General features: G+C 38.7%; 1 protein-coding gene across 5 annotated transcripts; it reads right to left on the bottom strand.

Annotated features, from left to right (window-relative positions):
- Window positions 1–39,222: 39,222 nt before the first annotated feature.
- Window positions 39,223–199,371, bottom strand: Pdlim5 (PDZ and LIM domain 5). Of its 5 annotated transcripts, none has more exons than XM_042701671.1 (13): window positions 199,284–199,371; window positions 195,306–195,443; window positions 141,972–142,123; window positions 107,427–107,469; window positions 105,543–105,634; window positions 96,043–96,215; window positions 95,586–95,622; window positions 70,968–71,143; window positions 57,446–57,620; window positions 47,843–48,023; window positions 45,690–45,810; window positions 44,125–44,240; window positions 39,223–42,406 (listed from the first exon to the last, which is right to left on the bottom strand). In XM_042701671.1, exons 2-13 carry the CDS (start codon window positions 195,399–195,401, stop codon window positions 42,317–42,319), a joined length of 1,452 nt encoding a protein of 483 aa, XP_042557605.1. In that variant the 5' UTR covers window positions 195,402–195,443; window positions 199,284–199,371; the 3' UTR covers window positions 39,223–42,316. The 5 variants fall into 5 exon arrangements, with proteins under 5 accessions (XP_042557605.1, XP_042557604.1, XP_042557603.1 ...); XM_042701670.1 differs by having other exon boundaries at window positions 57,446–57,617; window positions 105,543–105,961; XM_042701669.1 differs by having other exon boundaries at window positions 105,543–105,961.
- Between the last annotated feature and the right edge of the window lie 56,652 nt (window positions 199,372–256,023).

Genomic DNA, 256,023 nt, shown 5'->3' on the forward strand with positions numbered 1-256,023 from the left:
GTACCGAATCATCTTTCTTTTTCATGAATGAAGTATGGGATAGTGGAGTTTGTTATTTTTAATTGTTCAAGATTAAAAATACATTTTCCTATGTGTTAAGTTACTTTGCCATTCTTTCTGTTAAAGCTCAATGTTGGTTTGACACCTGCAAAAATGATCTGGCTGTTTTAAATGTTTTGATGGAAAAGCAATTACATTTTGAATAATGTTTCAATTATACTTCCCACAAGCCATGTGGGAGTAAATCCAAGCTCTTGTTGCTTCTCAACACCCATCACCGAGCACAGATTTAATGAAGAATTGTACATGATGACACGGTGCCCAAATACCAGAGGTGCAAACAGCAACCATGTGTCTGGCTTCAACTCTGCTACCCACAAGAACAGTAATTTTATGATTAAACTGAATGGTTGATACCAAAAACAATCACTGTGATCATTGTAGTTAAACTAAGCAAATTGTTTTACTGCATGGGCTGTATTTATATTAGTCAAAGCTTCCAATATTTGACTTATAAAATCTTTCTTTGGCTGGATATGGTGGCTCACACCTGTAATGCCAGCTGTTCAGGACAATCCCTTTCAAACAATAAGCCAGGGGTGATGGTACACACCTATAATACCAGCTACAAGGAGAGCTGTGGGAAGGAGTATCACAGCCTGAGACTGACCCCAGGTAAAACATAGGATCGTATATGAAAAATAACCAAAGCTAAATATAGAGCTCAGGGTGTGACTCAAATGATGCAGTGTCTGCCTAGCAAACATGAAAGTATGTGGCCTTGACTTCAAACCCCAGGACAATAGACACACGCAAACACACACACACACACACACACACACACACACACACACTCACACACACACATACACACACGTGGTTGGGTGACTGTGTGCTGTTACGTAAACTGGCATAAACAGGCTTGTATATTTGATGAAGCCTAAATGCCAGGGTTCAGATGCAAGTTTCAGCAGGTGTAGGATTCACAGCCAGTTCTGTGGTTTATCACACCCCCTTTACAGGAAGCAAGAATGGGAAACAGACTGCAGAGCCTGTGGACCAGGGCAAGGGCCAGGGCCGCTTCCAAGCACAGACTTAGCTTTCTCTACCAGTGCTAAGAAACAGCCTGAAAGCCACCTCTCCCACAGATGGTGCTCCAGCGTGCCGTGATTCGGTGACACAGCCGTGTCCCCTCTTAGGAGTGGCCAGAAACAAGGCACATGGGGAACATCACAGCTGTGTTTCATAAGGTGTACACAAAATAAGTTGCTTAAGGAAATACATTTTTATCGTTCTTAGGTATATAGAATTGACTCCAAATCTGCAAATTAGGCAGTACTATTTTTGAATGATAGAATAAGAAGAAAAATCAAATTTGTTTTAAAGAGTTGAGAAAACTAAATCTGTGTTTGTTGAAAGAGAAAGAAGGAAGAGAGGGAGAGAGGAAGGAAGGAAGGAAGGAAGGAAGGAAGGAAGGAAGGAAGGAAGGAAGGAAGGAAGGAAGGAAGGAAGGAAGGAAGGAAGGAAGGAAGGAAGGGAGGGAGGGAGGGAAGGAGGGAGGGAAAGAAGAGAGGGAGGGAGGGAGGGAGGAAGGGAGAGAAGGAAAGAAGGAAGGAAGGAAGGAAGGAAGGAAGGAAGGAAGGAAGGAAGGAAGGAAGGAAGGAAGGAAGGAAGGAAGGAAGGAAGGAAGGAAGGAAGGAAAACAACAAGAACAAATGCTTTCACCAAGACCATGGAGTGTGGTTGTTCAGGTTGTGGCCTGTACCAGGGTATTGAGCCCAGGAGACCAGGGTGGGGAGGGGGTGGCTATATTACAGCTTCCATTCTTCCTGCCCAGCCACACCGCCTGCTAGGGCTGTTTGTGTGAAGAAATGAAGACCGTCCAGCCCGAGGGACATATAAAGCCCACAGAATCATCTGTACTGGCACTGCCAAAGCAAGCCCAGGCAGGACTCAAAATGTAGTATATGTGGGAGCTTTTACCAAAAAGAAAGTTCATAAATCTAACCCTTCAAATTGTGTTACAAATATCCAAATGAACTTTGGCAGAAAAAAAAAATCCTTACTCCAAAGAAGGGACATCTTTATAATTTTCACCAAAGTACCATTTGGATTATCAAAAGGACCTGTTTAAAAATGAGTGCTCAGCCTGGTGGCTCACATCTATAATCCCAGCTATTGAGGAGGCTGAGCTCTGAGGATCTCAGTTCAAAGCCATCTCTGGCTAATTGACTAAATCCTTTATCTCTCCTTTCCTCTACCTCTGGCCCTAATAGTTAAAGTTAGAACATTTCAGAATCCTCCTATCATGTCTTCTTGTACATTTATCTTTCTTAAATTTCCAAAAAAGCAAAGATAAAAAAGGAATATTTGAACTGTAGATTCTTTTACTCTCACATAAAATCTGGGCAATAGGTAAAAACAATACATGGTCACATTATCTATATATTTTTAATGTCAAGGATTAAACCTATCACAATCTCAGAGCTCTAGGTCCAACCACTTGTCACCGACAGTATACAAGTTAGATTGTTCTCTCTCCTTCTACCTCCCATCCCTCCATAGCTTCCATAGAAAGCTCTGGAAACTACCAAAATTTGATTCTAGACAATTCTTCATTTCAAAGCTTCCTACAGTGAAACAAGACAGAGACACCTCAGCTACTCTTGTGATTTATGCAAACTAGTCAGAATATATTCCATCTATCATATTAAAAAAATAGTACCTGAGGGAAACAACTATAAAAGAACCAAAATCTCATGGGCATTTCTTCTTCCTTAGCCTGGCCTAGGCTGGGAGCCACAAATGCTAGTGAGAAAATCAGATTTACTTCTTTATTCTCCCTTCCTGCAACATCAGGGAAGATACTGCTTTGAAAATAACAGATTTTATATCTTTTTGGAGATTAATGGGAAAAATTAATATTGCAAGTAGACCAATAATTCAGAAGCTAATGGTCTCTTGCTAAGAGAACTTTCACAGAGTCCATGCTTTTTGGTGTTCTAATATTTATTTCTTTTCTAGTCATTGGTTTGTTCTCTGATATTCCTACAGCCATGCTGAGATTGTAATCTCAGGCCTGTGCTAGTGCTCAGAGATCACAGAGAAGGCTAATGAACCTCGGAAGTACTTCCTTCCTCTTCCCTCCCTCCCCTCCTCCCTTCATCTCTTTCTCTCTTCCTATTTCTCTTTCTCTTTTTCTCCCTCCCTCCCTCCCTTTCTCCTTCTCTTCCTTCCTTCCTTCTGTTCTTCCTTTCTTCCTTCTTTCCTGCCTTCCCTCCTTCCTCCCTCCTTCCCTTCTCCCTCCCTCCCTTCTTTCCTCCCTTCCTTCCTTCTTTCCTCATCCCTCCCTTCCTTCCTTCCTTCCTTCCTTCCTTCCTTCCTTCCTTCCTTCCTTCCTTCCTTCCTTCCTTCCTTCCTTCCTTCCTTCCTTCCTTTCTCCCTCCCTAACTCCCTTCTTTCATTTTAACTTTAGCAATAAAATCATACTTTCATTTGATTGTGATGATAACAATTCACATAAAAATCACTGAAAGTTGATTGTCCGCTGTCAGGGTACTCTCTGATATTACATATATGATCATTGGTGCTGTCGTGATTGGAGAAGTAAAACTTAGAGAAAGAGAACACAGTTTTACTTCCTGTTAAATACATGTGCTTTTTTTTTCACACAACTATACTTACCATATCTTTAGTAAAGATTAGTTTACTGCCCTTGAATAGAAATAAAGATACTAGAGCCAGACACAACAGTGCAGGCCTGTAATCTTAACATGTAGGAGGCAGAGGCAGGGAGAGTCTCAGTTTGAGGCCAGCCTAGACTACACTTTAAAATATAGGAACAAAAGGATTAAACCTTATCTCAAAACAATCCATCTCTTAGACCACGTTAAAATAGATGAATAGAAATTACACTGTATCAAAAATCCACTTCTTAAGAATCAGGGGCGTCTACCTGCAGAGTGAGCCTCAAATGAAAGGGAAAGGGAAATGCGCAGGTAATGCCTTTGCTCAGTTAGGAGTGCTGTGAGCTTCTGGGGTTTTTTAACTATTGTTATTGTTGTCTTCTGCTTTTCTAGTGATGGCACCTATGTTTTCCTTAGGGAAATCACCCCTCCTTTTCCCCCTTCATAGTCTCCTTGGCTCATGTGGGCTCATTTCCTTTCCTGGCATATGACCCAGGATTGTTCTGTTAGGATTTTCTTTTTAAATCTTTTCGGCCATAATGACTGATTCAAAGGTGGCAAGGACCCAAAGGCAGACCCAGGAGACTCTAGCGAGTGACTTTCCCAGGAAACCCTGGGAGGAGAAACTTTCTTTCACTAGATTGACTAAACTGAAAAAAAAAAAAAATAGGACTGGTGGCTAGCAGCAACCATTTTTGTTCTTCACCTTTGGTCAGCTGGCAACTGGTATCCCTTGAGTTTGTAAAGTCAGTTTTTTCCCTCCGGCACCCAGGGATTATATAACTGGCCTTTTAAGTAGTGTTTTCAACCTTGGCTGCTCTTTGGAATCACTTGGGAAACTTATACAAACAAAACAAATGTGATGCCTGAGTTTGACTCTGAATCATTTCATTCAGAGTCCCTGTAAGAAAGACCCAGACACCAGTATGTTTTAAAAGATAATTTCAACATGAAGCAAAGCTGATCCCAGTCTAGGTCAATCAGGGAAATTCCTGTCTTTTTGTTAGTGATTTTCTAGGACATGCACGTGACTGAGTTGCTACTAACTCATCTAGACTCAGTTCTAAGGGGCTGTTAGAGATAGTCCATTACTCCTGGAAACAAGTTTGCTTCCCAGCCTGTCTCATGAGTGAAGTCTCTTACTACCACTTTTTCTTCCTGCTTTCAACCAGTTTAGTAAGGAGCAATGGTAGCCACCTTGTACCATTTGTCTAAGCAAGCCGTAATGATATGAAGAGACAGAATGCAACAGAGAACAAAGCAGAGCTTGTGGTGATACTGCTGTTTCTACATGAAAACTGGAACTGCCTACTTTCCCTCTTTTTTGATGAGCAAAATAATCAGACATCTTGACAGAGCTGGTAGGTTTTCTATTACTTCTTGAAAGTCTTCTCTACAAATAACCCTCTGATAATATGTTCCAGAAACAAGGCTTATAAAGGAACAGTATCTTAGAAACTCCAAAAGTTCTCAGGACAAAGTCCTTGTGTTTATCCAATGTGCACAACACATAAAAGGTTGACGTGAGCCATGATGCAAGATATACAAGATGCTTAGAACTACAAAGATATTGATGCTAAAGAATGAACTCGTCCAAGCAGTACTTCCATAGTCATGCTTTTAATTCCATCATCTCTGGCGTTTTTGCACCACAAACTGTTACCAAACAGTAGACTGAAGTTCTGTACTACCTAGAAAGGATAGCCAAGGATTTCTTCCAGTGCTGGTAATCCTGGGCCCTTGTGGGTATTTTATTTTATTATTTTATTTTGTGCTGGTCCTGAGGCTTGAGTTCTGGGCCTGGGCACTGTCCCTGAGCTTTTGTTGCTCAAGGCCAGCACTCTACCACTTGAGCCATAGCTCCTTTCAACAGTGCCTGGCCTCACCCACTAGTCATGGCAGTCCCTTATACAAATAATTGGTTGTTTATACCAAGCATAGATTTTCTGTTGGACCACCAAAGGAATTGCTCCCATTTGGCTTGAGTAGAAAGGACTACAGAGTCACCTGGAGTTCACGGAGGTTTGTGATGGCAAAATCCACCAGACAAACCGTGTGCTGGGGCAGTGGCTTCAGGAGCTAGAGTAGGGCTTTGGCAGCAAGCTGCCATAGTTGCTGTGTAGCTTCCTCATGGTATCTGCAGAATGATCTAAGAGACCAGGGCTGGTGTGAGCACAGTCTTGCTGGTTGCTTGGCTAATAGTCCTTCACTTGAGACAGCCATGGGATGGTCTAACAGTTAAGAATTAGGCCTGGCCCCCAACTCTTAGCTTCTTTGAAGGAAAACTAAACATTAAAAGGAGTGCTTACAATAAAGAGTATCATGAACACGAACAGTGATTTAACCATATTGAATAGTGTTGTAACAACTCCTGAAAGAGATGGATCCCCCAAACCTGTCTCAAAGTGATCTGCTCATCTTATCCTTCATTCTAAGGTTAATCTAAATTTGGTGAAGAAATGAAGAACTTAAGCAACTGAGCCCAAATCTGTCTCCCCCTCTGGTTGGAGCTAAAACTTGAAGAGTGGCTTTCTTTAGCCAGTGCCCTTCAGTCGGAGCTCTGTCCCCACATTCTTTCTAGTTGTGACAGGTATACTTCTTCAACTCTCCACTTTTTTTCCAGATACAATTTTTAAAAACTTCTTTTTCTACTAATTTATTATTTATACAATCTGTCAGACTCCTGCATTTATTTCTATGATTTGTTTTCCTGAGTTTTCCTTCCTTTGCATGTCCCGGTTCATAAGTCGGGTTCATTAGTGATCCCTCTTTTTAAATAATTTCTGGTCTGTGATGTAGGATTCCAGCCAACTCCTAGAACTGTAACTCTATCTTAGTTTGTGTCATCATCCTGAGTATGTAAGTTCTACCTCTTTTCTCCCGACCACTGATTTTTCCCATGTTTGTTTGACCTACTCTTACAAAAATCAAACTTCAAGTAGCTCACTCTTGTGGGTTCTGTGTTACTAGCTGTTCTTGTCCTGCATTATCTTATTTTTTATTGGATCTTTGATATTAACCAGGTCACTGGGAAGTGTAAACATCCTTTAAAGAATTGTGAGAGGGCCAGGCACCAGTGGCTCACGCCTGTAATCCTAGCTACTCAGGAGGCTGAGGTCTGAGGATCATGGTTCATGGCCATCCCAGACAGGAAAGTCTGTGAGACTCTTATCTCCAATAAATCACTTAGAAAATCAGAAGTGGCACTGTGGTTCAAGTGGTAGAGTGCTAACCTTGAGCTGAAGAGCTGAGGGACAGTGCTTAGGCCCAGAGTTCAAGCCACATGACCAACCAAAAACAAACAAAAGAATTGTGAATGGTGGTCTGAGATTCCACCTTCCCTTCAAGCTAACAAGTTAAGCAATCTCAATTTTATGGATGGATACAGAATCACAAGTTTGAGGTGGCAACAAAGGAGTTTCGCATTCAGTGGTGTTTACTAGAATACTGGCATTTTCTTAACCAATACCTCAAGTCCCATTTTCCAAAGGATGAGGAAAAGAAGACTAGATGACACTGTTCCATATAATAGACTGCTTTATCAAAGAGGCACCTTGAATTTCAGATACTCTAATCTCCATTATGGGCACTATTTGTGCCTCCTTTGATTCTAGAAGTAGACACTATCACCATTGTCCAAGATTTCTTCCTTTTCTGAGAGGTGTCATCTAGAAATGATGATCCAGAAAACCATCAGTACTTCTTTGTGAAAAATATACAGAAATATGAAGAATCCAGAGAGAACTGTCTACCAACACATCGTAAGTCCCATCTTGAAATACTCATCATTTTACCTTACTCAGTACTACCATCTTCTCTTATGGAGATTATTGCTGTAGGATTCGAAGTGGCTTCTTTTTTTTACTATCATCCTTTTCAAATCTACTATATACGCTGAGCAGTCAGAATTAAATGTAAGTGAGAATTAAATGTAAGTCAGACTGCTTTAAAACCTCTTCTCCAACAGTCTTCTTTCACACTTTGCCTAATACCCAATGGTATAAGTTCAATGTACTCTAGTCTCTTCTTTCTTCTTTGACTGCTATTTCTTCCATTTCCTTCTTTGTTTACTAGGCTCCAGACCTCTGGCTTTCTTTCTGCATTTTAATATGTAACCTGTAAAACTTTCATAAGCCACCATATTTCCAAAATATCTATGGAAGTCTTTCCTTCCTTTCTATACTATAGCTCCAGCCCAAGCTGAAGCCATTGCTTCCTACCTGAAATGTTACAAAAAAAATCATCTTAATTGTTTTCTCCATCACCACTCTATTGGCAAATACTTTATGAAATACTGATCTATCATGCAGTTCTTTAAGTTAAAGATCACAATGGTTCCCTGTTGTTCATAGAGGTCAAATTCTAATCTTGTTCTAATTTAACTTGGCTCATATGCAACCTTTCTTTTCTACACACCAAAGCATAACACTCCTTCATAAACCACCACACACATTCCTACATCCACACCTTGTTCAGACAAGCTTTACCTTGTATGTGCTGATCTCTGCTTGGTAAACTGCTCCTCACTCTTCATGAACTACGTCTAGAATATTCTCTTTTCTGAGATCAGCTCTTATTCACCTCTTATTTGCCTCCTCCACTCTTATTATATATTAATAGTTTTGTTTGCATGGTCATCTGTCAAAATGGAATGCAGATGTCAATAAATCCAAGAAATGAGCACTACTGATCTAGACTTCAGTGCCTACTACAAAACAAGTCTTTAACAACTAAATGAATAGAGGTAGTTGATTTTGCCTTTGGAAAAGTCCAGTGTAGAGTTCTTTGTTTTAAATTCCTGACCTATGGCAGTGTAGCCACAGTATGTCAGGGTAAAAAAAGCACTTTAAAAGTAATTAGTACAATTGATTTTATGAGTATGGAAAACTAAGGCCCAAAATGGTAAACCATAGAACTATAGGAACGCTCAATGGCTGTTTGTTCCAAAAATGAAGAGTAATTTATTCACAGCTTATTGAATAAGAGCCCCTGCTAAATCTATCGCATATTCATTTCATTTCCGCCCTGACTCCATAAATTAGGAATATTTTCTTCATTTTATATAGTGTTTTATCAGCTATGTGATCTGAAATGTTGCCATAGGTTCAAATTATTGGACATTTTCATGGCCTCTGGCACCTTCTCCTTCAGCCAGTGCCTGGCTGCCATGCAGAGGAAAAGGTTTTATTGCCTCCTTAACACCTTCTGGTTACTCTGGGTTCTTAATTTTTCTCCCCTTAGGGCTGCTCCTGACCAGGAGGCTAGACCTCAGAGCCTCTGTGCATTTCGTGTTTCTGTCAGAATGGTAGCAAATCATTCTGTAAGCTGTCCCCACTCTTCCTGAGAGCTGCCTCCTCCCGCAAACAATCCCAAAGCTTGGAGTCCAGAGTTCTTAAAGGGACAATACCCTTTTCCTTGCTACTGTACTGTACAACGAGTTTACCACATTTCACATCAACCAACTTTGGGCAACTACTTGATTTAAACATATGTCATCTGATGAAATTAGGATTCTATCAGAAACAAGTTGTCTAATTCTGTGAGTTTTATTTCCTTCTTTATATCTACTTACTTTAGTTATCTTATCTGTACATCTTTTGTCACAAAATAGGTTCTAGCTTTCCCAGCATCTGTATGGCTTTTTAATGGACTCCAATCAGGCTAAAATAATTGGAAGCATTCAAATTAGGCATTCATTGGAAACAATTAGCTCTATACAGAAAGCCTTACTCATTCAATTTGGATTTCAATAGCTGAATATGTGTTTCCTGTAAAATTATTTTTTCTATTACATGAGTATTATGATCACAATCTGGATGAAATATTAAGGAATCATAGAGAGCGAGGTGCCAGTGGCTCATGCCTGTAATCCTAGCTACATCACAGGCTGAGATTTGAGGATTGTGGTTTGAAGTCAGCCTGGGCAGGAAAGTCTGTGAGACTCATTTTCAGAAAAGCCAGAAGTGAACCTAGGGGCCAAGTGGTAGAGGGTTAGCCTTGAGAAGAAAAATTCAGGATTGTACCTGAGGTTTTTTTCAGGCCCTGGGTTCAAACCCTAGGACAGAGAGAGAGAGAGAGAGAGAGAGAGAGAGAGAGAGAGAGAGAGAGAGAGAGAGAGAGAGAGAGAGAGAGAGAGAGAGAGAGAGAGAAAGAGAGAGAATTTTTAGTAAATGGAAAAGGAATGAATAAAGCAGAGAACAACCATCAGCAAAATATCATTTCAAGGCAAAAACCTTCCATGAATACCATGAGTGAGCTAAAGTACAATGAGAAACAGCCTATTTGTGATAGTAGATCATTCTAACAGAAGAAGGACACACAGGAACTTTATAGTGGAAAAACTTGGCAGACATTGAGTTAATTAATAACACTGGCATCACTAGTTAGAAAACCTATGGATTATTTTAATTCCAATGGTAAGCACCTAGAAGAACACATCACTTTCATGGTATTTTTGCCAAAATGCATCTCCTCAATCTAATCCTGAAAAAACTTCAAATGAAAATTAATTGAAAGGCATATAAATGTTTGATTAATGAATACTCCTCAAAAGTATCAATGTCAGTAGGACTCAGTAATACATGTCCATAATCCTAGCTAATCAGGATGCTGGGATCTGGAGGATAAAGATTCAATGCCAGTCTGGTTGGAAAAGTCTGCAAAACTCATCTTCAAAATAACTAGCAACAAGCCAAACTGGAGATGTGGCTCAAGTGGTAGAAAACCAGCCTGAATTTCAACCCTGATAATTAAAAAAAAAATCTCAAGGTTATGAAAAAATGAAAGACAAGGAAGGATTAAGGGTCCTTCACAGACTGGAGGATACTAAGAATTCACTTAGTTTAATTTCTACAGTTTCTACAACTAGTATACCATGGAAGCCTAGATTCAATTCTGGATGACAATAAAACATTAGTGAGAAAAGTAGGAGCTTAAAAAGATCTGTTGCCAAAAGTATTGCATCAACATCAATTTCCTGGTTTTTACCAACATTAATTTCCTGGTACTATGATTGTATAAGATTAATTACAAAGAGAAGCAGGTTGAGAGGTAGGTATACAGAAACATTCTACCATTTGTGAAATCTTCTACAAGTTTAATTCTTAAAAAAAAAAAAAAAAGTGGAAGTGGTGCTGAGGTTCAAGTGGTAGAAATCTAGCCTTGAGGACAAAGAGGCTCAGTGACAGTGCCCAGGCCCTGAGTTCAAGCCCCAGGACCAGAAAAAAAAAGTTAAGAGAAAAGAAGTCATAGAATTCCAACAAATTAGATCTCTGGTCTGTTTCTCCTCAACTTATTTCTAGTAGGAGGAAATAAAAGCTTAGACTGGATCAATGTTTTGCATTTCTATTGCCTGTCTGTTGAAGGCAGAGAGACGAAATAGTTCTTAGAATTTATGAATATGGTGGTTAGTTTTGATTTTCAACACGATTGGATTAATAAACACCTATGAGATTCATAAAGTACACCTCTGGGTGGGACTGTGAGGATGTTTGTAGAAGCAGTAAGTTAGATCATAGAGCTCTTAACGAATGAATGGTCTGTTCTATTGATGGATTCAAAATTGGCACGGAGTATTTGGTTAAAATTGGAATAGAGTATTGGGACATGGTAAAACTATGGGAGATGGAGCCTGGTTAGAAGAAATGGGCCACTAGGAGTGGGTGGGGGGTGGGTGGGGCTATATATTGTCCAGGCCCTTCTTGTTACTGCTTTCTGCTTCCTGTCTGCCATAAGATAAGCTGCATCTCCAACCACATGCTTCCACTACCATGAAGCTTTGTCCAAGTGCTTGGAGCCAAGCCATTGTAGACTGAGCTCTCTAAATCAAGCTACATAATTTCCTCTCAAATGGTTATTTGCATCAGGTTTTGTCCCAGCAACAACCAAGCTGCCTAACGTAACGGCGCGTGTGCTTTCCCCACCATACTACTCATAATGTCTCTGTGCTTGCTCCTCTCTCCCAGGCCAGCCCTCAGAAATGTCCTCTGTTCCTCACCCCACCTGGCTATTCAGAGACAGCTGTAATCAACACACAGTAATTGGAGCTACACCCACATTTCTGATGTCCCTCTATCTTTCTCCTGAGATCTCCTGCTCCATTTTAATTTGGTCTTAATCTCTCATTCTAGTCATCTTTCTTTTTTTCTTCTTTTTTTTATTTTATTGTGAAAATACTGTACAGAGGGGTTACAATTACATGCGCAAGATAATGAGTACATTTCTTAACAAGCATCTAGTCATATTTCTTAAGCTATACCTATTTCCTGTTAATACCATAAATTGAACATCCCCAATCAACTGAAAATTCCAAATGCTGTAAATTCCAAAGCTTTTTGAACGTCATAGCTGACCTCAAGAGATAGTCACAGTCCAAGTGCAGGCACACAAAAAAAAGGTAGCCCAAAATCTCCTGTGTATAAACAGTGACACAACACCCCCTCCCCCTGCATACACACACACCTTCCCTGAGCATTCCCAGATTGAACTGAGTCCAGGGAGGCCCAGCACTAGAAACAGCAAAGATTTCAGCTCCTCTTTTCTTTCCCTAATGAAAAAATTACTGCTTCAGAGCCATGTGGGTAATTCCTCTTTCAAAAAACAGAAAACCCTCACAACTGTCAGAGGCCCTCCTTTTCAAAATGTAAAAATAAAAGTTTCATTATTGCAGTGCATTTGCTCTCAAAATATACAGTGATTAGAGCGAACTATGTCATTTGGCAGTAGCTGCTGGGCCACCCTTAGGTTTTGTCCATTCCGTTCTTGAAGGCCATGGGAATTCTTGGCGCTCAGCTTTCTGTTTTCACAGCTTTAGCCCAGCACCTGTTCCAAGAGCCATTGAAAGGGCTCGACTGGATCCTGATTCTTAACTTTCACTCACAAGCAAGAATGTTTAGGATTTAAGGTATCATACTATATTTTACAGTGTAAAAACGGAAGCTTTTATGTGGAATTAGACCATAAAATACACTTCACAAGTTAATGAAAGCAGTATATTTCAAAGGGATTTTTTTTTGTCCTTTTTGCAAAAAGACAAATACAAGCAGGAAAGAGCAGTACACACTTATAGGAGCTGTCATTGTTTTGACCTGCTTATTGATGGTAAACTTCTCCCTTATCAAATCCTGTAGGAAGTAAATAATCAATATTACTTCATTCAGAAATGAAAAGAATAAATTAAGGAATTGTTACTCCAGGATTTGCTCATGTCCACCCACTTACAGGAACCAAGTTCCTTTCATCTGCACATCTGTGCATGAATTATTCATTAAAGTGTCCTGAGTAATTATTAGGTGCTAATGAATTCAATTACACAAAGAACAGTCAAAAAAGTTTTCACTGTGTATTGGTCATGTTCCTCCAAAGAGACTCAGCACCAAAGAAGTCAGGGGAATACAAACCCTGTGTAAGACTTCAGCTGATTTGAATACCAATAGGAAGAAAAAGAAAATGATTTGGGGAGTGTCTTCTGCTCTTCTTTGGAATAAAAGAATTCAAATCGAAAGCACGCTAAATTGGCTTTAAAAATCGCAATTGAGTAGTTCCTTTAGAATTCACTCAAAAACTAGTCACAATTATAAGTGGCACTAACTTTGTAGAACATGGGGTATTGGTGGAGACACCTTTCCTGGGCAGGGAGGGCCTGGGGAAGGTGGAGGGCGCTTTTCAGGGTCAGGTCAAGGTCAGTAAGGGCATGAGAAAAAGCCTGGGTGGGAAACAAGTTTGGACCAAGTTTGGCTTAGGCTGGTGGAATGTCATGAAAACAAGGTAGACAGCAAGAACTGACGTGTTGGTCCGGTGGAAAGGAGCAGGTCCCAAAGTCATTCAAGTTTTGCTATGAAATTGCAAACTTGAAGAGGAGAACAATACAGGCAATGTTGAGTGAGCTGGAGAGAGTGGGAAGCCTGGGGGTGGTTCTGGGGCTGACACCAGTCCCTGAATGAAGAACGGTAGAAGGGGAGAAGAGGTCACCAAAGGGAATCACCCGAAGACATGAATGGGTATTGTCCTAGCTACATGTCAGAGAGTGTGCACATAAAGATAAAGTAGATGGTCACACTCGAATTATCCTTAACTGGAAGAATGTCATTCTGTCTCTTGACAATGGGTTCTGAATTATACATGAAGTAGCTTGTCTAAAATCAGCTGTGATACACAACTGGCTTTTTCAGAAAATTTCCCAAAGGACAAAAGAAGAAATGGTAGGAAAACCTTCTCCCATGTCGAATGGGAGAAGAAAACCAACAGATTTGTGTTTATTCACAAAGTTTGAACACCACGTTTAAAGCTTGCATCCAAGGTTATCATGGATTTTGGGAAAATGCTATCTTTTCAGTTGTTGACGCATTAAATTGCTCATACACATAGCCACAGAGAGGAAAGCATGGTAAACAGATTCCTAGAAAAAAAATTTATAAGTGTAGGCACAAAAATGATTGGTAAGATGACTCTTCATTTTTTTGAAGTTGAATAGCAGAAAAGGACATAATAGTTATTCCAAATGATCAGAAAAAGTATCTTTTCCTCCATAAAAGGTTTATTTGGCTCATCAAATAAACTGTACTGTCCTAGAATTGTAAAGGAACTTCATAGAAACAATAAATCTCTTTCTTCTTCAGACAATGTGTTCTGATTTCTACAAGGCAATGTTTGTCTAAACATAGAGGGTCAGCCTTATGAAAAATCTAAAAAAAATTTTAAGCTGGAAAACTCTGCCTGAATCCAGAGACTTAAGTTCACAAAGCACAGAATTTTCAAAGCTAAATTTCAAAACTAATTTCCTGACTCTCACCCCAGCATCTTGAAGTTTTGTTTTGTTTTGTTTGGTTTTTTACCGCTAGAACATGCTTAGGCAAGTAAAACAGAGTTGATCAAACTGATTATTAAACCTTAAAACATCATAGAAAGCATAGTTCCAGGCTTTGCCAGTAGTATGTATAATAAGTAACAACTTTAAAAGGGTCTCTATGATCTAGATGATCTACAAGTTTGCTTATTAATCAGGAAAATACTTTCTATGCATAATACCAAATCAAACATAAAATGGATGTATAAAAGTCATGCAGCTCAGATAAGCTCATCCTTTGCCCCCTGGAAACAAGAATATGATAGAAGTATGTATTATAGCTCTGGAGGACACACTGTGTATGAAATTTTTGTCAGTTTTATATTAAATTACTAAAACAAATAAGAACACATTGAGAAAGTATTCAGAAAGTGCATTAAATCTTTAAGGGACAATTCAACTTCCTTCAACTCACTCACTATTAACTTGTATGTATTAGACCAGAAGTCGATCATTTCTGGGCACCTCATGCCTGTAATCCTAGCTACGGTAGAGGCTGAGATCTGAGGATCACAATTGGAAGCCAGCCTGGGCAGAAAAGTCTGTGAGACTCTTATCTCCAATTAACTACCAAAAATCAAGAAGTGGAGCTATAGCTCAAATGGTAGAGTACTAACCTCGAGCTAAAAAGCTAAGGGACTGTGCCCATGCCCTGAGTTTCAGCCCTACTACCAGCAAGCCCCTGCTTCCTGGCCGATAGTTCCAAATTTTCTACAAATTAAAAAAGGAGAATTGTAAAAGATAGAATCATTGAAAAATAAAGCCGGTGTCAGTGGCTCATGCCTGTAGTCCTAGCTACTCAAGAGCTCAGATCTAGGATCTCCTTTCAAAGCCAGCGTGGGCAGGAACATCTGTGAGACTCTTACCTCCAATTAACCAAAGAAAACTAGAAGTGGCATGGTGGCTCAAGTGGTAAAGCATTAGCCTTGAGCTCAAGAGCTGAGGGACAGTGCCCAGGCCCAGAGTTTAAGCCCCATGACCGACAAAAAAAAAGAGAATTATAAAATATTATAAAATATATATAAAATTATAAAATAATTATCAAACATAATTTTAAAAGACTTAGTCCTAGGTGAGAAAATATATGTATTTAATATTCCAAATATCTGGTAGTATTGTCTATTGTAAGCAAAATAATAATCTCATAAAGATGAGGATTGTAAACCAGATGCTACAATTCAGGATTAAGTTAAATACTTAGAAAATCTTTAATATCGTTAACAGAAACCTAAAAATGCATACATCTGAGAGCATGTTGTATAGTTTATTGGCTGCAAACAGTTGAAAAGAATGCATATATTGTGTTTTTAATCAGGCATATAGCCACCCTGGTTTCTTGATGAAGGACTGCAATTTGGAAAAGAAAATGAAATCTTTTCAAAGGCAACTTGCTATATAGACTATAAATGTACTTTATAAATCACGAAAGAAAACTGATGGATAAGACACCTTTGAGGAACATGAAGTGAGCATCATAACCTCATTCCAGGGTGAACTGGCCATACAAATGATGTCTTTAACAGTCTTTGAGAGATGTTTAGCTAGACCTTGATTTCAAAAACAACTCAAAAAGTCCTTAAGGTTGGGAACAATGGGGAAATCTCTTTTTTAAAACAGGTGTTATCAGACTCTTCTGATAACACAGTGTATAGAAATGGAGTCGGGTTCTGGCATTAGGAAAGGGAGATCTTTCAGTTACCCCTCATCTTTAGTAGGCTCTGGAGTCAGGCTGTCTGGTTTTGATCCTGCGCTTGCCACATGTTAGTCATGTGTAAATATTATTATTATTATTATTATGGAAAATGTAAAGCTTATTGTTATTATTATGGAACATATAACGCTTAAGCATGTTTATTGCTTTTGTCTGCTATTTTTGTAACTTCTTCCAAGATAAAATTAGATACATATCTATATACAGAAAGATACAAAGTGTGTCAGCATCTGTGCCATATTAGCTATGTAGCTGCTGCTTCTTCCTTTAAGAAGAAGCATGGCTCCTGCATGACTTTGCTGGGCAAAGGAAACAGAACTCAAAGACCAGGATGAGGGATTGTAAACAACAAATTTCATCAGAATACACATAGTTGCTAATTGGCCACACCCTCCAGATAAAAACCGAACTCTAACTACACCAACCCTTGCTTAGATTTGCAGTCCAAGTTCATACCATCTGGGCCATCTAGGCAAATCATAGTAACAATGTCCTAAGCTGATGTAACTATTTCATATTAAGATTAAAAAATTAAAAGTAAAGGCACTACTGTAATGATGACAAAAATAAGTCATATTTAGCTCATCAAGAATGTGTAACAACTTTAAATTTGTATGCATATAGTAATAATGTTGCCTCAAAGGAATGAAGAAAATAAACAAAATCTAAAAAATGAAATAGCATCCAAATGAGAGTTTTATGCGTAATTTAATTGAATAAATTGACAAATAACTGAGGGCCATACTCTAGTCAAATTGATATATACATCACAGTAAGTAAGCACTTCATTCACTTGAGATTGAGACAGTGATAGCCCTCTACCAGTACTTTGCTGCCTGCCATCCTCAGATTCTGACCCTGCTTCCATTAGAGTAGATCCATTTCTGTCTCATAATGGAGATGCCTCGCTTGCTTTTTTATGATTTGTTAAAAATGATCGTTACAATGAGAAAATAGGATAGGAAATGAAGGCGTTTCCCCAAGAATGGCATCTCTAGCACTTTATTATGAAGTGTAAGCAGTTAACTTCTACTGATCTTGGTATGGCACAGAGGTGAAACTTTGCATACATCAGCAAATCATGTCACTTGGTGCAAGAAAAATCAGTTCCGTTCATTATAAAAGACTTGCCTTAGAGAGGGGTAGATAAGGTACTAGAGAAAGCTGCCCTGCAGAATTGCTCTGCTGTGTGGAAATGAGCCAAAAGAAACACAGGAATGTTTGTGAGGCAGAAATTCTTGGTGGATTTGTGGAACCAAATGTAGGAAGACCAAACTGTGCACATCTTGTTTACTCAGATATTTATTAATTCCTCAGACAAGCACAGAGTTTGGTCTTATAAACCAAACACCAGAGATGGAGACTTCGGATAAAGAATGGGAGGTGCAGAGATGCCAATGGATGTACCTAACAATCAGTGTCTTATAGCCACCAAATACACAAAATGGACGAGGATTGTGGTCAGTGATGGAAGATCCTGAATACACTTGCTGGGCTAGTCCTTAATCCTTAATCTGTTAGATTGTGGGGAAAGTTGGCATGTCTACAGAGGAAAATCACTGCTGCTGGGTAGTAGAAATCGCTGGATACTGGCAGAGGCCAGATGCAGTGGATACTTTTCAACCTGTGTGGACTAATTTCAGGAATGTAGCATGAAGTATGGCTACACTGGGGTATACCAGCTGAACCTCAATGTGTAGGAGAATTCCTGGAGGGGGAGAGCACATGATATTTTCTCCATTCTCTGTCTAGTGTATTTCATAAACAGGTCTCTTTTCTTTCAAATGAATAGGGTTAAAAGAACTCAACTTGATTTTTTTACCTGAAGAAACCAGGGAGAGAAGAAAGGGGGAGGGACAGAGGGAGAGAGAGAGAGAGAGAGAAAGTGCCATTATCCACTGGTCAAATTTTGGAGCCAAGAGCATGAAATCACTTGAAACATGAGTTTTCTGTAAGAATTCACCTATTACTTTATCTGAATGGGAAATTATTTTTTAATTTTTATTTTTTTTGGGGGGTCTGGTCATGGGGCCTGAACTCTGGGCCTGGGTGCTATCCCTCAGCCCTTCAGCTCAAGGCTAGCGCTCTACCACTTGAGCCACAGCACCACTTCCAGCTTTTTTCTTTTTTGCTTATGTGGTGCTGAGGAATCGAACCCAGGGCCTCATGCATGCAAGGCAAGCACTCTACCACTGAGCCACCTTCCCAGCCCCAAATGGGAAATTATTATGATGAGCTTGCTTCCCTTTCATCCTATTTTTTTAATCAGAACTATTTTAATGCTTCTTAGGGCCCTTCAACAGTTGTACAAAGAATATAAATCAAATTCAGAAAACAAATGTGTTTAGAAGAGAAGACATTATTTAGCTATTGCTCTTACTGAAGAGAGTGAGAGAGAGCAATGACAGTTTATTACTTGAAAAACCCTCTTTTTGAAAATGAAACTTATTAGACATTTAATTGCAAGAAAATTCTGTAGTCTCTGTGGTTCAGCATTCATCTAGGAAGCATAGGAACTAAACAGGTACTAAGTGCTTAGCTCAATGCCAAACACACAGCAAACATGTTAGAACTATCAATGAGAACCGTGGAATCTGCTCCTCCCAAATATGTGTCCAGACAGGCGGCCCCCCTGAAAATGGAAGCCAAGTGAGCCTACATGGATAAAACAGGTAGGAAGCAGCACCACCAAGAAAGTGAATTTGTGATATTTTTTCCTCCAGCTTTTCTAAGCTTGAATTTTTTAACTTGAATTAAATCTCCACATTATAACATGATTCACATTAGCAACAGTTCAAATATACCCTGGTAGGCTAATTTTCACTTAGTTCATATAAAATAAGTCAATTTATAGAAAAGTTTAACTGTTACACTCTCCTTTAAAAATACTTGGCTCTGCTGGGCGTTGGTGGCTCACGCCTGAAATCCCAGCTACTCAGGAGGCTGAGATCTGAGGATTGTGATTCAAGGCCAGCCTAGGCAGGAAAGTCCTTGAGACTCTTCTCTCCAATGATCCACCAAAAAGCCAGAAGTGGAGTATGGCTCAAGTGGTAGAGTGCCAGTCCTGAGTAAAAATGCCAAATGAGAGCAAGAGAGGCTTTGATTTCAAGCCCCAGCACCCACGTACACACAGAAATTCTTGGCCCTTAAAATTAGATACTAAAGGGCTGGGAAGGTGGCTCAGTGGTAGAACGCTTGCTTTGCATGCTTGAGGCCCTGGGTTCGATTCCTCAGCACCACATAAGCAAAAAAGAAAAAAGCCGGAAGTGGCACTGTGATTCAAGTGGTAGAGCGCTAGCCTTGAGCTGAAGAGCTGAGGGACAGCGCCCAGGCCCAGAGTTCAGGCCCCACGACTGGACCCAAAAAAACAAAACAAAACAAAAAAATTAGATACTAAAAATAAGATTAGGTCTTTCAAATTAGATCTAAATATATTGATATATGTAATTTTATAATTTTATAGGGAAATATAAATTTAAGTCTCTAAAATTAGATTCTATATTCAAACGTGTATTTTATTTTTGTTAATTGCTATTACATACAAAATGAAGGTTTTTTCTGATTTGTTGATTTAGAGTTTGCAATTATCTTCTTTTCACTTTAAATCAATGATCTTTGAGGAACCTCAGTTTTACCTTTAATGAGGAAGAATTTATCAATATCTTCCTGTGTGTGCTGCTTCAACTCAATAAATTTTCATATATTTTATTTGAATAGTCTTTCTACATTTACATCTTCATACACTTGAAATAAATTTTTATGTCTGATATAAACTATAAATCTAAGTGTTCCTGTTTGAATATACTCTTACAGTAGCACTATTCTTTGAAAAGCAGATTTTCTCCAGATGCCCCTATTATAGGTGAAATTTTTATAGGTTCACAATTTTGAATCTGAGCTTTCTGGGGTCAGGTTTTTTTGTTTTGTGTGTTTGTTTTTCTATTGATCAACTTGTCTATGCTTGTAGGACTGCTGCTTTAAGGTCTGTTTTAAAATATACCAGTTATAAAGAAGATTTTCTACAAAGTAAGAGCCTAGAGTTCAGGCTTTTACAGCATTAATTACTATTTAAGTTTCAAAAACCTAACTCAAATAATACCTCAGGAGCTATCAATTCTGTAAAAGAAGACAACTATGTGGACTGTGTGATCTTAGAGTTCAGCATCTACTTCTGTATGAAAATTCGAATCATTGAACAATGTAGAGGAGACATATGGGAGAATGAGTGAACCATGGCTGTCGGAAGTAGGGTTTCTGTTATATTTATTAGAGATCAAGAATGATTGCTCCTTAGATTATTAACACCCAAGACCCAGTTCAGAGCTCCAAAGAGTGGCCTCAGTAAAGGCAATATTATTATTATCATTACTATTACTATTGTTATTGTCTATCATGGGGCTTGAATTTAGGGCCTGGGCACTGTCTCTGAGCTTTTTCACCTAAGGCTAGCACTCTACCACTTTATTTTTATTATTTTTTTTTTTTTTTGGGTCCGGTCGTGGGGCCTGAACTCTGGGCCTGGGCGCTGTCCCTCAGCTCTTCAGCTCAAGGCTAGCGCTCTACCACTTGAGCCACAGCACCACTTCCGGCTTTTTTCTTTGTGCTTATGTGGTGCTGAGGAATCGAACCCAGGGCCTCTGGCATGCAAGGCAAGCGCTCTACCACTGAGCCACCTTCCCAGCCCCCACTCTACCACTTTAAGCCACAGCTCCACTTCTGGTTTTCTGGTGGTTAATTGAATAAAAGAGTCTCATAGACTTTCCTGCCTAGGCTGGCTTTGAACCGTGATCCTCAGATCTCAACCTCCTGAGTAGCAAGGAGCCATCAGTAAGCCACCAATGCTCAGCCCTCCTACATTCTTGAATATGTGTATGTTCAGGTCTGTGAATGCATGTATGTATATGAAAAATGAGGATAGGAGCAACTGTTTTAGCCATATAAATTTTCTTCTAGTTTTTCCAAAGTGTGCATATAAATATAATGGTGTACTTGGTTATAAGCCCCAGAGCCTGTGGTCTACAGATAGAAGACTCTACCTACCTTGGAGGCCTACTCCCTGGTCAAGAAAAAGGAAACTACAGGATATAGCAGAACCTCACCTTGATGCACATTCAGACTGCTGCTAGATCTTCTTAAAATTTTCATGGCAAATTGGTGTGTGCATGTGTGTGCTGACACTAGGGGTTGAACTCATGACCTTGCTTACAACTAGTGATCTTGAGCCACATCTCCACATCTGGCTTTTTTTTTTTTTTTTTTGCTTGTTAATTGAAGATAAGGGTCTCCTAGATTTGTCTACCTAGGTTGGTTTCTAACTTTGAATCTCACATCTCAGCCTCTTGATTAACTAGGATTATAGGCATGTGCTATTGGCACCCAGCCTTCCAACTCATTCTGAACTTATAGTAAGTTGATTATACAAAAGTCACCTGAGAAAAAAGCAGCAAGAGATTAGTCTTGTTCTGTCGGAATTGAACTTTGGAGAGGAACGTGGGAGTTTGCAGTCATAATTTATAATCCATCTCTAAATTCATCCTGATGGTTTCCAGAACAATTTTTGCCAAGGTTGGAAAAGGAAGGCTGGGAAGGTGGCTCAGTGATAGAGTGTTTGTCTTGCATACATGAGGCCCTGGGTTCAATTCCTCAGCACCACATAAGCAGAAAAAGCCAGAAGTGGCGCTGTGGCTCAAGTGGTAGAGTGCTAGCCTTGAGCTGAAGAGCTGAAGGACAGCGCCCAGGCCCAGAGTTCAGGCCCCATGACCCACCAAAAAAAAGCAGGGAGGGGGGGGGGAATATGGGGATGGGGAGTGGAAAGTACACTACAATAAGAACTACTAGCATTAGCATCCAGGACTGAGGATCATTACACCCACTGCAACCAGGTGGACGGACTCTCAAAGCAGGCTCAGAGAGAATGCTCAGCCCCTAAATTAAAGAAAGTTGTTGAGAAAGCTGCTTTTGAAACTTTGCCTTGTACACTATGATAATTTCTGAACTTTGCATGTTCTATAAAAACTTTTATGGAAACTAATAACCAAAAAGCTTTGTTAAGAAAATAATGATGTACCATAATAAACCCCAAGATCTCTTCTGCCCAAAGGTAACCAAGCTTTATGAGGGCTTCCTGCGCAAGGAAAAGAAATTAACATTGATAATATCTAGTCGTTTAAAACATTTTACTAGGTACAGGCAGTGATGTATACTATTGACAATAAACCTCAAAACCCCATGAGATAAAGTACTATTGTCTTCCCCCGCTTGACAGATAATAAAACCAAAGCTTAGATGGACTAAGCAACTGCCTGAGCTCAGTTTCTAGTAAGTGGCAGAATGGAACTGGAACTAAACCGGGCATGAGCATCAGGTAATAGCTCTAATAGCCAGTTGATGACCCACATGACACCCAGGCCCTAACAGCAGAACCTATGAATATGATTCCTCCAATCAAAAGAGACTTTGGAGATGAGATCATTCCTAGATCACCCAAGTGGGACCAATGAAAGAGCTCAGAAGGGAGGAGGCAGAAGAGAGAGTCAGAGGGAGAGGGTGGTAATGGGAGCAGAGGCCACAAGCCAAGGAACACAGGTAGCCATTAGAACCCGGAAAAGACAAGACCCAAATTCCCTCCCCTGGAGGGAATCAGCACCTTGATTTGGAGGCTGTAAGATCCATCCGTATCGGGAAGTTCGAGCTCCTCATATGGTCCAGGAGCTTCTTGGTGTTTTGTCCTCTGCTCCCCTCCCTGGCCCACTTCCTGTGTTCTCTGTGACACCTTCCTGCTCTTCTCTTCTCTCCATTAGTTCCTGCTTCCAGAATTCCGTTCTGATGCCAGGTCTGGTCAGTGGTGGTTACTTGTGGGCTTGTAGCTAGCAGCCTTTGTGGCTCACCCAGGCACTCAGCCCGGTGCGGGCTGACCTATTACTTGTGAAACCATGCTGTACCTGCAGCGTATCATCAGTAAAGGCCGTGTCTGTCTGTCCTGCTCACGGGGGACTCCAGCACATCCAGGCAGCCAGGCAATGGTGGGAAGAAAGCTGAAGGAGGAAACATGGTGGGCATGGCCTGTGCAGGTGATAGAGGTGCCAGCCCTCTGGGATGTTCTGAACTATGGCAGAGGAGGAAGGCCAGAGCAGTTCCAGTCAGGACGCCTCTGCGGGCACTTCAAGGCTCCAGCTGGCTGTACCTGATGATGCCAGGCCTCCCTGACCACGACAGCTGGCCGAGGGCAGTGTCTGCTGCCCATCCATTCATAGTATCTTAAGCTTGCTGTAGATGTTTGTGCCCTCCCCAGTTCCTACATGGGAACTCTAACTCTTAACCGGGTAGGACTTGGAAGTCAGGGCTCTGGGAAGTGGTTCTGAAGTTATGAGGTTGGGACCTATGAATGGGACTAGGGTCTATACAAGAGATATGAAAGGTGATTTATTCCTCTCCCTCTTCCTCTCCTCTCTCTCTCCCTCCCTCTTTTTCTCCTTCTCCTTTCTCCTCTTCTTTTCCCTCTCCCCCTCTTCTTTCTCTCCTCCTTTCTTCTCCTCCTCTCTTTTCCCCCTCCTTTCTCTCTCTTCTTTCTCTCCCTCTCTCCCTCTCCCCTTCCCTTTCTCTCTCTCTGCCATGAGAAAACATAACCAGCAAGAAGACTCAGCTCAGGAAAGAGGGGGCATCTTGATTTTAGACTCAGACTCACTCCAGACTTGGAAGAAATTGGTATCTGTTGTTGAACCTATGGATTGAGTCTGCGGGCTTTTGTTATAATGCCTGGAAGAGACTGAGATAGGAAGGTCGGCTGGAAATGGCATGGAAATCTATGTCCCCTGGAGGAAGGGGACCTTTCTCTTGCCACAAAAAGGTACTTTGCACTGCAAAAGTGCCCCGATGTGGGGCCTGAATTCTGACCCTGGGTGTTGTCCCTGGGTTTTTGTGCTCAAGGCTGGCATTCTACCACTTGAGACAAAGCTCCACTTCTGGCTTTTTGTGGTTAATTGGACAGAAGAGTCTTGTGGACTATTGGAGTTCAGAGTCTCACAAACTATCCAGCCCAGGCTGGCTTTGAACCACAACCCTCAGATCACAGCCTGCTGAGTAGCTAGGATTACAGGTGTGACCCACCAGTGGCTGGCAAGGCAGAAACATTTTATAACTCCCCTACCCAGCAGGCAACACTGCTGTAATTTGTCTCACTGTAGGGATTACCTCTTCTGATTGACATGGGGCGGGATGTAGGCTAGATCGTAACTCTGAGCAACTCCTCACACAACTCCAGTCTCCATGTCAGTATTACATCTCAACCTTTCAGAGTTTCCTCCAAAGCTTGTGGAGAGACCCACAAGACTGTAATAGAGGTGCTTGACCCTGGCAGTGGTTCCTGGTTTAACAGTCAGGACTCCACAACACCATTTTGTGTCTCAAAACCACACACATGCCTTAAAACTGTGTCTGTTCCCCAACGCTGGCCAGGAGGCGCCAGGAGTTCCTGAGATGGCTTTTTATGTGCCTATTCCACTTCCATTTCTAAGTCTCTCTGTTCGTACTGGGCCTTTGTGCATTCTACTCTTCTAAGGCGCACTTGTAAAACTGCAGGACGCCGATTTCCTTACACATAATATAATTCTCACAATGGATATTTAAAATTTATAGCCAAATCTCCCACATGAAGGTGGTCTGGCGGGCATAATTTTTTCCTTCTGTACATAAATGACTATTAACTTGTTGGCGTTTTGCAGACAGGTTTTGATGAACTATGATATTTTGCTTAAAATCATTCCAAGAATAATGTCAGACTTCATAATTGCCTTACCCCTGACCACCAGCCAGCCAAGCCACCTCCAGCGCAGAGCTTATGTGAGAAGAAATCAACTGTGAACACAGACAAATCTCGGAACACCAGAACATGAGGCACATGGACTCCTTCTGCGAGATTCTGGAAAGGGGCTCCAGAGTGACAGATTAGACTATCAACATCTCTAAGTCAGTGTCTGAAAGCTTAGAAATACAGGGCTTTTGCAGGTTTGGGGAGAAGAAATCAGATAGGTAAATAAGGCAATAATCAAATTTCAATCATAGTGTCTGTATCTATATCTCTCTATATATAGAGTATTTGGGAGCTGGTCCCAAATGCTAGATTATTAGGACAAAAGTCAGACACACTGGTGATATTTATACATGTGAAAACAAACATATGTATATATATTTTTAGATTGCCAATAATCTTTATGCAGGGCATACTGGCAGCTCTTTTGATGATATGCTCTTCATTGCTTTGATGTTACAATGTTCTTTCTTTCTGTAATGATTTTCATATTGCATGGTAGTGTGGAAAGTTTAAAGATTATCAGCCTCTGTGGCTGAAGTGTAGTTCAGCGGTAGAATGCCCTGACTTCCATTCCCAGCACTATAAAAAAAAAAAAAATTGTCCACTTCTGAGTTGCAGTTTTTGGGAATGCTAATAAAATGCCACAGGAAATTCTCAAACTTCAGAACCAAGCATTGACTGAACAGTCTCTTTTCTAGACATTCACCAGCTGTCACAGACAGAGGGGGCTGTGAAGAAGGCAAGACTTTGGGCAAGTTCTCTGACACAAGCTGGGCACTGGTGGCTCACTCCTGTAATCCTAGCTACTCAGGAGGCTGAGATATGAGGACCATGGTTCGTTCACAGCCAGCCCAGGCAGGAACGTACATGAGACTCTTATCTCCAGTTTACCAGCAAAAAGCCATAAGTAGAATTGTGGCTCAAGAGGTAGTTGATTCACAAATGAATACTTGTTAATGCATTTACAACCTTGGGTTGTATAGATGGGCTTTCTGTCTTCAGGTGTAAAACAAGTGTTGGACTCAGTTGCTGAAGTTCATCCTACCCTACCATTTCACATTCACTGCTGTGTTCACTTACAAATAGTCTCTGCCCTCCAGCCCAGCTTGTAAAGTGGAGGCTTTGAGTAGAAGTAGTGAGAGTAAGGGATTACTAGAATCACACGAGGTAGAATGTGCCCACAGCTAGATCTCTTTTCATTGTCACATTCCCCTTTTCCTCGCCCCTTCAAATGCCTCTCCTGCGCCTTTCCTACAGAAGCTTCCCTTAGCTCTTCACGATTAAGTCAGGCGCTTCCCATGTAAGCCTCTGCAGGCCACACAGGTGTCAATACTGACAGAAGCCATTTCAGGAGCCCAGGGCAAACCACCCAACTCCTGGCAGAGCAGAGGCAGAGTGGACAGCATCAGGGCCAGGCTACTGCCCAGCAGGAAGTTGCCAAATCTATCCCCATTCTGAAACAAGGCAGAAACTTGACCATTTGGGTGCATTCGCTTTTGGATTTTAGTTCCTGGCATCTATGCTGAAAATGTGTTCAATATGGAGATTGGGAGAGAAAAAAAAAATTCCCCATTGGGATCCATGCCCAGGCTCCTTGCTTGAAATTTCTGAGACTAAGCTAAGAAGCAAAATTCTGTCATACAGCTCTGACAGTTTGGGGGAGGTAGGGGAGCTGGAAATAGGCTTTCCTTTTCATCACCTTCTTAGAGACAGCAAACGTGTCCAACAGTATTTCTAGAGAAGGGCATGGAGCTTGAACTTTAAAGTCAGATGTTGATCCAAGCTCCAATTCTATCCTTTGAAAGATAATACTTTTATTGTAAAGATACTTTACAGAGAGGTTACAGTTATATGAGTAAGGTAATGAGTACCTTTACTATTGACCATTGTTACCCCCTCCTTTGTTTTTCCCCTACAAATCCCTTCCTTCCCCGCCTCCCCAACTTCTCCCTCCCCCTAGTGTATACAAGATACAGGGCATCAGAATCAAATACAGTGACAACCGGTGATACCATAGGGGGAAGAACATACAAAAGAAACAAAAAAAAATCACATAGCCCATTAAAAACAACAACAACAAAGAAAAAGCCTCTTGTGTCCATATCTTGGGGTTCATTTCACTTAGCATTATCTTATATGGTCATATGTACATAGCTTTTGACCTTTTCTGCTTGTTTGGTAGGATTATCCTAGATGTATACTAATTTTTACAAATAAGGGAAACCATGGGACCTATGTTTCTTTGTGTCTGGCTTACTTCACTTAATATAATTTTTTCCAGGTCTGAAAGATACTTAATTTTTTTGAATTTTAATTTCTCCAGCTTTAAAATAAAATTAACTATTCTTCCTCACTGTATAGGCCGTAAGCATTACCCTGTCTGTAAAATCATACATGCCCTCTTTCAGCCCTCTTGCAGTGATATAAAATATTCACATAGGGTAATTCAGACTTGGGAAAGAGTATTTTTGATCATTCCTTTCTCAGTGGCCACATCTAGCACACTCTTTTACTTTGCTGGCTAAATTAACCATGTTGATAATAAAGAAAATTACCTTAATATTAACATGTAATATCACCTCTGCCTTCTTCCGTACCTCAACTGTGGTATCAGTTACCAGTGGCTAACAAGATTCTACTCGAATTCTGCTCTAGGCTATATCCAGATCGGATGGCAGAAGAGTCTGGATTCACCGAGGAGGCTTACAGCAACACCAGGAGTGTTTCTTGTCAAAGCCTTGCTTCAGAGATAAACTCTGCTTTATGTGGAGATAAGGAAGGCCTTCCCCTGGCAATCCATTTCAATATCTGTCCACCACGGGTTTCTCTGGAGATTTATTTGCAGTGCGTCCCCATGATGTCACCTAGAGGTGGTGATCTGGAAACGGAATTGAAGTGAGGTGTTTGGGGGACTTAGATTGGCATTGGATTGGTCTAGGGGGCGGGCAGGGGGGGAGTTGGCCATTGGGGACACAACCTTGACGAGCCTTTCTTACTTAAACACACAATCAACCACCAACAGCTCATAACCTCTGAAAGCTCATAAAATCTGACCATACAAAGGCTCAAATGTACCCGTTGTACCTAGAGACCAAAAGGAACAGATACGATCCCAAACATAAAACATCTTTGTGTGTGCTTAGAGGGAACTGTCTGTAAAGCATTGAAAAGTCTGTGATGTGGCCAGAAAGCACTGTGAACGCGGTCAGGCTGGACAGTAACTCAAGACCACAGGCAAAGGTGAGATGAGGAGGGGAATGAGGAAGCCATTTTATCAGTGGGGTGAAGAGCTGAGGGTCGACAGTCACTTCACCACTTTACACCCTGCAACTCCACCAAGCAAGGTTCTTAGGATCATCAGAATTCAATAAACATAAACCACATTCATGGCAAGTTAGGAGCATGCCACTTTGCCTTGTGTGTGTGTATGTGTATACACCAGTCCTGAGGCTTGAACTTAAGGTCTAGATGCTGTTCCATAGCTTTGTTTTGTTTTGGTTTTTTTTGCTCAAAGCTAGTGCCTTACCACGTGAACTACAACTCCATTTCCAGCTTCTTGGTAGTTTATTGGAAGTAAGAGTCTTACATGGGCTGGGAAGGTGGCTCAGTGGTAGAGAGCTTGCCTCGCATGCATGAGGCTCTGGGTTCGATCCCTCAGCACCACATAAACAGAAAAAGCCAGAAGTGGTGCTGTGGCTCAAGTGGTAGAGCACTAGCCTTGAGCTGAAGAGCTGAGGGACAGCGCGCGGACCCTGAGTTCAAGCCCCACGACTGACCAAAAAAGAAAAAAAAGTCTTACATGTTTTCTTTCCCTGGCTAGCTTTGAGCCATGCCTCTAGACCTTTCTTGTTCTCACTTATTTTTTTTAACTAGAGTCTTGATTTTCACCTGGGCTTGTGATTCTCCCATGCATACTTTCTGCGTAGCCGGGGTGACAGTTTTGCATCATTACATCTAGCTATTGGTTGAAATCGAGTCTTGTGAATTTTTTTTTTCCTAAGCTGGCCTCAAACCACAATCTTCCTGATCTCTGGGACCTCTGAGTAGCCAAGATTACAGGCGTGAGATAATGGGGTCTGTTTTGTAACAGTTAAACTGCCAATCAAAAAAACCAAAATACAAAAATCTCAAAATTATAACTTCAACGACACCTTTCTCAAGAGGAGGAGGACCTGTGGATGGGGAGAATCACTGTGCTCTTTTTTGTTGTTGTAGTTAGTCATAGGGCTTGAACTCAGGGCCTGGGCGCTGTCCCTGAGCTCTTTCACTCAAGGCTTGTGCTCTACCACATAGAGCCACAGCATTGCTCCCAATCACCATGCCCTTTAATGCCTGATCCTTCCACTGCTTTCTCCCTCATCCTATCCCTTGCGCATTCTTCCATGGAAAAAGAAGAAAAAACCCCGCCCACTGCCTGAGAGTTGCTTTGAGCACAGGCCCATCTCATCATTCTGCTGGCACTGGGAGCAAAAGCTCCCTCCTGGCCCAGAAAGAACAAGAAACAAGAAAAGGAAAATTGAAGACTACTAAATTTTGTATTACGGAAATTATAGGGAGTCCAGACTTGTGAAATTTCATCAAGATGAGAACAACATAATTTTTCTTGCAGGCCCCAAAATAGAGCATTCAGGAAGCCCTGCCCTGTGACAAATCATAGTAAAAGTCAAAGATGGTTAGTAATGTTGCAGACACCCTCAGACCTCCATTCATACCCACACTGGAATGTGGCCCACTACTTGCCAAAGGCCTGCCTCAGGGTGAGGGGAGCAGACACCAACCTATAGGATTCAACGATGTCTAATTAGCGTCAAAGCCAAAGGCCCCAAGCGGCCTACCGAGCCCTGCAAGGCCTTGTAACTCCCCTCCCCTCCTGGGCCATCCTGGCTCTTTCTGTTCTTCAAACGTGCCAGCTTCTTTCCTTTGCATGGAGCAACCTTTCCCTAATTATCCATGAGGCCCCTTCCCTCACACTCTGGTTCTCTCCCCGCTCCGTTCTGCCCTACACCCCTCTTCCCTGTGCTCCACCGACTGCCCCCCCTCATCCCCATTCTAGCCAGTTGCTAGTGAGTTTATGCCCTCTCTCCTCCTGGAATGGGAGACCTCTGCGTTGTTTGCGTGCTCCCCAGTGATGAAAATGACGGATGGTAACATCTCTGGTCAGCCCCATCCGTCTTGTTTAACACAGGAAAGGGTGCACAAGGCCCAGAGTCCTCTCAGCTCACTTGCAGCAATGCATACTGGGCTGAGCATTCATCGCTCACTCTTAGGACAGAAGGGTGACTTGATGCCAATGGAGGTGCTCCTACCCTGTTCCTACTTAGCAAAACCTGACAGTAATCACCCCTGGAAGGAGCGACATAACAATGCTGTCAAGAACTTGAATCATTTAACTAGGGATATGGGTGGACCATTGCAACAATGAGATGTACAAGTGGTTATGTCGAAAAACGAACGTAACAACGTTGGTGGGGGGGGGAGGAGGTTGGGGAGGGGGAAATGGGAAGGGATGGGAAGGGGAAACAAAGGGGAAGGCTACAATGCTTGATAAGAAATGTACTCATTACCTTGCCCATGTAACTGTAACCTCTCTGTACGGTATTTTCACAATAAAAAATAAAATTAAAAAAAAAGAACTTCAGGGTCTGGAGATTTCTCTGGAGTAACATTTCTTGTTTCATCTTTTAATCCTTACTATGCAGAACACAACATTTTTAACAGTCAGGAGTATATAGTGACCAACTTATAGAAATGTGTGTGTGTTCAGTATAACCCCTGCTTTCACTGTATTTGATGTCGGTATAATTTGTGGAGGGGAAGGGGAAAAACAAGTCGTTTAAATAAGGATACAGGTGGACCCGTTGCAACAATGAGAAGTACAAGTTGTCATGTCGAAAACGAACTTTACAACTTTGGTAAGGGGGGGGAGGGTTGGGGGGCGGGGGAGGCTGGGAAGGGATGGGAAGGGGAAACAAAGGAGGAGGCAATGCTTGATAAGAAATGTACTCATTATCTTGCCCATGTAATTGTAACCCCTCTGTACAGTATTTTCACAATTAAAAAAAAGAAAAAGAAATGTGTGTGTGTAAATCGTCACACATACATGAGTGTGCATACACATAGAAAACAGTTCTAATAAAATTATCTGTGCTTTTTCACTTGCTAGGTATATACTTGCTTTATTTTGGGGCAGTACTGGGGTATGAATTCAAGGTCACGTGCTTGGCAAGTCAAGCACTTGAGCCACACCTCCAGAACTTTCTTGCTTTTTTTAGGTTACTTTTTCAGACCAGTTCTCTTGTTTTTTTCCTTGGGGCCAATCTCTGATCAAGATCCTCCTACGTGAACTTCCCATGTAGTTGGAATGATAAGTGTGAACCACCATGCCACCATGGGTTGGTTGAGGTCTTGTTGACATTTTGCTCAAGCTGGCCTCAAAACAGGCCACCATCTCCATCCCTACCTTCTGAGTAGCTGAGATTACAGACCGGTAGCATGGCACCCATCACGAGCTATCCTTTGGTTGGCAGAGCAGTGTGTGTGTGTGTGTATGCATGTTCTTCTTTAACATGTCTCATGAATACAAAGTAATGTCTTTTTCCTGATTCCTACTTGACCTTAAAATTGTGCTGAGTCCTGAAAGGTGGAACTGAGATACAAGACAGATATCACCAAACTGAAACAAACCAAGGAGAGAGTCATTTTGCAGAGCATGGACACAGAGGGAGAAATGGTGGACTCAGAGAGCAGGCTGACCACGGTTGCAAGGGGAGGACTTGCACTCCACGGCCTCCCAATGCAACGGCGTCCAGGAATTATCCATTACTCTGCTGTGTGCAGCATTCACGTTGGCTTTCATCCAAGCAGGTTTAGTGGGAAATGTATTAACGCCTGCAAGGTGGTCCCACAGCAAGGCCCCTGAGGACAGAGCTTCCAGTATGGCTGGGGAAAGCAGGGGGAACAGGCCTGTTCCCGCCTGGCGGGGTCTGCAGTCCTAAGTGACAGGCACTATATCATGTAACAAGGCAGAGCTTTAGAATGAGAGATGGCGAAGCAATGAGTTCAAGCCATCGGTCTGCAGATGGCCGTAGAATGAGTGAGCCGGGGTGTCCTCAGAGAACATAATCTACATACCAGAACAGGCACTGGTTTGTTTAGGTCTAAGCCATGGCAACAAATTTTAGCTTTTGTAACTCTCAGTGCAGCTGTAGAGCAGGGGCCCAGGGGGAGGCCCGGCCATGCGCTTCCTGAGCTCCCTACCCTGAGCTCTGTCCGTGTACAATCTTCAAACAGCACCTACGTGTTAAACCTTCAATTCATTTGCACAACACAGCTAAGAAAACAAAGCAAGTCCCCCAGACCTCCCGGTGGCTATAGACAACCTTTCCCCCTTCCCTCCCCGCCCCTCCCGGAGCAAAGCAGGTTTCCATAGCTTTTGAAAAGAAAGAAAGAGAGGGGAGAAAAATAGCTAACATGTTCCCTTTCAAAGGGGAAAGCACTGAAGAAACAGATTTGGATTTCAAACAAGAAGTATCCTTTGGGAAAAGCCGGGGTCATTGGAATGGATGTATGGCACACTGGACAGGTCCTAATTCTCCACACATGGTTTGGGGTTGGATCGAAAGACATTTCCGAGTCCTTGCAGCTAAATTCCCGGATTGCTGAGGAGGTTTTGCAGGTTAAAAGTACTTCTGCAAAGATGCTCAGGGGTAAAATGCCCAGAACCATACCTCGCTTATTTCATGCGTGGCCTTCTGGAAGATATTTTCAAAAGACAGTTCCTAACATGTAGAAGCCACGGATCTAGTTAATTTTTATGGGGAAGGAAGTTCTGGTTAGAATTGGCTAAGTGCCTATACCAGAGTGAGAAACCTGTGGCTGGTGTTACTATTGCTAGCTCTTCAGATTGAAATACAAATGTCTTGGCCCAGAAGTTTAGAGTTAGAGGTTAGGGAAATGAACATCCTTAATGTAGCACGATGAAGGAAAATAAAAATTCTTTCACTTGAGGTTTGAGGTCCTGGGCTTGAACCCAAAGCTTGTACTTTAACAGCTCTGCCATTGGCGTCACATGCTTTTGATTTTGAGTTCGAGTTTTGTTCATTTTACCCGCCCTGGTCTTGATCCTCTGCCTCTACCTCAGGAGTTTTCTGGGATTACAGGTGTGCACCAGGATGTTTAATTCGAAACTTACCGGCTGTCGGGGCTCTGGCTCAGTCAATAGCTGGTGTTAGAGCTGAGGCAACAGAAATCCTGAGAAAAGAAAGGAAGAAAGAAAAGCTAAAAAGATCTGTGCTTTTCCCCAAGCAGATTTTTCTAAGGTTCCAATGTTCAGAAATCTAACAGTGATTTTCAAGTTTTAGACTCAAGAGTAAGAGAAAACCTGAGGTGCCTTAACCGTTTTGTTTTCATGATGTCTAAAGCTGATCTCCTTCTGCTGGGTGGCAGACCATTTCTGGGAGCTTGTTAGAAATGCAAATTCACTGCTACCACTGCCTCCATTCCCACCAATCAGGACCGGAGGTGGGGCCTAGGCTTGTGGGGTTCATGTGTTGTACCTTAAGGTGAGAAGTGCTGGTCTAGATGAAGAACAGGTGCTTCCCAAAGACTGCTTCAGACTAAAAGGCTCAATGCTATGTCAAAGTTGCTATAGATTTTCTTTCCACTGGAGACCACGACATCAGAAGCACAGGGTGGTGCCTTGCTATCTACCCACCATCACTAAAAGCCTCAAGCAGTTCTGAGGAACATTCAAGCTTGAAACTACTGAAATAAACCATAAAGCCAGGCACAACTCAGGACACGCAGCTGAACAAAGGAAAAGGACAAATGTGTGCTACCCAAATGATGTTTGGGTGTTTGTATAATAAAAGGGTGCATGGTCAAATATACTTGGGATGCTCATGGTTAATGCAGTTACTCATTTTTATTTTTCATGGTAAGGCTTCTCAACACCAACATGTATTAGAAATTACTGAGGTAAGAATTCACGGTGACCCTCAAATTAGCATGGATCACTTCATATTTTAGCCTTACATTCCATTCACCTGTGTCATAATATATCTTAGTTCCAGAACAAAAGATTAGCATCCGAGTTTATGAGTTCTCCCTCTTTTGTCTCCTAGAAAGAGTGCTGGGTATGTTGTTGCTTGATGCTCTGGTAGGAGTATATGACCTCATTTATAGATCATAACAATTCTCCAAGACATGGAATCCTCCAAGAGAGTCTACACACACTAAGTGAAATGCAGACTTAGCCAAGTTCTGGAGCTTTCCAAGGCTATACATTTCCTAAAGGAAGAAATGAAGTTAAAGGAGTTGATCTACTGGGACACTGTCCAGGACACTAGTCCACAAGAAGCTCCATCATCACTGGAAATGCTAGGAAGTAGAAACCATGATCATTTACTAGACAGGTCTATGGGGTTGGATAGAGACTTTGATAAGCATTTTAGAGGTAGGGGTTGAGGTACCCAAGGGAGGTTTGGAGTCCTGCAAGTGACCCCTGGTAGAGTGTGTGGCAGGGTTAAGTAGATCTGAGTATTTTGAGTCCCAATGCTATGGTCTTACCACTGTCCCTTCCTTCCCTCAAAGTGCTGTTTTCTTCCTATGTAAATACTAAATACGATTTTTTTAAAAGATTTTTGCAGTGATTTGATTATTTGCCAGCCTGTGACATATCTGTACATGAATTCCTTCTGGTATAATCATGATTCACCTTCATTCAGCCTCTCAAATGCCAGAGTGGGGTTCACCCCAAACAAGGTGTTCTTCTGCAAGCCTGTGTCTCATATATTTATGTAAAATTGCCAGACTTGTTTATTACTGGTTAGTGCTCCTACTTTGACAATTAAACAGTTGGTTTTGAGATAAACCGTAGTTCTTCGCCTTATACCACTAGATCCCCCTTGTATTAGACCAAGAATTGAATATGATTCGTAGGAAAGTAAACATTATTACAGTCTTTTCAAGATTCTTTAGTTGTTTTTCCATATTCACATGTTTTGATAACTGAGTCTTTTCCGCATTGGAACACAATGCAATGCTAATTTAAGCAAGCCATGGATCTCCAATGAGAGCAAAGTCAAGTCCCATGGGTTTCTGGAGTGGAGTGGACATAAGATGTAATGAAAGTGTACCTCCATCCCATCCATGCTATTTTAGTTTGGACCAGCTTCAGAACCTAAACACATTTAAGTCATAACAGTCCATTCCCCTACCTTATACGATGTCTCAATTTCTGAAAAAAGGATTAGCAAGTTGAATGCAAGAAGCAGGTGTGAGCACTCTCCACAGGTCAGATCCTTAACACCAGCAGACAAGTCTGTAATTTCTAGCCACACTGTATGGCATGCATGAATTTCACTTCAATATGTTTTCCATAGAGGTAGAAAATCACCGTCATATCCTCCCCAGACTTCTCCCATGGTGACAGAAGCATTCTTAGTGATGGAAAGGTCATACCCAACATATGTCAGGGCAGCTGGGCCTTCAGTGGACTTTGTGGCATCTGCTTGCCCTTACCAAACAGCAGAGAGATTTTATTTCAGTTGAATAAAACCAAGAGTCTTGCACAATCTTGTCAGTAGAATGAGACAGATACCCACTTTCCACTCACACCTCCATCTTCTATTTTTTAGACTCACTACCATACAAAAAGGTAACAAGCATTACCAGGGTCAACAACCATTGTGACCCCTGTTTTCCAACATGTTATTTAAAAAAAAAGGTATTGTGGTCTTCCATGCGGGGAAGCGATTTTAATTGCATTTCCCACAGCTTTCTAATTAGTTTAATAATCACATTTGGTGTTCCTGATACTTCAACTTGCTCTCATTAGTCCCATGATGTTTTGTCACACTGTGAAATGTGGAGAACACCCAAAGCAAAGCTAATAGCACATTGCAGAGGGGCCGAGCATATCACAAATACCCCTGTAAGAACACACGGAACAGTGCAAACCTCCCAGATCCTGATGTACGACGTGCCAGGCAACGGTACTAGTCAGAAGATTCAGGTCTGCTGGAGCTCTCTGCTCTGTCATTCCTGACACTTCACAAGCTGCACCTGTGGGAATTAGCATATTAAGGCGGAGGATGCAGTTGACCCAGTATAGCTGTATGTTTGGAAAATCATTTCTGAGTTGCCATTTTCTCATGGGTGTTAAAATACTGGATATCCCAGGCATCAGCATATGCATGTGTTAACAGATTCACATGGACTGGTGTCTGTTCTTTGGCAAAGAAGACTGCTCTTCCACCTACTTGTAGAGTTTTCTAGTTTTTGTTTTTTATTCAAAGCCTTTGCAAGAGACCTAGCAAAACAATTCAGAGTAGCTTAGTAATCTAGCAGGAGAGAATCAAAAGAGGGCAGAATTTAAATTGTATCTTATAAAGTTTATATTTGAAAAGCTCCATGGATTCTTCTCATTTCATTCAACTAAGGAAGCTTGCCGCTCAGGATTTAGAAGGAAACAGGTGAGAAAGTCTCTGGAATTACAATGATCTCAACACAGGATGGCACCTGAGGAGACTTTTATTTATGCAAAAAAAAAAAAAAAAACTATGATGGCTGGCAGACTTCCATTACTTTCCCCTTTAGGAAGAAAATAGCTGTTTTCTTCTTCAAAACAGGGTCAACCAGAAACCACACCTGAAGTTAGTTCAGCTTATCCAAATACTTCAAAGAAACAATAGGACTTTTAAAAGTCACAATAGCAGCAGCCTGTATTTGAGGAGCAAAAGAAATAAAAGGAAAAGCCAACCCACAGTATTTAGAGAGCAAATGTTCAGCATAAAAGATGGAAAACTACTTTGGAGAGCAATTAAGACATTTTGGGCAGAAAAGATAGAAATTCTGTCCTTTGACAGATGAATGGAAATGAACAAAAAAACAAACAAGAACAGAAAGAAACATGGAAGCAAGAGACCATGCCAGTCAGTTCAAGGAGTTGTTTTCCCTGGGAATTATATTTGCCATAATTGAGAAATTGGAAACTTATACTCTGTAAATTCTAAGTTGTTTTATTTTTGTCCCTGAGGTCAGTGATCAGTGGTTTCCTGACATGGAAATGTTTTATTCTTCTACCCTCAACAACAGCTCCAAGTTTGATGGTGTGTGATTATATGGAGCTACACACAGGAAGAAATGGCTTTCTTGGCAAGCTTTCATTGATCAGGCCTCTCCCGGTGCTCTGCCTTTAGTGCAGTCAAGTGCTGAAGTTCAAGGTATACAGGCCAACGCCTTCCTAAATTAACCATCCATGCAATCTTGCCACCTACCTGGTAGCTTCTACATTATGGCATTGTGAGGAAATTTCAGTAACATCATACAACAGACAAAAATGGTCTTTTACATAATAAAATAGGGGAGGAATCCCATACCCGCCACCTGTGTCTTAACATAACCATCTCCTTGATACTCCAAGTATCCTGGCCACTCAAGTTCAGCATGGCACTGACTGAGTTAAACCATCCTGCCTACAGCCTAAAACCCTAGCAGGCTGAGGGTCCTGTTAGGTAGCCCCGAGCCCGGCCCCTTTCCTCTGTTAAATTTTAAATACTGCACGGGAACCATTTTCCCCGCGAGGCTTCCCACACTAGGGATGAACCCTCCTCTGCGGAATTTTGGCACCCTATTAATTAGTGGTTATGAGTAGGAGCTGCTCTCGCTCAGCAACTCCTATTCTGCCATCAGTCAAGTGTGATTCTGTAATAAATTTCCACAAGGCGAACTATTTCTGGTAATTCTCCCTAATTAACACCAGGCCTGCTAATAATACATCAGTCCTTATGTGTTTCTGATATAACCAAGATCTTGTCTGAGAGTGCTCAAAAAGGAAAACCGCCACCTTAAATTAAGCTTTTTGCTGGCCAAAGGATTTTTATATGTAGTTCTGTAAGAAAACCTTTGATAATCTTAATATCAGGGACATTTGACTAGAAAACACTGAACAACAGGGAGTCTTGCTCTGGTTGAGCGCTGAATGGGGAATTATTGTGAACACACGGTTGAGACTTAAGCCTATAAATCTTGGACTGGATTACTGTTTCTTAATGAAGGAATGACAGATCTCTTATTTTGTCGGTGCATTTTAATGTGCAATGACGTGATTGATAGAAACCAAACAGCAGCTATTAAAATGTCAGATGCAGACTTGATGCCCTTAAAAGCTGGGCTTCTGGAGTTTAATATACTGTGAGCAAATAGACTTGCATTTCTTTCTTGGTCACAATATACAGCATATAACAGCAGCATTCCTCTTAGCTTTATAACACTGGGGGGGAAAATCTTGCCCAACCCAATAAACAAACAAGGAGGAGGTGAGTCTACCTCGTTATGGGAGCTCAGGAGACTGGGAGGAGATACACCCAGAGTCACTTCTGGCTAATTCAGACTGTCACAATGTACATGACAATTTCAGCTTCACCATGATCCGTGACCCTAATACCTGATCAAATCAGTTATTCCAATAAATATTATTATCAAAAAATATTCTAAAAAGATGGGCTGGGAAAGTGGCTCAGTGGTAGAGCGCTTGCCTTGCATGCCTGAGGCCCTGGGTTTGATTTCTCAGCACCACATAAGCAAAAAAGGAAAAAGCCAGAAGTGGTGCTGTGGCTCAAGTGGTAGAGTGCTAGCCTTGAGCTGAAGAGCTGAGGGACAGCGCCCAAGCCAAGTTCAAGGCCCCATGACCAGACTCCAAAAAAAAAAAAAAAAAAAAAAATTCTAAAAAGAGAGCTTATCTACTAACTTGTCAATATTTTAATATACATTCTACATGCAGAACATAAAAATGAATAGAATTGGCTGGGAAGGTGGCTCAGTGGTAGAGCGCTTGCCTTGCATGCCTGAGGCCCTGGGTTCGATTCCCCAGCACTACATAAGCAAGAAAGAAAAAAGCCAGAAGTGGCGCTGTGGCTCAAGTGGTAGAGTGCTAGCCTTGAGCTGAAGAGCTGAGGGACAGCGCCCAGGCCCAGAGTTCAGACCCCACGAGCGGAACCCCCCCCCCCAAAAAAAGAATAGAATTGTATTTTTCAAATATGCTGGCTATGGGGTATTTTGAAGGGTAAATATCACACAAGAGGGATTCTCCAGGGAATTATTACAGCTCCTCCTCCCCCCACCACATGATACATTAATAGCCATATGTCATTCACAAAGAAAAACCAGGAGAGCATGTCTTCACCATGGCTGTCATTTATTGATTATGTGCCCATTAAGGTATTAATACACTGATTATATTTCTTATGTGACTTTTTAATGCAAAAATATATCCAACAGCAAAACACAGCAGATATGTACACACTTAAAAAACTTATAGAAACAGAAGTTGGCGATTAGTAAGCCAAATTGCAACTCAAGAATTTCAATTCAATACCTTTAGACATTTGGGGTAAGGGGACACACTGAAACTCACACGGAAGTAAAACTATTCAGTGCATTTTCTCTTTCCTTCAGTGGGGATGACTAAACCCAGTGTCGCAAAGATGCTAAACATCATCCTGGATCCATATTTGAACTGGGAAAGGGAATTCTTTCATATACAAGCATTCCTAACACAGTGACTGCCCTGCAACAGTGGTACATTTTGGGGTGGGAGGGATAATCATAAACACTGCGACACCGATATTGATGACTGAAATTTTTTTCCCTCTATGTATTAATGAGACCGAACATTTAGGTTTTACATTTCAGGTATAATCTTGATCTTTAATACGTAACATGTACGCTGTGGCCAATGGGCAACCGAAATGACCTAGCTCATTGTTTTTAAAAGCTGCAACCCACAGCCCACGTAACTCTAGAGAAATGCTATACATATGACTCTACCATGAAAGTTTGAGAACTGGTAAATACAAGTAGAGGCTTTTTAGAGTCATATGCTAATTTCCCTCTGCGTTTTTATCAAGTACACTTCAAAATATATATCTTGAGAGAGTACACGTCAATGCTCTAAAGAAGCAATAATAATAATAACCCTGCTAGACACAGAATATTTATAATCAGAAAAATAAATATTCAGGGAGCTCACCAGAAGAATAAAGTGCTCTGTCAGTTATTAAAATATTAATGTTGGTGAATTAAACATGGCAATCCCCACCAGAAAATACAGAGATACTTCTGGGTTATGGTCAGTATTTATTTCACAGGATTAACTGTCTTAGGAACACAGATATAAAGCATATGGACACAAAGATAACTTAGGAAGCAACGCTACTCTCTTAGGATTTAAAATCTGGATTTTATTATGCTCCATTACATTACATTATGCTCCATGAATAATATGTAGAATAAAAAGTCTAATAAACATGATATATATTCCTAAAGAAATATAACTTGATGAGAAATCCAGGTTAAATAAAAAAAATCTTTGAAGACCATACCCAAATGGCACTGACTTATCAAATATTATCTTGGCATAAAATCTAGAAAGGCAAAACTAAAGCAACAAAACGCGAACATGCCAAAACAAAACCACCAATTTGTTTTGTAATACACAGAATGAAAGAATGACGTGGAGATGGGTGTCCTGGGCCAGCAAGTCGCCTCTAGGGGGCTTCAGCAGCGCTGAGATAATGCACAATTCAGTTCCTGCCCCCTACACAAGATGCAGGGTGGGAGGTAGTGTGGGGTTGCTATGGGAGAAGCACTCAGTTTGCAACTGTGTCACCCCTTGTTATTCCTTTATCCCCAGTTAATTATTATCTGCATATAATATAAGCCTGAAGGACCATACATTAACAGCTTTCAGGACAGATGCCTTGAAAGTTCTTAGGGAGGTTAAACAAATAGTATAGCCTAAAACCTCCTCTGTAACAAACATGCACACAATGGGCCCAGAGTGGGAGTGAGTGATGGGGCTGGAAGGATGTGTGGACTGTCTGGCCTTTAAAAGCACCTTGCCCCAAACAGATTCCAATTATACTGCAGCGGGACCATGGGCTTTCATCCACTCGAGAAACAAAGAGAAAGCTACTAAATGTACTAAATGCCATAATTTGTTTTCTGACTGGGCAGAGATTAACGGTACCCACAGTTTTACCACAATTGTTTCTGTGTCTCCAGGTGGTATCTCCATAATTCTTTAACCCATTGGGAAAATAAATAACAAGGCAATCCAAATAATTCAGCAAATTCTCCTCCCAGGATACTGAAACTCTGGGACTAAAAGCTTCCCAAAGAAGAAACCCCAACACACACACACACACACACACACACACACACTCACACACACACACTCACACACACACACACACACACACACACACACACCATTTTATCACAGCTGTCTAACCAGTCCTAATGTAGAACTTTTTTTTTATCCCTTAGCAAGAAGAGCTCTCAAATTTTCAGTCAGTGGCATAGGCCTACAAGTGATCAGATTTTCATCATCTGAAAGTGGAAAGTGGTTCTTTTGGTTTGTTGTTTAGGTTAGGCACAATCCTTCGGTTACCACAACTCCTAACTATCTACTACCTATTTCTTCGCAGAACAGAGAAAACTGTAGAGCTTCAAGCTATTTAATCAGCTCTGTATCTCAATATGAGGGAGGGAAAAAATTGGAGTTTGACTAATACAGGTGATAAAGTATACACAGTAAATAGAAACTGTCCTATTTCAATAAAAGCAACAATTGAGATATGTAAGCTATATGCAGTTCTGGGGAGGAAGGTAGAGAAAAGAGAACAATGTAACACTCTTATTGGCTGGATACATTTTGAGCAAAAGTCTCATTGGCCTTTCCCACTGGAATGATCAATTCTAAGACCAAAAGAAAAGTACACACATTTTCAATGAAACTGACACTTCCTACTGATAATATTCTGTTTAAACTCTTATTTACTATTTCAAAGATAAACAGTTTTTTAACCATGATTCTCTTATTAATAAAGTTTAAGTCATTTCTACTGCTTTTTGCACATACTCTCATAACTATCAAGGAAAGTGTAATTATTTCAGAATAGAGACTAGAGGCATTCTTCCTAAAATTTCATTCTTTGATGTATTCTAAGATGACTTTAATAGTCAATCAGAAGAACTCTGATAAAGGTTATTGGGGGGGGGGGGGAATACAGGAAAAAGTACTACTAAATGCTAAACTGTCCTTTTTATAAAACCAAGTATTTCCTCATAGACTTGGTTTTTAATGATAGAAGTTTCTCTTCAGGATACTATTAGTTTTCAACTCTTCATGAAAATAATCTAAAACTTAATTGGTAATTTAATTCTTTTCCTTTTTCTTCAAAATTCTTCTGAACTGCTGGCTTTCAAAAATTCACAGAATGAGCATGCTTTTTGCAAAGAGGCTTGTCCTTCTTGGAGAAAAATGTCTGACCTTCCAAACTTTCACAGCACACCTGGAAAAGAAGTATTGAGAGAATATCAGTATTTTAATCAAGTATGCCAGGGAAGAGGACCATGACGGTTCTCTAGCAGATCATATGACAAAGCACTACACACAGGGCTGTTATACAACCTGACATCTCAAGATTACTGTGACATTTCATGTGGACTTTTAAAGCAGTGAAGGACTTTTGAAGGGGATGTAATTCAATTTATTTAAATCACTAATCATTACTTTTCCTTGTTGAGAGTGAAACAGTTTTAGTGAAATGTTAATACATAACAAGGAAATACTCAATATACTTTCTCTCTCTAAATTATCATCAATGCATTTGTATCCATTTCTTGTTATAGAGCACACACACAACTCAATTGCTTGTCCAAACCTGTGTTAAGTCCAACATTAGTCTGCACTGAACACAGAGAGTAAATTTCTTTTAAGATTTACTTCTGTTATTAAATTATTGATTCATAAGAGAAATCTCTTTAATTCACTGGCTCATTGAGGAACTATCTGGCTGATAGACAGTTATGTCAGTCAGACAGACAGATATGTCAGACAGACAGTTAAGCTTCTTGCCTTTCCTACAGCTTTTGCCCATTGTAATGCCCCTGAACAGCCTTGCTAGAAAAGAGAAAATGAATTGGCCAAGAGTTGCTATGTGTGACCTGGACAAATCTTAAGACAGATGAAGTAAACAAGAGTCAGATCAAAGGCAACTTTTGGAGCAATCATCTGACTAATTAACATTATTTCTTTCCTGTCATACAGAAGTTAGTGATATAACATCTTATTTTAAAATTCCATTGGAACAGAGCACTTGTGTATTCAGTTTTAGTGAATATTTAAAGTGTCTTTATTTCTCAAATTAAAAAAATGCATCTTAGATGACTGTTACCCTCTAAAAATGAAGCCAAAATGTTACAATGTTAGATGGCTAAAAAATAGGTAAAGATTTCATGTTGATTACAGTCTCTAAAAGAAAAGAATATGTGTGTGCTGTTGCTAAGGAAATAAAAGAATCAAGAGCTGATTGTCAGTGTTCATAGGATGATATTTTTTAATTTTTATTTATTTATTTATTTTTTTGGTCCGGTCGTGGGGCCTGAACTCTGGGCCTGGGCGCTGTCCCTCAGCTCTTCAGCTCAAGGCTAGTGCTCTACCACTTGAGTCACAGCGCCACTTCCGGCTTTTTTCTTTTTGCTTATGTGGTGCTGAGGAATCAAACCCAGGGCCTCAGGCATGCAAGGCAAGCGCTCTACCACTGAGCCACCTTCCCAGCCCCAGAATGATATTTTTATAATTGTTACTTTTTAATTTTTATTGTAAAGTGATGTACAGAGGGGTTACAGTTACATAAGTCAAGTAATGAGTACATTTCTCTTGAACAGTATTACCTCTTCTCTCATTTTCTTTTTAAGAACTACCTGATGGCTCAAAATTTTACTTTAAAATGCTCAAAAAAATAAAGTTTAGGAAAAAAAATTATTACTGATTTAATATTTCTATATAGGAGATACATAGCTTCTCCTTATAGATCAAAATGTGTTAAAGTATTAACACAGAAAATTTCAGATAATTTCAGATAATTGGCAGATAATTTCAGAAAATACCAAAACTGTAATAATTTTTCAAATCACTGTAAAATTATGTTTATTAAGGATTACACAATATTAGCACTAGAACTAGCCATAGTCTACCAATTTAATTAGGAAGATAGAGTTTACTTACTGAGCATACAAAGCAAGTATCATGCCAAGTATAGCCCAAGGCTTCCAGGAACATGTCCCCAGCTTCGATGGGGAATTCACATCCACGGCATATAGTACCAAAAAGGGCATAATAATCTATTGAGGGAGGAGAGAAAGGAGTCAAACTTTACAAAGTTTGATAATTCGTAGAAAAGAGCAACAAAATTGGAATTAAATGAAATACTGAAGGTAAAGATACATGGGATCACAAAAAATTTCAAGCTGTCTAATACTTGGCTTGAGAGTTCAGGTTTCCATTAGCAATCATTATTTATACAATTTGACATGCTTTATTGTATTCTTCATATTTTACTTTTCACTTTGAACCCACGGATCGTGGATAGAGGAAACATCTATTAAGATAAGGAAGACTGTGTTAAAAACTGACTTGAAAAGTTAAGAGAAAAAAAGACCAAATTAGTTAGAAGCAACATTTAAATAAATATTCAGTACTATTTTTCCTGTTTGGTAATGCTTTGGGTTTTAAGAATTTGACTTCTTCGAATACATTAAATATAGAAAAGTTAGATAGGAATGTGTTTTGGCGAGGAAGGGACTGTCAGTCAAGACAACTAAGCAACTAAATAAGAAAACCAACTAACCAACAACCACACACAAAAAGTCTCTTCAGAAGAACTACAATTATGTCTTGACTGAATAGTGTAGGCAGCTTGTAGCTAAACTATATCAAATGGTGCACGGTGTATTTTTCTAGAATTTCTAGTGCTCACTGGTGATTAATGTGGAATAGATCCAAGTTGTTTCTCATTATGGAGCCAAAAGGGAGGCGAAAATAAGAGTCTAAGAGAAGGAGTTACAGATGATGGTTCATCACTGGCTAATTTTGAACATGATCATTCTGGAATATTCTCTTCTCTAGAATGACACTTCGAGTTCCAAGGTAAAATAAAATTAAACTAAATAGTGGGACTGAAGTAGAGGTATGATCAAGGGAAAAATCCATATTTTGTAATACATTTTGTGGTAGAAATATCTAAAGAGACTATAAGTAAGTGTTACAAAATTCACTGACATCGAGGCATGCAAAACTCAGCTAATAAGACAATGGAATAAATAAGTTCTTAAAGCTGAGTTAATGAAAAATAGTATTTCCAGAGAAGCAATCCAAGTCAAGTAGGAGAAACAAAGGATTTCCAGTTGACTTTTCAAGGCAGTTGCATAGAAGAGCAAAGCCAGAACACATTCATGTTTATAACCACCCAAAATTCACTAGTAGACTGTGGAGGTAGCTTTAAGTTACATGTTTTAGTTGAAAATATATCAATAAGTTATTAGAGATTCAAGCAAAATGTTTTTCCTACTGAACAGTGCTTATTTTTACATTTTGAGTTCTCATAATGAAGTTGGGAATATCTGTTTTGACCAAGTCATATAAACACCTTCTACACTCTGCTATATAATTGAGGTGGAATGAAATGCCTTCAGAACAATTAGGGAAACCAGGTGGTCTAATAACTTTATAGCAAGATAAGGGTTCATATTTTACCTTTACTCAACTCTCAAACTAAGGACTCATGCTCTTACCAGTCTCACAGTAGGGTTCCCCATCCTCCAGGTGAAATACATTATTACGAATGGGCTTTCCACAGGCCACACACACAAAACAGGAAACGTGCCAAGTTTGTTTCAAAGCATTGATGACTTCCTGTTATAGAAGTTAAATGGGGTGAAAGAGAGATGACAATAAATAAACCAAAGCTTACTCTCACGCTTGTAGAAGAGCTAACCTAAAGCAGACACACCAAGTCACCTCCCCTTAAGCCTGTCTTCAAAGTAACAGGAGATACCTAAAAACAGACTCACATACCCTGACACCTACGCACTGTGATATGTGTGCTTCTCACAAAGACCAATAAATGACCTTTTTAAGAGAATAATTATTGTTACTAAAACTTTACATAGATGGCCAGGTGCCAGTGGCTCACGCCTGTAATACTAGCTACTCAGGAGGCTGAGATCTGAGGATCGTGGTTCAAAGCTAGCCTGGGCAGGAAAGTCCATGAGACTCTTATCTCCAATAAACCACTAAAAACTGGAAGTGGTGCTGTGGCTCAAGTGGTAGAGCGCTCAGTGCCCAAGCCCAGAATTCAAGCCCCATGACCAACCAAAAAAACAAAAACAAAAAAAAAAAAACTTTACATAGATGGTAAATAAAAGAAGTAGTTCATAATTGTGAGTGACTACAGAAGTCTGCTTTCTTTCAAAGGGGTCAGAAAATATTAGCTTAATAGTTTTCTATCAAGGAGAGGAAACATATGAAAAGGAAAAAATGCTTATTCTGGTACATTATGGAAGCAAAAAATTGGTGATATAATTAGCATAATCCAATTAGTTTAGCTTGCAGTTGGCAATTTGGAATCAGCTGTGACTTCCCTAGCATGTACTGTACCAAAAGTATTTGAACCATAAAGCATAATTCTAATCTGCAATGGCCTCTGGTTAACTATACCAGGCATGAGAGACTTGAGCCCAATTTTAATGAATAAAGGAGGTCTGAGGGAGTTGGTTTTACAATGAAGTATTTCTTTGGGTTGAGAAAAAGTCAGTCATTCAAAAATAATTTCTGAAGAACAGTGAGGAACATGGCAACTGGTTCGTTCCATATCCTAGAACCTTACTGCCCTCAGATTCTGGAATCCATACAACACACTCATACATTACAATGTATTCCTTACTAATTACCTGCCATTGGTATAACTGAAACCCCTATTCTCTTTATTCCCAAAATATTGTACAAGTTAATAATAGAAATGTTTCAGGTGACATACGTAAGTATCTTCAGTTTTAGACCTATTCACTCAATAATTCATACATTCTTCTCAATTAATACAAATTAATTTCATGACTATGTTTTCCTGTTGAGAGTATTAGAATTTAGCAAAACCATTTCTGACTTTTTCTTTAAAATGTGGTCAGGCAACAAAGTTTTTTTGAAAATCAACTTCTACCTCCTAGTCCCCTTCAAGAACAAGCTGTCCCTGATTCAATCACTGGCAATTAAGATATTCCAGAACAGCACATGCATTTATTCATCATTATTTATCATGCATCTGGGTCCTAAATCACTCCCTTTCTGCAAAAAAAAAAAAAGGTGTGGTTTGAAACGATTTTTCTATTACCTGTGTACTCAAAACTGTAGTTACATTTTTTGTAGTTACATTTTTAAACATTATATGCATTGAAGGTAAATGTATCTACTGTAAGTCTCATGTTTTATACACTTCATAAGGTCAGTGTCCTGTGCTTGAACCCCAACAAGTGGGGAACTGCTGCTCTTATAAAAGTCCTGGAATTTAATTTAAAACAGTGAAGGTGTCAGTTCTGAGAAGTGTGATGTGTGTGGTCCTGGGCGACCTCTTCATTCCTGAGCAAACAGGGTCCTGCGGAGGTAGCACACCCACAGAAAGTTATGTTTTCCCCACAGTGGAGACTTTTGCCAGACAAGCCAGCACTCAGTAAGACAAAACCAAGGACAACTTAACCCCACGAGTCTGATATACTTCTACAGAGGTCTATTTAGGTTTGCTTTACAATAATAAATAGTGATGAAAGTAGAGAGGGCTGATAAAACAAAAAGAAAATAACAAGTATAAATGGTGGAAGTGTTTTATAACAGAACAACTATTTTGCTGCAGAACTCACTAAGGATGAAAAAAAAAATCGCTTCTAGTACTTACTCCAAGGATCTTCCTTTGGCATCGACCACATTCAGGAGCAAAGAATTTCTCATAGCACAGCTCACAATACAGAGCCCCTTTCTCCTCTACAAATCCAATGTAGGCCATGGTATTTTTGCAGTGAGCACAGTTAAATTCTTCTGGGTGCCAAGATTTCCCCAGTGCCACTAGGAATGGTCCCCTGCCAGAAGAAAACAGATCAACTTGACTTGATGATCAGAGTTTCTTGTTATCATGGATAGGACATTTTTATGCTATATCCAATCAAACACTTGCTTCATTTTCCTGCACAGAACTGGTTACAGGGTACTGTGAATGTTCACAGGGATTGTGCATTTATGTGGAGAGGGGTAAAGGAACCAAGCACTTAAGAAAGGTCACCATCCTCACCCCACTCTGACTATCACTGGAGGATTACTTAGTGGCAGTTATTACTAAGTTACCATAAGTCAACATGTCTATATCATAACAAAGATTGTGCATTAGGATCTATGTAACAGGGACCGAAATGAAGCAGCAGAGCAACAATGTGTGTTTTAAAGAGAGATGAGTTGATATTTCTAGAAAATAAAGAAACATTTGGTAATTTCCAAGTTTTTACAAAAGTGGTAATTATTATCAGAGAAAAGACAATAGTCAATATTTCTTCTCCACGCATTTACTTATTTCTTAACTTCATTAAACATCAATTTTTTTTTGGGAGGGGGGGGTCCGATCATGGGGCCTGAACTCTGGGCCTGGGCGCTGTCCCTCAGCTCTTCAGCTCAAGGCTAGCGCTCTATCACTTGAGCCATAGCGCCACTTCCGGCTTTTTTTCTTTTTGCTTATGTGGTGCTGGGGAATTGAACTCAGGGCCTGATGCATGCAAGACAAGCGCTCTATCACCGAGCCACCTTCCCAGCCCCAAACATCAATTTTTCACCCTCCAAAATGAACTACAGAATCTATGAACCCTGTATTATGAGTTGTTTGAAGCCATTTGGAAAGATCTTGTTTCAAATACGGCTGTCTTTTTGAATGTCATCTTTTTGTGGTAGGACATTTAGCATGAGATCGACTCTCAAAAGATGTTAAGTACGCAGCACAGATCTATTACCTACAGACTGTCCATCTTATTCAACTCATGCATTTGAAATTTTACATCTATTGTTTAGCTACTCTGCCCTTGCTCCTCCCTAAACAGTATTGATTTTTAATGCACATTTGGATTGAGGAAACAAATGTTTTTAAAGAGACTTTTCCCATTACCTGCTATGCAGTCATGAACTGATAAGATGGATTTGGTTCACTTGACAGGAACCCATTATGTAGCCTTATCTAGTCATGAAGCCTGCAGAGATGAACCATTCTAGCCTCTGCAACACACTTTCCAGTAGCTGTACCACACTAATTTTTATTCATAAATTGGCTTTACCTCCGAGGCACTTTTACACTTATCTAATTTGCCCAGGCAGCATTCCTGTGAGACAGACCAGGGCAGTTATTACGAACTTAGTTCAACAGATGGTGTTGGCTGAGAGACAGAATGTTCAGGAGATATGACCAAATACCATAAAATCACTGATTGAACTAACGCTGCAAACGGAATTTCTGGGTATTCCAGTCAATTGATATTCTGCCTTTGATCTTCCCTACGATCAACTAACATCAGAGTGACCACAAGGTAACTGGTAGAAAGGACCAGACACTGGACTTCTAGGCAGATTAATAGAAAAAGTCAGCAATGAGCATCACAGAGCCACAGCGTTATTCAATCTTTGACAGTAACACAAACCCTGCTATTCAGTAACTATCTGCAAATTGTCCTATGAGTACTTAGAACCAGCCCTCAGTTCTGAAAGATCTGAAGTAGAAAGTCTAGGGATGGAATTTTTTTCTGTACGGTAGAAGAGTGTTTTCTAGATCCACATTTTGTTAATATATTTTTTTCTGTTAACATATGTTGATTATATAGGTTATTTCATTGTGATATTTTTATGCAAGCATACAATGTCCTCTGCTCAAACTTACTCCTGCTATCCTTCATTCCTCCCTCCCTTCATAAAACAATTTCAACATGTTTTACTGTTCCATTTTCATATGTGTATATAAAATATTTTGCATATTCACCGTTCACCCTCTATGTTTGTCCTTTCTTCTCACTGGTGTCCAACCCTCAAAAGAACCTGTTACATTCTTGTCAGTCATTTTTTTTAGTACATAGTAACTATAAAAAAAGGTTTCACCATGGTATTTCACACATGCATACATGATGCTTTAGCCAGCTCAGTCCCCTGTACTGCTCTCATTTCATATCTGCCTTACCCTTCTATTATTCAAATTTTCAGCAAATTTCTTTTGCCAGCTTGATGCATAAGCAATGTACTTTTATATTATTCACCCTCCATCATTCTCTCATATTCCTTTTCTTCCACATTCTCCAAACTGTCCCTCCATTATAATCATGCTCTGTACAGATGTCTGTCTGTCTTTTACAACTAGATTCCTCATAGAAGAGCAAACATGTGACCTTTGTCCTAAATCTGGCTTACTTTGTTTCGCATGATGATATCTAGTTCCATCATTTTCCTGCAAATGACGTAATTTCATTCTTCTTTATGAGTGTAAAATACTTCACTGTGTCTACATACCACGTTTTTGTGACCATTCACTAGTTGTAGGACAGGTAGGCTGCCTCTATAGTTTGGCTAAAATAAGCATGTGTACAGTGTCTGTAGGATATTCTGATTTCCCAAGAGTGATCTTGTTGGACCATACTGTAGTTCTATTTTTAGTTTTTAAAGGAACCACCATACTGTTTTCCAACTGGTTGTACTAATTTGCTTTCCCACCAATGGTGTTCTTTAACCCTTCCCCGACATCCTAACCAGCATTTGTTGTTGTTTATGTTGTTGATCTTAGCTGAAGTGAGAAGAAATCTTAATATTGTTAGATTGGCATCCCCATCAAAATTTCAGTGACATTCTCCACAGAAATAAAATAATCATGATGTTCATATGGAACCACAAAAGACCTTAGATGATAGCCAAAACAATCCTGAGTGAAAAGGGCAATGCAGGAAATCTCACAACAGCTGACTTCAAACTATACTACTGAGCCATCGTAGCAAAAACATCGTGATACTGGCACAAAAATGAACACAGAGACCTCTACAGCAGAATATAAGGCCCAGAATTGCCCACAAAGTTATAGCCAACCGATTTTTGCAAAGGTACCAAAAAAAAAAATACTTAGGAGAAAGAGATCTTTCTCAACAGACAGTGCTGGGAAAACTGGACATCCACAAGTAGAAGACAAAGTAGATTCAATTCAACTTCCATGAAGTTGAAAATGCTGAGACATAGGAATAGGCAATAACTTCCTAAATAGAAGTCCAATACCTCAATCAATAAGAGTAAGGATGGACACAAGTAAGGATTGTGTCCAACAAAAAAAGCTTCTTCACAGCAAAGAAAACAATTGAGGAGCCTGAAGGCAGTCTCCAGAATGGGAGAAAATCTTTGCCAAATATACATCTGACAATTAATATCCAGAATTAATATCCAGACTTCCTCATTAATAATGTTATTTTGTACAATCGAGTGCATGTGGTCCCTTGACAATTTTGATAAGTAGTTTCTTATTGTTTTTTAAACTTAAGGTGCTTTTATTATGTTATGACTAATAAGGAATGCCTTCATCGACTAGCAGGAACCAGAAAAGAGGTATGCAGAAATTACTGCGTGTAAACACATTACACTGCCTTCGGTAGGCTGTCCTTCTATTTTTAACTAGCTTGTAAACAGTCCTACTCACCAAGTTCCCTTATCCAGTTTCCTCGGTATATATTTGGCACATAGTTTACTTTCAGATAAATCAAGAAGTCACACTGTTCAAAGCTGGACAAAGTTTTATGAGCATGCTGAGCTTTTCCATCACATAGCTACCTGACTATGTACACATTAAAAAAAAAATCTCCCAGACTAAATTCATTATGACTACCACACAGGGTATAAAAAGACTTTGGAGTTTTATGTTACAATTTGTAAGGGTATTAAAACAGATTCAAGACAACTTATAGTGCAGGATGAATTTTTTGTTCAGGCGCATCTTCAACTTACCTGTACAGCTGAGTGGCCCTACAGGCCACTACTGCTACCTGGCTCCTGAGCTTTCAAAGTAAGTCTGCTCAAACTAAACCTCTCCCTTCTACTAAAGCACTTGTGTTGGTATGCAACTAGAATAAAAAAGAAAAGCTTTGGGGAGTGTAGTTGAGGAGGTGGGAGGGAAGGGATGGTAAGGGAAAAACAAAGGAGAAGGCAACAGTGCTTCATAAGAATGTACTCATGGGGCTGGGAAGGTGGCTCAGTGGTAGAGTGTTTGCCTTGCATGCAGGAGGCCCTGGGTTCAATTCCTCAGCACCACATAAGCAGAAAAAGCCAGAAATGGCGCTGTGGCTCAAGTGGTAGAGTGCTAGCCTTGAGCTGAAGAGCTGAGGGACAGCGTCCAGGCCCAGAGTTCAGGCCCCACAACCAACAACAACAACAACAAAAAGTACTCATTCCCTTACTCATATAACTGTAACCCCTCTGTACAGTATTTTCACAATAAAAAAAAAAAAACTTATTTAAAAAAGAAAGAAAGAAAAGCTTTTCTCCAAGTACTTGAGGAAGCTTAAATGAGAAAAAAAAAAAGAGTTCATAGTTATTCTAGAATAACTTATTAACATCTGGGCCTGGAACCTCAGTCCCAGAATTGTATCTTTTTTTTTTTAATGGAACTGAAGGTTTGAACTCAGGACCCCATGGTTGCTAGATGGGCCCTCTTCTACTTGGACCATGCCTCCAAGCACAAGAATTAAACCTTTTATTATTATTATTATTGTTATTTATTAAACCTGTGCTAATGAGAGATATAACTTCATTTGCTGCAGGATAGTTCTGTGAAATCGCTCTTCCTATGGGCTGTTCTAGAAAGCTCTGAGACCACAGTCATTTTCACAGTGATACCCTGGAAAAATTCCTCTCAGATTTTTGTAACAAGAATAGTTTTGTTTCTCTTGAGCAAGATTTTTTAATATGTTTTTTATTGTGAAAATACTGTACAGAGGGGTTACAATCACATGAGCAAGGTAATGTGTACTTTTATTATCAAGCATTGTTGCCTCCTTCTTTGTTTTACCCCTACCATCCCTTCCCTCCCATCTCCACAACTACACTCTCTCCCCAACACTTCCCACCCCGGCCTAAATTGTAAAGTTCGTGTTTTGACACAGCATCTTAAACATCTCATTGTTGCAATGGGTCCACCTGTATCCCTATTTAAACAATTTGTTTTTTCCCTTCCCCTCCCCAAATTATACCAACATCAAATGCAGTGAAAACAAGGGTTATACTTTGGGGGAGGGACATACAAAGCAACAAAAAATCACGTGGTACCTTATAAATACATTAGAAACAATAGCAAGAAAGAAAAAAAAAAACACTTGAGTCCTTATCTTGGGGTTCATTTCGCTTACCATCATCTTATCTGACCTTTTCTGCTTGTCTCAGATATATACTAGTTATTTGAGCAAGATTTTTTAACTTAGCTTGCTGTGCAGTAGATGATAAAACTTTCTTTTTGGCAAAAAAAGCTGAAAGAAAAATTGCTACCCTAATCATAGGCCATAGGTCTAAGGACCATTGGTCATTATCTAGGTACTGTTCAGAGTTAGTACTAGCTTGGTTTTTAATAGCCTCACCCCTGATCTTGTCTTATATATTTCATATATTCTTAGAAGTCTTTTTAAAAAATATTTCAGGCATGGAGTACAGTATTAATAATTTAGAATATGATCTATTAAAATGAACAGGACTTCATTAGTTCAAATTCAGGTATGAATGGTGAATGGAATTGTAGATGGTAAACACAGTCCCTCTGAGCCTCTAAAAGGAGTTAAAAATGGTCCTCGCTCTTGTAGGTCTCCTTCCAGCACCCTCAGAGTGAACAATGGCTTAACCCATCTCCTGAAACTTACAGAGCACGCATCTTTCCCATCAAAGCCCTCTTACTCATGTACAGATTAAACAGTAAAATCCTTTTGCCTGTAACAAAAGCGCTCCTTTCCTGTTTCAGCGAAGACTAACTTAACAAATTCATTAACACAGGATTAACAACTAAAGAAGTTCTACCTGTCCAAGGTAGGATTGGGTTTCTTTTGTGAACTGGACAGACAGGCTTGGTAAAGGGTAAAGTGGAATAAAAAAATTCCCTTACCTTCTACATATTGCCCAGGCAACTGAGCCCTTACTAGGCTGACTGACAAAGGAAAAGAAAGGAGAGAGTTAAAGCATTTCACTGGCTCAGAAAGAGGAACTATGGGACAAAACTTTCGACCTTCTTCATTTTCTGTGATGCCAAGTAAAAAAGAGAAAGGAACTGCAAATTTTAACAGGTATAACCTGTTGTACACACAAGGACAGGGACTCCCTATTAAAACTTCATATACAATGATATCAATAAGGCAATTTATACTAAATTTTAAAATGAATTTTTTGTATAAATTACAACTCTGGTAAGTAGAATACTGAGCTGATTACTTGCCACTCCTTTCAAAGGAAAGAAATAAGTTTGCTCAAGCGAGATAATCCTTATTTCTCCGAGTACCTGTACAATCCAAGACTTACCTGGATTAAACCTGCCGCAATAATTTTACTATAGACCTCCTTGTTTGTGTTTGTTTTTCTCTAGTTGTTGTGGGCTACTGTAACAAATTATCACAGAATAGATGGCCTAAATAATAATTTATGTAAATTAATAATTTATATAATTTAATAAAAATAATAGAGGCTAGAAGCCCCAAATCAAGAGGTTGGCAGAGTGGTTCTTCAAGGCCTTGGTGTATAGATGGCCATTTTCTCTGTCTTCACCTGGATTCTCTATAGGTATGTCAGCGCCTGACTCTCCTCTTCTTTTATTTTATTGTAAAGATGCTGTACAGAGGGCTTACAGTTACATGAGTAAGGTAATGAGTACATTTCTGGTCAAGCATTGGTTACCCCTTCCTTTGTGAGTCTCCCCTTACAATGATATCTGTTATATCAGATTAAGGCCCACCCTAATGACCAAGCTGACCTCTTTAAAGACCAAATTCCCCTCCGATAGTCATGTTCTGAGCTACTGAAGGTTAGTACTTCAACATATGACTCTGGTGAGACATACCAAATTGAATATACCTTCAATTTCTGCATCAGTAGTACCACTAGGGGAAATCTCCCATTTTCAAGTAAAATCTTAACTAGAAGGGACAATAAATAAGTGTTCTGAGACTGAAATGGATGGTAGAATAGGCTGTAAACTGTTTGCTACTTGAAATAATAACTTGAAATAGCTCTCCTTCTGAAAAAAGTTTGAGAGTCACTAAGCAAAACAGCACATCACTAATGTTAACACTCATCTTTCACTGGAATAAATAATGGGTTTCCTGATTGTGGTCAAAATGGGCTGTACTATAGGCAAACACAGAACAATACTAATGTGGTCATTTTTTAAAACATTCCATATCGACCTAGAAACTAAAGAATCAATATATTTCCAACTTCTTTTACAAAGAAGCTAAACATAAAGGGCTCATTTAATTCCATGCAACAGAAATGGCCACAGATTTTAATGCCACTAGATGCAACACTCAAGAAATAGGCTAGAATGTTTTGGGTTTTTTTTTTTTTTTTTGGGGGGGGGGGGTCCGGTCATGGGGCCTGAACTCTGGGCCTGGGTGTTGTCCCTCAGCTCTTTATTAGCTCAAGGCTAGTGCTCTACCACTTGAGCCACAGCACCACTTTTGGCTTTTTTCTTTTTGCTTATGTGGTGCTGAGGAATCGAACCCAGGGCCTCATGCATGCAAGACAAGCACTCTACCACTGAGCCACCTTCCCAGCCCCAATAGACTAGAATGTTTACAAGCCTATTCCACCAGGAAAATTAAAATGTGGTTTCAGCTAGATTAGTCTGATTTTGTATCCTGTCCCATCAAAACAGCACCCTAAATCAAGTTGATAAAGGGGCATTATCATAATTGTACTGGAAATGTTCCATGGCAAACTTTAAGTGTCAAAGTTTAACTTCTCACTCATTTGTAACTAGTCAAAGTAGTACCTCCAAAATAATTTAAAGATCCATAAACTTTTCAAGATCCAAACAAACCAAAAGATTTCAAACTAATCTGATGATGAAGTTTTAAACTGTATAGGCTCTATAGCAATAATAAGCTCAGCACTAACATACAGAGTTTTGACATTTTCCAAAACAAGTAACTACTAAAAAAAGAAACAGGCTCCAAAACAAACAAAACTCCAACACAACAAAATACAAAATTTGCCTTTATATAAGAATCATTTTTGAAAATTTGAAACATTAAAAGAGTAAATATAAAACATGAACTCTAAAACCATGGTGAGTTTATGACGGAACACTAACCATATAAGTTATACACTAAATCCTACACTTCTCAGCGTTGGCCTGGGTATAATACTCGGTGTTAAAAGGATTAAGCCTGCAACTGCAGCTTGTTTTGAAAACAGGTGTCCAAGAGAATGTCACTTGATCTACACCTCCTTGCCTGGGTAAGTGACACTGACACGCAGGCCAGGAACTGGAATTAGGCTTCCACCCGGTTCCTGACCTAACCACAATCTATTCAAGCTGCGCTGGCATCTGAGCTCCAGGCAAATGTGCTATGTTAATTATTGTTACATGATCTTACATGAACTAATCCCCATCCCTATTAACTTCCTTAGTAGGTGAAGCTTTAATGTTTAAACGATAATAAGTACAGTATAATACAGAACAATGTAAAATTTGAACAGGTGAGGGAGCAGTAAGTGCTAGTCCTTTACAATATTAGCATAATACATATTTATGGCAGGATGTCTGTGCATTAAAATTACATGCTGTTCTCACATGAAATCTGAAGCCAAAGCAAGATAGGTGTGGTAACACTAACTTCTACTTCGATCTTCATATTTTTTTTCCATCCTCATTAGGTTTTCCCAAAGTGTGAATAGTAGTAATTATATTACGGAATTGGACAATCAGACAAGAATCTGCAACTGATAGGGTGGGACATGTTATCTCATCCAGGAATTTTACTTGCTCATGACAGCACACAAATGACAGCAGTGACTACTATTTCCATAAGAGAGTGAGTTCTAATTCAGAATACAGCATATAGAATTCCCAAACACCAGTCTGGACAACCAGAGTATTATTACTTACAGAAACTTCATAATAAGCCAGTGCTTATTTTGTTTTTATTACTATTAAACCTAAAGATAAAAAATATTGTTTTATTTATCAGGATAAAGCACACTCGATTTTATATTAGTTTATTTCTACCAGATAATCCTGTAGAAGTACTCTTTTCTGAGACCCAGAAGTATATCCTATTAAATACATTCTAATAAAACGCATTTATTTAGCATGGTGAGATTGTGGAGCAAGGAAAGGAGAGACCACGGGCCAGGTGTGCCACCACCATACTGTTATTGCAAGAACGAATTTACTAATAAAGTTACCGACATGATAGAGTATTTGAAATACCCACAACATAGGTACTTCTCAGAAATTTTCAAAGAAATAACCAACCTGATGACCTGGTTGCAGTGGGCACACATGGGAGTTCGCTTCCCTGCGGGGATGTGCTCTGCCCTCTGCACCAATGTGTCCTGGTCGCTGGGCTGGGGCTGCCCCGCAGCTGAGCCAGCTGGTTCCCCGGCTCCTGAGGAAGTCACATTGTTTGAGATTCTTCCAGTAGAAGGTGCTAAAGGTTAAATCACGGGAGAATCAGAATGAGAACACATCAAAATAATATGCCCTAGATACATTAGAAATCTCAGGGTGTTAAAGATATAAAACGAACTCACTAACTTCTCTCTTCTAATCTGTATTCGTGGATTGTATGCTCAATTCCCAGGCATACAGGATAGCAACCTAGAACCATCTTTGCTCCTGCTTTCAAACCTTTGGTAAGAGCAGATCCTGATGATATCCGATCAGAAACAATTCTTGATTTTTGTCTTCTTTTTTTGCATTCGTACAGGACTGTCCTGATTCAGCTACTCAAAGTTTTCTATCTACCCAAAGGCCTTATCTTTAAATTCGTCCGCCTAATGGCCACCAGAGACTGAGATTATGCAATTCTGGACCCAGCACTAATGGACACTTAACACATCTACAGTGCTACAGGCAGTCCACGGAGCTCCATGACTGCCCACACATCAAGTGAGTCCACTGGGTTAAGGACATTTTTCCACTGTTGTAGGCTTATACTTTCTCTTAAAGGAACAGTAAAGAAAATTACTATAATGTTCACTTCATGCAGCTTCTTCCCTGTTATCTCATTTACTAAAACAGTTCAATGCTGGCTCTTTACTTTCTCTTCTTGGAGCAGCATATAAGCCTTTCAATGCCACACTCAGTGATTGTCCTTCACTTCTTGACTCGTGAAATGGATCTCCCTCGTCTTCTTGCACATACTGTGGCTCTTCCTAAGAACTCTATTTTGAGTTCTCCCACTTAAGACAGGCACTAATGGCATTTTGCCTCTGTGGCCCCAAGGCTTCCCCCTCAGACCCTAACAACCGTTTCTCAGTAAATGTTTCCCAGTCAGTCCCTCCTTCCTAATCCAAGCCCAGGTTCCACCACTGAGTCCTGGTCTTGAATTCTGTTCAGTCTGGAGTATTATAATCCTCTTAACCATTATCTCCTCGGTTCTGCTAGGTAACTAGTTGTGGCTCTTCTCCACAAACCACATCAGTCCTGAGAGTCCAGATGTCAGTGAATCCACACCATCTTGAAAACACCTGTCTTCTATGCTTCCCTATACTCACAGTGTACTAATTATACTTAATCTGTGCTACCAGTGTTTGAAGGCAGATTCTTGTAGGTCTACAATAGGTCTACAACTTCAATATAACAAGTACTTTATGGGAAATCTGAGGTAAAGAAAGGTTAAGAAACAGCAAAAAAAAAAAGGTAGTTTAGAACTAGCACAGCCTTGGTTTCATAGTCGGTGGTCTTAAGCACTATGCTGGCCTTTATTCATGCTCCCTTGAATATACTATGCCAGCCTCTGCTGCTATGATCTTCACCCACTGAAATACCCCTACCAGCAAGGCTCACACAACTGTTACATTCTTTCTTCAAAGTTTCTGACCACTACAGCTAGAATCATCCTTTTGTTCCTCTTGGTATCTCTAATACCCTTGACTGTATATTTTACAGCTTACTGACATCCTGCTATTATCCTTCTCTCCCCAATTTAGCTCCTAAAAGATAGGTACAAAAAACATACTTCTGTTGGTGCTGGTGGTTTACATAATCCTAGCTACTCAGAAAACTGAGATTTGAGGATTGAAGTTCAATTAATTAATTTGAGGATAAGGATATAATTAATTAAGACACAAATAGTAATATAGCTCTAATGGTAGAGCACAACTAGCCTTGAGCAAAAAAGCTGAAGGACAGTTCCCAGGCCTGGAGTTCAAGTACCAGTACTGACACCAAAAAAAACCCTAAAATAAAACAAAAATTTTAAAAACATACTCTTATCGACTACCAGGAAACTGCCTTTTAAATGGAAAGTGAAAATTAATAATTAAATTCAAATGTTTCCAAATCACTTTTCTGACTTCAGAAAGATGTTTTTAATGTGGACTTTATCCAGGATTTTAAATGATGGGAAAGTCAGTAATTGGAAGAATCTGAAAATCAGACTTCAAAAAGAGCTAAATCCATTCATCTACCACATGCTTTCATTGTATCACTTTATCAGTGCAGAAGTCCTGAGGTACTGAGTTGCTGAGTCGTTTTTAGCAAGCAGAGTGTCAAATTATCCATTAGTCACTGTAAAACGAGACATGATCCACCTGGCCTGTGCCGTAAGGATTAGAAATATGGGGAGCTCACTTACTTAAAATGAGAAGCCATTCTGAAATGAAAAACACACAACTGCATCTCACACCCAGATAAAGGGCTCTGAGCCCTAGTACAGCTCCTGGGAAGAGAAGACTTGGCTTTCTATTACTGCAGTCTTAACCACTTTGGATACCAGGGCCATCCTCATTCCTTGTGGTGCCATGTTGCTAGCACACTCTCCCATATACAAAATGACACAAGACTGGTTAGGTACTTAGCCCATAAACATGAACAGTCCAAGACACAGTTATTTCCCATATGAGTACAGTTATGGTCATTTCTTTTTTTTTTTTTTCTTTTCTGCTAGTCCTGAGCCTTGAACTAGGGGCCTAGGAACTGTCCTTAAGCTCCCTTTGCTCAAGGTTAACACTCTACCACTTGAGCTATAGCACCACTTCCAGCTTTTTCTGTGATTAATTGGAGATAAGACTCGTACAGACTTTCCTGCCCTGGCTGACTTCGAACCATCATCCTCAGATCTCAGCTTCCTGAGTAGCTAGAGTTACAAATGTGAGGCACCGGTGCCCAGCTTTGATGTTCATTTCTTTAGACTGAATTTCTTAATACTCTAGCAGAAAAAACAGGCAGCTTTTGAGCAGTAAAGTGCCAATCCTTCAGCCTCTGCTCACTTGACAAACCAGTATGAGGGAAGAGTAAAAAAGTGGGGATTTGGGTGCAAGAGGAAACACAAGTCCTGTTTCCCCTGTTATTCCGTAGACAAGCGGCACCACACACAGAATTCCAGCCTAGCATTGCTAGCCCAGCAACTGAACTGCTTCGGATTTGTTGAGCCTCTTATACAAACCACCTTGTTTCACACAAAAATATGATTAATTATAGAAAGCTGAAGAATGACAGTTGCTTATTTGTAATAAAGTATCCTTTTAAAATTAGCACTAAGATTATGATGTATATGGAAAGCCTAATGTAGGAATCTAGGAGTTTAAGTTACAAAAAAAAAGTGTGGCTTACTCAAATCCAGTAACAAGTCAGCAAAGTAGCACAAGGAGAAGGGGAGAAATGAGATCTTCGGTCTACATTTCCTTTTCAGCCTTCATCTTGAGCAGCTTTCATTGAATTTGAGTTTCAATGGATTTTGTTTCTGGGTAATCTCTACCAACTAAGGACCTTGTTTGAAAATTATTTTCTTTTGTGCAAAATACATTTCAGCAGTACAAAGTTCATCTAGAAATTCAAAGCCAATAGCTACTCTCCAGACACTAATAGTCCTGATGAGAATCGTCTTTCATTAATTATAGGGGCATTGGGGTTTGAACTCAGGACCTATTCTTGCTAGGCAACTACTCTATCCTATGAATCATGCTTCTAGCTCTTTTGCATTTAGGTTATTTTTTTCAGATAGGGTCTCATGTTTTTGCCTTGGTTAGCCTCGGGCTAAGATTTTCTTAACTATGTTTCCTGAATAGTTAGGATTATAGATGTGAAACACCACACCCAGCTTGTTTGTTGAGATGGAGGTCTTGCTAACTTTTTGCCCAGGCTGGCCATGAACTGTTATCCTCCTGAATCATATTTGGGTAGCTGGGATTATAGGTGTCTACCACTGTGCTTGATATTCTCTTTCCTTAAAGGTTAAAAATGACATAAATTCAATCTATCCTTTTGTTTTTCAACACTATGATGGTAAACACAGCATTATAACGAGCATTATTAAAGTTAATTAAAAATTAAGGTAAAATCTACCAGGGTGTCACACAATACTTTTTCAAATACATAATAAGTTTGTTATGTTAAAAAAGTAAAAAGGAGATGGGAAGGTGGCTCAGTGGTAGCGTTGTTTGCTTTGCATGCATGAGGCCCTGGGTGCAATTCTTCAGCACCACATAAGCAGAAAAAAGCCGGAAGTGGTGCTATGGCTCAAGTGGTAGAGTTCTAGCCTTGAGCTGAAGAGCTGAGGGACAGTGCCCAGGCCCAGAGTTCAGGCCCCACAACCAACAACAAAAAAATTCACAGTATATTGAGTTGCTAGTTTAAACTACTTGTCATGGTGTTATAGCTGAGAATTAAAAAAACAAAAACAAAAAAGTCCTTGCTTGATTACACATAAGCTACATTGACAATATCTTTTTTGGATTATCAGTTACAATTAAAGACAAAGAATTTTTAAAAACTGAATCATATATATTTGCCAATTTCATAGAATATTTCCTCTTATTCACTAAATCTTTATACCATTTATAAAGTGAAATTCTTTACATTTAATTTTATTTCCCCTGTCCTAAGCAGATTATTCAGGTTTGCATTTTTAAAGCAAACTGGTTAATCTAAGTTTTAAGTGATCTTTTTCTGAGGTTAATTTTCTTTTCTAATCTGACCCCTACAAGGTGATCATCAGTCCAATAATTTCTTCAGTAATTGTTCATACATATATACTGTTGTGGGATTGCATATTATTGTAATGTACACATAAACATAATACATAGTATTATTATTATGTGAAGAATTCAATATTATCTAATTATATTCTTCAAGAACAGCTGAGCACAATAAAAGGTTCCAGTGGAAAACCACCTGTTAACATGAATAGAGTTCTTAGTAGTACAATGTATGAATTCTTTGTATATTTCTTTATAGACAAAAATTTTAAGCTCAATAAGTTGAGCTATTTGATAGTTTTGCTCTTTATGTTATGTTCCTGCATGGCTGTTTGTTAACTGTAAACCAAAATAGTAAGGATCACAATGCATATAGAAAGTAGCAGACAACACCACTTGCATTAACTATGGGAGTCGCTGATTCTTTGTTTCATATAAAACCAATTACCAGTAAATAGTCTTACAACTGACATATATACTAGGTGAAAAAAATACTATATTATGTCAAACTTTAATGGGACACTTAAGTCAATGGGGATGATATCCCAAAGAAGAACCTTAAATAATAAAAGATGTTGCTAGTATCTTCTAAGGCAGTTTATTCTTAATTAGATGGAGTGTGTTTGTAGTGCTGAACACGTCACTAAGAGAGCAAGTTTGGGGCTGGAAGATGAACTGCTCATGACAACTAAACAGCATGTAATCTTGCAACAGCTCACCACCTTCAGAGGACAGCAGTCTGGTCCAGGCTACCATCTTCTTTTGACTAAAGGATTATTGCAGTGACCTTTTTCTCTCTCTCTGTCTTTTTTTTTTTGTTGATTGTGGGGCCTGAACTCTGGGCCTGGGCACTGTCCCTAGGTGCTGTCCCTCAGCTCTTCAGCTCAAGGCTAGTGCTCTACCACTTGAGCCATAGCACCACTTCCAGCTTTTTCTGCTTATGTGGTGCTGTGGAATTGAACCCAGGGCCTCATGCATGCAAGGCAAGCACTCTACCACTGAGCCACCTTCCCAGCCCTGCAGTGACTTCGTATAAAACTCCTTGACACAAACACAGAAAGAGAAAACACATGCATGCGTGCACACGTGTGTGTGTGCGCGCGCGCGCACACACACACACACACACACACACCCATCAGGTCAGATCATGCTACCTCCCTGCCCAAAGCTCCAATAGCTCCCTCCTAACCTAGCACTAAAACCAAAGATCATCTACTGAGTATGTGAGCCCAGGAAAGTGAGACCCAGTGGGTTAGAAGTGATTCGTAAGTAGCATACTGATGACGTCTGAGTCATGGAAGTGAGTGATATTGTTCAGGGGAAGGATAGCCTGAAACTAGAAGAGGTGCTTAGGCAGAAAGCAGGTGTCATACGTATCTTAGAGGCCGAAAAAAACAGGATAGTATATCATTTGAGCCAGTGAAGGGAGCACAGAATATGGAGCTCAAACCGTGTCTGTTTGACTCCGAAGCCTATATTCCTATGGAATCACTCACCTACTGCTTATTACGAACTTACTGTGTCAAGCTCTTTGCCAGTGACTACCTTGATCCATTATAACACTAAGATAAATGTGATCTTCAAATGTCACAAAATCTTGGAAGTATCCATTTTCTGGACTAGTTCAGAGAAGTTCAATATAGCAACCTGGGTTAATGTCTGCTACTTTAGGTGGATTTCTTTTTTTTTTTTTCATTTTATTTTATTTTTGTGAACATACTGTACAGAGGGGTTACAATTACATGGGCAGGATAATGCGTACATTTCTTATCAAGCATTGCAGCCTCCTCCTTTGTTTACCCTTCACATCCCTTCCCAGCCTCCCTCCACCCCCACCCAACCCTCCCCCCCCAACAACGTTGTAAAGCTGGTTTTCGACATGACAACTTGTACTTCTCATTGTTGCAACAGGTAGGTGGATTTATTTCTGCTATTTAAATTTCCTTACTCAATCTACTAAAATAATTTTCGGACCAATTGATGTAGGTACTATAATGTGAAAATAAAATATACGAATGCATGAATGCGTTATTTGCTAATTGTTTTCCTTCTCCTTCTTTCTTAAACATTTTACTTTTACCAGTATCATTTGTCTTTGTGTTAGATCAGGACACATCAACCATTTATTCTGTGAAAGATTAATTTAGTTACCTACTGTGATATGTCTTTCTTTCCCTAAATTTTGCTGCCTATATTTTAGCTATTATAAATAATGGGTGAAAAGCTCCTGAAATAAAACAATGGTTATAAGGCTGGATTCCTTAGAGTTTGAAAAACTTTTAAAAGCACACTGTGATATTAAGTGATGCAAAAAGAAAACTATAAACATAGGGATAACCAAAAAAGGTTTTAATTCCTTATTAAAAGCCCAGTAATATTTCATTCCCATTGTCAGAATAAGGCTGATATTTAAAATATTAATGAATATGAGTGCTACTCTTCCAAACGAAAGAAGAAAAACATCACTGCCCAAATTAGATGCTAACAGTCTCAGGGAAATACAGTACTATGTAACTCAACAGCTCAGGGTTGTCCTCAAAGGTATGGTAGAAATGTCAGCAAGCACTGCATTGGGAAACAGCTATGGCCACATGTGCATAATACTGCTCACAATAAGGGCTTTCTTCCTGCCCCTTCCCCAACCATCTCAAACAGAGGGTGGCCGGCAGACTCACGGGGTCTGTGCATATTATGTCTGTCAAGCCCTGAATGTGCATAGCATAAACAACGGCTACTCTTCATGATCCAGGCATGAAATCATATCCAGCAGAAATGGAAGAAGTTAAGCCAAGATCTAAGATCAGAGGATATTCTGAGGAGGTTTGTGCAAGTTTTATTAAATGGAATCAAGGACTTTAGCCCAGTGATTAAAAGCCAAATTGGGCAGACTAAACTATTATCATTTCTGAGTGGTAGAGAATGCTGGAATGTATGCCATGAAAAATTGGAACAGGTGCAACCAAGACTATGTATCAACTATTTCCACAACTTCAGGAGGTTGGTTTCTTCCATTAGCAACCAGCCTTTCAACTCTGAGAACCTAGATTATACTGGATCTAGGATATCTTAATTTAAGTGCGTATGGACACTGGGATTAGGTTCCATTCTCTTTTTAATTTCTTACATCACATATCATCAAAATTCAGTTCACACACACACTTGGCTTTTTTCCTCCCTATTAACTGATCTTACAAAGAAAATGATTGGGTCTAAGTCACGAGTAAAAGATGTACAATGTGCCTTGCACAAGTGAACAAGTTATCACACAGAATAATCTCAGTATCATTAATCCAATTTGTAATTTTATACTAGGAAGACAAGCCCATGTTTTAATTGTAAGAGGCCAATAAGCTTCTTGTTCTTTGTTGTTGTTGTTTTTAAGGAGTAGAACAAAGGAAAAGTGGTTTTTTTTTTTTTTTTTTCTGTAAAACAGACTAGTAGTTAATACTGAAGACTTTGTGAGACTTTTAGACCTTACATAAGGGTTAAACTCTATTACTGTAGCAGGAGAAAGGCCACAGACAATACGTAAAGAAAGGAGCGAGTAAGTCTTCAATAAAAATTTAGCTATAGAGCTGGGAAGGTGGCTCAGGGGTAGAGTGCTTGCCTTGCATGCATGAGGCCCTGGTTTCGATTCCTCAGCACCACATAAGCAGAAAAAGCTGGACGTGGTGCTGTGGCTCAAGTGGTAGAGCACTAGCCTTGAGCTGAAGAGCTGAGGGACAGCGCCCAGGCCTAGAGTTCAGGCCCCAATACCATCACCACTACCACCACCACCAACAACAACAACAACAAAGACTTTAGCTATAAAAATAGATGGTGGCCAAGCCAGATGTGATCAAGAATAATGTTTTATCATTTTATCAGTGATTAATTTAAACCATATACACCAATTAATAATAAGATGCAATAATACTTTATGAAAAGCTTCTATGAATAAATCTAGATGTCTTTCTTTATGAAAAGTTTGTTAAGTCCTGATGAAAGGAGAGTGGCAGTCAAGAAGAGCGCTCACAAATGTGCACTTGTTTTGACAATGGACAGCTCTGCTGAGGGTTTTTGTGGCAAGTGTGCTGTTTCATTTAATGATGTCGAAATGCAGGGGAGCAGCTGGCAATAAAACACTATTAGAAGAGATGAAATTCACGCAACTGGTAGCAGTTTACTTATTCACATAAAAATTTAAAAATGGAACCAATAAATCTATCCATCTTAGCTAAGCAAATCTAGTTATCTCGATTTATTAGTGTAGCACAAAAGCCTACAATGAAATTTGGGATGGTTGTAGCAATAGTCATTTCCTTTCTCACCCCTATCTCCTTTAGACTTCAAATAAAAGATAGATTTTATATCTACTTATAGCTGAGATGCACATTATTCAGCCTTTGATTTAATCAAATCACGCAAGTATATCTGAGTATTCCTCAAGAAAAAGAAATGACCTATCAGATCTCTCCAATGCTCTGTCCATAACAAAGTGAAAAGACATTTCCTTTATTTCTAAAATGTAACATACACCAGAGGCATAGTATACTAAAGAGTTGAATTAAGGAAAATCTTATCTGAACAATCAAGGAGCAAGCAAGTGGGGGAAGGGAAATTTTGTACACATTAGCTCAGTCTCCAACTCCATCTCTTCCTAAAAATGTTGACTGAAAGTGCTTTTGTTTTCGGCACAAACATGAAAAAGTGTCCTTCCTGAATTAAGTAAGTTTTCACTATAAACAAATGCATGTCTTATCTCAAGACTGTATTCTCTGAAATTTAGATATTTCATTTTCCACATTGATCTCCATGTCTACGCCCTCTGGTCTGGGCCATATATAATCTCATTTAACTTTTCTTGGCATGTTTGTTGCTGATTTCTGTGTTAAACGCAGTACTTTACATCCAAATTAACTTGTCCACGATGATAAAACAGGTGGGACTACCTCTCTATACATTTGTTATACTCCAGTACTTGGGCCCCATGTGCTGTGAGCCATAAATGGCCATATTCTTTGAAGTGAAAATGAGCTTACCACAGAGCTCTAGAATTGTTGTTCATTTGTTAATCTCACAAATACATGATTAACTTTAGTACTTCTTATGCCTATCACCTCTAGTTCTTTTTCTTTTTCTGAAGATAAAGTAGGATGAAAGAAAGAAAGACAGAAAGACAGAAAGAAAGACAGAAAGAAAGAAAGAAAGAAAGAAAGAAAGAAAGAAAGAAAGAAAGGAAGGAAGGAAGGAAGGAAGGAAGGAAGGAAGGAAGGAAGGAAGGAAGGAAGGAAGGAAGGAAGGAAGGAAGGAAGGAAGGAAGGAAGGAAGGAAGGAAGGAAGGAAGGAAGGACACCTGTTCCCCATTCAGATGAGGGGAATTAGATTTTTTCCCTTTTTTTGGCAGCAGTTGGGTTTGAACTCAGGGCCTTATGCTTCCCAGATAATCACTCTATACCTTTAGCTATTTTCCCAGCCCTGCAATGTTTAACTCATATGGCAGATTAATACCTAATGAGCAATTTGGTATTTTTATAGCTGCCTTAGCAGACAGTGACTCTTGGGGAAATTTCAAGTCCAGTACGAAGACAGACATCTTGACAAAAGAATGTCATGTCCTTTGATTTACGTGCAAATTTCTAAAATAAGAAAGCTTGATCTCTTCACCCACTCAGTCACTGAAAGCTTTCAACTGTTCAGGTACTGTAAAATGAAGACTGGGAGGCATTGGTTCCTGCCCTTCAAGGGACATAAAACTCATGGTAAAGACACACACATAAACAACTAAATAGAACATGTAAGTGTTATGATAAAGGTATGACCAGGTTTGTAGGAGTAGAGAAGACTAGATAACTAGTGAAAGGCTCCAGAAGACTTCATAGAGGTGACAACTAAACTTGTGAATGGAGGTTAGTCAGGGGTTGAAGGGATGGGAATGCACTTCAAATTAAAGCAGCAGCTTACATGTGGCCTTGCATGTGGTAGAGAAGGTGTGATCAAGGAATGGATGCATAAGTGTAAGCTTCAGCCTGGGAGGGCTGCAATACAAGAGCAATCTTCCACAGCTAGGCTGAAGAAGGTGGGCGCTGGCTACTAGGGAGATGATAGCCCTGTTAAGAAGTCTCACAGCAGGGGGAGCTGGGAAGGGATGGTATGGGGAAACAAAGGAGGAGGCAACAATGCTTGATCAGAAATGTACTCATTACCTTGCTCGTGTAATTGTAACCCCTCTGTCTGGTATTTTCACAATAAAAAAAATTTAAAAAAAAGAATAATATGAAACAAAAAAAGTCTCATGACACAATCCACCGCGGCTCAGAACGTTTTCAGGTAGAGTAGACACATGCCATCAGATGTGCTAGATGGTAACACTGTAAGTAATTTATCAATGTCATCACAAAAAACTAGAAGGCAGAATTTTTTTCCTATTCTCTATGAACTAGGTACTTTAATATTTTATATCACTTAGTTACTATAACAATACTTTGAACAAGACTTTGAAAGATCCTTCTATAATAGATGAAGAAGAGGCAGACTCACAAATGCTAGCCTCAGAACTGGGCATGGTGGGATATGCCTATAATTCTAGGGGCTAAAGAAGGATCTCAAGTTCAAGACTAGCTTTCACTATATACCAACTTCTGATTAAAATAAGAATAAAGATGACCTTTTACAACCCATACAGCATATGCCATTGCTATTCTTTAGGGTCACCATCTGGCAGAAAACTGGGTTCATTGACTGGGCCTGATCTAGCAAAGTGTTGCTTATATTCCTGTACATACATCATTTTAATTTTCTGGGTAATTAAAACAAAATTAGCAAATTAATCTATTCTAACCTATAATGGGTTTTTTTACACTTAATACTGCATATGTGTGGAATGTTTGACTGTATTTGGTACAATTATATTTTGTACTTATATTTGCATGTCATGAGCTAAATATACCTAACCTGGTACCCAAAATTTAAATAGAATCTTAAAAAAACCTACACAGAAAACTAGGTCACATATAAACAAACACAGGGATGCATTTTTTTCTTACTTTTACCATTAAATTCACCAAGATTTTGAAAACAATGGATACAATCACCACTTCATCATATACCATATGAACATTTTGTGCAGAAAAAGTTAATAAAAATGCAAATATTGTAAATTAAATGTAAAAAAGTACAAATTCGCAATTCTGAAAAGAAGAAAAATCTCAACTTTTATGTACTTTTCTAGATTCAGGTCAACGTTTCTAAGATTACTAAATCTTAGTTACGAAAGTAGCCTTTTTTTGTTTTTTTGGAGGTAGCCATACACCTAGGATTTGAACTTCGGATCTTATGCTTGCTAGGAAGGTGCTCTACCACAGGAGCCATATTCCCTGATCACAGAAGGCAACAAGCCAGTAGTATTGCTAGCTGATATGAAAGTCAAGCTTTGATTCTCTGACTTTTTTTGAATCTTACTATTTTCATCTAGAATATTGGCCTCTAAACATTATGCATCCTAAAATATCCAATCTTTTGAGTGGCCGGCAAGTCTGCGGGAAAGTGGGGGAAACAGGAGTGAGTGGGTGTATGTTAAACTATATGCCTGAGAAAAAGATCATCCAGTTTAAGCTATAATGCTGTTACATACACACCTAGTGCCTAATTATCAACTGGCATAGCATTACTGAGTGCTTGAAAGATTTCTGGGTAATACAAGCTACCTAACACCACAAGTGAAATGACCTGAGATTTAAAGTCAGAACTTCATTGGCTATTAAAAAAACTGATGACAGGCTCAAAATACCCTTGAAGATCTTCAAGTTTCACCCAGGCCTTTCTGCTGTTTCTTTCGTCTTTGTTTTTTAGCACATAACTTTAAAAAAATGCATTAGTCACCCCTCAATAAACAGAAGAATGACTAAAATGCTTTTTAAAAATCTATCTTGAAACTATTTTTTAACCTGTAAATTAGGGGAGAGAAAAATACTTTATTTGGGGCCCAAAATGTCTCTTTGTCTGCTTGTAGGTTTCTAAAACCTAGAACAAGAGAAGTATGAGAAGCTCAAGAAATTCTTTCTGATTTCAGCTAGAGATTGTGATAGATTTCACTGATTTCCCAATGGGAAAATATTCTGATAATACTGGTTGTTTTTTTTTGTTGTTGTTCTATTTTATATATGTTTTACGCTCATGTTTTTTTCAGAGTAAATTCACTCATACTTTCTTGGGCAGTAGGGGGAGCATAATCTTTTAAATTTTAAGCGTTTGAATCACAGCTGCTGGTATTTGCATGCTGCTTATTCTGAAAAATCTAGAATAAAGGATTCCATTGCCCTCTAGTGGCAATTTTGTTGTACTGTATTACCAAGGAATTCCTTTTAGTAAGAGGCAGAATAGACCATAAATCTTTGAAGAGCAAGTATGGTTACTTCATATCCTCCCTTCAGTTTCTGAAGTTCTCAAATAAATGCTTCCTCTCTTAAGATGATTTGTTTAGGAATTTTGTCACAGGGATGGAAAACTCATTTAGCACAGCTTAGATGTGTCTGTTGTTTGTACACATCAGAAAGACCAAAACGATCGGTTTCCAAAGGGAACCTCTCAACAGTAGTTTGTCATGAGTAAGACTCCAAGATTACAATTCCAAACCTGCTTTCTGTGTTACTAGAAAACAAGGTAACGAATGACACACTGAATTGTATCAGATATGGAGAATGTTCCAGAGACATTTCAAAGACTATAATAGGTAGAGTTACTCTTCGTCGTCTGATCTGCATCTCAGATGGCTGAGAACAGGATTTACTAGGGAATTCTGTCGTATATCCCAGAACACACTTTCATACTTGCACTCACTTGGGAAAAGCCAGGAGTAAGAGATTTCTTTGGCATACCTGCTTGGCTTGGCCGCTGCCAGCTGGGTGGTTTGATGACGCCGGTGGATGCTACGGGTCTGAAGGCAGCGGCGGTGGTAAGGCTGGCCGCCCCGGGTCTGCCCACGCCTGTGCTGTCCGCACCTTCACACACCATCCGGGGTGAGGCTCCTGCCGAAGTGGGGTGCTCAGTGGGGCTGGAACCCAAACAAGGAGACATTGTTGGTGAGGCCGTAACAACTTCCCCTAGCAACACTCCTCTCCTGTCCAAATCCATTAAATTGTGAAGGGAAATGAAATGACTGATGAATTGCTCTCATTTAAATGAAAAAAAAAAAAAAAAAGAGTAGGAAAAGATAAGGAGCCTGGTAGCACTGGTTCTATACTTTGGAAATTCTCTTTAAAAGAAATACCGTAAGAAATTGGCTCATGAGAAGTACAAGTGACCGATCCATTTAAACCGTTAGCTACTCGATCCACGGTTCAGAAGAACCATCTAGATGAAGGCCATGGTAACCGCTATGAAATGACATTAATGAGTGCCTTTTGCACACTCCTGTTTTTCTTTATGAACTAAGTTTCTCTGACACGGGACTGGCTGGACCTTTCTTTTGTCAGCTTAGTCAGGCACTCTGTTGTTCAAATCCCCAGTATAAGCCACACACTGTGCTACCCGCTGGCCGCCTGGTACTAAGGGAGAGATGGCAGCACTTGTCTAAGACAATGCCAGTGTTGTACCATTAACATCGGGGTAAAAAGGGACTAGACTACCATGACTTTCTCTCGACCATAGTTATCAGCTTCCCATCCTGTATACTGGCCTCCCTGTTCTAAATTTGACATCTTTTGCAAGCTTTACATAACCGGTACTTTCCCCACCCTGTGCCCATCAAATCCTATTGATGATTCACAAGAGTAGCAATAATATCCACCTTGCCCCTTGTTCCCTACTAAGAAACTAACATAAAGCACTTCATTTCCCTTTACCAAACTTCAAAGTATACTTTGTCTATACTATTGTTAGTGAAAAGCAAAGGTAGTGACTACTCTAGAACTGGGTGGATGAAGAGCTACTCAGCAACTGCATGCACACTTCTGTGTGTACTGGAAACACAACTTTTTTTTTTGTTTTGGAGAGAAGAGCCATAGGATTCTATTGAGTTCTGAAAGTGTAGTCAAAAAACAAATAAACCAGGGGCTGGTGGCTCATGTTCATAATCTTAGAGATATGGTAGGCTGAGATCAAGAGAGTTGACGTTCCAAGCCAGCTTGGGCAAAATTTGTGAGACCCTTTCTCAACCAATAGCTGTACACAGTGACACATGCTATTATCTTTGTTTCATACAAAGGTGAGGTCAAGAGGACCACAAGACAATATAGGCAGAAAAGTCTGTGAGACTCATCTCTACGGAAGAAGCTGGGTATGATAGTGTATACTGGTCATGCCACCTGTTGTGAAAAGCATAAAATAGGATCATGATTCAAACTCTGGCCAAAGTAGGAAGTGAGGCCCCTCTATAAAAAATACCTAATGTTGGGCTGGAAAGGTGGCTCAGTAGTAGAGTGCTTGCCTCGCATGCATGACACCCTGGGTTTGATCTCTCAGCACAACATAAGCAGAAATAGCTGGAAGTAGCGCTGTGGTTCACGTGGTAGAGCACTACCCTTGAGCTGAAGAGCTGAGGGACAGTGCCCAGGCCCAGAATTCAGGCCCCACAACTGGCAAAATAATAATAATAATAATGATAATAATAATAATAACCTAATGCAAAGAAAGGAATCGGTGGGTGGCACAGATAGATATCTTGCTTAGGAAGTAAAAAGCTCTGAGTACAAACTCCACTGCTATTTAAAAAACAAAAAGTAATCCAGAACTGTAACAAATCATTTTTCCATAACATTGGAGAGGATGCAAGTACCTAATAGACAAACTTGTTACATCAGATGATTGATTGATCAGTCTGTAGCTAGCTAGATGATAGATCATCTATCTATAAAATACAGACACACTAGTTAGTACCACAGTTTATAATCTGCCATTAATTTTATAGGGTTCATTCAATGAGATTATGCTTTTAGAAACTACTTAAGATCTGTTTTGTACTTACACATTATACTTGATAGTTTTAGGCCTAATCATTAGGTATAGGAGAAAAATTGATCAATGCATTTTAACCCTGCTTGGATTTACCATGCCCTATAGGCTCGTGGTTGTATACCAGCTGGTGACAACATGCATTACTAAAAGGCAGGAAGGCAGGAAATAAGGCAGGCCCATGGGAATGTATTCTAGAAGGGGATATAAGAACACAGCCCCTCCTCACTATCTAATGTCCTGACACTCCATGGGGAGGGGGCAGCTTTACTCACCCTCCCTCCTGGCCTTAATGCTCTGCCCCAACACAGACCCACATGCCACAGAGCCAGCCAACAATGGACTGAGACCTCTGATTCCATTAAGTCAAAGCCAACCTTCCCCCTGGACGAATTGCTTTTCTCACACATTTTGTCAACAACCGAAAACTAACTCAAGTAGCACTCAGATGGTAAAACTTAAGTTACCTTTTCAAGCAAAATCTACATGCTGAACAACTTTAAGAGAGTAGCCAACCCAAATTAATGATTCTTTTTTTACATGATTCCAAAAACTGTATCTTACTTGCCATTTGATTAGTATAGTTTTTACTTGCCTAGCAAGTAGAAAAGTCTGTAATGTATTAAAGTCATTTATTATATTCATGCAATACATGACAATATTAGGCTTAATTAAATATTAGTGTCATTACTCATCATTTCATACCAAACACCAAGTGTGCCAATGAAAGGTATCACAAAAGAATAGCAGGTGAGCTCATTGCCATACAAAATAAAAGCTGGTAAATTAGCACTGCATTGAGATTACAGTTAATTTACAACTGGGAAGAAATCAGCTCCAGGATTCTGCTAGTTTACACTGTGGTTGAGTCTAAGAGAAAGCAACACGGCAAGCACCCATCTGCTCTCACATTACCTGCTTTCTTTAACCTGGAGAGAGCCAGATGATGTCCTGGTGGACTGAAGATAGGGAAAAGCTAAAGGCTTGGAAACAGGGCTGATGCAAAGTGCAGCCAGGAGAGAGGGAGACCTTTCAGCACTGGAGAGCCTGGCAAGCATTTGAAAAAGAGTTATAAGTGAAAAGTTATAGCTGCTAATAGGAGAAAGTAGGTTGTAAGAGTCGTGATTGAAATACTTCCTTTGAGATCAAGATACCTCTGGGCTCACTGTATTATTCTACTCACTTAGATAAAGTTGAATAAACTGTCACTAAAATTTGGCAAGGCAATCTTTTAGAAAGCAATTAAAACTAGAAAGATACAGAAATGTAAAAAAGAATAACCCATAAAACTATTTAACTCTTTGGGGGGTAGATAGGTAGGAAAGGATATCTGGCAGAGCAGTTAGGTTATACATTCCACCCTCGGGTTTTGGGTAAAGATAATAGCAACAGAAACTTCACTTCTACTTGATTCCGCGTCAAATGCAAACACTGAAAATTGGGTAGATGTCAGTGGCTCATGTAATCCGAGCTACTCGGAAATGAAAGCTGAAAAATCAAGGTTCAAAGCTAAACTTAGCAGCAAAGTTTCTGTGAGACTCTTATCTCTGAATAACCAGCAAAAATCCAGAAGTGAGGCTGTGGCTCAAGTAGTAAAATACTAGTCTTCAGTGAAAAAAAGCCCAGGGAAAGCACCTGGAGTTTAAGCTCTAGTATTGGCACAAAACCAACACAAAGAAACAAACAAAAAAAAACCTGACACTGAAAATTATGAACACTCTGAAGGCCGTAAGCACACGACTTGCAGTCATCTTTACTACAGAGAAAAACTGTACATAGGTGGTACCAATGGAGAAATATGGATGATTTTTACAACAACAACCATCACCCCCTGGGATTTACTCACAAGCTGGAAAAAAAAAATATCCACCCCACAGTGCAAGGCTCACACAGAGCTCCAACCATCTCAAATGGGTGTGCTGCCCGGAAGTGACATCAAACCAGGAGGATGCTGAGACAATCTGTGGTTCTACCTGGTTCTTGCTGCCAGGGCAGCAGACACAGCGGCAGCTGCCCTGCTGAGTGCTGCACCACTGTATCTGCCAGGAGAGGAGAGGGAAGAAGGGCCTCCAAAACCTTCCTCAGAACCGTCCACATGCCTTGTGGAGCTGTTACATGGACAAGTAGGGAAAGACAGACAGAGGAGAAGAAGACAGAAGAATAGGTAAGCAGAACAGATACAAGACAGCCACCAGTCTATATTACAATTTAGATATAAAGGCATGCGATATCAATCGGGTAACAGGACTTCAGGTCATTTATTTACTCTGGCTGTGACTGCTTCTAGTCTTATATAAAACAGATCTTTTAACATAGAAACACTCTTGGTCCCCTCTAGCTCTATTTAAAATTATATCAAAACCACGTACCACCCAATAGAAGACTGACCTGCACTGAATAACAAAGTAGAGTTCAATTTCTATAAGCAAAGAAAGAAAGTTATGTGTATTCTCCACCCCCCCTCCAAAAAAAAAGTCCCTATATCAAGAACGTTACCTTGGAGATGAAGTATGCCTACAGCATGACATTTTAATGAGACTTGTGTTTTCAGGAGAAGCAGGTACAACAGCTGCCTGGGCAGAAGCAGCAAGATACATTAACGTGAACCAGAAATAACTGATTGTGGACAGCTAAGAAGAGTCCATTTAAATTATTCAGAGTGAGTTGTTTGGGGAGGGCTAACATCTGTGCAAAAGTAAAAAAGCAATTGCAGTGACTGTGACCAAAGCATCATCTGCAGATTTCATGTCTTGATTTTATACCTCTGAAGATCGTTTTTGAATTCAGAGCTTTGAGCTCTGGTGTTTGAATTCAGAGCTTTCTTTGAGCTTGCTAGGCAAGTGCTCTACCAACTAAGCCACAACCAAAGCACTTTTTGCTTTAGTTGTCTTTTGCCACAGGGTCTCAGTCTGGACCACGATCCTCCTTCTGCTTGCTTAGCTAAGATGATAGGGCACACCACCGTATCTACCTTTTTACTGACTGAGTGGGTTTCTTAAGGGCTTTTTGCTTGGGATGGCCTTGAACTTTAATCCTCCTGATCTAAGGTAGGATTACAAGTGTGAGCCTCCATGTCCAGCTCCATGCCAGAATAAGGTTTCATCTTTGGAACTCTTAAACACTAAGTAATTATGTGTCGACTTCAATGCAGGTCAGAGACAGCTCCACTGTTGACTGTGAGGTGGACATTAGTCTTTCTGTCAAAAGATCTGAGAGCTGGGCACAGGTGGCTCATGCCTGTCATCCTAGCTACTCAGGAGGCTGAGATCTGAGGATTGTGGTTCAAAGCCAGCCTGGGCAGGAAAGTCCGTGAGATTCTTATCTCCAATAAACCACCAGAAAACTGCAAGTGGCGCTGTGGCTCAAGTGGTAGAGTGCTTGCCTTGGGCTGAAGAGCTAAGGGACAGCACCCAGGCCTAGAGTTCAAGCCCCATAACCGACAAAAAAAAAAAAAAAAAATCTGAGAAACTGTTATTTCCACAGGATGGAATTTTACAAGCCATTGGAGGGAAAATTAAACAGCAAGCATTTGCAAACAATTATACAGACATCTTACAAGTATGAGTTTTTTTGCAGATTCAGACACTGAGTTGAATTTATGGCTATTCTCTACTGTGAATGTTTAGAGAAAAGAAGAGTAAGGTCTCAGGAGAGCAGAAATAGTTGGCAACAATGGCAGAGCTGGGTAATACGATTGTTGAGGTAAGGAATAGTTACCAAGGGACCTAACTTTTTATCATTCTATATCTTTGAGGCAACAGTTACTCTTTGGGGGGAAATAATGGAGAATACTAAGAAGTAGGACCTTAGACAACTAAACGTCAGATTTAAAATATATATATATATATCTCACCTAGCTAGACACTATGAGTCCTGCCTATAGTCTTGGCTCTGGAGGTAAAGATTGGGGAGATCATGGTTTGAGGTCAACCTTGACAGAAAAATGAGCGAGACTCTATCTCAACAAACATGCCAAGTGTGGTGGTTCATTTCCTAGATCTCAGTTATATATGAGGTATAGGAAGGTAGAGACTGGACTGGGGAAAAGAAAAAGTGAGACTCTATCTAAAAAACTAACCTAAAAATAAAAATGAGCTTGAAGTGTTACTCATTTGAGTTCTTCTTAAGGCAGAAGGCTGAATTCAAATCCCAGCACTGCCAAACACACACACACACACACACACACACAAAATTATCCTTCTCCTGTAAGAAGAATAGGAAAACATACTCAATTTCTTTTCTTCTATCTTGTCACAAATAGTAATATAAAAGGACTACCAATATCTCATAAGTGCCATTAGTAATCCAAATATTCTGAGAGTATTATCTGGGTGTTTAGGAACATACAAACTCTGTCTTAGGTAAATATTCTAATTTAGAAGAGCGTACATGGAACAAACTCAGAAAGCTGACTTGAAACATCACAAAATAAGTAAATAAAAGACACAGATTTCCTGGTTCTACATTAGACATTAGAAAGCAAACAAAAATATATCTACAGTGAAAAGCAATGGGAAGCAGTACTGAGATGAGTGCCAAGCAGTCTCCCATTAGTGAGGTCAGTTCTGCAGCCGATGACCACTTTTTCCTTTTTAGTCAGACAGTTTTAGTAACCAGTGCTTCACCAGCACTGAACCTTAGACAAACCAGCAAGGCAAAGCTCTACCTAGAAGGTGCAGATGCAACTTTAGGAAGTATGGCTACTTGTCTGCCCAGGTGTAGCACCTGGCAAGCAGCAGGTGGGTGAGCTCCGGTCTTACATACGTCTTCCTGAAAACTGCCAAGGCTACATTTCCAGAAACAAAGAAGAAAAAAAAAAAGCAAAAATATTCGTGAAAAAATCCAGGAGGTATTTAGCATATCCTGTATATCATCTTTTAAATATACATTAGTTCAATTCTTCAAGAGGTTAAAATCAAACATAACATCTCCCCACCAAAAATATAAGCTGGCTTTTTTAAATCCATTTAATCCTTTTTAGGGATTAAATGGGTGTGGCCATGTCAATGGGAGGAGAGAAGGCAGATGAGAATTCCCATTCACTGACTGTGCAATTAGAAAGCTTTAAGAACATGCAGGCTCCAAGAATTTCAGTTTTCCAACATAAGAGGTAGAACCCAGGTCTGATGGGATTTGGAATGGGTCTGCCTATACAATGTCTATTACACAATGTTCCCAGCACCTTGGGTGGAGCTGCCTGCATGGTATACTTCATAGCAGCCAAACTTGCTTTGCACACGAGACTGTTGAGATCTACAATTACATGAGTGTTGCGAAGATACAGAAATAGAAAAGCACAGCGTATATTCCTTTTCAGAACTGCCATCCCTTTACTACTGTTGTAAACCACTGCATACAACTTGAGAAAATGTCATATGAAATGAAAATATCATTTAAGAGGTAGACTTAAAAAGACAAGAGTAAAATGTTCTGTTACAAAAGTCTAATATGGTTTGCTGTCTCTTAGCCTACAAGTTAAGAACAGTTTCCATCTTTTTTTAAAAAAAATTAATGTATGAAAATTGCTGGGCACCAGTGGCTCACACCTGTAATCCTAGCTACTTAGTAGGCTGAGATCTGAGGATCTCAGTTAGAAGCCAGCCTGGGCAGAAAAGTCCTTGAGGCTCTTATTTCCAATAAAGCACTCAGAAAAAGCCAGAAGTGGTGCTGTGGCTCAAGCGGTAGAGCGCTAGCCCTGGACACAAAGAGGCTGGACAGCGCCCAGACCTTGGGTTCAAACCCCAGGACCAACACAAACAAACAAACAAAAAGCCCAGAACCTCTTATACATGAAAACCACATAAAATCCAAATTTTGTCATCTATAAATAAAAGTTTAAAAATACCACCATGGAGCTCACTCATTTACATAGCTACAGCTACTTTCTTACGATATAAAAAGTTGAGTAGTTATTACACATCTTAGAGTCCACAAAATTTAATGTATTTACTATCTAGACCTTCACGGGGGAGAGGGGGGGAAGAGGTGCCAAGCTGTGTTGGAGTGAGCATCTCAAGACACGAGTCTTGTGTGTTGCTTTGACCTTCCAACACTGCTTGAAGGTACCGTAATCAGGGGCTACCTGCTCTTCAGAGTGCTCACCGGGCTGCCTGGCCCTCTCACATGCTCCAGTCCATCCTGGACAGGCCAGGTCTCTTCCACAGGCCTCGGTGAACTCTGCTACACCAGCACCCCTCCTCACCACACCTCCACTGGGTCAGTACTCAGCATCCTCTGGCCTCAACTCAGATGTACTTCCCCCATGAGGTGTCCATAAATCCCAAAGCAGTTTAGGTTGTCCTTGCCACATATTTGTACAGTGCTCCATTCTTTCCTTCATACAATTGGTTGTGATTGTCACTATACCATTTGTGATGTCGTCTGTTTAAATTCAGACTTGCTCAGCTGATGAGAAGCTACCAAGGTCACAAACCATTCATTATATTGAACGATAGAAATAAAAGTTGAAGAAAGTGCCTTCCAAAATCCCAAGAACAAATGAGTAATTGTTGAATAAATGTATGGATGAAATTTATTGTTTTCAAATACAGAACTCATGATACTGCATGTTCCCTAGTATTTCTACCTTCTAGAGACAATTAAAACTAAACGAATTAAAAACATTTAACCTAAACTAGTATTATTGCCCAAGTAAGGAGGGACACACGATAATGTAATGGCTAGAATAAAATACACTAATAATATCAAGAATCATTAATATTTTAGGAATGACTATCATTACCATGTCACTTGGCACCAGTGGCTCATGCCTGTGATCCTATCTACTCAGGAGGCCAAGATCTGAGGATCTATCTCAGTTCAAAAGCCAGTCTGGGCAGGAAAGTTCCTGTGAACTCTTATCTCCAATTAAATACTCAGAAAAAGCTGGAAGTAGTGTTGTGGCTCCACTGTGGTAGAATGCTATCCTTGAGCAAAAGAGTTCAGGGACAGTTCTTAGGCCCTGAGTTCAAGACCCAGGACTGGCACACAAAAAAATGTCTACATAGGACAGGTTTTAAGATGAGAGGCTTTTTTTGTTGTTGCTAATGCTTCCTTGAGCTATGCTGACTGGAAAAATGAGAATGAAGTTTATGTTTCTCATGAAATATTGTGAGCGGTAACTCTTCTTTTCAATTTCTCCTTTATTTATATATTTATCTGACAGCATAAGTGACTTTTTTCCCTCTGGTTTAAAGCCAGATTTCCAGGATTTCAAACAAGTGGACTTGGGAGGTGTCTCCTGGGCTCTGCACATAGACTTTCATAGTCAGTCTCTAATGATATGAGATTTCTAACAAAATCTCAAAGTAACTCATCTGATACAGAAGAAACAGAAATATCTATTCTCCTCTGACATCCCTTCATTTTTATTCCCTTGAGGGAATAAATATTGTCTACAGCAAACAAACTTTCTACTTTGTCTGTTGCTTAAGGGAGTTTTCATTTCTCACCAGAGGGGTATGAACTTGCTCCTTCCCAGATATGTCTGCAGAACTGGCTTGCTGCCTCTGGCTGGCTTTCCTTAGGAAAATGAACAAAGAGCTATTTGTGCATTGTGGCTTTCTCTGTACTGTGTCTGGGCTTTTTAATGTGGACTCTTGCTAAAGGTGTGGCCCATAAAACCAGGCAGGTTTATCTTCCTCAGTCCATCCTACAGGAGCAGATAAGAAGACACTTTCCCTGAATGCTGACAATTAACTGTGCCAAAACACAGCCTTACGCAGTATTCTCCATCTCCTTCCTTCTCAAGCACCTCAGTTGACCAAAGCAGAATCTGGAAATACATCCAAGTCATGGCTGAATTTGGACCTTTAATGTTAGAGGACATAGCAGAGGGGTTTAGTTTGGTCAAGGAAGCTACTATTTGTCTGGAACAATAACTATCATCTCTGGCTTCTTCATAGTAAATACTGCCATGTTTGATTATAACTGCAATCTCCCTTTCAGAAAAGTAAAACAACTAAATCTCAACATTAAATTTGTGGCACTAAATTTATTTATTCACAAATTTCAGTCATTTTGTGCTTTGAATGCATAGAGCAAGGAGCACTATATATTAGAAGCAAAGGTAAACGATAAATTAGCAATAATGAAAATAGTAGCGAAAACGAAGTTTATTCGTGTGTGTGTGTGTGTGTGTGCATGTGTATGTGTGTGTGTGTGTGTTGCAGAGGACTGGATGGCAGCCTCATGGAAGGCAGGCAAGAACTCTACCACTCAACGCACAGTCCAGTGAACTAGATTTCTAGGTGCTTCCTACTTACTGCAGCAAGAAAAAAAAAAAAAAGACCCAAAAAGAATTTTGTGTATGTGCGTTCCAGTTCTGGGGCTTGAATTCCAGGCTTAATAGTCTTACTTAGCTTTTTTAGCTCACTGCTGGTGCTCTACCACTTGAGCCATACTTCCAATTTTGGCTTTTTGCTGGCTATCTGGAGATAAGTCTCACAAGACCTTTACCTGGGTTGTTTTTTTTAATTTATATATATATATATATATATCTTTGTAAAGATACTGTACAGAGGTTACAGTTATATGAGCAAGGTAATGAGTTCATTTCCCATGAAGCATTGTTACCCTTTCTCTTGTCCTTCCCTTTGCCTGGGCTGGTTTTAAAACTTGATTCTCACATCTCGGCCTTCTCAGTAGCTAGGATAACCGGCGTGAGCCACCTGCCCACAGCCCGAAAGGGGTTTTGCTGATGGAGCTGGAATTTACTATTTGCTGCTATATACTAAAATATGTATCTCCTCTAACTCTGATGTTGAAATTCTAAACTCCCATATGATGGTATCAGGAAGTGGCCAATGTGGTCTTGGAGGCAAATTAATGCTCTTCTAAGAGGAGGCCAGAGAGCTCCCCTGCCCCACCCCTCATATAGACACAGGAAGAAAATGGTAGTCTATTAACCACAAAGCAGCCCTCCCCAGACCCTGAATCTACTAGTCTTGATCTTCCCAGCCTCCAAGACTGTGAGCAGTAAATGTCTGTCACTTAGGTCACTCAGCCTACGGTATTCTGGTTAATAGTAGTCTGAATTAAGACAGTTACATTGAGGAAAGTTTTCTCTTTGCCCACACATTCTATTTCCTCACACCTTTGAGACTGCCTGACTTTCACAGTTCCCTGCTATTGCTTTCCCTAAAGGCAATTACCTTTACTTACTACGTAAACAGCTCAACATGAAATCAAGTGATCTCTATAGAGAGAAATGCTATTGTGTATAAAGATAGGCAAAGATGAACAGATGTTGGACTGTATGTTTAAAAATACGGTGTGCAAACCTTAAAGGCATATCATCACAATCCTACCAAAAGCCCAACTCTTCTGTAGTTGCAGTAAACTCAATCTTAACTCTTCTTGCTCTGTATTAGGTATTTCTTCCCTAGATCTTTCCTAGCAGTGACTTTAGAGATCTCTTAGTTTAAAACAGCTTCTCTCCTGTGGGAGAGGACACATCCTACAAAAAAAAATGATGCATGACTCAGAATGAAAAGGCAAGTTGTCTATTACTTGATAGTTATCAACTTTAAAACAAATAGATGTCAGAATGCACTACATTTAATAGCCATCTACCATATGCCCTTGGAAAGGCCAGGTGACTTAAGAAAGCCACAAAAGCATCTCAAGTTCAAGGGCTTTTGTTCGGCTAGCATTAAACAACAATGGCTCAATAGCCATGTACTCTCTAACTAAACTCATCCTAATTTCTCCCATTCAATCACTCATTTCCATTCATTCAACAAAATAAACAAAAGCTTTAATTTCCATATTATGCCATCTTCATACATTCTAACCTCTCCAATTCTCTCCCCTCATGGAGCTTAAATTTTTCCCTCCAACCCTGGAGATGAATCCCATCTGTTTACCTGCCTCATCCACCAGCTCCTGGCTCTCATTCTTTACTGCTTTCTCCATCTCCAAATCCAGCTGGGCTCTTGAAAACCCTCTATCACTCTACTAGGCCCTCTCCTTTCTCACCTGTTTGCATTCCCTTTCTCCAGAGGTGAAATGAAGCAAGTATCCTCCTCTCTTTTTCTAACACTACCAATTATCTTTTATCACCGAAACTCCAAGTCCTGTGAGGCTAATGCTATCTGTCTACTACTCACTCTGGATGCATCTTCTTATCTTGTCTCTATCTCACCCAGAAGAGCTTTAGCCCCTGGCTCTCAGCCTTCCTCTTCACCTTAACCCTAAAAATTTTCTCAATGACTTTAATAGAAGTCTGTTGAATCACTGATTTCTTCCCTTCAGTGATACATTCTTTTCTGGGCTAAGCCTTAAGTCTGGAATACTTCAAGTATGCTCTCCAAAGTGTATGACCTTTACTTTTGCATCAGCAAGTACAATATGCCTGGAAACTTGCATTTTAAGCTCCTTTGCTCTCTCACTCTTCTATCTTTTTTTTTTTTTTCCATTTGTCAGGCCTGGGGCTTGAACTTAGGGCCTAGCCAGTGTCCTGAGCTCCATTTTCTCAAGCCTACTTGAGCCATAGCATCCCTTCCAGTTTTCTTGGTAGTTTAGTGGAAATAAAGAGTCTCATGGACTTTACTGCCTGGGCTGGCTTTGAATCCCGATCCTCAGATCTCAGCCTCCTGAGTAGTTAGGATTATAGGTGTAAGCCAGCGGCGACCAGCTTCTTTTACCTTTTGATGATAATCAGTTTACAGAGCAGAACTATAACCAACTGAACTGCTACTGAATTCAACGACCTAATGATTCTGCACTCTCCATCACCCCCCAGAGGTCAAAGCTTCCTCAACAAATCTGTTCAATTCTCTTCATCTCCATGGCTAAGGTCAGTGTCATATCTTGGCTTAATTTAGAGAATGCTCCTAATTTGCAGCCTTCTACTCACATTATTTCTCCCTTTTCAATTAGTTTTCCATGGAATTCAGAATGACCTTCAGAAACACATTTTAGGTGTTATTCCCAGAGTAGAATACTCGGCTGTGCTGTGTATTTCTTTGGGAGAAGAATCTAAATTCCCTACAAGGCAATACAAGATTTACTCCCCTGCTCATTCACTGAATCTTGCATCACCTTCCTCCTGTATTTACAATATGCTATTCACAACAACTTTCTTTAAGTTCCTTGAATACACCAATATGTGATTTCTCTTGTCTGGAGAGCACATCTCCTACATATCTACATGACTGATATTGTCAGGTAATTCATGTCTCAGCTTAAGTATTTTTTCTCTAACTAGTGCCCAATGGTCTTCCTCTTCCTAACCCTTCATTGTTGATCATGTTGCCCTGTATATTATATTAGAATCTAAATCTGTAATATCTGCTTTTCCATTCTCTCTAGACTGAGTCTATGATGTTACCTTTACTCTGCTTACAAGTGAGTAGAACAAAAGCATGTCTTGGGTTTATTTATTGTACACAACATTTATAGCTATGACCTAGTTAACAGGAATGACTGGTTCTAGCACACTGCAGATACCAAAATCTAACAATTCTCAATTTTTATATAAAAATTATAGGATTTGCATCTAACCTACACACATTTTTGCATACATTTTAAATGAAGGCTAAACTACTTTTTCTTTTTTGAGAGAGGCTCTTACTATGTTGTCACAGCTTCCCACGCAGCTAGGACTTCAGATCCATGGCACTATGAGTGGCTCTAGATGATTTATAATGCCTAATGCAATGTAAATCCGATATGAACAGTTGTTACACTGCTTTGTTTAGGGAATAATGACATGAAAAATTACAGATGTGCAGTACAGATGAATGTTTTTAGATCCATGGTTGGTTACATCAATGGATGAAGAACCACAGACATAGAGCCAACTAAAATAAACATGAGCAGAAGCAAGCTAATCTCGTCTATGCATTCTGAGACTAGGGAAGAACTTTCAGTGAGGGCACAGCAGTTGGTTAGGAAAAAAAACAAAACCACAAAGGGGTGACATTGTCTAAAAAAGAAAGGTACTCATTTCCTGACTTATATAACTGTAATCCCTCTGTATATCACCTTTATAATAACAATATTTTTTAAAACCAGCCCATATCAACTAAGACCAATTATTCATATAGTGTCCTCTGATCCAAAGAGAGATTAATTGTTCCAATAGTTCCTCAGCTGATAAAAGAGCAATACATTTTGATCCAAATTGCAAGTAATTATGTTCAATTTAACTTTTTTTTGCTAGATTAGGTCCATTTTTGTAAGTTTCAAATATCTTCTTTGAAAACTGATTTGGTTAAAGAAAATGTACAGCTATCTACAAGTTTACACAGGAAGTAGTAAAGGGCTTGATCCAGGACCCTCATGGATCCTTGAGTACTCTTTGCTTAAAGTCCTATCAACCTGCTAGGAACTATAAAAACTGCAATGATCTCATTCCAATGTTAAATTTAGGGTGGGCCTCTTTTTTGATAACATATTAATATTTACCCCATTACAAAGAATGTTAGGTTGGATGTGTTCTACTTCTTGAGAATTGATTTACAATTCTCCTGTATCTTTTCTCAGTGTTCACCAGCCATGATTTTAGGAATGTCTTATAGGAAGTAGAGGTGTGGCTCAAGGAGTAGAGCACCAGTTTTGAACAGAAAAGCCAAGGGGAGGCACTGAGTTCAAAGTCTAGTACTGAAACAAAAACAAAAAGGAAAGAAAAAAGAAATAGCAAGAATATCTCCTAGATATTTTTCCAAGTGATCTCAAGTTTAAACTAGACCACAGTTTAAAAGTCAACATTTCTTTTTGGAAAAGCAGTACTATATTTGCTTCTCCCACTCTTCCTTCCTTTCTTACTCTCCAGGTTTAAAATAAATGCAAAGAGTACTAAATGCAGAGTACTACTTTGAAAACCTAGGTTTTAACTATGCTGTACTGTAAATTATTGAACAAAAATAAGTGGATAGAACTATTTAGAATCACACTTTGTATCCAGGAATCAATTCCCAAAACTATTTCAGCATTTGCCTTTGGTTTGAGTGCTTTGTTTACTTAACTCTTTCAACAATGAATCCGAATTCCACAATCACTACTGACAGCGACACTTCAGCTTTTCTCTTTCCCCCTTGAATCAATGTTATTTGGTAGGTTTACCTTTGAACGATTTTTTTCATGGTTGTTGTACATTTCATTACCACCACACAGTGCTGCTACAATATCCCATAAAGATTCAGCAAGAAATATTTGATTCCTTTTTTGTTAGAATCTATAGATAACTTTGATTTAAGCAAGTTTGTTTAAAAGTGCTGCTGCTCTACTTGAAAACATCAAATATCTCCATTGTATAAGAAATGATATATACCTACCTGGAGCTATTAAAATATTTCAGAAACTCATTTTCAATTTTCTTCCTTTTTATGAATAAAGTAGATTAAAGGACTAAATAAAGCCAGGTGCTGGTGGCTCATACCTTATCTCCTAGCTAGTCAAGAAGCTGAGATCTGAGCACCATGGTTCAAAACCAGCAGGGGCAGGAAAGTCCATAAGTCTCTTATTGCCAATTAATGACCAGAAAACTGGACGTGGTGCTATGACTCAAAGTGGTAGAGTACTACCTTTGAGTGAAAAAGCCCAAGCCCTGAATTCAAATGCCACAATCCACTAAGAACATAAAAAGACTACTAAGTATATACTATTAAATCAAAACTTCCACAGGAGTTAGCCTAGCTTTCACATATTCTCTGTTCAAAGAAATAAATTCAAACTCTTCAGGAGTAAATAAGTAAGTTGGACATAGTTAATACTAAAACAGAAAGATCCAAAACATGGAAAATTGAGACTGATTCTGAAAGCATGTGAAATTTTTATTAAAAGTTTAATGTATAAATGTGTATAACTAGGCTTACATGAAAGAAAAAACTGAATCTAGGATTGTGGTAGAGTGCTCAGCATGCATGCTTGCTTGCCTAGCATGCATGCAACCTTGAGTTCCATCTCCAACAATACAGAAATATTACTCAAATAGGAGATTAGCTCTAATCAATTGTCCTGGGAATCTGAATAGTCACTGTTATCTTGGATTCCAGGATATGGGTGGGTCAGGAAACATTTTTTGGAAAGGGTCATGTTGCACATATTTTGGGTATAAGCTTTATAGTTTCCAGTAGATATTCTAAAATTTATATATGTGTGTATGTGTGTATATGTATATATATATGAACATCTTTTGAAAGATGATTACCTAGCATGTTATTTATCAAAAATATATCTGCTCAATTTCTTTGATAAAATCACACTATCATAAATCTTCGTGTAAACATGATGTAAAGCAGATGGAAATCTTTGATGTGACAGAAAAATGTAAAATCAAATGGCATCAAAATATAGAAAATGAACACTTCACCATGGCAAATGCTCTGCTATCAATGCTCATAACTAAATATTGCCAAGTTGTGATCTTTCAAATAGTGTATCTGAAGTTAACCACATTAAACTTCAGAAGTCATCCTTAATATTGAGGATTACAGCAAACTCCTTTCATTTCCTGGTTTAATTCAGCAAAATAACTCTGTTGTATAAAATGAAAGAATTAACCCAAACCAGCCCCAGTGGCGACGTGATAAAATCTTCTTCTAAAGTACTTGGTACATATATTGGACTGTTAGGATTGAATTTTGATATTACAAATACTAACCTGGATAGAAAATTTACTTGGGGAAAAATAATTGTTTTCAAAATTAGACAGCTCAACAATTTGTGTGTGAACATCCACAGGTTCTTAATGTTCTACCCTCGCAAGGCACTGAAGTGCAGTTACTACTTATGTTCAGTAGATGGCAAGATTTACACTGCAGTCTCCAACCCCATGTTCCCATAAATGTAAAGCTTCCAGAAGTAAATGAAAGTGGATCAAGTACAAATATTCCCTATTTTGCAACTAAGAAAATGTACTAGATTTTATACTCACTTTAAATAGGTGATCTTTCGTAGATTGGCAGACATTTTTTAATGTGTATCAAGGTATTAGCTAAAAAATTCTACCTGGTTAATTTTTAAGTTATCTTTTAAAATGATGCTGCTTTGGAAGTGATGGTATTATCTTTGGGGAAAGTGTGAGTGTTAATTCTTACTTCACAAAAATACGTGCGAATGTCACATTAGGGAATGATTTCACTGCCTTAACATATCTTAGAAAACAGCAGTTTAGGATTATAGGTACTGTCAACTGTTATATATAATAAGGATATTATTTCTGTTCAAGAAGTAACTTAGGGATTCATTCTTCAGTGTCAAATCCCATTTTCAGGGCAGTCAGCTGGAAAGCACATGAAAATTATTTTAGCACTAAGGAGATCAGACATATCTAAATGATTATTTAGACATGAATACAGACATAGGGAGTTCTTTAGCCTTTAAAAGGATTTGGGTTTTTCTCTATAAAGGTTTGTTTCATGCAGTGTAATTGGTGACACAAGTCTAAAATGGTTTTCCACTAAAATAAGAAGCAATCATTCCTCCCTTAAGTATTCTAATTTTTTTGAAAATTGGGAAGTCATATCATACACTATAATTCTCAACCACAATCTGTAAAATAAATAACTACATAAATCAGAATACATCGTTCCTTAACCAGGGAGATAAAAGATTGTTAAAATGACGCTTTGACCATAATAATTTTAGAGATTTTTATATGAAAATGCTATTTGCTTATAAACATTACAATGACAGATTCGTATTAATAATAAAGTAGAAGCAATATATAGAAACAGTAAGATTAAGAAAAACATCCAGCCAGGCCTGTAATCCTAGCTCCTCAGGAGGCTGTGATCTGAAGATCGAGGTTTGAAGCCAGCCCAGGCAAGAAAGTCTGTGAGACTCTTATCTCCAAAAACTACTCACAAAAAAACATTAGTGGCTCTGTGGCTCAAATGATACAGCACTAATCTTAGGCCAAAGAAGCTTGGGGACAGCGCCCAGGCCAGGTTCAAGCCCCAGGACTGGCAGTAAACAAACAAACAAACAAATAACATCTTTGGGCTGGGGCTCAAGTGGTGGGATACCTATCTAACAAGTGTGAGGTCCTGGGTTCAAACATTCCATTTATATTATTTACTACAAAGACTCTTGTCTTCAAAGTGCTTATAGTTGGAAAGTTGAGATATGTAGACAAACATCGATACTACTAATTAGAAAAGGAGGTGCCCAGAGGGGGTTAAAAAAAAAGCGTGAACTATGTCAGTTCAGAAGTGAACTGTGGGGTGCAGATGGAGAGGGTTGAGGGTACACTGTAAGAAGTAAATGGTTGTCCTTGTAAAAAGAAATGAGAAGACATGGAAGGGATGATATGTGCATTCAGCCCAGTTTCTCAGTAGCACACCACTGGTATTTGGTGCTGGGTGGATCTCTGTGTTGTGGGCCTTTCCAGGGCACACAGATATTCAGTATCCTTACTCCCTAGCAGCACCTACCCTTCTGTGTCTGCTTATAACCCAGCATAGTTCTAAAGGTACTCAGCAGCGCCATCTCCCAGGAAAGCAAACTGTCATAAATTCTTAACAATGTACAGAAAAGAGATAGGTTCAAATAAAATTTATGAAGGGGTTGATAAAAGGGCTAATCCATGATTCCAGAAGGGTACACATGGAAATTTTCAATGTGCAAATTCTAAGAATATGTTTGGTACTGCTTTCCTATTTTAAGTATTCACTGGATTTTACTGTTAATCTTAATTTTCATTTTGAAGGTTCTTGTCTCATTGATAAAGCTCCAATTATATTTAATTTCCAAATTATTCATTATTACAAGGTGGTTTCTAATGCAATCCACAAATAAACATTTTTTTATGGAGGAAAAAATGTGAATGCATCTTCCTTCTGATTTCCATAAACTTTTAACTGATATTTTTAAAGTCTTAAAAAGAGATATAGGGGCTGGGAATGTGGCTTGGTGATAGAATGCTTGCCTAGCATTCATGAAGTCCTGGGTTCGATTCCTTAATACCACATACACAAAAAATAAATAAAAGAAAGAAAGAAAATTAGAAAAAAAATTATAGAAGAGATAAAAATGACTAAGAAAAAATGACAAGGTTAATTAAAGGACCATGCTGAAGAGAACCGGGGATCCAAATTGGGATCTAAAATAATCTGATTCTGTGGCAGATTAGATTCTCCAGAAATTAGACTTCAGGACAGAGTGTAGCATGGAAGTGTTCCTTAAGAAATACCACTCGGACCAAGAGCTGTAACAAGGGGCCAGGGCAGAGTAGCAGAAGTGAACAGATGTTGAGTGGCCATTCAGGATTTAGGGCAGCTTCAGTGGATCCGACAGCAGCCTTGGAGCTACAAGGGATGGGCTGAAATGGCCAAGCTTTCTTCCTCCACTTCCCTCCACCCACCACCAGTCAGTACATGCATTGCCTGTGGGCATTTGAGGTGCCAGTACAGGGCTTGACCTTTAAAGACTGTCTGTACCCACACTAACAGCAGGACTGGTACCAAGTCCTACACCAGAGCAGTGTGTGGGTACAGACCCACAGGCAGCACTCTCTGCTGGTGTTTATTTTGGAGACAGTGATCAAAGAAAAACTTGCTAAGGGATGAGAAGGGGAAACAGAGGAGGCGGCAACAATGCTTGATAAGAAATGTACTCATTACCTTGCTCATGTAACTGTAACCCTTCTGTACAGTATTTTCACAATAAAAAAAAGAAATTTTGTTTGACTAGAAATAGATATAACATCTCCAAACAATTTTAGCCAACTTTTTTATAGACAGAACTAAACTATTAAGCTTATCATTAAATTAAGAATAGTACATCACAGGTCAAATTATCAGGATCCAGTTTGTGTTTTTATATGGGCTCTGTTTCCGTTCCCTATTTCTTACACATACACAGTGCACCTCTGTCTCCCTTCTCCAGGACTTCACTGACTCTCAGCCGAAAAAACATTGCATTGGTAGCCAGCCTTGATGTATACTAAACAGGTATATACTTTGCCTGTCCTGGGGCTTGAACTCAGTGCCTGAGCGCTGTCTCAGAGCTTTTGCTCAAAGCTAGTGCACAGCTAGCCTTGAGCCACAGCACTACTTCTAGATTTTTTGTTTTTGTTTTTTTTTTCTGAGTAGCTTATTAGAGATAAGAGTCTCATGGACTTTGGCTTCAAACTATGATCCTCAGATCTCAACCTCTTGGGTACCTAGAGTGTTACAGACGTGAGCCACCAGCACCTGGAAGGTATGCACTTTATTGAGCAAGCTGAAAACGGACACTGGATCTTCCCTTCCTCGTCCTTTTCCTTCTGTGGGGGAGCAGTAGTAGGGACTGAACCCAGAGCCTTGCATATATACTAGAAGAGTCCTCAATCACTTCAGATAATGTCCCCAGCCCTTGGTTCTTCACTTTCTAATTTTAACTGAACGTGATTTGATTGGGGATCTAAGTTGCTCACCTCCAGGGTTGAGATTTTTTTTTTGGTGGGGGGGAGGGGGGGCGGGTCCGGTCGTGGGGCCTGAACTCTGGGCCTGGGTGCTATCCCTCAGCTCTTCAGCTCAAGGCTAGCGCTCTACCACTTGAGCTACAGCGCCACTTCCAGCTTTTTTCTTTTTGCTTATGTGGTGCTGAGGAATCGAACCCAGGGCCTCATGCATGCAAGGCAAGCGCTCTACCACTGAGCCACCTTCCCAGCCCGAGAATTATTTTTAATGCCTGGAATGTTCTCATTCTCCACATGTCAGCCCCACTGTCATTCCAGCTTGGGGTACTTGCCATACTTGTTACCACACCTGCTTTTCCCCTGCCTTAAGCTCTGTTTTTAGATCATCACCTGGTTGGCCAACTTTTTCTCCTCTCTCAATTACTGGCATTAAGGTCATCTCCTCAGAGGTCCATATATAATCTAAAGCAATCCTACCTTGCCTAAGCCAGTTTTTTTATATTTCTCAACTTAATCTATTTTATAATCTTGGCAAAAAAATTACCTCAAATCACCTTGTTTATCTATAGACATAGATGCATGCCTGGCACATCAAGCCTTGGTTAATTACCCAGTTGAAAGAATGAAACCAGACAATGAATGAATATTTATGACTCATGTGATTTGTAAACACACATCAGAAACAATAATTGTAAAATTATATGGGGAAAAGCCAAAATATTCTGTGTTTTAATAACCTTGAGTAACAGCAGGGAGGGTTATTCTGCATCTTAACATCACAGCTCTTCATAAGCAGCGCTAAGATGTTTCTATACAGAGCTTTCCTTAGGGTAATGATAAACAAATGAAATGAGTATGCTTTGCTCCTACAATGTATTTTTCAAGGGAGTAAAAATATATTCCACTCTGTCCAAGACACAGTCCATCTTCTCACTGGTAAAACATCATTAAAACAATGTTGAAAATTCTTCAGAGTTACTTCCCAATTTCATATTCAAAACAAACCTCTGATAGAGAAAGATTGTGTAAGACAAACAAAAACAAGTCATAAATTAGGTCACCAGACTTAAAATAATATTTTTGCAGAAACTTGTATAAGTTTTGGCTAGGTTTTAAGCTGGAAATATAAAATGTCCCAGAAGATTCACAAAGCTCAGGAATTCAACTAGTGACTCGGTCAGATGGAAATGTCCTTTGTGATCCTGGCTGAACATCTCTTCCCTATGCTCACATATGGACCGCTTCAGTGACACATTAAAATACTTACTGGACAAGGTACTAAATTCTTATTTTCATTAGTACCTATTTCAAATTAGAAAATTCTTTTGTCTGTTTTAGGGAAGAATTCTTTAATTTACCTAAAATTCTTTCTAGCAGTTCTATCAGCTCACTAGTTCTTTTAGAAACTTGGTTCTTGATGGAAAATACCACATCTACCCTAGCACATCATTTTTATGTGACTTTAATTCAATCTTTCTAACACTATCTTTTGAGATCAAGAATGAATTATTAGGTACAGGAAAGCCTGGGCTAGGAAAGTCGATATTCTTCCAGAGGACAGATCATAATAATAACTGGGATTGATGTTAGGATCCTAAAAGCACAGCAGGCAAGACCTCTTAGTATCTGAAGAATTAGTGTAATAAAAGAAAGATATCTTATATATCATGACATTTAGAGGAAAAGAGCATAACAATATCCTAGACACAAACATTTAGGGGCTAAATTTTAAATAGTAACAAATGACTGACTAAAATTTAAGTTTCTCAAGGTATCAAGCATCTGTCCTACTCTACAGTGACATTAAACTATAGAAAAATAAGAATGTGTGCTGGGCACCGGTGGGCTCACATCTGTAATCCTAGCTACTCAGGAGGCTGAGATCTGAGGATCGCAGTTCAAAGCCAGCCCTGGCAGGAAAGTCTGTGAGACTCTTATTTCCAATAAACCATTCAGAAAACCAGAAGTGGAGCTGTGGCTCAAGTGGTAGAGCACCAGCCTTGAGCTGAAGAGCTGAGGGACAGCTCCCAGGCCCACAACTGCCAAAAAAAGGAAGGAAGGAAAGAAGGAAGGAAGGAAAGAAGAAAGGAAGGAAGGAAAGAAGGAAAGAAGGAAGGAAGGAAAGAAGAAAGGAAGGAAGGAAGGAAGGAAGGAAGGAAGGAAGGAAGGAAGGAAGGAAGGAAGGAAGGAAGGAAGGAAGGAAGGAGAGAGGGAGGGAGGGAGGGAGGGAAGGAAGGAAGGAAGGAGAAAAAAGAAAAATAAGAATGTAACATTGGATGTATGTATAAAGAATCTTTAGTGATCATTTTCATATAAAAGAATAATTCTTTTTTGTATCACAGTCTAACTATCTTATATGCCATTTTATTACAAACCATGTTACATAATGTAAGGTCACACTTCAGGAGGAAAAAAATAAATATGGACCTTTGCCATTGTTTTATGAAGCTTCAGCAGCTTCAAAACCTAAAAATTATTTTCAAACGAAATATCAAGACAATTACTTAATTTACTTAAGTGATACCATAACAAATCCTCAATGGCACAGTTACTAGCCTCAAGGAAAGAGGACAAATACAAAACTAAGTTAAAGGCAACTTTATTACAATACTTTTCCAAACATCAAAACGCAATTAATGCAGATCTAATATATAATACATTACGTTACAAGGCACAAAATATTTCTGGTCAGGTATGTGGCTTCAATGTATTGCTCAAAACAAAACTTCCTAGGATTGATTAGCAGCAATACACAGCAGATATAATACTAAGTAAAATCATTTAAACTGCATTTTATTTTGTGTTATTTTCTTTTAGTTGCAAATAAAGCAAATCTACTTTTCTATACATCTCTTCCTACTAGACACCTAGAAATCTGTTATCCTGTAAGATCCCAGCTGAGATATATTTCCTTTGGTAGAAACTAGGATTTTAAATCTAACCAAACCAAAAGAACACCGTACTGCAAAAAGGAGAGAATTCTCTTCTCTGCTTTGTTTAGGAGCAAAATCTTGCCCTCTACATCTTCATATAGCCATTCCGAACGGTCCTTGCTTTCCAGGATACCTAAATCTACAAAAAATGAACTCTAATGAAGTCTTCTCCTTAATCTTGTCTCCTCACATTTGCTTACTTAATTTACAATGAACTTTGGGTATTCCATAATAATGACCTTAAAATAATCTTGGGAAATGTAATAACATAAAGGAAGTATTTTCAAAATTAAATAAAGACATTACTTGCTCTCCTGCCTCTGCTTCAATCTACCAGCCAAATACACTTAGGAAAATAATTCCTTGTCCAAGATTATGATCATAATAATAACAATGAAAACAGATATAAACGCACTGAATTAAATCTAGTCCCTTTTTTTTTTTTGCTTTAACATTTGTGAACTACCAATTGGCACAATAGGTTTTCTTTCTGGTTTTCACAATAGGAATTTGTTAGAAAAGTATAGTAAAGTTCTACTTTTTTCAGAGGTCAAATGTAATACAGACTTTGCTATGAAGTTGAAAAACAAAAGGTGAATGAAAAGGTATGTGCTGGCTGCTTGGGGTTGCTAGGCTCATAAATCACTGTACGTTAAGAGCACGTGCTGAAACTTCATGGTGCCAGTCACGTAATTTTGTGTATTTGGGACTAAAGACGTGAAGGGGTATCTTTTCCCTGTGGAAATAAAAACAAGAGTGATAGAAGAGTCATAAGAAAGAGAAAGAAACAGGTTCTATACTAATTCCAACATGCAGAACACATGCTTTATAAAAAAAGCTCATTTCTCATAGTCTTTTGGTTAAATAATGAAGAGTTTAAAGAGTAGAACATGTTTAGAAATGCAGAAGTTAAGTTTACAGAAGCCTCTTGGAAACATATATTTTTATGCTATAAAGTAAATGTGAGATAACACATGGACTCATTCCTAGAGATAAATGGTTAGCAAAGCATCCCAAATCCACTTCTGTGACCATGTCTATTTCAATACCAAAGAGAATATACCTTAGCCATAAATACAGACAATATCACTAGCTTGAACATCTGTAAGTTGTACAATTAAGTCACAAGAAAGGCACCACACTGAAATGCTTAGCTTCTATTTGCAAAGACAGGATGGCATACCATTGCACTTTAAAATCTGTAAAAACCAAATCAGCCCATTCATGAAAGAAGCATTCAATTTTAAAAACAAAGAACTTACTTTGCCTTCTTTGCATTATCAGCTTCAGATTCTTTCACTGAAATATAATAATGTCCAATATTAGTTTACTTTAACCTTAAAGTCACTAAAGTAATTACTGTTATTAGTCAATATCAACAGTTCAAGTTTCAGAGACAATTTTAAAAAATTACCATGTTATCACTAAATACTAGAGTCAATAGTTCTCCTTTCCCCTCCTCCTCCACTCTTCTGCTCAATATAAGGCTACTGGACTGGGCATCTTACTTACGGTACCCATATTATGTACAGCTTAATTTAAAAGTGAACGACATGTCTCAGGATTGCTTTTTAATAACTGCCAACAGGTCTAAAGGTCACTCTCTGGGGTAAAGAATATTGATTCTTTAAGATCTACAGCTATGTGGACAGAAAACAAGGAACAATCCCAAATTCATACTGGAAAAAAAAAAAAATCCCTAGAAGTTAGTTCCCTTACAATGCTCAGTCCCGGTGATCTGGGCGAGGATTCGGAAGGAGCGAGACTGAGTTGTTCCAGTCCTTGGGCGCCAGTCCTCCGTGTCCTCAATCAGTCTCTTCTTGCTGGCATCACTGTGAGTGGGTATGTGGTAAAACTCTGTATTGCGCTCCACAATGTGCTTTCTTGGTGGGCTAGGGATGAAAAGAAAAAACAATAATGCAAACATTTGAATTAATTATATGAATAAAATACCCTGTGGTCAATTATTTATAATTTGTACATTTAATCCTCAATATTCCTTTTATGTAAATAGTTGGCTTGTGCAAATATACTTGGCTTCAGTTTTTTAAATACTACTTTTCTAACATAGACTAGGCTTTTTTTAAATTAGTAAAATAAATTCACTTATAATGTTAATATGAACTAGTAGGAGAAAAATATATTCAACAGAGATTACCGTTTAGGTGGGATTTTCCTTTTAATTGACAGAAGAAGGCAGCAGAAGAAAAATTTCCAACATGAAGAAAAGGAAAAGAAAAGAATAAGGAATAAAAGGAAACTTGGAAACGTAAAGTCTACAATATTAAAAAATCAAACAATTTGAAATAACCTGTATCAATCTTTCATCAGTCTTCCTGTGTCACAAAAACCAAATTATGAACTACAATCCAACCACAGTTAAGTATCAGTATGATGCTAGGAAAGTTTGATTTTAAACAGAATTAGATAATCTCAGGCCCAGGAATCAAGAACGCTTTATTATAGGTTAAATCAGAAATTCCAAAAGTAATTCTAAAAAGGGTCAGAACTGTTAGCTATGGTTTTCTCAGTCATGGGCCCAACCATCATTTACCTTAAAAAAATAAAAATCTATTGTGCAATATCAGTATAATAAAGATATATGGGATATTTGAAACCTGAAACATTTATTTTTAAAATATCAAGAGTATCATAAATAGAGCTTTAACTCCCTTTTCCTTTCCATTTCTCCCTACTTTATCCTGTTATACTAAAATAAATCCTTCTACATAACATGTGGTGGCAATCCTACAATCCTAGCTTCTTGGAAAGCAAGAATAAATTGGGGGATGGTGGTTCTAGGTCAGCCTGGGGAGCTGAGGGGAGGGAGGAAATGATGGAGAGGGCAGACAAAAACTTCCAAGACTCTGATCTCCACTGATGGTTGGGTGCAGTGATACTCACTTGTTATTCAAACAACATACAGAGGCACAGATCTGAGGATTAAACTCAGGCTAGCCTGGATATAAAGTGAGATCCCATCCTAAAAAATACCCAACACATAAAGGGCTGGGGGAGTGTCTAGTAAGGATGAGGCTGAGCTTATACCTCAGTATTGCCAAAAAAAAAATGAAAGAAGCATGATTCTGAGGATTAAGTATAATAATACATGTCAAAGAGACATGTAAACTACAGAGTTCAAGAATTCTGAGTTTGCTAACACTCACTTCTTTCTGTGAACAAAGTATATATTAAGGGATTTACAAGTTATATTACTTCAACATTTAAGGACATAATATATATTCTCCACTTCTCTCCCATCTAAATAAGACAAAAAAAATCTGCTACAATCTATAAATTGAAGTTCAGAAGAGAAAAAAGAATGTCTTAATTAGCAGACTATTGACAGAAGCTCTGAGTAAAGAAAGTGTTCTAAATGTGGGCAGATGTGGGTGGCAGGACCTACAAGTTTTAATTCACTGCTAGAAAATCATAGCGTATTAACATGTCATATGACCGTTGTCATGTGGATAGTTACACTATAAAAACTACAGTACAATGGAGTTTCTCCCCAATGAAGAATACAATAGGTCTGCAGTTAATAACAGCCTTAGAGTCAGACAGATGAAGTTTTGAGCACTACATCCTCCATTCAATGGGCTTTATGCAAATCACTTCACTCTCTAAGTCTGTTTTTCCATTTGAGAAATGGAAATTGCATCCTAAAGATGGCCCTGTGGAATAAATAAAACAGATAATGTATGTAAAGTACTTCCCACAGCTCCTAACGCACAATAATGATCCTCATCATATATTCTTTAATGATGACTAGAAAAGTAAATGCAGTGCATTAGCCAAGATTATGGGTCATCTGCATATGTAAAGGAACAGAATCGATAATATTTGTGCACAAAATAGCAGATGTAATTCACTACAAAATGCTGACATTCAAAATTAGCAAGTTCCTTCAAAGTTAAAAAAATACACTTATATAACTGTAACCCCCTTCTGTATATCACCTTTAAAATAACAATTTAAATTTTAAAAAAGTATTAAAGAAGGGAGGTCCAAATTATATCTCTCACTTGAGTACACATAATATTTATCCCCTAAATTAGCCTCTTAAGTTTTTCCACTGCCTCGGTGTTGGTGTACCAAATGCATATGTATTTATAAGAAGTTCTTCAGCATGAAAAATATGTTTCATATGCTCCTTAAATTTTGGGGGGAATGAGATGACAGTAACAAGAATTTGTTGATGACAGTAAATGGAAAGCAAGATGAAAAGTTACAAAGGGACAATCATGAAAATCACAAAATGAACCAGGAGTTAAGTACTTACACGGTACCAGGGTTACTGTAGACGGAAAATACACACAATGAAGATGTGATAGAAGAGATATGAATATGTCCAGGATGATGGAAAACAGAGATTAGGGAGAAAAGAAAGAAAAAAATTGAAACAGCAAATTTCAAAGCAAAGAATTTAAGTGAGGACAATACACAAAAAACATGCTTCAAAGTAATCATATAAATATAGACAAACACATACAAATGTTAGTTAAAATTCTGCTAACATGGTTATGATTTGATAAGTTTGGACAGCACGTTTTACTAGTTTCCACCCTTTCAACACAAAAACTACTTTATTCATTAGTACTGGTTAAAGTTTCAAGTTATTGAAAAGCAAGATCTACCTACTAAAAATAATCCATAATAAAATCTATATAGAATTCATCTTAGTGGGCATATAAATTGTTACGTTCCTTACAAAAGGCAAAAAATGAAGTTATTTAACAAGTAGAAATAGAGAACTTTGAAAGTCACTTTTAAAATCAGAAAAGGAAATCAAAAGGAAAAAAAAACTTCCAGTTTCATATTATAAAAGTATAGCTATTCAGTGTAATCACATAAATTAAGCTAAAAACATTGAGAAAAACTATTTGAGTATTTTCCCCTAAATGAAGGGCTAAAAACAAAAACAGAAACAGAAAGCACAAGCACAGAGGACCAGGAAAAATTACTTTCTCTCAATTCTCATACCCTTGCCTACTCTCCTTAACATCACCCTCACTCCAAAGCAAGGTTTGGAACTTGAGAACTAATAAGCGGGAACTACATCATGTTGCATTATCAGTGATATAATTGTTGCCTAGAAAGGTCCACCTGATTTGAAATAGTGAAGGGACTTGGGTGATAATACCCAAAGAGAGAAAACTTGCAAGTATATTTCTCTAATTAATAAGAGTAAGATCATTAAAATGCAAATGCATTTGCATTCATTATAGAGAATAAAGTATAAACGTCATAGTTTATGTACACATTATAGTGCACGCTTCAATTCTGAGTATTCAGAGTAAATAATAATTCATTATAAACATAGAAAACACTGCCTATCAACTTTAATATTAAGACTGATTGGTGTTGCTATATTCCCACATGTCAAAGTCAATTTCATAAACTCAACGCCTGACTATTTCTACCACACGCTCATGGGATTCAGGAATAAGTTCATCTCAAAAGTTCTTCTGTATTTTCTGTAGTCATTTACGTCACAGTATAAAGCATTCTCTACTCTGCCTTGCTATTTTAAGTAGTAGAGAAATACTTACATAAAATAACCTCTCCTGAAAAGAGTCAACTTTCAGATGGAAATGTAAGTATTTTTAAATTGAAGGGAAATGTTTTGTGTCAGTATTAAGTTGGAGGGAAAGCTAGGCGCTGGTGGCTCATGCCAGTAATCCTAGCTATTCAGAAGGCTGAGATCTGAGGATCACAATTTGAAGCTAACCCAGGCAGAGAAGCCAATGAGACTCCTATCTCCAATTCAACACCCCAAAACTGGAAGCATTTCTGTGGCTCAAATTAGTAGAGTGCTAGCCTTGAACACAAAAGCTCAGGGACAGCGTCCAAGCTGTTTGTTCAAGCCTCATGACTGACCAAAAACAGAAGAAATGTTCTATGAAGGGCTTCCAATGTAAGGAAGACTGAGTCAATCAACATGCTTCAAATATTCGAGGAAATACAACAGTAGCAGAAACATCAATGTGACAGCCAGATGACCTGATCCTAGTCATTCTGCCTATGTCCCTTCAAGCTTTGACGAAGTTAATTTACAAAATATTTCTTCTCCCAACACTTCAAAACACTGCACTTCTATCCTTCAAATGTCTTATAAGGGTTTATGTTTAAAATATTTGAAGGAACTTTGGAAACAAACTGTTTTAGCACAAATCTAACAATTAACTAATGTCAATGAATTCCTTCATATAGCCTCAAATCAATTGAAACTAAAAATAAATGGTAACTCAAAATAATAGGAGTATGCCCAAGCCACAAACAAGTGACACCATGAAAGACAAATCAAGATTTGGCTTCAAAAGACTTAGGCTGAAATCTTAACTATACACTCAACATGACAGGTGACCTAAGAAAATTATGTAATGCTTCAGAATTCAGTTCAAATGAGAAGTAGATCATACAATGTATTTAGAAACCCAGTACAAAGAATAGCAAACTAATATTATTTACCACTATATTACCATTAATTGCTATATTATTGCTATATTAATTTGATATATTAAGGATGTATTACAATATAGCATCTTATATATCATAATCATATATAACAATATATATCATTAATAATAATACATCACTAGTAATGTATTATCACTGATAAATAATAATCCTTTATTTTTTTAAATTTTTTGTCGGTCATGGGGCTTGAACTCTGGACCTGGCTGTCGAGAGCTGTCCCTCAGCTCTTCAGCTCAAGGCAAGTAATCTACCTCTTGAGCCACAGAGCCACTTCCAGTTTTCTGGTGGTTTACTGGAGGTAAGAGTTTCACGGACTTTACTGCCCAGGCTGGCTTTGAACTGCAATCCTCAGATCTCAGCCTCCTGAGTAGCTAGGATTACAGCACCCAGCCCAATAATTCATTAATAGTTGAATGAATCTGAATCTTTAACTTTAAAAATTTCCATTTAACTTAAATGCCTAAATTAAGTTTTTTAAATCCCTTTTTCCCTTATTCAAATCAAACTGTTTGCACTAGAATCTAGTAACTGTGTAGTTGTTATGTATAAGTTAAGAGACAAAAGCTGGAGGACATACTGGAGTGCAATATAATTATGTATATAAAATGAAATTATATGGTAAAATCAATCTAATTATAAAAAGGCTGCTCTAATATTTCAGTAGTTAATTTTGAGGGTGTATATATATATTTCAAGATTTGCCTTCTGCATTCCTGATTCTACTTTATAGTATAATGAGGAAATTTCTGTATGTGTGCAGAATAACGAGTTAATTGATACAAAATTACTTTAAAGTGGTATTATCAGCTTATTACTTTATTTTTAAAGTAATCATTGGCAGTTTAATGTCAATATGAACATATACAAAAGCCAAATTTGAAAACTATATCATAGTGATTTTTGAATGGTTATGCCAGCTAGGTAAGACATTTAATAAATTCACAATTATCTCACTTGACTAACTTCAAGATTATATAGATTTTCTATTATCTACATATATAAAACCTAAACTGGCTAGTCATATTGCTTGAATTTAGGCAAATCAAGGAAAGTGTTAGAAAACTATGAAATACTAGCTTTTGATATTAATTTGTAATCAACTCATTTTATATATGCTATTTACTGGAAGTACAAATGATTGTGCTTTCTCTCCACTCTGATCTTTGTCTTCTAGTAGTCTCTGTTGATAATAATTGCATTTCTCACACATGGTCTCTTTCCAAGCATTACACAGCAAACCTCCACATGTATTTCATGACATCACTTAAACACTACTATATATTACTGTAAAGCAATTCATCACAACACAGCAATGCAAATCAAACTGACTAAAAACACTGTACGTGGTTATTGTAAACTACAGCACTTTTGCAAAATTTAATTTTGCAAAAATCAGGCATTCATGCTGTTTACTCATATATAAATCACCATATTTCCTCTCCAGTAATGTGAATACTAACTTTGTCACATGTGTTTTCTGCAAAAAGAAAAGTATTTTGAAATATTACTACATATCACTGTTTCTTGTACTTCCCAAAAGGCAGATTCTTCAAAATACATAGAAACTGTTAGAAGAAATTTCAGTCCAAACAAAATTGAAATTAATATCAAATACCAAAGACTTACCTCCTAGAAGCAGCGGCACATTATAATGCAAGGACATGTGGGAATAGAAAAGTAGTCTACTACTTAAGACAGCTGCTCTTCTAGTTTGGGATATAAAATCCCATTCAGTAGTAAATGCTCAGAGCAATGCTTTGTAGTAAAAAGGCTTAAATTTCCTAAAGTGCCTTAATCATTATTAATTACAAGAAGGAAAAGTTGAACGCTTGCATCATCATGAAATATTCTTAAAATATCAATATAATTTCGAGTCTATCCTATTTAATAAGAAACTTGGATAATTCTTTCTTAGTAATAGTGTTTAACTAATAACTTATTTATGATTATGTTTATTTGTCCCATATACATCTGTATCTAAAAAATTGGCATACTAGCCTGCTACTTTCAATCACTAAATATTAGCCATCTTCCTACTGGATTAAGGTAAAGCCAGGAGAGGTATTTGACTTTACATCTTTCCCAACTCTTAAAATTTTGGTTACTAATATGAATTGTTTCAATAAAAGTAATTCATAAAAAGTAACAACTCGTAAGAGTTTTATATTTGCTAACATTATAAAAGCCTGGGAAAGAGAACTGTAAAAAGCTGAAGAGACCCGGGCACTGGTGGCTCACTTGTAATCCTAACTACTCAGGAGGCTAAGGTCTGAAGATTGCAGTTGAAAGCTATTGGCAGGAATGTCTGTGAGACTCTCACTCTGAGACTCTTATCTCCAATTAACCACCAGAAAACTGGAAGTGGTGCGGTGGCTCAAGTGGTGGAGCTTTAACCTTGAACTTAAGAGTTCAGAGACAGCTCCCAGACCCACAGTTCTAGCCCCACGACCAACAACAAGAAGTTGAAGAGAAAATCAGTTTGATACTTGTTGCAGGAAAAGATTCATAAATATCATAAAACACCTGCTCTTCATTCTGGTATCACTGGCTAGTAAGTGATTTAATTTTTATTTCTCTAATCTAAAGGTAGTGAGGGAAAGAACATAGCAAATGTGTCTTTAAAAGACACCCTATTTGGTTTTGGGGAATAATTGTGTTTTCATTGTCCTAACATCTGGACAACATTTGAAATCAAGCTATTTTAAAACACATACAGTTGGCATTAACTTGCTTGTTAATGATGCAAAACATGTAACAAACTCCTTTTCTCTTAGATTCTGCACAGTGCTATATACCAAGCCAGAGCTTAATAAACACTCCAGACTAAGAAGCCACCTAAAGCCCTGGAACCATAACACTACCCGATTTCAGCTTGAAAATACGCTTTAAGTCATTTCAAGTTTAATCACCAACCTGTGCTTATAAAACACAAAACTGAAGCTTTTTTTTTTTAAACCTAGGGCTTTTCCATAACTTCAATCTGCTTTGACCACTACAGTTTTCCATTAGGGAGACTTTCCAGTGAAATTTCAAGAAGTGCTAATTGGGAAAGATGATTTAAGACACTACTACCTTTTTTCTCTACTAACAGTGGAACTTCATACACACAGTAAACCATTTCTGTTTCCGGTGGGGCTAGGATTTAATAGGCAGCATCTTTTTTTTCAGATTATCTACTCTGATTACTCTAAAATCTAGTGCCTTAAAGTAAACATAGAGAAAATAAAAAATAAAAATAAACACAGCTCAATGCTGCATAGCCTTCTCTTCCTTCCATGAAAGAAGAAATAATATTCTTTGAAGGGCTCTAGTTTTCCTTAGCACACATAAAGACTTTAAAAAGCTACCCACAAGCAGAAAGCCCTCCGTACAACCCAGTAACTGGTCTCCCAGAGCTCCTGTTCCCTCCCAACAGCAGCCTGGAGTCCTGCCACCTCTTCCAAGGCCCCAAGTTACCATGGCAGCAGGGCTACAGAAGGCACAGCCTCTTCATTCCCTGAATCAACACTCAGAAGGGATTAGAGCGCATGACAAAGACCTAGCCACACAATTATTTTAATTATATTTTCCTGCAGACTGGCATTGGTGAGAATTATCACATGTGCAGATTATTTTACTTTTAAAGTTCATTCCTGTCGCAATCCATCTAATCAAAGTGATTTTTAACTAAATGACTGCCTTAAAGTAACTTCACTGAATGGCAAAATGACCACAACAACCATCTAAAAACTGAAGGCTGATGAAGATATATTCCTATAAAGGTAGGGCTCAAATTTTTTAAGCAAGTTGAAATAATTCTTAAGAAATACATCCCTCGGGCTGGGAAGATGGCTCAGTGGTAGAGCGCTTGCCTTGCATGCCTGAGGTCCCCGGTTCGATTCCTCAGCAACACTTAAGCAAAAAGAAAAAAGCCAGAAGTGGCGCTGTGGCTCAAGTGGTAGAGCGCCAGCCTTGAGCTGAAAAGCTGAGGGACAGTGTCCAGGCCCAGAGTTCAGGCCCCACAACCGGACCGAAAAAAAAAAAAAATACATCCCTCAAAATGAAAGATTATGAATGCTTGAAACATCCCTTATTGTTTTATCCCTACTGATTGCTTTCTATTTTATATTATTGTAAAGGTGATGTCCAGAGGGGTTACAGTTAATAAATAAGATAATGAGTACATTTCTTATCAAACACTGTTACCTCCTCCCTCATTTTTCTCCCATTTTCCCTGCCCCGACTCCCCCGCCCAAATAGTAAAGTTCATTTCCAACATACATTTTAGACATATAAGCTATTTGCTCTAAGCTGATCCTTCATATATAGATCTAAGTCAAAAGTTAACTTGTTATTTTTTCTGTTTTCTCAACTACTTTCCAGTGGGAAAGAGCCTTACAAATTCTATTTTTTTTTCTTCTTAAGGTGACATCCATAAGAGAATAACTATAATCCACTTTTTTTAAGTTTTATGTAGCCAATGAAAGCATGGAAAATTTAAAAAAGAAAGGTCCACACTTTGCTTTGCATTATAAGTGCCAGCTGCTGAATGTGTCAGGATGCGGAGGAAAGAGTTACAAGGTATGTGACGTGATCAGAGCGCATGAGAATGCATACTTAGGCTTGATTAACCTATAACTGCTTTACATTAGGTGCTTCCTTCAAGAAACAGCTGACTGGAGGGCCTGTGGCTAAGTGTTTCCTGGAAATACCTGAAAGAAGAGTTTTGGTAAGAGCAGAAAGCCCCCATGGCCACCTACCCATTTTGCTGTTTACTGTCACCCTGGGATCCTCTTCTCTGTCCCTCCGCTAGCTCCTGAGCAGGCTCGGAACACACGCTGGTGGTTGTGGGCTGCCGTGGGACATTAACTGCAGTTTTACCCGTGCTCAGTGCAGAAGAACACTGGTCAGCACTAGGGTTGGCATTAACATGCAGTCCAGATGCAGAGAAGGGGGGAGGAGGGTCAGCAGCCACAGGTGGAGGGAAAGCGTGTGATGAGGTGGTGGCATGGGCTGGGGTGAAGGCAGACGATGGTGATGGAATGGAGGTGACTTTTGGTGAAGACACAGAACCAAAGGGCCGAGGTGCCTTATTGTAGGCCATGTTGGTTGTGGAAGTGACTTTGGACACAGCAGGAGATGTAATGGGCACAGGCTTAACTACTTCTTTAGGTTCTCCCTATGTGAAATAAAAATAAACATATACACAAAACATACCAAATACATGCAAAAATATATTCGCTGCAAACACACAGTTGACTTGTAAAAGACAAACACAATCACATTGGCAGCTCAAATGTTACATTTCCAGGAAAAACAATGAGTTGAAACAGCATAGCATGCATGCTAACTGTTCTACACATGCACAGCACAGATGCAAACAAGAAGCATATTTTCATTTATGAAAATGAAAGAAGGTCCAAAACATTTAGGAATCCAAGCAGAAAAAAAAAAAAACCACTGAAAAGCCTGTAGGCCACCATAACACTATCAATTTAGATATATTCTAAAGAATATAAATTTGCTAATTGAAATGTTTTAGAATATGTATCAATTATAATTCATCTTTTAAACATCTGTCACTTCTTTCCACAGTGCAATTACTTGATTCATGAAGAAGCAGTACATTTAAAACTTTTCAATTAAAAAACAAAGTAAAGAATAGATGATTTCCATCTGAACTCAGATATGAGCACATTCTAGTTATTTTGAATCAAGAATTTACAAACAAAATTTTAAAAAATCAACCCTTCCTTTCTCCCTTAATCCACTTATGTTTCTCTGAATGATTTAAGATATGACTCAGAGAAACAATAACATTCTTTCCCTTTTCCAAAATAAATATTTAATAATCTTCTGAGGAAAATAATTATCTTAGAGATACTCCCTCTTTATCAGCAGCCAAAGCTAGTAATAAAAATCAATTCCTACTAAAATTACCAGAATTTGTGTTGTAAATCCTTATCCCACAGCATATTCAAAGTTCATTTTCTTTGAAATCAGAGTAAGCTTCTATGATATTGAAGAAAAAATCCTTATACTATCATTCCAAAAGAAAACTAACGAAAAACTTAAGAAAATAAACAGTGGTAACTCTATTATGTGTATTTGTGTATTTTTTTTAAAGGTAACATTCTACAAAACCTGAAAAGTAACCGAGGAAAGCAAGTAATTTGATGTATAGGTAAATCAATAAATCAATGAATTTCCAAAAATATTGATGTATTAAAAACATCAAAAAGCATAAATTAAACACCTGATATGAATAATGGCTACCATGAATAATAGTAATAATAAAAAAGGCTACCATGAATGCAGGACTGGATGCTATTAAGACTCCCAGTCTCATTTTGGGTAATTACTTATTTATTCTTTTTAAAAACACATGATTAAAAGTAGAAAAATCAAAAGTAAATATAAGTTATTGGTAATGTATAGCTTTAGAAATAACATTATATAACTATAATTACATATGGTAATGTGTTTATTTCCACTTTAATTTTTTATCTTTTAAGGAAAAGAATCATGAAAGAGAAAACTGTATTAAGACTATAAATTAAATGTCGGTACCCTGAGACAGAAACAGAAATCACAATGTCTCAGGAGAGACAAATCAAATGGTAGCATAGTGATTAGAAACGTACCTTCTGAACAGTAACTGGCTCAGGCTTGGATGTAGCAGATGCTCTGAGGGGAAGGGAAAAGGAGAGAAAAAAATTTTAAGAACATGAATTGTTATATATTTACAAATTTCTTATTAGTGGGGTTTATCACTATATGCTAAATCATCATCATATGTAGGCTTATTTTTTTCATATGTATGTTTATAATTCATAGTTCTAACTCTTCACCATCTTCTAACTAGTTCATGGTAAGCCAAATATTGCAAGACTCAGTATCTTTACACACCAGGTATTCAATACTGGCCTCTAGCTGCGAAAAAATAAATACCAATCCAATGTTTCATCTTTAAGTTAAAGTCATCCTATACCTTTAAAGTATAATAAACATGACATCTTCTCCTTGAGCCTCACTTGAATCCAATCTCCATCAGTGTCTCCCTTTTCTGCAACATCCATGAACATGTCCACAGGATATTAGGTCACTCATATTCTAGTTGAACTGAGTTTTTGAATGAATAATCTACAGTGTACTTTTCTTAAAAGTTTATACAAGTTAATGTACTTGCTATGCATAAACTAAACAGGGAATTCTTCCACTAGGATCTAATTTCCATAAAGGCAATGACCCTGACCCATTTGGATCTACATCTTAGCACAGTGCCTGGCACATACCATGTCATTAGTCATGAATGTGGCAGAGAAAAAAAAGAAAGCCAGATGAAAGTCTATGTATACAACTTTTCATATTTTACAAATTCAAGTGAATTCTTATTTTTAATGTATGCTTTTTCTTTGTACTGGGTACCTTTTTAGATATCACAAACTAAGTAGTAACAATAATTGGTTTGGAGTAATTATCTCATATGAGATGAAAATTATTTCTTATCTTTACAATAAAAAATATATACTAAAAAATTATTTCTGTGAGGTAATTAACACCAATAATTCACATTCACACACACACACACACACACACACACACACACACACAACCAAAACCAAATGCTAGAGACTCACACCTGTAATCCTAGCTATTCAGGAGGCTGAGATCTGCAGATCACAGTTCAAAGCCAGCCCAGGCAGGAAAGTCCTTGAGACGCTTATCTCCACTAAACTACAAAAAAAAGCCAGAAGTGGAGCTATGGCTCAAGGGGTAAAGCACCAGCCTTGAGCAAAAAAACTAATAAGGAACAGTGCCCTGGCCTCAAGTTTCAGCCTCAGTCTCACACAATCAAAACAAAATTCTGGCTATATTCAAAGATATTAACAAAATAATCAGAAAAGTCTCTCATGATTTAAAAGCTATTTACTCAATATTAAAGCTCATATTATTTTTAATATTTCAAAAAGCTATTTGATTCCTCTCATACCAGTACAAGGACAAAAAAAATTAAATCGTTTAGAATTCACAAAATATAAACATAGTAGATGATTATTAAGCCATAATAATTTTACTGTATAAAACATGAACTGTTTTATTATCATGGCAACATATCACACACAGAAGACACTATTGCCATGTATTGGGTCTTCAGGAGCATAATCTAGTATTGAACTCTGATCAACATTATTAGCAGCAACTGAATTTTCCAATAACAACTAATTTGTCTAGCTGTGGCAAGCACTGACTAAACAGTGAGCTAAGGTAAGAAAAGGCCACAATGAATGCTAACATTCAAATACTGGAGTACAGGTTATTCTCAGTGCAGTTACAGAATTCTCATGTACACTCTCAACAGGCAATCTGTCTTTTAGTTTACAGGATTATTATAACAAAAAAATGTTCAAGCACCAAATCTTCCTTTCATTGAAATTTCACAAGAAGTTGTAATCACAAAGATCTAAATATTAAAACTACCCAATATATTATTGAACATTTTCCAAAACAAAGAAGCCAGTATCCTTTCATTTCTTTATTTCTTCTTTTTTGTCTGGACATTTGAGGTACATGGACCATTTCTAGTAACATAAAAACAATCTGGGGATGTGAGTAGTAGGAGGAGGGGGTTAGGCTAATAATGAGGATGAAAGAAGATGAATACAGTTGAAATAGACTATTTGCAACTATGAAAACAGACCAATGAATCCTTTTTAAATTGTTCTGGAAAGGGGAAATGGGGGAGGAGGGAGTGATAGAAGGGGAAACAGCTCTTGGAATATAGTTGTAAACATGTATAGAAGATGTAACAACTAATAAACTAATAATTTCTAATAGATGCTAGTTTTTAATCCACTCAAGAAAAAACCCACTAACTTGTAAAATGAATATAATACTTGGCTCAGAGTAGAGAACTTGCCTAGCATGCACAAAGCCCTGGGTTCCATTCTTAGCTCTGAAAACCAGAAATAGAGTATCTAATAGTCACTAGATGTTACCAAACTAAGTAAGACTATATGTCTATGAAAACAACCCTTCTCAGTTTCTTATTGGTGCTGACTCTTAAGTTTTAAGGCTAGGAATATAGCTCAAAAACAGAGCATTTGGCCCTGGGTTCAATCCTCATAGACTGAATGGCCCCAGAACAGTTTCATTGATTTTGGAGTGAAACCAACTTATTTTGTTGGGAATTCATAGAAAAACAATGAATCCTCACTACTTTATTAAGTAAAAATTCTTTGAAAACATTGAAATTTTGAATTCACAGAATTTAAATCTCAAATGTGGATGCATGCCCATTTTTTCTTCTGACATTCTCACAAATGCAGATGAACAATTAGGGGAAAGAATGGAAACATGCTCTCAAAATCCTGGAGTGAGTCCAGTACACAAACACCTTTTGGTAGGAAAAACAGATTGGAAAATAGTTGATACTGGATGAGACAAAATTAAGTTCTCTCTCTTTTTAATTCTGACCATCAAAAGAGACAGAATCATTAAGCTTCGAGAAGAAGGTGCCTTACATGTCAATTTACGGAGGGGGCGGGGGGAAGGGTATTGTCTGATTTTCCTACCTCTGCCTTGGTAGCTAGAATTACAACTGTGTACCACCACACCTGGCTATTTTTACGAACTATTTAACTAAACACCAATGACTCATTACTATAATCCTAGGTATTGGGGGGTGGGGAGAGGGAGAGAAAGAGATAAAGTGGAGGAGAGAGTGAGAAAAATTGAGAGCATCACCATTTGAGGACATCTCAAGAACAAAGTTTTCAAGACCCTGTATCAACCAATAGCTGGGAATGGTCATGTACTTCCCAGCTGTAAAGGATACGTGTAAATAGGAAACTCTGGTCCACGCTAACTTGGGCATAAAGCAAAACTCTATCCCAAAACAGAAGAAAAACAAGCTAGAAGCATGGCTCAGGTAGAACAGAACCTGCCTAGAAAGAGTAAAGCCCTGAGTTCAAATCCCAGTAAAACACACACACACACACACACACACACACACACACACACATACACACACACACCCTACAAACAATATTTTTTAAAAGAACCAATCTTTATAAAGTCTAAAATGTCCACTGAAGTCTCCTATAAATAGCTCAAATATATCAGTCATTAAATTCTTAAAGCCTTTGTTTATGCAAAGTATCTTATTCATCTAGTGTGTTCTTGAACTGTATGTTTGCTACTCAAAGATAAGACTATGATTCAACCAATGTTTAAAGAAGAAAATTCAATTTCCTTCAGCAAACTGGAATATGTCTATTTGGAACATTTCCTGGGGAGAAAGTCCTTTTATATAAATAAGGAGAAGCATTTGTTAAGGTAAAATTTCTTCTAATTATCTTTTCTTTCTTTAAACCCTGAACAATGTCAGAAATTACATTTAAGAAGACTAATTTTTAAAAAGCTATTTAAATTAGTGAAGAGTTAAAAACTGAGGTGTAATTTTAACATTATTCCTACTTTTTTTCCTTCAAATCACGATGTGATCATGTATCTCTCTTTGAACTACAGTAATCATCACAGGACACTGGTGAGTGTGTGAGTTTCAAATCAGTAAGGATCCTGGCAGTGGCTTCGTGCCACAGGCTCACAATATGTTCATTGTTCTCTCTCCCCTTGGTGGGCAGCCCTGCACAGTAGTTAGCCAGGACAGTGAGACACCAGTGACTTAGCTCACTAATATCCCCAGTTTGTGGAATCCAAAGAACAAAGCCACCAGTGTGGCTAGAACAATCTTTTCAAAGTTGCTTGGTTTTAATAAAATAAGTTCCCAAATAAAATTTTTTTTAAAAACCCTTATATATTAAGACCAGTTTCAGAATTCTTAGGTGAACAGTTGAAAGGAGATATAATAGATTTATTAGGAGTTATAATAGATTTATATAGGTTATAATGGATTTATAGGAGTTATAATAGATTTATTAAAATCCAGAACTGTTATGTCCTAGTTAGAACAACAAGTAGAAAAATAGAATAAATAGAGCTCATCATACATTAGCTTCAAAAGAACCAAGCAAAATTTCAACCTAAGCATGCCCAACAAATGGAGCTACACTTACATAGCTTTTAACTAGTGCTTACTGTAATTAATGCATGTTTTTCTTAAACCGATTTACATAGTAACATTTTTCCATTAATAAAGTAGCCAATGAAGTTTCAAGTTCATGTTTAAGAATGAAGGATTAGGCAACAGAAGGAGGCTGGTAGAGATTATTTATATTACCCATTATGTCCATTATACAAATATCTTGTCTAATACATTTAATCCTATCTAATATATTTAACTTCTCAACAATCATAGAGAACAGAGGAGGGGCTTGGCTCATCTCCTATGGGATGAGCTCGAGCTAAGTTTCCCACAGCATAGCCACTTTAGGACCCACTGACCTTAGGACCCATAAACACTAGGGCACATCATTAATCACTTTAATTGCAAAGTTGTCAATGTGCAATAACAAAGGATCTCCAAGGAGAAAAAAAGTGAGCACTTGAGACGGTGCCAAAGGATGGCTCCTTGAATACAGTCAGTCTACTGTCCTCTAAACTCAAACGTGAAACATTCCAATCTCCTGGGGCCATAATTCAGTGAGTTTGTCAAAATGATGAGAAAACATTTATATGATGGCATTTCATATGAATGGAAACACCAGATGTGTGCGGGTCATATTAGCTTATTACCAGACTACTTATCACATACCCTATAGACACAAACACACTCCTCCACCCCCCACCCCTCCCCCGTTATCTCTTGGCATCTTCTCTGTTAGATTATATTGGAACTAAAAAGCAGATTATTCTCATCCTAGAGAGAAAAAGAAATAGGCTGACATTTGTAAGAGACAGGCAAAGTAGATAGAAGTTAAACTGCTCTAAGACGGGAGGTCCCTGTACTCTGGCTGAAATTTAAATTGGTATGGTTCTTCCACAACAGTCCTTCCCCACATGGTAACTGCTTTTCTGCCTGAAGGTGAATGCTTATGATGTGAATGAACAGCTGTTGCTTATGGCTTGTTTGAGAAAAGTTTTCATCAGCCAAGGTAAAGAGCTCCTGGGGAGTGGGGGAGGGGCAGGGGGAGGGGGAGGGGGGAGGGGGGAGATTAGTTCTGCTGAGTTTCACCCATCTAAATGCTCATATCAGAGTGAAGGGTCAGTAGAGCATTAATCTATTTAAAGACTAAATAAAAGCAAATATAAGCATGCTACTCAGTATACACTACATGGAAAATGAACTATGTAACTTGCGGACAGAAACAGGAGGAGGAAACTGGAGGAAAATGAAGGGATGCCATTATCCAAAAGAGAAATATATTTGATACCTGACTTGTGAAGTGGTAACCCCTCTACAACACCTTCATAATAACAATAAAATTATATTTTTAAAGGCTAAATATTTGTTATTACTACATGTAACTGGAGCATTGAGTTCGGGATTGCAGCTACAATCTTTTGAGGTCAACAATGAGTTAAAAGCCTGATATGCAATATATTATTTAGGTTTCACAAAGAAAGGATGAGCTTTTTGATACATACCCACAAGAAGGTCATATAATGTGTTACTTTGTGATCTACATGCTACTATTTTAAGCTGAATGCCCAGCTTGACATTGTAGAGGATATTCATTAAGAAACTTCTGACCAATCTGAGTTACCAGAGAATTTCAAAATGAAGGATAGACTAAAGCCCATATCTTTGCTTCTGAATTTGTATTTAGCTTCAACTAGGAATTTTCTAGAGAACTCTAATCTCATTCATATACATAGTATATTCATATATATATACATATATTCATATATATACATATACATTCATATATATGTATATATACTTTCATATATATGAGATTATATATTATATATATTCACACACATACATAGGTATATACATATATATATATATACATATATATCATTATTTATAGAATGATATATAAATGGTTGTTTGTAGAAAGTTAACAGTTATTCATTGTTTCAAACCACAATTCTCTGGAGTTCTTTACTGAAATTAATTTTGTAACTTTTACTTTAATGTTATTTTAGAAAGTAGGCATACAGATGCATAAAAACATCTGGAAAATGTGTTTTCAAATTCTTCTGCCCCCTCATATTATAAATATTCATTATTATGTTGTATTCTTGTTCTGACACTTTCAGATTCTAAGTTGCAATCTAACTAATCCATTCCAACTTCTGCTTCCCTGATTCCTATATTCAAAACTAGAACAATCTTACTTCCTCAGGAAGGATACGTGAGAAATTATGTAATAAGCTAAGTAACATGGTACTGAGTGTGGTATTTTCTTGCTGATCTCTTCTTGTTTTTGTGGAGTTTTTCTTTTCTTTTGAAAACTATCCTTGCAGGTAACTAGATTATAACTGAATAAGCAGATACAGAATGATTTCCAGAACCCCCTTCTCTGTAAGAGAGAAGGTACACTGGATGTTGCTTTCTTTAGGATAGGCATTCTGCTATGTTCTTTACATACAGGAGCTTGGGTAGGGGAAGGCTAGACTGGCTAACCGGCCCCCAAGGTTTATTCTGAAGCTCATGGGAACATGAATAGCTCTACCCACAGACGAGCACACAGTGTTCTTTGACATTCAGATAATTTGTCAACATTAGCTAGCCATTTGATTTCGGTCATGTATGTACGGTCTTATTTAAGAGAAGGTAGGAAGAACTAAAACAGATTAGAAAACAAACTTGACTTAGTAACATTGGATGTAAAGTCAGGCAAGCCCTGAGTAAATTTTCAAAAAGTATCTGTTTTCGCCTGGCTGAATTGATTACCAGTGGACACAGCTACCATGATGTTTAGTACCACTGACTTAGGAGCAGATTGCCCAGATTCTAACTCTAGCTTCTTCATTTACAAGTTGCTCACCTTAGGACAGGTTACTTTCTTTGTTCCTTTACTATAAGATGGAAAAGACAGCAACAGTTACTTATCTTACAGAATTACTGCAAAAACTAAATGAGAAATGACTATATAGAGCTAAGAACTTTGTTTACTACATAAATAGCATCAAAGTGTCAACTAGGATATTGACTTTTCTCCATAAGCTAAAAAAAAAGTTAAATGACAGTTACAGTTTTATTCTAGGATCTTCTTTTGCTTGTTTGTTTTGTTTTTGTTAGCCATGAAGCTTGAACTTGGGGCCTATGTGTTATCTCTGAGCCCTCTTGCTTAAAGCGAGGGCTCTATTTGGAGGAGGAATTTTATAGGATGTCTGATGGCAGGTGAGAGAAGTGTGAGGTAGTTCCTTGCGACTGTTGGGCTAGATGAAAGACAGAGAGACATGGAAAAGGGAAACATAAAGTACATTAAAGGGGAAACATATAAGTACATTAAAAACAACAGAACAAAGATTTTTTAAAAAGCTAGGCTCTAGCATTTTGGGCCACAGCTCTACTTTCATTTTTTGAGTGGTTAATTGGAGATAAGAGTCTCATGGGGGCTTTGAAGTGCTATTCTCAGATCTCAGCCTCCTGAGTAGCTAGGATTTTAGGCGCGAGCCATCAGCTCCTGGCCAGGATGGATACTTGTATGATAGAAGAGTCTAACAGTAAATACAACACGGTTTTGTAAGCACTACCTCACATGTCTTAAGCAGCTGCATTAATGGAGATGTATGAGCCGTGAGAAATGGAACAACTAGTTTCAAATCACTCATAAAATAATCACTTCCAAGTCCCCAGAGTAAAACTAAACCTATTCATCTTCTAAACAAATGAGCAACAATGCAGGGTTTAGTGATGACTATGGTTGGTTCTGTAATGTCAAATGAATAAAAAAGCATTTACAAGTGAAACACCAAGGTGAATTCAATCATGTTCCCTTTCCCAATTCCCTTCAGATCTTTCACTATAATATGGGACACAAGGGCAACACATAGGCTCATCACAGAATGGAATTATGGGTAACTGCCATCAGAGGCATATTTATGGAACAATGTGGGCATAGATGCCTGTGAACCCACTAGTATGGTGGTCATACAGGCAAGGGATTCTTGCAGATTGGTTAACAAGCTTAGCTCTAGAAACCCAGAAAGAAACCTACCATATTAAAAGTGCTTCTAACTACAAATTAAAAAAGAAAACTTAGAATGACACAAACAGAAAAAGGCCAAAACATGTATGTACGTTTCTGTATACCTAACAGGTCTTTCTCTTCTTTTTGTATCACAAGTTACAACCCAGTCATACAGGACAATAGAATACAATAATTAGTGATCAAATAGCAGCTGTGTTCATGGACCACACCCAAGGCTGTGGGTGAGCTGCATACCTCAATTAATGATGAGATCCATATTTAAAGAAAATTGAACTTGCTTTATAAACTCTGGTCTCGTTTTGACATGCACAACATCTAAGAGTTCGGCTGATTTCACCCATGGCCTTGTTTTCAGCTGCCTGTCACATCAGATAGGGATTTAGCAACTCACGGATCTGTTTTCTAGAGAGAACTACCCCAAAGCTAACAAGGGCATATGCTTATGCTTTGGTGCTTCTATGAAAACAAGATGCAGCATGACTCACTGCTCTTGTTGAATTACATGCCTTATGTGAGGCTGGGAGGAATGAGACCAGGGTTAAATGTGTTAAGACATTCATGAGAATGGCTGAAAGAAGCTATTTAGAAGGGACATTTGTAGAGGTAGATTAGCCTGTTAAAACAATAGTACTAGCAGAGATATGATTCAACTTCCTTTTCCAAGACTTACCAATGTATTTGTTGTAACCTAGCTTTCTGCTACAGTCTATGTTTGATAAAGGTACCTATTAAGCAAACTAGGCCAATCTCTGAAATTTGACAAAAACCTTAGTAATGAGTTTGAGAAACAAAAATCATATACACTTAGACTGGTTACCTAGACTTAAATTTAATCAATATTGGTATCAAAATCATAGGAAATCTTCTTAGGTTAATCTTTTTAGGTTCCGTAACAGAAAATAATACATTGGTCTATATCAAATGATTACAATTTCCCATTGTATAGTCCAAATAATCATAAAAATATAATTTTACTTTCTGTAGTTTTCCAAAATAATGACTAGAAAACTACACTCAGACTCAAATATACTATTGCTATATATGAAATGCTTTAGACAAAGAAATTTTAATCACTATGGTTTGCAGAGGTGACCCTACAAATGATTTTATTAAAAATCTTCTAGATGAATAGCCACTGAAATAACGCATTAGGATGAAAAATGATAGCTCAGTAAAAAAGATGCCTCACTAAAAATGGACACACAGAATTAATTCACGATCTCATCTAGAATAAGAATAACAAATCAAACCTAAAATTCTAAATGTTTTATTCTTAGCATCTTAATCCTAATTCTTTTTCCTTTTTTTATATTGAGCCTTTTAAACAGTAATTTCTTCTATTATTGATATAGAGATAATTTTGAAGAAGTTCATTTAGTGATTTAAAATATAAATAAGTAACATAAATAATACACAGAAATAAATTATGGATAACATTGTATATCACACCTGCTCTTGCTCCTGCTATGCAGGAGGCTGAGATCTGAGGATCACAATTTGAAGTCAGTCCAGGCAGGAAAATCTTTGAGACTCTTATCTCCACTAAACTAGCCAAAAAAGCTGGATGTGGCACTGTGGCTCAAGTTGGTAGAGCACTAGCCTTGAGCAAAAGAAGCTCAAGGATAGCTCCCAGGCCCTAAGTTCAAGTCCCACGATCAGTGCCAAAATAAAAATAAAAATAAATAATAATAAAGCAAAGAAAACCCACAAAAAATAAAACCATATAGAGCAATCAACAACTATATTTTCATTAGTATTTCCTCCTTCATCAGCACTAATAGGACCAGATTCTCTGGGAGTCTACCCTGCCCTTGCTTTCCAGGCTCAATGACTACATCATAAATGTACTATATGGTACCCAATATGCTTTTTCTATTGCCAAAATATGAAATTAAATCACTCTATTGTAGCCAGTTTTAAATACCACTATTTTATGAAGCAAAGGCTAAGAGAAAATATTTTCCTACAATATGATTATACTTTCTTGTATTTTTTTTCTTATCGAACATTTCATATTCTGGCTTTAAAACTATATTCATTAAAAATTTAGCCAGGCCCTAGTGGCTGACTCCCATAATTCTAGTTACTCAGGAGGCTAACATCTGAAAATCATAGTTTCCAATCAGTCCAAGCAGGAAAGTCCATAAGACTCTTATTTCCAATTAACTAACCAAAATGTAGCTAAGGCTAAAATGATAGATGGCCAGCCTTGAGCATAAAGCTAAGGGAGAGTACCTTGTCTTTAGTTCAAGCCCCAGTACTGGTATTATAAAATAAAAAGTATAGGGCAGAAACAAGAGGGAGAAACGGGGGGAGGGGAGAAAAGAAAGAAGAGGTGACATTGTCCAAAAAGAAATGTACTAATGGAAATGGTGCTGCAGCTCAAGTGGTAGAGCGCTCGCCTTGAGCTGAAGAGCTGAGGGACAGCCCAGGCCCAGAGTTCAAGCCCCACGACCAACCAAAAAAACAAACAAACAAACAAACAAAAAAGAAATGTACTCATTTATGAAACTTATGAAGCAGTAACTCCTTTGTAGAATAGCAATAATAATTTAATAATAACAATTAAAAATATATACAAAATTGAAAGCACAAAAACTGTATTTTTGCCTAAAATAGAACTTACTATACTTTAGAGATTTTTATAACACTTTTTAGGTCATTTCATACATAATCAGAATTAACTTTAATACTTTACTACTTCATGACTTTTAAATACAAATAGGTTACATTTACAAAGTTTGAACTTAGTCTGTTTTATTTTTAAAAAGAATCTAAGCCTCAGATATAATCTATTTCATTATATAAGCATTAAAAACAACTTTAAACAATAACTTCATCTTTCCCTAGTTTTTCCAAGCACAAGAATGCTGCTCACATTTCTTTAAACAAATCTCTCAACCATTCAATGTGACAACTTGTGTATCATTGAACATTACACTATAGTATATATTATACTGTCAAGAAGCAGTGTTGCTAAATACAATATATGACTTCCAGGATATTAAGGTTTTGAAAATAGTTAACTACAATGATGCATAAAAGTTATCAAAATGTCTGTCTTACAACCAAAGTAATAAAAACATATATATTTATCCACAAATGATCTCTTTAAGACTCTCTAGGCAGAGTCAAAAGCCCTACCTTCTAATAAATAAACTTTACCATGCAATCTCTTTGTCTACATAACATCTAAATAATCAGTTCATAATAGAAAAAGTCAGACTTTGTATAGAGAATAACATATCTACTAAGGCAAAAAGACGAAAGCCTGTTGGACTCTTCCATTTCCTCCTGCAAAACAATTTGGGCTCAGCTACACAAGAAGACTTTTTTTTTTTTTTAATTGTGAAAATACCATATAGAGGGGTTACAATTACATGGGCAAGGTAATGAGTACATTTCTTATCAAGCATTGTTGCCTCTTCCTTTGTTTCCCCTTCCCATCCCTTCCCATCTCCCACCCCCGCCCCCACTGGCCAAAGTTGTTAAGTTCGTTTTTCAACATAAATGACTTGTACATCTCATTGTTGTAATGGGTCCACCTGTATCCCTATTTAAACGATTTTTTCCCCTTCCCCTCCCCAAATTATACCAACATCAAATACAGTGAAAGCAGGGGTTATATCATGGGGGAGGGACATACAAAGCAAGATGACCTCAGTCTTCAACAATTTTTACTTTATTGATCATGTATTGGACCTGGTGGCTAGTTAGGTAACCAGGCCCTGATTTAATTCCTCATCATTATGGGTATTTCAACATCAGCTTTGTCCCAAAACTCTATTATGAGTACCATATACTTGAATAGGTTAAACCTTTCAAATATCTACCTATTAATTTCAAGAGATTACACACAGTTAAATAGCTATGAAGAGAGAGGATTCCAGAATCAAAGTCTCTAGGGATGAGGCTCAATAGTCTCTTTTTGGTGTGTGTGTGTGTGTGTGTGTGTGTGTGTGTGTGTGTGTGTGTGTGTGTGTGTGTGTGTGTGTGTGTGTGTTCTCATCCATCTGGGGAGTTTGGGGTGTGTGTGTGTGTGTGTGTGTGTGTGTGTGTGTGTGTGTGTGTGTGTGTGTGTTCTCATCCATCTGGGGAGTTTGGGGTGTGTGTGTGTGTGTGTGTGTGGATAGTCTCATCCAGTCTGGGGAGTTGGGGTGTGTGTGTATGTGTGTGTGTGTGTGTGTGTGTGTGTGTGTGTGTGTGTGTGTGTGTGTGTGTGTGTGTGTTGGTGCCAGTCCTGGTGCTTGAACTCAGGGACTGGGCACTGTCCCTGAACTTTTCTGTCAAGGATGGTACTCTACCACTTCAGCCACAGTGCCACTTCTGGCTTTTTTTCTTGAGTAGTTTATTGGAGATAACAGGGGTTATACCATAGGGGAAGAACATAAAAAAGAAACAAAAAAAAAAAATCACATAGTACATTATAAATACATTAAAAACAACAGCAAGAAAGATAAAACCTCAGATGTACGAGACACTGTTGAAAACTACAAGTTGGAGGTGGGGAGGAATTAGGGAAGTGGAGAGGGAAGGGATGGTAGGGGAAAAACAAAGGAGGAGGTAACAATGCTTGATAGGAAATGTACTCATTACCTTCCTCATGTAACTGTAACCCCTCTGCACAGTATCTTTACAATAACAACAAAAAAAAAGTCTCATGATAAGAGCCTGCCAGAGCTGGCTTTGAGACTTGATCCTCAGATCTCAGCCTCGTGTATAGCTAGGATTATAGCTAGGATTATAGGCGGAGCCACCAGCTCTCAATTGCAGCTTAAGTGTTATGAGCTTGTTTTCAGAAAAGCCAGGGTTACCTTCTGACTTGCCACACATTAACAGATTCATTATGGCCCAGCCTGACACAAGCACTGTAAGTGGGTGGTACTGTAGGTGAAGACTTCACAGTCAATCTAGCAGTTTTCAGACTACTAATTGTCCAACCATTTTCAACTGGCAGCATTATTAGCAGGAATTATAGATATAATAAGTTCAATGAAAATTAGTTTTACAAAGGAAAAAACACCAACCTTGTCGACTTACCTGACTCAGACCACACTAACTAGGAAACCTGGGAATAATCTTTTCTAGTCAAAGAATTCAACAACCTGTATGGTCACGTGGCACTGACTTAACCCTGCCCTGAGCTTTATGTTTTCACCTGTGACAAAGTATTTCTCTCACCTGTTCTTCAAAATTGTCTAGGCTTTTCTGGGGTTTTGGTGTTTCATGTGAATGTTTTAACTGGCAGGTTAAATTCAAGCTTTGATTCTGTTTCAGTCATTTCCTGCTCTTAATTCTTTTGAAAATATTTAATTTCATTCCCTTGAGGCTCTTAGCCTCAGTCCAGATAGCATATAGTCCCAAGAAAAGTTACACAATATTTCTTGACTTTCTTCTAGCTTGTACAAAGATAGACAATTTCTAATAAGAGAAATAATAAAAGCACATTAATTGTAAATGAGTCAAAAGAGACTCTCAGGTACAGAAAATTTCTGTTAGAGGCACTATTATTTAAAAATTAAGAGTTTCAGAATTCTAACTCTCTAGCTTAGATATTTCTGAAGGGCAAGTCATGAAAGCTTACATAAACCTGTGGTATCTTTGATAGAGCCCTTTGAACTCTGCCAACAAAGCTAAAGTTTCACTGGAGATAATAACCCAAAGTTATTCTGAGTCGTGATAAGTTCTAACCAAACTCACATTGTTTCCTTACATCTCTTGGTATGTGACAACAGCTAGGGCTTAAAAATAATGTTACAAGGACAAAAGCACAAGGTAAACCTTGCTTACAAATTTTTCATATTGTGTATCTGTGATTCGTCTAATCTGTATATATTAGAAAGTAATTTAAAAGTCTCTATTAAGCAGGTAAGCATAAATCTTTCTAAAGTGTCCTAAAATAAAATCTAACAATTGAGAAAAAATGTTTTCCATAGAAAAAATAATATGTATGCAGTCATAGATTAGGATACACATATTTAAAACAAGAGGTGTATTTTGAACTAAATCTTAAAATTCTGGAAAATGAAGACCATAAAGTTGGCATACTGCATACAATGTCTTCAACATCGGGACAAAGAACAATAGTTACATTACAAATAATAATTTCTGGATACCTCGAAGGAAACTAAGCAGGGTAAATAATTAAAGCAAAACATGAAATAAAGGACACAGGACCATCGTTACAAAGATTCATAGTTCCTTACATTGCTTTCTCAAGATAACTGAAAGCTTAGGATTCGGTAAAATATGTGTTGGTCAGTGACTTATTTATGTAAGGAAGAAATTGAGACAAAATAGGAAGAGTGTGGCCAGGACTTCAAGTCACCATTGGCAAAGGACTACATAGCAAAAGTAGTGAGGCTGAAAAAGTCCAATTTATCTGTAAACTGTACGAGGCTCAGAGGGAAGTGGGAGTGTCCTAAGAAGATTAGATTAATTCCTAACATGTTTTTAAAGCAGAATCGTGTGAGTCACTCAAGAGAGTAAACAGGCTCTTCACATCTTATGTCTTTTAATTCACCCCTTTATTTCCTCCCTTTATCTTCCCCTTAAACAAACGCCCTGAAAGCAATCTAATCCCTGTCTACTTTTAAATTTTTAGAAAACTATATGTATAGGAGCTATTTTTACTGAATCTGACTAAAAGTATAGGTAATATCTCTATTTCTTACTGGTCCTCTAAATGGGTGAGGTAGGGTGAGACAGATATTATTACTACTATCTTCCTGCAGGTAAATAAGTTGAAGTAAGGGTTTTCTCATTAAAGACCCCTTAGGGGCTGGAAGTAATACTCCAGTGGTTAATGGAGCACCTGCCTAGCAAGTAAAAGGCCATGAGTTCAATCCCTAGGATAGCCAACAATCACAATAAAAAGACCTCTTTATAAAAAACATCACAAGAAATGGATTTTAAAAGTAAAGGCAATTTAGTTAAGGGGCAGACATGGGCTCTCTTGAATTAAGTTATGGGGGTCAAATGCTGAATTCTCTATTGATGAGCAATCATATACTAGTTATGCAAATTTCCATTCCCAAACTTTCTTCATCTCTTTTTATTAAATATTTTCATTATTATTATTGATGATGTGCAGAGGTGTTACCATTTCCTAAGTCAGGTAATAAGTACATTTATTTTTGAATGTTCTTTTGCTTGACTTCTAGTTTTTCCCTCCTGTCCCCAACCCACAAGTTGTATGATTCATTTTCAACATGGTGTTCACTGAGTACCACTACTGTTTTATCTTTCTTCATCTTAAAAAAAAAGAAGAAGAAGAAGCAGGAAGTGGTGCTGTGGCTCAAGTGGCAGATTGCTAGCCTTGAGCTAAGAAGCTCAAGGACAGTACCCAAGCTCTGAGTTCAAACCTCAGGACTGGCCAAAAACAAAAAGTACTCCACACAAAGGAAAATGGATATACTGGATGGCAAGACAAGCAAGCAGAGGCTGGAATGCCATAAAGATCGCCAGGGTCAAAACCCTGGCATTCAATAATCATCCTCTGCATTAGACCTGAGAACGATGAGAGAAGTAACAGGGAAGGATGGGAACAGTCCTTTTGTGGTAATGCAGCACACATCTGAACGATCACTTCATAGCACTGTATTTCCTTGGAATAGGAAGCAATGTCAAACACTGACCTTTCCTACTAGTAGGCTTTAATAATGCTGGTGCTCTATACACACAAAAGTGTTTAATGTAGTCACCTATGTAAAGGACTAGCAGGTCACACATCCATCACACCTAAGGGGAAATAGAAGGAACTCTGAATTTTACTGTGGACAGTAGATGATGATTGAAAAGAATAACCAAACTTCCTAGCATGTCATCTATATAGTTAAAGCTAATTCATTATACATCATTTAACACGAAAAGAAGACAACGTGTGGTAGATAAGAGCCTAATGTTCTCTCAAATGAATGTGTCTCATGTCCCTTCAAGAACATGTAAAGGGGAATTAGGGTACAGATGGATTAAAGGCAACTAACCAGGTGACTATCCTCCCTTATCTAATGAGCCCACTGTAATTACAGGGGTCTTTAAGGAAATGGGAAAGAGAGCAGTCATTGTTAGTACAAGGTGAGAAACACATTGGAAAATGGAAGAGTATACAAGGCAAAAGTGCCACCTTAAAAAAAAAAAGAGAGAGATAAGGATGGATTTTTCTAGATCCTCCTAAAGAAAGACAATCCTGTCAACTCCTTATTTTAGCTCAGTAAAAGCCTCTTCAAACTCTTGACTGCCAAAACTGTGTGATACTAAATTGTGGAATTTTTTTTAACCGCTAAGTTTTTGGTATTTGTTATAGCAGCAATGGGAAACTGACACATACAAAAAAAAAATGTTGAAGAGTTTTCATGAGAATAAACAGTTTAATAAAAGCAACCATTTTTTTTTTAAAAACTTGAGTTATTTTGGTTTTAATGGATAGAGCACATTTAGGTCTTCAGAATTTGAGTTTTCTAGAAGAACCAAAGTTTTATCAACAACCTAAGATAAAATTCCCCTTAAGCTCCAACATGTAAGATACCCAATATGTTTGTATCTCTTCAACATTTAGTTTTACATTTACAAAACACACACTAAAATATTACATGGCCTGCTATATATAAAAATTAAGTTCATCTACATGCATTTTAAGATATCTATTGATAATAACAAATTGAATTTGTACTCAATATCAGAGAAAAAAAAACTAAGTCACACAAAAGTACGTCCAAAAGAGTAGTATATAAGAAAATCTATCTAGAATATTGTCAAAGTAAATTCCGAAGATGACCAAATAGCTTTTAATTTCTATTTTAAAAGTGAATGCAAGTGGAAATATATTTTGGCAGGGAGGACAAAGGGGTAGCACAAAAATGGAGGGGGAAGGGTGAGCAAATGCAGTCATTACATTTATTGTACGTTATATAAAAATATATAATTTGAAGGTAGGGATGGGAGAACTAAAATGAGGAAGAACGAGGGGAAGGTAACATTGATCACGATGCAAATATTCTCATAACCTGACTTACGGAATTATAAACTCCTTGTACAACTACCTAACAATACAAAGAATTAAGTAAATGTAAAGAATAAATAAGCCAGATAGGGTATTTCTCATCTTACTTTCCTACCCAGTTACTACCATTTGAAAACTATGCTGCTTGGCACAGAACAGCTGTGAGTCCACAGATGGTGAAAAAGATGATGCTTAAATAGTTTGTAGTAGCAAACAAAAATTTTTCTACTCTCAGAGGAAATTTAATAGCAGGGACAGTACTAGTAATACAGTATCACGGGTCAGAATGTCTTTTTTTGTTGTTGTTAGTCATGGGTTTGAACTCAGGGCCTCTATCTTCTTTTGTTGTTGTTAGTCATGGGTTTGAACTTAGGGCCTCGGTGCTGTCCCTGAGCTTCATCACTCAAGTTTAGCCACTGCACCACTCCCAGTGCTGTGGTTAATTGGAGATAACAGCCTGGGCTGGCTTCAAACCAGGATCTTCACATCTCAGCCTCCTGAGTAACTAGGATTACAGGCTTGAATCACGAATGCCCAGCCAAAGTATCTTATAAACCCAATTGTATAAGGACATTCACAGAGAAGCAAAACAAATTGTGTATCTGTAATTTGTTTAACTGCTCAAAAATAGAAAACAAATATTTCAAAATACTATTCGAGTGAACTATCTGAAAGCACTTGGTTTTCCCAACCCTAATTCCTAACAAACATCTTCTAAAAGTGATAAAAATGAAAGATTATGTTTCCTATCTAGGAAACATTTATAATTGGAATGTAATGTTCTTAAAAAGTGTCCTTCTCTGAAAAAGAAACAGTGCCCTACAAGCATAACAAGAGTATCTTCTCATAAAGAAGCTATTACTCCAAAAGTACAATAACCCAATGCTGTGATCTGAGCAACATTCTTTCTTGTAATTTTTCCCTTTTTGGTATGTGTGTCAGACACTGGGTAGGAGGAATGATCCTTTTTTTTTCTTGAGGGAAAATATATACAAACAGTAAAACCAATGTGTGTGTTGTGGGAGATACCACAAATAGGCAAAGCAAGTTTTTTAACTTCTAAAAAGATACCATAAACATACATAGTCAATAAAAGAAGTTGATGTAGTTTTTAATTTAAAGAAGCAAGTTCCATTGTTTGTATTACAAAGAACTGCTTGTAAAAAGAATATATTAGTAGGTTAGAGACATAAGTAACCCTAAAGAAATTCATAGATATTAGAATTATATTTTTAAAATATTCATGTGCCTAGTTTAGGCAAACTTTGTATCAAATGTGTCAACTAAACTAAAACAGGGTTGAGGATGTAGAGCAGTGGTAAAGCATTTACCTAGCATGAACCTGGCATTAAGTTCAATACTATAAACAAAAGTAAAAAGATGAATGCTGGTGGCTCACATCTATTATCCTAGCTACACAACAGGTTGAGATTCTGAGGATGAAGTCCAAACCCAGCCAAGACAGGGAAGCTTGTGAGACTCTTATCTCCAATTAACCACCAAAAAGCCGTTAGTGGAGCTGCTTTTCAAGTGGTAGGACAGGACACTAGCCATCAGCAAAAAAAAAAACTCAATAGCAGTGCCCAGTCCTTGGGTTCAAGCCCCAAGACTGGCAATAAACAGATGAGTAAATAAATTAATTAATAAATAAGCTAACTACAAAATAGACATTCTTCATTTATGGGTAAATAAACTGATGTTCTAAGATCTGAAGCACCTTGCTAGTCATCGTAAGTGATGAAGTGAGGATTAGAAGTTTACTCAGTTGTCCACGTAGCGGGCTGCCTTTTCTTTGGCTGGTGTTATTTTCATTTATCTTATGCATATACATTCCAAAGCAGAGGATTCAGCCAGTAGCAAGACTGACCAGTTGTGAATTCACCCTTAAAGGACAGATAGCATGCAGATAATAATTCAAAAGAGACCAATTCACAAATAAAACTAGACTAAATGAATATGGCAACACAGAATGTGTGTGGAGAGCCACAGCTTCTAATCGCAAGGCCTGGCCAGAACCGATTCACCACCAGCTCCCTGTAAAATGAAATTAAATGGTAGCTCCCAAATCCTGTGACTGTTCACTATTTACCAAAAAGTTTTTTCCAGATGTAACTAAGGCACAGCTATTGAGATAACATCTTCCTAGATTATGCAGGTAGGCCCTAAGCCCAATCACAAGAGATCTCAAGAGAGACAGAAGAGAAGACACAGACATTAAAGAAGAAGATGCAAAATAACCACATGACATGACAAGCATTAGTGAGGATGCAGAGGAAGGGGAATCAATGCACACTGTTCCTGGGAATGTAAGCAAGTACAGAGTACAGCCAATGAGCAATCTGTATGGAGGTTTCTCAAAAAATTAAAAATTAAATTCCCAGTTATGCAGATCTCCCACTGAGGAGTGTGTGTGTGTGTGTGTGTGTGTGTGTGTGTGTGTGTGTGTGTACCCAAGGGAAATTAAATCAGCATAGGGAAGCATTTTCTGCATTGCCATCTACAGTCACTGAGTATTATTCACAATGATCATGGAATCAACCCAAGTGCCCATCAACAGATGAATGGATAAAGGAAAAATGGTATAATTATTATTATATTTTGGTGCTAGGGATTTGACCAAGGACCTTGAGCATGTTGAGCATGAGCTCTACTACTCTACTTCCTTAAAGAAGACAGGATGAAGGAAGGAATGACCAAAATGAATTATATCCACTACTTGACTTATAAAATGGTAACCACTTTGTACAACACCATAATAATAGCAATAAAATTATATTTAAAAGAAGAAGAGGAGGAAGGGGAAGCAGAGGAGGAGGAGGAAGACAAAGAGGAAGAAGAAGATAGGGAACCAGTAGCTCATGCCCATACTCCTAGCTACTTGGGTGGCTGAGTTTGTTGGGATTGTGATTCAAGGCTAGCCCAGGCAGAAAAATTTCCAAGACACCCTTCTTAACAAAGAGCTGGATAAGTTGGCAAACATGTTTCCTTGCTACCAGGTATATTTTACCAGGCACATGCCCAGAAAACAAAACCCTAGTTCCAAAAATAACTAGCAGAAAATCGAGCTAGATGTGTGGCTCAGTATTAAAGCACCTGTCTAGCAAGCATGAGGGCCAGAGTTCACAACCCAGCATTGTGAGTGGGGATAGGGGTCTTTTTGTGACAATGGAGATAACTCTAAAGGACTTACAGTAAGCCAGGCATGAGTTCCCATATGTAGAATCTAAAACTGTTGGAATCATGGAAGCAGACAGTAGAACAGTGTTTATGAGAGTTGGGGATGGGATAGGAGACATTGGTAAAGGATAGAAAATATCAGTGGGGAGAAGAAGTTCAAGAGATCTATTGTATAACAGTGATTATGGGTAATAGCAGTGTATCATATTCTCAAAAATTACTAAGGGTAGAAAATCTATTGTACAACATGGTGATTATGTTAATGACAATGTACTGCATTTCTGAAAATTGCTAAGAAGCTATATTTTAAATGACCTTACCACAAAAAAATGCTAAGTATGTTAAGTAATGTATAACTTAATTAGCTTGATCTACCTACTCCATGATGTATATATATATTTTTAAATGATAAATACCATACATACATATTTTATTTGCTAATTCAAGACATTAAGAACAAAGAAATGCCAACAGCTGCCAAAAGGGGGAAGAGATACTTGGCCTGATATATAGCATATGCATAAGGTAAGTGTGCAAGAAATGCCAGGAAAACTACTGAAAACAAAGTAGAAATGACTGAAATCTAGTGGTAGAGCTGATTGAGTTTTAGGCATATGAAATTTTTTTTCACAAGTCAAAATATTGGGAAGGAGTACGTGTTGGATTCCAGGTATTGAACCCCTCTAAAAAGAGAATGTTAAATACACTAGGAGGATGAAGCGCTAACTTTACAGCCTCCCTACACAGTGAGGGAGACCTTACTGACTCAGGTGTATTTATCTCATATACTTTTTCAAATACAAAGGGAATACAAAGTACACAGGCAAAAGAAACATGCTTCTTCTATCTGCCAGAAGCTCACTCTGACTTGGGTACAGGGTTTGTGCTTAGCCGACTTTTTCTTTAACTGCATGGCAGTTAAAGCACCTCTGTCCTAGTAAGGGCCTGACAGGTATTTATTATGTGAGTAAGTGCTCCTATTAAGAGGTAAAGAAAGAAACTAAGCAAAAGGATCAAAATAGAGTTTTGCACGGGAGATAAAAGATAGAAAGGAGGCAGAGACAGGGATCAGCACAGCTGCTCAAGAGAAAGTTACTCAACCAGTTTTGGGACTTTCTCTGAAGCCATCTGAACTCTCACTCCTCCACCCAAATGGCTCCTGGCACTAGCCTTCCCCAGTTTCTACCTAGTCTTGTGAAACAGGCTCCAACCCAATCTTTTCTTTCTTCACTCTCCTCCTATCACCGTGCAGAATAGATGGGTTTTTAAGCCTGGTTGTGTGACCAGAGGCAAAATACTGAAGCTCTGGTTCTCCTCTCCTCTTTTCTTCATCTTTAAGAAGAGAATAATCGCTCTGCCTCTCATGCCATTTTTGAAAGGACTAAATAAATTATATGTAAAGCACTTCGAAGTATCTCTGTCTCAACACTGGCTTAGAAGTAGTAATAGAAAAGTTTATTATTATCAAATCTTTATTGTTAGCAGTGTTGAGGGTGGAACCCAGGGCCTTGCACTCTACAACTGACTTATATCCCTAGCCATTCATTCGTTTCCCATTAACTAAGAAACAAAATTCAAAAATTCACTACAGCAGCCGAGATCTTCTACTTCTGAACCTTCCCACCCATCTCACCTTTTCCTAATCTATCTGTCCCCTTCAAAATCTCATTTCACCCAGGTTTGGTGGACACACCATCAGCCCAGCTACTTGGAAGGCTGAGACCGAAGGATCTTGAGTTAAGGAAACACAGCAAGATCCCATCTCAAAAAAAAGTAGGAATGATGATAACCATGATAGTAATAATGATCACCACCAAGATGTTGTTGCTGCTGCTTCTGCTGCTGATGATGATAAGGTCATTTCAACCCTATTGATGTATTTTCAGAACTCAATGTGGTTTTGTCTTAGCTTTCCTCTGCAGAGAACAGCCCCTTTCCACTTCCCGTCCATCACCTATTCCATGTTCACTAACTCCTGGGATACATCTCAGAAGTATCCTCCTACCACCATGCTACAGCTGCTATCAGTAGATGCCCACAATCCATGAAGTAGACTTGAATTACAAAATTTTCAGTTTACATGTCAGTTTCTTCCCATTAAGGGCTGCAAAACCAAAGAGATGCACTAATTTATCTGCTCATTCCCTGATCCTTGCATAAAGGCAAGCACACTATTGTAACTGCATAAATCCTTGCAGAAGGGAGAGAGATATGACAAAAGAAAAGGGAATATATTCTCCTTTGTAATCTTGGACTTTATGACCTCAATCTTCCCTTACATTCTCCCTTTCCTCCAGTAAGTTCTTCCTAGTAACAAGTTCAGCCTTCGCCTAAAGCATCTGAATGTTTTCATCACTACAAAGAAACTGGTTTTCTCTTTTCAGTGCAAATGTCAGGTGCCTAAACAATGCCATTCTTCCCCTTCCAGACCTCACATTCTTACTATCTCATGGAGGGACTGAACTTCAGTCCTCAAAATTCCAGAAATAACTTCCCTGCCCAAATGTACCATTACTATTAAATGTTATTACCATTATTTAAAAAAATTGTAGCAGAGGGATTAAACCCTGGGCCTTTTTCTAATTCAATTATTCATGCTTTATTCAAATTCCAGACACAGACAGTTGTAGAAGGACATTTTAGCACCTAAGAGTCAAGCTATGGGATGTGGAGAATCAAATACAGAAGCTAAGCAACAGCACAAGGGCCTGAGTTTAAGCCCCAGAACCACTGCAAGTACATGCATGCACACATAGGCAGAGAATTAAAAGACTGATAAATAAAGTTTCCAACCCAGTATCTCATTAAGGATAAGAAAATCAAGTGCCTTTTTATGTAGTATGCTATACTTATGTAACTAAGAAATAATGCTGAAACTTTCACACTTTTTCTTTAATATCTCAAAAGAAAACCTAACGTGGAAAACATTCTTAAAAATCCTGAATGGTATTGCAACTCAAATAAGCTTTCAAATTCATAAACAAGAAAAAATAACAGCATACTAATTTGAACTATAAACATTCTACAGTAACAGACATTACATTTAAAAATAAAAACCATGCCAGCAAAATTCTATAATTGAGTTGTGGTATCTTGGAGCCAAGTCTTCCACATATTGCAGTGAGCAGCAGGCTTCTCCTTATAAAAGGAAATCCATACAAACATTATAGAATCCTTGAAAACTGGGAAGAAGATATTGTTCTATATTTTAGTATGTCAAGATTTAAATTCTATTTTGAGGGGAAATTGGCTAGTAAATCTCTCTAATGTGAAAATACTCATTTTAATTTTACATAATTTGGTGATCCACAATATTCTCTTAACAAAAACATGTGGGTTAATAAGCAATTAACTGTTTCAAAGCCTAGTGTATATAAAAGAATTCCAGCAAAACAAGAGTCTGGAAAGTCCCTCAAATTTACTGTAACTGGATGAGTTTCACAGGAAAAGTGCTATCAACTTCAGTCAACATAGCTAAGATGAAATCAGAGAGGATGGTGACAGAAGTTTGTAGCTTTTTATTGTAATATAGAAATAGACTCAGAGCATATTACCCAAGAAATTACAGCTCATACATAATAACTAAATAACTAAAGCAATAAAAGACCTTTTCATATGCACTTTAGTTCCAGACAAAGACTGTTCATAGGGATCTTGGCAAGTAAAAAGAAATTATTAGAAAGGATCAGTAACATTTGGAAACCTATTTATGAAGCCATTTTAATAGAGGCTTTAAAATACATTAAATTAGACACTTTGACAGTATAAATACTGTGCCACACATTTGTTTTATACAGGCAATCTCCTGCATTCACTTTTCAACTTACATAAAGCCGGAGCTATTTCTGTCTCTGGGACAATAATAGCAACCATAGCCACTCGAGAACAGTTGGGGATGATTTGAATTTCAACCTTTTCCAAAGCTCTTTAAGCTATGGACACAACAGTTTATTTGGGACCCTAAGAAGAGCGCTGTTTGTCAGTTTTTGCCATACTTTCACCACTTGAATCTTCACAACTTCTTACAATTTCTAAACTTACCAGAAAACAGAAACAAAAAACTACTAATGGAAAAAAGTGGCATTCTCTACAAATCAAGGCAATATATGAATGTCTGTTTTTTAAGTCATGGTGTTTGGCACTAAATATACACATTGGTAGGTACTAAATATATAAAATGTGTGTGCTAAATATACATGTTCTGTATGTACTAAATATACATGTTTCTGGTCTTGAAGAGTTGATTGTGATCTTACTAATACTTATTATTTACTTCTCATTTTAACCCCTCTTAATTTTTTCCAGCCAACTTGAAATGACAGTGATTATTAGGATAATCCAAAGAAAGCTAATGCTGCAGAATCCTCCTTCAAATCTGCACATAAGCAGAAGATGCTAGGAGAATCATTTCATGTCACCCTCCTCATTGCAATTGGCCTGTGGTCTGTGTTCTACATGCACTTTTTCCTCCCAGCCCTCACTGCTGCATTACACCTCCTAAACTTCCATCTCTTTATTTTCAGATGGCTGAGATATTTTTGGCAAGTGGTTTCCAATTGGAACCACACTTCAGACAGCTAGAGTTTAACTGGCACATAGTTTGGCTTTCCTAAGTTAGCCATAAATAAAATCACCATAAATTGTATGTTTGTATATGTATGTGTGTGGTATAGCTAGGTATTTTAATTTATATATGTAATTTTGTATGTGCCAGTACTTGGGCTTGAACTCAGGGCTTGGGCACTGCCCCTTAACTGTTTTACTCAGGGATGGCCTTATACCACTTGAGCCATAGCTCCACTTCCAGCTTTTTAGTAAGTAATTGGAGATAAGAGTCGCACAAACTTTCCTGCTCAGGACCGTTTTGAACTGCTATACTCAGATCTCAGCCTCCTGAGTCACTAGGATTACAGGTATGTGCCTGTTTATATTTTTTTTGAGACAGGGTCTCTTTCTGTAGTAGTCCTAGCTGGCTTTGAACTCACAATCCTCCCACCTCAGCCTCTCGGTGCATCCTCTGAGAGGCAGCTGCAGCAACACTGTGGCGCTGAAACCAAGCCTCCACTGAGAAGAGCCATGGAACGAGAAAGGAGCAGAGCACCTCCTATGGGCAGAATCAGGCAAATACACCTGAGATAGAGGCCAGGCTTTCCTGATGCTTGTGGAATCATTCCTGCTAATTCCTCAAGAAGAGGAATTAGCATAGTAGGTGTATACTGGTTTCTCTGCAACACTACTTTTCCTGCTAGGTGGCCATAAATTATTGGTTAAGACAATAATTTGGAAGCCAAGCAGTAGTTAGCAGAAAACATAGGGTTTGTGTCCATTAGCCTCTTTGAAAAGACTTTAATTACAACTGGCCAAAACCTACTTATATAAGACTAGAGAACTTGTCTGATTTTTCTTTCTCAGATAACCACCTGACTTCCCTTACCTTCCCCCTTTTCTCTCCAGTCATACCATTTTTGTTGCTAAGAAACCAAACATATAACATCTCCTGGAAGTAACTGTACATGCATATCATATCATAGTAATACTCATTTATCAACTGAAGAAAGGAAAAAGAGAAAAGTTATCTCATTTATTTCCTATGTTCTTTACATATGCTATTTCATTTAACTATGACAACATCCCTAGGCAATTATATGTCATTTACAAATGAACTGAAACCCAGTTACATTAGTTGCCTAGGTACATACAAATAAGTGACAGAACCAGGATTTATATCAGTAATTAATACCAGTATCATTACCATTTGCCCTTTTTTGGGGGGAGGGGGGTTAGCTGTAGGGCTTGAACTCTGAGCCTGGGCACTGTCCCTCAGCTTTTCAGCTCAAGGCTAATGCTCTACCACTTAAGCCACAGTGCCACTTCCAGTTTTCTGGTGGTTTGTTGGAGATAAGAATTTCATGGATTTTCCTGCCCAGGCTGGCTTTGAACCAAGATCCTCAGATCTCAGCCCCCTGAGTAGCTACTACAGTCGTGAGCCATCAGCACCAGGCCCATTTTCCTTTCTTATATCTGCTTCATGGCCCTCTCAAAATATTCTGTACAAAGGATTCCAGAGAGTAAAATAGTTTTTAAAATGGCAATTTTTAATATAATCCAAAAAAATATACAACAAATATTTAAAATGAATTTTGTTTTGTTTTGTTTTTTGTTTTGGTGTCCGGCTTGAACTCAGGGGCGCTGTTTCTGAGCTCTTTCTGCTCAAGGCTAGCACTCTACCACTCTGAACCACAGCACCACTTCTGGTGTTCTGGTGGTTAACAGGAGATTATAGTCTTGCAAACTTTGCTGCTAGAGCTGGCTCTGAACCATGATCCTCAGATCTCAGCATCCTGAGTAGCTAAGATTACAGGCATGAGCCACCAGCACCCAGCTTAAACAAGTTGAAAATGTATTGTTTTTTATACTTCTTCTTCAAAGGCCTATAATATTGAAATATTTTTCCTTCATAAAAATAAGTAAGACTTTATGTTAAGAAGTAACTTCATGTCTTCAACAAAGTTCAAAGTGTTGAATTTCAAGATTTAAATTCACTCTGACCAACTGATATTTACTAAATCTGCTTGTCAAACTGCTATTCAAATGATGAACTATATCAAACCTTCAAATCTAATTTTATTACTATCTTTGTTCTTGTTGAACTAAAGAAAAATAGATATATATGATAAACACTTTTCCATCTATTACTGATTGTTTTACTGACAATTACAATCTCCTTTACCGTGCTATACTGAGGAAATAGTCCTTTAAATCCTATTTTTAAAAAATTCTTATCTGATTGCTAGTAAGCATATTCCTATAACCCTAGCTACTGAGGGGGCTAAGATCCAAACGAATTGAGGTTTGGTGATATCCCAGGCAGTAAAGTCTATGAGATTCCATCTCAATAAATAAATAAATGAATGCCAGGCTGGAGGTATGGGCTCAAGTGGAAGAGGACTAGCCAAGCAAATTGGACACTGAGTTCAAAACAAAACCAAAACAAACCAACGGTAAAAGCCAAACTACAGAAAAGATATTAGAAGCATGTCAAATACAAAAAAAAAAAAAATCGCCTCAATGGTTACCTTTAAGTATTAAAATTAATAATCAAAAAGATAACTATTTTTTAATTTTTAAATTAAAATTAATTATCAGAAAGATAACTAATTTTTTAATTCTTATGAGTTGAAATATTCCAGATAGAACACTGATTTTTTTTTTTTTTTTTTTTTTTTTAACCAGTCCTAGGGCTTGAATCTGGGTCTGGGCATTGTCATTGAGCTTCTTTTGCTCAAGGCTAGCACTCTACCACTTGAGCCACAACACTACTTCCAGCTTTTCTGTTTATGTGGTACTAAGGAATCAAACCCAGGGCTTCATGCATGCGAGGCAAGTACTCTACCACTAAGCCACCTTCCCAGCCCTGAATTTTTTTATCTTAAAAAAGTAATTAAAAAAAGACCAACTTGTAAGTTTCTGAAATTCTTCATCCTTGCTATTAGGGAAAGCTGAATCCATAAAATTAATAGTAATCGGAAATTAAGCAATCTGTTCAAATAAAACAAAAGATGGCTAATAGTTTCAGTCTGGATCAACAAATACTTTCTCTTTTTTTTCTTGTAACTGAATGTGCTTATTAAATTATTCCAATCTGCCATTCATTAGTTGTAGTTACTGGACCTCTGACAAATTTTTTGTCGTCGTTGTTTGAAGGGTAAAGGCAGAGAGAACAGCTATATTTTTCAAAACTCAAAGTCTTCTAGAACTTTCGTTTCTAATCTCATAGCAAGTTATATAAATATTAAGTGAAGTCTGAGGAACAAAAGCAGAAACCGAAAGAGCCACTACTAATAACATAAAAAACAAGAAGATTAGAATAACTGGATGCTTTCTTTTTGTGAGTCCAACAGTACTCATGTAAAAATATAAAATAAGAATAAACATATTCCTTGCTCATATAATTGCAACCCCTCTGTACGGTATTTTCACAATAAAAAACTTATTAACAAAAAAGAATAAGCATATATGGTATTTTCTGATGATTACATGCTGTTTGAATATCTATCCGACCTACCTTTCAACTTAAAGTGAGTAATACAAGTCATTTTGCTAACCCTGGCACAGTTTAATATCCTTCAATGAACAAAGTCCAATTTCCTGATTCTCTCAGCCAAAATAAGCAAACTCACTTGGTTTGATCTAACAGCAAGCTGCCGAGAATTTATCCATGTACAGTTAAAGAACCAGATTTTTTTTATTACAAAAAGGGAATTTAGAAATCACCCATGACCTTATTTTACAGTTAAGAAAATTAAGGCCCAGGAGTTCAATGACTTGCTACAAATCATACACTGAATTAGTAATAGGAAATTAACAGGCTAGTTTGTCAATGCCTTATGCAAAGAATTACTGAAATAACTGAACTATTTAAAAATATTATTCATAGAATCAAGCCCTAATAGAGTTAATAGTTACTAGACTTCAAACTTTTAAAAAATAATTTTCTTCTTTTATTAATTGAAATAATGTAACTCAAAACGAGCTACTTTGCCTAATGTCAAAATTATAGACAAAAATGGATCTAATATTCAAAAATGCTCTTTGTCTTATTTCCATAAGAGGAAAAATAATTTTAAACAGATTTTTCCTATCCCCGTTACAGTACTTCTAGAATTAGTTCTAGTTGCTTGAAAGGAGCAAACAACCAATCTCCAATACTTTTCAAGGATAAAATACAAATTAAGACAAAATCTCCCATAGCCTTCAGATACCCAAACCATAGTGAATTTATATTGTTTCAGGATAATAGAGAAGGGCAATATTTTACACACCCAACTTAGACTAGACATAAATAACAATTACAAAGCAATCATCATCTTTTTCCTTACCTAAACCCATTTTAGGATTCTGAATGAAGCTAATGATATTACAATAATATTTAGTGCAAACAATTTCACAAAACAAGATTGCTAGTTATTATTTCAAAAATGAGCATGGCCCAGGTACCAGTGGCTCACTCCTGTAATCCTACCTACTCAAGAGCCTGAGATCTGAGGATCATGGTTGAAGCCAGCTCAGGCAGAAAAGGCCCTGTGAGACCTTATCTCCTATTAACCACTCAAAAACTAGAAGTGGCACTGTGGATCAAGTGGTAGAGTGCTAACCTTGAGCACAAAGAGGCTCAGGGACAGTGCCCGGGCCCTGAGTTCAACTGGGGAGGAAAAAAAAACCAGCATGGTTTTCTCAGCTGGGCACTGGTGGCTTAAACCTATAATCCTAGCTAATCAAGAGGCTGAGATCTAGATTACTGTGGTTTGAGACCAACCTGGACAGTCTGTGAGAGTCAATCTCCAAACTAGGCTGGTGGTGTGGTTCAAGTGGTAGAACACCAACATAGCAAGCAAGCCAAACAATCATGAAGCCATGAAGTCAAACCCCTATACTAGAAGGGGTTGGCAGGTGTGCGCCTCTTACATTTTTCCAATCCCCATGTAGGGTAAGGTTGGGCAGCAATAATAATGATTTTGTGTTTCTATGTTGCTAGACACAAAAGGCAGTGTCCTTAATAGTATGACTGAGAAGTATGGTCTACCCCCTCTGGCTTGTCTTTCCAATGTTTGATGTCCCTCTTCCTCCACACCCTTCTAATAATGCTACCAACTACAAATATTGAAGAAAGTAAGGATTTTGCTTTCAAAAAGTCTAGTTAGAGAAACAGAATACACACAGACTGTAATTAACTAATAACATAGGCAGCACTAGTTACGACTATTAACTAATTAGGTTAATTTGTTCATGACTCACAGAATCAATCTTGTTTCTTCTGGTTACACCTAGTATATAATTAAATGTTGAAGTGAATGGCAAACTCTGTTCCATTTAGTTCAAAGGCGTGAAAACACATGAACTACAGCAGTAGAAAGATGCTATAGGCAGGAGATGAGGTTCCAGGTGGGATTCGTGGCCCTGATGGCAGCCAACGGCGGTCAACAGCTGAAGCACATTTTGTGAGAGCACACAAAGGTATGTGAGAAACCGATCTTCAATGAAATGAAGTGGATTCAGTGATGCATAATGGTGATCTGGAGAGGATAAGCCTGATAAGAACCAGGTTACCAAGAACCTAAGTCTTCCGGGGACTCAGATGTGGATGAAATCTCAAGATTATGCTGTTGGCGCCCAGTCCGAATCCTCAGGAACCTGTCTACATATTGGTATACCCATCCCTCAGTGTACTTCCTACAGTGCTGCTTATAATTCATTCTATGGAAACAAGAGAGCTCCTCTGCCCCCCACCCAATACCACTGGATGCCTAGCACCAGCAAAAACCCATCTTACTTCAAGGCAAGACACTCGCGGGTGCAATTCCCTGCTGAATCAGGACAGACTAGGTATTCCCTGAACTCACATCTTTATCCATCTCAGTTTCTACTACTTTCCCATCCTGTTCCACTCACTTCCCTACAATCAACAGTTGAAAAAAGACCCTTCATGAAATCCCTTCTGCTTTTGGAAAATGCCACATATTCATGAAAAAAAAAAACATGTTTATGAAGAAAAGGGCTGCACAGAGAAAGCCGTGTTGGAGGTAAGCCATTTTGGAAGAAGAATACAGAACAGATTGGCTGGTGAGTACTGGGATAAAGAAATGACTGAGAGCCAATTAAGGATACAGATGAAATTCATAAATGTCTTCTGGATGTGAGAAAAAGAGAGAAATCTAGAAAAGATTGGCCTGAATATAGGAAATAATCATTGTTGTATTTTTTCCTTAAAAAGAAAAAGTATTTATTTAGTCGCATTTTCAATGTGATAGATACAATGAATTTTTTAAAATCCACACATTACCAAAAAAAAAAAAAAAAAAGGCTGATAGAACCTAATAAGCCAAGCAGTGCTCAAATACATGAAGAGAATAACAAAACTCTAAAAAAAAAAAATCTCCCTCATATAATGGGGTCCTGAATATGAAGGTAAGGTAAAAAAAATAATTTTGAAGTATTTATAAGAGGTTGGTTTTGTAAGTTGGTCATGTTAGATTTTATAGTAAGTAGTTTAAAAAAAAATCTTTATTAGAGTCGGTAGCAGACTGTTTGAGTTAGAAATGCATCCAAACAGGGTAACATCTGGTTTTCATCTATTCCTATGAGACCTAGTGTTTTCAATAGAAAATTAGATACTGGGTTTGGGGTTAGAAAAGACGAAGGACAATGTGAAAACAAGCAGGCGAAGAGATGAAAGAAATGATGCCTTGTCCAAGAAAGAGCGTATGCCATTATATAAACTTTCAGTCTTAGAATGTGAGAAACAGCCCAACATTACCAATACTTAAACTGTTTTCTTTATATCTAAGACAAGGTAAGCTTCTTATAATCTTAGTTCCTTTTCAAAATTCATACTTGGCAAAAATGCCTATTAACAAAAATGGAGAACTTCATTTAATTTTTTTAGATTTTTTTTTTGGGGGGGGCGGCCGGTCGTGGGGCCTGAACTCTGGGTCTGGGAGCTGTCCTTCAGCTCTTCAGCTCAAGCTAGTACTCTACCATTGAGCCACAATGCCACTTCTGGCTTTTTCTGCTTATGTGGTGCTAAGGGATCGAACCCAGTGCTCATGCATGCAAAGCAAGTACTCTACCACTAAGCCACCTTCCCAGACCTGCTTCACTTAGTTAATAATAACTGTTATGTTACAAGAGTCAATAAAGAGAGCAGAAGGATGTACTGAAAGTTACACATTATTTAATTCCATTGACTATTTCTATATATTAAGATTTATATCCAGTACATACCAAAATTTAAAATTTATAATATATACAATATATATATTGTATATAATGTATATACAATATATAATATATATACAATATATAATATATATGGGCTGGGAAGTTGGCTCAGTGGTAGAGTGCTTGCCTTGCATGCATGAGGCCCTGGGTTCGATTCCTCAGCACTACATAAGCAAAAAGAAAAAAAATAATATATAATATATATATATATAACATATATATATAATTATCGATTCACTCTATCAGTGGTTTCACTGACAGAGATTTCTTTCACTTAAAAAAAAAAAATCAGGAGATCAGGAAGATCAAGGTTCAAAGCTAGCCTGAAACACATTAGGAAGACACAAACTATTTTATATACTTATGCATGGTAGTTTATGGAGACTATGAGATGTTTTAAGAGGTAGCTAGTATTTTCCAGATTTGATGGAATACAGACAATTTCTGTTGACTCACACTTATAACCCTAGCTACTCAGGGGGCTGAAGTCTGAGGATCACTATCTCAAGCCATCCTAAGTAGACAAATCCTCAAGACTGTTCTGTCCAATCAGTCAGCAAAATACCAAAAGTAAAGAAGCAGTTCAATGAGAGCGTGCCAGCGTTGGCTAAGCAAGAGCATGAGGCCCGGAGTTCAAGCCCTAGTATGAGCACAAAAAATTTTTTAAAAACCACACTTGTTCAAAACCTTTCATAATTACCTACTAACTGATCAAGCAACCTTTCTTATAAACTTAAAGATTCAGAGCTCTCATTCATTCTCTTTTCATTCTTTCACTGTCTTTAAAGCTAAGCCAGAGATACTACAATGATTCTAACATCATAATTCATTAATATCTCAGGAAATTTAATCAAACATAATTACTGATTCTTACCTTCAGAAATTCTTATCAGCATGGTAATTATTTCTTTTTAATTTTATTAGGTAGTTAAGAAGGATTTCAATTCCATGAATCCGTCTATAAGTACAATTTATCTTCATTGCTGTCAACACTTTCATGTTCTCCGTCTTTCCCCGTCTCATCCCTACCTCGAGTTACATAGTTCAATTTTATATGATGTACATTGATAATAATGACTGCATTTTCTCATCATTTCTCCACTGGTATGCCCCCTCCTCTCTATACTGCCCCCAGAACAGAATATGTTTCAGCTTGCTATTCATTTTGCTAAATGGTTCACTGGTTGTTCAGAAAAGCTACACTACTGTACTTCTCACCTAAGTATACCATCCTTTAGTCCATTTGTCTGTGTATATATTTTCATGTATGTTTGTATTTCAGATCTAACTTCCACATATGAAAGAAAATGTGCAGTTTGTCTCTCTGAGCATGACTTACTTCATTTACCATAATTTACCAAAATTCATTTACCATAATGATGATTAAAAAATGTCAATGCAAGTCAAATGTTGAGATGCTCAAACCAGCTGACTTCTAACAATCAATAAGAAGGCTAGATTAATAACAGAGAAGAAAAGAAAAGGCCAGGTGCTGGTGGCTCACTCTTGTAATCCTAGCTACTCAGGAAGCTGAGATCTAAGGTTTGTGGTTCAAAGCTAGCCCAAGCAGGAAAGTCCATGAGACTGTTATCTCTAGTTAACCACCAAAAAGCCAGAAATGGAGATGTGGCCCAAGTGGTAGAGTGCCTTGAGCACAAAGCTCAGGGACAGTACCCAGACCCTGAGTTCAAGCCCCAGGACCGGCACACACACAAAAAATTTAAATCCAGCCTTCAATGACTATAGTAAAAATCATTTTATTATCAAAAAAAAAAGAAGGGAAAAGATAAACTAAAGAAACACAAACCACACCCTAAAAGAATGCCTTCTGAAATAGCTCTAAAAATATGAAGGCCAGGAATTTTATTCCATAGTAAGAATTCTTAGCTTTCATTCCACTGAGACATTTCAAGAATTCTTGAATTCTCAGAAAGAGTACACACAATTTTTATAAATTTTTATAAATACATGCTTTTGTGGGGGGAAAACTCACAATATCTCCCAGCAATTTTCAAATTTTTCAATTCCTCTAATGAAGAACAACTACCCATTTTATTTATCTACTAGAAACCATGGTGCAGTTAACATCAGGACTCAAGACACATGGAAGCACATACTTCAGTGTTCTTTTCTCTTTGGGAACTGAATAGAAAGCAATGTACCTTTGCAGAGTCATATTCAAAGAGCCTGTACAAGCCTTAATCTTGTTCTGTGCTTCAAGATGAGTCATTCCGTGCGCACTGATCCCATCGATGCTGAGGACGATGTCGCCTATTCTCACGTTGGCCTGGGACGCCTTGCCCCCATCTTTCAGCTGTAAGAAGCACACTTCATTAGGAAAAGAATAAAGAATAAAGGATGCAGACAAAAATCACACTTCCTCATACTAGAAGGAAGTTATATTCATAAACAGGGTAATGCAAAATTACCTGGCTTAACATGTTCAAATGATGCTTGTGTTTTCTTAAATTCTTACTCTGCTAAGAAAAATAAAGCTGAAGAAATTTTCTGCAAAAGGCACCCTGATAATTTCTCCCTTTCTCCCATTTATAACAATCTCCCGATGAGATTGCTCTGAATGGGGCAGAGACGTCACCAAGGAAACTTCTCATTTTAACAGAAGAAAATGGGGTTTTTAATACTCTTCTAGAAATAATTCTTTAAAAACTTTGAAGCAGCTGTGTTTTTGTTTAAACATACAAAGGAAGGTCTACTGAACAATCCTTGCTGTGCAGCCCAATTCCTATCCTGTGGTGGAGACTGAAGATAGTAGGCCAAGTATCTTTCATACTTGATTTGCTTCCTGGGTCAGGTCTTCAGCAGCAAGGGAAGAAACTTCTTGTATTTAAGACTACCAGTCTTTACTTGTGTATTACAGTCCTCAATCTGCAATCTTTCACTCAGTCAAAATCCTTGTTGCCATTACTTAGTTTGAGCTGCTTCAAATCCTGTATGTATATAATTCAATGACCCGAAAGCAGCAAACATAATATTAAAATAGGCAGGAAATTATGCAATCTTCATAGATACTTATAAATATGAAACAAGTATAAATCAGAAGAAATTATCTAATTTAGATCTCACTGCATGTGAATAATATTTTTAAGTCTAATCTTACTTTAAAGAGTTAAGTCTTTAAGACTTAAAGGGATTATCTATTCCCTATCAAAATGAGTAAATAAATCCGGAGTCCAGATAATGAAAGAAAGCATAAACACAATAATTCAGGCTAGATTTTGTTTTGGTAAGTATAAAAATAAAATTAGCCAGAAATAGAACTGTAGCTAAATTACCTCAACATCCTCTCATGAAGTAGCCTTAAAATAGAAACACTGAAACCTATGGCATTTGTTCTAAAAGCACCCAAAAGAAGTAACTTAAATACTCTCAGGCCATAAAGGTTACATAAAGATATTAATACAGATTAAATATTATGTAATTAATGCATTAATTACCTAAAAGTATTAATGCAGGGAGTAATCACATCAAAGGCAATTTTACAACAGATAAACATTTCTTACTCCTTTGGCTCCCAGGATACTAGATCCCAAGATCCGATTACCTCAGTGAATAGACTCTCTAAGCTTCATTTACCACCACAATTCCTTCCTAATACCATTTGCTTATCAGGATGAATGCTTCTTGTCTCTTAACTGGATAGTATGCAGCATTGTGATGAATTGTGAGAGACAAGAGGAAGTCCAAGGTCACTTATTATTTGCACAGCTCATCTTCTACTCATTTCCAAGTCTAGATAACCTGCATTTGTTCACAGCAGTAGCAATGCCCTGTCACTAGTTTCTCTAGCACATGTCACTTGGCAGCATCAAGTATGTGTATTTCATAAATGCACAACGCGTATGAAGGAAGCAGTCTCAGGAGGCTCTTGGGTCAAGTTCAGCATAAATCAAACTAAACACAAGCAAATGTTTCTCCTTTGAGCTGTAATTTTTCAAAGACTAAGTTGCAGTTCTATGACTTAACAACAACAACAACAACAAAAAAAAAAAAGCCCATTCTGGTCTTCTTGAAGTTGCAAATGTGGTTACCAAATTAGGAACTACCCCTGAGTTCAATTCTGCTTACTGATGCTAAAATTATGGTGAACTTGATCAACTGTATGCTCTTAAAGAAACTAATATCTTTACAGAGTCTCTCCATTAACTGAGAGAGGAAAGACCTAAGTATCTGAACTAAAGCTTGCTTCCAGGGATAACTGCATTATAACCCATTCCTGCCTTTTTTTTTTAATTTTTTTTAAATGAGGTTGTAACAGAAGGCCTCTTGCTTGCTAGTCAAGTGCTCTACCAACTAAGTCATGCCTCTAGCCCCTTTTTGTACTGGGTTTGGGGGGACTTGGGTGTTTTGTTGTTTTTTTTTTTGTTTTGGGGTGGAGGGTTGGTTTTTTGTATGTGTGCAAGTCCTGGAGCATAAACTCAGGACCTGGGTGGTGTCCCTGAGCTTTTATGCTCAAGTTTAGTGATCTACCACTTGAGCAATAGCTCCACTTTGGGGTGGGGTGGAGGATAGTTAACTGGAAACAAGAATCTCAGCCTGCCCAAGCTGGCTTCAAACCATGATCCTCAGGTCTCAACTTCCTAAGTATTCCTGAGTAGCTAGGATTACAGGCATAAGCCACCATACCCAGCAGCAATGGTTATTTTTGAGGTATAGTCTCGCTTTATGACGAGCCTGGCCAGAGCTGTGATCCTTCTCCTTCTGCATGTCCCTGGGATACCACCATGTTGGCCAATTACCCCTTTCTACGTACAGTTAAGAGTTGTAAGACGTTTTCTCTTGAAAAGGAAGTCTACTTTTCAGTGAGAAAATGGGAAAGTATATGTGTGGTGTGGGGAAGAATGGAGAGGAAAAAAGAGTTAGTGCCCTGAATGTCCCTTATCTTCCTCTTGCTAGGAAATACTAAACACAGTTGTCTTCACTGAGGAGGATAGCTCCCTGATGTCTTTCACTACCCTGAAGAAAAAATAACTGCTACTGTTTACTGAGCACCAGCAGTACGTCAAGACTAAGAGGAACCTTCAAAGCTCATTACTACAAAGCAGTTTTTATCTATTTTACAGATGTGGAAACAGAGCTACAAACTAGTTCAATGCTTTGTCCAATGTCTACTCAGAAAGAACATATCAGTGACCATAGCTCAGAACATGAGTTCATATTTTGCTAACCATGTGACACAGGATTAACTGAGCTCTAAGGATTACTCTAAGCTCAGGCAATCCCTCTCTCTCTCCCTCCCCCCCCTCCCTCTCGCTCTCTTGCTCTCTCTCTTTGTGTGTAAAAATGGAGACTGTAATAGTACAGACCTCACACAATAAAATACTAGTACAGTACATACTACAAAATACATAACCTACGTTCACGTTCACTTGTTCACTTACACTGTGCCACAAACTTACATGGGCATACAGGGCAGAAGAAGACAGCGCTTCACACTGGGCAGTCAGATCTGCTTCTGGCTTTTCCTGTCCATTAAAGGAAAGACAAACACCCCACTCTTTGACTCACTCCCTTCCCTTTGCTTTTGCAAGCCTAAACTTTCCCCTCATTCAGCAATAGAGAAAAACAGGTCACAGAACCTTAACTCACCATCTTCCTTCACAGCTAACCACTACCCACGTCTGAGTCACTCCACTGCCACAGAATGGTAAGCTCCTGCTACTCCCAGAAGAACCTAGTGCCATTGGATGTTACCACTGTCACAATAGTCTAAGAGATCCCAAGGAGATGATAGTGATGAGTTGAGTGATGAAGGACAGGAAAAAAGAAAACAAGGACATGGGAGAATGAAGGAACGTATTAAATGTGAAAGGTGGAATACGGAATCAAGACTAAGAAGGAAGAAGGGGCTGTATGCTAGTCCAAGTGATGGAAAACGAGATCTGAGCCCAGCCTCTGTGTATGTTACACATATAAATTCATATCTACACAATATTAGAATTGGACAATATATCAAAATAGTCACACAAATAATAGAAAAGATTTACGTTTTGATTTGCACTGGTAAAATAACACACAAAACTACAATTACTAAGAGTATTTAGAATAAATTTCCCCCACGGAAATATTTATGCATACTATTAAAGAAGCACTAATACGTTGTTCTCAAATAAAATTTATAACTACAATCCCTCCCAAATACTTAGCCTTCACACAAATACGTGGTTCTGGCAGTGTTTTTTCCTAAAATGTTTTAACGGAAGAGAAAATATAGAACTGCATTTTTAATAAAACTGAATTGAAAATAAAATATTGGTATCTCATACAGCAGACAAGTAAAATAAAGGTCTTGAAAATGCACTTCATAGAAAATATATCTTACCACAAAGAAATATGCCAAATGGGCCCCAGTTATTCCTATTACACTAACCATTCCCATCATCCTCCACCTCCTAATAACATCTTCCTCACAGAAACAAGCCCGCAGAGCTTCCATTTATAAAGCTATAAGCTCTTATGGCAATACCACTAGAAGTTAGTCTAACTCCTAAGACTTCTCTGTAAAATGATCATGTAATACAGCTCCTGCATTGCCCTAAGCTTTTCCATAATAGGAAAATATTTAGTCAAAGGAGTGACTTGGAATTCTCCAATGAAATTTATTCTTCCATATTAAAGGAACACTTGTCTGCAAACAAAACCCTCTACTTGCCTTCCTTTGGAAATAAACTATTATGTTTAAAACCCAGAAAATAAGGATCAACACAAAAATTACTTATTGAAAATGTGTACATATGTACATGGACCCATATGCACTATGGATAACAAGTAGAAACCATACATCCATATAACAAACTATTACTAAAAGACTGGTTCTATAGTGTTTTCAACCTTACACATATTTTCGGCAAATATGGAATGCTTAGAAACACATGACCCTAAGACCACGAGTATGGCAGGAATGCCCTCAGACTCAGTTCCTTTTTTAAAAAGGAACAATAAATAGATGGCTCCAGCAAGAAATACTAACAGAAATTTCTCATGTCAAAAAAGCATGGGAACTAAACCATGGGAAAATCAAGGCTATTGTTTTTCTACCACTGCTTGATATCAAAGCCTGAAGGTATGTGCTAATAAAATTGCAGGAGGATTGTTTTGAAGGAGAGAAAACACTGAAAAGGTGTTACTTTTGAAAAATTAATCGAATTAGCAATCTAATTTTGTTTTAAGATATATTTTCTGACACATCAAAAACCTTGAATCCAGACCCACAAACCGATAATACAAAGAGGTAGGCTACCACATCTACTTCTTCATTGAGGAAGTATCTTGGGAACTTTTTTTCTGTCCTGACTGGCTTCAACTTGTGATCCTCAACAATCTCAGCCTCTCCATCAGCTAGGATTAGAAGGTTGAGCCACCAATACTGGGCCACAAGGCTTTTCAAATCTCTATTTGTTCGCTCTTATTCCAATGCTTATTAATCTACTCTACAATATTAGTATTAATATTTAAGGCTACCTTTTTCTTGCACTACTTGTTGGTACCTGGTGTTGGCAATTCAACCACTCTACAAATGCTACTATATTTATTTATTTTTGGGGGGGAGAAGGTTCGGTCCTGGGGACTGAACTCTGGGCCTGGGCGCTGTCCCTCAGATCTTCAGCTCAAGGCTAGCGCTCTACAACTTGAGCCACAGCTCCACTTCCGGCTTTTTTTTCTTTTTACTTATGTGGTGCTGAGGAATTGAACCTAGGGCCTCAGGCATGCAAGGCAAGCGCTCTACCACTGAGCCACCTTCCCAGCTCCCGCTACTATATTTAAAATGCCCATCTTTGGTTTGGGTAACACTGTGGAGTCAATGTGATTTGCATCCTAAATATTCAGGTGGCGGTAGGTGTGACAAGGTAGACCAGAGGGGAAAATGACTATATCAATGCTCAATGATGCCTTTGGAAGGGATTAATGTAATGATTTGAAGACTTGAGTTAGTGTCCACAAGAGTACATTATTAAAAGGAAGCAAAACTGGCCACTCTCTCTAGCTTTCTTTTCTTGCTATGTGACCTCTCCTCTTACACCATGAAGCTACCTGCCATATGGCAACCCAGCTACAACCTCACTAGAGGCTGAGCCAGGGTGGTTATCTGCTGCTGGACTTTCAGCCTCCAAAACTGTAAGCTACAAATCAATTTCTTTTCTTTGTAAAGCACCCAGCCTCAGGAATTTTGTTACAGAAGCAGAAAATGGACTAACAGAGACATCTCATATAATCATGCTCCTTTAAAAAGCTGAGCTTTACTTTGGATTTGGTAGGATTTCCTGGTAAAGAAAATGATTTGGCTTCTTATAAGTTAGCTAGTAGACAGACAAAAACAATCAGTGATTTCTGAGTGAAGTGAATAAAATTCTGACTCATGTGAGCACCTCAAGTATGGGCTCTCTTTTGGACTGTGAGTCAAACTAACCAATCTTACCCAAAAGTTAGAGAACATACCTTATATGGTAGCAAGGCGAATACCTCAAAGTATTTGTCATTATGCATCCCAAAACAAGCAGTAGTTAGTAGTGGGTGAGTAAGCCTCTTTCCTTATGTAGTCATCTGGCTACAGAGGGTTTCTGGTGATATTCCTTTAGTTACTATGTCACATCATTTACTGAAATACCATCTTACTCTACCCAGTTCTAATACAATCTAAGCATGTCTTCTTGCTGGAAGCCAGTGGCTCATACCTGTCACTCCAGCTATTCAGGAGGTTCAAATCTGGAAAATCAAAGAAAAACTTAAGCCAAGCACTGGTGGCTCATGCCTATAATCCTAGCTATTCGGGAAGCTGAGATATGAGGATCATGGTTAGATGTCGGCCCAGGCCAGAAAGTCTATTCTTATTACCAATTAGTCACCAAAAAGCCAGGAATGGAGGTACGGCTCAAGTGGTAGAGCACTAGACTTGAGCAAAAAAGGTCAGAGACAGCATCCCGGCTCAGAGTTCAAGACCAGGACTAGGAAAGAGGAAGGGAAAGGGAAAGGGAAAAGGAAAGGGAAGGGGAAGGGAAGGAAGGGGTAAGGGGAAGAAATAAAGAAGGAAAGAAAGAAGAAAGAAAGAAAGAAAGAAAGAAAGAAAGAAAGAAAGAAAGAAAGAAAGAAAGAAAGAAAGAAAGAAAGAAAGAAAGAAAGAAAGAGGGAGGGAGGGAGGGAGGGGGGAGGGAGGGGAGAGAAAGAGAGAGAGAGAGAGAAAAAGGAAGGCAGGCAGGTGGGCAGGCAGGCGGGCTGGGAAGGTGGCTCAGTGGTAGAGTGTTTGCCTTGTGGGTTCAATTCCTCAGCACCTCATAAGCAGAAAAGGCTCAAGTGGTAAAGTACTAGCCTTTAGCTGAAGAGCTCAGGGACAGCGCTGAGGCCAGAGTTCAAGCCCCACGACTGACAATAAACAAAAAAAAGTAAGAAATAAAAAATAAAAAGCAACTCACCAGGGATCCTCTCATTTAAAAAAAAAAAAAAGGAAGGGAGGGAGGAAGGGAGAGAAAAGTTTGTTAGATTTCATCTCCAATTAACCAGCAAAGAACAGAGCTGGAACATGGCTCACCTGGCAGAGTGCCAGGCAAGTGAACTCAAAGCACTGAGTTCACTCCAGTACTGGGGGGGGGGGGGGGGGGGGGGGGAGATAAGGGGGGGAAATGTCTTCCTTAAAAAAATACCCTTTATTTGGCTGTGATTCATTACTAATATGTCAGATAACATGTTTATTTTCTAAATAACTCACATGTGTTTATGTCAAAGATTTACTGTGGCTGGGAGCTGGTCACTAACACCTGTAATTCTAGCTACTCAAAAGGCCCTGATCTGAGGACTGATGTTTGAAGCCAGCCCAGGCAGAAAAGTCCCCAGGAGACTCTTATCTCCAATTAACTACTCAAAAAAAAAGTGGTTCTGAGCTGGGCACCAGTGGCTCATGCCTGTAATCCTAGCTACTCAGAAGGCTGAGATCTGAGGATCTTGGTTCAAAGTCACCCCAGACAGGAAAATCCTTGAGTCTCTTATCTCCAATTAACCACCAGAAAACTAGAAGTAGCGCTGTGGCTGAAGTGGTAGAGTTCTCACCTTGAGCTGAAGAGCTCAGGGACAGGGCCTAGGCCCAGAGTTCAAGCCCCAGGACAAAAAATCGATTTATTATGTTTTATAGTTAATATGTAGTTAGTATATATTAGTTAAATTAATATATAAATTAATATAGTTAGTATTTTACCAGAAATTTACAACTATGGTGATCTGTAAAAGGAAATAATTCATTAATATCGCAATACCAAATAAATTGATTACGTGTTCAGAGATCAGTGCCTTAGTGTCCAGTGTCCCTACTCTGAAATACTAAAGGAAATGGTAAAAAGCTGTCACAGATAATTATGAAGGTTAAATTACTCAACTCTAGTTTATTTCTGAGCAGATTAACACTGATAACTATACTTTACAAATCTCCCACTCCAGTGGATTCTATTCAGGGACTTGAACTTACATGCAAATTGGATGCAATGCACTGCATGAATGTATTTTCCACCCAGATGGATCATAACTTTCCCCAAACTCTCAAAAGCCTCTATGACCAAGAAAAATTTTAATAAGTTATGATTCAATGCAACTTTAGAACAGATTTTTTTTAAATGTGGTCCCCAACCACAAGCATCAGCATATTTCTACAATGTGGGGGAAAATCCAGGCCTTTCAAAACCCACAAACTAAAGTTGTTTCAAAACAAACAAACAAAAACTCCATTAGGATCAAGAAAACTAAAGAACTCAAAGCAGAATCACTATGTAAAATGATACAAAATTATGATTTCATATACTGATAGCAGATAAGCATTACTTAAGAAAATGCATTTGGTTTTAGAAGGCTATAACCTTCATAAATCAATACATAGAACTTATTCCAATAAATAAGACACTACTTTTAATTATAAAAAAATATGGAAAAAACAGGCATGGCCTTTGATCCACTGTTTACATTATTACACGTGACATTGTCTTACAGTTCTATGCACAGTAAAACTCCTCCACACTCTGTGGTTCAAGGTCAGTTTCCTCACATTGCTCATGTATGTAGACTCTAACCAATTACTAGAAAAATAGATGTTGAAGAACCCAACCAGAATATATACCCAGATTTTTTATTACCAGATTCAACAGATATAAAATTACTGTCATGCTAAGGCCACCACTAAGAAATCCTCTCTGTACAGCTGGACAAGATGGCTGGATCAAATGTTTCTGTGGTACCTTTCAAGCCAGAGATATATAAGTATTTACATAGACCTTACTATTTTTCATTTATCTAAAGTCATTGGCATTTTTGCACATGGACACTAAAATAAATTTTTAATATCCTCTAAGTGTTTCATGCACGATTCACATTTCCCTATTATGAAACATTAAAGTGAGAGAATTCTAGAACACGCAATGTTTAAAATCTTCCCTGAGCATAAGATTATTACAAAACTGATTTTTAACAACAAAAAGTACAAATTTAAAAACTCAAGATAAATTTGAAAGCTCAGAAGTCAGACTAAAAGTTACTAAAAGATTTCAGGTTTGTTATACATAGAAACATATAAATAACACTGTAAACAAAGTTTCAGAACCACAAAAAAAATGCAAAATGGGAAACTATTAAAAACATGTGACAATAGACCAAAAAAACAAAGTTAAAGCAAAGAAAAAATAAAGGATGGGAAATAATAGAAAACATAGGGTACATGTATTTAAACAAAACTTACAAATGATTTCCTCTTGTCTCTTATGGAATACACAAATGCTTTGAACACTAGTGGCTCATGCCCGTAATCCTAGCTACTCAGGAGGCTGAGACCTGAGGATCACAGTTCGAAGCCAGCACAGACAGAAAAAATCTATAAGAGTCTTATCTCCACTAAAACTATCAAAAAAAAAAAAGCCAGAAGTAGAACTGTGCCTCAAGTGGTAGAGCCCTAACCTTAAGCAAAAACAAAGTCAGGGAGAGCCCAGGCCCTGAGTTCAAGCCTCAAGGACCTCAAAAAAGCCTATATCACATTAATATTAGAAACTCCAAAAGACAGCATTTCAGAGCAAAGTAGAAGAGGAGAATGTCTAGCTTCTCTACAAACCTCATCTATACTCACTCACAGGACAAGAATCTTCTTTCTACTAGGAACAGATGACCTCTCTGGCATTTAATACTCAGTTGTGCATTTACTTATTTATCACACATTCTGAGTGATTCCATGAGGAATAGATGCTAATGGCTATAATAATGAATCATTAGTGCAGGAGGAACAAATACGCCATCTATCATTTAGCTTGCTACATGAGAGCCTGGGGAGGGTCACTAGTCTGGTAAGTGTCAGGCTCATTCTAAGCATGATAATGCAGCAATGAACAAAATTAAGTTCCTGTCTTTAGGGAACTTAAATTCAGTCAAGGAAAGAGAAAATAAATAAATAAATACAGAGAAGTAATGTAAAAAAAAAAAAAAAGTCAGGGAATGAAAAGTCTTCCATCAGAAACAAAGCAAAAACAACAACAGGATATTCTGGGTTACTTCAGAATAATGATGAAGTATATCAAATTAATCAGTAACTTGAAGACTAGAACAACTAAAACACTTTAGTACCTTCAAGATTTCTTAGAAATAGTGATAACTATGGTAAGCATTAAAGAATTTGAAGAAATAAAAAAGGAACAAAGTATGTATTGTAGGCACAAAGAGGAGCCATGTCAAAGACCTAAAAATATGAAATACTATCAGGATAATATGAATGTGCTATCGTTCCCAGGGAGTATTACACAGTTAAGAGTGTGTATTAACAGCACAGGGAGACAGTGATGGAAGCCACAGTCGAGAATACTAATGGTGCCAAACATTATTTAAGGAAGGGCATGATATGTGACAATGAATAACCTCTGAAGAATGAAAGTACTTATACTATTTCCACACCAAGTAGTGTGATTCATTCCTAACCACAGACTGTATAGAATATAGCTACCACTCCTGGATGCCCTATTATTTCCAAGAAACCAACCATGCCAAATCCTAGTTCTTTCCATTGCTTTTCTACCATGCCATTGTCTTGTCCCTCAGAGAACATGAGCAAGTACAGACTATTCCAGCTCCAGGAAGTGTGGTCTCAAATTCCTTTATATACCAAGACTCATTACCATTTGATCTAAGGAGCCAAGCTTTTGACCCTCCTGGAATCGTTATCCTTGTTTAGGTCAAGCCCACACTCAGTATACTCCCGTGCCTTTTCTTGAAGTTCCATCTCCCTCACACTCCCAAATAAACCAGTCTTTAAAAAAGGAGTACTAATACCTGCATTTAAAAAATAAAAACATGGCTCAGATTAGGAAATATGTTAGCTCTGCTGTGCTATGTATGCTTAAATCCTGTCAAGAGCTATGGTCTGAATGTTCATGCTTCCCCAAAATTCCAGTGTTCAAGCCTAACCTTTTTCAGTTAGGGGTGAGGTGATTAGATCCTGAAGGACAAGATTAGTGTTCTTGTGAAAAAGGCTCCAGAGAGCCACCTAGACCTTCCACCGTGTGAGGAAAGACTAACAAGGATGGGCTCTCACCAGATACTGAATCTGCTGGATCTAGGACTTGATCTTGTCCTAGATCTGAGTGACAAGGGTCTTCTGTTTATATATTCCCCAAGCATTTTGTCAGAATGAACTAAGACAAAAACTGGATGCTGAGGTAATGAATTCCTAAAAATATGGAAGCAAATTTAGAATTAAGTATTGGTTAGAGGTTGGAAGAATTTATAAGTGCATGTTAAAGAAGAAGAAACAAACCTCCACTGCCACAAATGAAATATTAAAGAGGTAAGGGCTCAGATTCTGGTAAGGACTCAGAAGAACACTGCTACAGAGAAAAAAGCTCCATCTTCTAAGAAATGACTTCGAAGAACATATATTTTTCTTTTTTTTCTTTTTTTTTTTCTTTTTTCTTATGTGGTGCTGAGGAATCGAACCCAGGGCCTCAGGCATGCAAGGCAAGCGCTCTACCACTGAGCCAACTTCCTAGCCCCGAAGAACGTATATTTTTCTAAGCAATCATGAATAGTGCTGTTAGAAATAGGGAAGTTTAACAGTCCACCTTAACATGTGGGAATTCACTCCAGGAGCCCACACTACAGTAAGGCCTACTAGAGAGAAATGAAGACCACAAAACAACCTTGGGACTCTTCCAGTCTGAAAGAGCTGAAGGCACCAGAATCTAAGAGTCTAATCCCATGAGAGCTGAAGCACAGGCTCTTCCCAGCAAGGCCAGGGAAAAGGGTCCCCCCTAAAGCCTTGGGAACCTCATCATTTGGCCCAGTGTGTCTGGAGATGGGAGTCAGAAAACATGCTTCTTTGGTCTTGAGGTGTAATATCATTTTTTTAAAGCATCATTTGTATTTGTACACTTAAAAAGTTGTACATAAAAACTCTTAATACAGTTCTATAAAACTGCCAGGGGAAAGGGAAGGTGATACCTTTTTTTATTGATCATTAAGAAAGTTATCCAGATAAACAAAAAACACAGTAAGTTGTTTAAAAAATTAAAGAACATTTTCCAAGTATAAATTTATAAATATAAAACAAATTCAAAAATTACCCTGGATGCTAAATAAATATCTAGTTAATAAACTCCAACTTAATACCTCCACCCAGCTTGAGGTGTAATATCATTTGCCCTGTTGAATGGTAGACTTACTTGGAATCAGCCACTCCTTTCTTCCTATTTTTCCCTATTAGAACTGGGAGTGTCTAGCCATGGAAACACATTACTTGTTTGTTTTCACAGGTTCTCAGCTGGAGAGCAATTTGCCTCAGGATGACTCATACGTGGTATCTTACTCATATCTCAGTTAGATAAAACACTGATGAGTCTTTGCACTTTTGAGTTAATTGTGCACAAGCTTTGAGGGGTATACATGCCGTCAGTGTATTTCACATGTGAAAAAGGCAGAAATTTTGCAGGCCAGCGTGACATGAATATTACTGACCCCCCAAAAAATATTCCTGTGCTAAAATCTAATCCACCAAATAGCATAAAAAGAGGGGGTCTTTAAGAGGTGATTGGGCCTTGAGGGCCAGATTTAGCTTATTACCCCTTCTAACACAGAAGGACACATCTACAAGCTCCATGTTTGAAGCAGAGAGTGAATCCTCATCAAACACGAAATCTGCAGAAGCTTCCATAACTGAGAGGGAAATTTTCTGTTCTTTTATCAATTACCCAGTCAGTTATTTAGCTGAGACAGCAAGATTATATTTAATTCAGTACCAGAGAAACAATCACAACCAGAACAGTGAAAAACTCATAAACTACCAAGAATGACTTTTAAAATGGCTAGTACTGAGAAGATTGAGTGCAACAGAATAATAAACTAGAATTATGATGCTTTACCTAGTGCTTTCCAAGGTAATGATTCCCACACTTGGTTAATAGAACACTTTTGCTCCTAGAAATAAAGTGGATTTCTTTGCAAAGGAATAAGATTCCTATTTTAGGGAATGTTTAAGCAGGACAGAAAACTACATGGGTACTGAGAAAAGATATATGAACGTGAAAACAATAAACACAATATGAATTCAGTAAGTGGCTGGTGTATAAACAACCAGGCAAAAGAATATCATTAAACAACTTTAGCTACATGTCTCCAATGGTCTTTTTCCATGATATTACGAACATGGAGTTCTAATTATTACTACATTCAGTCATTTCAGGCAAATTGAAAACATTTTTGCTTTTTTGTAGCTAATACTGTAAGATGAAATAGGAGTTTGAATCTAGAGTTCAGAATACGTAAACTTATTTTTAAAAAAAACATGTCTTTAAAAGAAAAACTGTCTATTAGACACACCAAACCAAAGAAAAACAAGAGAATAGGGGTTCACCAAGCCAGACATAATTCTGAATATTCTGGGCACTGTGACTTGTTTCTGTAGAGAATACTTAAATTATTCCATAAAGATATAATAATAATGGCGCCATAGAAAAATTAAAATGCTTTGAAAGCTGAACATTGCCTTTCGTCATTTTGCATGTAATAAATATAAACGTTCCATGTAAGTTAGTGCATATCTAAGTTGCAAGCTCCTATTCAGGAGCTAAGAGAACAAGCAAAGCAGAGTGGAATATAAAAAGCAGCAGAAGCTTCATGATCCTGAGCCAGAAGTCCCAGTGATCATTCCTGCTTGTTTGAGAAAAAGAAAGTGGAGAAAAAGAAAGTGGGCGACATTGAAGTTGGCACAGTTGCCAGAGGTCAGGACCTTTTAAAACAGAACAATCATCAGAGACTGAGTGGCTTAACTGGTACTAAAAGAAATCCAACTGGTGGCCAAGTGACAGACATAAGCATGTGGGACAAGAGGCTTGGCAGATCTCTAACACAAACTCACAGGTGACCTGGACAATATCACTGCCATTTGTGTCCCAACCTGAAATGACACACCATCTACAACATCTTCTTCATGCATGCTGGAAATCTACCACAAATACTATTATTTAGCTCAATTAAAAATTCTATTACTGGGGCTGGGAAGGTGCCTTGCATGCATGAAGCCCAGGGTTCAATTCCTCAGCACTACATAAGCAAAAAGAAAAAAGCCGGAAGTGGCCCTGTGGCTCAGTGGTAGAGTACTAGCCTTGAGCTAAAGAGCTGAGGGACAGCGCCCAGGCCCAGAGTTCAGGCCCCACGACCGGACCCCAAAAAAAAAAAAATTCTACTATGGTCTGGCACTGACTGGTGGCTCAGACCTGTAATCCTAGCTACTCTGGAAGCTGAGAACTGAGGATTATGGTTCAAAGCCAGCTTGGGCAAGAAAGTCCATGAGACTCTTACCTCCAATTAACCACTAGAAAACCAGAAGTGGCTGTGCCTCAAAGTATTAGAGCACTAGCCTTGAGTAAAAAAGAGCTCAGGTACAGCATCCAGGTACTGAGTTCACCCCTCACAACTGAAAAACTAATAATAATTCTACTATTGTTGAAAAACAAGTAAAGGACTCTTGTGGTAGTTAATAATTTAAATACTGAATTAACATTCCAGAAAGTTACTGTTCAGGAGATAAAAAAAAGTTCATAAGGCTATTATCTCCAGTTATCCCCCAAAAATACAGAGCTGAGGCTCAACTGGCAGAGCACCAGCCTGAGAGAAAAGGCTAAGGGCCAACACCCAGGCCCTGAGTTCAAGCCTCAGTACTGCCACAGAAGGAAGGGAAGGAGGGAGGGTAGGAAGGAGGGAGGGAGGGAAAGAAAAGAAAACTTATCTACCTACCCAAATGATCACAAACAAGACCACACTAAAGCTACCAGCACGACTATGTTTATTGCAGCATTACCATAGCTAAGATATGGAACCAACCCAGATGCCCCTCAGTAGATGAATGGATCAAGAAAATGTGGTATATATACACAATGGAATTCTATGCCTCCATCAGAAAGAATGACATTGCCCCATTTGTTAGGAAATGGAAAGGCTTGGAAAAAATTATATTAAGTGAAGTAAGCCAGGCCCAAAGAAACATAGGTCCCATGGTTTCCCTTATTTGCAATAACTAGTATATGTCTGAGTCAAGCAGCAAAGGTCAGATAAGTTAATGTTAGGGGAATGAACCCCAAGATAAGTATTCAAGTGTTTTTTGGGGTTTTTTTCCTTTCATGCAATTGTTTCTAACATATTTATAAGATGATTTCTTTGTTGCTTTGTATGTCCCTCCCCCACGACATAACCCATGTTTTCACTGTATTTGATGTTGGTATAATTTGTGGAGGGGAAGGGAAAAAACAAATCGTTTAACTAGGGATACAGGTGGACCCATTGCAACAATGAGATGTACAAGTCGTTATGTCAAAAAAACGAACGTTACAACTTTGTTGGGTGGTGGGGGAGGATCAGATGGGAAGGGATGGGGAGGGGAAACAAAGGAGTAGGCAACAATGCTTGATAAGAAATGTACTCGTTATCTCGCCCATGTAATTGTAACTCCTCTATACAGTATTCTCACAATAAAAAAAAAAAAAGAAAAGGTATCTTCAAAATTGAATCTACCAGTTACTAAACTTTTTATCCTGAACCTGCATAGCAGTTAAGCCAAAAAGTGGTTGGAGTTATTTCAGACTGTGTATTTTAAGATCTCTTACCACTCTGTCTACCTTTCTCTGACTCGGAGACAATAAGCTCCCAGAGACATGAGAAATCATTTAAATAATATATTAACACCACCTAATACCTTTAAATTTAAAAACAAAAGGACAATCACAATTATGAACACCATTTGCTGATTAAAAACAACAAAAAATTCAAAATGACAAATTAAAAAGGAAGAAACCTCATGCTAAGCCTGAAAAGTAGTGGGCTAGTAGCAACCATGTTCATACCTACATCAACATGCTGCCTTGCTGTGGCTAGATGTCAGCAATGAAAAAGAAAAGGAAGAAAGGAAAAACTATATAGGAGAGGTATAGATGTTTTACATGTATTAGCTCATTTAAACTCACAAAAATGTTAATAGTGGCCAGGCGCCAGTGGCTCATGCCTGTAATCTTAGCTACTACTCAGGAGGCTGAGATCTGAGGATCACGGTTCAAAGCCAGCCCAGGCAGGAAAGTCCGTAAAACTTTTATCTCCAATAAACACCACCAGAAAACTGGAAGTGGCACTGTAGCTCAAGTGGTAGAGCGCTTGCCTTGAGCTGAAGAGCTGAGGGACAGTGCTCAGGCCTAGAGTTTAAGCCCCATAGCCGACCAAAAAAAAAAAAGTTAATAGTAATGATGAAAATGCTAATGGAATGATAATAATGCTAATGAAAATAATAATAAAAAAAAGTTATCCCCCATTTATAATTGAGGAAACAAGACAGGGAAAGCTCAAATTACTAGTCAAAGGTCACAGAGCAAGGTCACAGATGGGTAGCTGGAACCCCCAGACAGTGGGTTAGCAACTGGATTGTGATTAGCAACTGGACCGTCCTCCCACGCAGCTCATCACGAGTCACTCTCTCTCTAGAGATAAGACATTTCATTCTTTGGCCAAAGGCACATGTTTTATCTGTGAAGGCTAATTCCCTAAATCCCATCTATCTGCTCCTTTTACTTAGATAAAATAGGCTGGATGAGTCCTAAGGGAAATCTCTTCTTAAAACTTAACTTTAAATTAACCATCTTAACTAACCCTAAGTCTCAGCTTCCAAAAGGAATATCACCCAAGTTTTTAAACAAATTCCCAAGTCAAAAATTCTAGCCACCGAGCCCAAAACAGGAAGAGGTGGAGAAAACAGAAGAGGAAGGAGAAGGAGAAAAGGGGGAGAGATGAAAAAGAAGGGAAGGGAGACAGAAGGGGGAAAATGGGACAGAGCTCCCAACATGGCTCTTCTTCATTCTAAAATCTCAGCAGATCTCTTGAATCTCACGCCCTAATCTGAAATAAGGATACAGAATGACCCATTGTAACAATGAGACCTATAAGACAGTATGTTGAAAATGACCTTTACAGCTTTGGGGGGTGGGGATGGTGGAGATGGGGAGGTAAGGAGGAAAGAGAGGGATGGTAGGGGAAATAGAAAGAAGGGTGCAACAATGCTCGATAGGAAATGGAGTCATTACCTCACTCATGTAACTGTAACCCCTCTGTACAGTATCTTTAATATATATATTAATATATATAATATATGTTATAATATATAATATATATATTAAATAAAAAAATGGGGCAGAGCCCCCAACATCTCCCTTCTTCATTTTAAAATCTCAGCAGTTCTCTTGAATCTTATACCCTAATCCCATTAAGTGACTCATCTGAGGAGGGAAGAAGAAGCTTATCCTATATCTGCCTTCCAAGATCATGCATGGGTTACTCATTCCTTCCAACATTGCACCTTGGTAGGAAGATCTTCCTTGGCCAGTACTAATGATTGATAATAGAAACCTCCCTCTGGAGGGGCTGAGGGAAAGAAAACAAGGAGCTCAAATATCACTAATTTATAAAATATAGAGCACAAATTACCTGTGAAGTGTCAGTCTTTTTAAATCTCTATTGTAGTAAAATACACACACACACACACACACACACACACACACACACACACACACACACACACACACACACACACACACACACACACACACACACACACACACACACAAGAATCATCAGCCAGCACTGGTGGCTCAGGCCTATGATGCTAGCTACTCAGAAGGCTAAAATATAAAGGATTCTGGTTCAAGATGAGCCTAGTCAAAAAAGTTGCTAGATTCCATCTCCAAAATAATCAGCAAAAAGCAGGGGTGGATGTGTAGCTCACGTTGCAGAGCACCAGCCTAACAAATGTGAAGCCCCAAGTTCAATTCCAAGTACCTCCAAAAAAAGGAGTAAGTTTGAGATCTACTGCTTATCAGCATATTACTACATATTCTAAAATAACAAAGAGTAATTTTAAATGTCTCACTACAAAAAAAATAAAGTTCGTAAAATGATAGATAAATTAGATTGAATTAACCATTCCATGTCATTTACATATATCAAAATATCGTATTATACCACAAAAATGAACACAATTATAACTTATCCTTCAGGAAATGGGTGGGGTTGGAGAAATGGGAGCAATGCACTGTACTCATAAACTGACATGTTGAATTAAAACACCCTGTGTAACTAAAAAAAGCAAACAACTTATCAATTCAATATAATATTAACAAATAAATAAAAAGAGGATTTTTAAAAGGAAGTTGAATATTTCTATTTTATGAGGTTCTTTCCTGATTCTGGCATGAGAAACCTCTAATTTCAATTAAACAAAGATGATAAAATGAACATTCATCTTACCAATACTATAAAAAGACATAAAGCACAGTTAACACTTCACAGACGTAAGGGTTACATAAATCTTAGTTGTTATTGAAAACTTCTAAGCCATGAAAGAACAGTAATATAATCTGCAAGTGATGTATCCGGCAAGTTTATTGGCACTGAAGATACATTCCCAAGAGATTATCCAATATCCAATTTGTTTTCAGGCCAAAAAGCCAAGGAAAGTGTTCTAGATTTATATATGAACAGGAAATAATAAAAGATTCTCTAGTGTGATAATGTCAGTTCCAAAATAGCATACAAGGATAATCAATGTCATTGTTAAGATGTTCTGTGAGACAATGATTTATGGACTACCTTAAAAACTCAAGAATTTGGACAAGATTTAACTTCCTAGTCTTAAGAACTAACACCGGATTGCTAGTTAGGCTTATCCCTCTCAGGAGACAGAATCAGATCAGATCCTGACTTTGTTCTGAATAAACTGATAATCACTGCTTTTCATCCACAATGACAAAGCGATCACATCCCCAAGTCAATGTCAAGGATCTCTCGTAGTAAACACAGCAAGGTTTACATTTCACATGTAAAAATTCCTACTCAGAAAGTGTATGTTCTCCACGAGAAAGGCAGAGAATACAAAGCTCTTCTGACAGATAAAACATACACAAAAAGATACCAACCGTCATTTATACTATAGTATAAAATTCATTTTCACATCATAGTATAAAAAGAGCCATACATGAGGAGATATATTAAGAACCTACTCCTAGATGAACGCAAATTAGGTTATTGAATTATTTAACACTGCAATAATACCATCTATTTTTTACAAAAAGGTAGATGAGAGTATCATTAATTCTTTTGAATCATGACTTCTCAGATGGTCTCTCAAATTATCACGTCTGGATTATATGATTAGCAGGCTAGCCACAATTTTTGTTTAATCCTAAATTGGCTTGAACCACCCACTTAGCATCTGCACAATTGTCAGATATGCTGACTTATGGGCTAGGAATATGGCTTAGTGGTAGAAGTGCTTGCCTAGCATACATGAAGCCCTGGGTTTGAATCCTCAGCACCACATAAACAGAAAAAACAGGAAGTGGCGCTGTGGATCAACTGGCAGAGTGCTAGCCTTGAGCAAAAGAAACTCAGGGACAGGGTCAGGACTGTTCAAGCCCTAGGACTGGCAAAATAAAAATAAAGAAATGCTGACTTATTTTAGGATTAGCTTACATAAAGTAAAGTTCTAAATATCAAATTAAAAAGAAATTTTAAAATGCAATACATGCACTACCATAAATAAATTCATTTGAGGGCTGGGAAGGTGGCTCAGTGGTAGAGTGCTTGCCTCGCATGCATGAGGCCCTGGGTTCGATTCCTCATCACCACATAAGCAGAAAAAAAAAAAAGCTGGAAGTGATGCTATGGCTCAAGTGGTAGAGTGCTAGCCTTGAGCTGAAGAGCTGAGGGACAGTGCCCAGGCCCAGAGTTCAGGCCCCACGACCAGACTCCCCCCCCCCAAAAAAAAAATTCATTTGATCAATTCCTTTAAAACATCCAAGCAATTCTTAATCCACAGTTAAATGGAAAGTTATGGTCATTAATGCTCATTAGCATGAAAGAATGTATGTTGTATGAAAATGGAATTCTAGTTATTTTACTTACAAATCTTTAATAAGCTGTTTTCTTTTTATTTTTCAAAAAACTAAATGGGGGACTGGGAAGGTGGCTCAGTGGTAAAGTGCTTGCCTTGCTTGCATGAGGCCCTGGGTTCAATTCCTCAGCACTACAAAAACAGAAAAAGCCAGAAGTGCTGCTGTGGCTCAAGTGGTAGAGCACTAGCCTTGAGCTGAAGAGCTGAGGGACAGCATCCAGGCCCAGAATTCAAGCCCCATGACCAACAACAACAACAACAACAAAAAACTGAATGGAAGCCTGGTACCAATGGCTCACACCTAAAATACTAGCTACTTAGGGAGGCTGAGATCTGAAGATCACAGTTCAAAGTCAGCCAGGTCAGGAAAATCTATGAAACTCTTATCTCCAATAAACCACAAGAAAACCAGAAGTGGTGCTGTGGCTTAAGAGGTACATGCTCATTACCATGAGCTGAAGAGCTCAGGGACAGCGCCCAGGCCCTGAGTTCCAGGCCCACAACTGACTGGAAAAAAAAAAAAAAAAAGAACTGAATGGAAACTATATACAAATGTCAACAATTAAAATGTTTAAAAAAATACAGTCTACAAATCACTAGAAAGCTATTGTATACTAGGGCCTGAGCTTGGCAAGGCAAGTGCTCTAACACTTGAGCCATACCTTCAACCATCTTTTATTTTCATTTATTTGGGGGGCGGGGGGCAAGGTCTGTCATTTTGACCTAGGCTAGCTTTGGATCATGATCCTCTTATCTTTGCCTCCAGAGAATCCTGAATTCCAGACATGCTCCCCCATGCCCAGCCTGCTTTGGGGATACAATCTTGCTAACTAGTCCCCCAAAATTATCCTCCTACCTCTACCTCCTAACTACCTAGGATTACTAGTATTCATCACCATGCCCAGCATGTTTTTTTATCATTTATTTGTAGATATATATTTGTAGATATAAATGGCGACAAGTAACCATTCATTAAAAAAAAAAATTCTGGGAGATTAAAAAGAATGAAAATTCTGATGCAAACGTTGTAGTGTATCACAATATGGCAAGTGCCTGGAAATATCTGTGATACATAGTAAAGGAAAGAAAATTGTTGCAAACAACATATTTATAGAGGCAAGTGGTGGAGCTAGAGCATTGGCATGTAAAGCAAACATTGTTGAAAGAGACTGAGAAGAGCTTGTTGTATTCTTTGCATATTTATAATTTCATTTTACAAATGGCTCATTTTTTCTGAAAAAGTGGATGTTTTCATAGAGGTGTGACAAAGCACTACTCTGGTCCAAAGCACACTGGTCTGAACACTTTGCACCTATCCCAAATGGGAGCCATCTACCTATAGATACTCTCCCTAACTGCACAGTGTATAAGTACAGGGCCTGTATACTTTCAATACCAGTGACAGCATGTCTCAGACCTGTAGGAGTCAGATGCAGTTGCTAGTATGGCCACTGATCTCAACAGGCCATCCTATTCTTCCAAGATTAAAAAGAGCCCATGGCCAAGAGAAGTTCTGCCAAGCCTTCTATGACAAGTTATAGTTCAACAAGAAAAACACCTTCATGACCATTCCAAAAAGGGCATCTTCTAAAGTACCTAACTCTTATGGGTGGTGACAGTGCTTCTTCCAAGAATATTTCTCTCCATAAAAGGAGATGAGCTGTACCCTGTTTACTTGTTTCCTTAATACATACTCTACCTTACTCACAGAGAAGTAATTGCCCATAAGGCAGATCCTTTACAACATGTGCTTTCGTAAAGAGTAAAGCATTTTATGATGAATAAAATAGTCCAATAAACAGGAGGGTGGAAAGAAGGAATGCAAACCACATGTTCACTAAGGAGCCCTGGAGACACCTGAAATACAGTTAGCATTGCTAGAGATCTGACTCAATTGGAGGAATACTTCAAAACATGTAAGTGTTCTACTTTAAATATATGGCGATTCAGGCTTGTGCAAGGGTATGTTTGCTTATGTGCTTTATCTAGAAGTAAAAGCTTTGTAGCAAAATTATCAGGGAAAGATCTTTGCTCAGTAGCTACTTATGCCTTTCAATTAAAGGCAAAGATGTGATATAGACATATACTCTTTTTAAACTATTTAGAGTAGAAGCAACTTATGTTTTGATTTATCAATCAAAATTTGGACTGCCATGATAAAAGCTTTGGAAAAGAGTATCTTTAAAAAGTGAACATCTATAAAAATGAAGATAATAAGAATTTCTAGAAGACCTGAATGTGACTTTTGCAAGACAGATAAACTGCCTGGCTATTTGCAGAAAACACATTGTTTCAAGAAAAATAATTAGTCTGTCTTGATCATTCAAATCATGTAAAATCACTCTAAAAGCTGAACTCACATATAGAAAGAACCACCATTCAGCAAGGTAGAATGCATCACTGTCAACAACACAAGGAAAGGACCAGGCTGGGGAATCCAGAGAAACTCAAAAACAGCGTTTCTCAAACTTTTGTCTTAATTCGCTCACACGGCTTGCGAAGAACAGAGATTCCTATTTCCTACCCTATATGGCAGAAATCAGTGACTCTGGAGTGAGACATAACTCTCTTATTTTCTTAAGAGCTCAAGCTAATTCTGCCACGGGTAAGTTACTGAGACTCAAGTTCAAGAGATTCTTCTCCATTCTCTCCCAATTCCCTCATACACACCTTCCCCAATTTGTCCAGAAACACAGAGGACCCATCCACAAGCACTCACAGCAAGGCTCAGTATTCCCATCAGGTAGGAATCATGACTTCATGTTAAACAAAATCAAAAAGTAATTCCTATCCCGGTATTGTGTAACCCTACTGCTCACTGCTGAGATCTGAGGATCAAGGTTTGAAGATAGCCCTGGCAGACAGACCCACGAGATTTTTATCTTCAATTAGCCAGTAGAAAGCCAAAAGTGAAGGTGTGACTCAAATAATACAGTGTCAGTCTTGAGCAAAAAAGCCAAATGAGAGCCCAAGGCCTTAAGTTCAAGCCCCAGTACCAGCATCAAAAAAAAAAAAAAAAATCAGAGAGAGGTAGCCCAAAGCAACCCTTCCATCTTTCCCCTTAGCTAGCACACAGGGCTTGCAGAGATTCTGTCCAATTATTTTAATTGTCCCATAAAGAATGTCATGCCCACTTTCCAGGCAGAAAGAAGGAAATCTAAAGGTGGGGCATCTAACTCACCAAAATGTTAATACATTTTGTCATATCCCACTAAGACAGAGCCTACAAGAGCAAATCTCTTAGGCTAGCACACTGCCATCCCAAAATGCAGGTACCTCTAGTATGGAAAAGGGGAGATTAAAAGTACTTGAAAGGCAAACCACAGTCTGTCATCCAACACTTGCTCATTAGGAAGCCGTTTCTGAACTGGGGTTGTGGCTTGAGTGACATAACACCTGTCTCATAAGGGTGAATCCTTCAATTTTCCAAATACAGGAATATTCATGCCCAGGCAGACTTGAATGGTGATCCATCTGATCTTTACTTCACAAGTATGTTGGATTACAGGTGTGAGCCAATGCACCAAGGGACGTCTTCTCTCTTAACAGAAGACATATACTCTCAATTAAACTTTTTTGTCTAGTCATGTGACTAAGTCCCATGAAATTTCAATAAAGCCACCCAGAATAACTTACTATTTAAATGTCCCTGATAGCTAACTGCCCATGTGAAGGTTTTCCTGTATAAATATTAAGAGTGTGCTGGGCATGGTGGCATACTCCTCGAGTCCTAGCACCTGGGAAGCAGAGGCATGAGGATCTTGAGTTAGAGGTCAGCCTGGGGTACACAGTAAAACTCTATCTAGAAACAGAATAAAAAATATGAAGGTGAATCAGGTTCTGTACATAGTATCATATAACTACTCTTTATCCAAAACCCTCTTCTGGCCTTCTTTTATGCTTTATTGTAACATTTCCATATTCTACTGAAATGCATTTGTTTGTGTCCCACACATGATTATAAGCTCTTAAAGGAAATGAAACATATATTACTCATTTTTGCATTTCTAGTCTACCAAAGCTCAGTGCATGGATATATATATAATATATATATATATATAATATATATATATATATATATAGTATCCAAACTAAAGGAAACAGAATGCCACAAAAACTACATTGAATTAGAAAGCATATAGGAATGTCTCCTGCATAATTGCTTTATTATTTAGACCCCTATGAAAACCTTTAGAGGTAATGAATTCTTAGTTCAAGGATTTGTTAAAAGATTATATTATTAAGATAAACATATAACTTTAACATGAACCCATGGGATTTATTCTACAAACTTTGAAAAAATCTTAATTGATACTTATCCTTTATCTAAATTAATCATCAAGAAGGTTTGACAGCAAATTATCTCACTACATAGTAAGACTGATTTCAGTTCAGGGGTTTCAAAGACATTATCCAACCTCGGGTAGCTCAGCTAGTAAATGGAACTATCTGATGCCATTACAGAAGGCAAATGTGCACATGGTTTCAGTGTCTCCATATCTCCCCTCACTGGCTGTGTCTACAAGCAATGGTCTACATCCCTCAGCATTGTAGTTTGTAAAATGGGAAGAATTCTTTCTTGCTATTTACAGCATATTTATTTTGTGAAACAAAATCCATATATGTAATATAAATGCAAAAATCTATACAAAGTAAATTCTTTTCCTCTGAAGTTCATATTTTCAAACAAATTGCTTAATTAAAATTCCTTCCTAACACATTTTTAGGTTTTTTTTAAATCACTATTTTCTTTTTAATGATATTATCTTTACATTTGACCCGCCCTAAAAGTTTAAAACCTATTAACAGAAAGAAAAAGGTATTTGGACATTGCTTAATTCTATTTAGCAGTAATACACTTAAGACTTCAGCAATGGTCCAGATTCTGAGTTCTGTTTTATTCCCTCCTCTGCAAAATGACATGTCATTCCACGTAATGGAATTTGAACCTGAAAGACAGAAATGCTGAGCTGGCTATGCCAAATTGTCAGACACTTATACACTTCCCTAGCACAGTGCACTGCGCACAGAATGTACTTTGTTTCTGGGCACACCCAGGAAGTGTTCCTAAAGTTTCAAATTGGTACTGGTAGAGAAACTGATTAGATTTCAACATAGGAGGCAAGGAGAAAGAAGGAGAGGTATAAATATCAAGCAGCATTTCCTAAAGTGTGACATTCAAGATGATTTTAGATGGTGAACAGATGAAGAGTTTCATTTTTGTAGTTATATAGTAGACACACCAAATCCATGATTCTATAAACGCAAATGATTAGAATGAAGTTTAATAAAATGAGGTTTAAAAAGTAAGACAATGATCGTGAAAGGTATAAGAAAAATATACATAAATAAATAAATCTTAAGTAAATTTAATTAACAACATGCTCAAAATAAGTCAATAAATGTATCAGAAAAAAGATAAAGAGTTAATAATTAAATATTTGAATGACAGATGCCTTGTATGCATAAATGGAGGTGCTACAATGAAACCCCTTCGTATAACTAAGCGATGCTAAGAAAATAACTCACAAAATCTCCTTACTGTTAAATTAATAAAAGTGAAAATCATAATCCATCTTAGCAGACCTGTACATAAAAAGCAATTAACAGAGATGAACACATCAACATTGAACTTGTCACTGTTAGCTGATATCAAAAGGTCTTAAAATTTCCCTAAATCAAAGCTGGGCGCCAGTGGCTCACGCCTATAAGCCTAGCTACTCAGGAGGCTGAGATCTGAGGATCGAGGTTCAAAGCCAGCCCAGGCAGGAAAGTCCGTGAGATTCTTATCTCCAATAAACCACTAGAAAACCAGAAGTGGCATTTTGGCTTAAGCAGTAGAGTGCAGGGACAGCACCCAAGCCCAGAGTTCAAGCCCCATGACAGAACAAAAGAAAAAAAAGTCCCTAAATCAGATGACATCTTAAACATTTTACTTTTTTACAATTTTAGATAGCCACTCTATAAATCATTCAAAGCGGAAGTGGTGCTTATAGTCAATAAGTAAATAAATTAGAAAAATAACACTTTTATTATGATTTGGATTATTACTATTAGATCATTACCAAGTTTAAACAAATACAGCACCAACAAAGGAAGTAAAAGAAAAATTTTCAAAAAAAATCAGAATAAGCTGTTTTAACCAGCATTAAAAATATGCATCAATCTCACACCAAAACTAATTCCAGAAGAATTTGAATTCAAATATTTGAACTTAAAAGAACTGAATTTAAAACTATCAAAAGCCAGCGGGGTTCATGCCTGTAATCCTAGCTGAGGCGGAGATCTGAGGACTGTAGTTCAATACCTGCCCCAGCAGTAAAGTCTGTGAGACTCTCAGCTCCAGTTAACCACCCAAAAATCCATAAGTACTGCTGTGGTTCAAGTGGTAGAGGATTAGCCTTGAGCAGAAAAGCTCAGGGAAAATGTCCATGCCCTGAGTTCATGCACACACACACACACACACACACACACACACACACACACACACACACACACACACAAAGTATACAGATTATTAATGACTTCTTAATCTTCCAAGTATTTTTTTAAAAAAGAAAGTTAAATGAAAATGACAAATTTTGCATAGTCAAAAATGTATACACAAAAAGTAAACAAAAAAAATGTAAACAAAAAAATGTAAAGATATATAAATATGTATAACAAATCTAACAGCTTAATCCTATATAATGTAAAGCGTTCATAAAAACTAAGGCCATATATTTTTGATCATTTCCTTTATGTGTGGGGAGTTCTATTTTTGGTTTTCAAGACAAGGTTTTACTATGTAGCCCAGCTTGGCCATGAACTAGTGATTATCAATGCCTTCAGAGTACTGGGATCACAGATATACAACACACCTTGCTAATCATTTCCTTCCTATACAAGGGCTCCCAATCCATGGAGGAAAAGAAGTGTCCTAGCACATACAAAAAGCAAGGACACCAGTTTCTGAAAAGAAAATAAAAAACAGTGTTATTTATTCCCTGTACTGGTCATTTGTCTATCTACTCTCAAATCCATCCCCTACCATTCTTGACATATCAATGTAGCGTGGAACTACATTCACATTCCCCAGGCTCCTTTGCTCCCTGGTACCTCCATAGGTCCTACCACTAAGAGGCAAGATCAGAAGTGGCAATTCTCCCCCTTTCTGCATCCTCTATGTTTCCTTGTCCCTCAGGTTCACCTCAAGGCCATGTCATCTCTGCAGGTTGTTTTGTTTTGTCTTTTGGGGAGTTACCAGTCCTGGGACTTGAAACTCAGGGCCTGGGCACTGTTTCTGAGCCTCTTTGTGCTCAAGGCTAGCACTCCATCACTGGAGCCACAATGCCATTTCCGACTTTTTCTGAGTAGTTTCTTAGAGATAAGAGTCTCATAAACTTTCTTGCCTGGTTGGCTTTGAACCATGTTCCTCAGACCTCAGCCTCCTGAGTAGCTGGGGTTACAGGTGTGAGCTACTAGCACCCAGCTCAATTCTGCAGTTTTTATTCCAGCCAGATAGTCCTGCATCCAAACTTTGGTAACATCTTCTCATCTCTTTTATTCCTAAGATTGGCAGTGGTTTCCTGTTGCTCATCTCTAGATTAATCCACTGAAATGAAATTTGGCTTTTCTGCTGGGCCAAAACCTATTTTAGCAATGTAGAAAATTTCCTGTTAAAAATATCAAGTTTCTTAACTGGACTCTGATGAAATCAGCTCCTATTGCAAGACCTCAATCGTAGACTTTAAAAGAGGAAGATAATTCAAAGTAATGTCCATAGTGTCTTTTCTTTATGGGGGGATAAAAAACATACACCAACATTTAAACATAGAAAATTGAAATGTGGAAGCTATTTGTGATCTGGAATCATTTAATACTAAGTGTATGCTCTATAGCTCACATCTATTTAAAAATGAGTAATGAGTAAAGGTAGTTTAATACTCGTGTGTGTGTGTGTGTGTGTGTGTGTGTGTGTGTGTGTGTGTGTGTGTGCGCGCGCACGCTGCTCCTGGGGTTTGAACTCTGGACATGGATACTATCCCTGAGCTTTTTGTTTTCCCCCACTCAAGACTAGGACTCTACCACTTGAACGACAGCTCTACTTCTGGCTTTTTTGGTGGTTAATCAAAGATACGAGTTTCATGGACTTTCCTACATAGGCTGGCTTTGAACCATGATCCTCAGATCTCAGCCTCGGAGTAGACAGGACTATAGCCTTGGGCAACTGGTACCCAGCAACTTTAATACATTATTTAAAGCGCTAAATAACAAGATGCCTGTGAGGTTTCGTGACCTTCAACTGAATAAGCATTAACTCTAGTTTTTCCTAAATCTTGTCCTATAGTGCCTTCTTCTACTGATGTTTTCACCAGGAGCAAAATAAATCCAAACTTGGTGAAAGGAACTGGATATATAGCTCAATACTAAAGTGCTTGACAAATCATGCACTAGGCCATGGGTTTGATCCAGTAACTCCAAAATCAAAACAAACTTTAATAAAAAGGATTGTGAATACAAAATCTTAAAATACAGATATATATCAACTGTACATTTATGCTGAGATTTAAAAACATTCAGAATGAATACTGTAAGGTGTTAACATGGATGAACAGGTTTCATATGTGACAAATTTAAGATATAACAAGTTTTCTGTATAAAATAACCTAAAAGTAGTTTAGCTTCTATCTGGTTCATCTTGAAAACAATCTAAGATCTCCATATAAAACTCCCTTAAAAGACCATATTTGGCTAGCCCAATAAAAGAACAGCAATTGAGTAAGAAAATCATGTAAAATAGAAAATGCATTAGAGAAGTAGTTCTTGTGTATTTTGCAAAATGAAAGCTATCACTGTCATTAGAAATCACTGATCCTATAAAAATTTAGCCAGTAGCCATGTGTTCCTGCTCATAGCCTAACACCTCAAGCCTGACTGAGCATCTCAATGACCTGTATATGTAATAATGGTCATAGAAGCTTCCTTTATTAAAAGTAAAATAAATAAGCTGGGTGCTGGTGGCTCATGCATATAATCCTAGCTACTCAAGAGGCTGAGATCTGAGGATTACGGCTCAAAGCCAGCCTAGGCAAGAAAGTCTGAGAGACTCATATCTCCAATAAACTACCAAAACAAACAAAATGAAGTAGAACTGTGGCTCAAGTAATAGAATGTTAGTCTTGAGCAAAAAAAAAGCTCAAGGACTGTGCCCAAGCCCTGGGTTCAAGCCTCAGGGCCAGGCACACAAAATAAGGCCAAATATAAAAAGGTTTTCTCAGAACCCAATCCACTTTTAATAGCTCAAGAACACTTCAGCATACTAATCAACACTGTTGAAAAAAGTGAGAGAGTACATACATCTTCAGACTGGACCTCATGCCAAAATTCACTAACTTACATTGAGCTTAGATTGCCTTTTACTGGCCCAGTGTTGAAAACCTTTAAAACTATTCCCTAGATTCCAGGGTAGAACAGGGTTGGCTCCACTTAAAGCAGCTATAGTCAAAGGCCACCCAAGATATGCCAAAGGCAATATGGCCAGAAAAGCCTGGATGATTGCCAATGGTAACTCTACCCAAGTCTCTGAAATCCAAAACCTGCTTTCTACCATCATCCTCTCGCTCCATCTCCATCCAGCAGACTTAAAACAATGTAACACTCAAGCTTTTGAAGAGATGGAGGACCGTGCAGATGTTTGGGCTGAATGCCTAAAATCATTTGAAGTACTTTTCTATCTTAAAATATTAGCAGCCACACCATCCATGACAGCTACAGTAATATGTATTTATACCACGTACACTCTGCCATGTAATGAGGCAAGCATTATGAAATTATAAATTAATCCTCAACAGAGAATCTAACAAATATACTATTAATAACTCCATTTTTTTGACAAGGAAACTCAGTCCTAAAGAAATTTTACAAATAAAAAGACAGTAAGAGATACAAACCACAAGCTTTAATGAAAATATTAAACAAGTCTTCATGCCATATTTCTATAAATTCTAGAAATTACTGGATAATTAATCATATCAAGCCATAAAATAGCGCAAAACAATTTTTAAAAAGGAAAATGATTGTACCTTGGGGGAAGAAAATAACAATACTAGATTCCTATGTATGTGTATATGTGGATACCTACCATCCAATATGAGAAGAATCAGGTTCAGAGTAAACAATTAACACTAACTAGAGTGTCAAATACATCCATACTCAATAATCTGAGTACTTTATCCAAATTCAGAATATATTATACTTATGATATGTGTTATCTTTAGTTTAGACATGAAATAACTTCAAGGGTTACTAGATAGTTCAGATGACCTGAAGGCAACATATATATACATATTTATGGTAATGTGTGTTTTAAAACAGAACTGAATTGAACTGTCTCAAGAATTACAGAATTGGAAGATGACTCGTGAATTTTGACACACTGACTTTAAATACAGAGGCTATGTTGTTTGTTCAATTTAGGCAAGAAATCACACTACTATACCTACATCAATGCCTAAGGTTAAATTTTAGTTCCTACAACTTCAAGTAAACAACAGCAAACATTGCCTACCTAACAATTCTTAGCTTAATATTAAATTTTCCTTGGAAACATTAAGAAAAAAAAACCTTTATAATCAGGGCTGGGAAGGTGGCTCAGTGGTAGAGTGCTTGCCTTGCATGCCTGAGGCCCTGGGTTCTATTCCTCAACACCACATAAGCAGAAAAAGCCAGAAGTGGTGCTGTGGCTCAAATGGTAGAACACTAGCCTTGAGCTGAAGAACTGAAGGACAGTGCTCAGACCCACAGTTCAGGACCTACGACTGACTTTTAAAATGTGTTCTTAGAAACTTGTTAAAAAGAAATTCATAGGCTCAAATAAAAGAGTCACACCAATCTAAGTAGTGCTTTAGGTATAAGGTAATTTTCTTTTCTTGGGGGGGGGGGGGGAGAAGGATTGGGACTGGGGGGGGAGGGGGGAGGCTGGGAAGGGATGTGAAGGGTAAACAAAGGAGGAGGCTGCAATGCTTGGTAAGAAATGTACGCATTATCCTGCCCATGTAATTGTAACCCCTCTGTACAGTATGTTTACAAATAAAATAAAATAAATTTAAAAAAAAAAAAAGGTAATTTTCTTAAGTGTGGAGTTCAATATGCTGCTATTTTTTCTGTTTGCTAAACCATCTTAGCCATTAAATGCATAGTTGGTGGTGATGGATATATTCACACTGCTGTACCACAAATCCAGGAGCTTTCCATCTTGCAAAAGTGAAGCTATGCCCATAATACAACATTCTTGACTCCTACCCCTGGTAAACACCATTCTACTTCTACTTCTTTTCTACTTTTATTTTTATTTTCCTTCCAAGGAGCACTACATTAATCCTAATGGAAATAATAATCTTCATTCTGGAGAAAAATCAAATCTGACCTTGTAAGTAGAGAGTCCTTTATATTTGAAAAAGCCCAAATAAAACACAACTTCTAAATTTGGGAAGAAAATAACCTGATTTGCAAAAATCACTGTAAATATTTCAATTGTTACCAAAACTGGAGAACCATACATATCCTCTAGTTTGAAGCATTCCATTAAAGTGAATTTAGAAAGTAGCTCTCTATTAGAATAAGCTCCTCCCTCCTTTACACAGCAGTCTTTTTTGATGAGGAAATTCCTAACATGTCTTCTTGCCTCTGCACCTCCTCTAGTCCAAAAAAAGAAAACAAAAAGGAGGGGGAGGAGTTCACTGACGCAAAAACAAATCCAATTATGAAACTTTTAATTGGCATTACTTAGATAATTATCTAACCGTAACAAAACGTAAGTCTAAAAGGAATGAATGTGTAATGATGAAAATACTGCCATCCTGAAGAAAATATCTCACAAGGTTTTTTCCATTTAAAATTTCAAGTGACGGAAGGGGTGGGTTGGGAGAGGTGGGTGGTGACGCTGTTGAAAGGGGTGCTCTTGATCATGACACATTGTATTCATAAACTGCTTTGTTGGATGGCAACTTCTTTGTACAACTACTTAAGGATAACAAAAATAAACAAAATTTAACCACCCTCTGTAATAGAAGCCAAGACAACTGAACTACCATCACCAGTCCACCAGATAAATTATCTTCATAAGGTCAGAATGCCAGCCAGAGACAAATGATGCCAAAGTTTACTAGGAAACATTCCTTAAACTAACACTTATAAAGCAATTTCATGTGCTATTTAGCAAATCTCTAAACAATCTGAAAAAACATTACCTATACTAATATATCGCTAATGATATGCATGCCACTCTGAAGAGTATCCATTCGATGCTAAAATTTCTCAACCTAAGCCATAGACTAAGACAAAAGCTTACAGTTAAAAAGAAAAACAATTTTATCTTGCCTTAATTTTTAAGTAAGCATTAGTGTTAGGACACTAGCAATGAAAATAAATGAGGGTCACTACTCCATATAAGTCCTCATCACTAAAATACTTATTTACTCTGACCCATTTTTCATTTACTTTCTCTGTGTAAATAACAGTAATAATGCAGATACCAGTATTTAGCTCACCCTAAAATACTATCAGTAAGTAACAAAGTACCATTGCAATTTACAACATTTCAGATTTGAAAGAAAATATTGACTGTGTACCATGCTGGGCACGGAATCTTCTCCTCTGACTTCATGTCTCTGTTTAAACATAATTTTATCTGTTGGGCCTCATTTACTTCCAACAAATTAGTAATACTCGTCAATGACTATTCCCCTATACTCTTATTTTGCCTCTTATCATATTCACCAACTATCTTTGCTTGTCTCTTCAGATCCCTAAATACAGCTCTGAAAGGGTTCAGACTGTTTCATTCATGTTGTAACTCCAGATCCTAGAACAATATGAAGCATATTACCAATTTTGAATTGACATTTGTATAATGAGCAAACAAAACAATGAGTGAGCAAAAGTGATTCACACTTTTTCCATGGCTAATGCTCAGACTTGTGAAATTTATACTTCGTAATATTCAGTTTATCAGTGTGGTCATACACAAATCTCCTTTGTCTATAAATGACTATATTTGCATCAAGTACCCATCCCACATTCAGTTGACTATGGCTGGGAGAGCAGTTAAGGGGTATGGAGACCTACACACACAGGCAAATATTCTTAGAATTCAACAGTACCAACAGCAGACAAGTGACTTAGCTGTTTAGTCTGCACTTCACTGATCTTGTTTCTCTTTTAATCAAATTTATCCTTCACCAGAGAAGAAAACTGTTCCCTAGAACTGCCTCTCACTTGAATTATAGTATATCATGTCACTTCCAAAGACTTTCTAAGAAAACAAAACTATAATGAATGGTAATCACTGGAGAAAGAATGGCAAATTTGGAGGCACTATTGGTGCCAACCCTCATTTTAAATCTCTTCTAAAAGAGTTGGTGCCAGACCATCATGGATGGAAGAAGGAAGTGGACCACTCCTGCATCAAACACTTATTATGCAAATACTACAAAAAGGTATTTCATGAGGTAATTCATGGGTACATTTATACACATGTGAGCACATGTGTACGCACATACATGTGCATGCATGTGTGTTAAAAATGATGATTCTTATATCCTTCAAAAAAGACAGCCAGAAAGTGGTGCTCTGGCTCAAGTGGTAGAGTGTTAGCCTTGAACACAAAGAGGCTCAGGGACAGCATCCAAGCCCTGAGTTCAAGCCCCCAAAATGACAAAAAAAAAAAAGACTAATGTTTAGCAGGGCTAACACCTCTAATCCGATCTACTCAGGAGGCTAGCACCTGAGGATCACAGCCAGAACCAGCCTAGGCAAGGCTATGAGACTCTTATCTCCAATTAACCACTCAAAAAACCAGAAGTAGAGCAGTGGCTCAACTGGTAGAGCACTAGCCTTGAGCATAAGGAGGCTCAGGGACAGTGCCCAAGCCCTGAGTTCAAGCCCCACAACTGACAAAAAAAAAAAAAAAAGCCAGAATCAATATGAAACTTAATTTCAATCACTTTCAAATTTGCTTAACTACATACTACTAGTAAATATTTGATGTATAATAGCACATTGGTGCTATTAAGGTCACTTTTAGTGACTGCTTACCATGTGTGAGGCATTTTCCTAAGAACTTTAAGTGTGTTAATTTACTTAATTCACTATAAAAAGCCTAAAAAAAGGAATCATAAAGGATACCAGGAAATTGAAAGATCTCCCATGTTTTCCTGGATAAGCAGAATTAATATACTGAAAATGGCTATACTGCCAAAATTGATATACACATTCAATGCAATTCCCATTAAAATCCCAATGATGTACTTTACTGAAATAGGGAAATCAGTCTAAAAGTTCATATGGAACAACCAAAGACCTACAATAGCCAAAGCAATTACAGGCAAAAGAAACAACACAGGAGGGATCATGATACCAGATATCAAGCTCTACTATACAGCCATAATAACAAAAACAGCTTGGTACTGGCACAAAAAGAGACCCGAAGACCAATGGAACAGACTAGAGGACCCAGAAATAAAGCCACATATGTGCAGTCAGTGGATATTTGACAAAGGAGCCAAAGACGTACAAGAATCACAACCTCTTCAACTATTGGTGCTGGGAAAACTGGGTGGCCATATGCAGAAAACTGAAAGTGGACCCTAGCCTGTCACCATGCACTAAACATCAACTCAAAATGGATTAAAGACCTTAACATCAAACGTGATGCTCTGAAACTACTGCAGGACAGAGTAGGAGAGACACTTGAACTTATAGACACAGGCAGGAACTTCCTGAACAGAGTCTCAGGGTCACAACAAATTGGAGACTCAACAAATGGGACTACCTTAAAAAAAAAAATTTCTGCACAAACAAGGAAATGGCAACCAAACTAGAAAGAAAGCCAACTAACTGGGAAAAACTATTTACCAGCAAAATATCAGACAAGGATCTAATATCCATTATATACAAGGAACCCCTGTATATAATTTTGTGAGGGAACCCCTCACAAATCTAACAAACCAATCATGAAAATGGGCAAGGGAACTAAAGAGAGACTTCTCAGAAGAAGAGGTAAAAATGACAAAGAAACACATGAGGAAATGTTCATTATCCCTGGCTGTAAAGGAAATGCAAATAAAAACAACACTGAGATACCACCTTACCCCAGTCAGAATGGCCCACATCCTAAAGTCAGCCAACAACAAATGCTGGAGGAGATGCGGAGAAAGAGGAACCCTACTGCATTGCTGGTAGGAATGTATAATAATACAACCACTTTGGAAAGCAGTCTGCAGGTACCTGAGAAAGCTAAATATAGACCTCCCTGCGACCCAGCCATACCACTCATAGGCATCTACCCTGAACAACAGGAACCAGGATACGTGCACCTCCATGTTTATTGCAACACTGTTCACAATAGCCAAGATTTGGAAACAACCCAGATGCCCCACTACTAATGAGTGGATCCAAAAATTTTTGTACCTACATACAATGGAATATTATGCAGCCATTAGAAAGGACAAAACAATGGCATTTGCAGGGAAATGGATGGAACTAGAGCAGATTATTTTGAGCGGAGTAAGCCAAGAACAAGGAGACAAACGGCACATGGTCTCCCTGATATGTGGATGCTAAAGCCAAAACACAAGAAGATATGGCAAAGTAACAGGACTCAAGAAACAAAGGACAGCCACCCATTTTGTCATACCATTGCTAAATGACTCCATGTTCTTGACCATTTATATGGTAGATATATGCACGGAACAGAGGGAAGCCAGGAGGAGGGACAGAATAACGGGGAACAGCCCACACTAAGCAAAAGGAAAGAAATGCAAACATCACCTGATGTGGAAAAAATGGCGTGTATTGTCAAAGGTCATAGACTTCACAAACTGTCTAGACCATGATAATGACAATTTGCCTTGTGAAAATTAAAATGTGTTTGTGACTCTAACTAAGTATCACTATTCCACAGTACTGTAAAATATGTGAAATTTATGTAATCACCTAATCTCAATTAAAGAAAAAAAAGTGAGAGAAGGGAGCGGTTAGGAGAGATGGGTGACAATGTTGTCAGATATACTGTTTTGTAGAATGGGAACTTCTTTGTACAATTACTTAAAGATAATAAAAAAAATTTACTTAATTCTCTCAAAACTCCGATGATGTAAAACTATTTTTCTATATTTAACAGGCCAAAAGCCTGGAACATAATTAGTTTGTATCTGCCCAAATATGTACAATTAATAACGGGGTCAGGCTTCACACACATGCATCCATTCAAAACTGGCACTTGTAATAACTATACTCAAAGCATATAGAATGCAGCCCAAGAAAAAAATAATCCAAAGTAGAATGCTGGGAGAAAATACAAACACTGTAAAAATAATCAATGAAGGCATAATAACATTATATGGCTAATCTTGACTATCAACTTGATTGGACTGAGACAACTAGAAAATTAGTAAAGCTCATTTCTAGATGTGTCTGTGAAGGCATTTCCAGGAACCTACTGCATACATAGCTTCTGAAAGGGCCTGAATGGAACAAAACAAGGAAGAAAGGGGAAGCCAGCCAGCAGACTGCAAACTCCACCCTTCCTGAACAACTGTGTCTATTGCTGCTCTCATGGCCTGTGAACCACAGGCTTCAGCTTCTTCAAACATCAATTTGGACTCACAGCTGAGCCTGTCCAGAATGTGTCTAGGCCTTCAGCCTCCAACTGTCATTGCATCTGTGTTCTGGGACTTTCTGTGTCTCAGTCCCAGGATCTGCCAGAATCTTACTCTCCTGCCTGCCGAGAGCTATTGCTGGACTACCCATAATCCTACAGTGTAAGTCACTCTAATAAATCACTTTTCAGAATTATATACACATATATTCTATGGGCTCTATTCTTCTTTAAAAAAAAAAACAATACAATTAGCTTTGAAAACAAAATATTCACAGATGTTTGGTCATTTGTTATTACATAATCCCAGTCATCTCAAGTTTTTTTAGGACTGGAAATCAATCCTGTTAAATTGCTTTAAAGTTATTAAGAAAATTATAACAAAAATGGTGTTTTAACAACAGGTGTGTGTGTGTGTGTGTGTGTGTGTGTGTGTGTGTGTGTGTTGATTCTGGGGTCTGAAGTCAGAGCCAAGATGGTGTCCCTGGGTTTTTGTGTGTGTGTGTGTGTGTGTGTGTGTGTTGATTCTGGGGTCTGAAGTCAGGGCCAAGATGGTGTCCCTGGGTTTTTGTGTGTGTGTGTGTGTGTGTGTGTGTGTGTGTGTGTGTGTGTGTGTGTGTGTGTGTGTGTGTGTGTGTGTGTGTGTGTGTGTGTGTTGATTCTGGGGTCTGAAGTCAGGGCCAAGATGGTGTCCCTGGGTTTTTTTGCTTAAGGCTGTAACTCTACCACTTGAGTCACCAATGAACTTCCAGACATAAGAATCTCACAGATTTTCCTGCCCAGGGTTGGCTTTGACCCACAATTCTCAGATCTCGGTCTCCTGAGTAGCTAGGGCTAAAGGCATGAGCCACCAGTACCTGGCTTATGTTATGTTATTTTACAATATTTGATGTGATACAATTCATAAGCAGGTTTTTAAACCATTACTTTACAAATATACTCCAAAGCTAATAGATAAACATATTCGTTCCCTGAATATATAAAAACCTAATTTTATGAATAAAGCAGGAAGTAACATCCTTTACTATTCTGTGAGGTGGGCAGTATGACTTGCCACTACGCACCTACAGCTCTGTGATATCAGTGGCTCTTTTGTTCACTGTGCTGACTTTCTGATGTCCTAACCAGACCTTTTCTGGTAGATGTTAACCTTAACCATATGACTTCTGTGAACGTCTAGAAATTAAAACTTGTAAATCTTATAACATTGCTCACTAGAAATACTTATTTAAAAATCTAACTCTTGGTATTGGGTGCCTTAGCCAACCAATGGAGTATAGCATTCTTTTCAAACACAGGCATATTTTCAAACCTCCAGCTCAACAGATCTAACCTAGGATAAACATCCTAACACTCACTTTGTCTTTGAGGAAGACTGACAAATGTGCTACCAGTATAATTTGTAAACAACCCCTGAATGTGTATGCAACATTTCTTTATTGAAATAGAAAAGGTCATAACATCACAAGCAAAGGAAAACAGAAGACATCTGGGAGATAAGCTGCTTCTAACAATAAAAATTTTAAAACACAAAATAGAAAATGCAATAGGTATACAAATAACAATTAAATGGGTATAACAATTAATGCTCTTCAAAACAAGTATATTAACATGAGTGTTTTACTTCCAAATAGTCGCCTGAGAAAACTATATTCTTCTTCTGGAATTTCTCTCAAAAGCAATTTACATCAGCAGTAGACAAGCATGATCACAATAAAAGCAAGCTACTCATACTAGTTCAGCTCTAATGAAGAGAACCAGAATCCATTTCAAACGTCCAGAGATTTCCCTTCTCTTACTCCTAATTATCCTCATTGCAACCATGAATTTCTTTGTCACTTGTCCTGACAACTAGCCAGGCCTCACACCTCTCTTATAACTCCACCTCCCGACTCTACTCCCACCACACTGTCTCCTTTCTCCTTGGAGAACATATCAAGCAAGTCTATTAAATTGGCTGTTCTGGGTGTCTACAACATCTTCTCCTGATTCTTCCCATCACTGTTCCTTTTTTTTTGTTTTGTTTTGTTTTGTTTTTGGGTCTGGTCCTGGGGCCTGAACTCTGGGCTTGGGCGCTGTCCCTCAGCTCTTCAGCTCAAGGCTAGCGCTCTACCACTTGAGCCACAGCGCCTTTTGCTTATGTGGTGCTGAGGAATCGAACCCAGGGCCTCATGCATGCAAGGCAAGCGCTCTACCACTGAGCCACCTTCCCAGCCCTACCTTTTTTTTTTTTTTGGGTCCAGTTGTGGGGCCTGAACTCTGGGCCTGGGCAATGTCCCTCAGCTCTTCAGCTCAAGCCTAGCACTCTACCTCTTTTCTTTTTGCTTATGTGGTGCTGAGGAATCGAACCCAGGGCCTCATGCATGCAAGGCAAGCACTCTACCACTGAGCCACCTTCCCAGCCCCCCATCACTGTTCTTATTCTTTAGTCCATGTTGCCTCCTCAATCAAAAGGGCTTGTGTGAACTCATACCCTCCGATCCCATCTCCTTCCTGAAATTTCTCTCTAGAGTTACCTTCTTGATTACATTGCCCATTTATTTATTTACTTGTGAACTGCCTGCCATTGCTTGCTAAAAGATTCTGTATGCTGCAGTTATTTCTGTGTCTCTGTCCTCTCCTACTTGCAAGTTTCTTCCTCTATTCCATATCAAGTTACATGTGCCTTAATAAGAAATTCAAAATCCACCCTCAACTGGGAACAGTCCTCAGTGGTAGAGAACCTGGCAACAGAGCGAAGAAGGAAGCGAGGATAAAAGGGTGACCCTCTACATCTAAAGACTAATGCATAATAAAAAAAATCAAAGATGATTTTTATGTTGCTTTGTATGTCCCTCCCCCACGGTATAACCCCTGCTTTCACTGTATTTGATGTTGGTATAATTTGTGGAGGGGAAGGGCAAAAACAAATTGTTTAACTAGGGATACAGGTGGACCCATTGCAACAATGAGATGTACAAGTCGTTATGTCGAAAACCGAACTTTACAACTTTGGTGGGGGGGGGGAGGAAGATCGGGTGAGGGGAAGTGGGGGGAGGATGGGAAGGGATGGGAAGGGGAAACAAAGAGGAGGCAACAATGCTTGATAAGAAATGTTCTCATTATCTTGCCCATGTAATTGTAATTCCTCTGTATGGTATTCTCACAATAAAAAAATAAAGTTCAAAAAAAAAAAAAAATCAGTAAGCATGATGTGTTGCTGTCTAGCATCCTTTCCTCTTCAGGCTATGATATGAGCCAGCTCAGAGAAGGTAGCTCCATTTAAGAAAGAGGGAGAAATTCTTGGCATACCTATTTTTCACACTCATCCTTAAATATAATAATCATATCAATGGATAAAGTTTCGATGAACCTCAAATACCTCTTTCCCTAATTTCTTCTCACATGTAGATCAAGATCTTAATCTTTCATGCAAATAGCACATGCAAACACCTGCCCCTTTTAGGCTCTCCTAGCCTGCACATACGTCCAGACAAGCCTGAGTTTTTGTACATACAAAGGACAGGCTGGACAGGCTAAATCATGTTTCCTTCTTCTTAACAACAACAACAACAAAAAGCCTAGCATGGTGGGTCAAGCTTGTAATCTTAATTAATGGGAGGTGAGAGGTGGAGAAGGACATGGCAGCTGGAAGCCAGCCAGGGCAAAAACTTTTCAAGACTCCATCTCAACCAATGACTGGGTAAAGTTAGCCAGTGCCAGTTAGTCCAGCTACAAGGAAGCACAATGACTGGCTAAGTAGGGAGATCACGGTCAGGCCCTCCACTGATCAAAACAAGACCCAACCTCAGAAATAACCAGCATGCAAAGAGGCTAGAGGCACTGCTCACCTGGTAGAGTGTCTACCTAACAAGCACAAGACTGACTTCAATTCTTGGTACTTCCTCCCCGCCCCCTCCCCCACATATAACCAACAGTAAACCAACAGTCCAGTGAAAGGTCTACCAAGCTCACTGCTCAGAGCAGCTTTTAAACTTCTCATTAAACAATCACACAAAAATCTATTTCTTTACTTAATAACTACATTTCTGCATTGGTTCTAACACAACTGAGATGGGAGGTTCAGTTTTGGGATTTCACATAAAGAGACATTTAAAAACTGAACTACTTCAAAGCCAGGCAAGTGCTTCAGGGTATGAGGATGTAGAAACAATGTCAGCACACTATGTGAAGCAATGGCTTCCTAGGGAATAACCACAGGGCTCTGGGGAAATAGAACTCACACTGCTGTGTAAAGGGCAATGTGCAAGGAGCAATCTAACATGCATGCATGTGCTGTGCATGGTAGGAAAGCATAGAAATGCTGTCATGTGCGCAGAAAACAAATTCTGGCTGATGTTCAGAAAGAGTACACCCTAAGGGCAGAGACCTTTAACATTAGCTCATCCTGGGACATTTCCTAGAAATTGAAACCTTGATTAAGATTTTTTAAAAAAGAAAAGGCAAGGAAACCCAAAATGTTTTCCCAGTTAATTCTATCAATCACACTTAACAGATCTAGAAGAATCTCAATTGTACTTTGTCCTCTGCTATCATTGGGATCATTAGTCAATAGTCACTGATGACACTGACAATTCTCATGTAAAGTAATCCAGAGAAGCCGGGCACAGGTGGCTCACGCCTGTAATCCTACCTACTCTGGAGGCTGAGATCTGAGAAAAAGGTTCAAAGCCAGCCCAGGCAGGAAAGTCTGTGAGACTCTTATCTCCAATTAACTATCAAAAAAACGGAACTGGTGCTGTGGTTCAAGTGGCAGAGCACTAGCCCTGAGCAGAAGAACTGAGGGACAGCGCCCAGGCCCAGAGTTCAAGCCCCACAACTGACCAAAAAAAAAAAGTAATCCAGAGAAATATGTTACAATGTAGGTTTTCTAGTTGAGGAGAGAGGCTCAGGATTTAACTAGGTAGTATATAGATATAGATATAGATATATACACACACACACACATTAGATATATGACATATATATTAAGTATATGATATATGTACCTAAACTCTACTACTATAAAATCTAATATGAACAAAAAATTTAACTAATCTCTCCGATTAACTTCCTTAAAAGAACTAGTCTTTTTAAATTTAATGTGCCCACTTTGGCTTTAGCTTGAGGTATATAACCAAGTCCTATATAAGCAATATTCCATCATAACTCTGGTAAATTTCATATTCAGCATTATACTTTGAAGTATTAAAACATAGCAAGTAACATGCAACTAGAAAGTTCTCCAAATCTTTTATTCATGACAAAGGTGTTTATAGCATCATAACTTAAGCCTGGTATTATTAAAACTGCCATTTATTTCCAAAAAACCATACATGGCCATGTCAACTCAACTCTGAGAAACTGAGACTGCATTTTGGATAAAAGACGACTGTCACATTACCTAGTGGATGGCAGTTCAAAGTCCAAGTAACTTAGCCTTAACCTTCTTGCTGAAATGATCTAAGTGCCATCAACTCTATCATAAAAAGAACCTTTAAAAGAACTTTAAAAAACTCAAAACCTACATATGGTCCTCAAATAATAGTATAAAAATTGGAATACCAATGATATAGCAGAAATACCTAGAATATTTATTAAAAATATAAATACTCAATCCCTAAACATCTGAAACTCCAACTCAAGGGAAAAAATAGCAGAATAGTTTCAAATCTGTGATTTGATTAATTCATCTGGAAACCTGTCCTAATTTTGTTTTACTAATCTCAGTTATTCCACATTGACAAGTCTTCGACTCTACAGCCACTACTCTCTAACACACACACAAAACATGCACAAACTTAGCCATCACTCTTAGTGAAGGCTACCATATATTCCTAGAAAACAGAGTAGAAAGGCTGAAAGCATTAGTACTACTCACTTCAATTAGTTTCAAATCATGAGCCTAACCAATTACTACCTGTGTAATTTAGTGTATGTCACTTTTCTGCTCTCAGGGTTTTTTTTTTTTAACTATAAATTGGAGATTCAAAGCCAAGAAATTTCCCAAAGAGGATTTTATAAGGATTAGATAATCAAACATGTGTAAAGCATCTAGAACAGAACATAGACAATGACAAGGTCTCAATAAATTCTAGCATATTTTCATCATAATTACTTAAATAAAGGAGACCCCTGTGAGTTAGAAGAATCAAACATTGTGAAGAGCACCTGGCATAAGAAGGATTTTGGAGATGGTAAGAACAAAAGTCATATGCAAAAAGACTAGAGATAAGAACTCTGGTCATCAAAATTGCCATTCTGGATTATAAACTCCACTGTATCATTAAGATCCATTTATATACAACCTAGATGCCAAGCCGAGTAGCTAAGCAGATGACCAAAACTCATGTAGTTATTAAATAAAACAGCAGTGTACTAAATGGAGGATTCTAAAATTCTTGCCTGGGCAAAGTGCCAGCCTGATGATAAGGAATCAATCTAAGAGGAAATGAAAGAGAAAAGGAAAGTCTTTCATGAATTTTGGAAATGCCCTTTCTGTTGAAATATTAAAGCATCACTCTGAAAACTGAATACCAAATAACTAGAATGTTCTAAAATGCATAGAGCTACAAATAAATGCAACAGAAATGCCTAAGACAAAAAGACTTTTTTAGTGTGGGATATCTGAAAGTTAGAGGCATAGAGAGACTTCAAGAGAATGGTCAAAATCATGGAAATTACATATGTAACACTGTATCTAAATATAGATTTCTTTCCCCAGAACATCTCTAAAAACACTTGTTATCTAAAGAATATTTTGCCTTCATAACTTTTCTCAGAAAAAGAAAAAAACAACTTTCTCAGAATACATCCAAAATCTCCTTTAGCTCAATCTATCAATTGTATCACCTCTATAAATTAACATTGGTGAAACCATCTGAAAAGCTTTTAATCAAATCCTCCCCCCCCCCATCTCCCCTCCTTCCCCCTCCCCCCACAAAGGCCTATGTGTAAAAGCTTAGTCCCCAGCTTGACACTTCTGGAGGATGGTAACCTTTGGAAACAGCGTCTACTGGATGGTAGACCATCACTGTGGCTATGTCCTTGAAGGGGATTATGGGACCCCAGCCTTCCCAGCTCTCTCTCTTTTGTGTCCAGGTCATCATCCATGAGAAAAAGTTTTTGCTATTTCATGTGTTCTTGCCATGAGCTGCTGGTGGTCTCCAACCAGAAGCCTAAAAGCAAACCAGTCCACAAAATCATGGACTGAAATTTGGAAAACTGTGAGCTAAAATAAACTTTTTCTCTAGAAGCTGATTATTTCAGCTGTTTGTTACAGAAAGTTCCCCAACGACACTCAATCGCAACCTTAAATCCCTGGGCAGAAGCAATGGTAAATGGCATTCAACTGCTAACATCATTGAAGTAAATCAAACTGAGACCATTCTAAATACAAACGGTGGCTAATGCTCAATCGATTTAAGGGCAGAAAATGTTTAACGATGTTAAACACTTCAAATGTTAACAATTCACAGAAATGGTGGCTTCTAACCTAGTACAAAACTCCTCATCCTATTTAACAAGTTGTCTTCCTCTTTACCCACAAAATACAAGTATCCCTGGCATCGCTCCTCTTTTCTGTCCCCTTGTTTATCAACACATATATTTCACTCTGCACATCCAACTAAAATGGAGAAATATATTATGGCACACACTGGTAGGCCTTGACACTGCCTGGCTTACTAAGTTGTACGGCACTCTATAAACATATTCAACTTCACTTAAGTTCCTCTTGCTAATAAATGTAGACAATAAAAACACAGTAAGTTTCATAAAAGAGAATTTACTGTGCCCCACAACGAGACTGAACACTGCAGAACAGTCAGCTGCTAGTAATATCATATAAAGATCAAGGGAAGAGTGGGATTCAAGACCATACAATATGAGGCTACTGGAGAAACTCCAAAGGTAACAACCTTGAATTTATTAAGTGTGATTTGCTTAAATTTTCTAACAGTCTACAACACCACCATTTCAAAAATGTTTCCATCAAAGCTATGCATGGTAATGTATTTTTGTAATCCCAGCACTGGAGTGTCTGAAGTAGGAGAATAGCAAGATCAAGATCAGTACAAATCTCAAAAACCAAGAGCCAGTGGGTGCCTGTGGCTCATTCCTGTAATCCTAGCTATTCAGAAAGCTGAGATCTGAGGATCGAGGTTCAAGGCCAGCCCGGGCAGGAAAGTCCGTGAGACTCTTATCTCCAATGAACCATCAGAAAACCAGAAGTGGTGCTGTGCTCAAGTGGTAAAGCTCTAGCCTTGAGCTGAAGAACTCAGGGACAGCACCTAGGCCCAGAGTTCAAGCCCCATGACCAACAACAATAAAAAATAAAAAAATAAAATAACAAGGGCCGAAAGTATAGTTGAGTGGCAGAGTACTTCTCTAGCATGCAAAAGGCCCTGAGTTTGATCCTCAGCATCACAAATTAAATATATATATTTATATATACAGCTAAGATATATATAAATATATATTATATTATATATTATATTATATTATATATTAATATGTATATTAAATATATATATTTAATTTCTACTGAAAAAATTTTCTATGTAACTGAGAAAATTATGTTAACATAGAAAAATTCCATTTAGAAATAGGATATAAATGTGTATTAACAAAAAAGCTCTAGATAGAGACCAAAACAATAGCATCCTTCAGAAATCGTATCATCTCAAGAAGAGAAGTACACTTTTACTTCATTTGTTTCCTTGTAAAATAAACAATGGAACACTTTCAAAACTTAGAGAATCCTTAGTAGAGTACTTGTAATTAAACCCCGTAATGGGGAGTCAGGTGGAAACAGGCCCATCTGATTGGGAAAGAACAAAGTCTGTTGAAACTCCTGCTAGCACAGGTGTGAGAAAACAGGCACTTTCATCGTACGCAACAGAATCTCTAGAGAAATCTGGCAATGTCGATCACAATTACAAATGTGGACAACCCCTGGACTCAGCAATACATACATACTGATGTGAATTTGCGTGTATATGTATGTGCATGTGCACATGCGTACAAAGATGACACTTCAATGTCAGTAAAAACACAAAAGTAAAAAGAACCTGTCATCAACAGAACCTGGTTACACAAATTATGACAAATCCTAATACAACGAAGCTATGAAAAAATGGAGATAAATTTACTGTTAAAAAGAAAATTTTTTTTTGCTAAGAATAATAGTATTTGTGCTGAGAAAAAGATAAGGAACACACTTTTTTCCTTTTTTTTAAGTCAGCCATCGGGCTTGAACTCAAGGGCTGGGCACTGTCCCTGAGCTTTTTTTGCTCAAGGCTCGTGCTCTACCACTTTGAGCTGTAGCATCACTTTGTTTTTCTGGTGATTAATTGGAGATAAGAGTCTCCCAGATTTTCCTGCCCAGACTGGCTTTGAACCGTTATCCTCAGATCTCGGTCTCCTGAGTAGCTAGGATTTCAGGTGTGAGCTACCAGCACCCAGCTTATACATTTTATTTTTTAATACCTTCTTCTTCTCCTTATATCCAACTTTTTATTTTCCATTTTCTCCTGTTACCTTCCCTAGTTCATAACACACACCTCCTTTTGGGCTGATCAGGGTACAAAATGCCAATAAAGTTGATGAGCTTTGTTACATAATGCTAGTGACAAAGCATCAGCTAGAAAAGAAACCTGAAAAGTTATGCAAATATTTCTTCAATGGGAAAATGAAAAAAGACAAGGTGTAAGAAATTCAGTTTAAGTAATATTACAAAAAAAAAAAATTCCAAACCTAACCTCAAATACTCATTCAGGATTGACTGACCTTTTCTGATTTTCACTGTCAAGTTCAAACCCAAACCTACCTTCTCAACAGGGCTATGCGGTGACTATGACTGGCAATGCCTAAGACTGAGCGGATATCACCCACACTGCTCTTCAGTAACTTAATTCCCATTATGTCATTTAATTACAAAGGAAGGCATACGGTAATATTTCACATGCTACTGTCAAGTTTTATTTTATCAAGTTCATAGTACATACTCGGTATTTTTGCCTCTCAGAAACTGAAATACAGACTTAAAGTCTCACCTGCCAAAGCTGAAACATAATAATCACTTTTAAGACACCCAAGGAACAAACCCTTTTCTGTCTAGCTGTCTGCTGTCTGCTTCTAGATTGGTGAAATCATATTAGCTTTTTCCTCCATGCAGTTATAATTGGGGAAAAGGATGTGACTGGTCCTGAGGCTATGGGACTGTGGGTGAACAAGATGTAAAATGTCATGGAAAATGACAACCCGTGTGTATTCACATGTACTCTGACTGAGAACCATCATAAAAGCAAGCTTTCTTTCCTTAAGTTCTCCAAAGCACCAAAAATAAGTCCATCAATAGTCCAAGCCTACAGAAAGGTCATCTTCATTAACAATGAGGTAACTTTGACAGGAATCACAAAATAAAATCAAAGTCTTTTCTTCTTTTTTTTTTTGGGGGGGGGGGGAGGGGAATAGGGGACAAGAGAAAACAGTCCTAGACTATATAGGTGCAACCATACTGAACTTACAAGCAGGTGAGTAGTTACATGAATATCTTCTTTACTTAGGTCTACCATGTTATTCTTAATTTACCCGAACCCTATAGTACTTTTCCTTGATCAGATACAAAAGTCCTGTCTACCAGTAAAAATTCCTCTTTTAAAAACAGGAATTTAGGCAGGCACCAGTGGCTCCCGCCTATAATCCTAGCTACTCAGGAGGCTGAGATCTCAGAATCGTGGTTCAAAGCCAGCCCGGGCAGGAAAATCTGTGGGACTCTTTTTTTTTTTCTTTTTTTCTTTTTGTTGGTCATGAGGCTTGAACTCTGGGCCTGGGTGCTGTCTCTGAGCTCTCCAGCTCAAGGCTAGCGCTCTATCTAGAGCCACAGAGCCACTTCCGGCTTTTTCTACTTATGTGGTGCTGAGGAATCGAACCCAGGGCCTCATGCATGCAAGGTAAGCACTCAACCACTGAGCCACCTTCCCAGCCCTCTGTGAGACTCTTATCTCCAATTTACCACCGGAAAATCTGAAGTGGTACTGTGGCTTAAGTGATATAGCACTATCCTTTGAGCTGAAGAGCTCAGAGACAGGGCCTGGGCTCAGAGTTCAAGCCTCATAACTGATACCAAAAAAAAAAAAAAAGGAATTTATTAAAAACAAGTATAGCTTTTCTCCTAATACTACTGACTACCTTTGTTTCTTTACAAATACCAGGCAAGAAAAATACCATTAGAATGTTTGTGAGATTCTTTATGCTTATGATCACAAAGTCAGAAACTGACCACATGAGGAAAAAGCAAGCCTCAGAGCCCCACAAAAAAACGAATTGCTGTTTTAAAGGCAGAGTGAAGACACAGGTGAAATATACATTATGTGGTTGCCTAAACTAAATTAACTTTCTAACTTGGCATACTGACAGAGAAAGCTGGGGAGGGAAAGTAAAAGAAAATACTCAACAGTTCAAAACCAACAATAGGCCCATTTATTCAAGGTAGGACAGTTTTCCCATTACAGCTTCACAGAACCGTCTTTCTGTCTGTCCTCCAGCTGCCATGTCTGGACAATCATTCAGCTATATTCACAGCTACTCTAGGACTCAAGCATGAGAGAAAGCTCTTCTGAAGGTAAGAAAAGTCTTCACCTTCATTCAGCCTGTACCAAAAGCTAGCAGTGAGAAAAGGTGTTTTGGAGGTAGTCAAATTCCATCATCCAATTTCATCAAATTTCTTCTGAAGGAAACAAATTCCAACAAATAAAAAAGATTTATGCCCACTAAATCTGAGAAACATTATTTGTGTGTTTGTCATTTCATCAAATGCTGCATGTGGTAGGTCTTACAACACAATCTGTACTATGATATTATGATAATTTCTTTACTACCCAACCTTTGTATTCCTCAGTATTTTATATCTTCTTCAGTGACTTCTAGGAAGTATTCCTATAAGCACTGAATAAATGAATTCACAGCCAAGTGTTTTACAATTCTGTCATTCTCTTATACTCCCAAACAAGATTCCACAAGAAAAGGTAAATAAATTTCTACTGCTTTTCAAATCCAAGTAAAATTTTGTCTGAACTTGTTAATAACCTATCCTCTTCTGAGACTCAAAGTCATTATTTGAATATTTTAAAAACCTCATCTCATTTCTTACCTGCTTTAAAAAACTAAAATGTGTTTACAAAGAACTTGGAGATCATTTTCAAGAAATACAAATACTGACAGTAAAAAATAAAGCTAACGTTATAGATCAGAAACTAACACACAGCCAAGAGAATTACAACTTGAGGGTGTTGAATTTTCAAGATGTTACTCACAACTATATAATCCTTCTTGTAATTCCATCATGAGGAACATCAACTTGCCAAAATATGGCCTTGAATTGTGCAACAAGTCTCCTATTTCCTCTTGTAAAATATACTGGCCAAGACCAAGGAACCCACACTGCTACAATGAAAGCCATCCCCACATTCCAGGGCTCCAGGGCAATTCCCATAAACACAGGGTCATAACAGGAGCCTGCAAACCCCTGTAACCAGCACTCCTTTTTAAGGCTAGAAACGGAAGACAATGACATGTGATCAAGCAGTTTTAGCACTCTAAAGACCTTTTATAAGAACAGCAGGAATTATCAATGCTGTCTCAGAAATCCAGAGGCAAAAATGTAATATAAATTTCATACAATACAAATGATAAACAAATGTGAATGAAATGTTAAAGTTTTATACTTTGGATTATTGAAGAAACAAATCATAGTCAGCAGATTATATGCCAGCACAACAAAATCTCAAGAAAACTGCATGTTCAAGTGGCTTATTTATCTCAAATACAACTTGATATGCCAGACTTCCAAAATTATAAAGGAATAACAAATGGCCCTTTGCAGCTCAACAAAGCAGTATCTGACATAGATGGGGGGGTGGGGATACTTTTGAACTCTAAAAATAAAGATGCAGATTCCTAGCTAAGCATAAGCTTCTGTTTATTTTTCTTTCTCAATTTTAATTATAAGTAAAAACAAGTCCACCTGCTTTATCCACTACAACTATAAGAGATTTAATGCTGTAAGTCTCCAGATAATTTTCCTTTTTATTTTATATTACTCTAAAGGTAAAAATTGGAAGATGACATGTGCCATGCCTTGCTGACAATTTCACATGCATCGTTAAAGTAAGAGAATTATTAAATTACATGTTTTAGGGCATGCTTTCAGGTTTTAATTGCTTCTTAATATTATTAATTAAAAAAAAATCTGATGACCACTGAAAAAATATCGCAGTAATTTTACATTACTAAAACAGAATAAGTACAACCAAAGAACTAATTAAAATGAGAGTGAGTTGAACATTTATGACATTAATAATCTTACCACAATATAAATTAGTGATTAGGTACAACTCTTCATGAGGCAATGTGACTAGGCATGTTTAAAATGAACCACACAAGGGGTTAAAAATAACTATAATGAAAGGGCAACAGCTAGCAATCCAGTTGAGCCAACATTCCCTCCACTCCTCCCCCTCCCCTGCCCACCCTCTCTGGCCCAGAGTGAATTGCATGCTCTACTGCACAAGGCCCAAAAAGGTCACAGTGGATGGCAGAGACTTTTGTAAGAGAACAGAAATAACTCAGCAGCTTGTTACCATAGTCTCTTTTAATCAGTGTGTTCAAAACCCTTTAATTAGCGCTCTGTCTACACAAGGAAAGCATTTCTGGGTGCCAGGGGAAGGCACAGATGTATGTACACAGTGTTCCCTTGTATCTGCATCACAACATGGAGCTTGCACCTCAAATTGTCTGCCAGGAAACTGAAGCACATAAAACTTTAAAGGAATGGTGCCATGCAATTTACATACACACCAGTTACATCTCCATTACTGAACCACAAAGTAATGACAAAGTTTCTTTCATTTAGGGTTGATCTGTTCTCTTTTTTTCTCAGCAAAAATGGAAGTATTTTAAATTAAGCAACAACTTTCCTTAGCCAATTAATGTAGAAAACTAACAATATAAAATGTGAACAAAACAAAACAGTATTCTGACCTCGTAACAGACTTCCCATAGAAAAACACTGCCTCACTCAAACAGGACTAAATCCTAGCATACATTTCATATAGACACTGTACATTCAAAATTTCACCCAAGCACTAAAAGGTCTTAAAACTAGCAGGCTGGATTATTTACATTTCCTTATCTGATTAACTGGAACCAAGGCAGAAATTGGTGAGAAATTAAAAGTAACTATTTTGCAAATCCATTGGCAAAAACAATGGAAACTGTATTAGTAAATGGAGATTTAACAGGGATATACAGATATAAAGATAAGTTAAAAACATCCTTAATTTTTCAAAATCAAGATATATATTTTTATATATACCATAAAATGCATAATATGTGTGTATGTTTATTCATGTATGTTTAACTAAACAAAGGAGCTCTTTTTTTTTTTTTCTTTTTGATGCTGATCCTGGGGCTTGAACTCAGGACTTGGATGCTGTCCTTAGTTTTTTCACTCAAGGCTAATGATCTATTACTTGAGCTCCACTTCCAGCTTTTTGGTGATAAGCTAATTGGAGATAAGAGTTTTAGGGACTTTCCTGCCCAGGCTGATTTTGAAGTGAAATCCAGATCTCCACCTCCTGAGTCACTAGGATTACAGAATGTGAGCTACAGGCCCAGCTAAACTAGCAGGTATGATGAACAGCCTAACTACACTTACTTAAGTCAATGTGGATCACTAAGGGGTCAGCACCGTGTAACTGGTAAAATCCAGTTCTTCCACACCAGGCCTGCTGTTGCACACATGATGTACAATGTGAATACCACTATTTCACAGATTGACATGAGAATTAAGAAACATTTACATCACTTGGCAAAAAACCAGGTTTCTTGGTAAATCAGGGACTGAAGTGGAAAGAACGTGAAGTTGGTATTTTCATGCACTTTTGACAAAAGTGTAAGTTGACAAGTTATCAAAATGACCTATATATTCATAAATATATGTGAACTCGTATTAACATAGTATTTATTATAGCACTGCCTACACTAGTGATATAGGAAACAAAAACAAATGCCCTCCAGTGGGAGACTGGTTAAATAAACTTTACTTCCAAAACAAGAGCCTCCTTATATCCTACTAGAAAAAGTTCTCCATGGTAAATTGTTGAGAAAAAAGAAAGTATGAAATTGTATACAATAAGCTACTATTGAGAAAAAGGGTATAAATACATATCTATGAGAGGGACTTTAAATTTTACCATAAAATTCACCAATGAAATTTACCACTAAGAAATAGTAACTGTTTAGCCAGGCACCAATGGCTCACACCTTTAATCCTAGCTATGCTGAAGTCTAACACCTGAGAATTGAGTTTGAAGCCAGCCCAGGCAAAAAATTCCATGAGACTCTTTTCTCATTAAGTAGCAAAAAGCTGGAAGTGGTTCAAGTGGTAAAGCACCAGCCTTGGCCAAAAAAGCCAAATGAGAGCCTAAGGCCCTTAGTACAAGCCCCAGTACTGGCTTGCACTCGTGCATACATAAACACACACACACACACACACACACACACACAGAAATGGTAAGTTTAACCTGATTTAAGCATTATACATGGTATACATATATCAAAATATTACATGATAACCATTACTATATATATTTCAGAAATTTTAATACAAGAAATTCACCTTTGCCTGACATGAAGAAAAATCTACTCTAGAAAGCTAGCAATTAATGAAAAGTAACAATTACCCTTTGGCAATAAGTGAGACAGTGTCATCAAGCCCAAACAAATGGAAGCTATCATCATTCACATCAGCATGCGCGCTACTATGAATAAATATTCATACACAGAATACATTTACCTAAATTAATAATGAAGTAAACAGCCAAATCTAATTATTATAGGTAATCTTGAAATCTAAGCCCTTCGTTTTCTTTTCAAAAGTAAATAGCTTTTGGCCATTTTACTATTGACTACCACCTCTACTAAATAGTGAACGGAGAAAATAATACTAAAAACAGTATTTTTATTCAATTTTAATAAACAATCTTAATAAGATAGCTTTGGGAGCTGAAAAGCACCATTCAAATGCCATAATGCAATAGAATATATATGAAAGAAGTTAGGCCAAGGGAAAACACCGAAATTAGAGGCAGTTCAAATTTAGAGTCTGCTTCCCAGTTAACTGCTTTTCTGTTTAATTTTTGCTAACATGGGAAGGGATGAAAATAAACAGGAGTGAAATCAATTATCCTTGCTACATTTCCCACCCCCCCCCCCCCATTCTTTATTGGATAACTAAATTTGCTGTGAACAAACCCCACAATTGTAGCAAGCATAGGACAGGTCAATAGAGAATTCAGGGATTCAGCCCTGAATTTTCTGGAACCAAGTATCGTATGAACATCTGCAATAAAAACTGGAAGGTTGTCTTACACTAGAGATTGTCAGAGGCATGTTGAAATCTTTGCCACCTTGAAGCCGGAAGCCCCACGGAGCTGGGCCAACCAAGGACACATTGTAGTTGCTCATGGTTCCAATGGATCCAAGTCCAACGACAGAAGATCAAACAAACTGGGAAAGGAAATTAGAAGGTTAACAAAAATGTTTATTTTAAACACTATTAAACACCTAAATGTAGTTAATATTAAGTCAACAAAATTATGTTCAGAATTCAGTGATGGGATCAAGAGAAGTAAGAGATAAGTCTACTAAATTCTTCATTGATTTCACCCTAAGGAACCTGGGTGCTGAGTGATTCAGTTCTGTAATCCCACCTACTTGGTAAACTGAAAATAGGAAGACTGAAGTTCATAAGACTCCTCAACAGGTGGCAAACCTGAACACAAAAGTCAAACAAAATTCCATCTAAGCAAAAAGAAGTTGGGAGTGATAGCACGTGACTATCATCCCAACCAACTACAGCATGAAGCAAAAAACAGGAGGATGGAGGTCTATGCAAACACCCTGACCCGAATCAAGACCCTATCTCAAATAACCAAGGTAAAAAAAATGGCTGAAGGTGTAGTTCAGTAGCGGAGCACCTACCTAGCGAGCAGGAAGCTCTTAGTTCAAAACCTAGTACTAGAATATATAAGCTAATTTTTACATTCATGCCCATTTCTATAGTCTAAAAGTTCCACATCACAATTTATTTCTAGATACCTGACAAGTTTTACAACTTGCTACAATACAATTTTGTGGCTTTTTTCATATAAATTTTAATTCACACTTTACTGGAGATCAAATTGAGGGTCTTTTGCATTCCAGGCAAGTACTCTACCACTGAAAGACACCCCCACCCAGATCAAGATTTCATTCCAGCTGTAATTCAAAATGATTTTCCCTTTTCCTTAACCTCATGTATTTTTCCCCTGCTGTTGGCAGGAGTACTTCAATTCCATTTACTGAAATTCTAGGTTATTCTAATATATGAAAGGGACTGAAATTCAGCAGACTCACAGCCGTGTTTTCTAACTACTAAATCCTTTAAAACAGGGAAGTTGTCTTTTAGTACACCTGGTTGTTCTCGCCAATTATAAACCCCATATATTTTCTCATATAGACAGATATATGGTATTTTCCACACATAAAGGAATATTTACTTTTCCTTCAGACAAGTAAAGATAGGCAATACTTTAGAACAGGTGCATTTTAGTCATAATTGGCTTTTTTTGTTGTGTTTTGTAGATACAAATCACCAAGCACAGGATTGAGTAATCGACATTTACAGGGAGATAAGGAAGTGATGCCTAAAAATGGCAAAAGTACAAGGTTAGCCTTAATTCATGAAATTGAATGGCAGCTTCCAAAGCAGTGTGCAGCGCGGCTTTCTTCTTCCTGCTTGGCTGTGAGTATGTGCACAATAACTATATGGTAGTACTGTTAAATAATTTTTAAAAGAAAAACAAAGCTTAATTTGGAATTTTTCATTCGTTGTTATACTGGTAGAAGACATTGGAAGAAAAAAAAAACTTCTTTTTCCAAATACTGAGAAGCCTAATAGTTTCTTCTTTATGGAAAACAGAAGGGGAAAAAAGTGGGGGGGTTTTCTCCTTTATGATAAAGAAGCATAATTTTATAATTTTTAAAAGTCAATTTGAAAAGCAAAGCTGCTTAAGACACACTTCCTTAGAAAATGTAAACTATTAAACCAAATCACCGCCTTATATGAGCTGTATTTTTTGTATTTTTAACACATTCAAACTTTCTGTCCCAGTATACCAAATTAATGCCAGCAGATGTAGGTAGCTGAGCCTGTGGACACCCTTAAACATTGCCTCTCAAAAGAGGAAAATGAGGCACTACTTTAAGACTACTCCTTAGAGAAAATTAATTCAGGGATAATGTGAGCTGCATCTATCCAGAAAATTAATCATCTTTCCCAAAGATATGGAAGAACACTTAATTACTAGGCAGTAACACATTACTGATGGACACAGACCACTAGAAAAAGACCCAAAGAACAGGCCAGAAGTAAAATTGTTACAGGACAAGACAAATAGTGAGTGGTTACTAAGAAGCTACATTTTACAACTGCACCCCACAATGAAAGTACTAATTGGGAAGTACTGCTGTGGCTCAGGTGGTAGAGCACTTGCCTTGAGCTGAAGAGCTGAGGGACAGCGCCCAGGCCCAGAGATCAGGGCCCACAACCAACCAAAAATAAAAAATGAAAAGTACTAACTCAGCTAGCTCCCTTTGGTCCCAACCTTCCTACAAGGAAATGCATTTCATGTATGTATCCACCTATGTATATGCAACTCTCTTTACAGATAGTCTCTAACATCTCCATTTGTCACTAAAATCCCTAGTACTGGGGGGAGGGGGGGAGAGACAGAGCCTCATCCACACAACCAAACAGGTCATTTATTTTCTATTCTGCTGGCTTCCCTTGGAATTCATTTGTCTTAAAATATTCTGATCCCAAAGCAATGGCAATATTATTATTGGCCTTTTGCAGGTCTCCTCCATCTGGGCATTAGTGCCTTCCTAAAATACCAAGCGGGCAGGAAATCGCAGCTTATTCTGTTCTCAAATATGTAGATGTTGGAATTTCTGTATAGGACTGGATTTTCTTTTCGGAAAGTCTTATAAATAACTGCTTTGGTCTCATCCGGCTGGAGAGGGGGAGCTTGGTTATTTTTCCCACACTTGTGCATCAGCTTCATTGAAATGGAAGTGGAGGAGGGGAATGACATTTTTAAAAAAGGGAGGTACCTGAAGGCTGAGGTTCAAGAGGTAGAGTGCTGGCTAGCATTAAGCAAAAGAGCTCAGGGACAGAGCCCAAGCCCTGAGTTCAAGTCCCAGATTAAGCCATCCTTTCCCCCCCCCCCCAAAAAAAAAGAGGGGGAGAGGGGACTTCTTGAGATTCTCTCTTTCCCCCTTGGAGATGTAACTGGGGTGGAGCTGAGGAACTACAGCCACAGGCCCAGGATGAAGGCAGCAGAAGAGCCAGTTTCCCAGCTGAGGTTCACGCCTAGCACTTGTTGGCCAAATAAGGCTGTGGGAGCCGGCTGTTTCCGTGGCAGGCGGGTTCAGGCGTCCTCCGGTCAGGAAGGCGGACTTGGGGATCGGATCTGGTGATCACACACCCTAGACCTGCCCTGCCCGGCACAACCACACCGATTGTCTAGCCCAGTTACTCCGGCCCTGCCCAGCCGCCCTTCCTCCCCCCCCCCCCGTCCCACCCCACCCCACCCCCCCACTCCCCAACTCCCCAGTCTGACAAAAGCCCCAAGCAGCAATCAAGGTGGTGTCCGTGCCCGAGCGAGGTGTAGTGGGGCTCGGGGTTGGTTGGGTGGTGGTGGTGGTGGTGGTTTAAGCCACCCGGGGAGCTTTACTTCTGGTGCGCGCAGGGGGAGTTTGCTTCACACAGGTTGCACAATTGCTAGGATCTGGGGAGGGCGGGAGGTGGGGGGGGTCATAAACGCTTCTCGGTAGCCGGGAAGCAAACACGACCAACGCACGCGATCGCGCGCCCTTCCCGGCGGGTGCCCGGGACCGCGGGAGCCGGTGGGGTCGGGTGGGGACCGGAGGGGACGGAGAAGGGCCCCCCCACCCCCTCGTCACCCACCCCACCCCCAGGGACCCGCACCCCGACTCCGGTGCGCACTCGGCCGGGGCGGCCAGCCCGGGCTGCGAGGACTGCCGGGGAACTCGCCGATCCCCCTCACGCCCCCCTCCCGCGCTCCCAGCGCCCGGCTGCCGGCGCGGATCCGGGCCGCGGCGCCGCCTCCGCCGCCCCGCGCGCCGCGCGCACCTGAGGAGCCACCGCGCGCCGGGCGCACCGGGTCCTCCGCGCTCCCCGCGGCGGGGCTGCGCTCCCGCACAGCGGCGCCCGGCACGCGCTTCCCTCCCTCTCCGCGCAGGGGAAAGCGACACCGCCGGCCAGTCACTCACTCACTCACTCACCTCCGCAGCCGCGTGGCGTGGCCTCCGCCTCGGACCAGCGCTGACAAGTGACTCGCCCGGCTGGCGCGGTCCCTAAGGCCTGCGGGGAACTTCCGCCTGTTCCCTCTCCAGGCCACGCCCCCCTGGAGGGCCACGCCCCTCTGCGTTCTGCCTCGTCCCAGCGCTGGGACACACCCCTTGGTCCGGCCACGCCCTCCTCCAGCTCTAGCCACGCCTCCCCCGGGGCCAGGCGAGGATGGTTTAACCAGAAGCTAAGTTCTCAGGCTTGCTGGGACCGGCTTGGAGCTGCGTGGGAAAAACTTTTGCTCTGTGGAGTTTCGGTGGGAGTCGTCTTAGGGGGATTCCGAGCAGTACCTGGCAAAGACAGAGACCTTGCCTTTCACGTGTCTGATTTCTACTGGAGTGCATTTCTCTCCCCAGAAACTTGGCAAGTCGTTGCTCTGATTAAAAATAGCAAGGGGCATTGGATAAATCCCTGTCGGTGCAAGCTGGAGGACTCCTGCCTGGGTTTTTATTTATTTGTTTGTTTTGAGAGAGCTTTATATACTCTTGAGAAGTGTAAACCCTGAAGTTCACTTGTCAGGAAGGTGAAAATCGCCTGCCTTAATAATGCAGAAGGTAAATCTGTCATCACACCAAAAGGCAGTGATAGCAAATGACAGCCAAAGCTGATTCAACTGCTAGATCCTCAGCTTATTTTTCTAAGCCCATTCCATAGCCCGTTTCCTCGCTTCTGTAAAGTTGCTTCAATGAGCCTCAGGAATTCACTCACCAGCAAACATGAGTACTGTTCAGTTACCACACAAATAGTGACTTGCCATCTCTCTTACATTTTGAATCTCTCCCGTATAACCAATGTAAGTTACTAGAGAAAAAAAAAAAATACCACCTTCCCAAAAAAGGAAAAAAAAAAAACTGGCGACTATTTGCAAATAACTTCTTGCATGCTAAGCAGTGCAGTAATTCCTTCAACAAAGGGGGTGACTATCATCCCAATGTTTAGATAAGAACAGCAAAATTGTAAGGGATTATAATTTATGACAGGACCAGGGCTATAAGCAAGCTTGTAAATTACAAGTTGCCTACCCTGTTTACTGCTGCTAAGTAAATGGAGCCTCAATCAAGGAAAATTCATCAAAGACAGCCAGAACTGCAGGGTATCTATGGAAGAATAAGCATCCGGGGATGAACCTGAAGAGAGTGAACACAGTTTCACTTCTGCAAGTCCTCATGGCAAGCTTGCCTCTGATCCTCCTCCTGCTGCCCCAGTGCAAAGCCTGAGGTAAAAGAGAAAACGAACCAAATTCAGGCATCTTGCTTATGCTCATACTTATCCAAGGGTTCTCTAAGCGACCACCTGTACTAAAAAGACACAGACAACATGTGGCGGTTACAATTTCCTGTGTCCCATTGGAGACCTATAATCAACCCTTGGATATAGGCCCCAGCCTTTTGAGCAGGCATTGCCTCCCAGACTTCCAGGTAATTATTAAACTTCTAGGCTTAAAAACTACTTCTCTAGAAATATCCCCTTATCCCTGTTTACTGAATGAGAGAATTAAGTGAGACCTAGACATATTAAGTAACAACAACTTACCTCAATTTCCTCTTCTTCAATGAAATTATAATAATAAATAACCCTAGGAGGTTATCATAAGGAATCCAGACTATAGAGCCCTCCCTCAGTATCCCTCCTGGAATTGATTCTAGGGGCTCCTTCATGTGCCAGAATTCTTGGCTGTACTAGCTACCAGCCCTCCTGTAAGATGGCATAGTACAGGTAGTCTACACATATCCTTCAGTGTGTTTTAAATCACTTCTACATTACTTTCTTTTTTGGTCTGGTCGTGGGGCCTGAACTCTGGGCCTGGGCGCTGTCCCTCAGCTCTTCAGCTCAAGGCTAGTGCTCTACCACTTGAGCCACAGTGCCACTTCCAGCTTTTTTTTTTTCCTGCTTATGTGGTGCTGAGGAATCGAACCCAGGGCCTCATGCATGCAAGGCAAGCGCTCTGCCACTGAGCCACCTTCCCAGCCCTACATTACTTTCTTATACAATTAAAGAGTGACGTTCATAATTATACTGTATTCTAGGGGAAATGTTCTCTCAAAATAAGTCTGCAGATCCATGTAGCTGATCTTATTTTTCTAATATTATTTATTTCTGCTAGTTTTCATCCCTGCTTACTTGAATCTTCTGATATAACGCTTTCAGGACTACATGTACTACACTACTACACTACTATATGTAGGGCTCACTACATGTATACACTATCACAAAGCATATCTGTTGCCACATAGATGTGAAGTAGCAACTTCTAACCAACTGATAAAATTATGTATCATAAAAGTGGAAGAGTGAACTTTAGGATTCACTCTGCATGTAATATGTGCTTGGTGTTTTATGTCCAATCATTTTATTGGATTCTTACAACAATATAAAGTACATGTTCCTTCACAGGAAAAAAAAAATTTAGAGACTAAATTTAACCATTTAGCCAGGTACCGGTGGCTCACACCTGTAATCTTAGCTACTCAGGAAGATCTGGATGATTGTGGTTCACTGACAGCTCCAGTAGAAAGATCCACAAAATTCCATCTCCAAAATAAACAGCAGAAAAGTCAGATACTCTGGCTCCAGTAGCTCACCCCTGTAATCCTAGCTGCACAGGAGGCTTGAGATTTGAACACCATGGTTCAAAGCCACCCTGGGCAAGAAAATCTCCATGAGACTCTTTTTTTTTTTGCCAGTCCTGGAACTTGAACTGGGCACTGTCCCTGAGCTTCTGTTGCTCAAGGCTAGCACTCTACCTACTTGAGCCACAGGGCCAGGTCAGGCATTTTCTGTTTATGTGGTACTGAAGAATTGAACCCAGGGCTTCAAGCATGCTAGGCAAGCACTCTACAACTAAGCCACATTCCCATCCACCATGAGACTCATCTCTAGTTAACCACAGAAAACCAGAAGTGGAGCTGTGGCTCAAAGTGGTAGAGCTCTAACCTTGAGTGAAAAAGCACAGGCTTAGCACACAGGCCCTGAGTTCAAAATCTATGACTGAAAAAAAGAACACAAACTCTTCATCAACACACTGTGATTTGGTAAATTTGGTAAATGTCTATCCTAAAATCCGAAGATAGAAGATGAAATCATATGAAAAATAGGATGAAATGAAATTTACAGAAAATTAGGAAGATAAGGTAAATGCTGTGGATGTTAGTATAAATGAGTAAAAATGAGATTGTTGAATCATTTCCAGAAGCGTATAGACCATAACTTACTTTATAATGAATTGTCACTGGGTGTGACATCACTAGCAGGAAGATAAAGGCGTCATTGGGAAATCCAGCATCCATGGCCTTGTTAATTTGTTGGCCAGGTAATGATGCAACCACAAAAGAAGCCATATTAAAAGCTTAACCTCATCAAAACCAGTACCTGTAACCCTAGCCACTCAGGAGGCTGAGATGTAGAGGACCAGACAGTTGGAAGCCAGCAGGCAGAGAAGTTCATTAGACTTCATCTCCAAAAGAGCAAAAACCTGAGCTCAAGTAATAGAACACCAGCCTGGCCTACAAACTAAGCAAGCGTGAGGCCCTGAGTTTAAATACTGGTTTCAAAAATAAAAGCATATGAAAAGCTAGAGAGAAGAAACATCAAAAGGTTCCAATTTTTTTTCAGAAGAGCGTTTTCAGAATATTCCATCTATTTACATATGTGTATAAACATTTACTTTTACATTTTATTATCCAAAATATGACTCAGAACCTCTTGCAGTACTTCAAAAATAACAGAAATGTTTAATTACAAAATGGCATGACCATGACAAGACTTTACAATCATAATCAATACAGTATAAATTGCCAGTCTTTTAAAAGTCTCTACAGTACTCTAAGTCAATTTGTCATATAAGTTCTAATTCTGAAAAGTAAATAAACCACTCATAGGGATGAATTTTAATATTTGGAATGAGGAGGAAACACTAACGTTCTAATTTTTTTAATGGGCCAGAGCATGGTAGTACAAACCTGTTAGCACAGGTAAGTATCTGAGGTAGAGATGGAGACAAATATAGTTTGAGGGCAGCCCAGGTAGGGGGAAATTAAGAAAAACTATCTCAAACAAGTAGAGTATGGTGAAATCCCAATTACTTAGCAGGCCTGAGGCTGACCTGGGCTAAAGTCTGAGACCCTATCCAACAAAATAACTAATGCTAAAGCCAGCCAGGGGCTTGGCTCACATCACAGAGTGCCTACCTAGCAAGCACAAGGCCCTAAGGTCAACTCCCCACTACTCTGAGGAAAGAGAAAGAGAGAGAAAGAGAGGGGGTTTAGAGGAGATGGAGGATAAGAAGGAGGAAGAGGAGGGGAGGAAGGGAAGAAAGGGGGAAGAAGAGGGAGAGGAAAGAAGGGAGGAAACTAAGGAAGGGGAGCAGGGGAAAAGAGGGAGAGGGAAGGGAAAGGGGAGAGAGAGAGGAGAGGAAGTAGGGAAGAGAAGGGGAGGGAGGAATGAAGAAGCAAGGGAGGAAGAATTTAGTCATCTGAAGAGAAACAGAAGGCGCCAGGCCATTGCTAAAGCTACTAATGAATCCTGAAGAAGAGCAGGATTGAAGCTGTCATGGATTCAGGGAAAAAGAATCAAAGAATGAGAAAAAGGTAAGAGCAGATGAAGGAAGTTCAGGTAATAAAGTAAATGGGCAATTAAGGAAAAAGTTAAAAGTTTAATTTAGCTCTCAGTATTTCAGTCTCAGGACTGGGGATGCTATTAATCATTGCTGTTGTTGAAGGAGCAAAATTCGAAGACACTGTAGATAAGTAACAAGAGTCAGTTGGTAGATGAGTGTGAATAAAAAAGAAGACAGATAGGAAGCTTAACGAAGAAACCGTAAGGAGTTCTGAGTTTGAGACTTCCAAAGAGGAGGGATCCAAGCAAGGTACAGCCAGTATGATGTCTTCCTCATGTAAACTGAAATTACAGAAGAATCTGTTGGATGAGAGGATAGAGAACAAGTATGGTTTTGGAAAATACATGGGGCCAGTCATCAAGAAGGATTGGTATATGAAGATGTTATCCAGAAAGTAATAAATAGACCTGAAGTATAGCCTCCCAAAGAGGCTAATTCCTGTAGTCCTAGCTACTCAGGTGGGGAGGTAGAAATCAGGAGGATCATGTCTCTAGGCTAGTCCAGGTAAAAAAGTCAGTGATATCTCATCTCATAAAATAAGCTGGGCATGAAGATGAATATGGACCAAAGCTAGAATTAATTTAATTTAAACATCATATCAACTCTGCTGCGTTGTATAACATGTATATCCCTTGGCATTTAATTTCATAAGATTGTGGGAGATTCCTTAAAGCTACACTCAGATATGAAAGTTAACTGCTGAAAAAAAAAAAACAAAAGAGATCCATTCTTCATGATCTATTTAGCCTATGTGACTAAATATTTCTAAACTATACTGCAGCCAAAGTTTGACACCTGCTTCTCAGAATTTGAAATCATTTTTATTTTTTTTTATATTTTTCTTTATCCAGTTTTTTTTTTATTGCAAAAATACTGTACAGAGGAGTTACAATTACATGGGCAAGATAATGAGTACATTTCTTTTTTTTTTTTTTTTAATTTTATTTTATTTTATTTGAGAACATACTGTACAGAGGGGTTACAATTACATGGGCAGGATAATGCATACATTTCTTACCAAGCATTGCAGCCTCCTCCTTTGTTTACCCTTCACCTCCCTTCCCAGCCTCCCCCCTCCCTCCCAACCAATCATACCCCCCCTCCCCCCCCCCCCCCCCCCCGACATTGTAAAGCTGGTTTTGACATGACATTTTGTACTTCTCATTGTTGCAACAGGTCCACCTGAATCCTTAAACGACTTGTTTGTCCCCATCTCCTCCACATGTTATACTGACATCAAATATAGTGAAAGCGGGGGTTACACTGTGGGGGAGGGACATACAAAGCAACAAAGAAATAATCTTATAAATGCGTTAGAAACACATGCATGAAAGAAACAAAAACATTAAAATACATATTTGAGGTTTTGTTTTCCTAACATCACATTATCTGACTTTTTCCGCTTGACTCATACCTATACTAGATATTGCAAATAAGGGAAACCATGGGACCTATGTTTCTTTGGGCCTGGCTTACTTCACTTAATATAATTTTTTCCAAACCTTTCCATTTCCTAACAAATGGGGAACTGTCATTCTTTCTGATGGAGGCATAGAATTCCATTGTGTATATATACCACATCTTCTTGATCCATTCATCTACTGAGGGGCATCTGGGTTGGTTCCATGTCTTAGCTATGGTAAATAATGCCGCAACAAACATTGTTGTGCTGGTAGCTTTAGTGTGGTCTTGTTTGTAAACATTTGGGTAAATGCCCAAAAGTGGGATTGCTGGGTCGTTGGGGAGCTCTATGTGGAGTCTTTTGAGGAACCTCCATACTGTTTTGAAATCATTTTTAAATGCAGTTTTGATATTTATAAACAACAAAACATACTGTAGTTAAATATCACTTTATATATTAAAGGTTACATTTTTAAGAGTTTAAATATAAATGTTACCAATGGAGGTCTCTGAGTGTTCTAACATGGTATAATTTTATTCTAGGGCTGGGAATGTGGCTTAGTGGTAGAGTGCTTGCCTAGCATGCATGAAGCCCTGGTTTTGATTCCTTAGTACCATTTAAACAGAAAAAGCCAGAAAACAGAAAAAGCCAGAAGGGGTGCTGTGACTCAAGTGGTGGAATGCTAGCCTTGAAGAAAAGAAGCTCAGGGAATGGATGGTAGGGGAAAAACAAAGGAGGAGGCAACAATACTTGATAAGAAATGTACTCATTACCTTGCTCATGTAACTGTAACCCCTTGTACAGTATTTTCACAATAAAAAACCTTATTTTAAAAAATTAAAATAAATAAGAAGCTCAGGGACAGTGCCTACGTCCTGAGTTCAAGTTCGAGAACTGGCAAAATAATTAATAGTAATAATAATAATTTTATTCTACTTCTATTTGCTTTTTTGTTCAATGTTTCTATTAAAAGATCTTTTATAATAAGCTGAACACTAAGAGTATATTATTAGTACATATTAGAACACATAACATTGTTCTATGAATGTACACATTGCTATATAAATTGACATATAAACTGTATTGTTATATGCATTGATATATAAGCCAGGCACTGGTGGCTAACACCTATAATCCTAGCTACTCAGAAGGCTGAGATCTGAAGAATGTGGTTCAAAGCCCAGAAAGGAAAGTCCATGAGACTCTCATCAGCTAAAAGAAATTAATTAATAAAAAAGTTAATTAACTGACATTTAACCAAAGAAGATACCTTTGGAGGCAAATCACCAGTTTGAATAATAATGACTACTTCAGTAGTGAATAGCTTCTGACTTCCTGTTGGCCACACTGATTTGAACTCAGGGTATCATACATCCTAGGTAAGTGTGCTTTACATTTAGAGGCTCCAGGCTTCTCAATTCCTTTTACTTACTTAGTCCGTGCTCACAGCAACCCTGACAGCCAGCCACTATTGTTTCCAGGTAAGGAGACAAAAGCACAGAATAGATGTAATTTGTTCCTTCCTGGTACAGATGGCTCGTTCTAGCAGAGCTCGGTTTTGAACAGAGGAAAACTGACTACAGGAATGTGTATTTAATTAAAATATGTAGCTGCATTTACAGAGTGCATAGTGTAGAAATTTGTATCTCTGCAATTTTCTTGGACTCCGCTCAATGTGGCTGTAATTTATATTTCATTGACAATATTTCTACTTTTGCATAAAAAGACACAGGATTTTGTGAATAAGCTTCAGTAAGGTAGAAAGATAGGTCATAACTAAAGCCACTTCAAGACTGAGAGATAAATTTCTAAACCTAGTTATAGGAAAAAATTTATTTTAAGCTGAAACCATGATTTCAACCAAGATTTATAGACTTCTCTTCAGAAAGGGCTCCCTTGATAATAATAAATTACTTTTCACTATGAGAAAAAGAGTGCAAACTCTAGTTAAAATCTCTGCAGAATGTTAGTTTTTTCTCTATAAATGTTTTTCTAGAGACAAAAAATAGGAGAATATGCACAGTTAATGGTTGCTCTAGCAACACAAGTCAAACAAATTAAATCTGAAAAAAAAGTTTAGCCTACATAAAATCAAAAGCATAATTTAGTTACATTTTTTTAAAGTTTAACCTTAGCATTCAATATAGACCCATTGAACTCAATCTTAACAAAGCACTCTTACAGGCTTATTAAACACTAAAAATACTTTTAAACTCCTTAAACATACCACTTGTGATAATATTTTAAGCCAGATGAAGGTGGCTGACACCTGTAATCCTAGCAACTCAGGAGGTGAGATCTGAGGATCACGGTTCAAAGCCAACCCAGACAGAAAAGTCCATGAGACTCTTTCTCCAATAAACTACTCAGAGAAAGCCAGAAGTAGCTCTATGGCTCAAGCACAGAGGCTCAGGGACAGTGCCCAGACACTGAATTCAAGTCCCAGGACCAGCATAAATAAAAAGATAATATTTTTAAAGTACAGTAATCTCTTAGTCCCTGAGAGGTATTGGTACCTGCAGCAACCCACGCATACCAAAACCTTTATATGTTCAAGTCCCTCATATAAAGGGGTGAAAAGTTGCCATCGAATTAGATAACTTGACAAATTTTTACATTTTTGTTATTTTCAAAATAGTTTTAAATTATGAATTATATTACTAAATTTGTTATATAGGAATGTATGTTTTCTTAGGAGAGGAACACAAAGGTGCAATGCTTCTATGAACCTGATCATATAAACTAATATTTATCAAAATGAACTCCAGGAAATGGAAACAAGAGGTTTTTTTTTTTTCCTTGCCATTTTTCCTTTCTTTTCCTTGTTGCCTTGTTTGTTCATTTATCAGTCATGGGGAGGGGGCACAGAAATGGAGGGACAAAGGGTGAACAACTGTAGCAGTGATATTCACTAAATACTATGTTGAAAATGAGCTATACAACTTGTGGGTGGGGATTGGGCAGGAAAACTGTGAGAGACAGAAGAGATAACATCCAAAAAGAAATGTACTCTTTACTCTTATGTAACTGTAAACCCTCTGTACATCACCTTTATAACAATAAAAATTTAAAAAGAAACATACATTATTAAATATACATATATAGCTATATAATGGCAATTAGATCAGCATGTTATCATTTTACAACTCAGACTGTGACCCTAAGGTGTTTGTGGCCCCAAGACAAGAACATATCAGTTTTCAACAAACATGGACAAAGATCAAAGTATACCCAGACAATTTCTCCTATGCATAGGACAGAAACCTCCACCTAGGAAAAAGAATAATAAACCCTCTTTCAAAGACACGCCAATACCAACACTACTGCAAGCACCAATCCATCCTAGAAAAGAAATGAGTTGGTTCATTACAACGTGACCTGTTACACGCACAGGTCCAAATATAGTCCCCTCTGGCAAAGGAACACTGCGCCCCAGGCAAAGCTGGGACACTTGATCACACTGCTCCAGTAACCTGAGCACGAGTTTTGCTTGTTATGGAAATAGACACACTGGAAATCCAGGCAAAGAACAAATCACATTACCTCCATTTTAAATAGTTCTTTGAAGATGGAATTTTAATCTCCCGGTTTGTCTTTTTGTTTTGATTTTCTCGTTCTCATTTCCATCATGCAGTTGTCAAACATACTAAGAGGAATAATGTAATTGACAACCCGTGTACCCATTACCCAGAACCTAACATCAGCATCACTGATGATGATGGAAAAGAAGTTTTTATACAAAGTTTTAAACAAAATTCAGAATTACACATGACAAGATTTCACAAATTGTTTCCCAAACTAAGTGGGAAAAAAATGTGAGATTTATACCATTCGTGTTACAAAAAGTTAGGGAAGGAAGTGCATGACAAATTATTTTCATGTTGAAATTCTGAAGACAAATAATTGATGTGAGTTCTCCATCAGGGTAAGAGTGCATCACCATGCCTGCCAGCCTAGCATTTGGAAGGCTAAAGCAAGAAGATCACGAGTTTGATGCCAGTCTGGTCTACAAAGTGAACTCAAACTAGTCTTGGATATGTAGTAAAAACCCTATCTTAAAAAACAAAAACAAACAAACAAAAAAAAACAAACAGAAACAGCCACTGGTGGCTCATGCCTATCATCCTAACCACTCAGGAAGCTGAAATCTGAGGATAACAGTTCAAAGCCAGCCCAGGCAGGCAAGTCTGTGAGACTCTTCTCTCCAATAACCACCAGAAAACTGGAATTGGAGCTGTGGCTCAAAGTGGTAGAGCAATAGCCTTGAGCAGATGAGCTCAGGTAGAGCACCCAAGCTACAAGTTCAAGCCCCACAACCAACCAAAAGAAAAAAAAAAAAAAACAATTTCAGCTGGGTGCTGGCCACTCACACTTATAATCCTGTAATCCTTACTACTCAGGATACTGAAATCTAAAGATCAAAGTTCAAAGCCAGCCCAAGCAAAAAAATCTGATGACACTCTTATGTCCAATTAACCATCAAAAAGTGGAGGTATGGCTCAAGCTTTGAGAAAAAAAATATGCTAAGGGCAGCATCTAGTCCTGAGATCAAGCCCCATTCTGAGCCCAGAAAACAAACAAATAAGAAAAAAAAACTGGGCCTGGGAAGTTGGCTCAGTGGTAGAGCGCTTGCTTGCATGCATGAGGTCCTAGGTTCGATTCCTCAGCACCACATAAGCAGAAAAAGCCAGAAGTGGCACTTTGGCTCAAGTGGTAGAGTGCTAGCCTTAAGCTGAAGAGCACCCAGGCCCAGAGTTCAGGCCCCAGGAGCCACAAAAATAAATAAATAAATAATAAATTTTTTAAAAACTGAGCATGCTCATAAATTCACTTTTATGATCTCAGTTATGGAATATAGTCTTTTTATGACTTACTCATATTAATGACATATTTAGCTCAAACTGTCCTGCATATTGAACATACATACAATGTATATTCATTCTTGGAAATGAAAATTTTGTAAGCAGTATTGAGTGATATGAAAAAGATGTTATTTGTTGGCAAGTTACTATTCTAAAACACCATTGTAACAACTGGCTCTAATGTTTTAGGATTTGAACTCAGGGCCTCATGCTTGCTAAGCAAGCGCTTCTCTGCTTGAGTGACACCTTAAGCCCTTCTGGCTTTTTGTTTTGACACAAGGTTTCATTTTTTTTTTTTTTTAACCAAAGTCTGTCTGGACTGAGACCCTCCTGTTTTTGCTGCCCACATAGCTAGGAGGACAGATAGCCACCACCTGCACTGCATATTGATTTAGATAACGTCTTGATAAGTTTTTAAATAGGTTGGCCTCAAATCACCCTCTCCCCATCTCTAACTCCTAAGTAGCTGGATTATAGGTATGAAATATTGTGCCTGGACTAAAATGTGAGGCTTCGATTATGACATACATACACTTTTATTATTTATTAAGAATTTTAGGGCTGGGAAGTTGGCTCAGTGGTAGAGCACTTGCCTTGCATGCCTGAGGCCCTGGGTTCGATTTCTCAGCACCACATAAGCAGAAAAAGCTGGAAGTGGCGCTGTGGCTCAAGTGGTAGAGTGCTAGCCTTGAGCTGGAGAGCTGAGGTACAGTGCACAGGCCCAGAGTTCAGGCCCCACGACCAACAAAACTAAATAAATAAATGAGTTTTATCAATGAGTATATGTGTTCTTGTAGGATGAAGCAATCAAAAGAAGAAAGTAGAAAGAATAGGCAAGAGTCTGAAAAAGAAGACAAGAAAAATAAAGACAAAGAAAAAAGGATGGGATGGGGGAAGGCAGTTGCTTCGGTTAAAAAAAAAAAAAGCAAGGTAGGGAGAATAAAATTCCAACAGCAGTGCAATTATTTCTGCCCACAGGACCACAAGCATGAAGGAGAAGATTCAAGGCCCCATCCACCTTGAGGTAGCCGATAGATCTGAGCAGGACCTCTGAGCACACCTTACTGTCGTGTCAGCGAAATGTGGCCTCTACTGAAGCCGATGCTCAGTTTCTCAAGTAAGTAATCTCGCCTTACAGGATGCCTTGCCTAAGCCTCCCCAGTAAGAAACAGAACCCAGATCTCTTGACATTAGTTTCAGTGGTACATGCACTCCCCAATGATGCCTAAAAACACGAAAGAAAGGAAGAAAAAGAAAGAAAGAAAGAAAGAAAGGAAGAAAGAAAGAAAGAAAGAAAGAAAGAAAGAAAAGGAAGGAAGGAAGGAAGGAAGGAAGGAAGACTCTACAAGGCAAATAAAGCTATATCCATTGTCACATAGGAGCATGAAGTTCAGTTAGTTGTTTTCATTTCAATTCTGTAAATAGTCAGCTCTTGTATTCATAACAAATTAATGTCCTCGATGTTACTTCACCAAATACAATTTTCTTAATTTTATATGGAACCATGGGGCCTGGATATGCCCTACAACCTGTTTCAAGTAGTCAGGACACTGAGAAAGTTTTCCTCTATCATTTTTAGTGAGAATATCTCTGCTGTCACTCCAGATTCTGCGTGGTCTTATTTACGTATTTGAGGTATTTCCTTCACTGCTTCAGGGTCATCCTTGCACATTTGTATTTCAACCTTAGATTTTGGGTACAGGGTAACTTTTCTATGTCAGCCTTTCCTGAGTCTTCTGAGAAAATGATTCTGCTCACATGTTGTGTGCTTTCACATGCTTTCTCCCTTCCCTTCCCAGCCCTATTTCTGATAGAATTCTACACTGATCTGAGTAATGAATGTACAACATCCTAGTTGCCAGGGAAAGCACCAGCACCAGAATGCAGAATCTGTGCTGTTCATTAATAGATCTCAAACACTGGGCAAGGGGTAGGGCAGAATAGACATTTATTAAGTATTTAATAAGCAAATGATTGTGTTTTCAACATAATTATTTATATTTTTGCATATTTTGCTTAAGAAGAACAGACCATTATTGTGAAGCCCTTTCAGGCACTACCATGTTAAATCACACTGTTGTGTTTCACATACCACATTTTTTTTTTTTTTTGTCAGTTGTGGGGCTTGAACTCAGGGCCTAGGTGCTGTCCCTGAGCTCTTCAGCTCAAGGCTAGCGCTCTACCACTTGAGCCACAGTGCCATTTCCGGTTTTTCTGAGTGGTTTATTGGAGATACGAGTCTCATGGAGTTTCCTGCCTGGGCTGGGTTTTGAACCTCGATCCTCAGATCTCAGCCTCCTGAGCAGCTAGGATTACAGGCGAGAGCCACCAATGCTTGGCTTCCTGGCTACTTTTCTGCCCAGGCTGGCTTTGAACAGCCATCCTTAGATCTTAGCTTCCTGAGTAGTTAGGATTATAGGTGTGAGCCACCAGTACCCAACCACATACCATATTCTTACAACAACCCTCAGAAGTGGATACAATTCATATGCATACCTATAGGAAGACTCCACTTATATATACATATAAATATATATATCTATACACACACACAAATGTATATATGTATATATTAAAGTCAGTAGTTTCAAAATTCTCACCCCTCTTTCTACATATCATTCACCTCCACTTTACATAAAATGGTGTCTCCACTTCTACAGGCTCACATAGATAACCAATATTTTGGTTATTCAATCTTCTCGAGAGTGCCAGGAAAAATAAGGAAGGGAGTAATAACAAGCAATGAAGTATTGAGAAGAGCCAAGAAAAGTCATCAGAGAACAAAAAAAGCAGCGCATTGTGTTTGGCAGCCATACATCGCCATACCAAGAGCTGCAATCTCTGCCTATGCTGGGCATGTTAATAGTCTCCCTCAGGAAGAGGATTTCTCTCTTTTTCTTATAGAACTTTGACTCAAATACAGACCCTCTGCATGCTAATTACATGTGGTAACACTGAACTAAATCTAAACCTCTGGCTCCACCCCAACATCAGTTGTTCAAAAAAGTTTGTGAGTAAAATGCATGTTTCTCTGTGCATTTTGATATCCGCTTAGCTAAGCATACAGCTACTGTCCGTAGACATAATCATAGAAAAAAAACAGAGACTTGATGACTTACTGGCAAGCCACGTGTGTATACAGACCCAGCTCACTCAATTATCACTTCCTTGGAAGACAGAGATCTGTAGTGTTGTAACATTTCACCATTGTGTCTGGACTCTGTTGAAGAAAATAGGATTATTATGCTCTGTATCTTATCTTTAGAACACTTAAAATTACTTTTTAAGTCTCTGCTCATTACTGGGAATCTATTTTTCAGAAAGCGCTAGAAAGCAAACTTGGTTGATGAAATTCATGGTGAAATTCTTCAGGTACTTGAGTAAGTAAGCTCTTTGGAGTGAGGCTTAAGATAACTCTCACAAGAATGTAAGCTATGGAAGTGGTGTGGTAGCTCAAGTGGTAGAGCGCTAGCATTGAGCCAAAGAGCTGAGGGACAGCGCTCAGGCCCAAAGTTCAAGCCCCATGACCAAAAAAAAAAAAAAAATAGAATGTAAGCTATATGAAAAGAAGGATTTGTTGTTCTTCCTCAAAGTTTCCCACACCTTAGAAAGATAACTATCATAATAATTGCCCAATAAATATGCATCAAGTTAATTAAAAATCTCCAGCTTGCCAGGTGCTGGTGGCTCACTGCCTGTAATCCCAGCTACTCAGGAGGCTGAGATCTAAGCATCGTGGTTTGAAAACAGCGCTGGCAAGGAAGTCTATGAGACTCATCTCCAGTTAACTACCAGAAAAGTGGAATTGGAGCTGTGGCTCAAAGTGGTAGAGTGCTAGCCTTGATTTAGAAAAGCTCAGGGACAGTGACCAGGCCCTGAGTTCAAGCTCCATGACAAGACAAAAAAATAAACAAAAAGGCATTGAATACAGCTCACCTGTCCCATTCCTGTAGACTGCAGAGCACATGCATCGTTATCCTCTCATATTCTCGTGGCTGACTGGGTGCTGTGGCTTCTTTGAACCCCACAGTGTATTACCCAAGGCTAACCTAGGGGAAAGACCAAAATTCAAAGCAGCATTGCTACTAAATTCATGTCACTTTCATACATTTATCAAGCTGAAAAATCATAAATTGAACTGAAGTCGGGGACTATCTGTATTTGATCACAGATGCCCAAGGATAAAAGTATTTCTTTATTTTTTAAAAATCTATTCCATGGCACTTGCTAGCAAATACAAGACAATACAGCTGTGCATCTAAATTAACGCAAGCAGCATTTCTGATCTAAGACCATCTTATAGAAAGTGAAAAAGAATGGGGTTTACTGAATACCCTACGCCCAGCTCAGGCATACACCAGCTTAGTTTCCTTGCAACGGCAGCAAGGTGTTCATCTGTTTTCCCATGTAAGGAGCAGGTGACACATGCCACACCCAGAACAAAGGAAGGCTAAAGAAGATACCCGCACTGGCCTCAAAACAAGACAACTGAGGCCAACAGGACTTAACTTTGCTAAGTCCTGTTCTTCCATGACTTATGACAGGGACCAATTGCTAAGTCTCCAAATATAACAATGACTTCTAGAAATAGGCTAGCTTGTTTTTATTGGCTTAGACGTCTGTTATGACCAATCCCCATGGAGCCTCAACAGGGCTACTTCTGCTTCTGTCCAGTACCAGATTTCCACACGTTTCACAACGTCTTAAACCCAGGACGAATGTTTGCAAGTCATGTTAGTCTTACTCTTCTTGCTTCTCTATGTGAATGTCAACATATTTGTTATTGTGTGATTATAAGAATATCTGAGTTGTATTGCTTTCCTTGCAGAAGACCATTTGACTGTATAACTTTTGCAAGCTACACCCAAAACAAGACTTCTTTTACATTGTTTGCCAACAGCCACTTTAGACAAAAATCCTAAATTTTTTTATACTTGTTTGTATTCCTCTGGAAACTATGGACAGAGAAAATCATTTCCCTTAAATGGGTGTCTTCCTTGATGACTAGTTATCATTTTTGGCAAATAAGTTACAGAAGAAGCCAGGCACCAGTGGCTCACGCCTATTATCCCAGCTAATCAGGAGGCTGAGATCTGAGGATTGTGGTTCAAAGCTAGCCTGGGCAGGAAAGTCCCCATGAGATTCTTATCTCCAATTAATGACTCAAAAATCAGAAGTGGACCTGTGGATCAAAGTGGTAGAGTGCTAGCCTTGAGCAAAAGGAGCTCAAGAACAGCCCCCAGGCCCTGAGTTCAAGCCCCACCTATGAAAAACAAAATGATGGAAGAGATGTCTTGGATTAATTTGAGACAAACGCTCAGTGAGGTCTAGGATAGCTTGGGGTGGGGTGCTTTGAATCTAACTGGGGTCTCATTTCCCCTCATTGAGAAAGGTAAGAAGTGGTTAGGTTTACTCTTCTAAGCTATATGTTGTCTTCTCATAGAGGTAAATAGACCGAAACTATCTTTTTGCGGTGCAGTCTGAACTTAAAAGAGGGTTTCATATATAGTATGAGAAACTCTCAGAGAAAAGCAATTCTGGCCTACAATTTAAAAAGCCATTTGAAGCTGGGCACCAGCTGGCTCGTGTCTATAATCCTAGCTATTTAGGAAGCTGAGTTCTGAGGGCCACTGAAGTCAGCCTCAGGCAGAAAAGTTCATGAAACTCTTATCTTCAACTGAGCACCCCAAACAGCCAGACTGGAGTTTAAGTGGTAGACCATTAGCCAAGAGCAAAAAAGCCCAAGGGCAATATCCAGGCCCAGAGTTCAAGCCCCAGGACAGGCACCAAAACAAATAGCCATTTGAAAACATCCATAGCTCTGCCAGTGTTCCAGGACCAGCTGAACTGGAGAGAGCCAGACTAACATAAAACACTTCAGCCTCCAAGATAGCCCAGAAATTGAACGTGTGCTTAACAGAATTGGACTCAGCATTCCTTTGGGAGATTTGTTTGTTTGTATTTGTTAGTTGTGGGGCTTGAACTCAGGGCCTGGGCACTGTCTCTGAGCTCTTTCTACTCAAGGCTAGTGCTCAGTGAGTTTGAGCCACAACTCCACTTCCAGTGTTTGAGTGGTTTATTAGAAATAAGAATCTCATGGGGACTTTTCTGCCTGGGCTGGCTTTGAACTGCAATTCTCAGATCTCAGCCTCCTGAGTAGCTATGATTACAGGTGTGAGCCACTGGTGCTCGGTCTTTGGAAGATATTGTATGTGCATATATATATGTATATATATATATATATACACACACATATATATATACACACATAAATACACATACATACATATTTCTTTATTTACTGAGTACCTGTCCGGTGACCAAAACTGTTTGAGGAATGTCACTATAGGGATAAACCAAGTCCACACCCTCAGTAGCTAATGTCTTGGTGTCTCATAGGCAACCAAATTGAACACACATCATTTTTTAAGTGATAATAAAAGCTATAAAGATGAATGAAGCAGGGCGGGGCGTGTGAACAATATGAAATTGTAGAATGAGAGCTTTCATGAGGTGACATTTAAGCAGACTACTACTGAGTGATCCTGAAGTGTCAGGTACACCAATCCGAGATGAAGCGTCCTGGGTAGAGTAAAAAGTGATACAGATGCAGAAAAGTGATACAGATATAGCTATTCAAGAAGGAAACGCATTAATTTCTTTTGTTTATTTTTTATTAGCAAACATTAGATATCCAGGGGAGAATTTTACATTTCCATGCAAGTGTACAATTTATTCCAAGCAATCACACACATACACACCAAACACTATGTAACTTTGTTTTTAATATAATAAGCAATAAAATGAACTAATGGGAGAGGAGCTACTATGAGATCATCGAAGCAGACAAAAGTCAGGAGATGTTAGGTTTCATAGGTCATGGAAAAGAGTCTTTGAGCTTCATGGCAGCGCAATAGGAGGTTAATAGGGGCAAAAACAAACAGACAAGCCAACAAACAAAAACAACCAGGAGTAGAGCATGATTTCAGAAGCTGAGACTTTAAAAACTGGAATTGGAATCAAAGAGACCAATTAGGTGATGACTCAAGCGAGAGAGCATGAAAAAGCCCATGGCCGTGGGTTCAAATCCCAGCACCACCGAAATTAATAAATAAAAGGAAGGATACAAGTTAGGAGAGGCATCTGGCTTGAATCTAAAATGATGATAACAGATAAAGTAAGAAGTTGTAAGCCGGGCATTGGTGGATCCTGGCTGTAATCCTAGCTACTTCGGATGCTGAGATCTGAGGACAATGGTTCAAAGCCAGCTGGTGCAGGAAAGTCTGTGAGACTCCAGTTAAGCACCAGAACACCAGAAGTAACACTGTGGCTCAAAGTGGTAGAGAGTCAGCCTTGAGCGCAGACACTCAGGGACAGTGTCCAGGCCCTGAATTCAAGCCCCACACCAACAAAATAAATTAATTAAATTAAAAATTAAAATAAAAAATTGTGGAGTCCTGGATACTACAAATGTTTCTGGAATGGGTCTGAAAATATTTGCCTATAACTTGGTTGGTTTTAGAAAGAAAATTTACAAGACTCTGGTGGCCCACACCTATAATCCTAGCACCTCAGGATGATGAGATCTGGAGGATAATGGTCCTAAAGCCATCCTGGGTAGAAAAGTCCATGAGACTCCATCTCTAAAATAATTGGCAACAAGCAGGTCTGGAGATGTGGCTCAAGTAGAAGAACATGAGCTGAGTGAGAAAAGGTCAGTAAGTGGAAGGCTTGTTGATACAATGAGAATTAGCCAAAAGGAATCTCAGAATCTTAGAGGGTATCCTCTGCACAGTCAGGAGCCTTTCGCATTAGCTATGTTTCTGGAAAGGAGCTGGCAGGAGCAGTGGGTAAACATGGTTGGTTGCAAGTCTCCTTTTTATATATTTCTGTGTTCACTCAAGTTCTTTTTTTAATTTTGTTCATAAATTGCTTTTTGGGGGGAGGGGGGAGTGTTGTTGGTCCTGGAGCTTGAACTCAGGACTGGAGTGATGTCCCTGAGATTTTTTTTCCCTTAAGTTCCTCTTCTTGCTTTTTTTGGTGGTTAATTGGAGATGAGAGTCTCATGGACTTTACTGCCTAGTCTGGCTTTGAACTATGGTCCTCAAATCTCAACCTGCTGAGTAGGAGGATTACCGACCTGAGCTACCAGTGCCAGGAACGGGGTACTTTCATTGAACATATTTAAATAATCAAATAACAAGGGAATAGGGCAGGGATATAGCTCAAGCAATAGAGTGCCTAACCTGAGTTCAATTCCCCAGTCTACTTCCATCTTGCCCTTTATACAAACAATAATAACAAGGAAGAATTATATAGTGAAATCAGGGTACATAAACTGACAGGATAAAAAACCAGCTGAAGTTAGCTGCTTCTAAATAGGATTAAATACTCTCCAAACTCTGGCCTTTTAGTGAGCCTTATATGCAGACAGGTGCTTCTAAGCTCCTTCTAACTTTATATCTGCCCAAGACTTGGACTTGTGCCTCCGTGTAACGTTGGCTTTCTTTCCCCAGCTCTTCTCACACGGCTTGCCTTGTAGCATGATATGCTCTGCCTCAGGCTCTAAAATGGTTTACACACATCCATCTCAAAAGTATTTGTCATCTGTCCCTAATCCAGTGGCTGCTAGAGACCAAAACCAGTTGGCCTTGATTAACTACTAGAGCCCTCCTTATTTGTTCCTCTAAGCAAGGTTGTAAATACAAGAGTATTCCAGCTCGCCAGGGCCCCTGATGCCTGTCCAACATGAAATCAGGTGAATCACGAGCTGTGATGAAGTCACTCTTTCTGTTTAGATAAGACAGCGGCCAAAGCTCTCAGGGACAGTTCAACAGATTCCTATAGAGAAGGGCTTAGGGTGTCTATTAATACACCAGTCCTGGAATTCCTGGGACACAGGGCTATTCCACTGATCTGTTCTCTGTGCATTCTTTCAAACAGTGACACTTCTTCCCACACTGGGGTCATATTTCAAGGGTATTGACTAGCTTGCATATAGTGTCAACTTGCTATTTTTAAAGGGGTGGATTTTCAAATCATTAGTATTGTCAGTGAATCAAGCAGTCATTTAAAATGTACCATTCAAAAAGTCTTAGAAAATGGATACAATTTTTTATTTACCACCACAACAAAGACAGAGCAATCCCACCCCCACCCCCAAAGTTCCTTCCATGTCTCTTCCTAGTCTTGCACTAGCTGTTCACATTACTCCAGATTCTTGGAAATTACTGATCTTCTTTCTTGTTACTATAGTTTTTTCTGTTTCTCATAGGTCTTATACATTGAACCAGGGAGTATGGAATAGAAGAACAGATTCTTTGCCTTCGCATTGCAGTTTTGAAATCCATGGATTTGCAGATGTAACTAGTTTGCTCTTTTGTACTGCTGTATTGTATTTCATTACCTGAATCTAGCACAATTTATTCATCTGCCAATGGATAGATATTAGAGTTGTTTATAGCTTATATAAATTTGCTGACAAAATTTAGTGTGGTCCTAGGCTTCATTCATATCATTTGAATGAATACCAAGAATTAGAATTCCTGAGTTATTTGAAATCTAACATCTTATTATTTGTCTTCTGTTTATCCCATCTGTGTCTGGTTCTTGTGTCCTTTCTTTTTTCTGGTGTTCTTCTGGATTCATTATTTTGTGTTCCATTAGCTTTATTTCTTGATTTTTCAGGATTTCTCAAATATTCTATATATTCTATAATATATTCTATTCTATAATATATTCTATTCTATAATATGTACTTTAAAATTTTATCACAGTGTTCATTTAAACAGCAAAACAGAGTATCTATCTGCTTCATCTCTCCTTTGCTGCCATTTTTGTCCTAATTTTTACTTCTACATATTATTAACTCAACAATCCATTCTTTGCTCATTCAAAAAGCAGAAAAAAGAGACTCACTGGGCTCCGATGTGCTGACACATTGAACTTGTATTTTCAGTCTCCAGAATTGTGAGAAATAACTTCTATCATTTATAAATTACAAAGCCTATGGTGTTTTATGATAAGAACAAAAACAGAATGAGATGTTATGCAATTTACCAAAAGGAACTATGGCTGGGTGATCTAGAGAACAGAGCCAAGGAAAGAAAAACTGCAATTTGGTAGTAATAAGGAAACACTGCTGACCACTTACATATCTTTTTTAAATTTTATTTTATTATAAAGATGCTGTACAGAGGGGTTACAGTTACATGAGTAAGGTGATGAATACATTTCTTTTTTTTTTTGGGGGGGGGGTCCGGTCATGGGGCCTGAACTCTGGGCCTGGGCACTGTCCCTCAGCTCTTCAGCTCAAGGCTAGTGCTCTACCACGTGAGCCACAGCGCCACTTCCGGCTTTTTTCTTTTTGCTTATGTGGTGCTGAGGAATTGAACCCAAGGCCTCATGCATGCGAGGCAAGCACTCTACCACTGAGCCACCTTCCCAGCCCCATGAATACATTTCTTGTTGAGCATTGTTACCCCCTCCTTCGTTGTTCTCCCACTATCCCTTCCCACTTGCATACCTTAAAAGCCAGTCTCTTCCATTCTTTTCTCTTTATGTATTTTTGCTAATACTTCCCTTTTAATTTTTAGACTTCAACTATATTTTGTTTTTGTTTTTTGCCAGTCCTGGGGCTTGAACTCAGGGCCTGGGCACTGTCCCTGAGGTTCTTTTGCTCAAGGCTAGCACTCTACCATTTGAGCCACAGCACCACTTCCGGCTTTTTTTTATTTATGTAGTACTGGGGAATTGAACCCAGGGCTTCATGCATGCTAGTCAAGTACTCCACCACTAAGCCATATTCCCAGCCTTATACTTTAACTATCAAGAAAGCTTCCCCAGCAGCTATTTCAAAATAAGGGTTTGACTTCTCTGAAGAGGAAAGAAGGATGGCCAATAGACACATGAAGAAATGCTCAACCTTCCTAGCCATAAAAGAAATGCAAATCAAAACAACATGGAGATACCACCTCACCCCAGTTAGAATGGCTATAATCAAGATATGTATTCAAATGTTTTTTTCTTTCAGATGATTGTTTCTAACACATTTATAAGATGATTTCTTTGTTGCTTTGTATGTTCCTCCCCTATGGTATAACCCCTGCTTTCACTGTATTTGAGGTTGGTATAATTTGTGGAGGGGAAGGGAAAAAAACAAATTGTTTAAATAGGGATACAGATAGATCCATTGCAACAATGAGATGTACAAGTTGTTATATGGAAAAACGAACTTTACAACTTTAGTGGGGGGATGGGGGTGTGGGAAGGGATGGGAAGGGGAAACAAAGGAGGAGGCTACAATACTTGATAAGAAATGTACTCTTTGGGGCTGGGAAGGTGGCTCAGTGGTAGAGTGCTTGCCTTGCATGCCTGAGGCCCTGGGTTTGATTCCTCAGCAGCACATAAGCAAAAAGAAAACAGCCGGAAGTGGCGCTGTGGCTCACGTGGTAGAGCGCTAGCCTTGAGCTGAAGAGCTGAGGGACAGCGCCCAGGTCCAGAGTTCAGGCCCCACGACCGGACCCAAAAAAAACCCAAAAATACTACTATGAATATAAAAAATTATTATATTATAGCAATAAAAAAATGAATGAAGCCAGACACCAGTGGCTCACACCTGTAATCCTAGTTACTCAGAAGGCTGATATATTAGGATTGTGGTTCGAAGCCAGCCTGAGCAGGAAAGGCCATGAGACACTTATCTCTAATTGACCATTTAAACTTGGTAAGTGGAGCTGGGACTCAAAGTGGTAGAGCACTAGACTTGAGCAAAAAAAAACCGTAGGGACAGCACCCAGGCCTACAGTTCAAGCTCCACAACTGACTAACTAAACAAACAAACAATTCTATTGACTGGCTCCAATTCTTTTTAACTTTTTACTGCCCAACAATCCTTCAGCTTTGAAGTTCTGTGGCTAGGATAAAAGGACCTAAATGTTTCAAACTCTAGGGAAAGGATTGCATTTCATTTCATTTAAAAAAAAAGCTAAATATAATTAGAACTGATGAAGCCTCAGTTTATACATAATATTATATTAGAGGAACAACAGCTTTAACAAATTGTAAGCGTATTATATTCCCAAGAAGTTCAATTTTTCCTTCCTTCCTTCCTTCCTTCATTCTCTTCTTCTTCTTCTTCTTCTTCTTCTTCTTCTTCTTCTTCTTCTTCTTCTTCTTCTTCTTCTTCTTCTTCTTCTTCTTCTTCTTCTTCTCTCTCCTCCTCCTCCTCCTCCTCCTCCTCCTCCTCCTCCTCCTCCTCCTCCTCCTCCTCCTCCTCCTCCTCCTCCTCCTCCTCCTCCTCCTCCTCCTTCTCCTCCTCCTCTTCCTCCTCCTCCTCCTTCTCCTCCTCTTTCTTTCTTTCTTTCTTTCTTTCTTTCTTTCTTTCTTTCTTTCTTTCTTTCTTTCTTTCTTTCTTTCTTTCTTCCTTTCCTTCTTTCTCTGAGATTTAAACTGAGGCCTTCACCCTTACTATTAGCACCTGTACTACACCACCAGTCTCTTCAGGTGTTGGTTATTTTCTAAATATATTCTCACTTTATGCCCAGGCCCATATGATTTATGATCTTCTTATTCAAACTTCCCTTTGTGGCTGAGATGGCAGGCAATATTGATATTGAGCCCAGCCATTGACTGAGACTGATATGGAGTCCCAAAACTTTTTAGCCTGAATTGACCTCAAGCTATAATTTCCTGAGCTCTACCTTCAAAGTAGCTAAGACTACAGGCATGTGCAATGGTACCAGCTCTATTTTTAATTGTTTACTGAGATTTCTTTCTAGATTTCCCATGTTCTCAATATCAATTTTAAGAGACCGTAAAGGAAAAGAAATAGTGGGATTTTTATCTAACTTAGTCTTCAGTTTGCTAACCACAAAAGAACAAGTTCCATGTCAAAACTTGCTTATCAATTGAAAGAGCCAATTAACTTAAAATAACTCCATGAGGAATGATATCACAGGTTGTTGAAGTGGCATGCTAGGCAAGCACTCTACCATTAAGCCACATTCCCAGTCCATATGATTTTCTTTAACATATTCACATTCCCAACTCTGTCCTTCTATCCTATTGGTCCCCTTCTTCACAAGTAGTGTTCTACTTTCATAATTTTTTTTCCTCTCCTAAATATGGATTCTGCATATAAGAAGAAAATGTAGGGTATTTGTGTCTCTTCCCCATGGCATCATGGATGAAGTCAGGGTTCTTTAGAGAAGAAGCAGCACTAGCACATATACACGTGCCAACACAGATTTATTAGGAAGAGTTGACTCACACCATTATGGAAGCTGGTGTAATTCCAGTTTAGAGGTTTACAGGCTAGACTGAGCCTGGCAGAGCTGATGTTTCAGCCTGAAGACAATCAGACAAAGGAGAATTCTCTTACTAGGGGAAGGGTCAGCCATTTGTTCTATGGGGGTCTTCATCTGCTTGGATGAGACCTACCAAATTAAGGGAGGTAATCTGCATTATTCGACCTATCAATGTAACTACTACTCACTTTTCAACCCAAATAGAACTGAGCAAATATGTTGGTATCCCATACCCCATCCCCTAGTTAAATTGTCACACAAAGTTAAACATCATGAGTATAAGGACCTGGACAGCTTTATTGTTTCCATAGCCAATGTTGGGCATCAAGATCTGACTGTAGGATCTTCTCCTTGCTCTGTTGTTGGTAATTGTGAGTGGAAAGCTGGGGATGTAGCCCAGAAGGGCAAAGACTACCCAGCATGCACCAGGCCCTGGGTTTGAGGCCCAGCACCAAAGACACATGCTCATTTTGTCATATTGGTGTGACAGGCACCAGATGAATTTCTCAGTTGTCTTTATGAGGATATTGATCTTCAGAAGAAGTAGACATGATGGATGGGGGTATGAAACTGGATGGAAACTATAAAAGGGTAGATGGCCCAATGACTAAGGCTCACCAAGTAGAAGATAGCTCTTCTACTTCCTCTGTGTGTATATGTGTGTGGGGGGAGGGGATGTGTGTTTAGATTAAATCCAGGGCTTCCTACTCTCCTAATTTTTGATTAGTAATTATGAGTATTGCACATGGTACAACACCCCCACAATACAGTGTTCCAGCTAAAATTCACTGGCATAACACATTCTTCGTGAAAATCCTTGCCTTGCATATTCTCCCTTTACATTGGACATTTAAAGTTTCATACATGAGCCCGTAATTTTTCACCATCCCCATGAGTTTTCCTGCTAAGTGATCAGTAGCACAAATCATAAAACTCTTCTGAGCCATTTCAATGAATTCACAATACAAATACATCATATGTATCAGCAAACATGTATAGTTTTGCCATCAAGGGAAAACAAAAGTAAAAGGAGGAAGACATTCCTATCTCAAACTCTTTTCAGCCAAACTGGAACAGTCAATTAACACACAGAACTTGGAAAATGTCTTATAAGGCATTATTATAAGACAATGGGGACAAGAACTCCCATGGACTATATAGGAATGAAATGAACCAGATTTCCTCCTTCTCCCTGAAAAAAAGCTATTTGCAAACGTGCATGTGGGGAGAATGGGTAAAGCAAATAGAAATCTATAGAACAAAACAGAAATGTGTGTGTGAGAGAAAGAGGAAGAGAGAGACAGAGACAGAGAATGAGAGAGAGACCGACTAGCTGGTAGAGCACTATGAAGAGGAGGAAGAGGAAGGAAGGGAAAGGAGTCTAGGCGAGCGGAAATGTGAGAGAAAGTATGGAAACTAAAATGTTTGGGGGCTGTTATCTGGGAAGGCTGGATCTTATTTTTTTTTACTCTCCATCACATCTTGCCCTGCTGTGTGACACACCTTTTGCTTTGGTTCTTGACTTTGCTCTCAGGCCTGGGCCTTGCTTGCTTGTGTCCTTCTGCTGGCCTCTCTCCTCTCCTTTGAGCAAGTGTGTGGCTGCATTCCTTTGGCTCAGTGCACCTGCAGATCTGTGTCACATCTCTGATGTGACCCCAAGAGGTGAATTTCCTCATGTGACCCCTGTCGCAGGCCAACAACAGCCTGGGCTGGGAGCTGAGCACCCAGACCTCACCTTCTAAGCCCCAGATTGGATTACGGGGTGTTAGAGAATCAGAACAAAGCTTGGTTGGTGTTAATTACCTAGTAAATGTGTACACTAATGATACCTTACATTCATTGTTAAATGCGGTTTCCAGTTGTGATTATTTTCTATATATTATTAGAAGACAAAAAACACTTAGGGCAATTACAAGGAAGGGGGTTGATGGGCAGGAATTATACAGTCAGGTGAGGAATTACAAAGAGTTGGAGTGGAGGCTGAGAAGTGCACAGGGAGACCTAGCAAGCCCTGCAAACCACAAAGGGAAAGGATGCAAAACATAGAAGTAGAAGTAGACAGCAGTGAATTTATTTCCCTTCCTTCCTTCCTTCCTTCCTTCCTTCCTTCCTTCCTTCCTTCCTTCCTTCCTTCCTTCCTTCTTCTCTTTCTTTCTTCTTTCTTTCTTTTTCTTTTTTTCTTTCCTTCTTTCTCCCTCTCCATCTCCCTCTCCCTTCCCTCCCTCCCTCCCCCCGTCTCTCTTTTTTGCCAGTCTATCACTTGAGTCACACACCTCCACTTCTGACCTTTTGGAAATAAGAGTCTTACAGACTTTCCTGCCTAGGCTGGCTTTGAACCCTGATCCTTAGATTTCAACCTCCTGAGTCACTAGGATTACAGGCGTGAGCCACAGGCATCAGGCAGCATGCATGAAGTCTTCTTCAAATGTTATGGTGCCTTCCAAAGACCCCATCCAGGGAGGAAAGCAAGCCAAACTCCAACTGGTTGGGTTTTTGTATAGGCAGTATCATTTAAAGATGTTTCTAGACTTCTTAGTTGATGCTGGCTTGTTTCTAGAAGGGTAAATGACTCAGGCAGCATCACTGCTGTGTTAGCAAAGGTCCAGTTTTGGGGATGTTTTGTTGTTGCTGTTGTTGTTGTTGTTTGTTTGTTTGTTTTTGTTTTTGGCTAGTCCTGTGGCTTGAACTCAGAGCCTGAGCTTCTTATGTTCAAGGCTACTGCTCTACTACTTGAACCATAGCACCACTTCTGGCTTTTTCTGTTTATGTGGTACTGAGGAATCAAACCCTGGGCTTCATGCATGCTGGGCAAGCATTCTGCCACTAAGCCAACTTCCCAGCCCAGGTCCAGTTTTTTAATCCAGCTTTCAGAAAGTATGTTGTGGTCATGTCTGACAATGGACTCTACAAAGTTTAATAATCAAGGTCAAGAAAAGGGTATTTCACAAGATAGGAAAAATGCAAGGATCTGCCACTTCTTGGGGTGGATATTGGTTGGGGAGATTAGAGGGCTGGGCCCTAAGGTCAAATCCTTCCAAGTTGGAATCCTTCATTCAGGTTCCAGCACCTTCTGATGGTAATACTTTTATAATAGAGAGTCCAATAGCTGGGATTAACTTGGAGTTAGCTCTTTCAGTACTCTGTGAAATTCATAAAGAGTGTAGCCACTTTAAAAGATTTTCAGAATGCTGTTTATTGCGTGTCGCTACGGGTGAGTCGGGATGTTGAGTACAATTACCAAGAAGTAAGCATTTTAAGTACCATTGTTTTCTAGCATGGACAGGAAAGATCTTGAGTGAGTAGATTAGTCAGAGGGTAGGACAGGGAAGGGTGAGGGAGGGACACTTACACTAGAGCGACTGAGAAAGGAAAATGACTTGTCTTGGCTCTGTTCCTAGCATTGTTTGCAGGATTTCTCATTTCACATGTGAAACACACATTGTTCTTCACACCTGATAGCTACGACTTTTAGGTCATCTGGTAGTCTATTTAAGTATATGTGTGACAGGGATTTGCAAATGAAAATTCCAAAAGGCTTTATTACCCTATGATATATTTGCCAAAGGCCACAGCTCCTAAGCCAACCTAAAGAGCCCATCATCCTTGCCACTGGAAAAAGACACGGATGTATTGCTCTAGCTCTTCTTTCTTCATTTTGAAGACTCGCAGAGCTCACTCTTAGGTTGCCAAATGTGCTCCTACGCATTGTCTGAATCCCTGCTTCTGAAGCAGCCTCTGAATCCCTGCCTACTTTTTCCTGTCCCTAAACACCTCCATCTTATTAAGTTAAACTCCAGGAGAAATGAGGGAAACCAATTGAATCTACTTGTGGTCCTTCTATGTTCCTCTGCCCAACCCCAGACATGGAGGTTTCAGAGATCATGCTAAATGAAAAAATCATTGCAAGATCGTGTTTACAGTGAAACTCACAGGAAGAATTTGGAACTAGAGTCAGTGAGGACAGCGGGCTGTGCTGACAGCTTTCCTCTTCACTGGCTTTCAGTAGATGATCAGAAGGACTGGCCGGGATGGCTTGTTGAGAAGTCTTTTGTGAAGAATGGGTTTATACTAGTGCTTATTGAATTCTCTTAAATGGTTGCTTAGGAGGGAGAACCCCAGAGCTGTGAGTAGACACACAGAAAAATAATGGACTAGAAGAGAGAATTTACAAGTTCAATTTTTAAAAGTACTACTAGTGAGGCTAAGCATGACAACTTTAAGACAAGGGACAATATTCTGTGCATCCAAGTCAGAACTTAAGGGGCTGGGAAGGTGGCTCAGTGGTAGAGCACTTGCCTTGCATGCATGAGGCCCTGGGTTCCATTCCTCAGCTCCACATAAGCAAAAAGAAAAAAGTGGGGAATGGCGCTGTGGCTCAAGTGGTAGAGCGCTAGCCTTGAGCTGAAGAGCTGAGGGACAGCACCCAGGCCCAGAGTTCAAGCCCCACGACCAGACCCAAAAAACAAACAAACAAACCAAGTCAGAACTTAAGATAGATGATTGAAGCACAGGCCTATTCTCCCTTCCTGTTCTTGCTCCTCCTCTAAGTCAGGTATCAATGAAGAACTAAAGCAACTCTCCTAAATTGAGACATAGGACTTTGCCTTAGGACTTTCCAATTTTTAAATGGAGAGCTAGCAAGAGTCATTGTCAAATTAATTGGGTTTATGATCAAATAACTATAATTCTGTTTGTGTGTGTGTGTGTGTGTGTGTGTGTGTGTGTGTGTGCCAGCACTAGGACTTGAACTCAGGGCCTTGTGCTCTCATTCATCAGTTTCATTGAGAAATGGCACTCTAATACTGAGCCATGCCTCCACTTCTGGCTTTTTGTTAGTTAATTGGAGATAAGACTTTCCAAGATTTGTTTGCCTGGGTTGCCTTCAAACTGTGATCAGATCTTAGCCTCTTTCTGAGTAGCTAGGATTACAAGGCATGAGCCAGTGGTGTCTGACAATATATTAGAAGCCACAATGAATCTGATTATAGTGTTCTAAAATGTAGCCAACTAGAATCTCAGTTCCTTCTTAGCTCTTTTTCTCCAACTAACATGAGAGAGGCTACCAGAGAAAGGCTTCAAAGCCTCGATCTCACTCTGGAATGCAGAGCTACTATGGAATGCAGGATGGCAGGGGGCTTGCACTGTAACAGCCACAAGGAAGGGCCTCGTTCCTTCTAGAGAATTGAGCAGAGCTCTAGGCAAAGTGTCTGTGTCTTTGCTGTTACGCCAATTCCACATTGGCTGTTGTCAAAGGAAAAGTTGTGAAATGTCCCAAACCTGAGTTGGAATTAGAGCCCACAGCTGTCAAGACACAGCTCCTGGCTGAGAACCCCAGTTCACACCCGAGGAAGCTCCTCCGGGATGAAAGAGAGGAGACAGAGAAAGCTGACATTTTCCCCTTCCTACCCTTCACACCCCTTTAGATCATTTTTCCTTAAATAGAAACAGTGATGGACAACTGGATGATTTGCAGTAAAAAAGAAAGTTATTCAGATGAGGTGTTTTTTTTTTAATTTTTCTTTATCTTTTTTGTTTTTTGCTAGTCCTGAGGCCTGAACACGGCCTGGTGCTGTCCCTGAGCTCCTTTTGCTCAAGACTAGCGCTCTACCACTTGAGCCACAGCTCTGCCTTTAGCTTTTCCTGTGATTTCACTAGAGATAAGAGTCACACAGGGGAGCTCTATGTTTAGTCTTTTGAGGAACCTCCATACTGCTTTCCAGAGTAGCAGAACCAGTTTACATTCCCACCAACAGTGTAGTAGTGTTCCCTTTTAGCCACATCCCCGCCAGCATCTGTTATTAGATTTCTTGATCATGGCCATTCTGACTGGAGTGAGGTGGAATTTCAGTGCTGTTTTCATTTGCATTTCTTTTATGGTCAGAGATGTTGAACATTTCTTCATGTGTTTATTGGCTACTCTTATTTCCTGTCCAGAGAGGTCTCTTTTTTATTCTTTAGCCCTCTTATGAATGGAGTGGTGGTTTCTTTGAGGATTCGTTTTGGGGAGATTTAATTTTTTGAGCTCTAGGTATTTTTTTTTTTTTTTTTGATATGAGACCCTTGTCTGTCGTATGGCTAGTGAAGATCTTCTTCTCCCAGTCTATGGGCTTTCTATTATCTTGCTAGCTAGAGGAGGGGGTTGGTTTTTTTGTTTTGCTTTTTAATGTACTGTGTGAAGTTATATCTTTTTTCTCTTATTTCTCACCCCCTTTGGTTTATCCCCTGTTGGCAATTTTTTTTATTGTGGTACCCTGTGTCTGGTTTATATATTTCTCTGATTTGTGGAAGGGAAGGGGAATGACAAAATGGTGAGACAAAAGATGAAAGGTGAACCAATGCAACAGCAATACTCTCAAGACACTATATTAGAAATGAACTTTATAATTTAGGGGGGGAGGGAGCTGGGGAGGAGGGTAAGTAGGAGAAAATGAGGAAGGGTTTATTCAACAATAAATGTGCTCATTACCTTACTTATGTAACTGTAAGCTCTCTGTACCTCACTCACATAAAGTAAAATAAAATGTTTAAAAATTGGCTTACTGCTCAAAAAAAAAGAATCTCTCAGACTTTCCTTCCCAGGCTAGCTTTGAACCGTGACCCTCAAAACTCAGCCCCGTGAGTAGCTAGAATTACAGGCATAAGCCAGCAGTGATCAGCCTGATGAGGTTTTGAAAAATCCAAGTGGTATCAAAATGAACTCCAGGAAATGGAAACCGAGGTTTTTATATTGTTTTCTTTTTGTCTTGTTTGTTCCTTCATCTGTTTTTGGGAGTGACAGGGGAGGCACAGATATGGAGGGGTGAGGGGTGACCAAATGCAGCCGTGGAGCTCACTGGACACGATGTTCAAAATGAACTATGCAACTTGTCAGTGGGGACAGAAGAGAAACACTGGGAGATAGCGAGGGAAGCGGCGACATTGTCCAAAAAGAAACGTCTTCATTACCTGACTTACGTATCTGTAACTCCTCTACATCACCTTTCTAATAACAATTAAAAATTTTTAAACCCAAGTGGAAAAAAATAGCACGTTTAACTCAAAAATGAATTAAAATTAAATGTGGGGTGAACACAAATGATATGAAAATGGAGAGGGAAATAATGAAAAAATCAGAAAAAATACACAATATAGGCAATGGAAATATTTGTACACATTTCAATATTGCTGTAATTCCATTCCTTCTTATTTTTGCCTTTTAAAGTACTCACCAAATTTGAAATAGTTCTGATGATGGTCAAATTAATATTTTTACTGGCAACCAGTTCTTGGCCATACTTCTAGGGCTATTTACGGACATTTTTCCTCGCCTGGCTATAAAAATACATCACTGGAATATTTTTAACAGCAAAGTTTGCCTGAGACAATCTACACTCTTGCTCGGGTCAGATACTTGTGACAGCTTCTAAAAAGCTTCATTTTGATTAAGTTTTTCCATTTTTAAAAAGTAGTGGTATATTCATTAAACACATATTATATATGGATAAAATTTCGCTTTACAAAACTACACATCACTGAAGGCATTCTTGTCATTTCCAGAACTGATTTTTACCTTTTACCAAGTCTAATGGAAGTACTTTCTGTCTCTGTTATAAAACTAAAACTAAGCAGGGCACCAGTGGCTCACACCTGCAATCCTAGCTATTCAGGAAGCTGAAGTATGAGGCTCACAGTTCAAAGCCAGTCTGGTCAAGAAAGTCCATAAGACTTTTATCTCCATTTAACCACCAGAAGTAGAGCTGTAGCTCAAAGTGGTAGAGCATTAGCCTTGAGCAAAGAAGCTCAGGGACAGAACCCAAGCCTGGAGTTCAAGCCCCATGACCAACAAATAAAACCTAAAAACTAAAGTTATTGACATGTTCTTTTTCTTCTCTTTCAGCATAGAGTATATACATATAGACATACAGACATATAGACATAATGTTTATATGTGTGCATGTATATATGTATGTATCTAAAACCTTCTATGTATGTATACACATATACATAGATATATGCACTATAGAGATGTTTTGAGAAGTTATAAAATATTAGTGTCTAGCTTCAGACAAGAATCTATTCCAATTATATAAATCGGAAACGGCAATAAGACTCATTGCTCCCACTGATCCTTCTCATTAACAGCTGCTTGATGAATGATACTGAGAAGACTTTCAGAGGTTTAGTTCAGGCTCAGTAAGAAAGAATGCTGCGACTTCAAATTTCCATCATTTGAAAACTGTTCATGAATTTAGAGGAGTTATGGTTCTGAGAGGCAGAAGACAATAGTCTATACAGTAAGCCACACAGAGATGACAATCTCTACCCACTTAACTAATACTCAGGGCCTTGTCCCTGCTAGGGGGTGCTCTGGCATTCAAGCCACATCTTCAGCCCTAAACAGTAATCTTTTGGATAAACTCATTTAAAAAAAATGACAGTCTCCAAAGCATTTGAAAGATCTGTTGTATTAATCAATCATAACCGAATGATCCTTAATAACTCCTAGAGGAGATCAATTGAGCTATGGTAATGAAATCGAAGAAAGACAAGTTGTAGGAAGAACACACCAGCAGGCATCCTGCAATGTCAAATTCTTTGCAGAGATTTTGACTCTATAGGTTGCCAATGTCTTGTGTAGGTCACTGATGAAAATATCTAACAGAACCAGGCCTTGCTCCAACACCTGCTAAACATTATTTATGTCTTAAGGCTGACACCCAGCCATTTGTAGGCATTCTATTTATGTTTGTAGTAGTGTTAGCAGCACTTCGTTGACCAATTTGAAGAAAACAACTTCCCTGAATGACCAGAGCAATTTGTTTTCTTTCAATGTTTCTAGGAACTTTTATCTGTAATTAGGGGGTAGTGGAGAGTGTGTAAGGTGCACCTTAAGATTTTTCAGAGTCTGGTTTTTTTGGGGGGGGCAGTCATGGGGCTTGAACTCTGGGCCTAGGCACTGTCCCTGAGCTCTTCAACTCAAGGTGAGTGCTCTACTACTTGAGCCACAGCACCACTTCCAGTTTTCTGGTGGTTAATTGGAGATAAGAGTCTCATGGACCTTCCTGCCCTGGCTGGCTTTGAACTATGATCCTCAGATCTCAGCCTCCTGAGTAGCTAGGATTACAGGTGTGAGCCACAGCGCCTGGCTAGAGTCATGTTTTATTAACTGAGTTGTGTGACTTTGTACAAATAGTTCTCTCTGGACCTCAGATTAGCAATTATCAACCCATGAGCTTCAAATTCCAGAGAAATCTATGTGTGGCCAAGGGCATTGCACACACCGTCCAGCAATACTTTCTGCATCTACTCATGGAGCTCTGGGTTCCTACAGTGGACCTCAGAAAGTGAAGCTTAGCCTAGACTGGCAATTTACAACCCATGAGCTACAAATTCCAGGGAAATCTAAGGACCCATGATATAAATACAATTGAGAATCGACTGACTCTTACTAGCATATGAGGAAGATCATGGCACTTTAAAAAGGATGGGTGATGCTAACTCAAATACTTTACAGACAAGCTTCTATCTCTGTTAGCCTGGGACCCACAGCCCTAACTCCCATACTTACCTAGAGGAAGAGTATTTGACAAGAATGGAAACAATCGTTTCTGTTTTACAGTAAATAACCTCCCATTAGAGGATGGTAGAATCAGTTAATTTCTCCATGTTATAAAATGGTTTCATAGCCAGGTGCTGGTGGCTCATACCTGTAATCCTAGCTACTCAGGAGGGTGAGATCTGAGGGTCAAGGTTCAAAGCCAGCTTGGACAGGAAAGTCTATGAGACTCTTATCTCCAATAAACCACTAGAAAACTGAAAGTGGAGCTGTGGCTCAAGCGGTAGAACGCATGTCTTAAGCTGAAGAGCTCAGGGACAGCACCCAAGCCCAGAGTTCAAGCCCTACGACCAACCCAAAAAAAAAAAAAAAAAGTAAATAAATAAATAAAATGGCTTCATAATAGGTTTTGGGAACTGAATGGTGTCTTTTAGAAAGTTTGATTTCTTTAGACTAGCAACATAGACAATCTTTTGAACTTTACTTTGACAATAGCATCGCTATGATTATTTTACTTAGGTGAAAAGCTTTGTGCTAGCAAAGCTGTAGTCCAGTCCTGGGGAGTGAGATTGTTCATTGTCATGTGATATGCATGTACTGCGCTTTGCCATGAGTACCTCTAATCCATGTTTGATATCACAAAGTTGAGTATTTTATGGATGTGTCATAATTTCACACATCTAAGATTAGAATTTGGCTGATTGTTCTTTGAGATGCTAAATTTAAAAAAATAAGATTAAATAGATTGACTGCTATAACACTTTGTCAAAGAAATCCAATGGAATCCCCATATCTCAAATGGAATTAGGGGAAACTCACATGAGATTCAATATCTAAATATATCTGAGTTCTTCAGAAATACCTTCATCAAATTAGCATCAAAACTGGAATCTTTTGCAGTGTTAATATCTTCTCTGTAACATACTTGGCAACAATTCTTATACAAATAGTTTCATTGGCATGATCTAAATGTTTTAAATAACACATTTTTAATAGTACTAAACTTTTCTTCTTAGATCAACCTTCAGCAAAGTATTTATAAAATGACATTGAAAATATGTAAGATTTCCTCTAGTGTTTTGCTCTTTGTTAATTCTCTATAGAGTTATATAACTAACAATAGCAAACAACATGTGTGATAAATGCCAAAATTCAAGACAAAGAAGTTGGTTCATAAATTTCAATAAGCTAAAGGACCAGAGTATATGGTAAGTTACTCTTTTGAAAGATGAATTTGCCTCTTCCTGGTTGAGTGGTAGAGTTTCTCTGTCAGCTGACATAGGCTATGGAATCTTGGCTCTCTTCAGAGTTCCAGGATTCCAGATACTCTTTTAATAGTGCCAGGAGATAGTTCACCTATGATGTCAAAACTAGCAGGAAATTTGAGCTAAGAATGCACATTACATACTTAGTAGGACACCAAAGACTGAAGTTCAGGTCAAACAGACACACTGTATTTGGAATTGACGTCTTTGAGAGATCACACTTCCTTGAACACTTTAAAAACTAACTTTGCCAGGAGCCAGTGACTCAGGCCTGTAATCCTAGCTACTCAGGAGGCTGAGATATGAGGATCACAGTTCAAAGCCAGCCTGGACAGGAAGGTATATGAGACTGTTATCTCCCAGCCACCAAAAAAGCCATTAGTGGAACTGTGGGTCAAATGGTAGAGTACCAGCCATCAGCTCGAAAATTCAGGGACAGTGCCGATGTCCTGAGTTCAAGCCCCAGGACTGGCACCATACATTTTTTTAATTAAAAACTTTAAACTTGATAAATGTTTATAGGAAGATCATGTAGGCAGCTACAAGCAACCTACCCTCAGGTATGAGAACTCATTCATTCCAGGAACTGGGGTCTTTCTACATTATGCAGAGAAATGCACATTTTTCCATTTCTGAGAGTTGGTGAGATTTCAAAAAAAAAGCATAAAATATATAAGATAGTTCTGTGTTTAAAGATTTTAAAAAAATGAAGATTTATTGTTCCTTATACACCCCTCGTGAGGGTTCGGCGATAGGACTGCATCAGGTCTTCATGAGCGTGCTTGTGAAATGACTTTTACTACTATTCAAGAAATTTATTTTGTATACTTCTCTGCTACCTTTTCAAATAGACTGATGAGATCTAAAACTACCAATGCGGGGGAAAACTGGGAGACAGAGAAGGAAGGGGTGACATTTTCCAAAAAGAAATTACTCATTACCTGAGTTATGTCATTATAACCTCTCTGTACATCACCTTAAGAATAACAATAAAGGGCTGGGAAGGTGGTTCAGTGGCTCAGCGCTTGCCTTGCATGCATGAGGCCCTGGGTTCGATTCCTCAGCAACACATAAGCAAAAAGAAAAAAGCCGGAAGTGGTGCTGTGGCTCAAGTGGTAGAGCTCTAGCCTTGAGCTGAAGAGCTGAAGGACAGCGCCCAGGCCCAGAGTTCAGGCCCCATGACCAGACCAAAAAAAAAAAAAAAGAATAACAATAAAAGCTGGGCACCAGTGGCTCACACTTGTAATTCTAGCTACTCGGGAGGCTGAGAGCTGAAGACTATGGTTCAAAGCCAGCCTGGGCAGGAACGTCCATGAGACTCATCTCCAATTAACCTCCAGAAAACCAGAAGTGGCACTGTGGTAGAGCACTCTCCTTGAGCTGAAGCGCTAAGAAACAGTGTCAAGGCCCAGAGTTCAAGTCCCACAACCAACCAAAAAAAAAAAAAGAACAATAAAATAAAGAATAAATAAAAGGTATTACTGAAGCTACATTATTTTCATGATATTTTTATGTAATGTAAATATCTTATGTATTTATTATTAAATATATTTCTTTATATATATTAATTAAACATTTATAATATAAAGAGTTCAAGATTTACCACATACAAATCCATGAAAATTGTGCTTGTAAAGAGCCCTAGCTTTGAAAAGGTTAGAGATCACCGCCCTGATGGATTTTAGGTGAGTGACAGGCTGGTGGAGAGCTATTTTGGGCCAAGGGGTTCTCCTGGCAGCTGTTTATTTGCTAGGATAAAGGGCAAATTGTGCCTTGTGTAAAATCAATCAACATTTACCCCGGACACAGACTTCATTGAACCTGTAAACACAGACATGAGAAAAATGCTTTTCCTCCCAAATCCTAGGTGTTACCCTCTATCGAAGTTATTTCAACAAAATAATGAAAATGCCACTGATTCTAAATGTTCTATCAAGCTCATCCTGTCAGGAATTAGGCCTCTGTACATTCCTGGGATTTCAAAGATCATGAAGTGACATAGTAGATCTTTTCTATGAGAGGAGAAAATGATTGAGTATTAGCTGGCATAGGAAAGTTTTACCTAAGTGACACTAGTCATAGCAATTGAAGCGTCTGGCGCCGTCTAGTGGTGCCCTCTCTATCAATGTCCCTCTTTGCTTCAGCTGCTGCTTCCCTGGTAAGTCTCTTCTCTTAATTATCTGGAGTATCACTCTTTAAAACAAAACAAAAACTAGGGGCTGGGAAGGTGGCTCAGTGGTAGAGCGCTTGCCTGGCATGCCTGAAGCCCTGGGTTCAATTCCTCAGTACCACATACACAGAAAAAGCTGGAATTGGCACTGTGGCTCAAGTGGTAGAGTGCTAGCGTTGAGCAAAAGAAGGTCAGGGACAGCACCCAGGACCTGAGTTCAAGCCCCAGGATTGGCAAAAAAAAATAAAATAAGATTAAAAAAATAAGAACAATTTTAAAAAGCAGTTTGTCAAGCTAGGGAGAGGTGGCTCATAACTGTAATCCTAACTACTCAGGAGGCTGAGATCTTAGGATCCAGGTTTGAAGCCAGCCAGGCCAGGAAAGGCCGTGAGACTCTTATCTCAAATAAACTACTCCACAAAAAAGCTGTAATTGGAGCTTAGGGATTGTATCCAGGCCATGAGTTCAAATCCCAGAACTGGCACACAGCACACAACACACACACACACACACACACACACACACACACATATTTGCCAGATCTATATTCATGTCACAAAAGGTTTAAATTTCCCAAATTTAAAGGCACATGCTCTCACTGTTTACTCTCAGCTTACAACCCATTTTAAGCTGGAAATGTCAGAAGGCAAAATGCACTTCATACACTGATAGACATCTAAACATTGTATCTTAGAAACACATCTTATTGATCGCTTGGCAGACTGGGAGCCATTGTTCATGATGATGCCTAGCATTTTGTTAGAGAATCCTAGGATCATTCACTAGTCCAGGAGAAAATGGAAATTCAAAATTCAAAGCAGAGGGGCTGGAAATGTGGCTTAGTGGTAGAGTGATTGCCCACCATACATGAATCCTTGGGTTCAACATCTTAGTACACATAAAGAGAAAAAGCCAGAAGTGGTGCTGTGGCTCAAGTGGTAGAGCACTAGCCTTGAGCAAAAGAAGCTCAGGGACAGTGCCCGGGCCCTGAGTTCAAGCCCTAGGACTGGCAAAAAAAAAAAAAAAAAAAAAATTCAAAGCAGAGGTTCCACTGAATCCATCATTCTTTCATATCATCATGAAAGTACAAAAAAAAAGAAAAAAAGAAATGGTAGCTACATTGGCTTAATTAAAGGTCTGACTATGTTGTTGTTGTTGTTGTTTTCTGCTATCATAGACATTTTACCTTGTTCTTACTCCCAAGCAAGCTGTCAACACAAGTGATGATCTATGCAAATGTGAAGTAAATGCCATTGTTTTTGCCAGAAAGACCATAGGGAAAGCATATTTTGTTTACTAGTATAATGGTCATTTAATAGTCCTTGTCATTGGGATGGCTTTCAGTGCTTAGCAAATAGCTAAAAGAAAAATTATAATGCTAAAGCTAGTGCATTGTTAGGTAAAATTTGCACCGATGTGTGAAGAGGGAGAATGGGAATGGCCATCATAGGACAAATTGTCATTGTACTGACATATTTCCTCAGTAGAACGCTATCATGTACTCAAGGTGTCCAAAAATATATAGATGCCTAGTAGATGTATAGCTCATGATTCCAAATCCTTTATTCTCTAAATACATGTTAGGAACAGTAATAAGTACTTCAGGTATGTGATGAAACTTTTGAACAATTAACATGCATTATAACAAAAAGAACACCAAGGAGGCAGGTGTCGGTGGCTCACACTCATAATACTAGCTACTTAGGAGGCTGAGATCTGAGGATCACAGTTCAAATCCAGCCTGAGCAGGAACGTATGTGAGACTCTTATCTCCAATTAACCACCCCAAAACTGGAGCTGTGGCTTGCTTGAAAGACCTCATGGACAGTGCCCAGGCCCTGAGTTCAAGCCCCACAACCAACAAGAACAACAAAAAAGAATACTGGGAAGATGAATCATTTCTAGGCTGGGGTGGACAAACAGAGAGGGAGGATGAAAGGGGCTAAAATCTTCCTAAGCTATGTTCATGTGTGAAACTTGATTAGACTAGCATGAGAAGGGGAGGAAGGAAGAGGAAGAAGAGAGGGAGAGGATTCATCAAGATGCATTGTATCCATAAAAGCACACGTTAAAATCCAATCCTCTTGTACTACTAACTGATGCTAATATTTTGTTTAAAGAACAGTAGCATTCTTTCTGTATGGTGTATTCTGTGTCCATCTTCAGGAGGGTTGGGGGAGGTCACAGAACTCGAGGGAAAAAGGGTGAAAAGGTGCAATAGTGGAGCTCACTAGACGTGGGTGAACGTGAACTATGCAACTTGTGGATGGAGACGGGAGGGAGGGGCTGGGAGAGAATGAGGAAACAGAAGACACGGTGTGAAAGGTAATGTACTCATTACCTGACTCATGTACTTGTCATTCAGCTGTATATCACCTCTATACTAACAATAAAGTCAACAAATTTAAAAAATAAAACCCAGCAGCAGAGTTAAGGGTACTAGTGCAGGCCTATAATCTCAGTACCCAGGAGACTGAAGTAATAAACTTGTGAGTTCAACTCTAGCTTAGCCTACGTAATAAGACTGTCTCAAAACAAAACCAAGGCCAGGGGCTAATAGGCTCATACCCAACTCAGGAGACTGAGATCTGAGGATCCACAATTCAAAGCTAACCTGGGCAGAAAAGTCCATGAGACTGTCTTGCCCAATTAACCACAAAAAAAAAAAGCCCAAAGTGGAGGTATGGCTTAAGAGGAAAAGCCAAATGAGAGGGGGAAGCACTGAGTTCAAGTCCCACTGCCAGAATATACAAAAACAAAAAACAAGCAAGAAAAACAACTGTTTCTGTGGCCATGTTCAATAATTCTTACCATGCAAGTAAAACCAAGTGAGCTGCACTGAATATTGTACTCAGCTGTGTCTCTACACATTATGGAACTAAACAATGACAGCTATCCAATACTACAAGTCAGATTTAAAGAATTTAATTACAGAATTAAAGATATCCTTATACATTTAATTTTCCCCCTACATCTAGAATGAATGTTTTAGTTATTTCTTTGTTTATTGGATTTGAACTCAGGATCTTGAACTCTACTGCTGAGCCATGCCTCCAGCCCTATTTTTTGTTGGCTGTTTTAAAGATAGGGTCTTGTTTTCTCCCTTGTGCACTTGGAGAGAGATGCAAGAGACAATAAGCACTCTTAAGAGGGTGTCTCCCTGCAGGAGATAGCTGTTTACTTTGCCATCAATTATTAGTAAAGAGGAGAGAGAGACTGTGTAGCAATCTTATTTGGGTAGAAGGTCCAGAATTCAAACTTCAACCGTTCAATGACCTCACAAAGACCCAGAGTTCTTATCTCTGCAGACTGAGCTCTGCGCTCCTCAGGAATTTAGCCCGGTGACCCCAGTTAGAATTTTTGCTGACATTCTCTGACGTCTTCACTATTGTGTCTGTGTACAAATAAGGAAAACCACCACTTTGAGGAAAGCCTCTGGAATGCCACAGTAATGTGAGGTATTTACTTTTTTAGGGAATTTTTTTTCCTTTACAGGAACCTTATTCATTAATGACTGGCTGTTTCAGATACTATTTTATGAAGACACATATGAAGTCAATTAAACAAAGGAATTCAATTAAACAAAGCAATCTAATGTTAAACCCCAGATATTTAGTTCAAATTCTGTATGAGGGTGAATAGCTACCCTGAATATTTTAGGCCTTGATTTAACCATCTTTTTTTCAAACTATTGCTTTAGGTAAAAGATACAGCTAAAATAAAAAGTAAATTAATTGTATATATGATAAATTTAGTTAAAAATATTATCCAGTTGGTGCTGGTGGCTCACACCTGTAATTATGGCTACTCAGAAAGCAGAAATCTGAGAATTGCATCTGAGAATTGCAGCTCGAAGCTAACTAGGGCATGAAAATTCATAGACTTATCTCAAATTAAACCACAACAAGCTGGAAGTGTAGTTGTGGCACAAGTGGTAGAGCACTAGCCTTGAGCAATAAATTTCAGGGATAGCACCCAGACCCTTAGTTCAAGCCCTACGACTGGCACACACACACACACACACACACACACACACACACACACACACACACATAGTGTCCCTTTCTCTAAATAGTCTTAAACAAAGCATTGAATTAAAAGATAGGCATTATACCACTCATTCCAATTGATCAATGTTTCATGGAGGGGAGATAATCATGTATCCACATAATTAACTGTATTGGTTTAAGGTGAGAGAAAAAAAATCCTAGCTCCGTAGACCATTTTTAACAGCATGTTAAAAATGTTTTCAATTGCTGGTAGGAAATATGGCCACAGATAAGATAAAACCTCTCTCTGCCTTATCTCTTGATGCACTGTGCAAAACACACAAAAAATATGTCTTTAGAAACACGTGGGTTACCCAACATCTGTTCACAAAATCCTAATCAAAGTGCATCTGGGTGAGAATTCTCAGCAAGACAAGACCAAAGTGCATGCTCTAATAAGCAAAGGCTGCGGTCAACAGACAGAGTTTAAGCCTCTCCTAACTAAGAAGATAAAGCTTTCAGTTTTAAGATAAAAAATATTTACCAAGTAACTTATGTGAGTAGTGTGGCCAAAAGTGTTTTTTTATTAGTTGGCTTATATTGTACTTGGATATGTTACTTTTATTAGTATCAACTATTTGATACTAATCATAGTTTTAGTATCAATTCACAGGAATACTAGTAGAACAAATACTATTAATAATGAAAACTAATTATAAGTATTGACTAATTATAATTAATTAGGTTTCACTTCAAAATGGTGATACACACATACACACACACACACACACACACACACACACACACATGCATACAATGTATCTCCACTTCACAAACAAATCTCACCTGAGTTCACTGTTCTAGATTCATGCATGTACACAAAGTGTTTTGGCCATTTCTGCCCTCCTTCACTGTCTGCTCACCTTACACACTATTCCCAGCTCCCAGGATTTGTTTTACTCTTGCTGTTCATTGTGTTTTAGTGTGTTCTAATTGTTCAATGCCTTTGCTTTTTCTCCCTTTCCCCATTTGTCTTCCCTTTATCACTCAACAGCTTTCAGTGAGTGTTGTTTTCCTATCTTCATTCCCAGATGTGATGTATTGCTTACTCTCTAAGAATTATTTTGATAGGAAAACCATTTGCTCACAATTGGGAGAAGTTAATCTGAAAGCATAAATCTCACAAAGAAGGTGCAGCACCTTTGAGGTACAGCTTCGGAGCTACTTTCCTACAGTCCCTGAACCCCAGTGCATGACAAAATATTGTCCATGTTGAATTGAACCCCTTTGTACAACTATTTAAAGATAATAACAATAATTACAATTATATATAAGATTATCCTTATTTATTATTATAATTATGTAATTATATACAATATATAATTATATTTTATTATTATAAATGTTGCCAAGGTTAACTACACCCTCTACCAGCAGGAGGCTCTATAGCAAGTGAAAAGTGTAACTTAAAATGCAGTTTGTAAAAGTAATTAGATTCAGTCCCAATCACTATTATTTATTGCACATTTACCTTAATAGTTACTATAGGAAATCTGCTTCCTATCCATAAAAATGGATCCCCATGGAGTAATAAGTAAGCAAAACACTAAAATTAACCATTGGTTCTCTCAAGGAACATCAGATGTGAGATGAGAAGGCTTTGTGCCTTTGATTTTTAAAATAATATATCTAAAAAGATAAGAGGAGGGCTGGGAAGGTGGCTCAGTGGTAGAGCGCTTGCCTTGCATGCATGAGGCCCTAGGTTCGATTCCACGGTACCACATAAGCAAAAAGAAAAAAGCGGGAAGTGACTCTGTGGCTCAAGTGGTAGAGCTCTAGCCTTGAGCTGAAGAGCTGAGGGACAGTGCCCAGGCCCAGAATTCAGGCCCCACGACCCGACCCCCTCCCCCAAAAAATAATAAAATAAAAAGATAAGAAGAGATGAAAATGTAAGTGTAATTAAAAGAACTTTTGTTTTACACTGATTTCTTTTTTGGGATGGATGATGAACTTTACACTTAGCTTCTTTGTCTGATTTACTCAGAAAAGAAGTGTCATCACACATAGCTAAATTCTTACACTCAGGCACTCAAGTGTTATTTTCCAGAGGAAAATATAAACTTAAATACTTGCAAAATACAGATAAAACACCATGGTTTTTATTGCTGAAAGTAACTCTTATGCCTTGCTTTCTATGGCAGTGAAATACTATTTTTCCAAGTGAAAATGCACTGATCCAGGTCTCTTGGAAATAGTGATCATGCTACAGGAAGATAAAATATTGAAGCACAAACTGGCATGTCATCCTAAATGGATGAATAAGCCAATATTTAATTATGTCTAACTATCTTACAACACGGAGCTACTTTTAGAGAGCAATAAAAATGAGCCATACATATTTTTTTCTTTAAATGAAGTAGAGGATAATGTTTTAACCTTCTGTAGAAAAATTTCTTGGTAGAAGCAAAATTCCAACACTAAAACACCTCTTCTCAGAAATGAAAAAAACAACCAAAAATCAACCATGCAAATCTTGATGGGTGGAAATATTACATCTGATTGTATTGACTCATAAAGAAGGGTCCAGAAACTCCACAATACATTCATTTTTGGCAGATGGTAAAGTACTTTATGTTCCTAAAAGATAGCCAAGGAAGGCGATTCAACAGGAATTTGCTCAGGATTTTATGACCCTGGCTGTCAAGAAACCATTCTTTATATTTAAGCTAAATCCCACAGCCAAGGTTTAGACCCATTTCCTTTGGTTCAGTCGTCGGTGGAGATGGAGTACAGCTGGTCACCATGTGTATAATACTTCTTTATAAATTGGAAGGTTGAAGTCTTCTGTCCTACTAGATAATGATCACATTCATTTAATGTTTCTTTTCAACCTCTTCATCATTTAAATCCGTGCCTGTGAATTCCAAGTTTTTCATGTTTCTCATAATTGTGTATAAAACACTTTCATATTCATACCAGAGTTGACATCAATTTCTTTCTTCCATTTCATCCATGTCTGGAAGTTGGTGGGATCCTAGCGATCTTAACAATACTATAAATTTCATTATTCTTTTCTTTTTTTAAATTTTGGCCAGTCCTGGGGCTTGAACTCAGGGCTTGGGCACTGTTCTGAGCTTCTTTTGCTCAAGGCTAACACTCTACCACTTGAGCCACAGCACCACTTTTGGCTTTTTCTGTGTTTGTGGTAGAGAGGAATCAAACCCACAGATTCATGCATGCTAGGCAAGCACTCTACCACTAAGCCACATGCCCATCCCAACATTATACATTTCTAATACATCAATATCTGAGTTTTCTGTGATCATTATCTACATAAATAAGCCATATATTCTTTTTCTTAGCCAGTTTGTTTGCTTTTGGTGGTGGTCCTGGAGCTTAAACTCAGAGCCTGGGCTCTGTTGCTGAGCTTCTTTTGCTCAAGGCTAGCGCTCTGTCATTTAAGCTGCACCTAGCTTTATCTAAGTAGTTTATTAGATAGAAGAGTCTCACAGAGTTTCCTACCCAGGCTGGGTATGTATTGTGGTTATCAGATTTTAACCTCTTGGGTAGCTAGGATTACGGGCATGAGCAACCAATAACCAGCTTTCCAGATGTAGGGTAGGGGGTGGGCTTGTTTTTGTTTTTATTAGCAATTATCAGCTGGATACACTATTTTTGGAAGTTCCAGGCAACCGGACAGAGAGTGCAAAGCTTACGCTTACTTTGCATGCTTAGAGTGTCTGCCAGTGCAGGTTTGTATGGGATGGGGAAAGGGAGGGGGAAGGGGGGACAGAGATGGAAGGGGATAAAAGAGGGTGGTGGTTCTTTAGGCCGCTCAGAAATGTGTATAGGTAACTGGAGAGTCGTATACAGGGGAATAGCATGAGTTGATCTACCTTCTGAAAGGGTCATGGTGGTTTTGTTGAGAATGGACTGTAAGGAGACAAGAGTATAACTAGTATATGTCTGGGACAACCAGAAAAGCTCAGATGAGATGATGTTAAGTGAAATGAACCCCAAGATAGGGACACAAGGTCTTTTTCTTCCTTGCTATTGTTTCTAATGTATTTATTATAAGGTACCATGTGATTTTTTTGGTTGCTTTGTATGTCCCTCCCCCACGGTATAACCTCTCTTTTCCCTGTATTTGATGTTGGTATAATTTGGGGAGGGGAAGGGAAAAAACAAAATGTTTAAATAGGAATACAGGTTGACCCATTGCAACAATGAGATGTACAAGACACTATGTCAAAAAACGAACTTTACAATTTAGGAGGGGGGCTGAGGGGTGGGGGTGTAGTTGAGGAGGTGGGAGGGAAGGGATGGTAGGGGCAAAACAAAGGAGGAGGCAACAATGCTGGATAAGAAATGTACTCATTACCTTGCTCGTGTAACTGTAACCCCTCTGTACAGTATTTTCACAATAAAAACCTTATTTTAAAAAAAAAGAGTGGAAATAGGGACACCTCTGAGGAGGGCCTTGAATAATCCACGTAAGGAATGATGGTATCTCAGAGCAGAGCAGGCTAGCGAGAAGGGGTGGACTGTGGATATTTTTGGAGGTGGGTTGCAAGATTTCTAGATGCATTTAATATATAACATGAAACAGGGAGGGGAGAAGGAGGAAAAAGCGGAGGAGGGCGAGGTAGAGAATCTGAACATCAGGAGGATAGGCTATAATGGACAGACACACATTTGAGAATCACCAGCATGCAGACTCTGCTGTTTAAGGCTGGAGGTTGGCTGGAATGAGATCATACAAGGAGTGACTGGGAGAAGAAGGTCATGTGCTAAGCCATATGACAGGTCAATATTTTAAGGATGAAGTGAAGAGAAAGATAAACAAGTTAACTCAAAAAAGAGAATAGCCAGGTGCCAGTGGCTTACGCCTGTAGTACTAGCTACTCAAGAGGATGAGATCTGAGGATCACGGTTCAAAGCCAGCTCAGGCAAGAGAGTCCTTGAGACTCTTATTTCCAATAAACCACCAGAAAGCCTGAAGTGGCACTATGGCTCAAGTAGTAGAACACTCACCTTGAGCTGAAGAGCTCAGGGACAGCACCCAGGTCCAGCCCCAAAACTGACAAGAAAGAAAGAAAGAAAGAAAGAGAAAGAAAGAAAGAAAGAAAGAGAAAGAAAAAAGAAAGAAAGAATGAAAGAAAGAAAGCGAGCAAAACTAATGTCTTGTAGAAATTTTTTATCAAGGAGGAAAATTCAATTAAGAGGAGATATACGTCAACTATATGAAATCTTGCTGACAGATCAAGTAAGATGAAGGCAGAATTGATCTCTGGATTTAGGAACTGAGAAAGTCATTAACGAATTTTTTATTTTTTTATTGTAAAGATGCTGTACAGAGGAGCTACAGTTACATGAGTAAGTTAATGAGTATATTACTTGTCTAACATTGTTACCCCTCCCTTCCTTGGTGGTGTCCCACTATCCCTTCCCTCCTCCACCTCCCACACTCCTCTCTCCCCCATCCTCCCCCACCCCAGCCCGAGGTACAAACTTTTATTAGAATGATGGGTAAAAGCTTAATCATGTTACCTTTAAAGGGCTGAAAGCAAGGGGAGAAGAGGAATCAGGGAAAGCAAGTATAGGCATTTCCTTTGGGGGATTTTTGTTAGAAATGAGAACAAAATAGGAAGTGACTTACAAGAGGATTGTGAAAGAAACTTTTCTATTGATAAGGATTTGTAAAATGTAGTTTTGTCTTAAACTGGTTTCTCTTCAAGATGGAATTACAACACACCCCAGACTGTTCAAGAAATAGTAGAGGATGGGCTGGGAATGTGGCTTAGTGTTGGAGTGCTTGCCTAGTATGCATGAAGCTCTGGGTTCAATTCTTCAGTACCATATAAACAGAAAAAGCTGGAAGTGGCACTGTGGCTCAAGTTGTAGAGTGTTGGCTTTGAGCAAAAAGAAGCTCAAGCCCCAGGCCTGACAGAAGAAAGAAAGAAATAGTAGAGGGTGTGGGTATATCTTGAGAATTACTTGGGAGCTGTTAATCTTATTTCAAAATCACCTTATGTAAATACATCTTACCCTATTCAGGCTAGCCAATCGCAAGCAGATTGTAAACCTGAATTCAGCCAATCTGAATAGAGGGATGGGGTCTACTGAGCAGAGTGTCTGCTCTGTGTGCTTGCTTGACAGATTTCTGGCTGATGTGGCACCTTTCAGTGCACACATAAATTTTGCTTTGCTAAGACAATTCTTTATTTTCATGTGTATCACTGTGACTCCAATGGTTCTTGGAGGACATATTTATAACAGGGACATATTTAAGATAGGAAAGAAACAGCATGTTTGGATATTAGTGTTGTTTGACTAAGTTTCCCCAAAGGTTGGCATGCCAAAGGCTTGTTCCTGGGACAGTGGTATTGGAAGTGGTAGAACCATAAAGAAGCAGGGCCTAATGGTAAGTTCTTAGGTTACTGGGGCTCTGTCCTCAAAAGAGATTGGCAGACTCTGGCCACTTCCTCATGTCATTTTGCTTCGTGGCTGACAAAGAGAACAATTTTGTCTGCGGTATGCTCCTCCTGATAATGCTTTTTGTACCACAGGTCCAAAGTTATGGGACCAATTCATGACTGACCAGAATTCCAAAACTGTATGCCAAAATACGCTTTCTTTCATGTAAATTAATTAATCTCAACTATTTTGTCATAGTTCCAGAAAGCTTACTAATAGAGATCCTGATTGAAAATAAACAATAGAGGGTGAAAAATCAGTGATGTGGAAATGAACAGAAAGACTATCCGCAGTGCTGGAGTGTGGACCAGATGGGATCTGTTAACAGTGTGAATAGTAAGTATTCCCCTCAAAGGCTCATGTGTTGGAGGCTTGGGTCTCAGCTGGAGATGCTAATTTGGGAGGTTCTGAGAATGTAAGTACTCAGAAAGGATCTAAAGGAAGTAGATTATAGAGGGAGATAGAGGAAGCCTTTGAGGCTTTCTTATCCCTGGCCCCTTCCTTCTTTTTCTCACTCTTCTTTCTCTCTCTGATCTTTCTTCCTCTCTCTCTCTTTCTTTTCTCTCCTTCCTGTCTACAACCACAAGGTAAAGAAACTCTCCTGCCATCGTCTCTTGTCAACATGATGTTCTGCCCAAGCACACACAGCACTCAAACTTAGGAGCCAAAATAAATCTCCACATCCTTAAGTTGTTTATGCCATGTATTTTTGTTGCTGTGACACAAAAGTAGCTAAGACAAGAGCTATGCTCAAGTCGGGGAACTAGCTTCCAAACACAACCTAATAATTATCTAAGCTAACAAGTGAAGAAAAAAAAAATAGAATCCGTGGTTTATGATTGGAGTCTGGGTACCACTGGCATCCCCATTCTCACGGATGACAAGGTCCCGTGCATTTTGATGGAAGTTAATGCATGCATCAGGGTGAAGCATGAGCTAACTAGAGGACAGAGGTCAAACACCAAATTGCACACTGGATGAAAGAAGGTCTATACACCTCCCTGATCCCGCCCCCCTCTCCCCCACTTTTTTCTGCACTATTGTACTCCCTCTCAGAGGAAATATTTTATTTTTTGCCTATAATTTGGGAAAACAAAAATGATCATTACTCAAAAATAGTCATCGCTATTGCTCCTCCCATTCTACAATACGTCTCATTTCAGAAAACATCACCCCATGAGCCCAAATAGCTGATTTCTAACAGCATGCACAAAGACATGCATAAGCGAAGGAACTATATAATGTCCTACTGTGGATTTACAGCTCCATTTAATGAGGCTTCCCTGACAGCAATGGCTCTGAGCTCTCCCTGTACTTGGCTCTCTCGGTCATTTTCACACCCTGGCACAGTGTGCGTATTAAGTACAGGAGGGCCGAGCTGGTCACCTTACTTTTTATGGAGGAAAAGGGCAAGGTGGGAGAGGAAAACTGGCTCAGCTCCTTGAACACAGTTAGATGTTCAATCAGATCACTTGCAAAGCCAAGGACATATAAAAGTTAGGAATAAGGAAGTGGAGTCCCTTCAGACTTTCCATACTCACATGCAAGTGTCTTTGTGTGTCCCCATTTGGAGACTACTGATACAGAAAGCAGACGATCTAAAACAATCTGTTTTTTAAAACTTTTCTTAAAAAAAAAAAAAAAAACAAAGGAAGCCGGGTGCTGGTGGCTCACCCCTTTAACCCTCATTACTGAGGAGACCGAGACCTGAGGATCAAGGTTACAAGCCCGCCCAGGCAGGAATGTCTGTGAGACTCTTATCTCCAATTTACTACTCAGAAAAGACCAGAAGTGGTGCTGTGGCTCAAGGGATGGAGAGCTAGCCTTGAGCAAAAGAGCTCAGGGACAGCATCTAGGCCTTGAGCTCAAGCCCCAGGAATGGCAAAAACAAAACTCTCTGATCAAATAATTTGTAAGTAATGGGCATTTATTCCTCACAGTTTCAGAAACTAGGAAGTTTAAGATCAAGGTACCATCAGCTTTTGGTTTCTGGAGAGGACTGACTTTCAGCCATCCAGATGAGTCTTCTTGGAGTTTCCTTACAAGGCAGAGGCCGTGGAAGGGCAAGGCAACTCTTTTATAAAGGCTTTAATCTTCATAAATGTGAAACTCTTCTCACATAACCACTTCCCCAAAAGCCTCACCTCTTAAAAGCACCATGTAGTGGATATGATTTTGACATGAATTTTGAAGACACACATATATTCATATCAGGTCAACATTCCACTTGAAAGTTCAGCTAGGGAACAGCTGCTGGCAAGAACTACCAAGAACCTGGCACCTCTCTGGCATTTTACTAGTTTTGGTTGTTTGTGGTAGTGGTGGCATAGGGCTTGAACTCCATACCTGGGTTCTGTCCCTGAGCTCTTTTACTAATCCTCTACCAGTATGAGCCATAGTGCCACCTCTTGTTTTCTGGTAGACAAGAGTTTCATGGACTTTCCTGCCCATGCTGGCATTGAATTGCAGTCCTCAGATCTCAGCCTCCTGAGTAGCTAGGATTACAAGCAAGAGCCTCCAGTGCCCGGCACATTTTACTACTTTTAAGAGCAACTGGGCTGGGAAGTTGGCTCAGTGGTAGAGTTCTTGCCTTGTATGCATGAGCCCCTAGGTTCCATTTCTCAGCACCACATAAGCAGAAAAAGCCAGAAGTGGCACTGTAGCTCAAATGGTAGAGTGCTAGCCTTGAGCTGAAGAGTTGAGGGACAGGGCCAGGCCGAGTTTAGGTCCCACAACCGACCAAAATAAAAGAGCAACTACAGGAATCTGAGTACATTATACATATTTGCAAGTCGTTTTGTTCATTGCGAATAAAGATAGTGTTTAATGTGCATATAGATTCAGACCTCAGTTTTAATCACCCTTATATTCAAGGTTAATGACTGAGTCACTATTCTAGTTTAATTACTTCCCTCCTTTCTGTATTACCTTGAGTGAAGAAGTTCCATTCCTGAGTGGACACTCCAAAAGCATGTCATCCATATTTGTGTTTCTGAAACCTGGACTCCTGAGAGGAGTGGAGGAAACTCTCTCTCCATGTTCTGACATGTCAAGGTGAGAAACGTGATCCTTAGAGACCCACTCATTCCCACAGCTGTGTGGAAAATTTCTTCTTTAAAGTTTCCTTTTCAGAAAGTGACAGTATGGAATTTACGAAAACAATTCTATTGAAATGTTTAAGGTTCTGTGTATGAGACTGTGCTTTGTCAAGAGTTTGGGAGAAAATGACACAAATTTTTCTCACATGGAGAACACTCTAAAAAGTCATAATACAAAATGGTTTGGATGGTGTGTTACATACCAATAGACATTTCTTCAGTCCCAGCTATGGACTCATAAAACATTGTTTCCTTTACAAGAACAAGAGAGGGTTAGAAAGTTTGGGGGAGAAAACAATAACCAGCATTTTCTCATCTGAAGTCAAATCATCGCCACCAGAGAGCTGTAAACGCTTCTTTAATGCTTTCCCAATCCTGAGTAAGAATGCTTATGATTGGAAAAATTCAGTTCCAAATATTTTTATGTATTTGCTTTGACATACATTTGAAACTAGTCTTCCAACTATCTCCCTGGATACATAAGTCAGCAAACAGCGGTCCGTATTTCCAAAGAAATTTTGGAGAAAAGTAATAGCGAAACAATCCAGGTGTGTTTTTCAGATGTCTAGAGACTGAAGATCCCTGGAAATGTTCTGTGTATTTTCCTTGACTTGACATCTTAAAAACAATGATAAAACTTAAATAATAATTATCTAATAGTGTCTGTTAGCCCTGAGACATGTATGGACGGTCCAAAAATCTTTAAACAATTTACAAGGAGTCCTTGCATAATAAGCCACACTGTGCTGACCACACAAGCCTTGTTCATTTCCCTCCAGCTGCAGCTCTCCAGATCTTCCTTCTCTCCTTCCACCCACCTCCTCTACCCTTACATGAGTCTTGATTCTTCTTCCCCACAAACCCTACAGTATAGTACTTCAGTGCAGTGTCTGTAGGAGAGAAGGTGGAAGTGTTCCTCTGGGGCTCTTCTCCTTCCCAATTCCACTTCTGCACTCATCTTACCTCAGTAGCAGTGGGCCATCTCCCCCCTCGTCCAGAGCCCTCTTCCTCTCCTGCTCTGTCACTTCCACTCGAACTCAAACTCCAGTGGTGATGGACTTAACATTGGCTTCTTTTCTGGAAAGAGGAAGTGACTGAGGATGGATGGTGACACAGAGCGCCGACTTCGAAACGTTACACACAATGCCTAAAAAGCCAGTTCTTGCAAAGGAATCACAGATAGAAGATTAGAATGGAAAAATGGTCAAACATCAAAGAAACTGCAGTACTAAAATCTCTACCCACGCTTGACAGCTCTGTTAGGCAGTAAAAAAGCAAATGGTAGTGTAATTAGGAGAAGCTCCTATCTAATTAGTCGAACAGATGAGGTCATTTGAGACATGAATTGAAGCCATTATTATTAGCAATGAACTCTGAGATATTTATACTTTACAACATTGAATAATTATAGAGTACACAATTTTAGACGGAGGAAATGTATATTTGTATGCTTAAATTTTTATTGTTTAGGCAGAGCTGACTTTTTAGAATATTTGGAAACCATCCCTACAATCAACTGGACAGCTTTGTCAGTGCCACTGAAGCTTTTGAGCTGAAGAGTGACATGAATACATTGCTATTTAGAAAGAATTTAATTATAAATTCAGGATACATAAGACTGGAGACAGGAAGACTAATTTCTAATGATCTAATTAATGCTCAGGACAAGTTCCTCTTTCTATGTCCTCAAATACAGTTTAATGGAAATTTTCATTGAATCTGAAAGGTCTAATTGGCTGTTAAATTAGAATTATCATCAGTTATGGCAAGTCAATTAATTGACCTAGTTTTCCATGCTTTATAAATCATGATCTGAAACTATTGATATTGAAAAAATTAACTACTTCATAATCATGACTCAAAACAATTGATCAAGTATTTAAACATAATCTTTATTAAAAAACAGTATATTCTACCCAATTGAAATTAGCTTCATGTTGAGATTATCTTTGCTACAGTTAGTATACTATAGACCAGGCTAAGAGAGCTAAAAGTTCTATCAGAAAAACCTAGATTGTGGGAGAAGAGATTTTGTATTTTTCAATATAGTATGTTCATATTCATTCATAGAAACTATTGTTCCTATTCCTTTGATGAGATTGAAGCTAAGAGAAAGGCTGGGAATGTGGCTTAGTGGTAGAGACCCTTCTCTCCAATCAAACACTAAAAAAAATAAGTGTGAAGTGGAGCTGTAGCTTAAGTGGAAGAGAGCTAACCTTAAGCCAAAGAAGCTCAGAGACAGTGCCTAGGCCTTGTATTCAAGCCTCAGGACCAGTACCAAAAAAAAAAAAAAAAAAAAAGCAAAAGGGAAATCCTAAAGATAAGCATCACTAAGAATTAAAATATTGCTTTTGTAACAAATCTTTGGTATTTAGTTAGTAGTTAACTGTCTTCGGGCCCAAATTAAAATGCATTTAAGTTAATTTAAAAAACCCTAGAAACAGCTGAATTATATTAAAATGCTTAACAAAAGGTTGTTCAAATAAAAGTGCGGCAAAATGAAACAAAAAAAGTTAGTAATTATGACTACTTTCACTGCAGAGTCGTTTAATGTTTACCATTAGAAAAATGCTAGAAACATCTAAGTTTATAGTGGATACAAACCTACATTGATTTTTACATTCAAGTACAGAGCCATTTGGCTGAAGGATTCTAGTTGAGACATTTGACAATAATCTCCTGGATCACAGGATCATCAACTGTGTGTTGGGCATGGATCCCAGTGGATTAGAATCTGTGCACATACTTTGGCATGGAGATAGACATGGAACCATTAATCAGTTTTCCATCCAAACATTTATTTGTGAGGTTTGGATATTGGACAAAGCACTCTAGCATGTCCAAATTAAAAGCAGTCACACAGCATCTCTGAGGGGAAATAATTGGCGAATGCAAATACAAGTATTGAACACATATGCTAGGAAGGCAGCAGGCATTTTCTTGGCACTAGGGATAAGACTTTAATTCAAAACCAGGCTCAGCTTGGACAGTTCATTTATCTAAGTTTTATTAGCACTGATTAATTCTACAAAGTGGCTCCATTGTGACGTTTACAATATGCATCTAACGTGTTTTGGTCAAACCACCCCTCTCTACAGTACTCTTTAATCCTTTACCTTTTCTACTCCTTTTAAATGATTTTGGTGGGTGGTATTAAACTCTTTCATGTGTATATGCAATGTACTTCTATAACTATCACCTGGTTACCTACTTCTTTCTCTTTATTTTAACTTTTTTAATATATACTCAGTTTCTGTATCAAATCAGTGTCATCCTGGAAAACCAAGACAAATATTTTCAGGAAGATTTGGCAGGAATGTAAGAGCCACTAATGTGCGAGTCAAATCATTCGAGGCTTAAACTAAATAATACTTCATGAAAGTTCAAGATCAATCCTGGAGATTTAAGTTTGGGTTTACTTCAGGACAAATTATTTTCCAATAACCCACTGAGGTAAAATAGCATAAGATATACTTCTTTAGCCACTTTTTTTTGGGGGGGTGATAGGCTTGAACAATAATCTACTATTTGATAACAACTATTTGCTGTAACTATCTCATGGGGAATTGAATGCTCTTTTGTTGCTTTATCTATTTTTTATTTATTTACTTATTTATTCATGGATTTATTTTTGTCAGTCGTGGGGCCTGAACTCTGGGCCTGGGCACTGTCCCTCAGCTCTTCAGCTCAAGGCTAGCACTCTACCACTTGAGTCTCAACCCCACTTCTGTTTTTTTCTGCTTATGTGGTGCTGAGGAATCGAACCCAGGGCCTCAGGCATGCAAGGGAAGCGCTCTACCACTGAGCCACCTTCCCAGCCCCCGTTGCATTACTTATTATACAGTTATTTTAAAATTCTCTTTTAACTGTGTATTGTTTCTCACTACTACTTTCTTCTGTAAGGGTCTGTCCTTAAAATAATTAATCTAAAATTTCATCTTTTGAAATAAGACTCTCTATGTACTTAAGTTATTAATTAGCAACTGTTTTGGTTTGTTTGGTTGGTTGGTTGGTTTTGGACAACGTCTCAGGCATAGTAGGATTCTAGGTATGACCAAGCTGGAATCCCAGTCTCTGCCTTGTTCAGTCACGTGCTGCATAAGTTGGCAAACAAGACAAATCTGTCCTCTGATTGCTCATTGAAATTGGCAACAGTTAGGGATTGTCTAATTAAATTAAATGGAGTGAGTTCAGCTTCCTAATTGGAGAAGTCTTATCACTAGAGTCCAGAACACTTGACTGGTAAAGATAAGGTTCTGTCTATGCTTTGGTCTGAGTAAATCCCATCTAAGGACTAAGGAACAGAGGCACAGAAGAGGTTAAGTAACTTGACCGAAGCCCGACTGGTAGTAAATTAGTAGAGTTTTGGCTACCATAAGGGAGTTAAGAGGAAGGAGATTTGTGCTTCCTGAGAGCAGAAGGGCCCTTCACACCCTTTTGTGGGCTGGGGAGTTGGCAAGATCACAGGAGGAAATGTCTGGGTTGAGAACTGGATGGGCGTAGGTTTATGATGATGATGATGATGATGATGATGATGATTATTATTATTTTGTTCCAGTACTGGGGCTTGAACTCAATACTTAGCCTTAGCTATTTCATTCAAGGCCAGGATTGTACTACCTGAGCCACACTTCCACTTCAGTCTTTTTTAGTGATTAATTGGAGATAAAAGTTTCCCAATTTTCTTGCTCCAGCTGGCTTCAAACAGCAATCATCAGATCTCAGCCTGTTGAGTGGCCAGGATTACAGGCCTGAGTCACTAGCACCCGGTTGGTAAACTTAAATAGCCTGGTTAAGTCCCCCAGAATGAGGATATGCAGGACCAGCAGAGGGCTACCAACAGGAAGGCTGAATTCACAAGGAAATGCACTGATAGATTATTTATGGGCAAGTAGCTTTCAATCAATGATTTATTACTTGTTACTTTCTTTTCCTCTAGAATAGAAACAAGGCAGACATTTTCTTTTTCTTTTTTTTTTGGCGGGGGGGGGGGGGGTGGTGGTGGTGGTGGTCCGGTTGTGGGGCCCGAACTCTGGGTCTGGGCGCTGTCCCTCAGCTCTTCAGCTCAAGGCTAGCATTCTACCACTTGAGCCACAGCGCCACTTCCGGCTTTTTTCTTTTTGCTTATGCGGTGCTGAGGAATAGAACCCAGGGTCTCATGCATGCAAGGCAAGCACTCTACCACTGAGCCTCCTTCCCAGCCCCAAGACAGACATTTTCTTAAGTGGACAAAGTAGCTGGGCATTGTGATGCAATCCTGTAAATCCATCTGTCAAGAGGCTGAGGCTGGGAAACAGAGTTCTAGGCCAGCTGGATTATTGTAGCAAGACTGTCTTACCAAGGGTGGGGAGAATTATTTATTGCATGTCTGAATTAATTTTTAACAAATAGTCTTTATAGACAAGCAGTATTATGTCAGAAAAAATTACTAAATATTTCAGCAGAGGGTCTCAGCTTTCATTTTTCTTATCCCACCAAAACTCCTGGGCAATTTACCTAACTCTCCATGTTTTAGTCTTGCAGTCTATTAAAAAGAATTTGAAAATGACTGGGGTACAGGGTATGATACCATATACCTGTACACCCAGCACTTGGGAGCGTGAAACAACTAATTCATGGCCAACTTGGGCAATATAGTGAAACCCTGTCTCCTGCATTAAGGATTAAAACACAAATTTCAAAAATAGGTAAGATAGGTATGTGCTACTAATTTATAGAAAGATTATGAACAATGTATGTTTGAGTTTTCCACTCAGGGTTGATGTTAAACAATATAGCTCTTCTTAGAATGAGCATAAACAAATGATAGCAGAGCATGCAAATTTAGAGTCCTTGTGAAAACATGAAGTAGGAGCGGATACCAATTAGGACCGTTCAATTATCAACTATTCACCAGCACCTATAGCATGCATGACATTCTTCTTAGCCTCAAAGAAAACAAGTGTCAGCTTTTGGG

This window comes from Dipodomys spectabilis, unplaced genomic scaffold (assembly GCF_019054845.1).
Source record: "Dipodomys spectabilis isolate Male_0828 unplaced genomic scaffold, ASM1905484v1 ptg000297l, whole genome shotgun sequence".
NCBI classification, from domain to species: Eukaryota; Metazoa; Chordata; class Mammalia; order Rodentia; family Heteromyidae; genus Dipodomys; species Dipodomys spectabilis.

Coding starts and splice junctions, on each gene's coding strand:
- Pdlim5 (XM_042701669.1), bottom strand. CDS start 195,401: ATGAGCAACTACAATGTGTCCTTGGTTGGCCCAGCTCCGTGGGGCTTC. Junction 142,124..195,305: donor TGCCTCTGACAATCTCTAGT/GTAAGACAACCT, acceptor TGCTTCTTACAG/CTGAAAGATGGGGGCAAGGC. Junction 105,962..107,426: donor AGCCAGTTACTGTTCAGAAG/GTACGTTTCTAA, acceptor TATTTCACATAG/GGAGAACCTAAAGAAGTAGT.